The sequence below is a fragment of the Trachurus trachurus genome (genome assembly GCF_905171665.1).
Source record: "Trachurus trachurus genome assembly, chromosome: 10".
Taxonomy (NCBI): domain Eukaryota; kingdom Metazoa; phylum Chordata; class Actinopteri; order Carangiformes; family Carangidae; genus Trachurus; species Trachurus trachurus.
Genome location: NC_139894.1, coordinates 22,817,344 through 23,105,701, shown reverse-complemented (window position 1 = coordinate 23,105,701; position 288,358 = coordinate 22,817,344). Strand labels below are relative to the sequence as shown.

Below are 288,358 nucleotides of genomic sequence, written 5' to 3'. Positions count from 1 at the left end.
CGATCTGCTCTTCATTTCTCCAGCTAAACAGGTCTGTGCAATGTTAAAATCATAACAAACAACACACGTGATTATTAATATGATGAACACATAGACTGTAAAAAGAATGGACGTAGCACCCGTGACGTCACCCATTGGTTTGGGGGAGTCTGTTTTGTGCCGCTACTACGGGGGTTTGAACCGTCCGCCATGTTGGATTCTACTTGCCATATTTGGAGCGGTGCGGCCGTTAGCCGGCCGAGAACCCGCCCACTGGCCTCGAAGCAGCGGTCTCCGGACCTGTCACTCAACGGTTCTGCGCCCTAATTGGCCAGAACTTTAAACCTAATAATAGTAAAACAGTAGAGTTTAAAAAAAATTCACCCCCCTCAAAGTGTGTGCGGGGGTAGAAACTATCGGTTGAGACCAAAAAAATAAAATGTACCAGGCTGTAAATATGTTTTTTTAAGCTGTAAAATCGGCTATTTTAACATGGGGCTCGATTGGAGTTGCTCCCTTCTGGAGCCAGCCCCCAGCGACAGCCGAGGGGATTGCAGTTTTTTGAACGCGGAAGTGAGCTTCACTTCTCAGACCGACAACTGCCCCCTTGGATGAACATGATTAGAACATTTGTTAAAAAGGGTCATAGCCGTGGCATAGCCGTGGCATATGTACACAACATGTTGTTTACGTGAGTGTTAGCATTTGAATGTTTGTAGACTCATCGCTATGATGCAACCCACCTCCCGCTATTTTCTTTCTCTCCTCAACCATGGCTGAGAAATAATAATAAATATAAATACATATGAAATATTCACAAGGAGGAAGCTGTAGGTCCTCTGACCCTCTGCAGGCATTATCTTTTTTTATTACGACCGCGGTAAAAGTACGACGTCGTGTCATAAAGCTCCGGGAAACGGCCATGGATGTATATTATTGATCTGAGGAAAACACACACAGCCCCTGGGTTGTTTTTTTTTTTTTTACACAGCCACAGGTTCTCTGTAGGAGGGTCTGGTGAGCGAGACTACAGCCACAGTGATCTTCTCCACCATGTTTTGAAATGTGTGTCTGCAGCTGTGTCAGTGACGTGGTTGAATATCAACACTGATTGGATGTCGCGGCACAGCGTCACGCGATGTCACTTGAAAAGTTCAAATTTTTCAACTTCAAGCGATGGACGCGATGATGCGATGGCCGCGTCATCGCGTCGCTCGTATCGCCCGAAACGCGCCGCCCGACGCACCATCGCGTGTCATCGCGCCATTTACATTGACTTTTAATGGAAAGATAAGATAAGATAAGATAAGAAGACTTTATTGTCCAGTGGTCTTAAAAACACAGTGGAAATTTGCCTTTGGCATCCTGGCAGTCAGCCAACAACAACAGCTGGACACATCCAGCACAGTAACAAATAAATAAACACAAATTAACACATGAAATACAATAACACATGAAATACAACATTACAATATCATACAACATCTGCGGTTTCACTGTAGCTCAAAGTTCACCTGAAACTGCAAGTTGTGGCGTCCATTGCGTTTGGTGTGAACGCACCGTAACTCCTGTGCAAATGTTATTCTTTCTGTGTGTTACTATGATGACGTATTGGTTTTGTGCATTTTCATATTGTAATTGTGTTGAGTGAAACTTTCACTTATTAGCTCTCAAGAAGTTGCCTGTGAGGCTCAGTGATTAAGATGTTGTGGAATTAGTGTTGCACCGATACCATTTTTTGGCCCCCGATACCGATTCCGATACCCGGCTGTGCAGTATCGGCCGATACCGATACCGTACTGATACCACACAGTTTGGGAAAAAAAAATATATAAGAGCTTTTTTTCTTCTAATACTATAATCCAGTAGAACTTTTTTATTGCCTACCTGGTAAAAATGTTTAAGTACCACGTTATTTAACCTTTAAATAATGTTGAGGGTCCAATGTAACCCATTTTTGCATTTAGGAACAGTAAAAACACCCCAAACATTTTTCCTCTGACTTGACCAACACAATAGATTTGATACATGAAATGGTCTTTCCTGCCACTACACTATGATGATTACTGTATATACATAAATCACAGTAGCATAAACTGATTGGTTGAATGCAGCCTGATGTAAACATTAATAAACTCAGTAACCAATCACACAGGCAACTCCATGCTGTCCATGTGTGATGTTCAGGGACAGTTCAGGACAGTCTGAAGACAGAGCTCTCAGGTTGAAGTCCTATAATAATGAGATGAGATGAGAGACACCTGTGACAGTGACAGGTCTACTCTGTAGCTTCGTCTTGACCACATGTCAGCTGATCAGCTGCAGCAGAGGAAACTCCGCTGATCTCAGCTGCACCGCAACGAGCGTTTTTTTTAATTTTTTTTTAAATTAAGCTCCGGTAGCGACCGCGCCGACATAACGTAGCGGGATCTGTATTTAAGTGTGCGCACCGCACTGAGCAGCGCACTGGGCACACAAGGGAGAGAGGAGGTGAAAAGAGACAACAACACTGTTACCTGTTGTATACTGGCCTCAGCCTGTACCATCGCTAACACACAGACCAGTGTGTAACCAGTCAAAAAGCCGCCGTCACTGCAGCCTGAACGCAGCTCAAATCGACCCGGTGTCTCAGCAGGGCGACCAAGCTTTGATAAACACACCGGATCCGCGTCGGTTTGGCAGCTCAGTGACAGCGGCTTTTTGACTCGTTACACACTGGTCTCTGTGTTTTAGCGATGGTACAGCCTGTGGCCAGTATACAACAGGTAACAGTGTTGTTGTCTCTTTTCACCTCCTCTCTCCCTTGTGTGCTCAGTGCGCTGCTCAGTGCGGTGCGCACATTTAAATAGAGATCCCGCTACTTTATGTCGGCTTTGCTTGTTTACATTTCACAAAAAACTCCTTGAAAAGGATTGATTAACTGCAATTAATTTAATTGTTTACATCCTTACTTGGCTTGGCATGCACTGAACACGTGTGATCGGGCGAGAGAAGACACAAGGCGCAGCGTTCATATTAGTTATCAGTAAATGGCATCGGTGCGTCATTTGTTTTACTCTTCGATACCGATGCCAGCATTTTAGTGCCTATCAAGCCCCCTACCGATACTAGTATCGGTGCAACACTATAATGATTGAAAGTAATGTCATTAAAGCAGAAGTAAGCGATCCGGTAGTTTTGGCTAACTTCTTGTCAGCCGATGGAGTTAGCAGTCCCCGCCCTTGTCATGGATCTATTGGTCCTCGTCCCTACGTCACCACATTCGCGCGCATCCCTTGGCTGCACACACAGCCCTTTATGCCGTTCTCTCTTCTCATTGGATAAAGGTTGTAGGATACAAGGAAAATTTTCTCCTCGGCTTACAGCAGAGCAGAGTGACTGACAGACCCGTGTTTCGGACCAAACACTCTATATAAGTGATTCCCGTCGCAAGATATAACTATTTAAGACTAACACAAATATTTTGCTTACTTCTGCTTTGATATGGATAAAGGATTCATATTCCTCATGAAACATGGTTTAGCTAATGTGTGCGGTTTGTGCCTTTGAAACACTATACACAATAACGTGCTTTATTGTGAATATATTCATTCGAGCTGCCAGCCTGAAAACAAACTGCTCTTCATTTCTCCTGCTAAACAGGAAACAGCAATCTGTCCGCTTGTCCCGTCACGCGGGACCTGCAACACTATTTGTACGTGCAATGCTAGCAGTCTTTTGCTATGCAAAAAAAATTCTAACATGCTAGACTTTTTGTCAGGGTGTCTTGGAGTGTCCTTGAGGCAAAATCTGCAGTTATGTTATACTACATGTCCATTCATCCTTACCGACGTTCATAATCAGGCTGGAATTCTTTTCGGCCAAGATAAAATCATGTGAAAATCAGGCTGAATTTGTGTAGTCTGATTCTGGCATTACGTATGAAAAGGTGTCATCGGGATCATCCCTATGTTCCCCGGGTCCTATGCTCCCCGGTTCCTATGTTCCTCATTTTGTATGGGACCGGGGAACATAGGACCCTTTTTCTAAAAAAGGGTCCTATGTTCCCCGCTTTTCCCCAAAAGGGTCCTATGTTCCCCACTGTGTGACCGGGGAACATAAAACCCTTTTTTAGAAAAAGGGTTTTATGTTCCCCGCTTTTCCCCCAAAGGACCTGGGGAACATATAATTTTTGTACCCATACCTGGAAGTGGAGTTGTAACTTTGCAGATTTTTGCCTATTTCTGAATGAGAAGTTGTCGAGTTGTGACTTTGAGTGAGAAGTGTAATTGTCCCATTGGTTTGGTTTAGGCAATAAAGAAAGGAGTTGGTTAAGTTTAGTAAAGACCAGGTAGAGGCTAGACAGGCCAGATGATAGAGAGAGTAGAGAGTCCATCGACCAGCAACAGCGGGGGGAACATACGTAGGACCCTTTTTTTGAAAAAAAGGTCCTATGTTCCGCGGCAACAGTGGGGAGCATAGGACCCTTTTTCAGAAAAAGGGTCCTATGTTCCCCAGTATGTATGCGACTGGGGAACATAGGACCGTTTTGGGGAAAACCGCGGAACATAGGACCCTTTTTCAAAAAGGAACATAAGTACGCTCCCGTGTCATCTCAGTCACAAGTTGAACACGGAAGGATAAGGTGGTATAAGGTTTTAACAAAGGAAAAAAATGTAGTAACCCTAACCCTAATCAATTATTGAGGAAACAGCACAACCATCCAAGTTTGTTTCAAACTCCAAATGACTGCTTTTGATAGTCGCATTAGGACTGAACTATTGAAAGCCTTCAGGACCACAAAGTCACAAACATAGAATTTTGTTGCTCTTAGAGAGCCGACAAACTCAAAAAGAAAAAGAAAATGCTCCTTTGGACACTTTGTGGAAACCTAGTAAGAGGACATTTTTCAAAGAACACACATTCTAGTAAAAGTGCTACCACTTTGGTGGAGTAGCTTTAATCTGAATGCGAACAATGCCCAAAACAAATTTACTCCCAGCAAGGTCCACTTGTTTCACTCCACAGCTGAACACAATTGCTTCCTGATTGTTTGTATGTGCCCAAATCAGCCAAACTCAGAAAGTCACTGCAGGGTTTCTTCCGTAAACAAAACAATTCACTCAAAACACATACTACTAACAATTAAACACCATTTTACCAACAAAAAGACTCTGTAAAAGAGAATAACTAAGCATAACTTTGTAATCAAGGTTATGGTTATTTTGCTCATGGTTGGCCCACATGGTAGGACACAAAAAATTAAAAGACATGTAATTAAGATTTTTCTGTAGACTCATTTTCATCGTGGGTTCCATGATTTCTAATTCCAATCAGAAATAGATATGATTTGCAGAACAACTCTCCACTGTGACTTATGTCAAAATGATGGGAGGAAAAGGGATTTTGTATAGTTAATTCAAATGCACTGCATGCTGGGAAGAATGCCAGTTAGCATAATTAAGATGTTCTTTCAACTTACAAAGTAAACTCATAAGAGTTGTGGAGCTGATAACCAGCAAGGGAAAACTAACAAAAGTATGAATAAGAAGTGAGTCACTGATTAAAGATAAATCCTCTTCCCTCAGTCCATCATTGCAAGTGTTACATTCTTTGTCTGCAGGGGTAACAACATCAGGGTCAGGGACAGGAACAGACTAGACAAGCTCATGAGCTCTGTGATGGGAGGGGGAGTGGAGCTGGTGGAGGCCGTGGTTAAGTGGAGGATGGGGTGTAAGCTGAAGGCCATCCTTGGTGACCCCAAACACCCTCTACACAGGACTCTCAGGTCAGAGGAGCAACCGCAGTAACAGGCTCATCTCCCTGACCTGCAGAACTGAAAGACTCCTGCTGCCATCAAAATGCACAATGCCATTTGTTAGGCTAAGGCTATACATGTTTACTTGGCATATATCACATCATTTTAGGTTATGTAAGCTGCTGGACAATTTGAATTTCCCTCCAGGGGATGAATAAAGTATTTTTCTTCTTCTTCGTCTTCTCTATTATTTGAACAGCACATGTTCAGTGTTGGGCAGGAACACGCAGTCACGTGTTCATATCGTCTTTACTTTTTCAACACTTCCGACCATAAAACATTTTTGATTATCTAAGAGATGGCTCGGTTATGGTGCATTAATGTCATAATATATCATTTAAATCTTAATTACAAGAAGCTGGAAAAAAAAACCCCATCACATCAGCTTCCGATGTGTTATTCCCAGTCAGAGATTTTCTGACAGTGACTATGTCGCCCACTTGGTGAAAATACAGACACGTCATCAAACTGTTGACAGACCGCTGGCAGTAACATCAAAATAAAATCCAATATTACTCTAACACCAACACAGTCACTAATTTTACATGAACTATACACTTAGCTTGTATTTCATCTTATTTTGTTTTGTATTAAACTGCTACAAATCTGTAACACAATAAAAGACATCGGTTTATGCAGTTTATCTGCTGTGACAACAAGGTTATGCACCAGAGCTAACCATCTTGAAATAATGCATAAACACTTTTGAGTCTAAATAATTAAAATAAAGGCTCTCTATTCTCCCCCATTCTTTCAACATTTTGTGCAGTATGACAGTAGTGACAGTGAGCCGCGCATGCACAATACCATGACCCTGACACTGAGACAGCTAAATGGAATTCAGCTAATTGTATTATTTGCACCAATGTTGTTCCAATTGTGGCAAAGAAATATGTCCTCTGTGGGAAAAAAAAGACTTATTTGTCAATCAGGTGTTATTTCCTCCTGTCATACAGGCGACTGAGGAGTAAGGCCAAAAAATATATAAACCAAAAACAAAACCTAGTTGTTCTACCATGTGTTTCTACCAGCTCTCAGCTGGGTACTGAATATAGCCTCCAGCCACGTCTCACACAGAGCTGGACACAGAAGCCTCCTGTTTCCAACCTGTCCACCAACCTCAACAACCATATAGTAGTGTTTTATACCCTCTGATATGACTCATAGGATCGTCCCCTGAAATGGGACACTGGTTCTACAACAGCAAGTATGCGGGGGCCTTGATTACCATGGTTACCAAAATAAACAAGCCCACAGACAGGTTTTATGCATGAAAACCACTTGGTTAGATTGAGGAAAATAACATGCGTTAAAATAAGTAGGCTACTTCCTTAAATGTGACTATTTTTGTTGTCTTGGTTACTGCAATAATCATATGGCTAACTTTGCTGGAGGCTCCAGGATAAAACAAACAACTGAACTGCTGGATTTATGTGGGTATCGAACCACTCTCCTGTATCAAAGTCTTGTGTTTTATTGTTTGTTAGTTTGTTTGTTTGTTTATTTTCACATATCAAAGTTAAAAAAGATATAACATATAAAATCCAAAACAATGTGAAGGGGAATGCCAAAAAACCCTCCAGGGGCTTGTAGGGTGGCATTCTCCGACTACAGTTCTAAGCTAATGAGCAGACATTTGTGAATTGACCCATGCATCCGAACTTTATGTGGTCTGGTCAAATGGAACTGAGACTCATGTATGTCTATTGTGAATTTTTCCTTAGAGGAGTCAGCTTCTCGTGCAAAATTAGTGAAAAAAGTTTAAATGACTCCAACTTGTCATAAACCTGCCATATTGATAACATCTTTTTCTAGTAAACCCTTAAGTGGACCTATCAGGCATGAACCAACTGAATAATGGTTTTATTTTCAAATGATTTTCCGTCAGTAGGCTCCTTCTAATAGGCCTATTTGGAATGATTATACTCACAAGTCTCTTTCGTCCAGACGTATCTGTTGTTGTCTCTGACCTGCTGATAGTTCAGCTCTTTCTCCTACATCTCCCTCTCTCTCCTCCTCTCTTGGCAGGTAAAGATTTTGTGGGTAAACATCTTGCTTCTGAATATTAAATGTAAATTGCCAAGACATAACCGTGGAGAGAAGGGAAGATCGAACCAAATGAGTTTTAACCCACATCTTCTCTTAATTGTATGTGTGGACAGTATGTAAAGCCTGCGGCTGGTAATGTGCCCAGAGCTAATATCAATTAGCATGCAATATCAATTAGCTACCAATCTCACAGCACATTAGTAGGGATAATGGGTTGACCCCTAATGCCACCCGTCCACTCCACTTCAGTGGGTCTTTCTAGACCACTCTCTATAAACACTCCATGCTTGAAAAGCTCTGGCTGTTTGCAAAAACAATGCAGTAAAGGACATTAATTATTTAAATAATCTCCTCCTGAGGTCAGAATTTTAAAATTCAGGTATCACAGAGCAGCACCACAATGAGGAATATTGCTATTCTTTTATCCCCTGCTTACTGCAGGAGCTGGCCTCGGCCTGTATAGCGACTGAAGGGTCTATAAATGTTCTATGCTCTGCGTCCCGTGAGTTACAATGCTCAGGGCAGGCAATAACTCACACCATTAAACATAACGAGGGCTTAGACAGGGCTTAGGCATCAGCAACAACCAAAAATAATGTCTAATCCTTCGATGATGACGTATAATCTTTTTTTTTCAATGTTATCAACCAGCAACAAATCCAGACAAACCCCAGAAGATGTCATGCAGCGACTGACAGATACACTGCAGAGAAGATCCATCTTGCGAAAGATCAATTAATCTGATTTGTATTGGAAACAAATACTATTATCTGAAGTGATCTGCAGTAGCCAATCACCATATGGTGCAGCTTCTGTCAAGAAAACTCTCCAAATGTGTGAAAATGCACCATGAACACAACACAAACAAAAAATGGCTTTTCCGACTTATAAGATTAAAAAAAAAAGAAAAAAAGAATTGAAAGTTAGTGGGTGTTTGTGATGTAATTTAGACAGCAGCACTTTTTGGAAACCAGAGAGTCTGGAGTAAAATCAACCGTTGCGATGTCCAGAGCTACAGTAAGAAATCGAGGTTCAACTTGAAAATAACAGGAACTCAGACAGAAATGGTTCAAACTCTCTCAGATAGAAAATAAAGTGAAGTTCAGTGGTAGATGGCCATATAACACGGGGCATGTCTTCAAAAGTCCTAAAGGTCACATTCTTTGATGTATTGCAACATGCAGTATGATTGTGTTTTTTTAATCTCTGAGTCACATTTCAGAGTGGGCGCTCTCAATCCCACTAGCTCTGGGATACGGGAGCTGGTTTAAATTTAACATCATGAGATGAGGATGATGCAGTTCATTGACATATACAGTACATGCAGAGTATTTGTTCAGCTAGAGAGAGTTCATCTATTATTTTTACTCATCCATGATATGTAGATTTATGTCATTACATACCTCTGTGATTAAAATTTCTTCACTCTGACACCATTGTGCCACACCAGAGTGCCGCGAGCAAGCGATAGCGATCTGTTATCTGTCTGTTAATGCCATACTTTCTCCTCAACATTCATCTGTTGCAGCATGACAATCAAAATTCAGCAATTAACCTGCTCTGTCACCCCACACTGAGAGGGACTGCTGGACTGAAGCTGAACTTCAGAGGTGGCAAATGAATTTAAAAGGGATGCAGGGGCGGTGGGTAAGCTTGCAAATGAAAGCTGACACGCTGTGCTCAACAGCTACCGTACATATTTTATCAGTAAGTAAAAGATATTTCAGAGATGCTGTTAGATAACAAACATCACTTTTGTTTCTTATGCAAAACACTCACTGCATGTGTTGGTATTGAATATGATATCAATTATCATGGGTAAACAAGGCACTTATTGATTACTAAACATTTAATTTCATGGGGTCAGTCTGTTTTATTAATAGGGTAAAGTTGGTGCTGGTGTTATTACTCACAGCAGTTTAAAGGCAATAGTCTGTGGCACTAATTAGACCGTTTGTATTCTTGTATTCTGTACTCTGAGCCAAATGTGGTCTCAATATTAAGCCCATTGCATGTGTATCCATCTAAAAAGAGAGTTTTATAATACTGTATGCCCTGTTTGTGGCTTTTAAGACCTTTCTTTCATTTTTACCAGCAGCAGTGGGACAAGATAATCGTCAAAGTTGATCTATCACTGTGCCCATTATCAGTGGAGTAATAGGAACAGTTTGAAACTTTTGATAGGCGTCTCTATTGGAGCCTGGACAGGCCTTCAAAACATGGCTTTAATAGTGACTAGCTCTGTAGCAGCGTGTTGTTTGGTTTGGTGCTTCAGAAGATTAGAATCACTTGTCTTTGCTGTGGAGAAAGTTTCCCCACCTGCACACAGAGACAGTTTACCACTGTTGTCCTTTATCTCCAGGAGGGAAACATAACGTCCCTATTTCCACGACAGTAAACCCAAGCCTCAACAGTCTGTCAATGTGTGGGCAGTTTCGCGCCCACCAAGTCTGGTGATCAATGATTAACTGCACAGTCCTCTGATGTTACCAGCTGTTCTTTTTTTATAAGTTGTGCTTTTGTCATTTTTCGCCTTTATTTGACAGGACTGTGAAGAGAGACAAGAAAGCAGGGGAAGATACTGCACCAAGGATCATCTCAGTTGGGAGTCAAACCGGCAAGCAACTGCTGTGAGGCAGATAATACACATATGGGACATGCTTTGACCACTTGACCACCCAAACAAGCAGCTATTTTAACAGGGTAATAAATAACATGGGCATTTAAATGGTGATAATTGTGTTAATATAAGTCTTAAATAGTTATATCTTCCGACAGCAATCACTTATAGGAGTGTTTGGTCTGAAACACGGGTCTGTCAGTCACTCTGCTCTGCTGTAAGCCGAGGAGAAAACTTTCCTTGTATCCTACAACCTTTATCCAATGAGGAGAGAGAATGGCATAAAGGGGCGGCCCTCTCTGTGTGTGCAGCCAAGGGATGCGCGTGCTTGTGGTGACGTAGGGACGAGGGCGGGGGCTGCTAACTCCATCGGCTGACAGAAAGTTAGCCAAAACGACCGGATCGCTTACTTCTGCTTTAATTTGAAAAGTAAATAGTAACACACACACACACACACACACACACACACACACACACACACACACACACACACACACACACACACACACACACACACACACACACACATTTCATGTAGACAAGTCAAGAGTATCAATTTGACTGATCTATGATCTTCCTTTTATACGAAACACTGGGAGACAATGAGATTACTTAGTAATGCGTTACTCCCAACCCTGGAAATAACTGTCAAGCCATATTGTTGCACTGCACATTATCCGCATGCCCAGTGTTTATGGTGAACATGGTTAGCAATCAGTCTCCTATTTCTACATTTGCAGTTATTTGGCATCGTGTTTCTCTCTGCCTGATGAATGGAAGCCCCATATTTGTTCTCTTTGTTTTGGTTTTCACCGACCCACAGGGAAACATCTGGGTCTTTAGCTGATGAAGGCTGCACAAGATTTGTCAGCTAATCACTCTGTGAGTCTGTTTGCTGTTTGATGCTGCACGGAGAGCTTACAGGTGGTTTATCAGGGCTTTCTCACTGAAACAACAAGGTTGATGAGAGTGAACTGACAATATAAGGCCGTTAAACCAAACGGCTGGGTGATAATTATCTATATAATTATTTCCTGTTTGGTGCAAATAATAATTTTGATTGTTGCAGCCTTATGTTTGGTCTCTCTAACATATATCCTCACTCAAGCACAGCAGTTAAGCCTTTGTCTTTATCTGCTGCAAGTTTTTCCAACAACACAGCATGCAGCTGTGATGTTAACGCAGTGGATCAGCTTGTGTCTCTGTCACAGCAGGGTTTTGTTGTGGCCTCTTCATAACCCTGCAGGGTGGAGAGCAGTCAAGGAGGAACCTGAGACTCCAGCTTGTTCTCCAAGCAGCGTTTGAATTACATAATGTGGGTGAAATCCAATTGTCTCCAGTCATCTCAGGCTTCCATGTTATCCATCATTTTTATTAGTGCAGCAGTGAGATAAGACTTTGTTATGTTTCTTAGGGAATCTATTTTCACATGACAAAGAATGCCGATTAAATATGTTTTAACTTTGAGGTTACTTGAATCACACACACACACGTACAGCTCCTTTGCACAGGTTTACAGAGAAGAGAAATCTACCAAAGAGAGAATGAGATAATGCTGATTTCACAAAGTTTGTATATTCAAGTAACAAATCCTCCTGCACAAGAGAAATTGGGATGACTTAAAGAGTAGAGCGGGCCTGGCACAGAGGCTGTTGTACAGCACAGGGATTTATGAAATTGAATTTCAATGGCACATTGAGCAGTTCATTGAGAGTGTGCCAAAAGTGAGAATCCTATGACGGATTGAGACAAATCACTGCCCAAATGAGCTGACAACAAGATGCCTGAGGCATTGCTTTACTATTCAATTAGCATTTAAGAGGGCTTTGGGGAAAATTGTTTTGTTCTATTTTGCAGATAAAATATGAGCATCTCCCACAGATTTCTCATTAGGGCCACTTTGAGGGTAACTCTCACCCCATTTATCTTCTGCAGTGTAGACCCCTGGTGAATTGTGAGCTTCAGATGGAGAGGAGAGGAGACACGGTATTGAGTTATGCTCATTGAACTGCAGCGTGATGATGAGTTAACTACTTTCCCTTCAGTTTCTATCTGCATTGGTTGATTAGTTGAATGTGTTGTGTGCGTCTACTCTGTAAACATGATTGTAGCGATAACAACATCCTTCCATATTCAATTTGTTGAGGTTTTGATTAGTAATCATGCCGGTGTCTCCTGTCTCTCAGTCTCCACGGAAACCCTCTTTGACATTCCTGCCTCCATCATACAACCAATTCGACCACTATCTGTCGTCTGTTATTTTATATCATAGTTTTCTCACACTAGTGTGGCCTTGAAAAAGGACCCCCAAACTGCAAAAATACCCACTTTTACATCGTAACTCTAGTCTTATCTCAGTCATCAGCTTTTGCTACTTTCATCTTGTTTTTTTCTTATAAATCCGTTACGAAGACTAATATGCGTGAGAAACCTTTTCTTCAGTCTCATGGTGCATTAATCACTGGAGCTCTAATATGCTTTTGTTCTGATTATGACAGCGGCTAGCCCAGAGCTGATAAACACCTATGACATCTGGTTAGAGTCCCTCTTGGGCTTCTGTGTGGCCAACAAGCCAAATAACGTCAACACAGTAGAGGCCAGATTAAAGCCTACTACGTACACAAACGAGGCTACAGAGAACACACAGCTCTATTCAATCTCTACCTACATGCACCTTTTTTCCCCACAATCAATTTGATTTTCTCTTTTTAATTATGGCAGGGTGATGATGTATGCTGCACTAATAAGACATGAATGGGAAATGAAAGGTCGGTGAGACCTAGATAAATGACTCCCATTATTTCACCAATCGGATAGAAGCCCCTCTATATGTTCTAATTTGAATGATAATAAAATTCTGAATTGCTTTGTCCTAGCAGGCCACTTTCTCCATGATAAGCAGCCTGGCAAGGTAACCTTGTCCTGTAACCCAGGCTCCCATCGCCTTCTGAGACCTGTAATTGTTTTAAATCAATGCACAGAAAACACACACTCACACAGTTCAGGGTTGCATCTGATCTGAAGATCATACAACTAAATATTTTCTTAATTTTGCATTTTTCTGTCAAACTGTGACAAAATGAACATTTTATGCAAATATATGCATTTTGCATGAAGGAGGACACACCGGCAGTTCTCAATCAATGGTAATATAGAATCAGTTAAGTCTTTTATTAAATAATATATATATATACCCACTACTTCAAAGCACATTGCATCTAAAACGACAACGTCAGACTGAATAAAGTGCAAAGCATCCATTATATGTGCTTAGAAGTCCTAAATGAATTGTTTATTTTTAGCCGGCCCATTGTCAGAGAAGGATGAGGTGGCTTTTGGAGTATAAATAATAAATCACATTGTCCTTGTCTTGGAATACGTTTGAAAAGCAATGAAATGTGATAAAGTGTCTCATCCGGGTTGTCTGATATTTGTGGCAGTCACTTGTGAGTTGACATGCGGTGCTGTATAGGTTACTGATGGCGCAGCAGAGCAAGTCTCAGTGGGTCTATAGCACAGGAAAGGCTAAAGCAAAACAAGTCGATCTCAGTCTGTAACTGTGGAGCAGGGCTGCAGGAGCTGCTGCTGTCTGGATTTAACCCATCAAACGCCAAGGTGCACGCTTCATTCTAAAACTACTAGTAATTGTACTGCTTATGATAATTGTGATAGTAATAATAATACATCTGTGCAATGCTTTAATGGGCTAATGAATACTCTCCAGACTCAGACTGCTCAGCATCTTTTGTTTTCCAGTCAGCAAAAATGCATGAAGACATCCTCGGTATACTTGCACTTCACTTCAGAACAGTTCATGAAACCATTTGAATTCACCACTGATGGAAGGATTTTTTTTTAATCGGTTACAGTAATTCAAATTCTGAAGAGAAGTTAGTTAGGGAGTCCATGGGCTATAGTTTGACTTTCTTTTGACTGTTGAAGGTTTTGTGCTGTAGGTTTTAGTCAGTTATTTTCAAATACCCTTATATGAGATGCATGGCTTTACATGAGAACAAAACTCTAAGAAGCAAAACATGATAGTATGAAGTTGTTTAAATGAGTTTCACCTGCTATATTAAACTGCTGTATGGACTGGAGGCATAAGTAATCACAGTAATATTGATACCTTAAGTAGCCTACATTTTTACTCTCATCAAAGATTGATTTCAATTGATCAACATTTACTCGCAATGTAGTGGAGCATTTGTAAATTGTAGTGCTACAGCATCCGAGCATATCATAAGGGATCTTTTAGTCAATTAGATACAAATACAGAGAGAGCCAACTGTATAAATCCTGCAATATTGGCTCCCTGTATGTTACCTTAGAGACAACACAAGGGACTATCAGGACTTTGCCTTAGTTCCAACAAATACAGTGAGTCACTGTTATGACCACACCACATCCCACAAATTACCCACAACGTTGTGCAAAATAGGGTGTTGTGAAAATGTGTAAGACTGGGTATTTTTTACAGTATTATAGCAACAGCAGACATGCTGTTTTTGATAAAGCCCGATACAAGTAAACAAACTTGAACATAACGTAGTCAGCGTGACATCCAACTTCATGGCATCTAATATACAGCGCACAAGTGACGGCAGATTTGCGTCACACCCATTTAACTTGCTGTAAAAGCAGCTTGGCTGTGATATGTCTGAGCCAATTGAAGAGCTAAGTTGAGCATAACTGGGTATGTCTTTTAATTAACTGGGAATAACAGGTCAGCTCATGGATATTGGAAAGCATCATACCAAATTGGAGAAATGTGTTTTTGTAATAAATAGCAATGATGTGGTTTTGTGGATTCATTTATTTTGATTAGGTCCAGTATTGTTCCACTTTATGAAATTAATTGAATTCCTCATGCGTTTGAGTAAACGGACAAACAAATTTATCAAGAACTGGCAAATGGGTCTCCATTCAGCTGTGCTGTCCCATTATATGTGTGTGTGTGTGTGTGTGTGTGTGTGTGTGTGTGTGTGTGTGTGTGTGTGTGTGTGTGTGTGTGTGTGTGTGTGTGTGTGTGTGTGTGTGTGTGTGTGTGTGTGTGTGTGTGTGTGTGTGTGCGTGCGTGTGTGTGCGTGCGTGTGCGTGCGTGTGCGTGTGCATGCGTGCATGCGTGTGTGTATGTGTGTGAGTTTATGTGAGAGAGAGAAAGACGGTAAGGGCATAATACATTGTGTGTCTGTGTGTGTGGAGGGAGGTGGGGCAGTCCCGACCCTTACCCTGTCTAAAACTTGAAGAGCTGAAATTAGTTCAGTGACAGTAACATCAGAAAGATCATCCCACAAAAGAGAGCCTCATTTCACATTTCATAACTATTATATGATATACAGCGTTCGCCATCAATTACATTTAAACTAGCTGGTCCAGGCAAAAGCTGGACACGCTGTAACCATAGAAAGTCAGACAAAACACATGCGCATGAAGAAAAGATCTTCATGTGTGGAAAATACAGAGAACAGTCATCATGCAGAAAATAGAAGCTACTGAAAACACACACACACATACAAAATAAAACCAAAATGAGTTAGAGCAACAACAAAAAAAGAAAACAGATGAACTCTCCTGAGCACTGAGTTGGTGCCATGTAATAAGTCTATGTTTGCTCATGGAGTTATTACACAGTATAAGCTATATACTGTATAAACATTTGCAGTGCAGTGCAATAAATGAATCATGTAAGGAGAAAGTTAAAACTGACGTTAATCTAAAGTCAGAAACACTACATAAATATAAATATATTTATTCAAATATTTGTAGTAACTCTGAACTTTTTATTTTGTAAAGTGTAGGTTTTGTTTTGCGCCGTGTACATTTGTATGTGCTGTGTGTGCTCCAAATCAGGTTATTTGAGCATTAGAACAACATTGCAAACTCAGTATTCAGATCGGCTATTCTTTGGTCACTCCTGTCACTCCTGTCCCAAACGCTGTTTTGGTTTTATATGTGAGTGTGTGTGTGTGTGTGTGTGTGTGTGTGTGTGTGTGTGTGTGTGTGTGTGTGTGTGTGTGTGTGTGTGTGTGTGTGTGTGTGTGTGTGTGTGTGTGTGTGTGTGTGTGTGTCCTCTGCCTGTCTGTCTGTCCCTTGCTATTTGTTTGTGTTTTCAGTATTTTGCAGTATTTTACATTCACAATGATGTTTGCATTGCAGTTCGGTGTCTGGTTGTAGGCTATTCTCTGTGTTTGTTGTGGTGCTTCTTCAGGGTCCATATTGTGTTGTCAGCCATCTCTTCATTTGTTTTATTTGGAGTATTATTTTTTCTGTATGCAGCTTTAAGATGTTTGTTCATCTGAGCATGTTTCATCTATCTGAACATGTTCTCTGTCTGAATTTTGCACCTACCACAGTTCTCAGTTTGGTATATAACAGAGGAAATAACCAGCTTACAACTTCCTTCCTTATCTGTATTGTAGCTAATGGCCATAAATTCAATGAATTAATTATGTTACTCAACTAACGATTTGTTGATAATTTGCAAGGAAATTAGCGAGAAATGAAGTTTCACAGCTACATTTCAAAAGTTTAAGTAAAAACGTCTTCCCCTACGGTCATTACAGGGGATAGGAAAAAAATGGGACAGAGCGCTGTCAGCGACATCAATTGATTTTTTAAAAACATATCAAAGCACAGTTGCTCTGAGGACATGATAGGGTGGTATACCTGTTTTTATCTCCGAATGCTGCCCTGATGTTTTCTGAAGCCTGCCTACCCCTGACACAGCCTTCAAACTATTATCTCCCTGCTTCCTTCCTCCTCACACTCCCCTGCCCCCTCTACCACCTCCAACCCCGTGAACATAAAAACACTCTCTGCAAGTCCCTGTCTCAGCAGAAAATATTGTGAGATATAATGATGATGCGACACGGGGAGCAGAAAGTGAAAAAAAACAAAACACTTTGTACTCCACTGCGTGCAATTTGTTAAAAGAAAAAAAAAGCGATTTAAAGAAAATAGGGGGAAAAAGTGGTTTAATGTTCTCAAAATACAAACACATGTGTGACACAATATTACCATCTCAGCTAAAGTGGGGAGGATGAGAGGTATGTTTTAATGGAGCTAAATTTAATCTGAGTAAAGTAGCGATTATGTAAATTCTTTCACACAACAATGGGATCATCAATAAGAGCAGGATGTTCATTAGGCTCAGCAAGCTTTAATATATGGATGTTTTGGCTAATACACAGAGCAGACTGGTAAGCAAGCTCACTCATGCATGATTTCTCTGTTAATCGCTTGACTCTCTATTCCAGTGTGTCAGCCGCAATGGGATGTTACATCTTACGCTCCTCTCACAAATCATATTAGCAGCCACAGCTTACGGAACCAGCAAATGCAGTCACTGCAAAATCTATGTGGACCTTCTTTGTGCCTGTAAAGCCCAATATTAAAGACAAGTGTTAATTTTTATAAAAAGAAAGAAAGAAACTATTTATCTATCTGTGGAGGACTAGAAGCACTGAGACGCTCACAAAGTAATTGGACTAAAAAGTGATGTCTCACTTTGTTGATGAATACACGATGAGACAAAAGTTATTAAGAGATCAATGAGCGTTCAAATTGAAGAAACTTATTTGAACGTCTGGTTCAGCTTTTGTGCCTCAAGGGAATTTTTTTGTTTGCCAGCTCAACCACCCTCAACTGGATGTTTACAAAGATACACTCAGAGTGAGGTCACAATAAATGTAATAAATATATCAGAGAAAGGAGAGAGAAAAAATGTGACCTCTATTTCTTGCATTTGTTTGCACCAGCATCAATCTGAACAGATGATTGGATTGAAATTCTTCTATAATAATAATAATAATAATACAAAAGTCGAGCAATCACTACAGTGATGCACTTTTTTTTTTTTTTTACTTCCAAGACAGTCACCTGAGACATTTGTGTTACATCAGTTTTTTATAATACTAAGGAAAAAAATGAAATTCAATGTAAGTCATTACAATATTAATGCACATACACCACAATCATGTTCACTTAGTGATATGACAAATAATCGTGTGCTTCCATCTGCACTAAAAAGAGCAATACACTCTTCCTTACTGTCTGTTCTTCTTGTTATTTAGGAGAGTATGCAATTAAGTGTAAATAAAAACCTGAGACATACAGTAATAGTGAGGAAAATGCAGAGAGGAGTCTATGTATTATTCCTCTCAGGGGGCATATGGCTCCAATAACCTCTACTACTAAGGTTGGGTGCACTGTGGGTAGTCTAAGAGGTGAAATCTGGGGTTATTAAGCACTCACTGCTCCCCTCGCCTCTCATCTTGATCCCTGGCATTTGGAGGACACTGTTTGAGATATTTGTTATGAGCAAATCAATCAAACTGAAATGGTAAAATAGCATTTTGAAAAGTGAGGCTGTATGTTTCCACTCATCCCTGGAGGAAATTACACCCTTGAGTCTGTGTAATAGGAACTTCAATAAAATGTTAATGTCATCCATTTTTTCCCCCCTCAGTGATAATTGATCCCTATAGGAAAATTTCACATCTAGCAGCCCACAGCATCTTTATAAATCACATAATATATATGTGACATGTTACCAAGAACCGCCCGCAAAGCCTCCTGATATACAGTATTGATCCTACTGGACGGAAACGAAAAACAACACGTCCTCCCTCTCAAAACCTGCAATTTTAAACTTTTGATTTAATGTGCAAATACAATAGCAGCTGTGTTAATGTTAAAGATCAAATATACCCTGTATCTACACTGCAGCACTAACAGCAGATGGAAATATGTGTGTGAACATACAGTATCTGGGACAATAACTTTAGGTCTATCTGTCTCCACCATCATTCGATTTATTGCCTTCTTCACCAAGTCAGAGCTGAAAATAAAGAAGTCGATGCCTTTGCTCTGTCAGAAGTCATTGTAGAGGCAGAAGTAAATGAGGAAGGCTGAAGGAAAGTGGGTACACCACAAAAGTAAATTACAACACTTCTGATATGTAGCTGTGAGAGTGCCTGTGCTGGCTGGGTGTTTGCTCTAATGTCTTGGCTTTCCCAGCAAGTCAGCGCCTTTTTTTTCAGTAGCAGGGTAAAGTCTGTACTTTTCAGCAGCAGCTGAGTTTCAGCCTTGGACACTGTGCACTGGTGTAACTGTGTTTGCAGAAGCTGGCTACATGTATTACATGCATGTTGAAAGCACAAGGCAGTATGTTGCTGATGTAAAACAGACCTTAAATTCCTTTGGTTAAAGAAGCTTCAGTGAGGGAGTGAGGGCCGTCGACAGCAACTCCTCAGACATCATCTATACTCATCCTGACTTTACACTTCATCCCAGTCTCACTAACTACTGTCTAATGAGACAGCTGACCTCGCTGGCCGCAGGCAGACCACCCAGCAGAGCGCAAATTGTAATTCAGAACTGAGACAGTAATCGGTTAATGGAAAAAAAAATCAATATGGACAATTTAGAAGGCTTTAAGAAACAAGAGTATGAAGAAAACATATTTTTCCTTCCTGAGAGCTTTTAAGTTTGATTGCATTTTGCTACAGGGAATGTTTTATTTTTCACTGGTGAAATGATCAGCAGTGTCATTGTAAAATTACCCCTCTGCATCGCCTCACACCCTCCAGCGCCTGACCTCTCTTTCTATTATCAATGCTCGCCAGCAGAGGCAGCGCCTCATCTGTTTATTTATTGTCACAAAAAGCAACAGATCTCTGTCCAGCAGGACTTTTAGACGCATCTCTGAAGGGAAACAGGGATAAAAGAGACAAGGGAATTCATCCTAAGGCCTGCAGGATCCGGTTGTGTGGCCGCCGCCGCTGCTGTTTCACTTCTGACTGGCGTCTGACGGCCGTGTGTGTGCAAATAAGCACCAAGGAAAAGAGAAGTACAGCAAAGGGTTGTGAACTTTCTTTTTCTGTTTTTGAGTGGCAGAATGTTCCCCCTCCCATGAATACCAAGGGCAACCTGTTTCCATTATTCATAACCCAGCTGTTCTAAGGTGCCCATATTTACACTTATATTGCAGAAGCAGCAAGTGGCTCCCCCTTCTTAATATTGTGGCTGCCAGCCCTCTCTGACTTCTGCCGCTAAAGGACCAGTCAGAGTCGCTCTGGGGCAAAAAGTGTGCACTGATGGGTGGCTGGCTGGCAAATTTATAAACAATTGCTGGTAATATCATATTTTCTCTGTGAATTATTGAAGAGAGTTTTATGATGCTTTTTAAACTCCACGAGAATTTGATTATAATTTGATTATAAGCCAGCTATAGTTCCTGAGGATGTCGACTTGATTAGGTTATTCATACGGTTTAAACCGCAGCTCCATGCCTCGCTTAGGGATGGAATAATGAACCGCCGAAATTACCAGGGCGAAAATCTCAATCCAGTATACAACTGCAGTGATCAACAGTCATTACATGGCCAGCGGCCAGCAGCTCAGGCAAATGAATAACACATGAATCCCTGTTGATGAAACATTGGAGGGTAGTTACCAGTACCCAGCTGTCTCATTGAGATAGTATTCATCGCCAAGTGGAGCAGATCTGGTCAGAATACAAGCCAAGCAGGTGGTATGTAAGCCTCATGACACCATGGGGGCGACTGCTAACAGGTTTGAAAATGACCTGGTCCGGCAACCGCAGGCAGATTGTTTCAGTGTCTCTATTTCCCTAATAATCCCTCACAAGGACAGAGGCAGTTTGCCGGTGTCTCTTACACAGACCGAGCCGGCCAACACAGATATGAGTCAGATATGTTCTCACTCAACGGCTCTCGCCAGAAGATACAGTTGCACAGCTGTCCCTGATGGCTAAAAAAGAAAGATCTATGGCCGGTTTCTGCAGTTTGAGCCAGTCTATCCTGAGCAACGTTCAGCCTGCCCGTGACTTTGGATTATACTCCCCAATCCTCTTCCACCCCCCTGGGATTCAAGATGAGAACATGGTCGTGAGTGGAGACAGGATGAAGTTACTGAACGAGACACATTTCTTATTTATTGTGTGTGGTCAGACTGCACAGGAGGTTTGGGGCTTAGCTGGAAATAGCCATTTGTTGCTGTTGTTTTTCATCATTTTCCACCAGGGACACCTTTAGCTGACACCATCTGAGACAGTGTAAACACATTTTGATGTGAATTATACACCTACATGAAAGGGTGTCTGAACATCCTATGCTCCCTTTCCACCAGTTCTATATATTACATGGAAACACCTCTTTGCAGCATAAAATGAAATTGTATGTGATGTCAAACTGAGTTACATGCAGGGTCTACTTCTAATAAGGCACCATTTACAGAGTCTATGAGTTTTAGCCGAAGGATTGTTATTCTTAAAGGTATAATGTGCAGGAATTACCCCCATCTAGCGGTGCGGTTGCATATCGGAACGTACAGTATTCTTGATGTTGCATTCACATGAAATCAGGCAGACGTCAGAAAGACAACAGACGCTGCATGTAACAGGATAAACAATACAGGCATGACAATATGTTGTCATGGTGATGTCGTATTGTTTACCTGACCCACGTTTTACCGTCTTTCTCTCGTCGAGTAAAATGACATCCAGTTGGTTTGCCGACGGCCGTCTGCCTAACTGCACCAGAATGCATCATCAGTGCCTCGTTCTCACACAGTTTTAACTGGCGTTACCTGGAAAACCTTCTCCCCGAGCCGACAGCTCCGGTGAGTTTCTGTGGTTATCTACGGTCACGATGCAACATGGCAGCCTCAGTTCGGTGCGTCGCCCACTTATGTATTTGTAACGACTTGTAACAGCTCATTCTAAGGTACGAGAAAGCTTTCATTTGTATGTGGGTGTGATTCGACTTCAGTGAAATACGTATTTATAAAAGCAATATTTGATTTTTGCTAATAAAAAGCCAAACAAGTTACACACTGGGGCTTTCATAATAGTTAATTCATTATTTTAATATTCTGTCATCTTCTGCTTTTACAGTGTATCAGTTACCGGTATGGGTAACACTTTATTTTAAGGGGTCCTTGTTCTTGTGTGTCTACCTAATTAATTACAGTGTAATTACCTATGTAACCGTATGTAATAACATGTACTTACATTGTAAATACATAGTGTATTTTGGTGTACTTACAGGTCCTTGTTACACTTGTAATAAGAAATGCTTGTGCAGAGAGAGGCCACTTTGGCATTTCTTATTACAAGTGTAACAAGGACCTGTAAGTACACCAAAATACACTATGTATTTACAATGTAAGTGTATGTATTACATTTAGGTTATGAACAATCCTTTGGCCCACAATTCATTTATTACCTCATTATTAACATTTATAACTGCAGTTTTACTGTGTTATTAGAAGGAGAGAAACCCATGAGCGTATTACTAACATCACTGCCCTGTAAAAACTCTATCAGCAAAACATGAACTTTTGTTTATTCATTATTTATTTAGTTAGTCTGGGATATTTCTTAGCCCATGATGTAAAACTTACAGGAAACCTTCAGTTTTTACATTAAATTCTGAGATTTTTGGTTTAACTATAACAGCACCATTACAAAATAAAAATGATGATATCTACCAATAGGATCTTTCTTTATTATTGGGTTATAAAGTATTTGTAGTTTACATTACTAATCAGTAACTATTACAATGCCTTCACTCACTATAAAGTGGTGAAATAAGGTTGTTTTCATGTTAATTACATATCTAAAAATTCATATTCTCCCACACATTTTGATGTCAGCCTTTTTCTGAGCTGCTCCTGCAGCACTAATGGAGCTCCTGAGTGAAACTGTGAGGAGACGGCTGTGCATCAACATGCCTGCACAGGTAAAACTAATATAAGATGTTGACATATCAGAGATAAATGGGTCACGGCTGCTCAGGGGGGAAACGCAGACAAAGATGCAGAGGTGGAGAAAACTGGAGGACTAGTGGGGGAGAGGGGGTTGGTGTTAGAAAGGTGCAGTGCATCATTTGCATGGCTGCGGCTTAAGTTTTGCCGCCGTAATTGTTGTTGTCAGTGTTGTTGAGTCACAGGGGAGCGGCGGCGGAGGTGATGATGTCACGGAGACTGCCTGGCATGTAGGGCAGCAGCTGCCTCATTTCTGAGCCGTTCCACATTTTTGCGCATCGTTGTGAAGGAGATGTCATCTGAGCAGAAACCTATCTGACAGCTGAGAGTGAAATGAGGTGAGAAATCAAAGTCACATTCTATTTGGGAACGTCTCCGTGGTGCCTATCTGCAGACTGAGATCACCAACAGCCTCCCTGCTGCCCCCCTCACCCCACAATCCCCCCTCCTCACCCAGCCTCCACCAACTCCATCCCCGTGGTTCCATGCTGGATGGGCTCCGGTCCCTGCTCTCTGAAATGAGAGGTTATTATTGAGCACGAAGGAGCCCACATAAATATCCAACATGTACACATATGTATAGGTGCTTACTGCTAGATTTTGTATATGCAGGAAATGCATCAATTTTCCAATTCCTGCTGAAATTGTTTTTCAGTTGCTGTGCTGAAAATGCAAGAAAAACAATGTCATCTGGACGGAAAGACAGCAGGACTCCGTGCAGCTAAAGGGGATCACTTCCCTCCCCTCAGGCTGTTTGCTACAATATGTTAAATAGATAATAAACATCATATTTAACACTGGCTGTGATCTGTGTATATTTAGGTGACATGAATAGTTAAAGAAGCCTTGTTGGGGCTTGTTTACTTTTGTTGACTTCCCCCCAGAGAAACTTGCATGTAAACACTATAGCTTTACCTCAGCACCAACAGGAAAGTAACCAGTTATTGGGCGGAGAAACTAGCAGGATGGATGGCTCCTTTCACAGTCTGTCTATTAGTTTTCATTAGGCGGCCCAGGGAAAGCTGGAGATTTATAGGGCACATTTGCTTTAAATTCAGCCCTGCAGGGTTTCACCTGATTGCTGCATGGGACAGACAATGATCAGCTCCCATCCGTCTCAACACTCTGCTTCCATTTTCATAAATTCTCCCTGTCTGTGGAAGAACAGGAGCCTGTCATAGTCTACAATGTCACAGCGAAGACATCCACCCCAGCTGGACTTCTAGTTGCTCCAATCCCCAGCTTATTCTGCCAGGTTTAGCGTGGATCACTGCTGACAGATCTGCACCTCGAGTTGTTCACGTCTGAAGACATGTCAATCATGACTGTTCAGGGACGCTTCCTTGTGAAACAAAAAATGCCACTTTTCTCTCTCTCCCTCTCTCTCTCTCTCTCTCTCTCTCTCTCTCTCTCTCTCTCTCTCTCTCTCTGTCTGTCTGTCTGTCTGTCTGTCTGTCTGTCTGTCTGTCTTTCCTTTAGTCGAAGCAAATGTTCCAGCATGAATGTTGCAAGCCATTCATTTGCTGGATGACCCAGCAGAGCCGGCAGGTCAATCAAAGATGTTTGTCACAAAGGGAAAAAGGGTCATTTTCTCCGAATGAAAATAATCAAGCCCTTCACTGCATTCGCTGGAACACATTACACATTATCCCGGCCACGGCTGACACGGATTGCCCATTATTCATCAGACAAATAGCGAGACGAAATAGAGGCGAGAAACTTTTGAAATAATTTGATTGGATTTCTCCTCTTTGAAGTGACCAGTTAAAACATTTTCATTTATATTTGTCGCACTTGTTTTCTAGCTTTGAGTAATAATGCCTTCATCGTTATTCCAAACTTCTCTCAGACAGGGTGTGATTGCTGCCGTTATGCAAAGAAATGTCATACAGCGCATCCAGTGATTAATCTGAACTGGCATGGTGATATAGGATTTCCTCCCCACAGCGGGATCAATAGCCTCTTCCTCAGCTGGGTAAAGGCTGAGATTTCATTAACCCATTTAGAAAGACTTGACCATCTTTTGTGAGTTATTATGAAAGGGTAAGAAGGCCAAACACATTTTTTAGCTGAGATGACGTCCTTTCCCGTTGGCGTTTTTTTCCCCCTCATTGGCCGTTAGCCTACAGAATAGAAATGATGATGATGATTTATGTGCATTTCAGTCAATGGCAGAGAAATCCCTGTGTTTAACTAATCAATAATGCTGCGATCCATCAATTGTATTTCACTATTCCTGTCAGAGACGCTCTCCTCCTTTAAACAACATTTTGTATTCACTGCACTATCATGAATAAATGTTTTGCTTAGAAATTTCAAACCTCCCATTTGGTTGGCAGCCATGTTACTTCAGACCTCCTCCATGTTTTATTCATGTTTCTTCCGTCCAGGCGGCCAAACTTAAAAGCAGCAGACCTGGTGTATTTGATCCCTCTGATGTTTTGATGAGATCACTCACACTCCAAAGCATGTTTTTCACCTTTCTGTCTACTGTTTCATTCAAGCCTGATGACTGAGCTACCGTACATCTTTTTCCACAACATTAGGCTACAGCACATTAGCATTGGAGGGGTCTTTCTGTTCGAGCCAAGCAGCCTGGTGCGGCTGTGAAAAGAAGCAGGCTGCAGCCATCTTCATGCGCGTCTGAATGGTCTCGTCTGTGAGTCATTCCGCCCGGTGAGCTGCTGCAGTCTTTCTGCCTGTTCCTCAGATGAACAGCTCTCCTTCTCTGTCTGATTGTTGCTCCTGTGGAGCTGAACCGCCTGCTGTTACCAGGCCTGAGGGACAGCCTGCCTCATCCACACAGAAAAAAAAAGACAGGAGGAGTGAAAATCAATTTCTCATTAAACAAATTTGTAAAAGCTGCATCAAAAGGTGTTCAACATTTGCTTTGGCACAGCTGTCAGTTTGATGCGACCTTGAGGATGTGATGCGTCGCCTGACAAATAGCGCGCGTGCCTGTTGAGAAAGAAGGTGATGCTTTTGTCTTACTCCTGATTGATAGTTGGGTCATTGCTCCCTTCACTTTCTAACATGGAGAAACAATGCCTCGGCGACTCACAAATCAGAATGCAAATCAATAGGAGGGTGTGTGTCCATGTGTGTGTGACTGTGTGCTTGTCCGGGGCCAAAGTTTAGATATTTGTGAGTATGAATTAAACCCAGAGAGGAAGTTTGGGTGAGAAAAAAACTCTCAAGCCCCGTCACAGGCCAGAGGAGGGAATGTCATCTTCTTCAGGTCCTCTCTTGGCAGAGGAGTGGAATTACCCATCCTTATGTGCTCATACATCTTTTCTTTTACAGATGACCAGCTTTCCCCTTTGGAATTGACACCCACAATTTATACTCATTTCACTTCTCTCCACAGGCCGCACAAGGGCTCCTTGCTGAGGTGTACCTGCCACGGCTATCAATAGAGTGAGTCGTCATGGGCTAGCTAATGCAGCCCACTCCCACTGAGGTAATCCTTCAGAGGCATCCCGCGGCCTGAGAGAAATGTCAGAGCGCTGCTGCGAGGATCAGTCTATCCTTGCATACAGAGATGGAGATATATCTTATTTAAGCCTGATTTAATTTGTGCTGCTTGGCACTGGCAAGGGGAAGTGTTGTGTGTAGAACAGAGGGTGGGAGCTGGGGATGCAAAAAGTCTGTCTTTATTTAGAGAAACTGGCTTTAGTACAACATGGGCCAGATGCACTGCAAACCCAACTGACAGATGTAGTGGTCACAGATATTTCTCCGCTCAGATTACCACCTGCACGGCCATATGAATATTTACTGAATTTTGGACCGTCTGTTGTAATGTGGTTTCCACAACCCACTGTATTCAGCCATATTGTACCATATATAGGGAACGCAGCCAGCGTCGACAGTGTTACATTGATAATTCATTACACTCAGTGGGGGACCGGCTTAAAACTTATGCACTGAAATTTATGAATAAAACTTTGTGAAACATCTAGTTTCCGCAGGTTTTTACCTGCCTTTTCTGTTCCCTGTTGTAAAAAGGTTCTGCCAGGATCCAAAGAGGGTTCACATTAATAGTCTTATCTCAAAATAACAAGCTGGAAGATAAAGGGATAGCAATGAGTTTTACCTGTTAGTGGTTTGCCCACAGAAACATAAAACTTGGTACTATGACTAGGCTAAGTCATCACTGTGTCTCACCTTAACATTTTTGTTAAAGGTATGTTCTCCTCATGTGGGACTGTGGAGCTAAGCTGGCAGCATTTCTGACAACTTTTCTTGGTGGCACTTCAAGGAAGAACACAAATCAATGATCGCCTGCCAAGAACTGCTGAGTTGTCAGTAAATCAAATCCATACAAGCAACAAGCAAACATGGACATTGTAAATAAGATCATGTAAATTTGGCTCTTACCACCAGAGAGGGTGCCACACGGCAGCTGGCTCACTAATCTCAGATGTTGTGGGATCTTACTGTGAATGCACCAAGAGGAAGATTGGCAATTAAAGTTTCTGCTCACAGCTACATGACACAGTGGTAACAAAGACAAAACTGAGTTTAAAGGGGAAAACCGCAAACTGACGGGTAGATAAAACAGGACTTTTCAAATTATTCTAAAATTGATTGAAACAGCGGATCTCTTGAATGCAATTAATCTAAACACCAACAAGTTTTCCAACCTAGCAGTAGGATCACCTGGCCTTCATTGTCATGGTAGCAATAATAAACGAGTAGCTTAAGTTTGTGGAACAATCATGGGTTGGTTAATATTCGACAAAAACTATATATGGTTACAATAACCAATACAATACACAAACTACAACCAGAAGTCATGTAACAATAAAACCATTGGTGACCAGTCGGATCGTTTCTTTACAGGAAAGTCTAAAATTTACTGTATCCTATAAAAAGTGTTATGTTCTCATATCCCTCAAGTATTTTTTCCCCACTTTAGGGGATTAGATATTTTTTTGAATGCTATAGGCTACTTTCCACTTCTCATATGATGCTGGAAAAGTTTGCATATCTTATAAGAAATCATACAGCATGAAAGTGTAATATACGTGAAGATAAATATGAAAATATAGACAAATAGACACATTAACAGCCCACCCTGACCAGTTAACACTAAGATATCAGTTAAAACACCAATAAACAAAGAATAATCACATTCTTCCTCAATACTACTACTACGACTATACTACAGTTTTTACACAATCAAATGTTCAGTCTCTTGTTTTAGTGCACTGTGTTTTTCTTCTCCTACCCTGGAGTATTTTGTAACATTTATTATTTCATTATACCTTAAAGGTTGACAAATCAGGTCAAAATATTTGTCTTGCACCAGCTCTCCAAACGCCTTCAAACACAGCACACCTCTGAAATTCCCATATCGCTTCACACCTCGTCTATCATCAAATATATATGACTAATATCAAAAATAATGTTTTATCTATTGTATGCATGGCTGCAGATATTTCATGAGTTTCATGGAGCGGCATTGGGAGGTGTTGTTCTGTTTCTGAAGTTTTCCAGCTCACTACTCTCTAATCCATACTGACAGAGGAAGCTCGACAGGAAGGCAGTACAACAGGAGCTCAGCTTCCACAAGTGTGCACTCTGCTGGGAGAGTGAGGTTCCTCCTTCCTACGTGGGATGTATTTATTATGCCTCCATAAAAGAAAAATGTTATTTCCTGCAGTATGAATAAATCAGTTAAATGAATCCTGTTGACAAAGGAGACACTTTCCTCAACGATGTGAAGGTCCTTCTGCCTCGTGGTGAATATCCCTATCCATTTCTTTTGTTATTTTTTTATGCTGTGGGAAAAGTAGTGTTGGTACTTAGAGGTCACCAAGAGACTGATCCGTCTATGTCCTGTGAGTGAGTTTACGAAGGCATTCACCCTCTCTATTGAGCTGACGATGGCTTCATAGCCACACACAACTGTCCACTGAGAGGAGAGATGAGGCCTCAATGCAAACAACGCTCACAATCAGCCTTTTAATAGCTTTTTTTTCTTTTTCTTCATTGAGTCAGCCATAGTAACAATCCTTTGTAATAACCACTGATACAGTGAAGTGAGCAAGAGGAGATGAAGAAATTTTCAGCAAAACAAAGAAACCCTGTCGGCTTATGCAGTCATCTATAGGAGTGGGGATGGGTCAATAACAGACGGAGGGATGAATTGTTGGCCCTGTTAGCAGTGAGTGGATCTCAGATGGGGATGAGCATTATCAAGAAGGGTAACACATTCCAGTCCATATCTAGCAAAAATACCATTTGTTTCACACAGAGAGTATTGTGTTTTGGTGATGGAAAGGATCCAGCTGGAATGCTCCAGCATTTTCCTCCTCTTGGAAAGGATCACGGTTAGCAGTTTAGAGCAAGCAAAGCCTTGACTAAACAGAAAATCCTATTATTCTATTTCATCTCCATCGCTGAAGACTGTGAGGGTGTATAATATATGTACAGAGCAGCAAATAGATCAATCAACAAATGCAGCCGTGACCTCAAAGAAGGGAATTCAACAGGAAAATAAAGAGAAACAAACATCAACATACATACCATCTCTCCCTCTTTTTCTCTCACCTCACTGCACCATCTCTCTCTCTCTCTCTCTCTCTCTCACACACACACACACACACACACACACACGCTGAGATATTTGCGGTACTTTCAGACCTGTTGTCTGGGAGACCATTCCTTGTTTAGATGTGTTGTCAAGGAAACAAAGATGGCAAAAAAAAAAAGCTGTTCGTTGAAATTTTTAGAAAATCCATCTGCTAGGTTGGAACAAGAAAAAAGTAACGCTGGAGCTGGATGAGCGCTTCCAATAAAATATATCTTCCAAAGGGGAAGGAGTTTCTTCGATTTTGCCACTGTGTTATTAATATAAAAAATGGAGTCTGGTTGTTGTAAATAAACCCAGTGAAGTCCTTTTATTGCAGTCCAGCTGAACCTCTTACCTTTTGAGCTGAAAATTGTGTGTGGGACAAAAATCTACCATATATGTCAGGTAACCCTCTGGAGGATAATTACTGCTTACTGGCCACCCCTCTCTATAATTCTGAATAACAGGATGTCCAAATGCTTATAATCACCTATGATTACTGGTGAAAGGTTAAGCTGATTCAATCCCTCATCCCAGTTCGCTACAAAATCCATGAAAATACTACAAAGACTGGGGGATTTGCGAGGCTGCTCGTTAGGGACGCTGAATGATCAGATCGTTGCTTTGGGAGAATAATAGCATGTTCTGCATAAGGAGTCACAGCATCATTTCATTGCAGTCGTGTTACCCAGGAGAACAGCAGCAGCTGGACATCTGAGGTAGCAGACATGCTGCATATTGTGCAAGCGATTAAAAAAACCCTGTGTGGCCTAAATATCCTCCCACAGCCTGGTTTCCTCCCTTTTCACACATCCCCTGATTCTGTCACATCTTCACTGTTCTACTCCACTGCCTCCCCTCCCTTGCTTCATATCTCCCTGTTTCACATTGTATGTTCAGAAATGTATGACGCAGTCATTCAATAATCATATCCTCCTGTTACCCACATGCTGATAAACCTTGCAAACATCATTTCCCATCTTACTCTGACAATCACAAGTTTTTACAGAGGATGAATCATTCATTCAGCAGGAGAATTGCTTCTGAATTGTCCGGGCTGCAAGGTTCAGGCAGTTGCATGCTTGAGAATAGGGCTCTGCCTTGTCCCCCGATGTCACCCAGTGTTGATCTGTGGCAATCAGGACTGACAGTGGCAATCACAAGTGGGACAACCTGCACACCAAGGACCTTAAACTTAACCCCAATGCTCCACCACAACTCATCAACAGTGCAGCAATAATTGTTCAGGTATTCTTTGAGGAGCCTCCTGGCATTGTGTGTGTGTGTGTGTGTTGTTTCCTTTCCACATGAGGCACTCCTGTGGTTTCTGTTAAGAGCAGAGACTGAGGTGCCATCACATGCCGTGATGCTTCTGCGCAGCCCGGGACACATCAGCTTCCTTCTGGTTGCATTCGAGTGAGAAAGCCCTGTCAACACACCCAACACAAGGGGCTCGTCTTAAGGAGTAGAGGGAGACAGAGGAGAGAGGTGGGGGATGACAGAGGGAGGGAGGAGGCGGGAGAGGGGAGACAGGAAGCAGGAAAAGTCCAGGTCATCGCGGGATATGACAGTGGAGGGCAATGCCAAGCCTCATTTAGAATTCACTCCCTGAGAAGCAGCTGTTGCATCTTTTATTGGAGGAACAAAAGAATGGCGTGCTATGTTCGTATGAGAGCAATTTTCTTAAGAGTAGCATCTAAGGGGACAAAGAGGAAACAGGTCTGTGAGAAAAAAAAACAAAATTCTTCTCTCAGGAACACAAAGACAGCCAACATCCAGCTCATTACTTGCTGCTTGCCGCTTGCTGCCTGTTGTCTCCTGCGCAGGTTCTCACCTTGTCATTGTTTGGGTCAAAAGCCACCTCAGATGGATAGCCAGGAGAGCTGTCTCCAACACCTACAGACAAATCAATACATGAGATCCTATTTTATTTCTGCAGTATAGCCCTATTTCCCTGAAAATACACTTTTGGCACACTTGTTCAGTCTGAGTTTCATTTAATTAAAACAAGGAATCGCTCAAGCGTGAAGTCTAATTACTGTAAAACAATATGTTAGATGCACACACACACACACATGCAAAAAGACACACTGCATATTAGCGTATGGCAGAGAAGGCATCTCTCTCTCTCTTTCTCTCGCTAGTCTCTGAAAATGAAAATGGAAATTGTAGTTGCAGCCTCCCACTTTTGGTCAACAAGCGTGATTCAAAAACTCATTATGACTTCCTTTGCTTGGCATTTTAATACACTGTGGGGGTAAATAACAAGATGGTCCACTGCTGTTTGGAAGGCTAGTGCACAAATTCATGTTTTCTAAACCTTGGACAGATGCAGAGAGAAGAACGAAGCTTTCCAACAACAGGTGAGCAGAGGAAAGTGAATCAAGAGGCTCCCTGTATTCATATCTAACGACAAGCTGAAATAAATGACCATTCTGATATCAGCAATGATGCAGCCAGTTTTGAAAAGTTGAATGAACCAAAAACTGGCCAGTCCTTAAAACATGTTTATATACATTGTTCTTCTGTGAATGAGACTTTTTAATCTTGTTTGCTGTGTCTTGGCACAACACTTTCCTTGGCTCACAGCTGTTTGTTAAACAGTGAATGTTTCATCCCCCACCAAAGAGCATTTATGTGATTACACACCACACGTGTTTTTTTTTTAAAAACATTTCAAAACTGCTTCACACCTGTCTCTTTCATTTTCCGCATATGAAGACTGCACCTAGAAATAAATATGTGTGTGTAAGAGAGGTTTTCTAACTCTTGGGGGGAAGTATTTACACTTTTTGAGTTTTTAAAGGCTGTGTGAAAGTATTAAAAGAACTCTTCACTGATATGTCCTTGCAGTGCTGTATAACATTGTTCATCTCACTATGGACTTAAAAAAATATATATTATGAGAATTGATATAGCAAAACCAGAGATATTTTCTTCATCATTTTACGCATTCCTCTTCCTTGACAAAACCTGATATCCACATAACCCATAATGCAACTTGGCTGCTGATAGTTTGGTAAATATTTGGCTGTGTTATGGTGGTAGTAGCTAACATAGTTTTAAGCCGTTAGCCTCAAGCAGAAATAAAGAGAGGGCATTAACATCTCCAGAGCTCCTCTTCAGCCCCAGCAGATGTTGATGCTTGAGGCAGTTAATCACTTATTTTGGTGCAATTTGCACTGGTTTGTAGAGTCAATGTGCAGTTGAGTGTTGGTTTGGGTAAAATGTAGACAGCTGTCACTCCTGGATGGAGAGGTGGGTGGTGGCATGTACGGGTTGGAGGGTGGTGTTTGAAGTAGGGCTATAGAGTTTTCTAGCTGTAACTGGGATAGAGGTCAGTTCTGCAGCAGGGTAATCACTGGTCTCAGGCACTTATATGCAGATGCTCCAGAGAATGAATAGGGAAAATAGCTGTGATATATATATATTTTTTTTAAATAGCATAAAAACAAAACAAAACAAAAATATGTGGTGTAAAATGTGGCTTAAAAGTGAATAAAATGACAAATTTATAACAGAGCTAATGGTGGTTTGATGGCTGCTTTTACAGGTTGAATGAACCGTTTTACACATTTATAATAGGTATTAAATTTAATTTTCTGCTAAAATAGTTTTGTAGAAGGATTGTTGATATTCAAGCATGGTCAACCCTAACAACAGTCACAATTTCACTATTGGTTCAAACTAAAAGCCATCCTTTTTTTTTTAACCATCTGAGTAATTGTAGTGTGAACAATGTACACAGTAGGGAACATTCAGCAGTTTGCAGCAATAATTGTATACAGCTCTGTGGCATTAGCAGAGTAAACAGAGAGGCTGGTATCAATGAGATAAAACAGTAATGCTGGATTACATGTATGTATCGTTTCCTGTGAATCCTTCATGCGAATAGGTTGGTAATGTGAATCCCACAATTGATTATGATGGTGGCAACAATGAAAACAATTTTTTTTTAAAGTAATTATAGAATGTAAATACACTGAATGGTTTCTGCAGGAAGAAACCCACAACGGAGTTTGATTTTAGTTAAGTCTTAAGGATTATAACTTTAAAGTCAGGATACTTTGCTGCATTCATTTTCACAATTGTTTTTAAACTGTCTCTTGAAAGTTATCCAATTTTATGGAGTACCCCCTTCATTGCCAATTTTGCAAGGGTAAGTGTAACACTGCACAGAGGGAGCAATTCATTAAATCGAAACAAGCAATGAGTGTTTCGCAACTTTTTTTTTTTTTTAAACAGTAACCTATGTCTGCTATGCTCAGAGACAAAGCACACACACATTTAATGAGATGTTTTCTTGTTGGCTTCACCGAATAGAAAAGCCTGTGAATGTCCATGAGTTCAAAGGCAAGGCTAGTTAGCCTTTCCTATCTACAGCTCACAGTAGGATGGGCAGGATCAATCGGAAGTAATCTGAGAAATGTCAGCCTCCTTTTTTGTTTTGCCCCAACAAAGGCTTAGCAGAGAGGAGCGGAATCATCACTGTTAATTATGAGGCCCATTAAATTTTGATCTGTGTGAAAGCCCTGTCAATAGAAAGGTGCTATTATCAGCCACCCATAGCCTGTTTGCCTTGAATTAATTTCTTGGAATCTGTTGTCACATATCATAATATAACAGCCACAGTGATTTTCACTGTCGCCGTGCATATGGCAGAAAAATAAACAAATATTAAAGTACGTTCAGTAGACAGACACTTTGGACCATTGTCATTGTTTGTGCTGTGGCTGATAACTGAATAGAAATGTCTGCTTGTCAGACTGTGTGATTACAGTGGACTGTGGGTGAGAACGTTTTCACAGGGCATATTTCAGTCATGTTTCTTGTTTCATTTCGACAGTAAATCATAATAGGCTGCAACACAAATTATATAGTTTTCTTCAGTTGTGCTGATGGATAAAGTATGTTCCTGAAAATGGGACAGAAACAAAATTATTCACAGAAAATGGAAATCGAGTGTTAATGTGATAATATTTCTCTGCCTCTCAGAGCTAAAAGATACAGCAATACATCATCCTCATCCACTCAGCACCTTGAATCTTCCACCAGGTCAGAAAAATAGAGACAAGAGTGATGATTCCCTTTGTTTGTGAGGCAGAGGAAGAAAGATTTACATTTGTCACCTGGCACGATAACAAGATTATGTTTTATGATTAGATTTCTCTCAAGTGGTGTCAACTGCCTCCATGATCATAGTGAAAAATAAATGGATTGGCACATTCGGACTCTGGAGGAGGGTGGCGAGTTGGCCCAGACATGAAGAGGCCACCCAAATACCAGTGTTGTCAGTTTGATCCCTGCCCCTCGGAGCTGGGTGCGTTCCAGCTGCATGCTGGTTACTGGAGGTTAGCTGGAGTCAAATCTGTAGCTGCAGAACCCCATCACCTGAATGCTTCCTGAGCAAGGCACTGATCTACTGAGACAGAGTAAATGTTGTCTGGTAACTATAAATACATGAGGTTGACCAGACTGGAACAGGAACATACAAAACGGTGGCAGTTTATTGGGTAGCCTACCACTATTTAAAACTCCAGGTTTTGACTCTGTATTACAAAGAGACGTGTCTATCCTCATTAATATAAATGAGGGAATAACCACTATACCAATGCCACCTGTTGTTGTTACATGTTACTGAGCTACCATATGTACACATAATTTGCACTTGTGTGACTCACAGGTTATTTTTGGTGGTTGTTTCTTAACACAAAAAAATGCAGTAAACTAAAAAAGAGCAGATCTTCTTTGCACGTCTTGAGTTTTTTATCAAGTTTTTAGCCATCGAGTCAAGTCAAGAATGTATTGCCATATCAACAAGTGATAGGAATTTGTCTTGGTTTGCTCTCAGAAACATACAGTACGACCACCACAACACCATACAAACACCACATAAAAAATACAGACTGGCAGAAGACAATATAAATTACGAAGGACAGCCTACCCAGCGGCATCATGTTCAGCATAGGTGCAAAGTGCAGAAAAAGTGCGTAGTGCTTAATGTAAATCAATGTAAGTTTGTGAGTCTGATGGCTTGGAGGTAGGTGCTGTCTCTGAAGCATGATGTTTTACTTTTAATGCTTCTGTATCTCCTGCCTGATGGGAGGAGATTAAAGAAATAGTGTGCCTTGTTGGCCTTACTGATGAGTCTAGTTGAGTTGATTTTATCGATTATGACACTGTAATTATGTAACTTTTTTTTAGTTTATAGTGATTCTGGTAAACATGACACCTGACCTGACGCATGTTCACGTGCAGGCTGACTGCTGCCAGCATTGCCGGAGACTCTTTGGTTTATTTTACTTTGGTTAGACACACATTATAGTTTGTGTGAACCTCCTCTGTGTGTTGGCTTGTATTGATTTACAACTGTAAATGAGTGATAAACTAAGTGCCTCACTGAATTTGTAATGTTTTGTGATTAAAATGAATTAACTTAAATACAGAAATGTTTAACTCTGTTTACAACTGCTGCTAATGACTTTCCACTGTTTCTAGTAATCATGAGTTTATTCAACACCAAAACGTTAGACTGACTTGAGCTTCTGCAGCACGTGGCAGGAAAGGCACAACGTGTCAAGGGTTGCGTGACCGTGACACAACGTACTGACTGCACAAAGCCTAATCACTTTGCTCATAATTGTTTCCTTTCACTAAAAAGCTATAAACTCATAAGCATGCAACGACACATGGCAGAGCTTCATTTCCTTTTAAAGCCTGTTGTTGAAGGTCTCTCTCACACCTGACTGCTTAGTCTCTTCCCAAATGAGCAGATGACAACATCTGGAGTCTTACAAAAAGGAAAAGCTCTGAGGACATAGCGAAAGGTAGAACAAACACACACACACAAACTCACACATGAGTTGAAACATGCCCGAGGTCAGGAAAAGGTAAAGCCCCCTTCATCTGAAATAATGTACACATCACAGCACATCCCTGTCACTGTCCAGTGAACAGGTTTTCCGCTGCACCATATTAAACTGATAATCAGTGCTCAGAACAGAGTAAAATCCTCTCAAACGAATCACTTTCAGACAGACAGGATATTATACTGCATGACTACTCTGACTGTATTATGCAAAGGCAGAGGGTCAGAATGACACTCCATTACTCTTTCAGTCTGAACGTACTGTTGAGAAACACAAATGTTGTTTATGGTTCAAAGCACAGGCAAATAGAAAGGGAGACAGAGCTCTTTGTCTTTTAAGTGCATTACAATTGGAATTCAAAGCTGCTCAAATGAAAGGGTCTCTAAAAGGTTATCTTCTCACTGCGCTGTACACAAAACAGAGAATGTTTACCATATCTGATACATCTATCCAGACCACATTTCCCCAGTGAGTAAAAATGTATCTAATGTTAAGTTATGTGATTATGATGCTTCAGATATGAACAGCGGCAAAGTTAAAGGGACACTTCAACAGTGTTGGTGGTGTGACAGCAAGGCTATGGCATGTGGGAGGACCAGGAATAATAATTGACTGCTAATTTTCACAAGTTAGAAATAATAGGAAGTTTTCCTCGCTCTGCCAGCCTTCTTACAAGAGCTGATTGGCTTAGCTTAGCATGCAACACCTCTGAATATCACTGATTAACACGTGTTTTTCATTTTTTTAAAGTATATTTTTGTGGTGTTTTTTGCCTTTATTTGATACAGTTGAGAGAGACTGCGCCACACGGCACCCGAAACATAAAAAATGAAAAATGTTCACAGACAACACCTACCAAAAGATCCTGTCTTGAAGTACGGTATCAAGTAAATGACTACAGCTTTATTACACTGACTTGTGTGTTGTAATAGTCAGAAACTCTAACAGCGTTTGGTTAACATTATAGGTAGAGTCTGTAGGTTTGTTCATTGCAGTTTGTAAACACAATATTAAACTTGTGCCCCTCCTATCGGGCTCAACTGTACACAGCCACGACAACCAGAAGGGCTGCCACTGTGTGTACAGAAGTCTAAGGTGTGGGGATAGCCGAGCTGCCGAGCCACAGGGCTCCACCCGGGTCATGAGTAGAAGCCCATACATGATGATTAAGCAAGATTTCTTTTGACTAAGTCTATATTTTATTTTTGGGGAAAATCCTACAGACTCTACCTCTAAAGAAAGACTGTGGTCTTGTTTATTACAGAAAGAGTTCACAGCAACTTCAAGCAAAACATATTTATTTACTTCTAACAAAAACCTCCACTCCCTGGTGTGACAGATGTGCACTTTGTAGCCACATCCACCATCCACCCTGACCACCTGTTAGTGACTCTGCAGCCCTTGATCACATTTAATTCAGTTTTTCAGAGGAAAAAAAACACTTACCTCTGCACATAATCCAACCCTCAAATGCACACCCTAGCCTGCAAAACTAATTTGCTGTTGAAACTTCCATGGTGTACAAAACATCGCCGCGGAACATAATCCAGGCAGCAATTACATTTCCCTCTGAATGTATTTGGGGAAATCTACAGGCAAAACACACTAGTAATACATAAGCCCATAGGAGTTAGTGGATCATGTAACTCTCATCCCATAAGTGTATACTTCCCAAAATGTCTAACCATTTCTTTAAACGTCCTAAAGCTGCGCTGCTATACTTGATAGTTCCGGTGATGTGCATTTCAGGGAGGCGGTCCGTATATGTGATGAGGAGCCCAAAGTTAGAAGACGCCGTTGAATTTTGGCACAAAGTGTTTATGGTTGCCTGTCACTTAAATGCCATGTTGACTCGGTTTATTTATATCTTGATCATTCCATGCGTGCGCGTGTGTGAGACAGAGAGAGAGAGTGAGAGCTAACATGATGACAGCCAATTAATTCAGCTCTTGGGGACTTGGTGAGGAGAAACAGTGACTCGCGGCCTGCATTAGTCATGCAGTATGGCAGCACTGGCATCAGGGAGCTCTCATACACACTTTAAAGGTGACTGTGTGTGTGTGTGTGTGTGTGTGTGTGTGTGTGTGTGTGTGTGTGTGTGTGTGTGTGTGTGTGTGTGTGTGTGTGTGTGTGTGTGTGTGTGTGTGTGTGTGTGTGTGCCCACATTAGTTGTTTGCCTCTTCTGCTATCCTGTCATCCCTCCCTCACCCAAGGGGGCCCAGCATGAAACAGCCTCATGACTTAAGGATACCATTGGCAGCAGTGAATGCAGCCTGAGAAGCAGAGTGTCAAACTTCCAACAAAGCATTTAACAAGCACAACAGTGCACAGTGCTAACAGCTCGTTCAAAGAATATCGCAGAGTTTACCCCCTACAAGCACACAAACAAACAACTTTATTATGGTTGATGTAATGCTGAGTCCAAAGGGATGTGAGGGAAGTTTTTAAAGACAGAGGTGCTCTGCAGAAAGCAACAGCGCAGTGATATAATTATCACCATGAAGTGGGTCACAGAGCTGTGTACAAGTAATTAAAAGCTCAACTGTATGCTTGCTGTTATTGAATCTGACCACAGGACTAAGGAAAACAACAAGGATAATCGGGAAAGAATTTGTCTGAGACAACACACACACCCACACAGGTGTGCAAAACTGTGAAGGACACACACACACACGTTACACTGCTCATTGAATACATTTTATACTCATTATCCATAAATGCTGACCATGAACAGCCTGTGTAACAGCTTGAAATGTTCTATTTTAAAACCACAACCAATCACACATTATGCATTCGACATCCGGTTCATTTTCCAAAACTCGGTGTGTGACAGTCACCAAACTGTGTGGCATCAGGGCGTCTGCTTTATCTTCAGAAGTCAGGAGCGAGGGCACTGATGCTCATCTGAGTTCCCTGTCATCCAAAATGTGTAACACTTGGAAATTAACTGTCGCACAAAATAGGTGCAGAGTTCTATTCGTTTGTGCATCTGTTTATTGTGTGAATGCATAAGTGGCTATGCACATGATTCCTTTGTATTGCAGGTGAGTGATTGTTATATTAATGAATGTGATCATTATAATTACATTAGAATCAACAGCTGCCAATTGGTAACACATCACATGTTGGTTTACTGTAATAGGTTTATGTTACTCATTTATGTTGAGTGAATTGATGTTTATATGGAATTAATAACATTAAAGTAGTAAACAGTATCTATAGCTTCATTAGAGTAACATTAGAGCAATGTTGCTGTTTTAGTCTGATGTGACCACAGGCAAACTGAAGTTTGGTGTGTTTACTGTCCTGCTGTCTTTGCCTATCAGCCAGAGTGACTAGAGAGCACATCTTATCAAAGATGCAGGGTTTCATGAGGAAAAACTTCATAATTTATGGTTTATAGGCAAAGACTGATTATTTTATCCATATTTAAATCATGTAATCATTTCTGTATAAGGTATTAAAAAAATGGATTGCAGGTTGTAAGAAAATATCCATTTGGCTTGTTATCCTCCAGTGTAACTTGCATTGCTTTATTAAGTGGTGCTTTAACTCATTAGGAAACCTATCAATTAGATACTTACCCTCTGGAATCGAGCTGCAGCGCATCTCAACCAACACTTATATCTTAACAACTTTACAATATTTAGTAGAAATGCAAATGCTTTAGAAAGTGAAAGTGATAATTACTTCCTGACATCTCAATAGGATTGATGTCTTATTTTAAAGTAAGTCTTTGATATAGATTAATGTCTGTCTCATTTTATGGGTCACTTAGGGATGTCATGTCATTACAGATTTCATATATCAAGTTTTGAGTCATGTTAATGCACTGTTACAAGATTTTCACAGAAGGTGAGGGGTGAAAGTGTCACTTGGAAAGAGACCTATAGGAAACTTTTCAAAACTTGTTATCCCACAAATTGTCCGTATTACGTAATGTCTAAAAACAGCAAACCAATATAAATCAAACTACAGCATAAAGCATTAATAAGGCCAACATTTAAACCTTGTACAATAAGAAGGGGTGAGTGTAAAATAAACTAGTCATTATAATTTTGATGGTGTAATTCTGTGGTCTGCCTGCCTGCGGTTTGATGATCCTCTGTTCCGCAGATTGGAGGCGGGATATCACTGCGAGAAACAAATGATGAGGAGGACCAGTAGGTGGCTGGTTCGCTGCCTGTGCTAGTGCTCTGCTTACAAAGGGCCATTAGCCAAGGTCTGTAGCTGACAGATGAAGGCCCCCTAATGGTGCAGGATCATGCTGTGATTTACAATATTTATATTTAACCAGAGAGAGATTAATTATCGCCGCCAAATTGACAGGTCCAAGGAGGTGAGGGAGGTTTCTGACTGACACTGCCATTCCTCACGGTGCTTCTTGCCAGAGGGCATTGCTTCTGACCTTGGGATGCCAGGCATGTTGCCCACACCCCCTACCCCCCCACACACACACCCCACCCTCCTCTCATCCCCTCCCCCAATCTTCTCCTTTCATCACCTACCTCCTTGGTCTTTTTTCTTTAATAGCCATCCTTTATTCTTAGCAGGGATGCCACTCACCATGAACGAAGGTAGAGCCAGACAACGATTGTCAAAGTAAAAACTCACTGTCACGTAGAGTTCACCTCTGTTTTTGATCGTGGATGCTTTATAGTGGATTTGTGTTCAAGCATGTGCGTGAGTGAGTGAACGAGTGAGTGTGTGTGAGGGAAAACAAGTTTTGCCCAAAGCGAGAAAACAAAAGAACCATGATTCCTCTCTGTGTTTTTCAACCCTCCCGGTTTACTGATGCCCTGCAGATGTCCTCGGCCACTTTTTGGTATCTAAAGTATTATATCTTGCGTGAGGCTTTTTGTCATGTCTAATGTTTGGGTGCTATATACTGGGCGATCCCTCATGCAGGTGGCATGCCCCCTCGTGATATCTATGTGGTGTACTTTTAACAATCGGATGCAAAATCAATTTTCCACTGTGGGGACAATAAAAAAGCCATAATATGATGTGCTTAGGCTGTAAAGTAATAAAAGCGCCAACAGTCGACACTGAGACTGTAAAAGGCGTTGTGTTTCCATTTAGACTGCTTCAGTTAAACTGTTTTTAATTTTGGTTTCCAGAATGTCTAACTCCAAATGTGCCCAGTGTAACAATATCCATCTGTCTCCTGTAAAGCTCACTCAGTAAGACGTTAGGTTTCTTTTGTTAAAGTATTTCAAGAACAAAAAGGGTAAAACTAGCACATTGTGGTTTGCAGTTTTGTTTTGTCTTTTGACTTAAAGCAGCTGTTTCCCCCTCTGTTTCCAGCATTTGTGCTAAGATGAAGCTAACAGGCTGTAGGTTAGCATAGTTAGCGTACAGGCATACGAGTAGTACGGAGTGCGATTTCTCTCATCCTTTTCTGTCAGACACGTTATAGTCAGCACATAACACCAGTGACGCCTCACTGTCAGTGTAACTCTCCAAATGAGTAAGTCACGTAAATATTATTTGGCCTCTAATAGCACGAATGTGGATGCAGCAGGACTCTGAGATTGAAATTCCCCTTTGAAGATAAATTGTTAAAAGAAAAACAACTCTGTGTGTGAAGTCATGTTTGCAAATGATGGAGGTATCACAGGAAAAACACATCCCTCACACCTCTCGTCCTACACAACAGCACCCATGCACCTCCCGACCACACACCTCAGCTCCTACCGATCGTTCTCACCTTCCTTCTTTCTCACCCTCCGCACCTTTGCCTTTCTGGTCCCATCCGTCTCAGTTTCACGGCTTCTCATAGTCAAGAAACTCACCTTATGGCACTCTCCCTCGCCACCCTCGACCTCACCCTCCAGACTGAGGATCACAATGAAGGACAAGGTGCTAATGATTTCCATTCACTTCAGCCCCCAGGCTCAGGAATATATGTTCTGGATAAACCCCAAAGATTTATGACATCAACATTTTTATCTTCTCACCACAACAGAGAGGAGAGCCTGCGAGGATGGACGGGGAGCGCCATGCAGGGACCTTTACTAATCCTCTGGCACCCACACCATTTGAAATTACAGATGGAAATCACTGGCTGTCTATAACAGCGATTTAAGATGCTGTCTCTCCTCTTCTCTGCCTCCCTTCATTTCTCTCTCCTTATACCACCCTTGCATCACACCCCCCTCTATCTAGAGTTAGAGCTTTAAAAGGAGAGATCACACCAATCCAGAGTGTCAGCAGGGGAACAATTAGCAGCCAGGTGCAGAAAATTGCTCTTTTCATAATGAAGGTTATTTATACATGCCCCCTCGTGGAGCTGGACATGCCGCCTCATTGTCACCTAGTAAACACCGAAGGCTCTTTCACTTTCTGTCTGTGTCCCACATAGGTACACACACATGCGTACACCGTGCTCACACATCACAGACACCCATAACTCAAAGCCACAAATAGAGACAGAGCCTGTTGCTGCCAAATCTGACATCAGCTCAGATGTCAGTTCAGACTGAGACATCAGTGATTCTCAATCCAATTATATTAATCGACCATAGAAAATCCATACTGAAGGTTGATGAACAATCCTTACAGCCAAATTACAGGGATGGCATGATTATAATTGAAGCCGGTTGTGGCTGTCACCATCCGCCTTATGAAATAATCTTGTTGAACTAACCCTCTGACCGTGATCATGACAGACATAATTATCCAGCTTTATTTCTTTCTTTTTTTTTAATATTGTGATTTATTCCTAGATTATCCTGTCAGCAGGGCGATTGTCAGTAAAATGTGGGAAACTCACTCACTTAGTCTCCAAACATTTTGGCATCTAATAGACGAGGTGAGAGATCAAGTCAGAGAGGATGACAGGGGGGAGGATGTGAGTGGTCTGCCGTGATTTCCAAGGCAGTTCACTGACTTCGCTGGCACTAAAGACATTGAAGGTCATGCACTTTCAGAGGATCGCTTACTGAAAACTAGCCTCGCATGATTCGTCCACATGACTTTATAACAGCTCTCACTTTGTGCTGCGCGTTTAATTCAGTCCGCAAGGTCAAAGAGGTCAGTGGACAAAGTGTTGCTCATCTTATCTGACTAACAGCCGCATGCTGCTCCACATGCAGCGTGCCTACAAAACACAGAGCACTACTGCTCTCTACTGACAGCTGCATGACACAGGCCAGCTGCTACGATGCTCTCTTATCAAGGCTTACTAATGATAATGACAGAAAATGACTGACTGAGAGTATCATTCCTTCCTGTGTTTCACATTGATGGAAGTTTTTGGAGGGTTTTCTATTATTTATTTGTTCTATTTCATTTTTTTTTTCTCCAAGAGTGAAGGTTTAGAGTAGCAGCTGCTGTGCTCATACAATCCCATCTTGTAATTATCCGTATCACAAGGCTTGTAATCCCCAGTGAACTGAGCAGGGCCTTATTACGATAAGATACACATCATCCTCGCAGTAAATAGCTTTCTGATTGCTGACCATGGCTGAAGCCTCCAGAGATAGCCCTTTCTCAGACAAGAGTCCATCTCCTGCAGGATCTATGTCTGCTAGATGGTTGATAAATACCTATCAGCTCTTAAAGGATCACTTAGATTTTGGAGTGTTTTGTGGTATTTATATAATCATTAACTTTGCTTTGGTTGTCTGACTGAAGAATGAAACTGGCTTTAATAAATAATGAACACCACAAGTCGCTGGTATGTTGTGTTGTCTCCATCTGCTGGTATCTGCTGGTATGACATGATTTTATTTATGGCATCTTACAGTTTTTCTCAGTTTGTCTGGCTCATTTCTCTAAACAGAAATTACATTCTCAAACCTCTAAGATCATTTGGCAAAACAGTGATACAGTTCAGCACAACACCATAGATCACTTGCAAAATCTCTCTCTCTAAACAGTTCACTCATGTGTCAAAACTAAATTTCCTTCTCATACAAATAGTCAGTGCCCACAAAATGCATCATCAAAATGTTTAGATGTTTTGTCACTGTGGCAGAGGACCATTGAAATATCCTCATGTCCACCTCTCAGTCTTAGCCCACTCCTTCATCGACAATAGTCTTTTGTCTAGCTAACAGAATACAATTGTGTATAAAACTGAAAAATAAATAAATTAAAAATTAAAAAACAGGATTTTAGGGTAAGAGTAGCCTCCAAGGTTTGACATCACATTGCACTCCTACTGCAAAGGAAAGGTATCCATTTTTATTCACACATAAAGTAACTTCCATTCATCAGAGTAAACTGAAAATATATACAGTATAATATACTGTAATATAAACACATAAACAAAAACAAGGAGAAGTATATGTAGCCTACAGTACTGTAAATAAATATATGGTATTCATGGTATTATGTTCTTGACTAATTTTGACAACTGAACAGACTATTGTGCATGTGACGACTTATAGAATGAAATGATGCTGACATGTTTTGGAGAGAACAACCATTAGACTGAGAATCAACAATCAGTTTAGATCAACAAGATCTATCCACTTGGAAATTGTGCTAACTGTAGGCTATCTGTACTTAATCATTTGCAAAGATGTATGAAGACATTTGCAATTTGATGAAATTAATGAGAAATACAATTCTGTTGTGGACAATTACCAAGATGTTTGGAGGTTTGTCCATGTTGTTTTGAGAATGTAATTTCTGTTTGGAGAAATGAGCCAAACCAACTGAGTAGAATTAGTCAGATATCTATTTCTTGACAAAAGTGACATGTACTTTACTGATTTACAGTTCACCTGAATTTTCACTGCCAGTCAAAATCAGAAAAAAGATGTGACTCATAAAACAAACAAAACAAGAAATGTGATCACAAAGGGTATTCTCTTTTAAACTGTACCATTCAATCAGATCTATGTAGAATGTTTCAGGAACTTTATGATAAGAAATTCAAGTTTATGAGTAGCCTGAGTAGAGAAATAAAAACATCAGTATGATGTAATCTAACAAAAGACTTAGAAAGTACACATAGGCAAAATATTGTTTATTAATACTATAATGTCTGTCATAATCATTATCATCACATCCTGACACACTGTTAAAAAAGAAAAGAAAACAGAATCTAAAAAAAAGTTTACTTTAGTCTAAATTTACTTTAGTTTTTATTTAGAATATATATAATATGCAATATATCTTATCAGCTGCAACCCGATATAGATATAAAATGGACTGTGATGATAGATGTTTACTTGTGTGTAATTTTCTGTGCATCAAAACACCATGTGGAGATGTTTTTGCAAACACAATAGCTGGAGCATCCATTTCACATTGTAAGTATTTATCCAATGCTGACAGCTCTCAGAGGCCCTGACGCTCATGTGTCTGGAGGCTTTTATTCTTCTTTTGATGGACTGGGTCTTTACAGCCTACTCCACTATCTGCCATATGGTGTGCTGGTACAAGAAAACAGCACACTCCAAGCTGCATTTTTATCAAGTGTCATACATGGAGAAAACCCACGGATGGCCCATTAAAATAATCCACTTCTCTTTCAAGATTAATTAGGCACCCTGAAAGTTTATAGATGGCTACTCTACTGATGAGCAATAAACTCATTTTACAAAAATAGAAAAACTTGATTATGTAGAAGGACACCGTTGCCCGGATACAGTGCTGGAAGAAGGATTCAGATCCTTTTGTTGAATTAATGTGTATGATTGTTTGTGAAAGTCCTGCATCAAAGACAATAAAGTTTACATGGAATTAGTATATTTCACTTCAAACGTGTCAAAAGTAAAAGGTAAAATTATGACCCCAGTCACATTGTTCACCTCAGCTTTTTTTTTTTTTTTTTTTTTACATTAAGTTTAAATGATAAGCCTACATGACTTCAAACTTTTCACCATTAAACGGAGGAAACTCTTCAAGGTCTGAAACGCTTTTAAGTATTGTCTTTGGTGTAACAATGCTACACAAAAAAAATATAAATCGAATGATAAATAAATATAAAAACCTTGGTGATGAGTTGAAGCTCCGAAGTATTTCTATTAATGGATAAATAGACTACTGTTGATAATTAGCCTTGTAATATTACTGTAATCAGTAGTCTCACTGATGTCCGTGTATATTGTCTACAACACGTGTCTTAGAGCTGAAGTTGACAATAGGTGTCTGGCATCACTTGTGATCAGTGGCGCGGCTCTGACTTTAAAACGCTGCTCCATTGTCTCCTTCATGCGGTGTTAAGAGAACGGCACCCTGCCGAGACTTGATTTCAAGCATCGCGACATTTCGTTCCACTTGAGCGGAGCCCTGTGCAGCTATTCTCGCACTGAGATGCAATGTGTATCGTAAAAATCGCAGTGATAATAATGTTCATCACTGAGGTCAGTCTGCAGACTCATGACAGGGTCCAGGCCGGTCCTACTGTAAGGAAGCCATTCTCTCCTCTTATTGTCGCTCCAGGACTTCATCAATTAGCCCGCTATCACAGATAACATTCATTTAATGAACCGTTACTTTAACTAGAATATTACTTCCCTTCTCCCAAATTAATGAGGCCTCTAATTGTCCTAATTTGCGTTTGAAACCCGGGCATTAAGATTTGTCTCCTTGCTCTGTAAGAACCACCTCCGTAGCTTGGGGTGTGCGAGGATAATTACAGAGTAGACTGCTCCCAACATCAAGAGGTCCACTGTTCCTGGTGCACGAGCGTGTGACTAAAAACATGGAGGCGCTCTATTGTTCGGGACTGGAGGAGTCTTTAATTAAAGCACAAGAGGAGCAGTGGCTCACTGTGTTGACCGCTGAGATCAATTGGCAAAGGAAGGAAATCTGCCTCCCAAGTGTGGGGTTAAACTCACACAGGGCTGTGTGTATGTGTTGTCCTATGTTAACACAACGATTAAAAGGGTTGGATGGACAGGTTACATGGGGATGCACACCTGGTAGATAGGTATTTGAAGATATGTGCAAGAATAGATGTTATTGCTGCTGTGCTGTACATGTCAAAAGTCATACTTTGAAGCACAGCATGGTCCATCACACCCTGATAACCCCCTGAAAAGACAGAAAAAACAGTGTGATACTAATTAATTAACAAAATTTTCAAGAATTAGGTGTGATCACAACATAGTGTCAGTGTAGAACAGATCAGGTGGAAAAGCAAACGTCATATTTACAGGCAGATCAACTTTTTGTCATGGAAAGTTTTCTGCATAATAAGTACCATTAGTAGCCTAACTAATCTTATTGAGTGAACTTTCTACAAAATTACATAACTATTAATTAATAAGAGAGATCTATGAAATTAAGTGTCAATATAATTGTGCAATCATATGTGGCTTGTATGGATGTGCACAGTTCCAGGGAGCTGTCCTGAACAGGTGGACAATGAAACAGAGGCACAATACTTCAAAGTAGGGCCTTTAAAAAAAACAGTGTTGAATTAATTATAGATTGCTTGAGGCCATGGTTCCCCAACAGTGGCTCCCCAGGGATAATTGTGGAGGGTTTAAGGCATCCCCAGTGGAAAGAGGACTGGGTTAATTTCACTATTAGGCCTGCTTCATTTACTGGAAATTAGAACAATGACACAATGTATTATTACTGGAGCTATCTCTCTTTCTTTTTATTCTCCAACCCACGAGTAAAAAGAGAAAGGGATCAAGAAAACCCTGTTAAATTAAAAGCATTACAGTGTTCAGAGCACACAGCATGGTTGGTTGAGAGGCATTTGTTCTTTCCAGCTATAGTGTAACAACTCAGATAGATATTAACAGCTGATTAGCTGCCATTGTGTTGACACAAGAAGTCGCTGCTGTTGTTAGCTGGTTGTGTTTAGTTTGAACGGTTATGGGTCAAGAAAAGCAGACAATGACTAACAACATGTGGCCGCTGCAGTGATGTCTACAGTGCTCTGGTTTCTAAGTTAGACACATATTGTGAAAACACTGGCATTCAAATGTGTTGAGAAATTGTTGTGGCAATTGTTGTGTTTTTTTTCCACCCACCCTTTCAGATGGGGACATTGTTGCAACATGTAGCCTATACTGTAAATATTCTGAAGGAAGCCTACCTGCTGTTACAAGAGGACGTGGCCATCCTAGCTGCAGGTGACAGCTTTGGAGAAACTGAGTTTGAGGAGCTGTTTGGTTGCAGGTTAATAAAACAGCTGGGATCCAGCTGCTGAGATGCTGCCTAGTGCCTACAGATGTGAAGTTGTTTTTTTCCCTCAGTTTTCTATTGACTATTTACAGTTGCTGAGCAGATTACCGTCCTATTTTTTTTTTTTCTTAAAGTAGCTAGGAGCTGTTTTTGTGTTTTGTTTTGTTTTTTTTGCACATTGCACAATTCATAATTTGAACACTACAGTCTTAGGGAAAATAACTGTATAAAGTCTTTATTTGCAGTGTTATTTCTTGGTGAACCTTTTACGTAATACCAATACCAGGATTCAGCTGTATTTAAAACTGTTTAAATCAGCACCACCTCCACCAACTACAACATTAAAATAAATGCATCAGTAAAATCGTTACAGCACTCAGATGTGCATTTTTTGTTGTTGCACGTTTTGTATTATGCAGACAGAGTATTTTATCGTTTTGCTATAGGCCTACCACTTCCTCCAACAGTGCTCAACAACAACAAATTACAGACAATGATTTCAGCTCCTAATAGGAAAGGGGAATTTTGCCTATAAGGCCCCCATCAAGGCTTGGACCAGAACTGAAAGTTGCCACAACTCCCCTAAAGTTGACAGCAACCCCCCTCTCCTCCCTGGCTGCTTGGTGGGACACATCAGTCTCCTCCTTGCAGCAGGTCAGTAGAAGTTGACCTTAGAAATGTTCCTCACACCTCCTCGGCCTCCGCTGCCACTCCCCCGCTCACGCCCTGCACCAGATGGGAAGTGTAGCCGCATTTTTAAAGCCTGCACGCAGGGTTACAGGCTGTTGCGCTGGCAGTGGGGCTGAAGGAATGAAATATTCATGCAGCCCCAAAAATGAATGGACACCCCGGGACGGAGAGCGTGCCGATTTATTCAACTAAGACCAGGCCTCGTTAAACTGCTGGCGGCGAGGCAGGTCACGGTGATTTTCTTTACCAGTGCTCGACCCCGACTGTCACACACACAAAAACACACACAGAGAGCGAGCGAGAGAGAGAGGGAGGCACTGACTGGATGCACAATTTGCCCCAAAGTCGCCTTCACTAGAGATCTCCCTCCAGACAGGTCTGCGCTGGTGCTGGAGAGGCTCCTCTCCGGTAATTGATGACCTAATGAGTGATTAGCTCTGGTGTCAGAGCAGCGAGTGTCAGGGTGGAGGCTGAGCTGTCGCTGCTCGCAGCATATGGGAGACGAGGACGCCACTGGCTGTGACAGAGGTGTGTAGCTTGTGCGGGGTGCCAGGGGACACCAGCTGATAGGCACAGGGCAAGCGGGCCACGTGACTGTAACTAAACATTTGTCGCCTAATTCATCATCCTTGATTTGGTCACATAATTAGAAATCAAAATCTGAATTCTCAGTGAACATATTCTGTATTGATAATAATGACAATAAAAAACGCATGGTTGGGCGTTGTCCAGTTTGGTTCCTATATTTTGATCCTTGTGTCTAACCTAGATGATCCATAAATCGCCTTCAGACATCTTATCAGTTATCATGGCTGTGTAGTAGACAGGTGTGCCTCAAGCCTTGTCTCCCACCTGTTGGTTTTATTATTGTTCTGCAAATAACACTGTCCACCTTTTACTGTTTGTTTGAGAGTAAACCTCAGCCCCTGCCAGATCCTTTAAGGGCTAGACCCAATTAAGGATTCAGTTCCTTTGCTCATGAGAAACATGTCCAAATTCATTTTCCATGGATTGGGGGCTGGCAGAGGTCCTCGGAGGAGGAAGATGATGATGAAGTGGTGAATGATAACGTTTAAATAATTCAGGTGGAAACAGATAAGAAACTCCTCACGCTAAAAAGTTTTTTTTTTTTTTGATTTCCTATTAAATATCCAAACTTTTTTTTTGGCACCATGCGCACTTGTTATTTTATCTCTCTCTAAGGTAAGCCAACAGATATGAAGTCTAGACTTTGCTGAATTAGTTCATCATCTTTTCGCTTTAGAAATATATAAGCCACGCTCTTAAATGATTCATTCTCTGGGTTCCCCTCTGTGTGAGGATAATAACACGGTCGTGATTGAGTTACAATGCACAACAGGAGAAAAAAAAAGTCTTGCTTTGTCTAATTGTTCTTTGACAGGGTCAGGGGGGATTGTGCGATTGGCTGCTGCCTCCTGAGGCTGCGGCGTTGTCAGAGCTGTCTGAGGGCTGGGAGTGACACCAAGGTGACTGAGGGGAGGCTGGAGAAGTATAAATTGCTGGCGCAGTGAAACCCATTCCAGAGACGAGGGCATCAGCCAGTCTACAGCGTGACCTTTTCCCTGCCGTGCACCAACACAGGCCATTACAGTGATGGCTGCAAAAGCAGAACTTTCAAGCTGGCCGGAGTACCCGGAGGATTTCACCATGCTGCAGCAGCGCAACATGGCCCACATCAACTCCAAAAGTTGGATTTCTTCAAATTCAATACGCGCGTTCTCGCGGAGGGACGTGCACGGAGACCCAGACGCAGGCATCTCGCTGCATGAGAAACTTGTGCCAACGAGTAAATTGTCTGACTGCGTGTCCGCCGCAGGGATCACAAGGACAGACTGTGAGAAAGCAGCCGAGGGAGGACAGCCGAGCCACTTTGGCCCCCAGAAGCACAGGCGCGTAGCAGCCAACGCCAGGGAGAGGAGAAGGATGCACGGCCTGAACAAAGCGTTTGACGAGCTGAGGAGCGTCATCCCCTCTCTGGAGAACGAGAAGAAATTGTCCAAATATGACACCCTGCAAATGGCTCAGATTTACATCACCGAGCTGTCAGAGCTCCTGACCGGGGTGGTTCAGTCGGAGGTCATGAGTCCAGCGGACAAGACCTCCATGAGGACTCTGATCCACTCTCTTCGGCCTGCAGGCAGTGCGCACGACCAGCTGACCGGAGAGCAGCTTGATCACCTTGTCATACTCGGACCTACATCCGACCTGGGGACAATTACAGCCTCTTCCCACAGCAGTGATGGGGAGTCTTCGCATCTCAGCGACATGGAGGAAAGTCAGATACAGTAGCGGAGGACACTGTCCACTGACTTTTCACTGTTAACACCGCAGTGTCTGAAATAGGAATAACCAGGAGAACCAAACACTACAACTATGTATCATATTTTAGTCCTACATTTATTCTCCTGTCATGATTTATAGCTTAGATGTTGCACTGCCAAATGAAAAGAAAACAGTGCAGAACAGAACAAAACATCTAATGTTTTTACTTCCCTAGAGGCCATGATGAACTCCCATTGCCTTTTTATGCACTTTATATGCCCTGAACATCACTAATGACATTTCCAGTGCCACTGGTGACATTTGTCTAAATTAAAAACAATTATTTTGATATTTATGTTTTGGGGCATTTTATGAGAATTGTTTTTGCTACAATAAATGAATGGTCAAGAAAAGAGTGCATTTGAAGTTGTTGTTTTTTTCTTTTACATGTTTCATACTTGAGTCAGCAGCACATACTGAATAAACATCAATATTTCAACCATGTGAAGCAGACTAAAGCATCCATGTGAGGAAAAAACACATTATTCACTGTGGGGCCCTTCATCTTTCTGCAAAATGCTTGATTCACATTTCCATGTCAATTCATCTTAAAGAAGAAAACAAAATAGAGGAACAAGCATTATCTAGTGGAAGCAAGTATCAAAGATGTGATGCAACTCACTGGCTGTTACACAGAAACATGACTTTCTTCAAAGCTCTTTCCATAATTTAACAATCAGGTGCTCTCTCAGCGTACGTTAATGTCACATTAAATGTACACAATAACATTCCAGCAGTGAAGAACAACACTGGGTGAACACTGGTTCCCAAAGAATAAAATGACAGACTACCACAGAAAAACATGAACATCTGCAAGACTAAAATCTGAAGCCTAATGTTCCCAGTGGAGGGGATTTTAAAGAAATAAAAAAACTAATTATGCCTTCTGACAATCTATCACGGTTAAAATTGCTCCTTCTAGTCTGTCTGTTAACTAATAGCCTACTGAGAAAATGTGGGGCTGCCCGATCCAGAGGGAAGAGGTGGCTGGAGCTTTGCCAGGTCCTTAGAAATGATTTCTGCCAGCCTGTGTTTAAAACTGCCAGGGGCCTCTGTGGGGGTGGCACGGGTAGAGGAGTTGATGGCCTCTTCCATCTCCTTCATGCCATCCGCTGCTGCTGCCTGAGTATTGAGCCCTGGCTGGATGAAGTTAATCGCAGGGGGCTGACGCTGGTATCTGGGCCTGGGTTGGAGCATGTAGGGGACAGATTGGGGAAGCAAGCAAGGAGGAGCCGGGGGAACAGGTTGCGGGAGGGGTGAGGAGAAAGGCAGCTGGGAGTTTGAGGGAGAATCGACTATTTTCAAATCCGAATAGATGCAGCCTGAATCCTCTGTCTCAGGTTGGGAAGGCTCCTTTCTGAGCACAGGAGGGGTGGATCTCCTCAAGTTATAATAAATGTCGTCCATGTCGCCATCCAGACTGAGGGCCTCGAAGGAATGACACCGCTCCTCCTCATCCTCATCCTCAACTTCCTCTCCTACAGCTTCTTTGCTGTTAGAAAGGGGAGGTGTGGCATATGATGGCGGTTTTATTAAGCTGTCATTAATAGTAGAATAATGGGAGTCAGACTCTTCGTCTGTGTTTGAGGGCACATCTGGGGGATTGGAGGCAGGAGGAGCAGCAGGTCGGTTGTTTGACGTTGGCAGGGAAACTGGAGACTGGTTGGATAACGATCTGTGATTGCTGGGCGGCTGGGCAGGCGAGCTTTTCTCCAAAGAGCACTGCTCTAGTATAGTCTGGAAGATTTGGGGGCCATGCCTGGTCAGGAAGATGAACACTCCTTCTCCCGACTGACAGCGACGGCCTGCTCCAATGCTGAATCCACCCTGTAATCACAGCCACAAGGTATAGTTTGATATTCTGTGGGGAATAGAAAGCCAAAAAGCATATCCTTTCCAACTGTAGGAGGAGAGTACTTTACCTCAACCTGTCCAAATTTGCGCAAGAGTCTGTATGGCCAGCTATAGATGATATGTCCAGTATTACAGGTCAGCAGTATCAAAGTGTCTGTATCTGGGGAGACCAGATATTCCCCGGCCAGCTTGCACCTCCTGGATGCCTCTGTGCTCTGGACAGTCACTTGGTACTGGTTCGGAGGAAGGGTCACATCTAAACATGAGAGGACATGAAATTATTTGCCACTTCAACATCACAACAGACCGAGAGCAGTGCAGCATAACCACACATGAGGGCATTAGATAATCCATGTGGGGTCAGAGCTGCAATGCATTAGCAAAGGGAATAAATGAACAGCAAATACTGTATGTTCTCATACAGAAAACTGCTAGTTGTTTGCATTCTACTAATCGCTCCATGTCACTGCACAGCCTGGGTTTGTATTAGCAGAAGTTTAATCCATTAGGAAATAAGAAGAAATACATTTGTATAAGCCAAAGCTTGCTGACGCTAGTACTGATGGTTTGTCTATATCATGTCCGATGGCCTGACAGCTTGTGCGTCTTGTGGCTTCATTTTAGAGACTGTGCAAAAATTCTTAGTGAAGCCATCAAAACATAATTTTTCCCGCACCTTTCTATTGCACAATGGATAACAATAACAACAACATGATAGTGTCAAGTTTGATCATGTAGTTCCTTTAATGTGCTCCACCAAAAACTGGCCGAATAGTATTTAGGACAAGACTACACTACCTTCAGGCAAAAGACAAAATTTACAAAACATTTTTGTAGAGTCCCTAAGCAATGGTTCCGTGTTCCCTGCAGTTAACGTGATGAGCAGTGTTTAATTAGTCATGAATGATAAGGCCAAGAAAAACTACAGGTTCTCAAAATAGTAATACATCATCATACTTAACAGCCCCTGTACGAGATGATACATCATGCTGCTTCATGGCAAGAATCACCTCAGCACATGTTCATTTAACACTTTTTAAAAAAAATGATTGTTGTTTGACTGATCAGCTGTTTGTGTTACCAGTTTTCCAAGATGAGTAAAGGTCATTGTCCTCCATGTTCAAACCATTTTCTCTCTCCAAATCCCCTTTGTCTGGTTCTCCAGGATCCTTCTGTAAACACAGTGGCACGGTAAATATTACACACAGAGTAAACCAACCTCTTATCGCTGGTTTATGATTTCAAAGTTGTAAGACGTAGGAAACTGCAGAGCTTGTGCAAGCACAAGAATTAGAGAAGTGAAGTGACAGAAGTTGCGGACATTTACTTCCTCATTGTGCTATCTGTCTCCGATTGTGGATAAGGATAATCTCCTCACCTTTCCTAAATTAGAGCATGACAACCGATGTGAAAAGGAAAGGGGGGTGAGGTGGGTGGTGGGGGGTTGTACAGAGGAGAGATGTGTTGTACCTGGAAGGCCAGGAGACAGAGGGCACTTAGCCAGTCCTGGCTTGTTGTGGAGGCCAACGTGTAGGTGCACTGTGTGGTGTTTAAGTAGAAGGCTGTGCACCCCTGGGGGCAAGACTCCTTGGGAGCAGGGGTGACACTGAGGCAGTCACTTAGACGCACCACTTTCCTCTCTGCTGTTTTCTGGCGGGTGGCCTTCTTCTGGTCAGTAGTAGCGCAGCTGTCCAGTACAGTATGGAGCTCCAACCGGCCAACCCCTGTGGAGCTGGGTTTAAAGAGCACCATCCACATTTTCTTCCACGATCTCTGTTGAAGACGATGGAGTGCGGGGTAAACAAGACACTGTTTGTAATATTACACTTACTAGTTACAGAGTAACTACTACATAAGAAACATACAGTTAGTTAATTTTGGTACTATTTCAGTTCACAGTGCATCAAAAAAAGTTCAGTGGACCCGTTCTTTTCTGTCTTTACAAGCTGGCATAAGGTCGCATCATCACCAAGTACGGCATCTGTTTCTGTTGTTACACAAATGACTCAGCTCTACATCTCTACCACAAATATTTATATCATACTTATCTATTCTCTGAAGGCTATATTAGTGGCTATGACTGTTTCTTTTTTAAACTGTGAAACTACCACTTACAACAAAGGTCACAGGATATGTGTGAAAAACATGTGTGTTTCAGTCTGCGTCTTGGTTGTTATAATGCATTAGATTCATTTATCAACAGTTACCAAAACTTACATTTTTTTTTTAAATGATCTCAAGATAATATTCAGCATTTTAAAAGACCAATTTTATTGCATTTGCCACAAATGTGTGATTCCTCCCTTACAGTTCTTCTTTGTTAATTATGACGACAAGTTTTCATAAAGGTATTCTAATGAAAACAGATTTCAACCCAAGTGCTTGTTGCACTTAATTTGCCAAATATATTAATCTATTTGTGACTTTGGACATAAAATGCTCCATGTCAAGACTCGCATTGCTATTACAGCCTCGAGTGAAGTGTGAAAACAAAGCGAGCAGTTCAGCTGTCATGCTAAATTTGAAAAAAACAACAAACTAGACTAATAATTCTCACAAATATGCAGAATATCAAATTTATATATAACTTACTTTGCCAAATTTGACTCCCTGGAGATACAGCATTCCTTCCTTGAAGATAACATCCATGCTTGCGAGCTTTGACTGTGTACCCTTTACTGGCTAAGAGCTGTTGCTCTGCAGTTCAAGGAGGTTAAAATTAGGTTTCCTATACTACAAAAATAGTTGTTTCCTTTACATCATTGGCAGTTTTCATTGTCATCTACTTGTTATGCGCACAACTGAAGATGTCTCTGATCTGCTGTGTAACTGTTGCAAAAGATAGGATACACAAGTTGTGTGTTTTCTTGAGTCAAACTTCCCTTTGCATTATTCTGTTTGTTTTAGCAACTTCCTCACCAGACGAAACTGGAACCACACCTTGTCATTTTTCCAGATAAGCACAGAAACAGAAGTGTTGTAGGGTGGTTTTATTTACAATAATCAGTATCAGAGTATCAAAAAGTGTATGTTACAAATACTACATACATATATAAAGCAAGTATGGGGAAAAAAAAGTGGGAGGAAAGGTGCAAGAACTGATCATTTTATCTAACATACCTGCAAACAACAGCAATAGATGATGATAAAAAAATACACTTCCCTCATTCAGTGACACGGCACATAAGTGTATGATCGATTTCTTCAGAAAAGTTTCTCAGTTCTGCCTGGCTTTGGAGAAACTTCCCTCGCATGAAAACCTCTTAGAAGTCCATTGAGCTATGAGCCAGGTAGTCTTTGCGCCCAATGTTGGTGACCTGCTTGGTCTGCATGGCCTCCAACTTGGGACAGTCTGTAATACGATGGCCGAGACCACCACAGAATGTACAGCCCCTCTCTCCTGTGAAAACACAAACACCAGGTATGTTAGAAAGTTCCTGCAAAGACTCTGTTCCTGCTTCTGTGTGTTTGAGATGAGATGGTCAGACAAGATGAGAGAAACTGTTGGAGCTCATTGAGAAAACATCCCATTAAGTGAAGAGCAGGTGGACTCGGAAGAAAAGAGATAAAGACTAGATTTGTTGTGAAAGTCTCACCTCCAATGTCCAGCATAGTCTCGTCTCCTGTCTGTAGCACCTGGAGAACAGGTGGCACCTTCTGCTTGGCTTCAACTAGCAGGGCTTTAAGGTCCATCAACACTGACTCATCTATGTTGGGAAGAAAAAACATATATTGCAAATATTCTGGGAAAAAATTACTATTCCTGTACAGAAATAAATTAAACTGAAATCTGTCCTCACCACAGCCTTTATTGATAAACGTAGTGGCGATACCAGTCTTGCCCGATCGTCCAGTTCTTCCAATTCTGTGGACTGAAGCGAAGAAATTTTAACAAACCGTCTTTAAAAAAATACTTAGGCTTAGATTTTGTATTGATTTAAAGCAGTGTTTCCCAAAGTGTGGTACGTGTACCCCTAGGGGTACGTGAGCACATTGCAGGGGGTATGTAGAAACATTAATTAATTTATTACCAAGATGATAAGTAGATATTCCGAGTCACTTCATAAGCCCATTACTGAAATGGTACGTGCGCCACAACTAGTTCCCCCCAGAAGACAACAACCTGTAGCACAGCTTTGTATAGTTGTCAAAAGTATCGATGCAAAACGGCGCATCTGGATAAAGTATCGATATTAACAGCGCGCCCCCACAACACCCGACGCGCGCGCACTCGACAGGCAGAGCAGAGCAGAGCAGGCAGCGTCCAGAGCGTTTGGACCTGAGTGAGTAACAGAGTTACACAGAACTAGACGCACGTATGGTGAATTTAGCCGTAAGAGTTTAAAACGACGATATTAACGGCAACACTCCTCTCTCGTCTCCTCTCTTTTTCTCCGCTGTCTGCGTGCACGTGTGTGTGTTGTGAAGGAGGGGGAGGGGGGAGCCCCGCCCGCTGGAATTGCACAACTCTTAGTTAGCTTTTCATTTAATAAAAAAACATCTGTTATAAGTCCTTTTGATTATAATAAAAAATAAAATAATGGAGCAATAATAAGCTGAGAGGCACTGCTGCTGTATTGAATATGATGTCATATTCAATATTTTCCTGGGTTAGGTTTTAGTATTGTGACAATCCTACAACTCTGTGAAGACACAATTGACCACAACAAACACCAGCCAGAAACAACTAAAATGCAGGAGAATAGTGCAAAATGTCTTTGTACAAATTGAAGAGAGAAATTGAAATGATTTTCATTTCTTCATCAGTTGTGTTACGTTCTATATGACCACTTTTGGAGAATCATCAACACGTATGAGGGAGGGGGTACTTGTGGTATGGCAAAACGGCTCAGGGGGTACGCAAGACAAAAAAGTTTGGGAACCACTGATTTAAAGGATACCAGAGCATAGACATATCCTCTTACCATAATTTTCTATTTCCTCTGGCATGTCATAGTTCACCACATGCTGAATAGCTGGGAAATCCAGACCTTTGGAGGCAACGTCCGTAGCAACTAAGACATCTTTCTTTCCCTCTTTGAATGCCTCTATGGCTTTTGTTCTCTCCTCTTGATCTAAATAAACAGAAAATATCATATTAGCCAAACACAAGACAATGACAAGTGGAAACTGTACGGGACTTATCTGCAGTGCTGTCAATGTCATGGAAATGTTAAAACACACTCTGAGGATGAATTGTGACATTTGCAAGCAGGATGGCATCTGGTGGTAATGATGAGGAACTGCATCAAAGCTGAAGAGCAAGGCTGAGCTGAACTTGTGGGGCTGGACAAGAATGATCCTCTTCAGGCACTATAATGTATTGTATGTTAATAGTAAAACCAAAGTTCTGTGTACCTTTTCCTCCATGGATGGCCACAGCCTCCACACCTTTTAGCAGCAGATATTCGTGGATGGCATCTACATCAGCCTTCTTCTCAGCAAATATCAGCACCTGCCATATGAAGACAGAATATTTTTTAACGTCCAACATGTTTGAGTTCTGTATTTTAGGTATTTGCCAATATCATATGTAGCGGTACTGACAGGTGGTGGTGTTTTCTGCAGGCACTCGAGCAGGTACACCATCTTGGCTTCCTCTTTGACATATTCCACTTCCTGCACACAGACACAAATTGAAGTTCAGTTCACAAAGTTTTCACATCAGTGGGTTTTTAAAATGAATGCAATGAATCCTCCCGACAGCACAAACCTGTTACAGGGAGAGATGAACATACCTGGATGACATCCAAGCTGGCAGCACCGGCTCTGCCCACATTAATAGTGATGGGTTTGACCAGTGCACTCTTGGCAAAGTTCTGGATCTTTTTGGGCATAGTGGCACTGAAGAGCAAGGTTTGTCTTTGTCCCTAGTTGAAGAGATAAAACATGTAAAACAATTCTTGCTAGGATACATCTCTTAAACTCAGTTTTCAGTGTAATGTTTTGTTTTGTCACAGGGAGTTAAAGCCATAAAGAAGGACCTCACCTTGAAATAGGAGAAGATGGTTCTGATGTCTTCCTCAAAGCCCATGTCAATCATCCTGTCAGCCTCATCCAGAGCCAAGTAGCGGCAGATGTCCAGACTTACCATCTTCTTTTGCAGCAAGTCCATCAGTCTGCCGGGAGTGGCGACCATCATGTGAACACCACTAGAACCAAGAGGACACAGATTCAGGGGGGGTGAACAACTAAAAACACTGTTTCAGGGATGCAAACGGGTCAGGACCAAAAAAGAGAGGAATTTCCCGGGGGGGGGGGGGGGGTGCTCACCATTAACAAATAAGTACATTGCAATATCACGGAAAAGTCAATTTCCAGTAGTTCAACCCCAACCAAGTATTGAGTGCATATAGATGGACATAGTTTTCAGAAGGCCAACATTTCTATATTAAAAATGCTTAAAAAAAAAAAAAAAAAATTCCCAATATTTCCATTTTGGAGATACTGATTTTTAGGTCTTCACTGAATGTTAGTCATAATTATTACTATTAAAATAAACTGAATAAATAAAGACATGGGATGTTTCATTCAGTGTGTAATGGACAGATATAGGCCGATATAATGTGTTAGTTTCACTTTTTTAATTGAACACATTCTACATCGCGGAGGCGACGTCTCTCCTGCACCTCTGAAACGGGGCAGAGCTCCGTGGGGAACACCTGCCTGACACAGCAACGTAGGGAACCGTGCATGTCCGCGGCGCACAGCTCCACGGTCATCACAGCTCCACGGACATGAACGGGGGGGAAAAAAACGGCGTCGCCGTCGCACCGACTGCACGCGGATACGCGCCGCTTTAATGAGCGCGCACGTCGCGCGTCTACATTGGAGGCTGTTATCAGTATAATCAGAGACAACCATGAATGAGTTCGCCTCAGTTTCACGTGATTGTCACTGTCAGCCTGTTAGAAAAACATTTTACCGACCCCAGCTGAGACCCCCCCCCCCCCCCCCTCTCAAAACAAAAACTCTTCGGATCTGAACGATTCACACAAGTCACCTAATTGGTCATGAAAAAAGCGAGTTTCGCTTTTCGGCGCGCTGTTTGCATCCATGCTGTTTACTGCTTGAGCTTTCTGGGTTATACTAAATATTTTCTACTGTTACAAACATTAAACTTCTGCCAATATTGTTCTCTCTAAATAATTAAATACAGTTGATTCATGCTTGATTTTGTTTGACACCAGATTAAACTGCTCATGGTGAATAAAATATAGGCAGCAAAGTTTTCACACAAACTTTCCCCCTTACTTACTGTTTTACTACCTCCATCTGCTCCTTGACAGACATTCCTCCAATGCAGAGGGCACAGCGCAGCTGTGGAGCTCCCTCCTCCTCCAGCAGCTTGCAGTAATACTCAATGATGCCGTGGGTCTGCCGTGCCAACTCTCGCTGGAGTGATGGGAAAGGTATTAACATCAGATTTGTTTAGTTGCAGAAAAAGTAAAGCTGTTCACAGTATACGCATCTGTCTACAAAACAAATAGTAAGACATTATTTGGAGCTGGGATCTGTCTGATTACAGATTACTGAACCTCCAAAAATTTAATCTCCATGATATGCTACTGTGTGTAGCTTGAATGTATTTCAAGCTGTAATATGATATAGGTTTGTTTTGTATGTCTTACTGAAGGACAGATGATAAGTCCATATGGTCCCTCTCTCTTAAAGAACGGAAGCCTTTTCTCCTGTTCCAGGGAAAACATGATGATGGGCAGAGTGAAAACCAACGTCTTTCCTGATCCAGTGAACGCGATGCCAATCATGTCCCGACCTGACAGACTTTAGACAAACAAAGGTCAATTTATGAACAATATTCAAGAACTTAACTGAAACACAGAACTGCCAATTATACAGCATTTACACTGCAGAGTTCAATGTACTCTACTTACACAGTGGGGATTCCCTGGATTTGAATTGGTGTGGGATGCACAATCCCCTTCTTTTTCAAACCTTTCAGAATTGCTGCAAGCACAATAAACAGACATTTGTTAATCATGAGTCGGCATTAAAAGCTTCATACAAGGGGCGCTGCGTAGTTCAGTGGGTGGCACGTCGGGCACCCCGTGTGCAGGGGCTGTCGTCCTCGCCGCAGCAGCCCCAGTTGATTCCACCAGCGGCCCTCTCTCCGTCTCTCTACTATCATATCCATTAAAGGCCTAAAAAGCCCTGAAAAATACTTAAAAAACATCGTGTGTTTTTTCATATGTGGGTGAGGGAGTGCAATTTTAACCTGGTGGAAGCTTCATCTCCCTGAAGCTTTTGATTGGAGGAGGGATGCCATCTCCATCGACTAGGATATGAAACTTCTTCCTGACGCGCTCATGTCGTGTGTCTGGCATGTTCAGGATGTAGCGTGGTGCAGCCCAGCTAGACAGAAGATCACATGAATAGTTAGAAAGAAATCTTACATAGAACCTACATGCACAATACAGTATTAGATAATTCACTGATGAAGAGCTCACCTTGTTTTTATAGGATCATCGTATATAATACCTTTGGCCATTTCCTTCACAGACATCAGAGCTGATGAAAGATAAAAAAATATATTTTGAATTTGAGTTTGTTTGTTTTTTCCCTTAAAAAAAAAACTAAGACAGTTGAGTGTCTCAAGAACTTCGTGTTGTTTTCATTTTACCTCTGCCCTCTGCAACGCTCTCAAGGATCTTCTCCTCCTCTTTCAGCTGCTTCTCCTTGGCTGACTCCTTACGGGCTGCAGATGCAAAAATTAGAAATTGAAATTAGAACAAATATTGTCATGGTAAAAAGACAGAAAACTATTTAATCCAGCCAACTTTAAAAATCCACTGGTTGAACAGGATACCTTCTGCTTTTTCCTTGAGGTGCTGATGCTGATCAAGGAGACTGACATTAGAGCGTGGACCCAGACCCTCGTCCTCGTCCCTCTGCTCCCCGCCACTGTCCTTCTGGTCCTCGTCCACTGCCTTTCCTCGCAAACGCAACATCTTCTGTAGCTGGAACATAAACATGTCCAAATGCGATGTGTCTGAATATGTAGTAACTGTGTGTGATTTTGATATGAATTCACAAAATAAGTTTGACCTCTGCCCCGATATCGAACCAGCAGATCCGTCCATTCCTATTAATTTTTAAAGTGTCAAATGGGACAGTACACAATAACTTACCATTTGTTGTTTTCTAATTTTGACTGGAACGTAGGGGACATAATCATCATCCTCTGATCCTTCTGAGGCAGCCCCTTCATCTTCCCCTAAGGATCTCTGTACAAACACCATACCACCATTAGGCGTATAACATCCAAAGTGCAGACACATAAAGCAAACAGCAGCTAACACTAAAGCAAATACAGTGAAATGTACACATTTTTGATCTGTGTATCATAAAGTCACATACAAGTACCTAGCTGCTATTTAAGGCCAGCTTTGATACAATAAAAAAAAAGAACATTTGGCAGTGGAGACAATGAGTTCCCTCTCTGTGTGAAGATTTACACCGTTACTAACTGCAGCTGTCTAAACAACCTGTACAAAGCAACATGTCTGTAACTGGACCTGCATGTGTAAAACCAGACCTCAGAACTATATGATGCAGTTTGTAGCTATTAGATTATAGTATGTACAGATAAAATAAATGTGTTTCCTCATCTAAAAACTAATGGTTAATGGTAGTGAACATGGCTTCCTTCCTATCACGTAATGTCCACCAGCAAAAGTTTCCCACAGGTATTAAGAGGCTGACCAAGTCAACTATTTTCTTGTCGCGACAATACGAAACGGCCTAGAGATGCACAGGAGTCTCCAGTCGTTGGGTGATCAATAATCCTCAGTACATTTCATGAGCGTAGTAGGAGCACACTTTAAAAGAAGCCGTGCCATTGTCGGCTGCTCTGCCGTCATTTATATGACATTATTTTGAACCTAATAATTTACTTTACTCATAAATCTAACTCTTGTACAAAACTGAGTCTATTCTTCTTTATAGCGGAGTTTCTTCTTAAATGAGTCGTTCCGCGCAGACCGTGGATTTAGTAGCACTACATTTTAGCCAATTCACCAAGATGAAACGCCCATATTAATCAAACCCGTTTCTCTTAACTTTCTCTCTTTTGTCCCTGTGTTTTCACTACTTTATTGATAATATAGCCTAGTGTATGATGAACAAACAGATACATGTTCTGATGCTTGCCTAGCTAGCTAACTTTGGCTAGCATTAGCCATTGTAACCTCTAAATTCTCTGGTAATATGAACGACAGCGTAAAACGAACTTACCTTTTTTGGTCGGTTTTCGGTCTCCATTTTAAATTAATATTACAGAGGCTTTATCTATTATCTTAAGGAACGGGGTTAATAAACATATATTAATCACGGAGCTCGTTAAATACAATAAAGCCACATGTTTACACAACATAGGAAGTTCTAAGACTGTACGGCAAGCCAGAAGGGTCAAACCTTATCGAGGAGCCGCGTCCAGACAGTTCCGCGCAGCTCGGTCTGGTGCCGAGACTGTAGGTCTGGTTTTGGAGGAGCCGATCGTGCAAATGCAGTGTTATGGAAACCAAAATTATAAACTTAGAAAGCAAACACCACACTTTATTTTTTGTCAAAACTGTATTGTTTTTAATCTTTCTGAACGAAAGATTTTTCACAGTATCAAAAAGTGAATTTAAAAAAAAGAAACAAGCCAACATACACTTGGCTATTATTGGTATAATATAAATCTACATTCGAAACATTAAGATAATCTTCTCTAATTGAATATAACCTGAAAAGCATCAGAGATGTTATATGAAAACAAAATCTCAGCACAGATTCAGGAAAGAAATCATCAATCTCAATGAAAGCCATCAGCTAAAAACATGGATACTGGTATAAATCCCGAGGCCCTTGTGCCAAATGTATCAAATCTTCTGTGATTTCTCATCAAAAGATAAGCAAGACTTGGACTTTAGATGGGCTACCTGAGGTGGAGGGTGCCACCAAGGTCACAGTACAGAGGAAGGAAAAACAAAGAGAGAGGAAAAAAATAGTAGTATTGTTGAAAATATAGCTCATACACACAACCGCCAGAAAACGCATGACAAAGGCTCAAAAGGGCCCAAAATAATCACTCAATATGTACAAGCATTAAAATTAACTGCGTCAAACAAAGTGTGATGGTTCCAACGTTAAAATGAATACTGCACACTGGTGTACCTGTCACTGCTGGGACTATAGGCATTAAATAGCAGTTTAAGAGTGAGGAAACTGGTTTAGGGCTTCTTTCTACAGATGGCGAAGTGTTAACTGGATATCAGTATGGAAGAGATTATTGTTCAGTTATTACTGAAGCAACAGACACAATGGACTTTGCCCAATACAGGACTATGGGCCATTATTTTGATTTTTTCCTGTTCTACACGTCATGCATGGGAACCTAATTGTATTAATGTTTTTTTCAAGATGCATCCTGTGAGCCAACTGTCATACACAGCACATTGATATTTTTCCCACAAGGTTATATTAGTGTAGTGTACTGAAAACTGTTAACCATTCATGTTTTTTTAAACACAGTTTCATACAAAAAGAACAGTGTAGCAAGTAGCTCATCAAGTGTTTGTCACTTTGTTTTTCTATCACAGATTCTCTTAGAAATTCAACCATAGCAATTAAACATTAAGAAAAATATTCCAATTGAAAACTATCAACAGCCACCAAATGTGCTGCAGTCTCCTTGTGAGTAAAATCAATGCAATGGTTGCTATCTTTGCTCCTCACAGAGGAGGAGAGTTTTTCCATTATAATTAGGTGGTGTCTTGTGCTCCTGTTTGTCAGTTGTACAGTAGAAGACAAATGGTCTCTAGTGTCTACAGAGATTGGTGTAGTAAGTGATCAACTAGTGATGCAAAATGTAAATGATGATCAGCACCAAATTGAACGGATTGGAATTCAGAAGTTTAACAACGTTAAAATGTCTCAGATTTGTGATAAAAACATTTATTTCATGTAAGGTAATTGTTTACATACTACATACGTAAGCACATGGATGCAGTGGATTCAGACTTTTTCCATTTTTGCATCTCTCATTTAGTGAACATTGCAATAATAGCAAAGGGTAGAGTTGGCCTTGAGAGTGATCCCTGGCTTGTTAGCCACAAGTTATGTTTCAGTCTTCTGAATGGAGAGTATGATTTTGAACCAGGGTCCCTTGGCTTAGTAAGGAAGAGAAGAAAACAGGGAATGAGAGAAGACCTCAGGCCAAATAGGGCTCTACTGAAAGAGTTCGTTGTGTGAAGTTCTTTTTTTCTGGCACTCATCCAAGTTATTGAGCTGCATTGGAAGGAACCTTTTTGAGGCTGAAGTTGGACCAATTCACTGCTACCTTCTGGCGAGTCTGTTTTGCAGAATCAAGGCAAAACCTACAGGGAACAAAAACAGAAAGAGCGGAAGACAAAGAGAGAAAGGGGAAGAAATAAAGCAGAGTTTTAGTGATGCATTCAATGTTAATCAACATCACAGTTTCTTAAGCTTCCCGATACGCTGCTGTATTGAGCTTACCTTTTGAAGTATTCCACTTCCCGATCAATCTCATCCATTTCTGTTGGATCCACGTCTTTAGGGAGAAACACGTCATCTGGGGAAGGAAAATGAAGATTCAAAATTAGATGACAAACTGTTTCGAAATAATAACACCCACAGGGGTGTAAATATAAATTATCCCGTACCGATAGCGCTGCTCGATTTTTCACCCTTGTTCTTGTTCTTCTTATTTCTCCCCTTGGATTGCTGCTGTTGCTGCCCATTTGCTTGAATGGCGGGATGAGATTTGCTTTCTGCGTCTTGCTCGGATCGACCTCCCCTCGTCTCTGTGTCGCCTTTCCCCCTTTGTGCATTCGAGAGGCCGCCATTTGCTCCGTTCGCCACGTGTTTGGACGATTTCCCCTCCTCAGCTTTCTTAGGCATGTTTCTCTGGCTGTCTGCTGAGTGCTGCGGCTGTTTGTTCCCAGCTTTGGAGCCGTTAGCTGCTATTTCTTTAGACTCATTGGTTTTCTGTGTTTCACTCCCAGAGGCAGCTTTGGTTGGTTTGCTGGAGTTTTGCTCTGACACCGACTGCTCCTGTCTTTGCTGCTGTTTTTTATTCTTCTTCGACTTTGCACCACCGTTCCCGACCGATGTGTTCTTGGGATCGGGGATTTCCTCCTTCGTTTTAGCCGTCGCTTGGGCTGGCACCTGTGGCAAATTGTCAGATCCAGTAGAAGTGCATCTCTCTGGGGAGCGTACCCTTATGAGCTTCGAAAGACTGGGTGTAGTGTGCAACCGCTGGATGTCCTTTGACCCAGCAGTGACTCCAGACGCTGTGGTGGTGGTGGTGGTGGTATTAGGGGATGGGACAGTGGTTGTGTCCTCCCATCCATTAACCAAATCAAGGTGGCTCTTAAAGGATCCCAGTGAAAGAGGGGCGAGGTCGAGGTCTATCTGCTGCAGGTCAGAGGACCCATTGAGATGGGACAGTAAATGGTTGCCCTCCAACGTGGCTGCCTTCTTTGGGAAGTCATTGACGTCCAGATTGAGGTCGTACATGCTAAATGAGGCCCGGATTGAGTCTTTGATGGTGTTCTTAATCTCTTCGAGCCGACTGGTGAGAAAACTGTTGACGCGTTCCAGTTCCAGCTGAGGCCAGTCCAGTAACCGGCTGGCTTCGGAGCCGTCAGGGATGGGATCGTCCACAGGCTCAGATGGATTTGAGTGGGGGTCACTGCCTGCAGCACCCATGTTGCCCTGCTGAGCTTTTTCCTGAAACAGACAATGGTACAGGTACAAGGGTAAGGACAACCAACACACAAATGTTACAGAGACAATACAAAAATAGCCCAAACCTCAATGCTTTTTGGGTAGTGACTAAAATCTTTTTATAGGATAAAAAAAAAAAAGTATAAAAAGTTGGCATCAACTTCTGGCTCAGATTCCCAATCATGTTTATTCATTCTTTGATAAATGAGTTCCTAATTCAAAATCATAATCCTTAAGATGTTCATGAAAACGTACCCTTTGTTTTTATATAAACCATGGTGGCCATTTTCTTTTTAGTAAGTGATTCAATTAATTCATTATGTAATCACTCTTCTAAATAGTAGTTTACACATGGGGGACTCACATAAAACAATGAATGCATGTGATCCAGTGTACCTGTACTAATCATGCTGTTAACGCTGAATCACTGTGGTACTAAATTACTGAAGAGGTGCTTCTGTTAAATCAACATTTACCATCACAGAAGTTTCGTTGAGTGCCCTTTCAAAAAAGTACCGTTTCATCATCAAAACACAAAATCTTTAAAGGGATAGTTCAACATTTTGGCAAATTGGCCCAGTGCCATAATTGCTATAGTCATAGCAGTAGGTTCGTTACCTTTAATTGTCGGTGTAAGCTATTTTTAGAACGGCGGAGCAGCGAGCTGCTCAGAGCTACGCTATTGAGGCTAAAGGAATTTCTTGGTTTCCCTCATCAAAGTTTTTGTATTTTGTATTTGATGAGCGTAGCTCTGAGCAGATCTCCGCAACTTTCAACAACTGACCGAAAAACGGTGGGTGGGAGGGACGGAAGTGACCATAGTAAACAAACGGTGTTCTAGCCTGTCCAACAGTAAAAATGGCACATAGAAAGAGGAGTAAAGCAATATATTAAGCGGCAATATATATTTAAAGCAGATATCAGCTTCACGGCCGTTTCGGCTAATGCTGCGTTCAAGGCAGGCTTTTGAAACCGTAAGTTACAGCTTCAAGTCACAACTACGACTTGGTAGCGTTCCAGGTAACCCGTAGCTCGTGTTTTTACCATCCTGTTGTCTGTGAAAGTTCCCTATAACGGCCACTCGTAACTTCCGACCCGTGAACTCGTACCAGATCGAACTGGTATGACTTCACAGGAAGGAAAAACACAAAGTACGAGTTTCTTTGAACGCACCATGAGTTAGCAGCCCCCGCCCTTGTCAGGCATCAATTGGTCCTCGTGCTACGTCACCACATTCACGCGCATCCCTTGGCTGCACACACAGCCCTTCATGCCGTTCTCTCTCCTCATTGGATAACACTTGTATCCCACAAGGAAAATTTTCTCCTCGGGTTACAGCAGAGCAGAGTGACGGAGAGACTCGTGTTTAGGCTGAAATACTTCATGTAAGTGATTGCTGACGGAAAATAGGACTATTTAGGACTTATATTAACAAAAACATTCCACTGATATCTGCTTTAAGCATCAAAGATGTTCAACCAAACCCACATAGTTTGAAACAACCTTCAAAACACACAGCCAGTGTCACAACTAAGCATATAAAGTCCGCTAGCTTAATGCTAACGTATAATGTAAAACACCATAGATGGGCTAACAGAAATTAGCATGCAGTTTACAGCCAGTAAAGCTGCTAAAAACTGTTTTAATTCTGAATGAAAAGTGAGCAGGGCTGCCTCTGGGCTACGTACTGAAATCACCACATTTATGTAAATAAATAAATGTTTTACAATGAACCGATCAGTCTAATAAATTTTATTTTGTTAAGTCGACATGGTTACTGTACATGGCAAAGATTATTACCACTTTATGACTTAAAATTACTCAGTATTTCTATTGGGGTCCTATGGGAGTGTCGCCACTCTGTTATATCAATCGCTCTGGTCGAAGCGGTGTGTTTCACTGCTTCCTTTCTCCCGACTTAAAGCAGATATCAGCTTCACGGCCGTTTCGGCTAATGCTGCGTTCAAGGCAGGCTTTTGAAACCGTAAGTTACAGCTTTAAGTCACAACTACGACTTGGTAGCGTTCCAGGTAACCCGTAGCTCGTGTTTTTACCATCCTGTTGTCTGTGAAAGTTCCCTATAACGGCCACTCGTAACTTCCGACCCGTGAACTCGTACCAGATCGAACTGGTATGACTTCACAGGAAGGAAAAACACAAAGTACGAGTTTCTTTGAACGCACCATGAGTTAGCAGCCCCCGCCCTTGTCAGGCATCAATTGGTCCTCGTGCTACGTCACCACATTCACGCGCATCCCTTGGCTGCACACACAGCCCTTCATGCCGTTCTCTCTCCTCATTGGATAACACTTGTATCCCACAAGGAAAATTTTCTCCTCGGGTTACAGCAGAGCAGAGTGACGGAGAGACTCGTGTTTAGGCTGAAATACTTCATGTAAGTGATTGCTGACGGAAAATAGGACTATTTAGGACTTATATTAACAAAAACATTCCACTGATATCTGCTTTAAGGTTGTATGGATCGTATCCGATATATTTCTCTAATTTTTGGTGATACCTGCTACATGCAGGCTCGACCAAAAGCTTCTGAGTACTCGCGTTCCATCATTTTCAGGCACCGCTCTCCACTTCCTGCCCTCCATCTGACATCGCCCTGTCCCCTTCGCGTCATCATAACCACGTGACTGAAAACCAGCTATGGGCCAATTTACCAAAATGTTGAACTATCCCTTTAAACTCTCTATATACACAATATTAAAAACTAATTGCAACAGGAAAAGAAAACACTGCTTCTGAAGTTATCTTACCTTCTTCTTTTGTTTGTGTCGAGCCCTTTTGGCAGCCTTGGCACTGTTGACAGGTTTGGGCTCAGAACTGTTTATGAAGTCTAGCAGCTCGTCCACGTCTCGGTTGTCAATGGCACCAGTCACTGTCAGTTCTGAATCTTGACGCTGAGGCAGCTCCTCTTTGCGTCGCGTCAGACGTGAGCGGAGTTTCTCTCTGATCTCAGCGTAGTTTCGGCTTGTCGGTGCAGCTGGAGGCTGTGACCAAATGATAATGATATTGTCATAATGTCAGCTTTAACAGGCATATATTGTGAAACTAATGTGTGAAACCTTTAAGTACTACTTCAAAAGTGGTGCAAAACAAAGTTTCAAAGTACCGCATTATGTCCAAAGAACTCGCAGTAGCAGCAGTCACAGTACTTCCCGTCCTTCTGGTTGGTGGAAGAGGAGGCGCAGGAACTCCTCTCAGAGCTGCTGTCTTCATCTTCCCCCTCCTCCAACTCAGATGAAGGATGACACAAGGTCCCATTTGTCATTTTGTGCCCCTTACATGCCTGGTCCCTAGTAACAAGACATAACATCAACAATCAGAAAAGCTTTGTATTCTGTGTTAACACACATACAAAGACACTTTCTTAGTGCGAGTTTAACATACTAAAGAAAGAGATGTATAGAAGTCAGTACTAACCTGCAGGCCCCAGCAGTCAGATGACCTACATTGGAAGGGGCCACCGTTCCCGGACTGTGTCCATTACAGGAGTGGCTACAGCCTGTGAGAGACGTGCTCAGTTTGTTGTGTTGTGTGTTCACGGCAGGAATGTGGGAGTTTTTGCACGGGCTGGGCTTATGGACAGATGTTGGGCTATCTGGACTGGGAGAATTGAGTTTGGTGGGGCCGTGGAGATTTGGTACCAGCGGAGAGAAGGGAGCGTGGGGAGCGTGGGGAGCGTGGCCTGCCACACCAGTGCCGGACGAGGACGTTACGTGGCTGTGCTGCCCAGAGTTCAGCTTTGGGGGCAGGAGGGAGGAATGCTGGGATGACAGGCCGGTGGGACTGTTGGGGGGTACCGACAAGTCTGTGTGTTGATGGTGGTCACTGGGGTGGAAGGCTTCACCTGGACAATGTAAAGAAGTTACATATAGATCAAAAATACTGCATCAAACATTCATATTTCACTGGTTTTCTTATGAGATTCAGTGTATATAGACAACTACAACTCCTCTATATCTAAATGCCAATATAAAACATAAACTCTAATTTCTCTTAAGAAAGGTTGGTGCAACAAACCGTATTTCCTCAATTATAAGCTGGTATTGAACCGGGTCTCTTATAACAGCCGGGGGCATTGTTTCATGGACAAATAAAGGCCGGCCCCAAACACAGCCCGGGGGAAACTAAAAATCTTCTGCCTTGGACAGTCCTCGCCTAGGACACACTGGACAAGGATGTCATCAGAAAGTCTCTCAAAGTTTGTGGACTGTCTGTGAAACTGATGGGCATGAAGACGACCTCATCTTATGCTTCAGAGAGGGATAGCCGTGCACTGCTGGACAGCAGGTTTCTGCTCCATCCCTGGGCCAGAGACAGACTGCAGCATACGCTGTGGAAATGCTCTGATTGGTCCGGCATGCACAACGGAGATGGAACGGAGCGGAGACAGTGTGTGGAATAGGGCTGTCAATCTTCCCCCCAAATCAGGTTCGAATTTCTAACCCATCTTATGTTAAATATTCGACTAACATTCAAATTTTTAATATGTTGTTTTTTGTTTTTTTTAAAACCTCATTATAGAAGGGGGGGGTGGGGGGTGGGGGCAGCGATTTCGGTGGCGACAACGACACAGCAGAACAATCCTGCATAGGAGCTGTCCATGGTTACTTAACCAAAAGTCTCTTGAAGTGTTAAAGAGAACTATGGACTGTGGAAGTTTGAATAGCAAAAATACATAAGTTATCTTGACGTGAACCATATGTTGCGGTATATATTTTAAAAAAAAAGAAAAAAAAAAAGGATAGTTGATTCGGTGGAAACCCGGCTTCACAGGCGGGGGCGGCGTCCCCCCACTCCCCCCTCCTCGCGGGGGCTGCAGGGAGGGCACAGAGTAGTGGTGCAACAGATCACAGCTGATCCGTGATCAGCACACAAGTGGTCCGCGGATCTATCGATTAAAAAAAAAAAGCTGTGCGTGTAGTGTGGGGACACATACGCGCACCGTGGCGGCCGAATGAACAGGCAATTAAAAAAACTCTGTTCGTATATTTGAAGCTGCAGCTTTACCTTGTGCACAACAACAACTGCATTTTGTTTTATCAACATGTGTACTACTCTGAACGTCGCGACGCACTACGTTAATTTGCCTCGTTAACGTTCGAACGTCAGTTTCCACCTTCGAATATTCTCATTTTGACTAACATTCGAATTGTATTCGAATAGCGAAGTTCGTTCTGAGAGCCCTAGTGTGGAAACTGGGAGCGACCGACCTCAGACAGCGCAGCGAGGAGAACAGCAGCCCAAGAGGAAGGTGAACATGAGCTACTGAACAATGAGCTTGTTGTTGCATATGGTGGCTGTGGATGTGTAAAAATTAACAGAGCAAATGGAAGGAAAGCTGAAAATATAAGCAAATATACTTATATATATAAAACAGAGGGGATTAGAAATAAAAGCCTGCCTCCAATAAGGGCCAGTACCCTAGGCAGCTGAGGTAAATAAAGGCCCCGGTCACTATTTGAGGAAATACAGTTGTTTAAAGAGTTTTTTCCCATTTCTGAGAAGACTACATATCTTATTTAAGTCTGTCACATTGAATTGAAACTTGTTTTTTTGTGCTTGTTGTCATAGATTATATCCTTAACCATTAAACCATGCAGATTCTATAAGATATTTTGAACATTTTCACTTGTTGGGTTCCAATTTAATAAAAACCCTACTGAACTCTAAAAGTCAAATCACCTGGGGCGGTGTTTAGCTCAGTTGGTAGAGCACCCGCCGCAATGCCGCATGTGCATAGTCCTCACTGCTGGTGGCCCCAGTTCGAATCCCGCCCCCCCTCTCTGCCTCCCATTTCCTGTCTCTCTCTCTCAACTCTCCTGCCCATTAAAGGCGAAAAAGCCCCCAAAAATATATTTAAAAAAAGTCAAATCACCTGGTGGCGTTGGTCGACGGCACATGGTCTTGAAGTGCTTGGGAGTGGTTTTACAAATGTCTGCTGAGGTAGACAGGGGGTTCCCAGCAGAAGGTCCACTGGAATTCTGGGTAGACGGGTGACTGTAGGGACAGACTTTGGTCCCCGATGTTTTAGCAGATTTCCCAGGCGCTTCGTGAAGTCCCCTTTTCTCATGACAGGCTGATCCTGGCATGACGCCTGGAGATGGAGGAAATTCAATGATTGTACAAGAGAACTGATGATACATTCAAGGAAATATGAGACAATGAAGAGACTCCTTTGGATTACAACCATCATTTTCACAAACCTTGTTAAGACTACAAGTTGGTTCAGGACACAATAAAAACCTATTTCCTTTGCTGACGTGTAAGATTTAGAGAAGCGATAAGGTCAGATTTTACTGGCCATGACACAAAGTATCTATTTCTGGGGTAGTTTTAATAATTAAGTTACCTTGAAAGACTTTTGGTAACCCACACTTACTTTTTATAACTGGACTGCAATTTGTATTTTAAGGATTTCCTCCTCTTTGGAGTCATGTGTAATTATCTAGTGGTGATAATGTCTGTCTTCTGGAAGAAAGAAACCTCCACTGAAAGACATGTTTGCCCACGGTTTGCTTATCAAATTAGAAATGAAAAAGTGGTGCAACCATCATTAAATTATTTAACATAATATCAAAAATTGCAGGCAGAAGGTGATGTAAGTTATATTCACTTAAACATTTATCGTGGCATGTACTTAAGTATATTAAGTAGCTCCACTCACATCCAATTCAAGCCAAATAATTGATTAATATCACCACTAGTTAAAAAAAACATTGCTGACCCGTATAATTCAGTGTCCATTGTTTCAGTTAGCACCATAAAGAATTTTAACTAAGCAATCAAATTAAAGTTAATTATACATGTGTACTGCTGAATAGCTACTAGCTGTTAAACTACCCACAGGTAGTCCCCCACCAGGTAACCCAGGTAACCCTGGTGAGGGCAAAGGAACAGAGAAAAAAAAGAACAATTTAAAGCAACTGTTTCATTTCAACTGCATTTTCCTGACCAGGGACAAATGTCTCACTTTCACATTCAATTCTCAAGTTATCACGTGTCTGTCAGGTAATCTCTCTGTCATGGCTTCACATTGTCAATCTGGATAGTGCATCTGAGGTATTTTTCCAGACAGTCAGGTTAAACCCAGACAGAGTAATTAAAAGGGAAGACTTTATGAAATGTTCTGTTTAACTACAAAACTATTCTCGGTGCTACTTAATAAATCTTTATCTCTAAGTTTCACAGATTTTTTTTTTCTTTTCACAGATTTTCTTTTTGTATGACAACAATCCTGCACAGCTGCGGACTGGAAGTGTCTTCAAAGAGTGGTGAGGACAGCGGAGAAAATTATTGGGACTTCTCTCCCTTCCATCATGGACATTGGTCAGAAACGCTGTCTGACAAGAGCACAGAACATCACCAGAGACCCCACACACCCACACAAGGAACTGTTCTCACTGCTGAACTCTGGGAGGAGGTATCGCAGCATGAGGAGCAGAACAACCAGGTTCTGCAACAGTTTCATCCCCCAGGCCATAAGACTGCTGAACCTCCAATACGGCTGATTTCTTAACTTTTGCACATGCCACTTTTAACTTTTAACATGTTTAACATTTTTAACTGTGATCCTTTTAACATTTTTAACATTTTAATTGTGATCCTTTTAAATATAAAGTAGTATTCTTTTTGCACATATAGAGCACTTTATTGATCGATCAAATCGATCAAAAATTAAATTTCTAATTTTATTTATATACACATATATCAAGAGTCAGTGAAACGAAATTTCGTTCTATGCACACTGTGTATTTTTGAATGACAATAAAGTAGCTATTCTATTCTATCCTCACTGGATAATGACAAACATCCATCATGCTCCCATTTTTATTTCTGAACCGTTGGGCAGTTTGGGTATGGCTCTTTCAGCAAAGTGTGATAACTGCATTATTGTCTCAAATATGCTACAATATGCTGGGCTTTCCATGATGAAAGAACAGGTGCAGATCGTTTAGATAAAACTTGCGTCAATGATGTTTTATCTTTTCGAATGTATAAAAAGTAGTGCTGGGCATAGATACATTTTTTTTAATCTAGATTAATCTCACTGCAATCTTGGAGTTAATCTAGATTCATCTAGATTAAAATGGCTCATTTGAATTCTGATGAAGGCATTCAAGTGATGCACGATATGAAACATTTCTACCGATAACCCATAATTTCCTGCTTCTCATTGCCGATACCGATAAATTCATATTTTTATATATAACATAATAGGCTCTAACCCAGGGGTTTTCAAAGTGTGATAGAGTGAGCCCCCCTTAATGAAAAATAAACAGCATTGCGCTCATCATATATTAATTATCATGACAACATAAAGCACTGACGAATAAACCTAAACATTGATACAGAACTCTGTAACACACTCATCACACAAGCAGCTTCATGCTCTCCCTGTGTGATCATCTGGGAAGCAGACAGTCTGAGGTTGAAGTTTATATCAATGCACAGGTGACGCTGTGACAGGTCTTTGTACGTCTTGACCACATGTCAGCTGTTCATCTGGTCAGCTCCGCCGCGACGTGCATCTTTTTTTTTTATAGGAGCGGTATATTGCGGCTTTATGCGGGAGGACACGCGGTGCTACAGCTGATCCAATGTAGCTATTTATCTGAGCTTGGTCACTGTGAGAGGCACCGGGTCGCTTTGAGCTGCGTTCATATGAAGTTATATAGGCTACCTGATGCTGTGCAGCACCTGACGCTCTTCTTTTTCCAACATGCGTGGATATAACGACTGTACTATGTAGGCTACTGTACTGTGATTCGCACAGTGGTAAAGCAGCTGTTTTAATTCCCGCTGTGGAGCTGTTATGTCACTTTATTACGTTTTAATATTTTTTCAGAGGGAATCTAACCGTGCAGGTCCCCACTTTGTGGTTAGTTTATCCAAATAACGCCTGTTTGCTCCGACGTTGTGAGAGCAGCCGACCGGGAGCAGCAGCAGCAGCAGCAGCAGCAGCTCGTCACAGACGCAGCTGCCGCCGGTAACACCGGTCAGCTGACGTGGCGGTCAGCCTGCATCGCCGTCAGCATCCCGCGGGGAGAAAACGAGCCGATCTTACCCGCAGGTTTTTAGAGGTTTTCCGCCGGTGGTTTAATTCTTTTTAGGAGATTAATGTTGGTCTCATTGATGAAACCTAACAACTGTGGAGTTTGAATGAAAAGTGAAACGTACTGGACAGAAGAGCAGCGCAGCCTCGGAGCTCTGTACAGAAATCACCACGTTATGTCAATAAATTAATGTTTTACAATGAACCAAGCGGTCTACCTGTCATTTAATTGAAATAAAAAATACAGCAGAGGGAAATTCGGTGCGACTCTTGTTTTTTTCGTGCACGTCCGCGGTGCACAGCTCCGCGACCTGCTTTGCACAAGGTGCACGTTGACCCAGCCCCCAGCCAACTTTGAGAATAGATTAACGGAGATAATTTTCTTATCGCGCGATAAGAGTCTTGCTTTAACGCAGCACGTTAACGCCGTTAGCGGCCCAGCACTAATAAAAAGGCTAATGTGTAATTTAATTTCCCATGTTACTTGGTCAGTATACGAGCTCTGTCAGTTAAAGAGCCTGGACCCTGTAATTCAGCTCCCTCCTTCCCCTCTTTTCGACAAACATCAATATTGTAGCTTTTAAATCGGAAAATAGCTATGAGATATCATTTTAAAATCTTCTATATGGTCCTCTGGGTACAGTATCCTCTGCCTGAGTCCACTTGAGTAACATTTCACATGGCACACTTGTTATGGAAAGCCATTTGCACTAAATTGCCTATTTTCTTTATCTTAAACACAGGAGTTGTTCCTTTGTACTGTGTGAGGAGAGTGTTTTTTTGTTAAGGATTACAACAAATATTCAAATCACATGTTCTAGATGATTGCATTTCACCAGCCCCATTTAAAAAAGACTGAGTGTGACTTTTTGAGGTTTCATTATAATGGAATGATGCAAGTCCAGGAAGGCAATAAACGTTTAGTTCATTATTTTCTGTGGCCCATGCCATATTTCTCAGATCCTGTTAAACCATCTTCATTTTAAATTCTGTTGACTTTTTATCCATAATCTGAGTACACCTGACAGTAGTGACAACGAGCCTTAAACATTATTACACCTTTAATAACGCTGAGCTCTGAGTGTGTAGAGCATTATAAAGTTTCATAAGATGCCTCTTTGTTCTTCTAGAACATAGTAGACCGGCACCTGAACGAAGAGGCGGAAAACGTATCACACATTTAGTTCGCTAACGTGCCAGTAGTAGAGCTGTGATGCTGACCAAATTTGTAAATACCCACAAAACTGAAGCTCACAACCTGACACTTTGGTTTGTGTGTTTTTTTCAGGGATCACTGTCACTGTCATTAAATGTCTGAGTTGTCTTTTACCCTCTGATGACAGACCTTGTTGTGAGTGTGAAGAAGTGTTGTGGTTGCAGTGTTCCCCTCCGTTGGTGTGGGCAGAGTTCCAGAGACCTGACAGTTTGTGGGCTGACAGGAAGGAGCTGGGGTCCCAGTCCACAGTACTTTGCTCCGGGTAACCGTTCCCACAGCTCTGGGACTTACAGGAGGAAGAGTGTGACAATGGTACCTGAAGGACAAAAAAAACCCACCCAATTAGTTAATCATCTGGCTGTCTACAGTACACAGGCTTTCTCTCGAGCACTAGTAGTGCCCAACAGTCTTAGAAGCACAATAATGGGGTGTAACAAGACATGGGAATGCATTTTACAAGATGAAAGATCTGTATTATGTGAAAAACAAACGGCAATAATTCCCTTTCTTTCTTTTTTATCTCCTATTTTTGGGCTGTTTAAGTCAAATATCTGCAAAACACCCAAGACATCATGGTGACCTGCATTCACCTGCATTTGCATTCCATGGAAAGTATTTTTATAAAAACAGAAAGCAAACGTGATCGCTGTCGCTGCCAGGCACATGCTACAGAAACACAAATACAGCATTAAAGCAGAAGTAAGCGATCCGGTCATTTTGGCTAACTTCTTGTCAGCCGATGGATTAGCAGCCCCCGCCCTCGTCATGGATCTATTGGTCCTCGTCCCTACGTCACCACATTCACGTGCATCCCTTGGCTGCACACACAGCCCTTCATGCCGTTCTCTCTCCTCATTGGATAAAGGTTGTAGGATACAAGGAAGTATACAAGACGTTTTCTCCTCGGCTTACAGCAGAGCAGAATGACTGACAGACCCGTGTTTCGAACCAAACACTCTATGTAAGTGATTGCTGTCGGAAGATATAACTATTTAAGACTTATATTAACACAAACATTCCGCTTACTTCTGCTTTAAGTTACTTCTGAAGAGATGACAAGCGCAATGTATGTTGAGACTGAATTTAAGGTTACATTCAGACCGACAGATCTATTTCGTGAGTAGGGACATGCAAATGACGCTGCATGATGAATAAAGATGAGATTACATCAGTCCACAGTAACAAACAGATATAAGCTACAAAGTAGTAAGAAGAAGTTGTGAATAGGACCACGACATGTGACCCAAATCAGTCCCCTTTTATTTACCGGCGTTGGCTGCTCCTGGGTGCTCCGCCTCTCCTCCTCTTCCACACTCTTGCAGCAGCTTTGACAGATCCACAGAGGCACCTCACCCAGTAGGGACTGAGACAGCGAGGGCACAGCGTCAGCAAGCTTACGCCCTGGCGCCTCCCGCAATAAGGCCTGGGAGAGCGCAGGCACGGCATCAGCCAGCTTGGTCCCATGTCCCCCAGGGAGCCCGTTCACAGAGCCTGCTCCCCAGTCCTTAAATTCACGGTGGCACAGCAGGCAGCAGGTGTGTACAGGCTGGGTAGAAAAAAAAATGGACAAAGAGGCCATGTATTGTGATTGCCAATCAAACTGTGACACATAGTTTTGTTGGTTGGTTCACACTACTAAAAAGGCCTTGCAAGTTTGATGTATTTCAAAGAAATTCAACAATTCAAGACAATCCCAAAGGCGTATAGCAGGTGATCAAACTGGTGTTTTTTTTAATGTCTTGTTATGTGCACAGACAATATGTTACCGTTTACAACTTTCTCCTTGGGAATCAATAAAGTCTTCTGACTGTTTTATATAATAGCAATAGTAAATGCATTTTAATACAAAACAGTGTTGAGTGCGAGATCAATTGCAAGGCTGTTAGATGGCATTCGTTTTACCTTAATTAACTTAACAGACTGGCGCAGATCAATTGATACTTATTCCCCAGTATTATAAAATGTTCTTATGTAACAATATACTTTACGTTTACATGCAACCAGGATTTCAAAATGAATAACAACATTTCTAGCTACAAATGAAATATGTGATTTGTTATGATACGTGTCTTGAGTGTTGTCGTACACATGTGGTATAAGGTGTAATTACTCTGAACAAGCAGCAGTCAGTCAGGTAGAAGTTAAGTTTCAGGGGTCAGACGTAAGGTTAGCTGTGGGTCAGCCAACAGCATATCGTCTTTAGCTTTAAGAGGTTAGTGATCGCCCTCAACTTAACGTTACATAGCTAATGTTACTAACTCCGATTTAGCCAGCGATATTCATTTGTAGCAGATAGTAACTGCATGGCATGCACTGAAACTTTTGACATCAGCTCCTGTCACGCCGACAGTAGTAGTAGTGCAAAACACAGCGAGAGCAGAGAGAGTGGCAGAGCAGAATAAACAACTCAAACCATGTCTGCGAGTCTGCCACCTCAAGTACGAGCCCATTATCTCTTTTAGCTGGCTAGCCGATTAGCTAGCAGCTGGCTAGCCACCCCGACCGAGTGTGGTTCCTGTGGACGGGTTCAAGTGTAGCTCGGCAGCAAAGCACGTTTGCAGCACGCTAGCTGGAGATGGTAGCCCGCCTAGCCTCCTGGTGGCTAACGTTAGCTTCCTGGGCGGATGAAGAGTTGTAAACGCTGCAAATGGGACGACCTGTCCGAGGCACAATGTCACCTGTCCGGCACAAGAGATGGGCTACGCTAGCCACGGTGCCTTGGAGCCGCCTAATGGGGACGGTTCTGCTCGTTAAGTTGAGCTTATTATTTATTTAATTACATATCAAAACGACGTAAAGCTCAACATCAAAGACTACTACGTTGAGACTAAAATAGCTTCTCGCCAAGCAGCGGATGTATATAACTTCACCTCTGCAGGGTCTAGCTACGTTAAATAAAAGCACAATGGAGGATGCTTGGGTTAGCAGAGAGGGGGCTAACACAGAGGCTAGCATAGCCGTATTTTTTAAAAAGCAGCGATTGGCTTGTTGCTAGCTACCTGGTTCGCCCTGGTAGTGGCCAGCCTATCCAGCCCAGCATCTCCACCGCCACCGCCAGCTGCATCGCCGGGAGAGACTGGGCTCTTCGGTACGGTCTGCTGTCCAGGCACAAGCTCCTTCTGGGCGACCCCTTGCTGCTTGCTTTTCTTCCTTGCCATTACGACGGCGTTTATAACACGCTTTGGCCAAGTTTGCACCAGTTTCGACGAATTTAGGAGCACACTTTCGTTTCTTCTCGGACCTCAAAATGTTCTCTATCTCCTCCAGTCAAGACAACAGTCAATATGGCGGAGGACTGGCACACTCAGGAGTTCATAGGTTAAAGATACTGCTGGCAACGAGGCTTCACTCCCACGCGGAGGATACAAGTGAAACTGAATGCAGGCAGTGAAGCAACACGCCGCCATATTTAGTAAGGGCAAGTCTCGTCTCCTCCCACTTTCTTCTGAACACACAGCTCCACCTGCTCACAGTCAGTGGTTATCCTATCCACACTGTTGTTTCAGTATTTGTAATATGCAACATATATATTGAGCATGGGATTATTGAGTTCCCGCATTCACCATTTCATCTGTGTTGATATCTGTGAAGGGACATATTTATTGATCATCATCAATAATACATATAATAATACTGTTTTATATGGTCATTATTTGGTCAATATACAATATCGTCGTTAACCAATGTAATAGGCTACATGGTTGAAAAATAAAGATGTATTGGAGGAAGAAGGGGGATGGAATGGGACTTCAAATGACGTTTTACGTTGCTTTCAAAAACATTCGGAAACATGGCAATCGAAAAGGTAATAGTTACTTTGATGTAGTTTTGAAGTTGTCGAACTATGTGGATATTTGTCACACAAGATTTTTGAAATATATTATCCACGAAATTATCTTATTTTAAACTTGAGGGAACAAAAAAACAACAACCTCCAATCCTTCATGACGACAAACTTGGCCCCTGTCGGATGATGATCCTCTTTGTGACTGGAGTCTCAAATGTCCGAGCTTACGTGGTGCAGTGAAGGCAGCGTCGGAGCGTCAGTGTCGGGGTTTTGTGGACTGAGGACGTAGCACAGACTCACAGCTTCATCCACTTCAGACCTTTGACGCCTGAGCCACAGTAGGTTGTTTACCTGCGCTTGTTTTATTTTTAACAAAACACAACTATGGACAACCAAGGACACGTTTGCAACATCCAGGTGCTTCTTCGTGCAGCAGAGTTTTTGGAGAGGAAAGAGCGAGGTAGGCCTGTGTATTTTATGACAACTGTCAGTCTGCAGGGGAGGAAGTTGTTTATTGTTAAAACAACCAAATGTGCAATGAAAGGGCAGGAATTGTCCGCGTTAAATGCAACACAGAGGCACAATACACCGGATTCCTTACAGATTCCATCGAGATTTTCGCTGGAAAGTGATTTTCTGACGATCTTCCTCATTTGACTCAGTGACCTACATATCGGTCGCATCATTGTACTCAAAGGCGCCAATCTGGTCCAGTTTGAAAATGAATCCGAGCGGCGGCGAGCGCTTATTGCGGTCAATGAAAGTGGGCCAGAAAAGGGCGATGCTACAAGTTTCACTCATCGTTTAGTCCTTGTATGCACTGCGCGAGCTGTTTTACTCGGCGGGGCTGTAAAAGCGATTTTATAACAGCGACCGTGATGGCGCCAAAACCCAAAAACGAACCGTCCCGCGGATGATGATGATGATGCCGATGACAGCAGCAGAGTGCCTTTGTCCTGCTCGTTTCATTGTAACCCCGGTGTTTAGTTGTTGTAATAATGTTCAATGTGTGGAACGGAGGCTCATTAATATTCATTATTGTTAATAATTGCATTCAGCACAGTTTTGCCTTTGCAGTTGGAAGCAGCTGATGGATACTCTCTGGCTGCTCTCTAACCCAGCTGTGATGTGTTGTTTTTCTTTTCTTTTCCTGCACAGAGGCAGAACATGGATATGCCTCAGTCCTGCCTCTCAGTCCAGGTCACTCCGATAAGAGAAGCAAACAGAAGAGCAAGAAGATATCTGCTGGTGGCAATAGGTGAATGCATTACATAACAGACAACTGACAAGAGGGTGTGGTTGTAGAGTTCGACTTTCAGTTTTGATAAAACACCCTTTTAGACACCAACACCTCACACTCTGCCATTGCTTAAGTTTCAGTTGCATTGTCATGTTGTGTGTTTCCAAACTAAAATATCTGGTTGTTGCTTTTCTTGTAACTGCAGGTCGGTTCACAATGAGCTGGAAAAGAACAGGTAAATCTTGTTGTGTCATAACAATAGCTTCACTCATCACAGTTGTAATACACTGTTTTTGCATTATGCATGAATTAACCTCCTCAATTGTTGCATCCTGTTGTGTAGGCGAGCTCAACTGAGGCTCTGTCTGGAGCAGCTCAAGAAACAAGTCCCTCTCTCATCCGACTCCATGAGGAACACCACCCTCAACTTGCTAAGACGCGCCCAGCTTCACATAAAGGTAGATACAGCAGCCCTTGAACTGCACTGATGCTCGCAGGTTGAGGTTGCAGCATTTGGGACGGCGAAATCTCACATTGTCATCCGCCTGTCTTTACTTTTGATGTAGCTACGTGTCTTAAGATTTGGGTCCACAGCTCACACTGGTTTCTCCGTTTACCTTGTTATTTCAGAAGCTGCAGGAGCAGGATGAGCGTGCGGAGAAGCTGAAGGGCCGCCTGCGCTGGGAGCAGAGGGAGCTGCAGGTTCGGCTCGAGCAGCTGCAGAGGGGCACGGAGAGGATGAGGAACAACAGCCAGGGCTCAACCATGTCCTCCGAGAGGTCGGACTCCGACAGAGGTAGGTCGCCTCAAGACACATCCAAGACTGTTTCACAACTTTTCAAGTCTGTGTAATAACAATTGTTAGAGGGCATTTAAATATTAAGACAGGATTTGCTCTCTGTAATTATTCTTCCTTTCTAATGGGCCTTAAGTGGGAATGAAGAAGGGCAAAATCTGCAGCCCTCAATCTGTGATAAAATGTTATTCAAAATGTATCTCATGCTAATTTAATTTGTTTTTATTTATTTATTATTTTAATAAATAGATGTTGACAGGCAGATTTGGAGATTGAACTGGTTAAAAGAACAGCATCTTAATTACAGATGTGTGTCTCACATTATTTTTAGTAGTGACACATTTTTGTTAATCATTATGAACAATATAGTGTAAGAGAGCTCCAGGCTGCAGCTGAGCTAAAATTAATAATTAACATTTATGATTATATTGTTTTACTAAGTTATAGCTTATCAAATCTAATTAAATGATTCATACCAAAATATAACCATTATATTATATTTAACCATCTTGAGCAGTTTTTCTGTACCATTAATCAAACACAATTTATTAAATACCATAGATTATTGCATCCCATGCATTTGCTACATTGCAGTGTGTCAATCATATACTGCTTTAAATGAATGCTATTTCAATTTACAGTTTACAGTTACTCACAAGTTTAACAGGCGATTGTTTCATATTTCCTTCTGCTAATGGGTTTGATCTTTTCTTTGGTGACATTACAGAGGACGTGGAGGTTGATGTGGAGAGCATCGTGTTTGACTGTGTGGACTCTGATGGACTCAACATGACACACACTGATGCAGACCACTGTTACTCCAGCATGGACAAAGCCTGGCTATGACGGCAGTAAACTCCAGTACCTCACTAAATGACACCAGGTGGAGAGGAAGAGGATAAAAAAAACATTCCAAAAATGGGCAAATGGAGGATCAGGGACAATGAAAAAAAAAATGTTACTGAACAACTGAACACTTTGTTTTTGTTTTTTTCTAAAGGAAGGAGTAAGTCTTGATATTCTCCTTTCAAATTAAGTCAGACTACAAGCTAAACAATAATGTTTGTTATGAATGAGCTATGTCCATTTGCACTGAATAGCAGTTAAAATCACTGGGCTGGGATGGATGTAACATTACGCATATATATTTTGGCATCTACCATAAATGGCATTTTTTTCCTAAGCCATGAGGTGTCTGTAATTTCATACTGATTCAGACAGTTCTTTCATCTTTAAGGACTTTTCTAAATCCAAGGGCTTTTTATTCAAATCTCTTAACTTATTCTTTAAAACTACAGTATATCTATACTGAATTCTGCCTTAAATCAGATTTGGTCTAATAGTTTATACAGCTTCTCTGTAGCACTAAGTTTATATTTCAGTAATGTCACGTGTAGCATGCACTTAAACAATAATCTGCTATGTTTTGTATTATTGTCCTATTATGTTGGGTTCAGTCATGTGTTTTGTTCTTTTTCTTCTGTTGCACAATATGACCACATGTTGCACTTGTTTTTTGTTTCAAAAAGGATTGTGGGTATATCAAAAAGAAAACAGTGAAGAGAAATCAACTGGTGACATTTGCACATTGATATCTTGCAATTGCATATCCATGCTAAATATTAATTTTGTGTATTTGTACACAATTCAGTCTGTGGTTAAATGCAAAAATGTCAATGCCTGTGTGAAAGATACATTTTGAGCATTAAGTGGGCTCCTTGCACAGATCAAATGAGTTTTCTTCACTGCTTATATTCTTAGCAGTGTCCATGATCTCAACTGTACACTTCGCTGCTTCTGCATTTGTCAGTTAAAATGTTAGTTTTGCATGCACCAAATTCACCAGTCAAGCAGGTAATGTCTACTTGTAATGATTATGCAATGAATGCTGTGTTACAAGTATCTATTCTGTTCATTGCTATATATTTAATAACTGAAGGTGCTTTTTCCCTTCATTTTTGTATATGCAAGATGCCTTATTACCTTTCTCATAGTATGTATGCATTCATCTGTCTCTCCGCCCAGTAATATTATGTAGCATTTTGTACTTGTGTAATCTTTTTTTTTTATGAATAAATATTTTCTATATTTATGTACTGTTTTTTTGTTGTTTGTACAAACCTCTTGATTGGATTTCTCCATCCTGTCTTGTCAGATTTCTCTGGCAACCCCTTGTGGGTGTCCACTGACCAACTATATCACTAATTGTGTAGAATCACCACAGCATAGTCGTTACAAATAAATTGTCCATTTATTGACAAGCTGATATTTAATCGATACAGTAAGAGCACATTGTTGCATGGGTTGCATTATCAAACCTAAGCTGAATGTACAAAGCAAAGGTCATTTTTGCCTTTGTACACACACACACATTCAATGTTTAAGTGGAGACGGAAATCCATAGCAACCAGATCGTATCACTATATCGTTAAGTGCCAAGTGAGCATTTCTTCTCAAGCTATGACTGTCAATAATATGGACTCTTCCTCAGTCAATGAACTTCAACCTGAAGCAGTCAGTCTTGGTTGGACGATTAAGGTGTAGGTGGGTGAACTGAAGTAAAATATAACAGGATTGAGAAGGAAAAAAAAAAAGCAAACAGCTGAGGTGAATCACACCCATGAGTTTGCAATAAGATATTCTGTATATTAACCTTTGCCTCTGAAGAAGAGGGTGATAATAACACAATGCTACAACAAAACAATATGACATACTCGTAAAGGAATAGAGTAAAAAGCAAACATTGCTGATGGGCACAGAGGTTGAGCAAAGGTCCAGGAGGGACAGTATCAAGGATGGCAAAGTGCTATTATCATTTTATGGCACCCACAGCCACATTTGACCATTCCTTTCTCAGATCCCTATCTCCGGTAAATACTGAGATGATCTAGTTTTAAAGGTACAATAAAGTCAGCGTGGCACAGAAAGGGAGGCTGGAAGAGGCTCTTGAACCCGGCTCAGGCCTTTTTATGGTCCACCCACCATTTCATTTGGATGCAACCTCACAGAGGTGACTACCTAGAACTGGGATCAGTTTTGTCTTACCCTGATGCCTGGCTGAACAATGAGAGGGGGGTAAACAGAAATCTGTCCTAGTATCAGTGTTTTGTAAAGCTCATCACACATATTGTTTCTTCTGGGCGTGTGAGGCGAGGTCTTTGGCTTTCTCCTTAGCTGCCAGTGCTGTCTCTCTTGCCCGCTCCGTAGCTGTTTCTGCTAGGGTTCTTGATGGAGTTTCACCTGCAGAAGAAATTACACATTGACCTTAATATTGCTGAGTATGTATGTTTTTATGTAGGGCGTGAATACCAGTGTTATTCCATAATAACAATTTAAAACTTAGGTGTGGGTAATGGTTCTGCAGTATCTAATCAATATAAGTCTTTTTCTCATGTATTCAATGCAATTAAATTTTAACACATTTTTACTAATATTAAAATAAAATGTATAACCTAAGAAAAAGTTATATGTTTTATTGTTTCTTTTACCTTATATGGAACTTACTAACCTATATGGTAACAGACTGTGCTTCTTCATCATGAATTTTCCTGGCATCATTTCAGCAATCAATGCAATGCACAAATCTATGGTGTTGAACACCATGAGATGTAAAATGAAATGTAACAACAGCTGAATGATGAATGACTGAATGATTTACCTTGCATTTTAGCCAGCACATACTCAAACCCTTTCATGGTCTTTGTAACACCGGTCTTGAACCTTGCAAGTCCAAATTCCTGGAAGGAGACAACAGTCAATCAAGAAAGAAAATACCTGTTAGCAAATAATGTGTCAGCAAACTATAACTCACATCCTTACTCATTTTACAAGCATGCACTCTGAAGGTGATAACAATTACTTGATATTCTGGTATCATAAATCATTCAGTAATATGGTAGTACAACTTAAAGCACTCAGCTGTTGCATCTTAACACTCAATGTTTTGTTTGCCAGTTCAGAATGACTGATAGAAAGGTGAGTCTCCCTTTCAGATCCCCAACAGCATTTCCCTGTACTGTTACGTATTGTGGTGTTCCACTTTACTCTACTGACCTGAATAGCTCTAGAAAGCCCAAAGACATTGGAGGAGATCCAAGCTTCTCTTTTCATCTCTGTCCAGCTGCCGTTCTCAGGGTTAATTCTGTACTCGCACCGCTCTTCCACAGACTGGGACACAGAACAAAAACAAACAAAAGTAAAGTGAGGCCATGTTACATTACTCTGTACAATGCCGAGTGCAAATAGATTGAAACACTAAAGTACCATAAGCCGAGCGTGGCTGATGTTCCATGTGAACGTGGTCATGGTCCGTTTCTGAGGGTCCACAATGGAGTCCTCAATAATGTACGCTGAGCTGGCCATGTGCTTTGGAAGGTACCGCTCCATCCAGCGAGGCGCTCGGCTAGTTTTGGTCAACAGACGTCTGGAAACGAGGCAATTGGTGGGAGTGACCTCTCGGAAAATGATGTCCTCAGTCAAAACATGGTTACTGTGAGAAAGAGAAGAAAAGGTTATGGATCAAGATTAGATATAAAACCTCTGTGTGGAGCTGCCACTGATTATAATTTTTGTTCCAAATAATAATATTGATTATTTTATCAATTAAATAATTTGTCACACAGTAAACAATATGTCAGTGAACAAGTAGAGAAGTTAATGTGTGTTCCAGAAACCTCAACATGTAGAAGAAAACTAATTTCTCAGTGAGAAATCTGGAACCAAGAAAAATGGCAAACCCACAAAGTGAGAAGCTGTAAAAGTTTTTTTTTTTTTTTTAACTCTTTGGTTTGATTAAAGAAACAATTCACTGATTAGCAACAATTTCTGTTTATGACCTGGTTAAAAGAGCTGTAACTAACAGTTTCTTGATTACAGACTTTTCCCTAATTCATTGAGTTATAACTAAGCCTAGAAAATAAAATTTCCCAAAACCCATGGTAACTTGACTCAGATTGCTTGTTTTTTTCTCCAGCGATCAGTCCAAACTCCAAGGATACTGTTTACAACCATATCAACTGAGCAGTGACCAGGCCTTGTATTAATGTACCATCAGACTCTATTACTAATGAATTACGGTGTAAGTAAGAATTCAATGTTTCAGCTGATAGAGTTTAAGCTAATTTTAACTACCTTATATACTGTTGGACAGTTTTGTTTGTAGAGCTTTCACATTATATATGTTAATAGGTTTTATATGTAAAACTGACATTCTTCACAACTAGCTGCTGAATAAATGTATTCATGCGCACCATTTGCATCTGGTATATGCAGCAGTATACAATATTGAATTGCATAAATGAAAATAAGCAAGGCACCTTGCTTGAGCTAATGTATTTCATTGCTTTTACCCTGCTTAACCTAAAAAGGTGCACATGTTACATCATAATCTGTGTTATTAGAATAGAGATGTTTAGCAAAGGTCATCGGTGAAAAGTGTATCGTGCACTAACCTGTAGGGGTTGGGATATCGTTGCCAGAAAGCAACACACACTTGGTCCCAGGTGTTTTTGAGGTAATCTGCGCAGCAGAAATATTTCACCATTGTTCCCTCCGTTTATTCTAGCAATATCCTGCGCAGGCCCAGAACAAACAAAACATGTTAGGTTGCTACATTTATTCCGGCAGTTTCATAACGCCCCCTGAGAACAAACAGCGTGTAAACACCTAAACACACTGAAAATCAAGGTGGTGTTCAAGTGAATAAATGTAGGCCTAAGTTTTAGCACATTTATGTGTCAGCATGCAAGATGAGTTATTTACAAAAAAGGCGACTACGATTAAATAATAGGAATTGAGTTTGTTATACTCGGTTGTACTGATAAATGTAAAACAAGTTATGACCGCTAAGTTACATGACAGCTGTCAATCAAACGTACACTCAAAAATAACTCATTACTTCATAAACATCATCACACCGCGTCATCACCGGTAGCCTGTGTGTCCAACACATAGACTGTAAAAATAAGGTCTAACATCACTAACACACACTAATGAATATCTAAACGGTCTGTGGTAACATCAGCTGTAACGCCACATTTGTCACGTCCGCCACCACAGCACCGCACCAGCACTACTTAGCTTCCTCGTTAGCCTGAGCTAGCCTAGCATGAAACAGACGCCATGAATGAATGGCCCATTGAGACCCAGACGTTTCTGCGACCGACATTCAACCAGCAAACTCGTCTCAGAGGCGAAGGCAGTTACCTGTGTGATGACAGTTTTCAAAAGATGACTATTTTCATTTTTCACTCCTGCCAGGATGAACTTCACCGTGCGGCCGTCCACTGTTCATCGCAACCAGAGACAGGGGCTGAAGAGAAGGTCAAGTATCACGACATTTCCGGTAGGCGGTGCAGCTGTAATGCTCACTTTGGACACTGGAGGGCAGCAGGTGACTATACAAAATACCGCACAGTGTGCCACAGTATCTGTTAAAGTGTAAATTTAGATGAGATTTTGTTTTTGTTTTTTTAGGGGGGGGGGGGTCATCTACTGTTGTCAAAAGAAAAAAAAAAACCTACACCGGCTGTGTGAGGCTCCTTTAGAAGTAGACCACCTTCTCAATTTATAGGAATTAACATAATTAGGTAATGGTTAATCTGACCTTGTCTTGCTATTTCTGCCTACATGCCCCTAAGCACACTACAGTGGTGAAGGATAAATAGATAATTTATTCTGCATTGCTAAAATCAACCATGCAAACATATAGCCACGGGTCGGAGCTTAATGTTTGTCTGTTAGTACTGTTAAAGGCTTAGAGTTTCTATAATAATCTACAGCACATAAAGGAATATAGGCTAAGCCATGAAATTGGTAATGTGGGTGTCAAGAAGAACCAGCAATACAAATGTAATAGGTATTTTCACTGCTATAAAATGAATCACACTGCATACGTTTGGATAGTTTTTTCATTAAATGCTTTATTGGATGTTCTTTGGACCCTCTGGTTTAGTCTTCAAGGACAAGTCTGTAAATTTGTGTGTAGGACTGCTTGACCACACATTTCTGTATAAAAAATGCTTCAGTTTCCCCTCTGTTTTCTCATCTATAGATGGGTTTTCCAGCTGCAGGTTCAGGGAGTTCAAGTTTATTTACCTGTATTACTCGTCAGTATGCAGAATACATGCACCACAGCACATGCACTAAGTACTTTACCCCCATAAGTTCTCTACATATTATTCAAGCAATTGTCTCTTTATTTGAGATGGAGGCACGGAACAGTTTCTCCTGAATGTAAGATTAACTCTGGGGGTTGTGTGTAAAGTTGCGGCTCAGTGTGTGTGCCCAGAGGCTCTGTCATCAATCAATTAATTAATCAATGTTCGTGTTTCCCTTATTAAAAGACCATCAACAAAGGACACTTTATCAGCTAAGTGTAATCAATATAGGGTTCTGTGATGTCTTCCAAATCCCACTTTTTTTTACACATCCTCATAGCAGCTGCTCCCATTCTATGATGAAGATATCATGAACTTGTTGTTCTCCCTTCACACAGTTCAGTGGTTTTCAATCCCATTCCTTTGGACTCTGAGTCCTGCTGGTCCATCTGATCAGGAACAGCTGGTTGCCAGGTGAACACAATTAAATTCCTAGTTGGACAGAAAATCAGCTGCAGCCTTCGCTGGATTCCTTGGACGAGGACTGAATGTTTACTCTGCTAGAACACCATAATTAATCCAACGCATCATTTGGATTAATTAAGTGAAAATCGTCCAAATGTTTTGAACAGCCCCCCCAAAAAATTGAAAAACAAGTGTGACAAATTAAACTTGTTCTCACAGTCACAGTAAGCTTCTCTTCAGTAAGTAAGAACACATCAGCAGCCTCAAACAGGCAAAGTATGCATGGAAAGCATCATTAATAATACATTACTTACCAACAGGGGCTCTGCATCAACAGGAAACACACTATACACTGTACCAAGTTACTCAACACCTTAGTAAACATCTTCAACACATATTTGAATACATTCAACAAATGTATGTTCACTAGTACCATTTACAAAGTAAAGAAAAGCCTTACATAAAGCCATTTACATGCAAAGCTTTGAGCCCTCTCCAGTGACATAGACACTCAAGATAAGACCATTCAAGTCAAAAGGCTACTTCTGAACCAACAGTACCACAAACCAGTGGTGCATTCATTGTGTCCAATCATATTCTACAGGCCTTTTAAATTCTGCTCATCTCACACAGCAGTAGGAGGATGTCCACCGTTACGACCATTCAGAGTCAACCCTCTCATGGAGCGTGTCCTGAACGAGCCCTCAGGGTGGAAAGAATCTGGTTTATCCTCGCAACGGAAGACCATAAGGAAGCCATTCCGGTAGTTTTTATTCATCCACCCATAAAGGAGAGGGTTGATAAAAGTTGAACACATAGCCACAATGTGAAACACTGTGTATATCAGTTTGTACTCCTTAAACCTAAGCACCAGGTCCAAATCGCTGGCCAGCTGAAACACATGGAATGGAAGCCAGCAGGAAGCAAACACCACCACCACCAGCGCCAACATCTTGGTGGTCTTTTTGCGGCGATTGATGCTGTCGTTGCGGCTGGATGGGCTAACGTGATTCTTCAATTTGACCCAAATGCAGATATAGGCATAGCTGATGATAGCTAACGGAATAATGTACTGTAGGAGCAGCATTGAGAGGCTGTAGATGACTCCATCCCTGCTGGTCCCATGAGGCCACTTCTCAGAGCAGACAGCGATACGAAGGTTGATGGAAGGTATCTCTTCATTGCGGTACTCTCTGAAGATGGCCAGGGGTGCTGCCAAGACAGCAGACATAGTCCAGGTGAATACCATGATGAGGAAGCTGGAGTGCCACGTGAGGCGTCGACCAAGGTGGAAGACAATACAACGGTAACGCTCCAGAGCAATGACAGTCATAGTAAAGATGGATACATGCACGCTCAGGGCCTGTGCAAAGGGCACCATGTGGCAAAGCACAGCCCCAAACTTCCACTCATCTAACAGAGTGTAGACCAGAGTGAAGGGCAAGCACAAAGTGTTCACCAGGAGGTCTGCCAGGGCCAGGTTAGCTATGAAGAAGTTGGTCACTGTTCGCATGTTTCTGTAGCGAATAATCATGTAGATGACGAGAGCGTTCCCTAGCAGCCCCAGCAGAATGATTAGGGAGTAAGCCATTATCAAGGTGATCTGGACTCCAAGGTGCTTGGTGATGTCAGTGTGGAAACCAGGTGGGTGTAAACCCATGCTGTCATTAAGCAGAACCGAGGGATCGGGTTCACCAGTCTCTCCTTCCTCTGTGCTGTTGGATGTGTCTGGTGGGCTCATTTTATCGGAAGATGCCAAATTAAGGCTGTGCAGCCACCTGAGGAAGGAAAACATAAAACAAACAAAAAATTGTTTGAGACAGGCCAGGCAGAATATTATTCATAGCTATATAAGAAAATGACAAAGGTACTCGATATTAGAAACCCTGGAGCTGCAGGTTTTTGTTCATTTCCACTTTTCCTCTCCAATTTGAAACCACCCTGCTCTGGATTTCTTGTCACTGCCACCTCCACTGTGGCAAACACATGTTGTCACTTGTCTTCACCAGAAGGGTAAAACATGTGTTTGCCTAACGATGCACATCTGAAGATTGATCCAAACCAACCAGTGGGAGTTATTAGTGCAACAAAGAGGAGGTGATCCCTCACTGGCTTCCCACTTGGTGACTGTATAAGGTCTCTTTGGTTAACCTCTGCTTAAGGTGCTTATTTAGTTTAATATATTTTCATTTATACAAAACAGCCCCTTCTGTCAAGAGCAATAAACTGTCAACATGTTTAGATACACAAAGTGGTATTATAAGCAGCATACTTAAAACCCTGTCATTTATTTTCTGGGAGCTTTGACTTAATCCAAATTCTAATAAAATCTAACTAAACAAAAACTGATACACATTAAACACACCTATTTCATAAAAGGAGTGCTTTGCATTGTAAAGGTCATTATTAAAGCCATCTAGTATTTAGCTTGACAGTAATGACAGTGAAGTGAAGAGAGCACTCTGCAGATGTCCTAATTATTACACCAATAGCTCAAGATTGCATTGAGACATTCTGAAAAGCTATGAAAATGAAATATGAATTTTAATAAGATGATAATCAATAGAAGATCAGTTTGCTTGCTCCAAACCCATCCCACAAACTCAATAAACCACATTTCTCCCTCACACTATTCTTATTGAAAATTCCATTACCAGTGGCCTAGGTACAAGAATTCATTTGGTTACGGCATGCAGTGTTTCCAAGGGATATGAACACCTGTACCGTGCTAAAGGAAAATGATTGAGGAAGCAATGTGATCAGCTAGTTCAAAGCAACATCATTAGAGTCACAGGCTGCTCTCCTATGCAGTCTGCATCTTATTGTGAGCTAAGCCTATTTTTGACAAAGAGACTGGTGCTGGCCAACGTTACGCAACTGTATTTCAGTTAAGAAAAAATATCCTGTCATTTCAGTAGTTCATTATCTTGTCATTTCTGTCAATTTCCTGCGAGAGGCTGAGAGCTCTCGCTGAATACAGAGAAGATTTTGTTGTGACATTTATAAAAAACTACTGTCAGTGTTTCTGTCAATGACTCTTACTTATAATCAGATAGATGCTAATTAGTGACATTAGACTCAGCATGGCATTTTCAACAAATCCAAAATACTTATGTATTAGGGTTTTCATTTGGTAGTTTTTTTTCCCCCCCACTGAAACATTTCTGTGGCTTACATGCAGTTCTTTTCATTATAAATAGGCAATCATAAGAACATTTAGTGAGAGGCCATCTGTGGCGCAGACAGGTGGCTCTGAGTTTGATTCCATGTCATGTTTCTTGACACACCATTGCCCAGACTTCAGTTTAACGTCATTGCCTTTTCATTATTTTATCATCAACAAAACCTATAATGAATAATATTTTGTGGCTTTCTCATGTTCATCTATGTGCATCATGAATATGGTCCATATGCAACTGAGTTCAAGCAACAAAAGCCACAGACAACAAGTGTGTGATGTGTCTCTGAGATGTTACGAATTCTTAATGTTATGAAATTGAAGCCGTTCATCACATTCAAGCCCACAGTGTAAAATGTTCGGACAAGTAGGCTACAGTTGCACTGCCAATAAACCAAAAAGCATGTACAGCCTGCCTTCACCCTCTGTCACCAGGGCACACAACATCACAGTGGCACACGGCACTGATTTATCAGGCAGGCTGCGGGCTACATGTGCACTTTACCAAGCATCGGTAATTTGTCAAAGCACGCGTTTTTTGATCAGTGATGGCAGCCTGATCCTTGACTTGAGGCAAGCTTGTGCCCCTGAGGAATCTGTTTCCTTACACCTGCTGGAGCAGAGAGCCGCAATCTAACCGGATTCTAATGAACTATGTGCTGCTGCCACATTATTCCCATCAAATGTGCATTGATGCTTCGTTCGTGCGTAATTTCTCGCCATTTGTTTAAGTTACTGAATACGCATTCAAATATCTCCAACTGAGCACTCTGTGCTTAATCAGCCGACTAGACAGGTGCACAAATAACACAAATACTCTCAATTTGGATACTTGTTCCTTCTCTTTCCGAAAGGTTTCTCCCATATCCTAATTACGCACATGCAGTGTATAGTTCAGTAACTACAGGTTGCTGCTACAAAAACAGGTGAATTAACCTTGCACTTCAGGTTTCTATTAGCAAACTGACCTCGAAACATCCAATCAAAGTTTAAATGAATGCTACATACTAATGGACTCACCTTTCCCCCTATATGTCCTTTTGGAAACGAGTCCTCACTCGAGAGTGGCGTGAAACAAGGGGGGAAAATCCCGAAGCTCCTCCCAAACTGTGGCGTCTAGTGCGCATCTTGTGGCTGGACTGTGCGTTCCTGTGGCAGATCTACAGGATTCAGTGTGAGCGTCCACATCAGCGCGGGGAGTATACTGCGCAGGGTATATGCGCTTTGTGGATCACAGTTTAATGAGGGGCAACTGTGTTATTTCGTTTCCAGTGCATTACTAGGTAAAGAAAAAGTGTTTGAATGTCACATAATGTCTTTTAGTGCCAACCCAGCGTTACGTCACTGGATTTATAACATTTTGTTGTTTTATCGCCATTCACTTTATTTCCAGTAAGACGTCCCTCTCAAAGCCTGTTGTGTCTTCTTTGCATTCTTGTGAACAATTTGGCATGAACTTTGGAACAATTGTGGCTTGTAAAACAAATCCTCATCTAGGCCGATTGCTTTATTTCAGGCTGCAGGTCATTGCCACAACATCAAATTCCTGCAGGTAAACAGCATTAAATCTACACTGCATGTGACACTTTTTTAGTATTGGGGTGAGGTCGTTTTAACTAGGTGTAGCTGGTTCTCTGTGAAGACAATGAAGACACAAATTTCACCAGGCTAATTTCTGTAAGCTCCCTGTCTCTTTTTCTTTTTTTAAACTCTGAATGAAGTTCTGCTGTATTGAATGTTGTTTGCAAGACATAGTACTTGAGATACAAGAGATAAAGCAAGAGATACTGAATTGTAGTACATCTGAATAGGGTTTGTTTGGTAATCTCCATCAATATGTTGGTATTCAGAGTGTACCACGTACCTGAAAGGTTCCATAGGGGTTTCAGTGAATAGAATTATATTTATGGCACCCCAGAGCTATTTTCTTTCAGCAAAAACTTGGTGTGTTTTGAAAAAGGAATATTCTGGACATTTTCTCAAGGCCACATCCTTTTTTTTTTTTTGCTGAATTGATAAAGCTGTAGTATAGGTGTGCAATGATTGAATTAGACAGGACATATCCAGTGGAGAGTTTAAGGTAAAATAAAGCTCGCTCAGTACACATTTAAAATATTTAAACAAGAGTTACCTGGAAAAAAAAATAGGATTTAGAGTGATGAAAAATATTGAAACAATTAGAATTTACACGTTGCATCTCCCATGACTCTGTTTGAAATAAATTCACCTTATCAGACCTGCAGCACAGAGATGTGGTGGGTATGTCATCAGAAAGGGAAAGACCTGAAACACTCTGTCACTTGAAATTAGACATAAACAAAGGAGTCTGGAGGAAAGCCATGTCCACCCTCTATACAAGGATGTTTTGTGAATTTGATAACAGAACAGGAGATCATGTTTCCCATGAGTCTCATTTCTGCACTTCCCCCTGAACTGTTAAGAGCTGCCTCTCACCGACCCAGCACAGATTTATCACTCAGGGAACAGTGTTGGATGAAATCCCTGAGTCGTCTTGGTGGGATTTTTTGATGATGCAATAATTGGTGCACTGATTGTGTCAGCCAAATAGATTACCCTTATTGATTGGGGCAGCCTGCCTCTACCCCTCAATTTATTATTTCAATTATGAAGTCCACTCCCCTGCCTCCTTATGCACTGGGTCACTAGGCAGTCAAGGTTGACAGCTCTCTCAGACTTCCATGCTTTCCTGATAAAGGATTTCTGTCCTTGCTGCACACTTGCTTATCTGCAACAGTTTCTGAAAAAGTGAGGAGCTTTTACACCGTGACCTTGCAGAAGATTCTTGCTTGTTGCAATATCAAGTTAAACCACCTCTTTTCAAGGTAGGTGTTTGCACCACATTCGTTTTCCTGGGCTCATTTGAATCGGCATGCCCCTAATTAGTGAGCTCTGTAGGACTCCCTCCATATGGCAAGGGATCCTGCACAGTCCACCGCCCTCAATCTGATCTTTCTGTCCAGGCCCTCTGAGAGCCCTGGTGCCAGTGATCTGATCAGAGACCATGGCGTCCTCACGTCTTACAGCATGCATCGGGGCTGTGCTCTTGTCTCTCTCTGTGTGTGGGCTGTGTAACTTACTGAATGTGGGAGTGGCGGACAGACAGTGAAGAGTCCTGTTCACTCTGCCTCCATTTTCCTTCTGCTCTTGGATTTTCTCACCGAGGTCAAACCTGACAGGTGGAGAGTGTAACCTGTTGCAGATAACAGCCTTAATTCTTCAGTGATTACAAATATTGATTTATACGGATGGACAGTCTGTGGAGTCTGCAAATTGGATTTCTTGAGTAAACATTTGTGTGGGATGCTCCAATCATCGGCTACCTCTTGGTGCACCTTTCCTTTATTCTATTGCATGAAAGTAAAAATGACTCAGGCCCCTGATACTATTTCTAGTTGAATTGGGGGTTTTAGTGTCTTGGTGTAGCCTATGTAGGTTTAAGTCAATTAGAGGGTCTTTTTTTAAATCAATTTTACATATGAACTTCTGAAAAAGTTTACAGTCATAATCCTTTTCTTCCCTCTTGCAAGTTTGGGATCAGAAGGAACAAAATAATTTCAGAGAACTTGTGTTTCAAACTGGGCATGTAGTCTAAGCCATGATAAGGAAACGTATCATCTGCTGTTTCTGAGGGCTAAACCTGTCCTAGTCATGCATGTCTCGATCTCTTCTGTTTTGAGCTTTCTTTTATAAACGTGTTTCTTTTTAGTCTGTCAACTTTATTCAGATATAGCCTAGGCCTAACTAAATTACTGGCCTCTTATAATATGAAATGATATCATATATGAAATGATTCACTGTCAGGATTATATCTTTGAAACATCTGTGAAGAACATTTAGCTACATAATCAACACAGAGGGAAAAGGGGGATTTCTAAAATCCCAGCTCATGACAAGCTTGTGGTAGCCTAAGATAAGATGGTCACATTGAAGGAAGTGAAAATGCTCGGTCACAGTCAGGAGCTCTGGCTGTTCCGCAAAGTTACAGCAGTGAGAAAAAGTGGTTTGTGTTTGACATGGCAGAACCTCCATAAAGGCGACACAGAGGAGCTGGTAGCCTACAGCGGAGAGGAGAGAGAGCAGCAGAGCAGATAGGAGTAGGAGTGCATCCTGCTGTTGCCTTCTGGGATTGATTGACTGGATTGACCAATCAGAAGTGGGGTTGTGTTCGGCGCGTGCGCAGTGACTCGTGGACGTCTTGTTCCTGAACATCAGGCGAAAGGACCAGAGCTCAGCGAAGGAGGCTTTCACCCCGGGCAGAAGATAACGTAAGTTCAATAAAGTGTTGAATAAACGTCGAATATAATACCCACGTCAAGTTTTTAATGTGTTTTTTTGTTTTCATTTTGTTGTTAAAATATCGCAGTTTAGTGGCCGCCGTACGTGGCTAAACCATAGACTGTGCAGCGGTGCAAAAACCAAACAAACCCTCTCTGAGCTCACGTTGCTTTCACAACACAAATCTCAAGGCTAGCTTACCGAGTCCCGTGATATATCACCTGGTTTCTACCGTTTTCACTCGAGCTGGCTGTTATTTCACTTGAAGCTGGTGCTTAGGATATCAGAACTAGCTGGTGGAAAGTTGTTTACACCAGTGCGTTTGAAGTGTTGGACTTTTAAGAGGGGAGGTGTGTGACCCGGTTCAGTGTTAATGATTAACACGGTGAACAACAGGAAGACTTTCCTGTATGAGAGCTTGGCAGTGAATTTATTTAATAGCTGCTGACTCAGATGTATAAAATGTCACCCTTTATGCTGTCTCAGTAAAATGAGTGTTCATCCCCCCCTCTTTCTCTCTTCCTCCAGGGTTTTACTTTCATTTCCTCAAACAGCAGAGGAAAGGTCCCGTCACCATGGCTGCTGCTCCTGGTGCTGGTCCATCCGCCAAAGGCAGCCTGAGAGAGGATCTGACATGCGCCATCTGCTGCGACTTGTTCCGGGACCCCGTCATGTTGGCCTGCATGCACCACTTCTGCAGACCCTGCATCACCAGGTACTGGAGAGGAACCCAGGGGCCCGTCACCTGCCCCCAGTGCCGAAAGGAGTTCAGCTGCCGGCAGTTTCAAACCAACTACCTGGTCACAGCCATGGTGGAGAAAGTCAGGGCCACCACCTCGGACACTTACGTTCAGAACCTGCAGGTGAGTTCACTGGGTTTAGCCTCGACTGAATCACAGGTTTGGCCATTATCCTGTTGGCTTTGTTCCACCACGCCTTTATTCTTGGTCACCTGGAAAGTGTTATTAACTGTTAGGCAATCTTAATCAAATAATTGTTTGCTCCTAAGTAAACTGATAAATTAAAAATGAGAGTTCTGTAACCTTTGTGTTCAACTTTTTAATACAATTGTATTCTATGTTTGAGTAAACATCTGTTTATATCACTCTAGTTCCACCCTGAACTTATCTCTCTAGAATTGCAGGGCCAAGTTCACTCTTCACTCCCTTTTATATTACTTTGTATGACATGATATATAATTTAACCACAGCAGAGCAACCAAAACAGAGAACAATAAAACCGCCTGTGCATGTTCTGTATAATGTAGGCCTGCAATAACTCCCATCATGCTATCATACATTTTCATACTGTGTTCAACAAAGGTCTTCATTCAACTTCACTGATAATTTCAAAGGAATAGTTTTCCATTTTTGGAAATATGGTCACTCACTTTCCTGCAGAGTTACACGAAGAGACACAGTGTCCACTTTAATGGCAAAGTGGTCTGAAACTGATTAACTCATGTCAGCATAAAGACAAGAAACAAGGTGTAACAGCTGGCTTGGCTCTGAGCAAGAATAATAAAATCCAATCATAAATATGTCTAAGACTCAGTAATTAACATTTGTATCTTGTTTGACTGATCCAAGTGAAAACATTAGTGTAAGAAGAACAAGCGTCAGTTTTATGGGGCCTTGTGAGTTTGATCATTTCTTCATCCTGCACAATCACTTCCTCTAATCTCCACGGTATGTTGGGTAACCCTGTGGTGATGACAAGGCAGCTGGAAAGCAAGCAGGAACATCTTTAAATGTTAAACTCTACAGCGTAGTTTAGTTCAACACCTCAAAGGTCATCCTCTGGAGGTAGCATAGCACTGATTTGAACAGCAGTGTCCGTCTCAGCAAAAGCCATGTCTGCTGTGATTGGTCAGCTTCCACAGCACGAACCACCTGCCAGAACCACAAAGACGAAGGATTTCAGTGATTTACTCACAGTTTGAGGCTTAGATTTTATACAGTCCATAATACTGAAGCTGCCTTTCCTTCAGTAGCAGCATAGCTGACATCCCAGGCAGCCAGGAGCACCTAGCACAGATTAATCACAGGTATTGAAAACTAGTTGCTGTGTTTAACATTGCCACCCAGCAGTATTTATTGAGAGAAATCACATTCACAGTTCAGATAGTTGTAATGTGATATTAAGTGATGTCACTTTTAATCTATGAGTTTCCTGATGGTTTTTCTGCTCTCTCTCTCGCTCTCTCTCTCTGTCATTGCCTGTGTCCCCTTCACTGATTTTTGTTTTTCACTGAGTTTTGTGTGTTTTTGTACAGAAACAGCTGAGAGAGTCTTTGGACAGCTATCTCCTGAGAAGAGAGGACTACAGCAACAGTATTAGCCGAGACAAAGACAAGATGGATACCATAAAGGTACAATACTCTAAGTCACGGGATGGCAGCACTTATCAGATAAGAATACACATGTCGCTCCCTAATGGCTGTTTGCAATACGTCCCTGTGCATATTTAGTGGTGTTTGCAGATGTGGTAAGTGACAGTTTGCGCTTTGATATGTAAAACATAATGGTCTCGCGCTTGGGTGCATAAATGCCTTTCTAACCTTTGACTTAGTTTTGTGTAAACTATGCAGATGAAACCCTTGCTTCTATATGGTTTCATTCTCACAGGATAATGACTCTTGTCATATTTGTATAAGTGCTGCGATGCTAAACCAGCCACTTCACACTTTGCCTTAAGTTGTTAACAATTGGCAAGACTGTTTCATACATGACAAACTGTGCCGATGTGTTTGAGACAGATGGGAGATAAGAGGTGGGTTTAGTTGTGCATGCTGTGATGAAATAATGAGCAGGAAATCCTTTCTTGCTTTAAGAGTCTGTAGTTGTTTGACATTTAGATCCTTGATGCTGAGTGCAGCTTCATTATCCCCTGTGTGTTTCTCTCTAGGGTTGTGTACTTGGGCGCAAAGTACTATTCAGAGCTTTAAAGGAATGAGCATCTTGGCATCTTGGCTAACTCCTGTCAATTTCTAATTGGTTGATGTAAAATTAGTTACGACCTAAAAAGTATCACATTATGTCCTCAAGCCGAAACAACAGTGTTTTTTTTTTCTCCTCAGAGGTTCGGTGCAGATCTGCAGGCTCGTGTCAAGGGTGAATTCAGAGCTCTCCATCAGGTCCTGGACGACGAGGAGACGTGTGTGCTGGAGCAGCTGAGGAGGGAGCAGGAAGAGGAGCTGGAGAAGGTTCAGCGCCACTTGGAGGTCGTCAGGCTGGCCGTGAGGGAGCTGGAGGAGAATATAAGGACGCTTCAGCAGGCTAGCACCGACACTGAGAACATAGTGCTGACAGAGGTGAGGCCTTATGCTATACATATGTAGATTAAATCTAAATTAAAAGATTAAGATTAAAATAATCTGTCATCCAATCGGACTTGTGACTTGTGAACCAGTTTTAATTTGTTTGTTTTCTTCCCCTCTCTTCCTGTAGCTTCCACAGCTAAGGTAAGTGTTCATTTCAGTGTGACTGATTGATTGCTTTTGGCGTTTTTTGCACCTGCCATATGCTTATTTGATTTCTACCTCCATTTATTACCATTTGTGCTGAGAATAAATGACCCCAACCAACTGAAGTGTATGCTTGTCTTTATTTTTTTTCAACAGACCATGTACACATGTGGACACAGCCCCAGAATTCGATGTTAACGCTTTCAGCAACAAATACATGGCCCCATTACAGTACATCGCATGGAGGAAAATATTCAAGTCTTTGAAGCCAGGTAATTTCCTCTCCGATGTGCTTCATTACACATAAAAAAAAAGCTTTCAGCTGAAAACCAGCTCGCCTCAAGAATGGGAGTAATTATGGAGAAATGATTCAAGTATTATATAAAGATGTTAAATTGGTATCATAATGACAGTAATGACACCATTGTTCCACGGGTAGGATATTTTTTCAATTTTAAATTTGACAATATTATCAGTGTTATCATATAATGAGCTGTTTCATCCCAAAGGTCCCTCCCCTTTAACATTTGACGTTGAGACAGCGCACCCGAGCATTAGAGTCTCCAGGGACAAAACCGCCGCTGTCGAGAGTGATATGATACTACACGTGGATGACACCAAGCGTTTCCTCCAGTGTGTTAACATCCTGGCTTCCCAGAGCTTCCAGTCCGGCAGACACTACTGGGAGGTAGAAGTGGGCTCTAAACATAAATGGGACCTGGGTGTGGCCTCAGATACAGTCAACAGACACGCACGGATCAAGCTGAGTCCCGAAAACGGATTCTGGACTCTGCGGCTCCGTAACAGGAGTGAGTACTCCGCTGGCAACCAGCCCTGGACCAGGCTGCAGCTCAGCTCTTCCCCTCAGAGGGTCGGCGTTTTCTTAGACTGCGAGGAGAGGAGGGTGTCCTTCTATAACGCAGATGACATGAGCCTGCTCTACTCATTTGCCAACGGGCCGAGGGGCAAGGTTTTCCCCTTCTTCAGCCCGTGTATTAGTGGCAGCAATCAGGAGGCTCAGCCTATCAAACTCCTCCACTACCCACCTGTCGCTCTGTCTTGCTAAACATGCCTACAATCAATAATAGCCTGTCAGTGTATAAGAGCTGTTCATTCACTTATTGACCAAGGGCTGTCACAGCTATTAAGACAATAATGACCTTGTTTGTATAATGGTGCCATAATAATATACTGTTCTCTTATTTTCCATTCTTTACTGACTGGATGTCACCAGATGCTTCTGTTTTCTGTCTGAAATGAACCTTAAAGGGCTTCAGATATTTTGAAAATTGCTGTGCACATTATATTACAAAAGTCCATTGTGCTGTAATCATTCTGAAGGGGCTTAATCAGTTTGCAGGAGCAATTGTCAGAAACTCATAAAAAAAACAAAAAAACACTGTATTTAACCACTTTAGCTTTAATAAAGCAAAGCTCAGATGCGTGTAATTACACTGCTCAACCAAGTGTCTATTATAGATGTAGTTGATAGTTGACCTTTAAAAAGATTATCTGATTAATCATCTCATCAAGCTAGACTTTCTGTAGGCTTGCATGTAAAAAGACAATCTCACACTTGAGGTTAATCAGTATTAAGGTTTTTTTTAGTTTTTTTTTTTTAAACTTTTTACTTTATTTTTATTTTAGATGTTTTCTAATGTCACAGATGGATCTTTATAGCACCTTATGACTTGTGTTGTCATGGTTTGTATGTTATTTTATATACATCGTATGTGCCTAACTTAGAACTTGTGGTATAATGCACTTGAATGTTAAATTGTTAAAGGTGAAGGAAGTACTAAAATGCAGTGTATTCACCATTATTGTCATGTCTTTTTCATTTTTTATCATTTCCTGATTAAAAACCCAAACAATCACTGTAAAAAATGCTGATGCAGATAATAAACGAAGTATTTTTTTCTTTTTTAAATAAACAGTCTTTGATTCTTCTCTGCAGCTGCGACACCGCACACTTCCGTGACCGCACTTGAAATAATCGAGGATGTTATTAAGCATCATCAAAGCAGAGCACGCCACTATGAACGCCGCGCTTGATGGGAATTCAAAGCCATTTAACAAGAGCGACGGCGTAGGGTTGTTGACTCCTCTGCACCTGGACTGGGACTTTTGAATACATGAGCCATCTCCTGACACTTGAACAACAAGAATAGGCGGGTTCTTGGTTATCTTCACAAACACACAAGAGCACCGACGTCCTGTTTCCTGCTGTCAGGTGAAAGGTCAGATAAACAGAGAGACAGTGGTGATGCCTCCAGGCTGCTCAATGGGCCTCCGGGGCATGCTGAAGCAGGATGCTGCTGCCTCCTCTGCTGATTGGAAAAGTGGTACAATGAATTGCACTACAGGGGGACTCTTGTTCTTCCTGCACAGTGGCTACATGGGTATGGGTGCATAATGACTCGCACATCACACGCCAGTCCCTCAAATTTGGATTAAAATTCCAACTGAATATTGGGAGGGTAAGGGGGCGTAAAAAACAAAAGACAAAACCAAAACTGTACAGTCTATCTGCCACTGATATTGTATCAGGATGTTTATTTTGTTGTCTTATGTGCTGAATTATTGTGAAATAAAATAAAAAGAACACACACACACATTTCAATTGGATTTTTTATATATATACTGTATATATATATAATCCAATTGAAATCAGCTCAAGCTACTTGATTGGATAGAACCTCAATATTTAAGATGAAGAGCCTCTATATTTATGTCCAAATATTGCAATGAGAAGTGTTCAGCTCCTTGTTCTTTTCAGAACTGAAACTGTGTTTTCTTATTTGAAAAGTAATATTTCATCATAGCCTACATTGTATTTTGCTGATTTAAATGAGATTAAAAGAATATGAGTGCAAGAGGAAAAATTTGTGTAGCAGCAAGATAGGCATGAAAATTTGTAGCTGTGACAATGAATATTTTAATAAGGGAAAACAGTCCCTATGAGTTCTCTGAGACCGTTGTTTCTAGTGAGGAACTCAGAAAGAATAACCACCCAACCCTTCAGTTCCTCTCAATTCTAGTGAGATTTCTGCTCCACTTTAGTGTTTTGGTTCATTCACTTCCACCACTCTCATGAGCTTAGCCCAATTTTCAGCAGTAGACAGTTGATTACCAGTGAATAGGCTTCAGTAAACCCATCTGAAAGTTAGCATGCTGTGAATCAAGTCGAGCATTTAGCAGCTAAAGACACAGGGCAGTTTTATCTGGAGTTAGTTAAGAGCAATAATGATGGGAGATAAGAGAGGGAGAATATAAATAAATGAGTTAAAAAAAAAAAAAACCTCAAAAGAATGCTAATATTTTTTCCATGCCTGCTTGATATATAGTCAACTTCATACTGTGAAAATATAGCAATGTTGTGATTACTGCTTCATTGCTCCCAGGTGTCCATGAATCAATGAATGTAGGTTTCAGTTGATAAAGAAAATCAGGCTTAAACTCCAGGTATTTGCTGTGTGCTGCCAAAGTTCACCACCAAGATCATTAACTATATGGCTAATGAGGTGGTGGTAAACAGTTTACATGCAAGCAACTCGCTGTTGAGTGACATAGCTGTTGCCCTTTAGCAAACATGATCTACAACTGATGGGAAACTTTGGCTAGCACATCAAAATGAAATACAACCCCAATTCAAAAACAGTTGAGACGCTGTTTTAAGTGCAAATAGGAACAGAATGCAATTAATTGCAAATCTCAAAAAACAATAATTTATTCTCAACAGAAAATGAACCACGCTCTCCCACATGGGCTACACCCTATACATAGACTGTAGGCTTAACTTTATTTATTATCCATTTACCTATTTATTCAACATCATTTTTATTCATTTCCAGTATGTTTTATGCTCTGTTGTGAATAATATATTGCTTTATGAGATTTGCAAATCATCGCATTCTGTTTGTATTCACATTTTACTGGTGTTGCCATCTTTGCAATGACAGTTGTACCTCAATAGTTTGGCACAGTGCTGTAGCGCTCAGGCCCATGAGTGTGCATGAATGTGAACTTCGGCAGGAGAGTGCGTAGCCTGCATGCGTGCTCCACATCCTTCCTATGATAGTACCCGTGGATCTGTAATGTGTTTCCTGCCCTGAGGATGGGCCGGATAGAGTGCTGGCACTTCAAGGACGGGTCCTTGAGCCCTCAGCTGTCTCTCAGGAGCCGGCAGGATTATAAACCCAAACCTTTTCATCTGACGCAGCAGGAGCCATCGTGCTATCCTGCATGGGGGCTATTGTTTGTTATCACTGTTGTCTGTTCTGCGCGCTTATGTGTGCAATTTATTATCATATTGGCCACTCAAGTGTTTTCAAGCATTTATGACATTATGTGTTTTATATTTGTTATGAGATTTGATAACTCAAGGACAAAGCTTTGTTAGACTATCAGGACGATTTAGTGTGTTTATTTTCCTCTGAAACCAGGGGCGCTGTGGGGCTGACACTAGGGGAACATTTTAATTACAACCATTCAATCACAACATTGTGTTTTAAGGTCAGAGAGGTGGATTGCTGTAAGGGATCTGGGGGGGGAAACACATGCCCACAATAACACAAAGTTGATCCTCTGATTCCCTGTTATGCCACAAACTCCTGACATTAGGTTCACTGAGAATAACACACACTCATATTGAGAAAAAATATTTTTTCCTGGTAGGCCTTTTCAATGACTGTTGTTTGATGGGTGGGTGAACAGGCTTGCAGTAGCTCAGAAGGCACCAGTCTGAAGAGTCTGGAGTGAGACAACATTATTACCGCTGTAATGAATTTCCAAGTGGAGATACAGTGTGCTATTGATTTCACAGCACACTCCTGGTGCTGGAAAGCAGGGGTGTCTGGGATTGATTGCTCAGACTTGAACAGGCACGCTGGTCCGTCTGTGGCTCCGTCACAAGTCTTACTGGAGGCCCAGTCGAAGCTGCCGATACTTCGGATAGTTAAAGAACGAAGCACACACCTGTGCTCAAAACTTTGTCTGAGTGTGGGTGCATGCATGTTTTTGTGCAATCATCCGAGTGCACACACACCTTGCACCCTCTCTGACTTTTCATTTCTGAGTGTATATGGTACATGAGTTTTCAATTTTCAAAATCCTGCCCTGTAAAATAAAACAGCTCTGATAGCAGCTCACCGCGGGCATGTTGTGCTCTTAGTACATGATTTTCATTCACACTCTGAGGCCCCCCTGAGGAGCATGGACACATAGACAGACGTGGGGGCAGTAACAGGACTTGAACAAGGATGGGAAAGCTCAGTCTTGTTTTATTTTGGAGGCATCACTACATCTGACCCTTTGAAAAAGTAATTAACAGAGCTATACTCCCAAGGCACATCTGCTTGGCCTGTTGAACATTTAGAAGAATGTGTGATCTTATAGGCACAAAAATAACTTTTCTACCTCAAATTAATAGTGAACATTTGACCTGAATAGATAAAATTGCACTGACATCCTGTTGTCAGGGGAGTTGGAGATTAGGTGTATTACTTTGCAGACTAAAGACAGTCGACTCAGTGTAATACTTCTCTCATATTCCTCTAGAGGCTGTGTCTTTGCTCTTGACGCTGTATTTGTTCACTTCCTGAGGTGACACAGTTTTTCCCTGTGATGGCTTTTGAAAATCTCCTGATGATATAAGGATTACCTGCTGGGCCATTTGGACGTCAGGAGGCATTTAAATGGCTCAAAAACCCATGAAATAAAAATCAATATCAAACAATTTTGCACTGATGCAACTAATAGAAATTCCACAGCTCATATACAGTATCAGAAATTCTCACATTATTAAGTTAATAGAGGCCTCATTGCACTTTGTATTATCCTTTATTTCCCCACATTTCTTATTAAAAGATCTCCCCTTTTTCCAGTATATGCTGAAATAATAATAATAAATAAAATAATGTCTGAGTATAGGAGTTCAAGTAATTTGAAAAGGATTTTAATCTTTTAAAAAAAAGTAATAAAAGGAATCTTTAATCCTAAATTTAACCCTACTTTTTGACTTGTTCAGCAGCTGAACAGTTGTGGCATTCTTTCAGAAATACAATTCAAACATTGTTCTGCTGGTTCATCCAACACTGTTGCACAAGTGGCCACAAATGCATTGCACTTGCTCCTTTGCTTTCATCTTGTGTCCTGTTCATCCAAACCTGCTCTGTGGGGTTTAGCCTGGAGTCTGTGCTGCTATTCCATCTTGTAGTTTTTTTTGCTTCTAATGTTTTGGGCTTTAGGCTGAATCCCCAGCCAGCTAGTCTGTCTTCCTTTGTTACTTGCCTGTTGTTTCCCATTCTGACAGCAGCACTACACCCGGTGTTGTCCTAATGATGCATCAGCCGGCGGTACACAGCTTCTTCCAACACTACCTTTGTACCTACACACAGAGGATTTAGGCAATCTGCAAGAGTTGGGTATACTTGGACAAATTGGTTTTATTAACTTTCAAGGCTTCATTAACTTCTGTTGTAAAGCAAATAGCCAATTGCCTAATCCATGAAAAGCTTCTACAAAAAATTACGAGGTGTTCCTTTTTTTCCTCTGCTTTGGGAATTTCAGGCCTAGTCATTCAGTGGACTTAGGCTGCAGTACTTTGAATAAAACTGAAAAATAGTAGTGTTGTAGTATTTCAGTAAACTGGTACACTGTAATGTTGTTAGTCTATTGCAGGTCTTAAAGGCTAGGGATAACACGAATGGGATCTTGCAGGAAGGAAATTTGTCGTGGATGTTAGGAGGACCCCCCTAGTGGCCCCCACCGCCGCCCCCCTTTTCACACACTGACACTAACACACACACACACACACACACACACACACACACACACACACACACACACACACACACACACACACACACACACACACACACACACACACACACCCCTCCAGATCCAGCTTGTTTTATGAAGTGGATGGATGGGTGTGCATGCGCTCCGGTCACGAGCAGAGGAAAGGGAAATCATTGTAAATCCCATTGAGCGCCGCATGCACCCTTTTGACAAAATAGACGTTTTTTTCCCTGTTCCTCAGCATTTCGCCCCCGTCCTCCCTGTGTGCACAGAACAGACAGCCATCGATTGACCGACATTTACCTTGGTGTTTTCCCCCCATCCGCGGACATTCATTCAAAGCACCACTCTCCACTGTCTCCACCGGAGTTTAAACTTCACATAAATATATTTTTTCAAAAAATTTGATACATCGCTCAAGCTTTTTTGCACTTCTGGACCGGAGATCTGGAAATGAAGACAGATTTCACGTTTTTCTGTCGGACTTGGATTGGAATAGCATATGCCTCAGGTGAGGAGACGTTTACAGTGAGTGTGAAAGTTTTGAGCGCACAGCTTTTTTTCTATGAAGGGAGAGGTCGAGCTTACTGTTTGCACTGACTTGAAGTAGGCTAAATAATTGATCTGAGCTTTTATATTTAGAGGCTCAAAGTTTTATTCGTGTTAAGCTGAGGGCTTGAACCGAAGTTGGGTGGATCCTGAACTTTGACTTTTTTAGAATTTGATGTGCTTGTTTTAAAATGTTTTATTGGGTTTGGGATATTGTATATGGAGTCACAGGAGTGCCATAAAACTGAATAAATCCACAAGAAAGTTAAAAGAGTTAAAAAAAAAAAAAAAAAAAGTTAAAAATTTTTCCCTGTTGCTTTTGCTTTTGGGGTCAGATACTAAGGTTTGTGCCTTCCACCAATTCCTCTGTATCATCTTCTTATTCTGCCATGGGAGTCTATAGAAGTCCCTTAAACCACATGGTAAAAAGTTTTGGCTTACCTACAGAGGACACTGCCTTGATACTTTCCATCAAGTTAAATGTCATCTAGTGCCACCAAAAATGTTTTAGGTGTTTTCATACATACATTTAGAATCCTATGTCCAATCTTCAAAAAGGTACCATTGGTGGGATCGAGTTAAATTCACGGTGGTATCAGTTTCCATACTGGATTCTGTGTTGCCATTTTGGATTTTCCCCCATATTCAAGAGTTTTTTTTTCTTCATTCTGTATCTCAATCAAAATTGGTTTTAGACAATAATATTCAAAACCTCACATGTCACATTGATTGGTCTGGACATCCTAACCATCACAAATCAATTTGATTTTTATTTTTCTAAGGTGCTTGTTTGTCAAAGCCAATCAATATTGTAGGCCTATGTAAGAAAAGCTAACTGAGTACATGGGCTAAGGGCCCCAATCATAGTGAGACACGATAAATCTGGTGCCATTTGACCCCTAGGGAAAGAAAATTTGCACTTTGCTTATAATTGCTTGATTGTTTTTCTTTAAGTCTAAAGCCTAACCCTCTAAAGTTTAAACTTTGAGACATCGTGACTTGTAAGATCAACCCAATTGATGTGATGCAATTTGCGATTCATAAACAATTTTCTCCTTCCTTTGCCCATTCTTATTTTCCCCCTCTTGGTTTTATTATTCATTGAAGGGCCAAGATGTGAATCAACTGGCTTTGGGTGAGCTCTCCATCTGCTTTGGCAGGTGTTTTTTTGACAGGTGTGTAGGGAAGTATGGACTGTGCATGCTGAATCTGAATGTGGCAGCGGTCTGAATCTGGGGGGGAGGAAAGGATATAGAAAAAGATCTGTTATTGTGTGCATTGCCATGTTCTGGTGATCTGCATGTTTATTTCAAAGCCACTGAATGAAGCTGCCGATAGGCTGGATGCCTGAAGTTCATCAGGAACTTCCACAGTCCATTTGAGGCTTTAGGTGACCAAGGATCATAAGACTGCACCATGTCTAGTAGTCAGCACAGAGCTTTGCCCAAGACTCTCCATGTCATCTTCAACCAGCTTTAAAAAAAAAGGTCCAGTTCAGTTTACTTTTCTCCACAAACTGATCACATGCTAAAAGAACTTGTTGAACCCCTTTACTTAAATGTTCCAGTATTTTTCCCCACCCAATTCAAACTTCATCCACATTTACCCCATGTTGTCCGTTTTAAACACTCCAGCCAAAGCAGTACTCATGAGTGCAGGAACTGACCACTCAGCCTGACCAGGAAAGCCCGCCTAATGCCACTTCATTGGCAGCTCTGCCCTTCAAATAATGGCAAAAATAATAGTGGAAAGCCATTTATTTTATCATTTCATTCCTTTATGTTTTTCTTGGGCTATATTTCTAAATCCTTTAATATGCTAATTTATTATTTTGTTTTTCTGTTGACATATGTTTTTTCTCCCATTATGTGATTTATGAGTTATTACAAAACTCACAGATACTTTAGCTTCTTGTAAATCCCTTGTGTTTGCAGTGACAAGCATACATTTCCTTTACAGCTTTGAATAGAGCTAAACACAACATCCATAATTCATAACTTACTGAAAGTTGGGACTGAATTAGTAACCCAGTGAGAGTCTGTATGAAAGCAGATAGGCACTAGGGGGAGGCATGCTGTTGTTGTGTTTAATGAAAATGCTGTTGTTAATTGATGATGCTTGACTCAGAAAGGTCTGTTTTTGCTATGTTGAGTTTGAGTGGCTTTACATCGCAGTGCATTTAGGTCTATGTAGGTCATAACTTCAGTGGGTGGGAGGAGAGCTGACTCATCTAGACCGGACATGTGACATGAGGAGAATAGAGAGGAGGTGGTGGGGTGGGGGGGTTGTTATTTAATTTCTCTAAACCAAAGGTGAATGAATGCCACCCTCACTGGATCTCTGGGTTATTAGTAATATGGCAAACTAAATAATGTAAAGCACATTGTTTCTTTGAGAGAAGCCATGCAGATCAGCTACATTATGGCTGAGGTCATTTGCAGTTTTGCTCAGCGACTGGGTGTTTGTATGAGCTCATGTCTGATTGGTGCTGAACAGCTGCTCATAAGGAACGGGGGATACTTTTTAGAGGAGCAGTCACCATATGGCCACGCCACCCAAATCATAACTCTGGGGTGGAGGGATGGCTCTCGCTTCTTTCATAAATATCTCTGAGCTGTGCTGGGTGGGTCCCATACATTCAGAGGAACAGATGAACAGATGAGGTTTTTTTTTCAGAGAGTAGAGGGGGCTAATGGCATCATAAGATCCATTTCAGGGGAATCACTCCTCTCAGTAACAGTAAACATTATCGAGCCCCTGTGATGATAGATTTTATAATCCATGACAAATTGTGTTTTTTGAAAACTGAGTCTGAGAGCTCTCCTCTCTGTTCACCTGGCCGTATGTCCTCTGGAGGCTTTATTCAAACTTTTGCACAACCCAAAACAATGAGAAAACTAAAATGAAATACACAGAAGACTTTCTCATTTACCCACAATGTGTATCTTGGAACGGTAAATCTCTGTCAGTTCTGTGATCACACAAATCTAATGTGCCCACAAGGGTCTGTCTGTGCGATGTTATCTGTCGAACTCCCGCTTTTCTTGGTTGATGCTGAAAACACGAAGCAGAAACGGAGGGAGAGAGAAACACTGGCTTCATATTGGAGACGCACTTTTTCCAATTACAGCTTCACGGTAGCTATAGATGTACCTGTGAGACTAACAGCCGCATTAACGCAGGGAGGTGAGAGAAGGGTGAGTGTTTGTAAGAGATAAAAGCTTAGTTTAAAAATGTTGTTAGGACATTTAAACCATTAAATTACTTCTAATTTTTCTTCAGTCTGAAGGGTTTCTAGCCTCTAAAAATGTCTCTCAATAAAATACAAATGTGTGGCATTAAAGTGACACTTGTCATTTGGAGACTGATTCAAGTGTGATGAGCACTGTGGCTTCACATCAATCATATCAGAGGGGTTGACTGAGGGAGAGTGGATCGTAGACCTGTCTGTCCAGAAGTCATTGCTCTTATGGAGATCCAAGATTTCACCCTGAGCCATTTTCTACCATCTTCCTGTCATGCTCTGTCTCTGGTTTGAATTATGGTGTTCCCAAAACATTTACCACACAGCTACAGAATTTCAGTCTTGTTTAAAAAAGACCTGTTGGCCCAGCTTCTCTGGTATAGGATACAATTGATCTGAATTGTGAATCACTGATTGATTCATCACCTCTTAATTTTCTTGTTTTTGCAAGTCAGAGAAGCAACACATAAAAGCCATCAATCCCTTTCTCTCTCTCTCTCTAAAGCTGAGCTCTATGATCTTTGGATTACCCTAGGTCTTGGGTGAATAATGCTGATATTGCTTTTAGCAGAGTGTTTTCTGTACGCATACCTTTGCTTGATCAGATCATCCCAGAAATCTGACTCTCAACTTTGGGTATTATTCTTGTCGTCCACTTATAGAGGTTGAGTTGTTTTAGCCAACAATAGCCCCCTATCCTCGGTGCTGATCTCAGGATTCAACCTCAGGACTCCAAGGAGCAGACCCTTGGTGTCTGTCCTTGAGTATCTTGTTCTATCAGCTGGAGAGCAGTTCGGATGAGAGAGGAATGCTGCTGCTGCTGCTGCTGCTCCGTGTGGGAAGCTCTCTGCAGTAAAGTCCAAATAAATAGGGAGCCCGGTGCCTCACTCATCACTGGCATGGAGTAGTGAGGCCCCATGGGCATTGCAATGTCTGGTCACTCACTTTCTCATCATGCTAAAGAACCGTCACCCCAAATATGGCGAGAGCTGAGAGATAAGCTCTTTCAACACCAGGAATCTGTGGCAGACGCCAAATATGTGTCAAAAGTTGGTGTTAGATAGTTGATGAAAACCATCTGTGGGATTTTTGTTTTTAGATTTATGACCCCTACATGTTTTCTGTGCCCAGTTCTGGGTCACACTTGCAGCATGGCTCTATACATAGTAGTGTAAAGCGGTTGGTTTACCACTTCGGTCCATAGTGAAATATCACAATAACCACTGGATGGGTTGCATTCAATTTTTACTTGTGTTTATGATCCCAAGTGTTTTGAATTCACCACTCCTGTGGTCCGTGGACTTCTCTTCTACATATTTGGCTCTTATAGTTAAATATTCTTGATGGCTATCAGATAAATTGGAAATTGATGTTTTGCCATGAAATGAGGTAGAGCCCTCAGAATGAATTGTAACTTGATTACTTAATTTTCTTGTATGACTTCTATGTCTGACCTGTAAAATGAATGATTTTCCCATCTCCTTGCTAACATTATACCTGAGAGGATGTAAGCATGCAGACGTTAGCAGTTAGCGGCGCCTACATAGTAGCCAAAAAAGAGCTGCTTGTTTCTGTAGATTTTTGCTGCAGTGTTTGATCTTTTTTTTTTTTTTTTCAACTGTGGACATTCATTTCTTTGATATACGAAAACCCATTAGTGCACTTTTCAAACTATCTGGAGTTATTTATCATTCACAGCTGTATCTTGTGTCCATGATAGCATGTTGGCATGCTAACATCAGCATTTAGTTCAGATTGCTTAAGTACAGGTTCAGAACTTCAGACTCTTGGTTTTGCCAGAAAAATAAATAAATTGAAACTAAGGCAAAGGTGTTTACAGCTGTTCCAACTACAATCACTCTCTTCAGAGAGAATGTGTCATTTGAATATGGGGATAAGGATGCTGATAGTCATAGTGTAGACCTGCACATTTTCATATGTGAGTATTTGTAAGAATAAAACAGAAACCTGTTGGCCAATCACGATGTGAAATGGGTGTGATCGTCAGAATGTTGATTTCGGAAAGTTACAGAAACCGTTTCACACAAACCTCCCCCTCAGTTCTGATGTTGTAAAAGTGTAGGAGAAGGGAGGTTTAGTAGCCTAGCTGCTCGTCCACCCAACAAACAATCCTGATGAATCACGCTGGCAGCTTTAGTCCTGCTACAAAGGCAGACCTCTCTAAATGGTCCTTTCAGTGCTTGACCCCACATCACCAGGAAAAGTAGCCATTTGTGCAATTATTGCCCTCCCATTCAAACACAGAACAGCTTCTCAGTCCTTTTAGAGTCCATAAAACTGTTGTGTTTCACTGTCGCTGACTTTATAAAAGTGTCCATTCACAGTCATCCCTTCATAGTCATTATCAGCGTTCTTACTGTGCAAATGAAATGTTAGGCACAGCAGACTCCCCTTTTTCCTCAAACAATGCACATATTTATTTTTCTTCATTCTTTAAATGCACTCCTATTGTTGGAATAATTACCATGCAGAGGAGGTATAACATATTGATTTTCTTTCTTTTCTTTCTTTTTTTTTAAATCTCTTTTTCTGTCCTTTCCATCAAGTTCATGTAGACCTGAGTTTCATATGTTGCAGTCAGCAGAGCACAAAGACAGGAATTCATTTCAATCCCTCTCTCATCCAAGCTTCACTGAGGACTTGAACTGTGACTCTCTGAGTGATTTAACCCGCCCATGAAATGGTGTGAGTGTGCGCAATTAAAAATATAAGTGCTTCTATCTGTGAGATAGAATAAATTATATATTGCTGCTACTGTTAATTGAGACCAAAATGATCTCAAATGATTACAGCAACAATTTTCTGCTCAGCTCCAATCTTTGCAAGGAACTACAATTTAATTTAAAAGATGGATGTATCACCAAAGTAAAGTGGTTTTTAAATCCCAGCTACAAACACATGTCTTGGTTGACATGCTAATGCGAGGCTAATTATGTGATCCAGCATCTGTAGCAGCCAGTGAAAAGACATTTAAGCAGTATTGCAGTGCTGAAGGAAATGGCATTATGGCATTTCTTGCCTTTATTGGTTGATCACTCTACATGGTGTGAATGGCTGTAACTGGATCCTGGGACACGGTGGCTGTTGCGGAGATATTACAGCACACCAAAGAGTCTGCGTTGCTTAGAAACAAGCATCAGTTAGAGCACTTATCAGATTAATGAGAGCCACCATCACTATTACGCTCAAATCGCTGCTCAGTGTCAGCAGGCTGTGTTAAAAGTCCATGTTGGTCACCCATACCTCTTTTCCTATCATTGGTTGACTTCATGGGAAAGAGTTCAGTGGCAAAATACTGCGGAAATTGCTTCCCTCCCTTTAGGCATCCACCACCTTAATTGTTGACCCTGCACTCCACACTTTGACCTTGTTTTCTACAGCAGCTGCCCCAGTGATTTAGCTCACTGTGACATCTGACATGGCAGCAGAGACTTGTTTATGACCCGAATCTTCAGGAATTAGGTAACAAGCGCAGTAATGGGGCTGCTCAAAGTCTGGCCTCTGAGCGGTCGCAGCGGGAGGTTTAGGAGCGTGCAAAACCATCAGAGGAGGCCTGGACTGCATGTGCTAATCTTTGGCACTTGCTTGAACTCCAAAAGATGCTTTAGATGTTTCCCAACAGAAAATGTCATCACCATGAGCTGGGACAAAGCTTTAGCTGAGCTACGCTCGGTTCCTTTCTCAGCAGGGGAAATCATTTCTCATTGATAAAAATGATGACATGCAAGAACTGGTTGCCACAGAGGAAGCACTTGAGTTGTCCGGTGTGCCTTTGAGGCAGGTACAGGAAGATTTTGTCAGGGACAGAGGTTTTAAAACATAGGAAACAGGCCCAGATGGCTTGATGCTGCATCCTTAATTTTGCACCCCTCCTCTGGCAGGATGTTGGAAAAGGCCTAACTCCTGCACAAGTGGAGAGGACAGGGATGTCATCCTCCTCTGTATTAACAATGAAATCAAAGCCATGGCTGCCAGTCAGTCCGCCGCCTGGCTTTGGCCCGGCCTTGTCTCCAGATGACAGAGGAAGCGGAATTTATTTGTTTCGGAGAGAGAGAGGGAGAGGGAGTATATTGTAGCCTGAGGCCGGCTGACTCCACATCCAGAGATCAGGTCTGCACCGTGGCCTGCCTGGCCTCCTGTCACTCGCCGGACATACAGGGTGTTTCTATTTCAGAGAGCTTCAGCCCTGGACCTTTACCAACTACTGTGACACTGAAAAAACAGTGTAGATGTACTGTCACCTACATGTTACTCTCTGACCTTAAAACCTACAAAGAAAAAACAAAAAAACTTGCAGTGCAGTTATTACTTTTGCTGTCTCATTCAAGTCCTTAACCCTTTGAGTGTCAGCCGAAGGGGAGTCAGCTGTATACAGTATACAAATCGATTCAAATTGTTCATACCAGGCACAATTGGCAGTCGTATTTTTGAAACACTCCCAGGTCGCATCCTTTTTGCCAAACTGAGACGCTGAAAAAAGATTTATTTGTTTACTTAAGCCTCCTCTTTTCCCGTTCCTGTCACATGACTGACAAAACTACAGAGGAGCGAGGAAACACTAAGAGCAACATCTCCTTCACTGTCCATGAAAAAGGGAAGTGGGAGAAGCGTGAACATGAACATGAACAGGAAATTTGCACGCAATGAAAAACATTTTGCCGCTTTTCACACAGGCTTCAATGCAGACTGTGACGTACCTACGGGGAGACGAGCTCTCATCTTCGCGTGTACCTTTGATGCGCTCAACTCTTGTCTTCCTTGTATCTGTCCGCTTGTCAGAGGAGCTTTACATTTTTAACTGGCTTAGGATGCAGCTACGCTTCTTCCCCCTGTGTGTGTGTGCGTGTGTGTGTATGTAGCCTATGCGATTTATCTATACACACCAGGTGTTCACCACTATAGTCTGGGAAGTCCAGTTTCAGTGCTCTGACTGTTACAAAGCCACCACTATGAGTCATGATGAGAGCTCGGCTAAGGATCAGATGAGCAAACATGCACAGAGCAGAGGCATTTAAGTTGGTAAAATGTGTTCTGTGTTTTGTGTTCAGCAATTCTACATTTCATTTTGCCACAACCCTTCTCAACACAAGTACAGTATAATGCATTGGAATTTAAACTAACATTGAAATTGTGACTGAAGAGCTACTTTAGTTGTTGGAATTTTTCATTATTGCCACTTTTCAGCAGGAGAAAGAGAAAGCCTGCATGTCTAGACATCAATGTGACAGCAGAAGTGGAAAGAAGTGATTCGAGATGCATATTTACTTGATTTATGTATTTCTAGTGCAATTTTTAAAGAGTGGGCTGCAATATATTTAGCAGTTTTCCTTTTTATTACTTTGTAGGAGGTTTGCCTTGTTTTTGCTAGGGTACAGCAGAGAATCAGACAGGAAATGTGAGGGCAGAAAAAGACTGGGTGACGTGAAGAAGATGTCCCTGGCTGGATTCAAATTACACATACAGTGTGCATGTTTTTTTAGTTTTAATACGAAACCTGTATGACAGGAAACCAGCTTCATTTTGCATTATGCATATGTTTTGCAGGACTGTCCAAAATTATATCAGATGCAGTGCTATGCATTTCTTGAATAATACACAGGACTAAGTTTTTGCAAAACTCTCTGAGCAGTCTTCTGCACCTCTTGGTATTCTGACTCTTCAAAACTAAGTAGAGAAACCACTGAAGATGTTCCTCTGGCATGCTGTTTACCCATTTCAATTGACAAGTAGCCAGTGGCACATCTTTCCTTTCCATCAACCGGGTATGTGGAGCTGACACATCAAAGTGCAGCCTGACGCACACACAATTGTCAGAGAAAAGTTCTGACTTCTGCCACTTGGCTCACACATATACTGTATGTATGTACATCTAACACCTCCATCATGACAGAAGAATGCAAGACCCAAAAAAAAGACACAAAGAACAGCTGTGTGAAGCCATATGTCTAATGCAGTCGTATCTATACAATCACATAGTCAGCATGCCTGAGAACACAATAAACCAAAGTTGTTTCATTACCTCACCCTTATTTGAATTACTTTTTATCTACAGCAGCATTTATCATTTCCTCTCTTTTATTACTGTTTTAAGCAAATACCCGCCTGAAGAGTTGTTCTAGGCCACTCAAACCCTCATGTTTGCTTGGCACATCCAGCTGGAGCTGGTGCAGGATATACACACACACGGCTCCCACAGTGAGAATGGCTTTTCACAACAACAGAGAAATCACATTTCTCAATGTCAACTTTGCACAAGGACATGTTCAGTGAGCTGTTTCTCTAAGAACAAACCATAGCAAATGACTCACAGTGAGGAATTCTTTGCTGAATCTTCAGTAATTGTTGAGTTATATTATTTGTGACAATCCCCAGTGATCAGAGTCTCCGATTTTGTGAACACAACGAGCTGAACACAAGGTTGTAGAGGTTTATTGGAATCACTGTCATTGCAAGTGCTTAAAACTGGCTACAACTTTAATTCTTCACTGTCAGAGATAGTTAATGCAGCTCTTATATGTCTAAAAGATTTTCCACGTCTAACCTTGTGTGTTTATACACCGTGTTATAACACGATAACAGAAAGAGTAAATCAGCTTTGGATATACTTAGTTTTATTCTTTGTTGGTTAAAAGTGAAGTTGCTTTTTGTTGGTGGAAGCTAATCACCCAGAGCTCCTGCTTATCTCTGCACCACCAGCTGGAATGCATGGGAAAAGAAGGAACCAAGCTCAAATATTTTTTTGGCTCGATGCCCTGTGTTCACATTTGTAAGGTGGTTCTCCACGAGCCAATCACCATGCAAAGGATTTTTTTTTTTTAAACCTGGCAATCATTCTGAGCAAACAGATGTTGATCGGTCAGATGTTCCTGGCTACAGAAAATGATCAACAATAGTATTTGTTTTGTATCTTTTAAACTCATTTTCTAGAAATAACATAGTATACTTTGTACACTACCTTTATGCTGTGTTTTAAACTGTTACAAAAAAAAAAAAATCAAGTAGCAGACTTTGTGCTACTGACTTCTAATCTACAATCATCAACTCTGCATTATTTTATTTTTTTTACCAGTCACGCTGTCATTATGAGTTAAAGCAGTGTGCACTTTCCATATCAATTTCCACTTACTACTGCATTACAATCCATGGTAATGTACCACTTAGAAAAAATGAATGCAGAGAAGCTGTGATGAATGAATCAATTCAAATCTCAAGAGTTAAATAATGTCTTGATTTCCATGGCTCATGGAGATGACTTGAAACTAGTGGCTGTGTGGTAATAAATGAAAGAAAATCAAGTTGAGCTGAAACACTTTGCAGCGCACTCACATCATCATTGCACCGCGCATTTTCGGTTTGAAGCTGCAGTCTCACCGTCTCCTTAAACCAAAGTTCACAGCTGCAGCTCTGCTTACTCACTCTCCTACATAACAGTCTGTACTCTCTCCTCCAGCTGATACTGCTGATCAAGAACAAAGCATGCTGCACAATGTATGACTGTTAACCTTTTTTAACTTCACCATTTAATGAGTAATAAGATAAATGAGGTACTGAGTGATAGCAGTCATAACAATCTGTCATGAAACGCAGCATGAAAGGTCACAGCAGGAAAATGTGTTTATTATCAGGACAAGATAAGTTATCAGCCATGAAGTTGTATGAATTGATGTGTTTGGTTTTCTTTGGCATTCGCTACACATAGCTGTACATTAGGGCAATGTGTGTTTTTAATTATACTTGACAGAACGCAAACACTTGCTAATGGGATTATATATTTTCTCAAACCCTTTGTGTAGCTGATGGGCTGTCAAGCCTCCATATCTGGTGTCTCACAGTTTGGAAACACAGCGTATACATTATACAGCACATCCATATGGAAGATATTGACATCTGGCACCGAGCATTTTCAACATTGTGAATCACGGGAGAATGAACTTGAAGCTCCTGGGGCATCAAGGCCAAGAGTCGCCTACAGCATGCAGGGCTTAGAACTGCCCTCTTCCCACCTCTCATCAATCTGTTGTGTCCAAACAGCCAAGATGTTGGTGGCTGTTTTGGCCCATAGCCATGTGCGCAGCCCTGCACGCAGTAAGTCATGATATTGCAGTGCCTCCCTCAGCAGTTATCAGAGAGCCACTTCACATGACAAGTGATGTATAGGAGAGATCCAAAGTCTCGACAAATAATGTGGCACACATTAGCCTCACACTCACCCTGGAAACAGGCCATGTCGGGAGTACTGAGCTCCGAGTACAACCACATATTTGTTATGAATTGTATCAGTTTGAATGATCTGTGAAATGTTCTGCTTGACTTCAAAGAGCTCTTAGCTTGACTCTGTGTGGGAGTACTGCCTTCTTTGCCCTCTGGTGAATGATACTCTTGCTGCGCTGTGATAGACACATCAGTCAATCTCACTGTACATTGGAGCATTTCAAATAAACCAAACCTAGAGGTTTTCCTTTTATAGTAAATGTAACGTATCCACGCTTCCCTCCTAAATACACCTCAACAAACATCTCGATGTCTTGTCTCTCAAGCGATGCCAGTCAGTTGTGACATTTGAAAAAGATTCACAATTTGTGTTCTGTCTGTCACAGTGTGCAATCTCTCAACAGATTGTGAGGGAAGCATCCATCACTGAGTCTCAGCTACAGTTTGGATTTAGCTCAGAGCTCATCACTCAGTCTGTACATCTGCCAGAGAGAAAAATTGTGTCAGCACACGCCAGACTGTACTCTGGATTTGGGGACATTTTTTTCTCCCCTATTTCTCCTCAGAGATATTTGGCACTGTGCAGATCCTGTGTCCTTGTTAAATTCATAACTCAACTCAAATAATTCTTGATGTCATGAATTTTTATTTGTATGAAAATAGAAAAAAGTTGTATCTGTGGTGGTGCGTATTGCTTTCTGCCACAGTGTTTTATTTGATACTATCGCTGGAGGGAGCCAAAGTTAGTCATTTTTTAATCCTAAATGACAAAACCAAACCATTTTTCCAGTCATTTAACAACAAATGCACGTTTTAAGTTCCACCAGAGGAAGTTTTCTTTCAAAGAAGGTTTTTTGTTCTGTCACACGTGGATAAGATTTTGGAAATGTGTTTCTCTTCATTCATCTGTCACCTCTGTGTCCTGACTCCCAAACGCTGCACTGTGTTCAACAAGCAGTTGCTACCTTTGCCTACCAAAACAACATGCTGAAAGAAGCTAAAACTCTCTGTAAGGTTGACAACATCAGAGTACAGTGATAACCCTCTGCAGGATCATCAGAGCCACCTATGTTACAGTAGGCTACACATGTAAATATTGATTAGTGCAGCTTTAATGTTGTCAAAAAATATTTCTATGCTAAATCTACATGTTTTGGTTTACATTTGAATGTTCTGGTCTGTAGCCAGAGTGAAACACCCTGGTCTGTCGTCCATAGTGAGCACATGAGAGACTGAAATCTGAAATCTTGGGAAGCCGTGGGAGGTCCAGAACTCATATGTCTGTTTTTCTCCGATACTGAACTTATATTCAAGGAGATGCACTCTCTTGCCCTCCAACCTTAGCATGTGTGAAGGAAAACTGTTATTCCTAAAATAGTGAAGACGTGAGCTGAGTCCTGACAAGGAAATGGCTTAGGGGTCGGTTGGAGGCTGTAATTGGCCCTTGTGTATGTTTCTCAGACACATCCCGCTGTTTGCCTTCACAACATTTCAGGTGAGAGGACAAAGCTGTGTTGTGTTGTGTTGTATTGTGGTTGGGTGGTGATGGGACTGACACTGGTGGCAGGTTCACATCTGAGCTGAGACAAATGTTGGGAAAACTTGGCTTCTCCTCTGGGGAAGAGTTAAAGGTATAAAGGAAGGAATACCCTGCTGTGAGCCAAACTGGGAATGTCTAAAGTAGCTACTGCCATCACTTCCCACTTTAGCCCCTCAAGTTTGTTTTGTCAGTACCACAAGCTGTTCTATTGTACATTCATTTAAGTGTTTTTTTTTTTTTTTAGCTTTTATGAGGTTTTCAATGAGGTACCTACATCTCTTTTAATATTCTCACAAAAACAGAGGCAGATGGCCATTGATGGTTTTGTCTCAACTGATCCCTGCAGCAGAGATCATCAAAGATATTGTGAATGTGAATATGAATGATAATTATTATTTTACTGAAAGAAAACAAGAAGGTCAATATCAGCAATAATAAAACACAGGAATTGTTCAGCATTTACGATATTGATACGACCCTTGCATATGTAGGCTACTGTGAATGTGAAGCTATAGCTCAGAGACAGTTAGCATTGCATAGCACAAAGACTGGAAACAGGAATGTACAAAGTGAGCAATCACGTTGTTTCCGTGACTGTAATAAACAAAAACATTTTTTTTTTAAGTGTTCATTGGTGAGCAGGCTGACTCTGTTCATGGCCTCCAGACAGAGCAAGGCCAGCTGTCTCCATGTTTGCAGTCTATGTGCTAAGCAAAGCTAACTGCCTGCTGTATGAAGACAATTTTTAATATTTCTCAAAATGTCAAATTATTTTGATAACTCTAACTTTAACATAGAATTGACAGTAAAAAGCTGATAAAAAAAATGTCTTAATTTGTATAAAATCTGAACAATATTAATGACAACAAAACCCCAAATGTCAAAAGTGCACAAAGGGGATTTCATTCATGAGATGGATGACAATTCAGTGGAAAAGTGTCCTTGACTATTGTCATGCCAGTGTGTAAAAAACAATAGTACATTCAATAAAAAACAATAAAAAACAATAGTACATTCCTGTAATCACGTTGTTTCCGTGACTGTAATAAACAAACAACATTTTTTTTTAAGTGTTCATTGGTGAGCAGGCTGACTCTGTTCATGGCCTCCAGACAGAGCAAGGCCAGCTGTCTCCATTACCCCTTTCCCACTGGCCAAAAAACCCGTTTAAACCCGCTAACAATCGGCTTTTGGTGGCAGTGGGAAAGGCGCACCGAGCCGCGTCGACGTCAAACGACTCGGCAAGCGACGCGGGTTAAAATCGCCTTTAATCGGCTCGGCTCCGAACGGCTTGCAGTGGGAACGCCAGACCCGCGTCAACCCGCTAATTTACGTGATGACACTGAACGTTACGTGAAGCTACGTCATCGCGCCGGTCGCGTCTCATATCAAACAAAGCTCTGCTCCGCTCTGCTCTCATCCGAGACTGGGATCAAAAGATCAAACAACACTGACCAAAAACGATAGAAAAAAAGAAAAGAAAAGAAGCGACAGTCTGTTTAACTGACGTGTTGTGCCGCGGACGTCCGTCATCCGGCCGCAGCAGACTCTCTGTCCTCCGCGGTCCTGGTGCTCCAGGTCAGCCAGCCAGAGAGTCTGCCTCGGCGGACGGACACTCCGCGGCGGGCGGCTGTGGCATGACTGTCTGTGTGTGTCTCTTGCACCGCGGATGAGAGCGGGGCGACTGGTTTATGCTCTGTCTGATCCCTCAGCGGGGGGTCAGACTCGGCTCATTTTGGTCAATGGGAAAGGGGCTAAATGCCGATTGTTAGCGGGTCGACCCGCGTTTAAAAAACCCACGTCGACCCGCTAATTTTAGTGGGAAAACGGCTCATGTTTGCAGTCTATGTGCAAAGCTAACTGCCTGCTGTATGAAGACAATTTTTAATATTTCTCAAAATGTCAAATTATTTTGATAACTCTAACTTTAATATAGAATTGACAGTAAAAAGCTGATAAAAAATGTCTTAATTTGTATAAAATCTGAACAATATTAATGACAACAAAACCCCAAATGTCAAAAGTGCACAAAGGGGATTTCATTCATGAGATGGATGACAATTCAGTGGAAAAGTGGCCTTGACTATTGTCATGCCAGTGTGTAAAAAAGTTCAGCTATATTAACCCACACCCCCGCTTTTCCATGAAATCAACTTTAATAGTTTCCTCTTTTGCTTTGCAGGCTGTTTAACGTCATCCTGGGTAAAGTAGGAAATCTCTAAGTCGAGCACAAAGGACAAGGACAAGTTTATTTGAGGCCTTTTGATGTTGCAGGGTAGAAGTTTATTGTGATAATAACTGTCACTTCAATGTAGTCAAGGGCAAGGCTGACCCTTCAGAGTTGAAGGTATAGTTGAGTTTCTGTCTTTTTCCTGCATCGGAGGGAGCCCAGGTCAGGTCGATCAGTCTCCTTCCACTGGGACCAACATTTACTGTAAACATGATTAACAAAAATATTTACATAAGAATAACTGGACTCTATTGTGCGCCATGGGCAGCAGGATGTGTTGGTGGAATGAGGTTTGTGTACAAGAATTGCTTGGGGCAGTGTTTAGCTAAGTTGTTAGAGCACTTGCCCCATGTGTTGAGGCTATAGTCCTCACTGCAGGCGGCCCTGGTTCGAATCCCACGTTGAGCGGCCCTGTCCTATCAATCCCCCCCTCTCTGCCTCCCCATTTCCTATTTCTCAACTGTCCTATCAAATAAAGGCATGAAAAGCCAAAAAATATACTTTAAAAAAGAAAGAAAAAGAATTGCAGCTGTCCAGAGCTCTGGGTTTTGTTTGGCGGTAGGTCGTGACTGACCATTATGAAATGGTTCTTTCTGCTGGTGTTAATTTCTGTCTGTATAGAGTGTACTTCACATGCTTGAGGTTGTGTGAGTCACTAATGTACATCTGATGCTCTGTTGCACATACCACCTGACCCCAAGCACTTCTCTTTGTCCGTATTCGTTAATAGTATGCAAAGTATTAAACGTTATCTGTCAGGTCTTTGAGTTGCTGCTGTTTGTCCTTGAATATTTATCCTGTTGTGTGTATTCTGTTGGGAATTGTAAAGCACATTAAATACTGGACACGTACTGTGATTGCTTTCAATGATGAAAAATGGCTATTGTTTGTTGTTTTTATGAATGCAAAGAAAGTCTCTACGCCCTCGTAACACAACACCCCCAGTTTTTTTCATCTCTAATGACATCCAGGTGGTGCATAAGTCATGGTGACACTTTTATATATGATAGACTGTAGGTGTGGAGTCTGGCTAAGCGCTAATAGCACCCTGAGGGGACTCTGGGAAGGTAATGACATTCTGGACCGGCTGTATTAACCAAGCAGAAGTCAGTGGAGTGAATGCATTGGTAATGAATCAAGGGCAAATGGTGGTTATGTCAGAGGAAGAGCAACACTGCCTCATGAGTGGGCCATGATTTCTCTGGCTGGGTGTTCTCATCATGAGGGACCAAGTCCTTTAGCCGCAGATTGCCTTACAGCTTGTAAATGTAATGAACAACGTGCTATCTGAGCTGCCGTCGTGTCAGATTTCAGATTCCTGATGTGTTTCTGTGATTTGACAGCCTAACCGGCAGCTCTGTCAAATCCACTAGGTCCTGACTGACCTGTGTAACATGAAACTAATGCAGTTATCGTGTTTTCTCCCTCAGGTCTGGTGATTGGCTTTTCTATGACTCCACCCATCCTTGACAGCTCCAGAGGCGACCTAGTGATTCCAGTCAACGAAACACTCATTATTACATGCAGGTATGTACAGTAGGCTATGCAAATGCAGTGATTGAGCATAAATTAGTAGCCACAGTATCATAGACACTATTTGGAACAGTACAGATATAGTTTGTGGCAATGTAGGCCTACAGTAGGCTACATAATATAAATATAAGCTTATGTTGCACTGTTACTGTAACAATACAACATATTCTATAAGTTTATTGACATAGACTGACCTACCCAGCTAGCATTTTATGGTTTCAGTTTCTCAGGTAAAGGATTTGCTGTTCCTCCCCTTAAAATTAATACAAACAAAACAAGGGCAAAAAAGCAGTATGAAAATGTCACATTAGGCATTGGGAAATGATGAAGGCCATTTGTTGATATTTTCTGACATTTTACAGAACAGTTAACTGATTTGAATTAATTATCAGATCACTTGATTATGAAAATAAAATTTGCAACCCAATACATAACAGCACATGCTCAACGGACAACAGTAAAATGCAGCTTAATGTTTATTTTGTTTAAAGTAAAAAAAAAAAGAAAAAAAAAAAAGAATGAATGAATAAATAAATAAAAAACCCTGCTTTTAGATAAACTGAGGAAACATTGGAGAGACTTAGCCACATACTAAGTCAAAACTTTACTGAGGAGGTTTTGAGGAGTTTAGTGTGCATGAGAATCAGCTACCAGAACAGCGGTGCTAATGTATTGTATTGAAAGGGTTTGGTGACTGGAAGGAGCAGCATGCATATTGTTAGCCCCCGGGACCCTCTTTTTGAAAATGGGTCCTATTTCCCCGTTTTTACCAAAAAGGGTCCTGTGTTCCCTGCTGTTACCGGGGAACATAGGACCTTTTTTCAAAAAAAATGGTCCTATGTTCCCCGCTGTTGCTGGTCGATGGACTCTCTCTACTTATCTGGACTCTCTCTATCTATCTGGCCTGTCTAGCCTCTACCTGGTCTTTTTACTAAACTTAACCAACTCCTTTCTTCATTGCCTGAACCCAACCAATGGGACAATTAGCCTACACTTCTCACTCAAACTCACAACTCAACTTCTCACTCAAAAATAGGCAAAAATATGCCAAGTCACTCACAACTCCACTTCCAGGTATGGGTACAAAAAATTGCATGTTCCCCGGGTCCTTTTGGGGGAAAGCGGGGAACATAGGACCCTTTTTCTAAAAAAGGGTCCTATGTTCCCCGGTCCCATACAAAGTGGGGAACATAGGACCCGGGGAACATAGGGATGATCCCCCTTGGGGCAGCTAGCAATAGCACATTGACACCATAGCCTCTGCCAGCTAAAGCTTACAGTAGCAAAACCCAGATCCTACTGGGGTGATAAAGAGTAAAACAGTTGTATTTCTAAGTTAGCAGGTTTGTTTACTTGCTGATCAGGTGGAAATAGCTAAAGCCAACTGTAGTCAGTTTCGAGCTTCCTTAATCTGAGGGAGATCAGGACAATAATGGTGGACCGTAAAAATAAAGACGATTTACTGGCCGTGCCAGTCTCTTTGCCAGCCCTAGGTTTTGTGAACTCCCAGTTCACCCATCAGTTTGTGTCCTCACCTCCTCTGACAATGGAGCCCCCCCCCCCCCCCCCCCCCCTTTTTCTTTTGCTGGTTATAGTGTCTCTACAATTACTCAGGTTTTTCCATCAACTATTTCTACCACATGCAGGGAAAACATGTGTTATCCTTTTTCTGTTGAGGATGTGCAGTGGCATTCACTTCCTTTGTGCTGTAGATGAATTATTCGTTCATTCAGGGAAGTATGGTGGCAGACAGGACAGGGGAACCAATCTAAATTCAAATCTCAATCTCAATATGTTACACCCATTAGACCCAACATTGTGCCATGTCATTATATTTATTTCATATAGCCTACCTAAGGTAAAGCAAGAAAAAACTTTCGTTTTTTGTATTGTTAGTTGGTGTTACTTCTATTTTAGCATTTCATACACCAGAGACTCATTTTCACTGAAGTTTTCAGTGCATTTTTCTGCATTGTGTTTCTGATGGAAAACAGTCAAGTATTAGTTTTTATTCATGAAGCCTAAAATTACTGGTTTTACTGAGAGCTTTTGAATAAAGAAAAAAGCACACACAAAAACCACCACTAATAGGGAAAAAGTGGTACTCCAGATTTTATGAACCATAAAAATAAAAGCATATGTCCTTTAAGACACACAGAGACTTTTTGTTCTAAAATAAAACCAGCACTGATGTAAACCATGTTGTTGTTAGATATGAATTTACTCATAATAACCATCCTTTATCCTTATGAAATCTCTTCTACACTGTCCGCTGCCAAGCTGTCACTCCATTGGCTGTTTTGTCTCTCCGGGACAAAAAAAAATGCTGTCTTTGGAAAGCTGGTGATACTCTTGGACTTTTCCCAACACAGGTCTTGAATAATTGTTTGCATGTAAACCTTACATTTTCGCCAATCCTGAGGGAGAGGAAGTCAGTTTCATTTTAGTCAATTTAGTCATCACAACGTGCATTTTATAGAATGTAGGCAGATAAATGCTATTCACAAGGGCTGGAAAATAACCCACAGAAAACTTCCATTGCCCCTTGCCCATTTCCTGTCATCACATTTTGGCACCGTCTGCAAATGTTTGTACATTGACATTTGCAGTTGGTGGAGGCAGGTGGTGAAAGATATCAGTTTTCAGACTGCCATTATGATCCTGCTCTATGTGGCTCTTAATGCCTCCAGGTTAACATGTCCACCAGTAACTGAATTTATGTGACAAAGCACAAAGAAGAATGGGATGTGTGGATGCACAGAGGAATTTATAGCATTACACACACACACACACACACACACACACACACACACACACACACACACACACACACACACACACACACACACACACACACACACACACACACACACAAACACTTTGGTCACTTTGACACTTCAATTAATCAAAACATGACACAAGTAGAATATGTGTAACGGTTTTAATTTGATTCCTTAAAAAATAAACTTAAACTTGTGAAAAGATCAATATTTTTCATGTCTGTTTAAATCAGAAATCATGTGTGTATCTATGTACACAAGCAGCGATTATTTTCAAACAGGTGGACAAAAATGTGGACCTTTTCTTCCTGTTATTACTGTGAGTGATGATTTATTATCCTGATGCTCATACTAATGTGAGATCTGTTCCATGTCCTTTGACTGGATGTGTCCGCAGGGGACAGCACACTCTGACCTGGAGCTGGCCTGATCAGACTGTGGATCGACAGGAGCTAACCGACCGTCAGACCCAGCCGCCGACCGCCGGGGCCCTCGGCCAGAGGGTTGTCCTAATCAGCGAGTGTCCAGGGCAGCCGACAAGGCCGTACTGCAAGAGGCTTGTCCTGAACAGGGCTCAGGGCAGAGACACAGGCTCCTATCAATGCTTTTATAAGGATGCCAAGGCCATCATCGATGACACCACTGCCGTCAGCGTTTATGTCTTTGTCAGGGGTGAGCTACACTACAAACCCACCCACCCACACAGACACACTCAGGCTGATGCAAACTCAATTGAAAACAACATGTCGCAATATTTGAATGACTCATTCACCTTGCTGACTCAACATAAAATATTCATTATGAAGGCCTTTCTCCTATTACATTTAAAAGTAGCTGTCAGAGTACAGACTATCAAATATGATAAAATATCACATTTCCATCCACAACTTAACTTTTCCATTCGGAAGTCATTTTATGTTGCAGTTTATGAGGCCATTTTGCTGCTCAACTTGTACTGAGTTTGAAGACAGCATCTTTCATCTCCTACATGCCTGCTGCCCTGGTCTGCAGCTCTTTAGCTTGGCTATGTGGACCCTTTTAGGCTTTAGTTTCTCTTTTTCTTGGGAGGTTCACAAGAAAACCACAGCTGTCCTACTGCAGCAGACTGAATTTGACTCCAATATCAAAGCCACCTCTGCATTATTAGAACTGGAGATTGTTTACTTTGCCTCAGTAACACCCTCGAAGCTGGTGAGATCAATGTTTCGGAAATGAGAGATGAGAAGCATTTGATAAAGGTAGGAAAGAGCTGCTCATTCACTTTTCTAATTAGAGAAAAGATATATTATTAATTTAGGAATATTGAAATACAGCATGAGCTCTCTTTTAGCCCACCTTCTCAAGAGGCTTTACATGTTATTCATGAGAGCCTCAAATCTGATTAGGACTGCACAATAAAATTTGTTTCGCTCCACATCTTTCTCACCACATGATCGTTTCATAGTGTGTCATGTATTAGGATTCATAACCATTGCTCTCACTTGCTCCGACTTTAGACTCTGAGTTTGGCCTAAGGGCTGTCCTTTCCTTTTATTTGCCTTGCTCCATGTGCTGTGGGGGACATGTACAAGGAGGCGGAGGAGGATAGAGAGACAGATGATTGTCATGTAGGGGAGTCCTGCTGACCACTCCACTCATGTGAAACGTCTGTATTCCTTCTGACAAGGTGCCAAAACAGTTTCCACAGATCTAACCAGGGGGCTGATCAGAAGCAGATGAAATCACAGCCATAAATTAGACCCAGCGTGTGGGGAGATGAGAGGGGGACGCATGTGGGTTCAGTTAAACAGGCAGACGTCGACCCTTTAACCCGTCTGTGCTGCACACAGTCCTATAAACACTCAAACCCTCACAAGTATACAGTGTGACCCAAATGCATGAATGCACTGTAAATGCGCTGGCTTGCATACAGACGCGCAGGCACATGCAAAATATACAAGCACTTCCTCTGACACATTTTCACCTACATTCACACAAACACACGCACACACACACACACACACAGGCTCATATCCCTCGTGCTTTTGCGAACTCTTCTTAACCCGGGTGGGACATTTCCTCTTCCAAAGCAATCACAGTCTAATACCTACAGTGATTTATTGTGAAGAACTTAAGCTGCGAAAGGCTGTGTATTATTCCTGTAACCTGTGTGTATTTAGATCATTGCAGGTGAGAAATATAAGCCTCTCGATAAGATAGGACCCTTTGTGCCCACCCCACCTTTGCAGCAGCTTGAAGTGCTGCAGAAAAAGGGACAAAGATAAAAAGAGGTTTATCGTGTCAAAAATAAAAGAAATAAAAAATCAAGTAAGCAGTTTGTAGTCGTACGACATCTCGCTGCTGTATGAAATTCGCTGCCAATGACAGGAAGGCCTGAGAGATAAGCATTTCCATTATAGTAACGCACGCTCATGCTGTGGGAATATAAGGTTTTATAGTGATAACAGGTGCAATGTAAATTGGTGACAGCTCCTGTGATGTCTTACAAAGCCATGTGCAACATGAGGACATCAAGGTGTTGAGGATGAAACAGATATATTTCCCACTACCAGACATCTCGGGGTGAAACTGTAACACTGTTTAGAGGAGGATTAAACCCCACGGCTGTCTGTTCCTCAGTTGATGTGTAATAGCAGGTCTAAATGCCATTTACCGTAAAGGGACAGGGTGAGCTGTTGCATTATGTGGTAATCATGATAAAGTCCACGTATGCCACATCTTCAGGGGTTATTATCCAGCTGCGAGGTATCAGTCTGTACGTTCATGAAGTTACCTCAGTAATAGCTGTCATTATCCCAGCTGCCATCAGCGTTACCTTTTAACAGCTCCCCTGTTTCTATCTGCATCCAGACCCAGAGCTGCCTTTCCTCAGGAGAGAGGGCGACAAAGAAGACCTGAAGACCATTTTAATCAAGCACCTCTCCACGGACGTCACAGTGCCATGTCTTGTCACAGTGCCGGATCTGAATGTCACTCTGGTCGCGGTTTGTACTCATCACAGATTTCGCACACGCTATTCCTGCAAATTGAAGCTATCAAGGTTTATTTAAGGATTTTAACTCAAGCAAATGTGTGTGTGTGTGTGTGTGTGTGATCTCAGTTTCCCACACCTCTGGAGCAGGTGAGCGAGATGACATGGGACAACAAGAAAGGCTGGTCTATTCCCCGACAAAATGTGAACACTGCATTGATCATTGGATTTGTGTGTATGGCCACACTGGACGGTCAGCGTCACCATTCTCCCAACTACCTGATCCACACTACAGGTGAAACACTTCATAGTCTGTGCTGAAAAGTTTAAAAGGTTCACTCAAATGTATCATGCACACTTTTAAGTACTGTACAGCAGCAATCAGCAAACGAGAAAACGCCCAGCGCAAATATTCATTACATCAGATTTCATGTTGTGCTCATGTTGAAGGAGAAATTAGCTAGAAAATGAAAGGTGGTGCAAGGCCAACTGCATTGTCACAGTAATTCAGGCAGTAATTGAACAAATTATGCCTTAATAGTGTCAATTTGAATAATTTTATTTCATTATGTCAACTACTCCCCTTTTAATGTTGGGACGTGTGCCATTATCCGAGCAGAATTTAGAGAAAAGAATGGAGAGGAGGAGAGGGCAGGCAGGGCATAATTAAATTTAAAGAAACCGAGATGAGGGGACAGGAGGTTTATGTCGAGGTTCCCTCTGGTCAGGACTGTACTCTGAGAGACCCGCAGGCACTTTGCTATGTTGTGTGAGATCATTCACCCCTCACTTCAGAGGGCGTGTGGAAACTCATACCCACCGCTGGCCAAAAGTAACAGCAGCATCACTCTCCAGAGAAAGTGAGAACAAGTCTTCGCTAGGGATGGTAATGGAGCGTTTGAACAATCAGGCAATCACAGTCTGCTACACAGACATCACCAGCATATGTGTGCTTTTTTTTTTTTTTTTCCTTACACCACGTTTCATTACCAGTGACTGCACAGAGAGGTGGCTTGGATATCAGAGGCCAGTGTCCAAAGCTTTCTTGCCTTTTCTCTCTTATCTGGAATACAGGCTTCACTGTACTCCTTTTTAATTTCCTTTACTGATATATAGCTTGGCACGTGAATGGAAACAGTGTGAACTTGTGACGGACAGATTCTTTATGGTGGGATGGCTCCTCATGTCCAAAGGAAAGTCATTTCCTCTGGTCCAGCAAGGAAGGAAAAACTGCTGACAGTGTCACCGTGACCTCTCTCACTGTCTCCTTCCCTCTGTCCCTCTGTTTCTCCCTCCCCCTTTTTTTTCTTTTTCCCGGACAGGAAGCGAGGTTTACGATGTCAAGCTGTTTCCTGAGGACCCAGTAGAGCTGATGGTGGGGGAGGCCCTCACCCTGAACTGCACAGCAATGGTGGAGTTCAACACTGGGGTAAAGATTCAGTGGTCCTATCCGGGCGAAGAGGTACGTATAGCAGCAGGTAACCTGTATTTCCGAGGGTGTTTTATGATTCTCAGAGTCTGTTTCTTCTCACTAGATCAACAGCCTGGCGGACACTCGGCCCTATCGTGAAGCTCTGGCCCATGCCACAGAGGCTGTTAACATCCTGACCATCCGTAGTGTCAATGTCACAGACAGTGGCCCGTACTTCTGCAACGTGACCAGCACTGACGTCACAGTAACCCGACAAACTCAGGTTATAGTTCATGGTAAGCACTGACTCAGAGCTACACATTTTCCTAGTTGGTCTTGCTCTATTTCAGTAAAACTGTCTCCTAGTCTAAACACACAATCACAATCACAATCACAATCCTCATCCTTAACAACAACAATGTAGTAAGTAATAGTAAGTAGTAAGTAATGTATGTAATAACGTAGATAATACAACAATGCTAAGAGTCAAAGGTCATGCCCGCAGCAATGTGAGACTGTGCTTAGGCACAGCAGGACTTTGAGCAAAATGCTAACATCAGGATGCTAACATGGCTACAATGAGGCTAAGAGGCTTGTGTTAAGCAGGTATAACGTTTACCATCTTTAGCATTGATAATTAGAATTAAACTCAAAGTAGCCTACACCTGAGGATGGTAATGATCTCTCTAGTTTTGCAGGTTTAATAGTTTTGGACAAATTCAGGGTTGGCAATCACATCACAAAAGATGGAAAAAGCAGCAATCCATAAGTTATCAGTCAGAAACCACTTTATCTTTAAAGGATGCTCTACCAAAGCAAAAACACATTGAAACCCCAAGGACTCACCGCAGGAAAGTGAATTGAAATATCCACACAAAAAGTTATTGTACCGATACAGCACAGGTTTGATCTGAGATGTTCCTGTGGACGCTTCTACGGACATTTTGTGAACAAGTGATGTTTTCTTTTTCCAGAAAAGCCATTCATCAGTCTCAACTACCAAACTGGACCAGTGGTGGAGGTAACTGCTGGCCAGAAGTCTTTCAAATTACAAGTAAATGTGTCAGCCTTCCCCACACCTGAAACACAATGGTAAGATCAGGCTCACTTATATACTTATTAAATGTAATGGACAATTTCCAAAAGAGAAATTAAGCCTCATGCAGCTGAGATGTCTGAATTAATTTAGCTGCGGAGCGCTTCCATCATGAGAGTCTGGTCTTTATTGTAACAACTGAATGTGTGTGTGTGTGTGTTGTGTCCAGGTATAAAGATGGAAAGATGATAAACCAGCATCCTGAGTTCAAGATGAAAAAGTTGAGGATGCACCTTAATCACGTGTTGGAGATCAAGGATGTTTGTGAGAAGGATTCTGGGCACTACACAGTGGTGCTGAAAAATAGTGCCGCTGCGCTGGAGAGGAGGCTCAACATCACGCTTGTTGTCAACGGTAACTAAACTGTTGGCCTGAATCGCACCAGATGTTGTGTGTAGATGTGCAACAGTAAACCTTCCAGCTACAAAACTCTAGAGGTTTTCTCACAATGGCAGAGACAGTGTAGTTGATTTTTTAGCTGCTGCCAAACAAAACAATGGTAGTATCAATGTAAATGCTTGGCTTCAAACATATATGCATAATTAGGGTCTATACTGATGTTCTTTTGTGTGATATGGATCTGTGGATCTATTTGTGCTTTGTTTTTGTTTTTTCCGGAGAAAAGCTGAACTAAAGCTGAAACAGTAAAAGATGTACAAAAAGCTGATGGAGACAAATAGAATAGCTGTGGGACAGGCCTCAACTTCACATTTTTTGTAAAATTTCTAATGATGTAGACCAGCCCATTGATACCACCCATTATTAGAAATTACAGAGGGCATGCAAAGACAAATGAGCTCATGAGTGTGTCATAAATGATGAATCACAAACTGGTTAAAAACCCTAGAGAATTTAAAAGCCTCAAAGTTGGAAATTGGAGTAAAGCAGTCAAATCAAATCAAGCAGACAGGTTACAGAGGATGTTTCCCTGTTTACATACTGTGGGATATTCCTGTGACATATAGCTGGATGTATTGGTGGATTAAATGTCTCTCCTCTTCCCCAGTCTCCCCACAGATTCATGGGAAACAAGCCTCAGAGCCATCCGGTCCGTACCTCAGTGGCAGCAGTCAGACCCTGATATGCACAGCCTATGGACTCCCAACTCCTAACATCAGCTGGCAGTGGAGACCCTGGGGCCCGTGTGTTCTCAACAGCACGCAGAGCAGACTGTAAGAAATATGTCTCACACACACACCTACACACACACACACACACACACACACACACACACACACACACACACACACACACACACACACACACACAGGACTGATATATCTTCGGAAACTCTGTGTAACCAGTGTGGGAGCAGATAAGGTTTGATCGAACGGGACAGAGAAAGAGAGGAGTGGGAAGCAGTTAGAGAACTATTATGTGAGGACCAAATAACAAGAAGAGGTCAGTGTGGAATTATCCATTGGCTGAGAGGGAAGAAGAGAGGGAGGAGATGATGAAGAAAGAGGCGGTGAAGAAAGAGAGGCGGTGAGGTGGATGAAAATAGCAGAGATAAAGGAACAGGAAGGTGAAGGAGAAGTAGATGGAGGAAAGGAGAGATGAAAGGAAAGTAAGTCTGTTCAGTGTTGAACCTGTTTCCACCCCCGCACAGTAATGATGTGTCCGTAACTCTGCGGCTGATCTGCCACGGTTCAAGTCTTACACAGCAGTCTCACTATTTCACATGCACAGGCAAACACATACACAAACACATGAACTCACAGACAGACAGACACACACACACATAATATGCAAACACAGACTCACTTGCTCGGAAATGAACATAAGCCGGGTGTGTTTGAGCTCATCTATGTGCTATCTAGGCTCTCAAACACATATGTGCTTCTATGCACAAACTAACACACACACACACACACACACACACACACACACACACACACACACACACACACACACACACACACACACACACACACACACACACACTTATTGCCAGGTTTTGCTTGCGGCTTTTTTCTCAGCTTCGTCTCTGCTGAATCCCACAACATGATATAATATAGTGAACTCTCAGGACAGCCATATGGTAGATCTCATTTACTTCCTATTCCTTTAAACCCCTGCTGTGTGGCTGCTCCCACTGAACTATCCTAATATTCACCTGCCTCTTCAAATCTTCCTCCAAGGCTTAATTTCTGAATTTATTGCTGTTTCCTTGACCTTTCTATGTGGGCATGCAAAATAAGTGCAGACCTGAGGCGCCCACCCTGTTCTTAGAGCGCAAACACTGAAACAGACAAGAGTGGTAGCTTAAGCTCAACCTCAGCGCCAGCTGTCCAGTTCATGTTCATGTTTCATGTACATCCAATATGACATTTCATGGGCGTGAACTGAGAGAAGGCTGTGTTGACCTTTTCCAGTGTATGAGAATTGAATTTCCTTTTTTTCTTCTTCTTGTAAATCTCATAGCTCAAACATAAAGTATAGGACTATGTTTGAATTTGTCTTGGGTCACAGCCGTCTACTGAAGTGTACCTGAGCAAGACACAAATCAACTGAGCTGTTTTTTTTTCTTGTCATAATTCTATTCAAGAAGGTTCAATATTTTTCTTTTATGTAATTTTTTTTAGAAGTGAAGCCTCAGACATCTGTGTTAGTCACATTTCATGGATTCTAAATTCCTCTCCTATTTGAGGACTCCTTTATAGTTATAAAGAAGTAGTTTGGTTTCTTTGGGAAATACACTTACACTTATACTTTCTTGCCAGGAGCTGGATGTGAAGATCCCACATATGTATCTGTATATTAAACATGAAGCTATACGGGCAGGACACAGCTGTCTTAGGGTAGCATAAGGCAAATAGAGATGAAAGCTAGCCTGGCTCTTTACAAAGGTAAATAATAATAATAATAATAATAATAATAATAATAATAATAATAATAATAATAATAATAATAATAATAATAATAATAATAATAATATTGTAATTGCCAGTCAAGTCCTATTTAACTGGATGACATACAGTATATACAGTGTTGTGCTACAGTCAAGGTTCCTGTGGTGTTCTAGTGGTAATTTATGACAAACCTGTGGTATTGTACCATGCATTTAGCACAAGCTGCATTTTCTGAAGTAACTAACCTGTGGTATGGTAGCAGCCTGTGGTGTGATCCAGTGATAAACATCTCTAAAAACCACACAGCAATTTACGATAAGCTTATGATAGACCACAGAGAGTCTGTTACAATATGGTAGAATGTATGGAACAGCACCTCAAAGCCTGAGGTACAATTCTGATATAACACCCCAAAGTACCACACAAGTCACCACAGGAATTTACCACAGCGGCATGTGGTACAGGCCACAGGCGCAGGGTAACAGAGACGTTGTATGGTTTTTCTCACAGGAAATTTTTCTAATGGGTTAGAGTCTCTGTGATGCTGTGTTTGGCATAATGGTGCAAATGCCTGCTTCCAAACATGCTCACAATTACAATGTGCTAATGTTTCATGGGTATAATGCTGTCTGTTATCTGAATTCAGCAAATTAGTATGATAACAAGGCACAATTTGTATTTTACAAATGAAAAGTTTGATCTGATAATAACACTATCAAAATTCCAGTCTGAACTAAAGTGCCAGACAGATGTGCCCTGCCATAGAAACACACTGCAAGCATGGATAAAACATCAGAGTTTGCAATTACATTAACATTACATGTGTGAAATATGTACAGTCAAATATATACTGTTATTTTCACACCATCAGGCTGTCCAATTTCACAAACTAAAAAGACCATAATTGCAGACAGTATTGGCTATAGCTTCTTGTACAAATGGTCATCACCTAATGTTTGTTGACAGTGAAATGATTTCACCCACATTGTGCTGTTTAATTAAACCTGTTTTATGTATAAATTTGACTTATTTATGAAACCTGCATCCTGCATGAAGACTCTGAGTAAAACAAAACTGACCCTCATCACCCCAAAATAGCAGAGCAGTGCCTTTAAGAGAAAATACAACACAGCATTTCATTTCATGTCTCATTAGTTCTGCCATGATACCCACACTATGGATTTTCATAACAGCAATTGATACTGTAGTTTTTCCATTACTTGCCAGGACACTTAGCATAATTGCCTTAGCTTTAGGATACGAGCTGATGCACGAATGGGGAATGCAATCCAGTGTGCGGAGAGAAAAAGAAATCTCGTAAAACCTCAGGATGTCTGGTTTGATGTGCCTCTGAATTCTCCCCCACTGCCCACTCTCTGCTGTACATGTCAATGAGGGGAGATGTCATGAATGTGTTTGTGTTTCTCTCCAGGGTCCGGCGAGACAGGAAGGGTCGGAGTGACAGGATCGCAGACTGTCAGAACTGGCAGGACATTAACTTGGAAAATGCAGTGAATGAAATCGTGGCTATCAAAACGTCTGTTGAAGTGGTGGAGGAACAACAAAAGGTCAGTCACAGCTCTTGAATTGCTACTGTTACTTTTTGGGGAAGGCTAACCTGTTTATATTTGAAACATTATGTCAATATTATTGTAATATGATTTTGTAATCAAATAGAATTTCTGTAAAATAATGACAGAACATGATTAGGACATACCCAGAAATTAAGACATTTATGTAAGTGGACTTATCTATGAACTGTGATGTTTTTATGTAAGCGCCCCCAATTCTGAGCTCCATAGCAAAATTTGTCAATCAAGAGCCATTTCCACAGTAGAAATATTTAGAGCAGTCTTCCTCTGCAGACTTCCTGTAAAGACTGGTTATAAACACACCCAGACACACAGGCAAAAAGGGGGCACATGCACACATCCCCGGGCCTGTACATTTATAAACCACAACCATCAGCGGAAATGATCACACAGAGGGACTCCCACATGCAAACGTCCCTGTGTGTGTTTTTCTTTTCTTTTCTCTTTTCTGTCACACCTGAGTGAGTTTGCTTTTTGTTGGCCTGTCAGCACAATATCAGGTTTATGTCAGCTCACAGGAAATAACATGACAGCAGACTGCACTTCCTTTTCAAAATATGCGTGTTGTTCTTCCAGATGAATTAAAGTCTCATCCTCTCTCTTCACAGATAGTGAGCAGGCTTCACATCCGAAATGCCAATGTTTCTGTCATGTATAAATGTTCTGCTGAAAACAAAGTCGGCAAAGATGAGCGGCTGATCTCCTTCTATGTAACCAGTAAGTGTGTGGGGTTAGACTTCACCTTGTGTTTTATTAAGAACACACACAGAATGGGTTCACAAGTCACTTCTAATCGTTCTGTTTGTCCCTGGGTTGAGTTATCTGTGAGATTTCTGCCTTCACACCATTACAATACGGGTGGATAGAATTTTATATGGGTTGCTCACAGCAATAGAATATGAGATTTTAAAAATTCAGCAAAGTAACTTTCTTCCAAAGAACTTGAGGGGATTATTGAACAGGCCTCCTACTGGTCCAGAGTGACTGTTATTAACATGTCTCAGGGCTCAGTCAGAATTAAAGGAGTCCTGATCACATTGTTCTCTCTCTTGATCCTTTAATATTGAATATCAGAGCAAGAGCTTATATTAAGACTTATTGTACATTAAAGCTGACATATTGAAGCAATTTTAATGTCTGACGGCAGAGCAGCCCCTCTCGATGAAGCTAGATGCTACATGACAGCTTTCCTTAGAGGGATTTTTAGAAATGTTTTTGAAGGTTTTCGGATGATTGTCACGACGAAAATAATTTCAACCAACAACATGAAAAAAACAAACAAACATGCAAAACAACTGTGAACTGTGCTGCAGGGAGGGAACTCTGGTCGTCTGTCTCATTGGCTAATAATTCATCCATGCCAAAGAAATGCTTAATGGTCCTGTGAGTACTGCTGTTATCGAGTTCCTGTTGAATTTTTTTTTCCAATGCTGTGAGCACCTCAAACAGAAAAGTTTTTTTAACCTCAAACTAAGCAAAACCAAAACTATCTGCATAGCTAGCTACCACTGGATTTATGTGAGAAAATGTTTTCCCTCTTTTTGGAACATGGTGGTGTAACCCAAACCGGCTCATTAGGGAATACCTTTCATTAATAAACAGGCCACAAACTCCATTTTGCAAGGTTATCTAACCGGCTCACCTGCCCCTGTCTGTATCTTCAAAGCCATCCCGGAGGGATTCAGCGTCAACGTCCAGCCCTCACTGAATCCCCTGGAGCAGGAGAAAGTGTCCCTGCGCTGCAGCGCTGACAATTACACCTACGAGCAGCTGCAGTGGTACCGCCTCGACCCCAAAGCCACGCAGAACGAGCAGGGCAAGCCCCGGGAGCCGGACTGCAGGAGCGTGCAACTCAATGGCAACGCACTTGACAGCCAGCTCTCCTTCCATGAGCACTCCAACAGCTGGGTCCTGGAAGTCACCATCCCCTCTATACAGCTGCATGAGAGGGGCTATTATGTGTGCGAGGCTCTGAGCAGGCGCAACGGGGAGAGAGAGTGCCTGTTCAGAAATGTGACTGTAAAAGGTGAGAGATAAGCGAGATGAAAGCTCCAGACACAGACAGACATACGTTGCCCGACACAGAGAGTATAGCCACTCTAACCCCAGCTAATTATAGAGAAAAGCGTGACCTTTGGTTGCAGCGACACACAGTTTAAAGTGGGGCTGGTGCTGAGATGCTGTGGGCTTAAAAATACATGCACTCACAGAGAGGTGCCCACACAGCCCGGCAACCCACATCAACACGTAATGGAGAGAGTACCTGGTGTTTGCACAGCATCAATATGTACTGATAGAAACCAGAGCTGAGACGCTGCAGGGCTGAAACTCATAAACCAATCCATTTTTCATTCATGTTGTGCGTTATAGCCTTGTGTCACAGTGCCTGGAGGATAGATGTACATCTAATGGGTTTTTTGGGCTTTTTGCTCTTTCCTCAGTCCTTCGAGACCCCTCAGTAAATACCATGTTCATTTACAGTCCTCAAGTTGATTATCACACTGTTCACAGCAGTGCAGACAAGTCAAAGTGTTGATTTCCTTTTCCTTTCTCCTCTGCTCTTACTCATTTTCCATCTTTTTTGGCCTTTCCCTCCCCTCCCGTAGCCCTGGAGCCACCTCGCTACAAGCGCAGCCTCACCAACCAGACAGTGAACGTGACAGAATCTCTGCGGATGGAGTGCGACGCGGAGGGCAGACCCCTGCCCCGCCTCTCCTGGTTCAAAGACAACCAGCCTCTCCACCAAATGTCAGGTGCATTAATACACCTACACAGGTGATACACACGTTTACACAACAGTGCAGCCGCCCACCTGACAAACCAGTCACCATGCAGGCATACACACACACACACACACACTCACTCACACTCAGAAGCTACTCATAAAATTTGCCCCCAGTGGATTTTAGACAATTTGACTCACATCCTGCTGTGAGTGTGTTCTGTTCTTGTGAGTTCCCATGATCTGTGACACTCACAATAGATAGGAGTCTGTTTAGTGGAACAATAAGCTTTGCTAATATTTACCCAAACACTGACAATGGCATTTTTTGGCAGATGTTGCTGTTTTTCCCTCATTGGTTGCATTTCCCATGATGTCTTTACAATAAAAAGTCAATACGGGCACACACAGACAGACAACTACCCACCAGCCCACCCACCCACACACACACTGTGAAACAAATGTGTCACACAAAACCAGGGACGAGAATTCTTGTGTGGATGTGTTTGCTGCATATGCGCACACCCACCCACCCACCCACCCACATACACACACATACATGAAACCCTGCAGGCCGATAGACACAGTTCATTAGCTTTCCCAGCGTGTGTCACTTCTTAACATCTGAAAGAGATGAGGGGGTAGGGAGGGCTGAGGAGGGGTGGTAAATATGGGCGTGAGTGACAGCTGTTGCTCTGGGTTCACTCTGAGGGGCTGCTGAGACATGTGGTTCCAGGGATGCAGGAGGGCAGGATCACAGATGAATAAAATCCAGAGGTGCGACAAGAAATGTTGCAATGTTGTTGAAAACGTGGCTGGATTCATGATGTGAGGGGTAAAGGAGCGTCTGCGATTGTTTCGCTGCCAGTGGAGGAGTGCATGTGTGTGTGTGTCACTAACCGTCACGTGTCACCTCCTTTGCAGGGATCCAGCTGCAGGATTCAAACCGCACTTTGAGTATCCAGCGGGTGAGAGAGGAGGACGCTGGGCTTTACACCTGCAAAGCCTGCAACCAACGTGGATGCGTCCACTCCTCAGCCGCCGTTAGGGTCATTGGTGAGACAGCCACACACACACACACATACATACATACATACATACACACACATGGGGACATACATTGACTGAAACACCTGTATCTATTCACCACTGATGTGCGTTTTCAAAAGCACTCAGGCCTGAAATCACAGTTGCCCTTGAGTGTTGATCTGTGCACACAGGCGGAGGTCTGGATGTTGAAGTCATTCAGTTCTCACACTTTACACAGCTGCTGTAATTCTCAGTGCTCTCCTCGTGGACAGCTCTCCAGACTAAAATCGAAGCCATTGACTGCTGGGGACATTTTATATGCGGAGTGAATAATTTAATAGGTTTGCTGGAAGTGGTTTCGTGATGAATGGCTTAACCCTTTCAACGTGTTTTTGGCACGCCGATGTAACCTAAAGATATAATGTAAGGAGTTGGCAAGAAGGCTAGTGTCAATAGTTTGTAATACAGCACCCCCTACAGGTGTTGAAGAGGCATGTCATCAGTAGAGATTACATAAGATAAGTGTGTGGAAGGATAAGAGTGGTTCCTGATGATCACTGTCCAGCACATTTGGATCGAAAAGCAACTTTGTTTCTTTTTTTTTTTCTGTCAAGGTTCAAGTGACAAGGCCAACGTGGAAATTGTAATCCTCATCGGAACCGGAGTCATCGCTGTTTTCTTCTGGGCCCTGCTCATCCTCATTTACTGCAATGTGAAACGGGTCAGAGGACGCCGCACCTCACTGTGTGTCTGTGTTTGTGAGAGAAACTGTCAGGCTGTGACAGGGGCATTTTAACCTCCTTGGCTCCCGACGTGTCTGTCGCCATTTGAGCGCGACCAGTTTGATCTCAGGGAGTGTGTGATGTGCTGCAGAAAGGTCCCGATACCTCCAGAGAGGGAGGCCCAATTAATTACTGCTGCTGAGAGTGGCTCCAAAAACAAGCCCGTCCATAATGAGGCTAAAACTGATTTTTAGTTCCCTTCACTTGTCATGTCACTCATTTATTAGAACTACACAATTTCTGGAGCAAAATCCAAGGGGTGGTACTGTCAATAACAAACAGTTGTCCTGTATTTTCTTCTCGCTAACGGCGTTTCTTTCTTGCAGTGTCTTTTCCCTTTTGTACACACACTTCCATCTGTGTTTCCATTTCTCCATGGCAGCATGTTTGATCAAAGCCCTATTGTCTGAGAGAAACCAGGTAGATACTAGTGTCCACATGTAGAGTTTGTGGATGCTGGTCGCCTAGGCAGCCAAATGAAAACTATCAAATAATCAATATTGAATGAATGGTTTGTGCCAAATGTCAGGTGACTTTTCAGGAAAATGAAAATATTTCCAGCTTGAATAGAATTGTTTTATTGTCTGATATGATAAAAAACAGAATCCTATTTCCTCAACACAAATGAAAATATATCTGTTAAATGTTAAATCCCAGCTAGAATGAAATTGCTTTGTCTGCTACATGATTTCCTTTGAGGGATATTTATGATGACTTGTCTATCAAAACCCTCCTCATTTCTTATCTGTAACAGTAAATATTAACAATACATTAAAAAGCTCATTGATATTTTTTGAGAGGAATGATAAAATGATAACAATCTACTAATCACTTGCAATTGAAAACCATGGTTAGATTTTGTATTTCACAATATCCTTGCTCACGTTTGTGTCATTTTTCTGTTTCTGTCATTCAGCACTTGCAGTCCAGCCTGATCTATCACTTCCTCATTTTACACTTTATCTCTCTTTCTTTCCCTCCCTCCTCTTTCTGTACCTCAGGTTAACCCTGCAGACATAAAGACAGGTTATCTGTCCATCATTATGGACCCAGGAGAGGTGCCTCTTGATGAGCAGTGTGAATACCTGCCCTATGACTCCTCACAGTGGGAGATCTCCAGGGACAGGCTGCGACTGGGTGAGCCACTGGGATGAGTGGGAGAGAAAAGTGGAAGCATTGATGGATTCTGGATAAAGAAACTCACGAGGGGAGGAGGGAGGCGTACGTGAAGAATTACACAGGCGGGGATGAGAGCGAATAGATGGATGAAACTGAATTACATTTCCATTTCCAGAATCTGTAATGGCGTGAGTTTGGATTGCAGCCAGCTGGGCAAAGTGCTGCCAAGTAAAGTGCTAATGTTAAATATGCGCACATTCCCAGCACAGCTTTTTAAAAGCACCCGGAGGAAAAGCATCTGTTGCAAAACGGCAACTTATGTGAACGTGTTCTTGAAATGCCGCGATTCAGATTTTAATTCTTCCCTCTCGTCTCTACGGATGCCAGATGCATTTACATTTTGTGACTATTCTCGGCCTCAGCTGTTTGTGTTTTCCAATGAGACACAAAGCAGGCCTCTTTAGATCAATGGGCCTGAACATTATGTAATTTTTCTTTTCTTTCTGTCTCCGACACAGGGAAGGTTTTAGGCCACGGTGCCTTTGGAAAAGTAATTGAGGCATCAATCTACGGCATCAGCAAGAGCAACAGTTTGGACACAGTGGCTGTCAAAATGCTGAAGGGTGAGACTGTTATGACTATTGTAGCTTTCAAAGATGCCACGCACAGATGGAAAGTAGGTCTTGGTAAACAGCTGCTATATATGCATATATAGTGCTGTGTCTGTAACGTATGACTTGTGAGATGTGCTTGTATAAAATAAATGTTTTATGCATAATGTTGGTCCTGCTGGTTTTCAGATGGCTCCACAGCCAGTGAGCACAAGGCCTTGATGTCAGAGCTGAAGATACTGATCCACATCGGTAATCATCTGAATGTGGTGAACCTGTTGGGAGCCTGCACCAAACCAAATGGTGAATACACAATTTATTCACATATACATGTGGCATATGTTCAATATGTGAGTGCAATAATTAGTGTGTGGTCTGTAGTTGTGATATATGGCTACAGGATTTCAGCGCAACCAGTGTAGATGAAGCGCTGCGTTGTTAATGTTCATCTCATTATGATACAGTCTCAGCTTCCATTTGTCTTCTTGGTCTATGGAAGATGTGTTGTCACGATTTTTGATTTTTCAAAATTGGATTCGAGTTTGCACTACATTGTTTGTTCTGTTGTTAATTCCTCTTTTATGAAGTGTTTACATCATCCTGTCTCCCCGCTGCAGCTTTCACATCAGTTTTTTTTTCAACAGCTAATGAGAAAGCAAAACAGTCTTTCTTTTCTATATCCGCATATAAATCTGACCCAATCTGCATGGTTGTACATGTTGAAATTGTTTACCCTGTTCTCCTTAAAACCATACCAGCCTGACTGATCATCTCTGGCAGGAAGTGCTTCAAGAATGCAGCCCCTCACTATTTTTAATATGGTGTGAAAAAAGAAAGGGAGCTTTAAAACATAAGGAAAAGATCATTTTGATGTTTTAATCATGAAAGAACATAATGTGAAGTGTAGTGACACATTTATAGTCTTTTTTTATGTGACACTGTAAAATAAACAAGACAAAGCAAGACCACTGACATTTATGATGTCTGTATTCCCAGGTCCGCTGATGGTGGTAGTCGAATACTGCAAGTATGGGAACCTGTCCAACTTCCTACGAGCCAAGAGAGAGTTCTTTCTCCCATACAGGGTATCAAAAGTGAAGCAATTTCTACTCCTTTATATCTGTTTGATCTGCTGTGATGAATCTTCAGAGAGAACCTTGTCTGCCTCAGTTAGCCGACATTACTCTCCTTTTTTTCCTTTATTGAACAACAAGGACAAGCTCGATAAAACTGTGACATGTATTTCACATCTAGTTTTGTTTTTTTCAGTATTGATTTTGGAGATGATGCATTAAATTGTTTCCTCACTCAGGATCGCTCTCCGAAAACCCAGAGCCAGGTTAGAAGGATGATTGAAGCGGGTCAAATGGACCAAAGGGCTCGTCACCCCCCGTCTCCGTCCTCCTCCCCGCTCACCAGTCCTCAGAGTCCATCATCGAACACATCCAATCAGAATCCTGCTGTGGAGAAAAGTGAGAAAAATATCTATTTAACTCATCATTGTGTGGTTTCATTTCTCCTCCTTCTTTATATCCTCATGGCTGCACCCTGTTTTTCTCTCTCTCTAGTGGAGGACTTGTGGAAAACTCCTCTGACAATAGAAGATCTAATTTGCTACAGTTTCCAGGTGGCTCGTGGGATGGACTTCCTTGCCTCCAGAAAGGTTAATTGTCAGCATTACAAAGGCAATTTGTGAATGAACTGTGCTCAATTGTCACCAGAGGTCTGCTTCGTGGGCAGTAGGTTGTAACCCATATAATTCAGCTTGTCAGTCCTTTGTGCTCGTTAATTAGCCACATGACCATTCACAAGTGATGCTTTTCAACAGCTCCATACTGCACATTTACTACGCTGAGCAGGCCAGAGTGTGTGACAAGTTCACGTTCATTTCAGTGCAGCACACCAGGGAAATCAAGCTTGACCTTCAGTTGTCAGTGGCATTTAAAACATTTTGCACTGTTGCATTTTCCTTCCATTAATCCTGAGTGGTAAATTTCAGTATTTATAACAATGCATCATGAACATCATAAACTCGTCCCAGGCAGTGGTGGAATAACTCAGATCATTTACTGAAATAAAAGAAGTGATTCTCCAGTATTTTCTTTGCTAATTATGTACTTTAGATTATATTATATCAAATTAAAGTGTCTATAAATTATGAATGAATTATTCACAATTATTATATTATTATTTTGAAATTTAAAAGATGGACAGATGGACTGACTGACAGACAGTTTTTGATCAGAGTATTAAAAATCAGATTAAAAATCAATGAAATTAAAATGGTGACAACAAAAGCAGCTATAGTGGATGTGAAGGAGGTGAGCAGACTTTCAGCAGACCGTCTGTCCCTGCAGTACATTTACCTGACAGCTTTGTGGTGCTGGCTCTCCTGTAGCAATTCCTCAGCGCTCAGCCCGGCTGAGACACAGTGCAGTCCCAGTCACAAACCAGCACACACACACACACACACACACACACACACACACACACACACACACACACACACACACACACACACACAGATTTCAATGCTACTGCCAATGGCCAACTTGCTATTAACTCTCTCCAAGTCATATCTGTCTGAAAACAGGGTGCAAGCACTCCAGCAAACACACACTTGTACGCACACACACACACACACACACACACACACACACACACACACACACACACACACACACACACACACACACACACACACACACACACACACACACACACACACACACACACACACCTGCCTTGCTTGATGTATGTGTTGTTCGTGTGTGTATCCACAGTGTATCCACAGAGACTTGGCAGCCCGTAACATTCTTCTGTCGGAGAACAACATTGTGAAGATCTGTGACTTCGGCCTGGCGAGAGACATATACAAAGACCCAGACTACGTCAGGAAAGGCAATGTACGGCATCTTCACACTCACTACTCCTCAGGGTTAAACTCCAAGGTTTATTATCCATCTCCATTTACTGTGGGGAAATGTTCAACTCCTTTTTTATTTGTTTTTGAAACCACCCACATAGTGATTAACTTTAAAGACAGGTGTCATTTCTGTTTATGTAACTATCCTGTAATATGTTTTTCATGTTCTCCCAGGCTCGTCTGCCTTTAAAGTGGATGGCTCCGGAGAGTATCTTTGACAAAGTCTACACCAGCCAGAGCGATGTGTGGTCTTTTGGAGTTCTCCTCTGGGAAATATTTTCACTTGGTAAAGAAAAAAAATCAAAGCCCATTCATTTCACCTTTTATACAATCATGTGTGCAGAAGTGAAAGGAGTCTCTTCCAGAGCTGTGGAGTGACTGTTTTTACAGTGTCTGCCAAAAGCAATCAGGAATGTATTCTGTGCTAACTCTTAAAAGCAGAGTGAATCTCACTGTTTCCATTAACTAATTCTCCCCCTCTCAGGTGCGTCTCCATACCCAGGGGTTCAGATTGACGAGGATTTCTGCAAACGATTGAAAGACGGTGTCAGGATGAGGTCACCAGAGACTGCCTCTCCTGAAATGTAAGCGGAAAGTTTCATTTATTCATTCAGTCAAACAAGAACCTGCTCTTAAATAGACTATAAGAAAGGCGCTGTGGAATCCAATTTGGAGGTATATTACTGAGTTAGGAAAATGGAAGAGCTCTGTGTTGTCCCTGTTGTGATGGTGCTGCCCTCTGCTGGTAGATATGGCATCATGCTGGCCTGCTGGCACGGCGAACCCAAAGAGAGACCAACCTTCCCCGCTCTGGTGCAGATCCTGGGAGACCTGCTGCAGGACAACAGCCTACCTGTGAGTCCACTGCTACAGAGACACTCATTCTAGCAAGTTATGTTTCTGTTTTAGTTTCGATCTAAATCTTCTTCTGCATTCCCCCGTAGGATGGGAAGGACTACATCCCCCTGAATCACTCGCAGAGCTCGGAAGACGACGGTTTCTCGCAGGCCTCGTCACGGCCGCCGTCTGAAGAGGAGCTGAGAGTGGCCTGCAACACACTGCCCACCAGGTATACTAACATAAAACCTGCAGTACATCTCAAACAGCTTCTCACTATGAGCAATGGAGCTCACACTCATACTGTTTTCTGCTTAGAGGAAAACTACTCAAGGGAAAAAAATGTGATTCCATGTACTTACATCCAACAATTAAGGTTTCAGGAATAATTGAATCTAAATAAGTCGTCAGTCAGTGGGCTGTTTACGAGAAAATTACTCCTCTGACTGTCAGAACAGCTGCTAAATGCATCCTGTGGTGTGGCGATCAAAACTCTTAACTGTGTCAAACCACCACAGTTTTCTTTCCCTCTACTTTTCTTCTACTAAGCCGAACCCCGACTGTTTCCTCTCCTGTCGGTTTATAGACTGTAAAGGTCACTCGCTGTGCAGGTGGAATTCCATCATATTAAATAAGGCACCATGTTGCACAAAGAGCAACTTGTATGTTCAATTTCTTACAGAATTTATAAGTCCTAGCCTGGTCAGATGCGTACATGAACTGATGAAGCCTCTTGGATGAGAGGTGAAATGTCTTCCTAGACAAATAACCAAGTCCAGTTGCATTCGATTTAAATTTCTTTGAGATACAGAATTTATAGCGTAGGTTTCATGTAAGTTATGATTTTAAAAGTGAAAATATTTCACAAGCCATTATGGAAGAAGCCAGGACATAGAGTCTACTATACAGACGTTTTCATAAGGCCTCACAGGAAGCCCTAAGATAATTTTGAGGTTTTATTAAATGTTTGATGTGGAGGGGAAAAGATGCATTGTACCCAGATGTATTAAAGTGTTTATCTGATATTTTCCTCATCTCGTATTGAGAATAGTTTCAGCCTCTAGGCTCTCATTGACTGATAATTATTCATATAAGTGAAGTGAACTGAAAAGACAGAATCACCCCTCTGCCAGACGCAAGCAGTTGGAGTATCCAGTTATTAAAAGTTAAGAAACACAGATGAAGAAAGTCACACTGATTAAATCATCTTTATCACATCACATTCATCAAAGCTTAGATATCAAAATAGAAAACCATGTTCAATTTTTTCCTCTCTTTACAATAACACCAGCATACTTTGCTAATGTTTCGATCAAGTTTGTGCCTGGCATCATCAAGAAACTGTGTATCAATCTGATGATATTTTCTACACTTCCTGACCAGGTATTATAACTGTGTGCCCTTTGCCGGCTGCGTGTTTGTGGGACCCACCAAAATATGCCAGCCCAGAGTGAAGACATTTGAAGAGTTTCCCCTGGAGATGCACCCACAGAAATCTCCTCAAGTAAGCTCTTTATCTTCCCCTCTACGGTCGCAAATGTGAACCAGCTGGTGACATTTTCTGAATGGCACCAGAGTTTGGATATTTTCCCTCCACAGATAATTACCAAAAATATTTGCCCACTGACAGAGACAGACATAGCAGCTGGGTCAGCTAAAAGTCAATTCATTCACATCATGTGTAACTGTGTCTCTTCCCAGGATAACCAGACGGATAGCGGGATGGTCCTGGCCTCCGAAGAATTTGAGAGAATTGAGCACAAGCACAGGGGAGCCGTCTCTAAAAGGTTAATTTTACAAAAGCATTGATGCGTATAACTGTCTGAAACTGAAAACGAACACTCAAGAGACGGACAGACTTTCATTTCGTCACAGTGTTTGTCATGTGGAGTGCTGTACATTGTTACTCATAGCGACAGATTCACGTCAGGCACATCTTGCTAATAAATGTAGAATGGAGCCACTGAGTCTTGATTTAAAGATGAGTAAGCAGGAGTCAGCAACAGTGTGAATCACTAAAACACAGGGTGTGTAGTTGATTGACAAATACATGTGAGGGAGTATGAAAGAAGGATCTTAAAATGTCAATTACTAAAGGAAAAATATCAGTCATATATTAAGTAACTGATCCGTGGTTAAAACAAAGTGTAGGAGGAACATTTATCACATGTGCAGCCAGTATGGAACAGAAACAGTGATGTCATGTTATAACTAAAGTGGCAATGATTTACTTTTTTTTTTTTTTTTTTACCAATGATATCCAATAACAATAATGAATGCTATTTTTGTGTGTGCATGTCCAGTCGTGTAAGCAGCAGCAGCAGCACAGAGCCTCTGACAGCCTCCCATGGTTCCCTGGGCCGAAGCAGCAGCTCCAGGCACCATCCCAGCTTCTTCAGCCAGCTGTCAGGACAGACCTTCTACAACAACGAGTACGGGCATCTGTCCGAGGAGGGTTTCTGCGACTTCTTCTCCTCTCCAGACGCCTCCTGCCTGGCCTCCTCTAACGTGTAATCTTACCAAAGACGCAGCCCAAAAGAACAAAAAAATACAAAACAAAGTGCACAGCTCAGGTTGTGGGAGGTGTGTAGGATTTCATAACATCCCAGTATTGACATGTAACTAGTCATTTATTGATGAAGATCAGGTTATAGATTATCTTGACCAGAGTTGACCTCTACTCATTTCATTGTTCTCACTTTGTCCTCTTGGGCTGCTGCCTCAGCAAACACACTGAGCCAAATGTGCCTGAAGTTCCTCTAACCAGCCACTGGGTGGCAGCATTATGACAAGAAACAAACCCTAAGTATTTTCTATTCACACATATATATTTTTTATCTTTTATATACAGAGTATTCTTCCTTTATTTGTACAAATTATGCCTCATATGGGAAGAAATAAAGAATTGTATCTTCTCAGTCCTCTGATTCTCTTTTGTGATTAAGATGAATGAACACATGAAGGATCTGTCATAATTCCAGTGAAGTGCAGGACTGAAGTGCAAATTAAACTCATCATGCTGTGGTAAATTAAAGGTCCACATCGACCTCCTCACAATCTCTGTGATGATCCATGATGTAGTGAACCAATCAGTGTCTGTGTCATTCAGTGGCGATGGAGATGCTCGGATACGCGACACCATGAACAAGGAATATGACGAAGGTAAACAGAGAGGTGTAGGCGAATAAAGGGGTGAGTCACACTAAGCACCTCTTATCAGAGCTGGACGTAAGTGTGATGACAGCGGCGGCGGCTTAGTAGCCTCTTACATGTCCACATCACAAATGACAAGCTGCACTGTGTTGACTGTGGCTGTCAGCTGAGGGAAATGAGCAGTGTCTTGAGTGCAAAGTCCACTTTGGACAAACATAATTACCGAGTTAATGTTATGAAATCACAGGCGCTAGTGTTCCATTTTATGTTTCAATGAGTAACTGGGGATAAGTTAGTTATAGGTAGTTGAAACAAAATAAAGTCAAAGTAAACGGGCAGCAATCTACATAAAAACAAAAGTGCACAACAGTCAGTGTCTCTATGGTACTTTTACTTGAGGAACATGTATCATTTAAGAGTAATTTGAGACACAACAGGAAATGGATGACCTTTGCAGTAGAAAGACCAGTTCTGGGGGTTTGTGATTATCACCGTCCTTCATGGCATCAGGAACGTTGCGGTAACAACAGTATAAAAAGAAAAATAATGACCAAAGAGGAAAAACACCTTGGCCTACATGTTCTCTGCTTACAAAACCAAACCCTTCTTCACAATTTACAACTTCATTGAGAAACAATAAGTAAACAAATTCAGGTAACATGTACAAAAACAAGACATTCACTATATATATTTCTTTTTCGCCATCACTCAAATGGAATGAAACCAGTCGAATCACAGAGTTGATGAAATATTTGGTATAAAGAAAATTAAAAGGTAAACAATGAACCCTGAATCAGAAGAAACCCCTAATCTACAAAGATACTGTATCTGTAGCATGCATGAAAGAGCCTGTGAAAATACTGGTTTTAGTGTCAGCCACTGAAACTAGGAAATAATGACGAGCTGATGTAATCCTGTTTGGTGGAGCAGTAAACCCAAAGGCACACAGTTTGAATACTGGAGATAAAAAAGGGCAGATAAGATGATGAAACTAATGTTGTGTGATAGCAAATGTAGTGTGTAGCGAAACGTCCTTCAAATAAAAAGTCCCTTTTGTAGTGTTGGGGAAATAATCTGTACGAGAAAAGTGATATTCAAACAGATTGGGCTGAAAGTAGAAATAGTAAATTTTCAAGATTTCACCCCCCAATTATTAAGCCATGATTTGAAATGTTCCCTATGATTGATTACATGTGGAATGACAGATTTGTGGCACATGGAGCTTGATCATATTTAAAATATGTGAATATCAACAAATCTTGGCCTTTTTTTTTTTTTTTTTTTACTTCATTCTAAAAATATCAACTGCAGCCTTCAAAACACCTATACTGGTTGAACCCTGACACACAGTACTTTAGATTTCATCCCAACAGTAACAGAAAAGCCTCCCTCTCCTCTCCTCATCTGACACTGAAGATGCAGGAAGCAGACATGTGATAGTCGGCGTCCACGCGTCAGCAGAGCAGATGGGAGCCTGAGAGGAGCTCCAGTAACTGAGATGCAGTAGTGGCGTGTAGCCTGGTAGTTAGATCGAGTGCTGGAGCCGCCTCCATTGGTCACGGTGATACAATCTCCACAAGGAAGTCGGTTCCAGCAGGGTTGGATTTAGCTAACAGGCCAGCAACTTTGCACTTATAAATAAAATGTGTTGGGGGAGGTGAGGAGCGATCCTCATGACATCTTTCCTATCTGGATCTTCTTCCAGGCCTCTGAAGCGGTGAATATACAGGAGTCGATGATGCCTGCGACTGTGAACGTCCCTCCAACAATGGCACAAATCTACAGGAAACAAATCATTGCATCAGTCTCGAGTTGTGTTTCAGAGCAATGATGTCTTCTCTGGTCATAAAATCACATTTAATCACAACAATGCATTACACCGACACCTCAGGGTGTGCTGGAGTCCAGTGAAGGGCTCTGCTGCTGCTTGACTCACAATCTTAAGCCATGAGTCATAATCACTCTATACGCACAGTCATCTCCTACCCGTGCCTCAAGTCATGATTAACCTAAACAACATCAAAGACAAATCACAGTGTAGCTCATCACTGGAGGAGCCAACGTACTCCTGACTGCATCATCAGTCAGCTGGAAACTTTCCTGATGAGGTGGGACAGTCTTAACAGAAAATTCCTCAGCGGACAGGGTGAAGTGTAGAGGGGTAGAGGCAGATAATAGGAATTAATACCATTCATTTTAAAGGTCACAAAGCCAAGAAGCTGTTTTTCTAACTCTCAGCTAGTAAGCAAACAAGTGTATCCCCAAAATATTACACTATTCAGCATTGACTACAACAACAAAATAGTACAACAAAACGAACAACAGTAATAAGTGGTTTGAAAAGGAGGTTGGAAGAAGCAACGCTTATCTGTTTCCAAGCCCCAGAGGCCTAAGGGGAAGTGAAATCATCATCAATCCCGAAGCACTGAATCATAACGCTAATGAGAGCGAGTCAAATACATAAAGTTGGGTCTGTCAAAGTGAAACAAGGAGCTAAAATAAGCTAAAAAGTTCTGTAAAGCCGAGGGGAAATGGAATGTTTTTGCATGTATCATGTTAACTGTTTTTTCCATCTTAATTCATCTTTGTTTTCCAGGAAACCAACAAAAGTAATAAACGTCATAGACATCTGCCAAATTTCAGCCGACTAACCATTAATGCCACGACTGCCAACACCAAGCCATTGGTACAACGCTAAAAAAAATACACATTGAACAGCTTTATTTAAAACCTGAAACCCTCATTTTCAATGTTTTAAAAGACCATGAATTTAAGAGGAATCAACATTAAAGATTTCTGGCCACAAGTTTTGGTTTCGGGGCAAATCCCTTGGGGTAAATTCACTCACGGTTGTGATGAAACGGTAGAAGGGTTGTCTCCTTTCCGTGTACTTGACTGTGATTGGACTGAGGTCGTATCTGAACCAGATGGCCGGGACGATCCTGCCCGTGTGGCTGTAAGCAACATATTCCTGTGAGAGATGACGGAGAGAGAGAGAGAGAGAGAGAGAGAGAGAGAGAGAGAGAGAGAGAGAGAAATCTTATAATGTGTTTTGGACTCTTCCTCGTTGTGACAGATCGATTTAATCACCACCGAGTTCATTCCATTATGTTTAGAAATCAATTCGGCGCGACCTGTCATTTCATTCTTATCTCTGGTGGTGTTTATGAGTCATTACAGAGATGGTTTCGAGTAAAGTCATTCAAGAATAATAAAATGACTGTTCAACAACAACAACAAAAAAATCTTGGCCTAATAAAACTCAGATGAAGCAATAACTTAACTCATTACATGACGTGATGACAGGACTATCAGTGGGTTTCTACAGATCCCATTTCCACTAAATCAAGCCTGATTTGCATTCAATATCTATGATAAGAATAATATATTTATAATGGACAAATAGACTGTTGAAAATCCAAGCAGTGCTGCAGGGCCTCAGCTGGACCTGTATTTATGCTCGTGCAATGAGATTTTGGAGTATTTTGCTCTGGGCCCCTCATCCTCCTTGGCTTCACAGCTGACCTGCACTGTTATTACTTCAAACTCCAAAACCCAGCTGTCAGTCAACACAGTTCTAGGAAGTGTGTGTTTATGGTTTGTTGACATCTAGGGAGCTTTTCCAGTCACTAGGGGTGAGCTTTCACTTCCGGGTGAGTGCACAAGTTAACGCGGCGATACATGCCCGGGCCATATGTTGGGAACGGTCACGCTGCTTCAATGACAAGCACAAAAACAACATGACACGGTGGTGCGATCTAACAGGGCAAGGTGGGAAGGGAAAAGAGAGGTAACGGACGGATACATCACCTTGTTGGCTACCGTGTACTGGTAGGAGAACCTCTGTCTGCCTGATAGGTCTTCATACACTGTTGGAACAATCTTGAGTATGTAGTCGTGAGAGGCCAGAGCTGCAAAGAGGAAACAAAGTGATTTAAGCGACAAACGGTCTAATCCAGGATCCAGTTTTGATGGTGACGCAAACTGGATGGAGCCTCTTCTGCTTGAGCTGCAGTGTCAGCTGTCTGAATCAAGTTTCCACTGGGTTTGGATTCAACTGGCATCCACTAGGTGTCTCATTTCATTGCATCACGCGAGTGGCCACTGGCCTTACATAAATGTCACATAGTGGTTATGATGAGCACATGCACAGTGTGGATGTATACGTACGATTTGATGCGGACTTGTCGGCCCCTCCTAAGGCATTGAAGGCTCCTTGCACTTTTTGTACCTGCGTGACAAGAGGGAAAATGAGATCTGTGTTTAGCCTTGATACTAAAGATCTTATCGAGCTTTGTTTGTGTGTGTGTGTGTGTGTACCTGAAGCTTTTCCCCAAAGGCCAGCTTGTGGATGGTGTGTGTCATGTCAGGGCTTTGAGGCTGTATTGTAGCGCTGTGTGTTGAAACATGAAAGTTTCCTGGTACCTGAGGACGGATGGACACACAACGACACACACACACAACGACACACATTTGAAATATTTATTTATGCCCACATATAAAGAAGTACAAGGGTTCTTGCACAAGGGACATAAACACTGCCAGTGCAGTTGACAATGGAAGACGGTCAGACACAAAGCGCCTGGGCAGTTACATACAAACTGACCTCAGATCAGATAGAAAACAGACATTCAAGGATACAAAAAACAACATCTCCTCCAGATTGAGCGGCTACCAATAATAACTGAGACAGTTATGAGGCAGTACCTGGCCAACTGTTTAGCTCTTCTTTTAGGGAGGCCGGCCATCTGAAGGCCCCTCACAACCAACTTATGCACATTCCCCAGGCTACCAAATATAAAGACTAGAAGTTTACATCTGTAGCCCAGCTGAGAGATGGTCTGCTTCAGCTGCTGGTATTTCAGCACTTTGGTCAGAAAGGCCTCCTCTAGGCTGTAATCAAAGGTACACACACACAGAGAGTTATCTAATGACCAAGTCTGAACACACACACTCTCAGTTGGAAAATAAATGGGCGATGCCTCCGGAAGAAAAATCTTCGCACTTTAACACGTTCCACAGATTTCCATTTATTCCACCAGTGAGAGTGTTAAATGTACAACTGCTGGGTTAATCATTTTAAATGTGGTGGAAAGACTGACGCACAAAGTGGTGGTGGGACAAACAGGGCTTCACGGGGCCCAGACTACAGCAGGCTGTCAGGTGTAACTGAATCCCACAGCTCTTCCATTTAGCATAACTCAATTTAGACTGCAGGAGGAAGCAGGTCCGACTCATTTGTCTCAGACAGGGGATCAGCCTCTATGTTTAACTCAAGTGGGAGAGACAAATACACAAGATATAATCCAAGCGCTCAGGTCATATGAAAAGTCTTATCTAATGTATCATAATGTAATCACTGGGTAGAATCAAAAGCTGACGTTGAGCATTTTCTGCGGAACAGCCTTATAAAACGAGTAATTCATCCGACGTCATTCTCCTTCTCCACTCCACACGCCGTGAGATGAAGTCTTACTTTGTTGATGGTGAACTCGCCCTCAAAGCGACAACCGTCACCCTGGTTGAGGGGAATCTTCATGGAGTTGTCGATGTGACCGACCTCATGTCGGCCCATCTCATCCTGGATGTCCAAACCTACCACTGAAAAAATAACAAAGACACACAGGAGAAAATTACAATATATAGTGAACAAGAAAGAACATCAACCAAAATATTAGAGTTTCCTCTGCTGGTAGGTTTTTTTTGTGTGTGTGTATTAACAAAACACAAAAACTAAAACTGCAAATCACAACTTTTTCATTATTGTATAAAATGTCCTTTACTTTTAACTCAATAATTAGTTTTAGTGATTGGTTTAATTTAAAAATGTCAGAAAACACTGAAAATGTCAATCTGAGCCCAGTGTGATGCCCTCAGAAATGATTGTTTTATCCAATTTATGCAAAAAATAAACAAACTCAATTTACCATGGTATAAACACAGAAACACAAGTAGAAAAGTCCCACATTTGATAGGCAGAAACCAGACGACATTTGATTTTTTTTCTTAACAAAGCGCATTTATCAATTAGAAACATTTATAAAAAACGTTTTTTGTTGTAGTTGTTTGACTAATCAATACTTTCCTCAAATTCGGTCTTTGAGTTCAATGCAGTAAATAAAAAACGTAATTGAATTCAAAGTTTATCCGAGTGCGTCATTACAGACAAAACAAGTTAAGTGAAGAGGTCACCATGTTATGACTGGACTCCTTATAGTTTGGTTAATCAAAGAAATTAACGATGGGTTCACTGGTGATGGGAATAATCAGAAGCTGCGGATTTATTTTACATTCAATAAGCAAACTGCTACTTTCTATGAGCAGGGAGACAGAGGAATAAAGAGAGAGATTCTCCATATCACAACAGTGTGGCCCACAAAGTAAACACACAAAGTCCAAACAGACCACCTCTCCTGCCCGTTGCCTCTCCATGTCTGTGTTTTTCCATCTAGACTTCTGCACCACCCCACCACCCCACCCCCCACCCCTGCAGGCCGACGTGCATTGGCACACTGGCAGTGGCCTATTTTCAGAGGCCAGAGTGTTGGCCAGAGGAGCAGAGAGGGATGTCTCCTGAATCTGTGCTAAAACCTCCACACGCCGTCTCTCTGACCTTTGACATTCAAGACAAATTTGACTTCCCCCCCCCCCGACCCCCCGACCACCACCATTACCACCCGTCTATCTTCATCTCAAAATACAGTGCGCAAATGTAAGTGATGTCCGCCCCTGTGTGTGTGTGTGTGTGAGAAAGAGAGAGAGGTGGTTGTTTCTCCTTTTTAAGACATTTAGCACTGGAAGTGTGTTCACGTAAAGTGGGTGGGTGGGTGGCTGGGTGGTGGAGAATTATTATAAGGGTATTACACGTGGTTCTGCTTTTCCATGAGGTCACAAATCAGACCCTGGCAATCCGTAAAGGTCAATGGAGGGAGACAGTGTTTAACTCCGGAGCAGCAGAGCACAGCAGAGCAGATAAATAGTGAGAGGAAGAGATGGAAATGCAAGCTTTTCCATGATGAGAATGATTTCTCTCTGCAAGTAAATCTGTAAATGGGTGACAACCTGTTTGGAGGCTTGGAAAATAATCTGACAATGATATAAACTCGCAGGGGGAAGGCCTGAGGAACATTTCTGCTCACTACACGCAGCTGCACTGTGGTTACATCAACGTGTTTGAGCCGGTATTTAAGAGGGCCCCAGATTCCTGACCCCAAAAAAAAAAAAAAAAAAGTTTAAATTCTGCAAATAAACAAAACCACCGTACATACAATCATCAAGAGCTTTAATTGGAAACGGCAGGGGACGGCCTTTGTTTAGGCATGCCATGAGCGAGCTTGTCTAAACACATGGCCAACAGCTGTGCGTCTGCATGCCAAAGCCTCTCTCGCTGAAATCTGGACTTAATTTTTCACACAAGCATTTATTGGCTTTGCCATTTTTGGATATCGCTTGAACTGAATGGATGTGTGTGTGTGTGTGTGTTTTCTGTGCTGCCGGAGTCACACCACTGTGTGTGTGTGCATGGATGTGGTGTGTGTGTATGTGTGAGTGATTTGTCATTGGGCATAGTTTCTGAGGGGAGTCATGAGGAGCAAATAACCAGTGACTGCTCTCCGTCCTGGCACGCTTCTACCGCCCTGCCCACCTCTCTGTCATCCAAGTACAGTAGATGAGCCAACCGAGGCGACTTCATGTCAAACTCACATCGCGGCTGTGTGGCAGAAAGAGATCAAACAGAGGCGACGCAGATCAGAGGTCTGGCCAAAGTCTAGCGTTATCTAGCAGCGTGCCACGCCGTGACAGGGTAAACAAACCATTGTTTGGCTTTGAACCTGTTCTTTATCTAGGCCGTCATTTATCTGATGCCAATATGGTGTGTTAAATGATGGGCAGGGCAACTATTATATTGTCTGGTAAAGGGGAAAAACAAACTGTAAAACAGAGGTCATAAAAGGTGTGGAAAAACATAACACACAAACAGGAAGTGTCATGAAGAGAAACTGAGAGTTTTAAATAATTATATATATATATATGTATATACTCACAATCACAGTGTAAGTGTGGCAAACTGATGTTTAAACTCACATCTATCTTCCCACCACTGTCTTTATCAGGATCATCCACATACAGTTCATTTACTCTGTAATAGGCAGAGAAGAGAAGCGCAGTTAGATGAGACGAAACTTTTAATAATGAGAAGGGGGGAGGGGAGTCTATTAGAATAAGAAAACACGTCGTTTACTTTATCAGCACCAAACTCATCTTCAGCCAAATGGCAAGTAAAGAAGCATTTGTGTATCTCTGACGGTGTAATTTCCTTCCTGGCACACCCTCCCCAAGTCATCACTTATTACACATCGCCAAGAGGCTGACGCATGCACCAAGTCAATTTCCTGTGAGAAAATTGACTTCACTCATTGGTTACAACACTGACCGAGGAGAAAAGAATACATCATAATGAAGGCAATGACATTCATGATTAAGTTCCTGTTTTGTGTATCTCAGGTGGCTACATGTAAGTGGGGGGTGGGGAGGCTGTCTTATGATCAGATTGTTGCAGGTACAGAATAATACAAGATAACGTGGGGGAGTCATGGAGTTGATACCTACATTTCAGTGGCTATGAATCCTGTCAGCTCAGACAGGAACAGGAAAAGTATGAAGACACAGCAGAGGATGGAAACTGTGGGCAAAGAGGAAGAAAGTTAGAATGAGCACCTTGTTTAAACTGTCACCGCAGAGTTTACGTACGGCACTTCAAGGAGTGATGCAAACAACCTTTAGGAATGGCTGACCTAAGCCGCTGACATTAATGAAATCACACCGGCCATAAAAAATGATCCCAAAAATAGCTGTTTTACTGGCAGTATTAAGCCTGCCATTACGCAGGTCTTTAAAGACACTCCTACACTAATTACACATTAAATACCAGCACAACAGGCGGCTATTACACCGCTTTGTGAGGGGCTGAGCTCATACTATACAAGTCCTACTAATGGCTCTTTTTAAGGCTTCCTGGGACAAACTTCACACAATCACCCACACCAAAAATGGCTCCAACAAAGACACTTTACAGTCAGAGTTGTAATGAGTAGCCTGACTGTGACCAGATTAGGAATTTTAACCCTAAATATTAAGTATTTTTTATTCAATCTGAGCCTAAATAAAGTCTTATCTTAAAAGGAGAAGCAGCCGGGGCTGTCTGTCTGTTTCACTTCATGTGTTATACTAATCAGCCAAAGACTGGTATAAAAACGTCATGTGTTTACTAAGAGTAATAATATGACAGGAGCTGATCTGTGTCTGCGCAACTGTGGTTTATCTGGTATGGCAAGAGACTCAGTCAGAAAGCTCTCACTCAGCAGGTGAGGCCTGTTTACGTGACAACCGTCTCCTAGGATCACACACAGTCACATGACCTTGTGGTCTGCAGAGCGTCACCGGCAAACCTGTGGTTGGCAGAGTCTTTACATAAGTTAATGTTTAACCAACAAACAATAGGGAGCGTCACTATGACACACAGGTCACTAATTCAGGTTCATCAACAGACGGCTACAGTAACTCTTCCTGCTTCAAAGGGTGCAATACTGGAGGGGGATTACTAAAGATGAGTGTCATGGACTGCCGCTGATTTAGACTTCAACAGCTCCGTAACGGAAATATTGAGAGGGCAAATGATTTACAAAGACTTCACAGGAGCATTTTGTTCTTTAGTTCAGCTTTTGCTCATCCTTCCCAGTGCTCACACACACACGAGATGAACTAGTATGGTTGCTTCATTCTGACAGAAAGGAAGCTGTGACACAGAAGGGTCGGACACAATAACACCATGAATCAGTCTGTGACACCCGAAACTTGTGCTACATTTCCGTAATCAGATTTCCTATCTATTTTTGTTCTGCCCCTGGCCTGATTTTCTCCCACACTGCACACAGGCAGGACAAGCAAACACAAGAAATATGAAAAATCGCAAAAACATTGCGACAGAAAACAGAGCTATTGTTCAAAGTAAATACCGTAAAAATTGAATCCACAGGAATGTGGCCCTAAAACAGAATAACAAAAGCAGCTGGGGTCAAATATTTGGCCTTTTGTGAAAAGAGGGAGTTCGTTTCTGGTTGCCTCTGAAACCCACAGAGCAAAGTGTAAGTTGAGCCGCCGTGGGGTCGAAGCACTAACAGTATGTTGTCTAATGTCCAAATCAACCGAATGCCCTCACCCCTAGACAGAGGACGGAGACAGGAAGGGAGTCAACTCCATACAGGAAGAACTTCCATCAATTTCCTCATGGGTGGAAACTGTGTGTATCTTTAGCCAATTCATTCGCTTCCTTGTCATCCAGGAAGGTGTTTATAATCCATGTAGAACTTTTCACTTTTCACTGACTGAGTGTTGTTTATCCACTCATCAGTTTGGGCTTGACATTTTGCCACTCAATGAATAACCTTTCTCGAAAATGACAGAGGAGCCAAATATATGTCATCAGGCCTTTTGTACACAGTTAAAAAAAGAGTCCATAATCTATATAATTCCTAATTACACAATGACTTGCCAGTGACAGGCGGGAAATGTGTGATCTGACAGGAAAACCATTCAGATTCCCAATCATGACTGTTAAGGTGCCTGCGGCGATGAAAGAACATGCTCATTAACATTCTTACCATACCAGTTGTAACAGGTACGGCCCATTTACTGACAGCGGGATGCACCTTTACGCTGAGACAGGCAGGTACTTGAATCAGCAGCGTCATCCTCAACTGTTCCTCAATCCATCAACATTACTGAGCAGTTACTGATGCGTCCTCCTCATTACACCCTAATGACTGCAACAGGTATGCTAAACACTATGTAAGCACTAGTAGAAATGGAAGTGTCATTTGTTGTTGCCATTTAAGAGCCGCCTGGTTGTTTAGATGTTAGAAATAGCAAAAGTGAAATAAAACATGGTTATGAATTATAATAAAATTCCAAAAGCACTCATCTTTGATAACAATCTGTCTTTTACTTTTATTTTGGTTGCTCTAGGTTTCAATTTGAAAACACAACACATTTACGAAAGTGGAACAAGCAAAATGCTGCTAGTACGGCTATCTAAAGCTAAATAAGTCTCTTGGAAAACAAAATAATTGGGTTCACAGAATTATTTACAGAAATAGTCTGTGAGACAATAATATGTCAGTACACCCCTGGCCACTCATTTTTGTTTGTTTCCCCTATGAGTCTTTGTGTTTAGCTAAGCTAACCATCAAGTGGTAGCAGTGTCATGTTTCAGGTTCCATGCTTTTATTTGTCACAGAGATGGAAACAGAACTTTCTTGAGAAAGGACAACTTAAACTTGACAGGCGGGAAATGTATGATATGAAAACAACAACAACAACAACAACAGTTGAAGGTGAAGAACTACTCACTGAAGGCTCCTGTGTATGTGGGCTGGGTGAGATCTTTTGGTACTTTCCTGTAGATATCGAATCTGAGGAGAGAACAGAATAGAAAGAAAGAAAAAAAAAAGAGAAAAGGAGGAGTGAGAAAAAAAACTTGCATATGTAAACACTACGTGCTGAGAAAAGAAGCACATTCTGTACCCATCAGGCTGTGCGATATTACAGAAGAGTGGTGGAATGTTAGCTGTGGACCACGGCCATTACACATAACGGGCCCAGACAGCCAGTCACAACACACACACACACACACACACACACACGCACACACGCACAACAGGGTTACACCTCTTCCTTTTGAATGTGTGCTCTATAATTCTGACCTGACCCCAACAAAGGTCTCTCACACTCTGCATGTACACAGCAAAAAACAAAGCCAACACAAACACAACAGACACACCAATGAAAACAGACATGGAGGAATATAAACACGACCAAATTTTTTACGATTTAAGATGATGATACTACATTGGTTTGATCTTTGTGGCAGTAAGTGGAACTTCTGACGGCGTTAGGCTGTAGATGTATTCTCACTTAACTCCTCAATTTAACATTTTCGTATCAACTTAGGTATTAAAAGAAAAAGAATTACATTGTGAATCAGTGAATCAGAGGCGGAGGAGGATCATTACCACCTGACACAACCACCTCTCCTCTTGTGAAATGCTGTTGTTGCCTATTTGGGGAGCTGAGAAGGGGGAAAAACTACTCAACACTGAAACTATTTAGGTTCATGAGTTCTTGCGCATGTCCTTTTTGGGCAGTGAAACATTTTCGACCCCAAACTCCATGGCTGACGGTTGTAAAACCCCACCCACTCTCACTTCTCATCTCCCCTCGCACACTCTCTTTTTCTCTCTCGATCCTTCCTCATCTCCTTCCAAAACACTCACATCTCTTCACATTTCTTCCACCGCGAGCTGCCAGAGAAATAATCACAGCTGATGCAATGCAGGGCAGCGAGGAGAGGCGGTGGGAGGAAGTGGGAGGGAGGGCTTCCTGTCCAGCTCCAGCCCTGCTGCTTCTCTTGTTTCGCCACGGTTCCTGTTCTAGCTCCCGTGTTTTTATCTAGCGCACACGGAGCCCTGAATCCTGATCGCCTCGGCCAGCTTTCTTTCATCTCTTCCTCCCTCCCTCTGATCCGCATCCATCTCTAACTTCCTGCATCAATGTCCCATTAGTATTAGATCACTGCGTGTTAATAGCCGGGCCTGGCTGGATATACAGGGCAGGCAGCATGGAGAGGGGACCTGGGGAGGGGTCGTCCGTATGCAGGATGAAAAATAGCTTCAACACTAGCACACTTCCTGAATGTTAAGCTTTATGTGCAGAGGCAGAGTCTCCTTCCTCACATCCTCTCCACCCAGCCACAGTGCTGAGCTCATGTAAACCCCAGACAGGTGGGGCACAGTGATGTACACCCATGTCATGTGAAAACCTTGAAACTCTAGTGTTGCTGATTTCCACTTTCCTGAGCTCACTTCAAGGATTACACCCCCCCCCCCCCCCCCCCCCCCCCCCCCATTAGGTAACACACGACCATTATCGTTCTGGAAACTTCATCAACTTTCTTTTCTTCATCACATCGGTCAGGATGGAAACTAGAAGTGCATTTGTTGAAAAGTTGCCAAACATGCCAACAGAGGTGACGTGTGTACACAGCGCCAACCACATGAAAAACCACGAAGAGGCCACTGATTGTCAGATATCTCTGACTTCTTCAGCTCCACCACAAAGACATGACACCACTGACTGCAGCCTGTTAACCTGGTTGGAGACCAGGTTATAAATACTTCCAGTCATCCTCATCTTATTGGTGTGTGACAATTTTTTCTTTTTAGCCGTTGTGATCTCCCACTGCTAAAATCAAATGCGAGTGAGGAAACAAAATCTCACAAGTGGTCACTTGAGACCCGACATGGAATCTGATGCTGCTTGTGAACTGTAAATAGTCTCAGATGGATGTACAGTAGACAGGCTGGATATATCCAGACACAAGGTCTGAGTTACACTCTAATTTAAGGGCTTGGAGAGGTGGAAAAAATGAATAACACGTCCTTTGGGTGCTATCTTCATATTGATATATTTACTTATTTAATATTCAAGGTCACGAGATACATGGGCCTCCTGCTGCAGCAGTCTAATACGAAAACCATGTAACCAGACTGTTCGCTCGTTAGAGTCGCAGTGGGGATCACATGCAAATACACACATCACACAGACCTGATGATTTTGTTTTGATATAGTGGGAGAGACTGACTGAGTTGTTCTATAACATTAGAAATAAAAAAGGTTGGTGCATCCAGTATATCATAAGTGCTGCAGTTTAAACCTATATTATGATATCTTGTTTATATCTATTTTATATAATATTGTGTGCTTTTGTTTAATTCAACTGAAATATGTTAAGCAATCTGATATGGAAAGCTTTAAGATCAGGTCATAAGGTCATTTATATAATTTAAAGCACATTAACTGAAATATACATTAATGTAACACATGAAGATAACCTCTGTTTTGTGAGTGTATTTGTTACTGATAGTATATGAAGTACAGTAATACATAATTAGCTAAATTATATTCTAAAGCATATTTTGTCAACAGGTGCACAGCAGTATAGTTACGTGTGTCAACAATACGTTTGTTAGACTTAGGCAGACTTCATTTTAGGCTAGGTTTCCATGTAACTTCCTCCTCTGAGAACACTTTGTATTCATGCATATTGATGATGACTCTCAAGAGTTCATCTCTTGGTCTAACATCAACGTTTGTAATTTCCTGAATTGCAGTCAACACCATCTCCCTCCGTCACCTCGCACCGCTCGGTCTTCTGTAAAAGGACACAGATGTTTTGTGATTAGTGAGGACATGATGTACCAGTATCTCTCTGTTGACACCATGAAGTGAAAGCACGGGGTCGCTTTTCAAGGAAGGGCCCTTACTAAATGAACCATATCTCTTAAATGAGTCACGGTGAGTCAGAGCTTCATCTCTTTTATGTTTTGCACCACATTAATGGACCGTTAAGTTTCATTCTCTCGCATGTGATCATCGCACATAAGCAACACGAGGTTGGCTATGTAGGTAGGTTTCTATTTATGTCATCTGCTGGAAGCGTACGTCAAGTATCAAACAGCGAAGTCACCCATCGCTGTCAAGATGAAGAGATATAACATCTATTAACCGAACACTGTCAGCATCAGTACTAAAGCTCTAAGTCACCATAATCTAATCACCACCGGCCCAAACTGAGCCCACATGTGTCAATAAATGACATGATTTTGAAGGTCAATTGAACATGGGATAAAAGCCTCCCTGCCGTTCACTCATTTAGAAGAAGAGCTGCTGCTGCTGCTCAGTCATTCTGAAAACAGTTATGCTGCGTACAATTATAAATATGTGGTTTTGAACACAACACCGCAAGCACGTAGCTACATGCTGATAATCACCATTTTAGATTTAGATCAAGAAACAAAGCATTTTAGAACACGGCTCTGACGTTCAGTCCAGTCCAGTCGTTTTCAATTACACCATGAAAAACTAAATGAAACTATAAAATATTTGAGTGCATAGGCTAATACAGAGAAAGTAATAAAGAAAACGTTTGTGAGTGGACCTAAACACTCCTTTAAGTGTCCTTTACATATTTGTGAGGGAAGAATAAATAAATACATAAACCAACATTTGGGACGTTGCAGGTTCAGCATCAAACTTTATTCCAGAGCTCTAATGTTGGAGAAAAAGGCTGATGTTGACTCTTGTTTTGCCAGCTAGTCCCAGCACAACCAGACCGCCTGGCCCCTTTCTGATAATGAGTATCGTCCAGTCTGCCTCAAAGAAGTAGACCTACTCAGGGTGTGGATTACAACTCCTTGTCTTGTAAATACAATGATGAGTGAAACTCTTGGCAAGAGTGATAGCCTGGCGGTTAATATTAATGATACACAGCTCCATTAACTTAGACTTTAAAACAAAACGGAGGGATGGATGAATATGAATTAATGCTACACGCAAGTACCGAAAGCATCATCTTGCTTCTGGGATTTGTGATTTGTTTGACCATGGAGAGGGGCAATAAGATATGTGCACTTGACAGGATCGGAAAGTCAGGGTAACATGCATTTGCTGAAAAAAAAGAAAAAAAGAAAACCCATTGATATTTGGTCTGATACAGCACAGCATTCTGGGAATACATGCTAGCCTAGCCTATGGCGTAATCTACGGTAATCCACATGGTAACACACTGTCATCCTGTTGACTAACCCTACGGTGTTTCTGACTGAGCGAAACAAGCTGGTTGGTCAATCGAGCTATTTCCAGCTGTTGCAACATGAGTTTTGAGTGATCAAATCATCGAAGCAGGACATGACCACATGAGATAATCCTATGACACGTTCTCCCTCAGACACCCCTCCAACACAGATCATCTACAGTAGCAGTCCAAACAAGAGATAGGCCTAGGCCAGATGCTGTATGTTAGTTAATTCACTGGCTCATTGTGACATGTCTGTGGTCTATAGGAGAGACCGCAACTGTTATGACAAATCATCATTTTCATTTTTGGTTCCCAAAGTTAGGCTACATCTACTAGCTCTAATGATATGTATTATTTATTTTTATTTTATTGTATTTTATGATATGTATTACAATACAGAGGCAGCAAATATTCACATTTACATAATCTCTGACAATTTTTTTTTATATTAATGTCAATCAACTATTCATTTCTGCGTGAGTGATTCTGAGTGATCATCCAAATCAGCAGCTATTATAGTAGCCTTTAAAATTATGACAGTTTTTTTTCCTGATGAAAGCTGTAAAAAATAAAATAAAATGAAAACTAATTATTTGATATATCTAAATAAATATAGGCCTTAATATATGAGCAAAATAATATTCACCTTGGATGCTGGCAAGTAACAATGGCCATTTTCAATTAACTAGGTAGATAACCTGGCAGATAATGCAGGAATAAATGTTAGCCTATTTATTTAGTTTACATAGTTAATACTTGCAGAGGACTTTGACAGAATATCAGTCAGTATTTGTCAGGGCCATAGACTGTATCAGGGCCGATGATTATAGGTGACCACTGAGCAAACATCCTGTCTTTTATTTTTGATCAGGGTGTGCTCTATTGACAGTTTCAACAGCTCTGACCATTAGGTGTAACAGAGTTTCAACAGATTAATGAGTTTCAACAGATTAATGAACTGCAGTGCAGCACCTCTGGTTCCTGGTTTTCTCACTGTTTATTGGTGGCTAATTAATCTGAATGCTTAGACACACTCTTTATGTAAATGCGAAGGTCATTAGCCCAGGACATAGATTTTGTTTATTACACTAGACATCTATGGCAGCATTGTTTTGACAGTAACTGGAACTAAGCTCTGAAGTTAGGCTAGCCTACCTATAGTTTCACATCTTGTTAAGTAGGCTAATAGGAAGGAAATCTGCAGATGCGCAGGCAGGAATCCATACAAAACCTCAGTGAGCATACCTGAGCATCACCTCATCGACCCAACAACAACTCTACACAACCTGCGACAATGTGGCCCATTCATGCCAAATGCTACGACTCAAACTCGCTCATTAGTAGGCGATGCTTTCACCAGCCCGTTGATTCAAACAGAGCTCTGCCACTGCAGAGACCGGCGACCGTGGCTTTATACCTGCACCCCAATGAACGGAAGCCCCGTACTCACCTCCTAACATCGAAAGGCATGATGTTTGCACGTTTGACAGTGAGGGGATTAGCGGACAAAGCTACAAACAACGGGCAGCCGTACAGCTCTCTTCAACGCTACCGGTTGTTCATCGGTACCGGGTTGACGTCAGCTTAGGACGCTTTGCAATCGCTGATTGGCTGAAAGCTACTTCCTGTTCACTCTGATTCTACTTCCTCCCAGAACTGCTCGTCGTCTTTACGGCTTGTTGTAATCATGTGTAAGAGAGAAAATGATCGGTTTTCAATATTTATTAATTTTTTAAATAATGCCAGTAGCAAGTTACAGCGTTATATTCCAAAAGAACATCCACTAGACCGCGGAAATTTATCGTTTCTTTTTTTTTTGTAGAGCCATGCACAAAAAACATATGGCAACATATTTTCCCCTATTTACCATAACATTCTTTTTTAAAATATTGCCATACATTTTATATTTATATAAGAGCTTCCAGACACGTGACTGACAATTAAGAACATTGATATTTAATGTTCATAGATTCTAAATACTGCAAAGAAAATAGATAGGCTAGCCTACTATGAAACAGATATAACAAAGTTACTTTTCTGCAGTCTACAGACAATTATCATTATAATATTTATTACTATATGCTAAAGAAGGGTATGGCTAGGCTTATCAAAGACTTAAATTTTACTTTAACTTTATAAATGGGGTGTATGTACATGTAGGCCTATGTATAATAATATAATGTGGCATATGTTGCTGGCCAGATGTTATGAGTGCATAGTAGGCTGCACTAAAAACAGTTTGTGATGAACTTGATGTAATGTAACCACAGCAATTACACGGGAATGAATGAGAACAGGTACATAAAAGGTGCATTTACATAAAAAGACTTTAATTTTGCTGCATACATATACTCGTGTTAATCAGTCCAAGCTTTCCAACTTTGGTCAGTGAGTAACTTTATGTTTAGCTACACTGTGACAGCCTAAAACTGCAGGAGATAATCCGTGTGGCCTTAGAGAAAAGCCTGCAAATAATTAATCATGATGGATTTAGCTGCTTGTTACATGCACAAAAGCTATCAGCCAGAAGAAAGAGCCTGATGCACTTGTGAACTTTTATGAGATCAGGACAGTATCTAGACATCTTAATTTCCAAATGTATTTATCACCATGGCAAAAACTTTTTAACATTTGGAAAATCAGCTGTGTCCGAGTGCAAATCTTTAAAATCACAACCCAGAAACTAAACTCCATCATTTGAGAGTCTCCTCATAGCAACCCAGGTTTTTTTTGTTTGCCCATACTCATCTATGAAATGAAACAATTCTGTCTCATATAATGTGCTGGCCGTTGAGACGCAAGTGAACAGGACAGGCCCTGTGTTTTCCCACTGACGGCTCAGCTGTTGCCCCTAGTAACAATGACAGTAAACAGGCAGGGATGACAGCAAGTGACAGCGAGGCCAAACCGCAGGAAATGCCTCTCATCCTCTGTTTCACTTCCCTTTCTGGACGAGAGCTATGGTTGGTTGTGGGCCATAATTATGGGAATCAGAAACAGAGCAACAACCCAGGGTCTATTTTCAGACCTCAATTTCAACATAGTGTCATTCACAGTCCACAACAGAAACACTCACACATTTGGATTCTTATTCTGGAAGTATATTTGCATATATAATTGCTGTCCTGTACAAAAAAAAAAAAAAAAAAGTGGTGTCACTGAAACGCAAGTTTTGGATTCAGAGTCCTTTCTGAGTATCATGAGAATGGAGAAAGATGTGTTCCCGGTAAAATTTTCTACAGTGTGTTGGTGAAACTTATGTCAGATACCTGTGGTGCGTTTTGTGAAAGGAAACGAAAAGAAGGAGTATTAAAGGAGGAGAGTGGACAATTTTCTACTTCCTCACAATAAACAGTTGCTTAATAATTGTGCCTCTGTTCAACTCGTCATCAGGTGTCCAATTTCTTTCCCAACTTTCAGCACGTAAGTCCACCACTTCCAGACTTGGTGGTGGTGGTGTCTGGCTGTAGGGGGTCGAGGGGGGGTACATTTACAACAGCGAGGACAAAATGTTTGGGTACGGACTGTTTTCAGAACCTGTTTGACCCCACTCCCCCACATAGTGTGTAAAATTCCTGCTTTGTGGCATGTGCCTCACAGTTGACTCATCTCACAGGAGTGTGAGGTTAAACCGGCTGGAGAGTTTTTGCACTCTGTTGTGATTCTTTAAGTTTCTGTCCTTTAAGATTCCCCTCCCCTCCCCCTCTTCCTTTCTCACATAACACATCCATCTTCCCTGAGCTTGAAGTAAAACACAGAGCCAAAACCCAATGGATGTGGATTCACAGGGGCTGAAAGTCCTCACTTGCTCAGGTTACGGTAAAGTGTGAATGACATCATGGCCTATATGTCACCCTGATCGTTGGGAGGAATATACAACATGAAATAAACAGTGTGACAGTTTTTCTTTTTAATTGTTAATACAAATGAAACAGATATCTAGGACAGTGTGAAAGCATAAACATTGTAACTAATGAGGCACTGCTGAGCACAATCTCAATGGGATTTTGAATGGAGGGCACTCTTGCAACACGACTTGCTTGTAAGTCGGCTCAGTAAACATTTGTTTCACAACAAAACAACAGTAGCATGTCTCTGTTGTGTAGTTTCCAGACTCAAAGACTCTAACACACTCTCCCGTCAGCAGGCGTCTGCTGTCAATGATAATCCTCCCGGTTCCTTATTATGAGACCTGAGTGTTGTCCACTCTGACTCAGCCACCCGCACCGCCAACCAAAAAGGGTTTCCCAGGGTGATTATGATCGTGTTTGCTTTATGAAATATATACACTGAGATTGGGAAAACCACCTCATCCATCTGTTTCAATTAGATCTCCAATGATACGTAACTCCCAGGTCAGGAGATCTCCATCTGCTGTTGTCTTCCTGGTAGGCCAGTGTTTTGTTTCTCAGCATGTGGAAATTTACTGGACTTCAGATTTCTATACAGTGATTAACTTTTATGGTTAGCCTTTGCTCTCGGGGCATTGAACACTATGTACCTCTGACTAATAAAAACAAAGAATAAACTTTTATGGCACCTGTGGCAGATATTTACTTATTATCTTGTTATTTGTCAACTCTCAGATGAAGAGGCAAAATTTAAATCTAATTAAACACTAACATCATGGAAAATTTGGCAAATTCCTTATTTGCTGACATACGAAATTCTTTAAACAAACATTTTAGAGAACATAAAACTGATTAATATTAAGTGTGATAAAAGTGTGATGATGATGATGACACCCTTATTAGACCAGAATATGACAACATTTTTCCTAACCCCTCAAACTACACTCCTAATATGGAGAATGAAAAGAATCACAGTGTTATGACATATTAATTGGAATTGTTATTAACATAGAATTAAAAATATACCAGGCCATTACATTTTAGTTTTTTGTAATTTAGATAGATGAGTTAGATGAGTGACAGTCACCTATAGTGTGTCCAGTCACCTGACAGATATGACTCAGTGGACATTGGCAAAAAAAAACAATGAGAAAATAAAAATAAAACTGGTTTTACTTGGGCAGGGTGAAGGTGCTGAGATCATCCAGGGTAGGTTGTGACTAAACGGATGGCCTACATTTTAGTCATCCTTTGCTCTCAATTAGCCTACTTTTTTTTGTTTTTACTTAACTAACCTAATTAGACTGTCAACGGTGAAAGGAAGAAAGAAAGAAAGAAAGGTCTTTCTCTAACATACTAATCAAAACTGGCTTGACACCGCGTGCCCGTGTGCCCGCGTGCGCTGCGCCTGTACAGAAATGTCCCATTGTGCACGAGCCCGGCTCTCGCTGCACGCGGGGCGGGCCGGGCCGGATGACGTCAGCAGAGCTGGCAGCGGGCCAGGGGGGGCGGCCCCTGACGTCAGCAGCGTCTCATTCACGGGTCGTATATAACCGCTCTGAGAGCGCTGAGAGGCAGAAACTATCCACTGTAAAGTTCACCAAAGGCTACTAAACTTTAAGAGAAGAAACACAACTACCGGATACACCCGAGAAGAGAAAAGGACCCGCTTACATAGTCTTACCACGTTTTGTTTGTTTGTTTGTGTGCGTGTTTTTTTTTTTTTTTCTTTTCCTCTGAACAAGCTAACCGGAACAAAGGACTCGTCGCCTCAGACATTACTTTGTAACTTTTTCTCACAACAGACCAAACTTCTGTTTTGTGCCTTACACTCTTATGTATTTGGATTTATTACTTCTATCCTGCCGTCCTACTATGGTCATAATGGAGGTCCCCACCATCGACAGTGAGTCCCTTCGTGGCCTGTTGGAGGGCGACGTGCCGGGCTGCCTGTTGCTGGACTGTCGCTCCTTCCTGTCCTTCAACTCGTCCCATATATCGGGCTCCACTAATGTGCGCTTCAGCACCATAGTGCGCCGGAGGGCCAGAGGAGGCCTGGGACTTGAGCACATTGTCCCCAATGAAGACACCAGGAATAGACTGCTGTCCGGAGAGTACCAGTCCGTGGTGCTGCTGGACGACCGCAGCTCGGACTTAAGCCAGGCCAAGAAAGACGGGACACTGATGCTCGCTGTTACGGCCCTGTGTCGCGACCCATGTGGAGCCAGTGTTTTTATTCTGAAAGGTAGGAAAAAGAAAAAAAAGAAATGTGTTTTTCTTCTGTGTATAAGGGCCTCATACAATTGTGTCTCTGTATCCTAACAACGGGACAACAAATGCGGATTACAGCTGTCACCACACCAGCTGGTGCTGGGAGTAAACAATGTTCCAAAATAGCCCCTTGACCAGTTGTCACCATTTTGGAGACCCGTGTTTAAATGTGAATGTGTCTTCTGTGCTGTGCTGTGATCTGACCTTGCTGTATTTTCTCCCCTTTTTTATAGGTGGATTTGACACATTTTCCAATGAGTATCCAGAGATGTGCACCAAACCCTCTCCCCCACAAGGGCTCAGTTTGCCCCTGAGCTCCAGCCGCCCTGAGAGTGCAGACCCTAGCTGTAGTCCATGCAATACTCCATTATATGATCAGGTTTGTGTGTGTTTATTTTTGCATGATCATAGACAGAACAGAACAAACCATTTTCACTTCCTGGTGCTCTGCAACTGAGCTTGTTGACTGAATGTGGTGTTTTTATTTGTTTCCTCTTTATAGGGGGGTCCTGTAGAGATCTTGCCTTTCCTGTACCTTGGCAGTGCTTACCATGCTTCCAGAAAAGACATGCTGGACATGCTGGGGATCACTGCTTTGATCAATGTCTCCGCCAACTGCCCCAACCACTTTGAGGACTCCTTCCTCTACAAGAGTATCCCAGTTGAAGATAACCACAAAGCTGATATCAGCTCCTGGTTCAACGAGGCAATTGAGTTTATTGGTGAGTACATCCACTGGTTTTTACACCTTTTACAAGCCATCAACTGCCAAATGTGAGCCTCCTGTACCCATTGATGGCAGGCAACACAACCCCCTGCCCCCCCGCCTTCACTTCACTCTTTGACTCCCAGATTTAAATTTTAAAAAGTTCCCTCCAAAACCAACCAGCTGGCTCCTCACTCCACAACAAAAGTGATTACATCATCGCCACCTCCCAGGCGAAGAAAAAGGGATGCCCCCTTTTTTAAATGAATTGCGAGGCAGTGGCCCCAGAATAGTTTTGTGGTGTGTAGGATGGCTGGGCTTGAATGGCTCCCTCCACGCCACTCTTTGTTCTGACTGAACAAAAGGCAATTTCTCCTCACTCACTGTCGGCCTTCCTCCCAGATCAATACCCCCAGCAGGGGTCTGTTCCCCTCCTTTGTCCATTCAGGCTGCCCCCCTTTGGGAATAACCCCCACAGACTCACACCCTGCACCCCTCTGAACTGTGTTCCTGTGTCTTAATGAGTGCTGTTGAATTTAAATAGCAACCGAAAGTGTTGCAAAGAGCTCTGTGCTTGTGGCTTCCTGTGACAGGCAAGATTTGCAACCTCTAGTCTAGATGTTGCCACCTCAAAGGTGTTAATGGTGCACTAACCTTGATTTCTCTTCTCTTTCTCCCCCCCAGACTCAGTAAGAAATAAAGGAGGCCGCGTATTTGTGCACTGTCAAGCAGGCATCTCCCGCTCCGCCACCATCTGCCTTGCCTACCTCATGCGGACGAACCGCGTGAAGCTGGACGAGGCCTTCGAGTTTGTCAAACAGCGTCGCAGCATCATCTCCCCCAACTTCAGCTTCATGGGTCAGCTCCTGCAGTTCGAGTCCCAGGTCCTGGCCTCGTCTACGTGCTCCTCGGAGGCGGGCAGTCCAGCTATTGGCAACAGCAGCACAGTCTTCAATTTCCCCGTCTCGATCCCCGTTCACACCTCGGCTGGTCAGCTGTCATTCCTCCACAGTCCCATCACCACGTCTCCCAGCTGCTGAGGACACAGACTTTGTTTGGACTTGAACTGCACCTCACCAGTGACTTTTACACAGAACACTGCACAAAACACAGTTCTGATTATGATACGTTTTATGGTGATACTGGTCTCACCAGACAAAATGGGAGCTATTATTCAAGGGTCAGTGCATTTGTCTCTGATCTGCTGGCCAAATCTCTGTAGGTCAGCCTTATCATTTCAAGGGAAGATTTGCTAACTACCAATAGGCAGTATTTGACGTTTAACCTCCTAAATGTGAAAGGTGTCTCGGCTGAACACAGTTGAGGTTATTCCTTTTTAGAGGAAATTCTAAGTATCTGAATATTCATTATTCAAAGGACTTTATTATGAAGGCAACTGCTTTTGATAATCACAATCATTTTTAAAACTAAAAAAAAGAAGGAGAGGGCTAACAGTTGTCTCAGGAATGTTGATATATCCTCTCAAATGTCTAGTTTGTTTTCTGTGCTGAGAGCAGAGACACAGCGCTGTCTCTGCTCTCAGTATTTACCTGTTGTGCTAGATGACACAGAAGTTACTCCTTCATTTGATGAACAATGAATGTATACCCCTCTTTTCACATAGATGTGGCAGAAATCTTCACGTTCAGTTTGAGAGTTGAGTGGGCTTGCCAATTCAAAAAACGCAAGCACCTGCCTTTCAAGACATCATGAAACCTCGACGATCCTGACACATTGGGGAAACCAACCATTAAATACCTCATGTTTCTGTACTGTGTACTGCAGCGCTGAGGCAGACTGACCCCCAAGAACTACTAAAATGGGGCCATGTGGTCTTCAGTGACTGCATTCTGACATATTTATTGAACTAAAGTAATATATTTCTTAATCATATCTATTTTTGCATATGTTTGTTTAAATGTTGTTTTTATACCATTGAATAAATCGCATTTGAATTTTTTTGTAATCAGTTGATCTGCTCATTTTGTCATCTGATGTTATTTATCTGTTCAAATCCAATTATTATTTTTATTGATTAATTTAACAATTGATTTATATTCTACATTTATTGTTTTCTTAATGAGAAAATAATAAGGAGATGTTACAAGCACAATTTCCCAAAACCATTTGACACATTATTAATTGAACACACTATTAGTCCATGAGCCAGACCACCAATCGCAATCGAAAGGGTGGGCAAATTCTTGTTGCTATTTTATTATTCCTATATATGTCCAGATTATTAATTGGTATGATAACCTTCGCACAAGAGTAGCTTAACAATATTTATCATGCATTCACTATTTTGACCATAAAAATGCCATATACACCAATTATGGCCATTCTCCGATGTTGCACATTTCATAATTTGTGTGCCACTACTGATGATTTAGAGCGCCTTTGCAGTTGCAGAAAGGCCCTGCAGATAATATTTGTTTGCACCACTAGTTGGCGCTAATTCCACTGGGTGCATGAGGGAGCGAGGGGGAAAATCGGCTTTAATACTGCTGTTAGCAGGAAGTAGCAGAGGACTCTTGTGAAATCACATTATACAGGGAACATTTTTAATGGTTTATATATACATCCAAGGTTAAGAAGGCTAAGATGTAGTGAGTAAAGATGACATTAACATTATAGCATATTACATCCATAGGTTTAGGGTTATTTAGGGGGAACTGGGGCATTGTTCATTAGGCTGACTGCAGAGAGGAAGAAACTGTTCTTGTGGCGTGAGGTCCTGGTCCGGATGGACCGGAGCCTTTTGCCAGAGGGGAGGGGCTGGAAGAGTTTGTGTCCAGGGTAAGAGGGGTCAGCAGCTATTCTGGCTCTGGTCCTGGAGATGTACAGCTCTTGAAGAGATGGGAGGCTGCAGCCGATCACCCTCTGGGCAGAGTGAATGACATGCTGCAGTTTGGCCTTGTCTCTGGCTGTAGCTGCAGCACACCAGACTGACATGGAGGATGTGAGGATGGATTCAGTGGTGGCAGTGTAGAAGTTCACCAGCATCTTCACAGGGAGGTGAAACTTCTTCAGCTGCAGCAGGAAGTATAGCCTATCCTCTGCTGAGGCTTCTTGGTGAGGGAGCTGATGTTCTGCTCCCATTGGAGCTCCTGGGAGATGGTGGTGCCCAGGAAGAAGAAGGACTCAACCAGGGTCGCTGTAGAGTCACAGAGGATGACAGGGGGGAGGGCAGCTTGGTCCTTTCTGAAGTCCACTATCATCTCCACTGTCTTCAGAGCGTTCAGCTCCAGGTTGTTCATGCTGCACCATGACACCAGAGGGTCCGTCTCGTCCCCATCAGAGATGAGGCCGATGAGGGTGGTGTCAGCAAATTTCAGGAGCTTGACAGACTGGTGTCCAGATGGGCAGCTGTTGGTGTACAGGGAGAACAGCAGAGGAGAAAGGACGCAACCTTGGGGGGATCCAGTGCTGATGGTCCGGGTGTCAGAGACATGCTTCCCCAGCCTCATGAACTACCGTCTGTCAGTCAGGAAGTCCGTAATCCACCTGCACATGGAGTCAGGCACATTAAGCTGGGAGAGCTTGTCACGGAGCAGAGCTGGGATGATCGTATTGAAGGCAGAGCTGAAGTCCACAAACTGTATCCTGGCGTAGGATCCTGGGAAGTCCAGGTGCTAGTGGAGGGCCATGTTTACAGCATCATCTACAAATCTGTTAGCTCTGTAGGTGAACTGTAATGTCCTTAAGGTGGGTCAAGACGAGGCACTCAAAAGTCTTCATGACCACAGAAGTCAGAGCAACGGGTCTGTAGTCATTAAGGCCTGTGAGCCTTGTCTTTTTGGGAACTGGAACAATGGCTGAGGCCTTGAAGCAAGCTGGCACATGACAGTTCTCCAGTGAGGTGTTAAAAATGTGTGTGAACACCGAAGACAGCTGATTGGCTCAGTGCTTCAGGGTGGAGGGGGAGACTTATACCCCTTTCCCACTGGCCAAAAAACCTGTTTAAACCCACAAACGCACCGACCCGCGTCAACCCGGGACGTCTGTCTGACTACCCATTTCTCCGACCATACATTTCTTTATTTTTGAGTCCATTAGTCCGACCTCCCATTTCTCCGACTTAAGTAGCCCTAACCCTCAACCTTACCCTAAACCTAACCTTAACACTGTAGAATGGGTAGTCGGAGAAATGAGCTGTCGGACTTTTCAGTCGGACTGATGTATGCCCCCCCGTCGACCTGCGTCAAATGACTCGGCAAGCGACGCGGGTTAAAATCGCCTTCAATCGGCTCGGTTCTGATCGGCTTGCAGTGGGAACACCAGACCCGCCTCAACCCGCTAATTTATGTGATGACATTGGGTGTTACGTGATGCCACATCATCGCACCAGTCGCGTCTCACGTAGGCTACCAAAACAAAGCTCTGCTTGCATTCAAGACTGGGATTTGAAGATCAAAGAACACTGACCAAAAAAGATTGAAAAAAAAGAAGCGACAGTCTGTTTAACTGACGTGTTGTGCCGCGGACGTCCATCATAAGGCGGCCGCGGCAGACTCGCTGTCCTCCGTGGCGGGTGGCTGGGGCATGACACGGTGTTTCTTGCACTGCGAATGAAAGCGGGGCGACTGGTTTATGCGGGGGTTAGACAGACAGACCCGGCTCATTTTGGTCAATGGGAAAGGAGCCAAATGCCGATTGTTAGCGGGTCGACCCGCATTTAAAAAACCTGCATCGACCCGCTGATGTTAGTAGGAAAACGGCTAGAGTTTGGGCCTGCAGCTTTGCATGGGTTCAGCCGTTTAAACAGTCTCTTCACCTCCTTCTTTGATTTGATTTGATTTCTATGATGGAGAGAGGTGTGAGAGGTGTGGGGGAGGGTGGCACTTGGGTGTAGGTGATCCAGGTTTGGAGGAGCTGTTGCTGATCGATGGCTGGTGGTTGGAGGTGTGGGGGCTATCAGGTCTGTTCCATTGTCTTTCTAAGCGGCAGTAGAACTCGTTCAGGCTGTTGGCCAGGCGTAGGTCATTGACAGAGGGACACTTGAAATACTGTACTGGCAGTATGCTCCACATTATTTGTGACAGAAGGAGCAAGCTCTTTAGTTGATTTTAATTGTGTAAAAAAATATTTGTTTGTTCTTGTTATTGCATGAAAAGTAAAACACTCTAAAAACGTTGGCTATTTCATGTGTATGTTCTAATTTTTATCACATTTTCATTCACATATTCCTGAGGTGAGTCTATTATTATTACACTAGGGTCTTGATAAAAGGGAAAAACATCCTTGAAGTGATTTAGGCACTGAGTGGTCAACAAACAGCATAATACCGAACAAGCACTATACACAGTTTTCAAGTTTCCACTCTACCGGTCCACCTATTCAACACATGATAACCACCACTAAGCTACCTGTTTGCAATGGTTATCATGCCAAACTGTTCACTAGAGATGTCTACCAAGTCAAAAAAACAAACTAGAAATTGCCCACCCGTTCGATTGCGGGAGGCCAATTTTGGGGTCTTGGCTCATGGACTATATGACCAATGGTCCAAAGTACAAATATTTCATTTACTATAACATAAAGTAAATATAAACATAAGAATAGAAGCTGTGAAATCTTAAGTAGCCTATATTTAATTTACAATTACCGTATGTATATACTTTATCAAAATAGTTGCAGATTGATTTACTGGCAATCCACCAATAGTTGATATAAAAATAAACACAATTATTTATTATGATGCTTTAACAGCCTAAAAAGACAGGGCAGCCAGGGTTTCTAACATATCAGAAACAACTATGGCACTCATCCTTCCTTATTCTATCCCATGCAATGGAATCCTATCATATATCTGCATAAGGATTTTGGCCACATGATGTCATAGCGTCGGCCATTGTTCGGACCACACTCCTCTTCTGTGAACCCATCTGAGGCCAGGGCAACAGCAGGAGGCCTAAAGAATCAGTGAAGGAGCCCTCCCTCTGTGGCCACAATAGGAGCAGCTGCAAGGCGTTTGGGAAAAGTGTGACAACTATAGAGCTTTCAGGGCTCAGTCAAGCACCAGCCTTGTGTCCCCTGCCTCACACACCAATGGGGAGGTGGGGACGGAGACGGCCGTGAAAGGGAAAGGAATATGTTTGGGTTGCAAATTAGCCAAAACATTGGCTGTGACCCTCAGTGGGGTGTGAGAAAAAAAGACAACAAGAAAAAAAACTTCCTCTGGTGAGGTGATGACAATGATGACAATAATGATATCCCAAGGCCTTTTGGGAGAGAGCAAATGTTAAGGGGAATATAACCAGAAATTGTGAGAACTATCTGTCTATTAATAACTGGTTTAAATGGGTTATTACTGTAATTCCCTACACCCACCTCATATCTGACAACAATGTAAATGTTTGCCCCTGAAAGAAAACACAACTAGTGATGATGCCGTAATGAAAGGCTCATTCATTACCTCACCAGCTTCCTCAGAGAAGCTGCGGTTTTGGTGACATATGTGCAACCCCCACTCCCCCACACCCAGCCACCCGCCTTTGTGTCTTTAGATTTCCTGTTGTCAGGAGGGAGGTTGTCAGGAGTGTGTGTGTATGTGTGTGAAAGTCGTTAGGCATCTTTTATAATCTGATGAGGGTGCTTTGGAAAGGGAGGAGGGGTGTGGGGGTGTCAGTCAATTGCCAGGTCTGGGACATTAAAGCACATTGTGTTTTTAGGAGTCTGTGTGTGAAACAATCTGTGTGGTGTGAGACAATGTCAGAGTGAAGCTCATTGCCGAAATAAGGCTGTTTGTTAATCTTGACTCATTTGTGTGTAAAGACCAAAGTTCAAACTCAAGTCTGACTGTTTTTTATCCTTGTCTTATCAAACCCTCACATTTTCAGTCACTATCTGTGAGACAGTACAAACCATAACGTCATTTGCCAGTTTCACTATGTTGTCAATTGGCTGTTCCATTTAGCAGCAAAGCTCTGACTCAACTTCAAAGTCATTTTAATTAACACAGTCCTAAAGAAACAAAGATTATATAATGTGTCAGACACTGCTGCTGTGACAGGAAGGGACACAATCCCACCCCTCCCTTTTACATCATCTGTTCTGGATCAAATCTGTGGCAGCTTTTGTGGTTCTGTTAGATTCATGGCCATTTCACATTAGTTATGTGTAACTGTAACAGACCAATTTATTTAATGAATGGTAATGGTCTATCTGCATTGAATACAGAAAAATCTTTTTCCTGTTTGAACCTTCAAGTTTCTATTAGATTGTTTTTGTTTATTGAAATGTGAAAGATTTGCCAGTGTGTCTGTCTAATGCTCCATATCTTGATGTGTGTATTGGGAATATTGGGCAATACATGAATGACCAAAGGGGACATATCGGTTACAATGTGTTATGCACTTTTTGGTAGAATGGTAACAATTGTGGCCAGAGTGTTTACAGTCTGTTCTACAGATGGGGTTGCTTGATCTCAAAGAACACATTTGTCTGGCATTACTGAAAAGGAAAACAATGGTGTTTTGTTGTTGTTTTTTTTGTTACAGAAAACCCCCGATCCGTGTAGTCTTCATATTGCCAAACAAAAACGTGTGGACCATCACATGTCCTGTGATGTGTTAACATCCCCAGGACAGAGTTGATTATATCTTAGTCATGAAACTCTAATGACTCAGTTGCCTGTCAGTGTATCAAGACTCACTGGCAGTAGGTTTCTTCTGAGTCCACGTTCTGCCCCTGCATTCAATTCACTATGAAAATTGAATCTGTCAGTTGGCCGCAGAGAAGGGGTTGTTTTTCTAATCAATTTCATAGCTCAGGAATGCATCCCAGCAGCTGTCTTTTCAAGTCACGTTAACAAAAAACAAAATAATGCAGAGCATGAGCGTCAATGAGGAACAGGTTACACAGGGACACGACCACACACCCACACAGTTTAACCTGACTTCCTCTGGGAATGTGACTGCTGGTCTGATTACTGGGGGTTGCTGAGTAATTACCTCTCACACTTCAGCGTGCCTTGAAACTAGATTAAAGTCTCTCTGTCACACACACACACACACACGCACGCACGCACGCACACACACACACACACACACACACACACACACACACACACACACACACACACACACACACACACACACACACACACACACACACACACACACACACTGACACACAGACACACACACACACACTGACACACAGACACAATACCCTGGGTGAGAAGATTTAGTCCACACTTTGATGTCATGGCAGAATGCTCACCTGCAGTAAATCTGTAAGAGGATTATGACAGTGATGGGGAGGCCTCTGTAACAGCCTGCAGCTGAAGAGTTGCAATGACTCTGGTTCTAACTGTTAACATAAACACAGAGTGCACCAGACACACACACTTGTTTGTGCCAGATGGCAAATCTCATATGGGCATGCCGCATTGTCACAAACAATGTTAACCTGGAACATTTTTGTAAAGACAGAGATAGTGATTTGTGTGATAAACTCCTTTCTGTTTTCTGTCATGGCTGATAAAGAAACTACACCCATACCAAAACTCCAGAAACCCTGCAAAAGAGGCCAGACAAGCTTCTGTTGCGTGGCAAGAGCTGAGATAAGGTCAGATCTCTGACATGATAAGGAAAGACTTGTACAGCCCAAGGAATGTCAGGACATTACGTATAGCTGTAGTGAAGTGGCTTTTCCTTGCCGGCAGGGCTCCCCTTCCTTTAACAACCCTGTCTGGAATGTCAGACAATGGTGGAAGAGAAACTATGGCGGCCCTGAATTTGTGCACTGCTTCTGTACTGATCATATAATCCAGGGCATCTCCAAAGACGGATTATGACGTTGATCTCTCACTTTGTTCTAGGTAGTTCCACCTAGATAAAAGAGTTCTGCTTCACCGGGCATAAAAGTGGGGCATCAGTTCTTCAATGTATTATGTTGTAAATAGGTAGAAGTAACAACTTCTGCATAACGGCCCGTAACAACACATATAAAAGCATCAAATATCTGAATGATAGCCAGAAGTAAGACGCATATCTGTCTCCCTATAGAGCCTCATTCACCCTGCTGACTCGGAACAGAGCCTGTATTTTTCCACTCACTGGAGGTAGGGGTTGTGTTCACAAGCAGAAGTGAGATCCTGTGTTGAGTATTCAAGGAATGTCTGGCATCCTGTCTTCTACCCCGACTGCACTCTGGGCAGATGATGTCACACCCAAAGAACATATATACGAGCAGATAGAAATCACAAAGCTGCAGGCAGATGTGTTTGGCTGCTACAATGTATAACATCTGTATTGACACTTTCGTTTCAGAAGAAAGTTTACGTTTACTAAAATGTCAGTTTGGCTATAATGAGGGCATCTTTGCAGATGCATTCAGCAAGCAATGCAAGTTTATCTGGGTTATGTAAGTGAAGCGTGACCTGAAAACGTCATAGCGTGCCACCACAAAACCAAAATGTTACCTCGGTGAGTCAAAACCAAGGCGGAAATTACATATCTCTGATGCAGGTAGAAATTGTTGACAGTGGTAAAAACAATAAACATGTTGAAGAATATTCTCCATCTGGTGTTAAAGTAATGCAGCAATATTAGAAGCATCACAATTAAAGGGCCAAGGGCAAAATCAAGCATGGAACATCCTGACTCTAGACACTGACCCTTCAGTTTGTGTGGATACACAGGCTGGCTTACAAGCTGCAGCAGATCCCACATGACTGAGAAATGATTACTGCTCATATGCTCTGACTGGTGGTACTTGCAACATTACAGCCTCTATTCATTAACCAAACAAAGCTTTAAAAAGACCAGCTATTATAGCTGAGGGAGCTGACACAGCTTAATAATAAAATATTTTTGTCATGTAGTAATGCGAAGGATGTTTGTAGATAAGCCGTTGAGCTAAATGTACCCATCTTCATCAAGGAATGTGATCTCCCCCTGGTATTGGTGACGACTGAGCTCTGGGGCAAAGCAACAAAGCTGCAGCTGCCCCAGTATAACAGACAACATGTGTGACGTATTATCAGCATATTTCCTGAGTGCAGAAATCTGTATTTCACATGTTTCTACACAGTGATGGCTTGACTTTATTATATCAGTATTTTCAACTTTTAAATCATAGTTGTTGGCTTCATGGTGTGTGATCACCATGACTTACACATATACATGAATGTTCTGGTGTGAAAATGCAGACCATAGGTTTTTCGAGTGAAGATTTGCTGAAGTGAAGAAAGAGAAGATCTCTTTAAGACAGATGATTTATGAAATACATCTACTGAACTGAGTAAGTGTAGCTTAGCAGTGATACGCAGGGAAGTACAGTTGCAGACTGGAATCTCAGGAATTAACCTGTGACAGGAGGCTGAAGTGAACGGATCAGATGGTTGTTGAACACAATCAGTCAAGCGCATCACAGAAGGACAGATCCGCTCAAAGGATTCTTTACACTGCAAGCAATGTTTGCTTCTAGTTCACTGGGTGAGAGCGCCATCTTATGGATGAAATTGAGTGCTACCAATGACATTAATACAGTACATGTCATAATGGGTATGAATAGAAAAGCAGCCTGTTCTCTTTTACATTTAGAAGCATTCAGACTGTTTCAGTCAGGCAGCAACACAGCAGCACATTTGAATACATCATTTTTCACATTGACTTCATCATCCCAAGTGACTAGAAATCTAGAGGTGGCTCAATGCTCCAAATATTTGTTGAAGCTGCAGAGGTTGTGAAATGATCTGTGTGGGCATGGGATAATTAACAGCTTACAGTCAAACACATAAGGAGTGGGATCATTGGATATTAAATTAACCTTGTGGTCTCTCTGCAAGTTGTGTGTTTTCATACAGCTATTCAAATTCAAACTGAAATACCCTGAGCCAATAGAGTTGGATAAGAAAGAGACGGGACAAGACACACAGCTATTGGTCTGACTCCATTGATTCTAATTTAAACTGATGACTTTTGACCATAGTGTTAATGAATAACATCGCTGATGGAACAGCTGCAACCAGCATTTAAGAGGGAAATGTGACTACTTGAGTAATCTATGTCCATTGACATATGTGAAAAGAAGTTAATGATCAACTGCATCATTGATGTGTTTATTATTTTTTTTCTTCCCCCCTCTGCTGAATAAACACTTAGATGAAAAAAAGTTTTAGCGCAATGAGCAATAGACCATTTTCACATTCCACATTAAAGCAAAAACAAAAAAAAGGCTCAGATGTTGTGAATAACACTGATAATGGCTGCATTCCTTGAAGCCATATCAGCTGGAGGTCCAGACTGTTGTGGCTTCATGTTCATGGTTTACTGGTTTACAAGAAGAGAGCAAGTATATCTATTATTCACAAGTCAAAATGTACAAAAACACACTTTTAAAGAATCCTTGAACATATCCTGACAACCTTTGTGTGGACATAAGCAGTCTGCTGTCTGACTCCTTTAAAACAGGCCTAGCTCGGTTGTGTTCAAGCGTCTATTGTGCACAACAATGGTGACACAACAGCTATAGTTACAGATACAAAACATATAATTACTTCATGAATCTAATACATTAGATCTAATACATTAGTACTGATTAAACTACTTGCTTCACTTTGAGCAGCCACAGCATTAAAATGGTATCTTATGAAAAAAATAAGATAATGTATTAGCATTGATGTGTGGCAACTTATCATTATGAGTAGGCCTATAGCGTATTGTTTTGCTATTATTTAAAATTAATATACTTATGCATACAATTTTGAATGCTGAAATTATATGATAGTCAATGAGGCACTAAAATAAATCATCTAATTCTTCCTTAGCCTGCAGTATTTTCAGCAATCTTTCATTTTGTTACATAGCCTATCTAAGTTGCCCTTATTAAATTTGTAAGGAAAGCCACGAATTTGAGCTTCAGGAACAACATGTTTATTAATGTAGCTTTTATTCTATTTCCATCGTCCTTGTCAGACCCTAAGAGCATATATAGACATTTTTCTTCACCAAACATCGGTGCAGTTCACACCCATCAAGGACAGAAATACACCGTGCACGCCCACCTAACCTTTTTTTTTTTTTTTTTTTTAGAAAGCGCGGTTGTGGGCTGTAACAAGTCACTGGTCTTTCCCTCTAGTCATGTGTATACTTAACGGTCCGCGGGGTGGGTAAACAGCGCGCACAAGCACAGACACGCACGCACGCACTTCCGCACGTGTCAACGTCCTTCCCTCTCAAGTTTAATTTTATTGGACGGAATAAAGAGATAACAATAGCCACGTGCTCATGTTTACACACCTTCAAATTTCAGGCGGGATTTTGTCTTGTTCCCAAAACACCTCAGTTAGAGAAGGACTAACGCTGCGAATGAGACCAGCTACACCAGACTATCTAAAGTCAACTTTCTTAAGCTCCTTTATTAAGACTGTATCAGCAACATAATGGGAGGTAACCAGTCGTCAAACCTGTGCACTCCCTTTGGTTTTTGTGATATGCCTCTTTCTAACAAGGAAAACAAACTCAAAGTCAACCGCAACGGTGAGGGTAAGTCCTTGTTAATTTCTATACGACATTGTCATTGTCTTGACAGTACAATAATAGTATAATGACAGGTATAGCCTACCTGAGACTAGCTGTCAGGGGAACACCTGAGGCACAGGAAAACCGAATAGGCTATGTCATGAAAATGTATATAGTTTAATGTAGCCTAATTCTTTAGGCTATATAAAACAAATAGAATTGCCAATAGTTTCTCTAATATCACTCAATGTTAGAAATGGTAGGCTACTATCCATGAATTTGCAGATACAGTGTTGTAACTTATTTTACTGAGCTTTGTCAGAGTCCTCTCCAGGACTATTTGATATGGATAGGACAAACTAATAAGCTAATAGGCATATATAACTTTTGTGTGTGAGTGATGCACATCTGTCTCTTATTGTGAGCTCCAACCTCCATCTGTTTGATGGTCAGTTGTCATTTTAGGTTCTACAAGGTAAAATTCACTGTCACTCATGTAGGCCATAAACAGACCTGTGTGCCTTTCTTCAGTGCTACAGTTAACCAAGTAGCCTACATAAAAGAAGGACAACTGCAGTCAATTGCAGGTGGCATTAAGTCAAATGAGTTAACAGTGCCATCACAGAAAAAAAAGTGAGTGAGTCACTGAGTCACTTCCTGTTAAGTCGTAGCACATCTTATATTAATTAAACGTTGTTATTTGTTGCTTCAGACAGACAGGAAATGCCTGTCGCTCATTTGGTGCTGCACTGAGCCCTGTGTGGCTGAGAGAGGTTCACAGAGGCCTTTGGTGATGTCATCGCTTTCCCAGGCTCCTGGGAAGTGATGGGAAAAAAAGACAAAATGGTTGTGAAAATAGAAAAAGGAAGTCACTGGACAAGAACCAATGTAATCTAGAAGAGAAGAAAACAAACAAAATTCTTTCAAACCTTTGGACACGCCCTTACTATCCATTTATTTGTACACCTGGACTTTTACTTGAAGTTCTCACATTGAACACATTTGCATTTGTATGTTTTTACTTACTTACACCGCTCGTGATAACAACAGTGTGTTTTGTTCAAATCAAACAAAACAATGCATTTACAGTAATGTGCCACAGTGTAGCTTCTCAAGGGAAAGTGTTTCTTGGATTCTGGATCACCAAGAATTTAGGATGTTACTCATGTGTCGCCTTCAGGCATTTAAAAGTGGATTATTGCTTTGTGACTTTATGAGTCTGACATAATCTCCAGTCACATTGATTGCTCTGATGTTAGATTAATTTTCACTTTTTCTTATGGTGCTTTCACTTATCCACAGGAAGTTATTCTTTTCATACCAATAGACATCACTAGGTGGCGCCACTACCTTACATTAATATCACAAAGTGGGGGCGGGCCGACAGGGAGCTCAGCAATTCATGGCCTGACTTTGGCAAGTAAGAGGATGAGTTCATTGGATTATTGAAGCCAAAGCTAAAATACAGACTCCATCATTTGTTCTCTGTGTATTAGATCAGAGTATAAAATTGTGAACATTGTTTCTATTTAAACATCCATTGTTGTAATGTAAACTCTCATTCTGTGAAGCTGCAACAGTGTGTGTTTACTCTGTGGTTCAGTGGAAGTGGTTGCTTATGTCTTCCTGCCTAAAGCAACAGGTGTGGTTGTGTAATGTCTAAGGTCTGTTCCTATAGACTATTTGAAGCTACAGCAGGGCCTGGCTTTGAAGAGTGGTGGCTCTTATTATATTGTCAGCGTTGTTCGGCCCCCGTTTCTTCAGCCATGATGTCAGCAGAAGACCTGATACCATCAGACAGGCTGGATGGTTTAAAGGGGGATGAGAGTGGAGAGCAGAGCAGTCCGAGTGAAAAACCGGGGTATAGAATTTCCTGCGTGGCTTGATCTGTTACACAAAGATCCATCATCATGACCGCTTCATCTGTTGTTTTCAGATTACATCGTTGCTTAGCTTGTCCCGTGTTGCGTAAAGTGTCTGCAATGTACATGTGTGGGAAGTAAAATAAGGATGGGTGTGTGAGAGAGAGTACGACCTTGGCCACTTCTCTCACATGTGATGAGGCCCTAGGGTGGCATAAGGGGGAGGCAGTTAAACATTCAGCAACATCTTAATTATTCAAGACTGCTTGAATGCGTTCATGTAAGTGTGTGTAAGTGCACGAGTGTGTGTCTTATGTGTCGGAGACAAAGAGAGACAGAGAGAGAGAGAGAAAGACAAGAGAGAAAGGAAATGAGACACATAATCATTTTATCAGTAATATTCCCTGGACATATATATCATCTATTAATCACCTTTAGAGATGGAGAGTCTGTAAGTGCCAAAGCAGTTGCCATACATTTTTAATGTTTCTTCACCCTGCTCCTTTCCATGCATGGAATGTGTGAATTCTTATTATCATTATTATTTTTATGTATGGCCATGTATGGAACAAATAAAATGAAATGTTGATCTTAATTTTATGCACAGGTCATGGCATTTGTTCAGTCTTTTCTCTTAACGTGGATAATCTTGTACATGGAGTAATACCCTTTAGTACTCAGAGATGATGGTGATTATTGGTTGTGATTTTCATTATTATTATTATTATTATTATCCTTATCATCATAGTAACTTCTTTAAATCTGGTGCTTGAACCAACCAAACCCAAACCCAAATGTTTTCAGTTTGCTCGCATGTCAAGAGGAAGGAACCAAATCATATTTAGAGGTCAATAAATTATCAAAATATCAATGCATATTAATTATTATCATTGGTCCCAATGTAGTTTTTCCAAAGCAGAATTCTTTCTCAAACTGTGCAGCTCAGAGTCGCTCATCCGATCCAATAAATCCAATCCCCATAAAACTTGGGCCTAACGTGTGGAAGCACCTGAAAATGCTATTATAGAGATAGAAGAACAATTGCTGACAGAGGCGGTTCATAAGCGTGAGCCAGATTGAAGGTAATATAACCTGTTTTTGAAGGTCTTGAGCTCAGTTTGATTGCATCCCACTGATTCAAACAGAAAAATGGAAGAACAAGCTTTACTAGAAGTGATAATGGACAGACTGCATTTTTGCCCCTGTATTGCTTCTTGTTGTTAAGTCCTCTGAGATATTAGATACACTTTAGGAAAGGAAGTTCTCATATTTAAAAGTTCCAGAAATAGCCCCTTCACCCAGCACTGTCAGTATATCAGTGTCCTGTCCGAAGCTTGGGCCCCACAGAAGTTTCCCACACGTGTCACAGGCCAATGTCATGACAAGAGAACGAGGAGAGGGGGAAGTGGGCCAGGCAATGGGGGTGGGGGCGGGGGTTTGGGGGTTTAGCTTTAAAAAATGAAAATGATAAGTTTGATTGAAGTGTACAGACTCATGTTAGAAGGATACAGAGGTTAAGAGTAAGGACTTGGATGGCGGTTGACCTGATGGCAGCGGAGGGACGTGGAGAGCGGGAAAAGGGGCACAGATGGACGGAAGCACTCAGCAGTGTAGAAGTGCTAAAGGTGAACCAAGTGTCTGTGAAACTGACCCCGATGTTTCCCCTCCTTCAAACCCAGCGCAACGGTTATGTAACCGGGTGTTTATGGCGTCCACGGCTTTGGGGGCTAGCTGTTTACCTGTTTGAACATATTGGCTGCATACTGTACATTGTAATGTCTCAGAGTGTCCTGGACATGAGATCAGCTTACAAGGTTCCCACTGGCTCATGTCCTTCCATGACAGTGGTCTTTGATGTCTGGTATGTGGTCCGTCTATGAAGTGAGCCGCCAGATAGCGGCTAGTGTCCAATCCAACACATTCCCATTTCCCTAGATTTCAATGGCACTGGAAGTAAATGTTGCATTCCGTCCTTAGCCTATCTATGACCTTAGATTAAAGAGAAGCACAAAGTAATAGATGATTACTTTTTTGATATATCCATACTCAGTCTGTTTCTCTGAATATTTTTTTATTCAAACATGTACGTTTACTTTGAATGAAGCAGACCAGCACAGTCTGATTTGGCACTCAAGTTCATCAACTTCATCAATCGTCTGTCTCATATTGCTATTTAAAAAAAAAAAAAAAAAGATTTAGTAATTCTCGAAAAAAATATATTTTCAGGGCCTTTGCTTCCATGTAAGAAAATACACAATTCTGTTTATTTTGGTGCTGGACTAAACTTGAGTCAGCCAAAACAAGCTGATCTGAATCATAGAAAAACAGAGGGAGCCTGGTTATTTGGCTCTGATCTAACTCTGCTGCTGCAGCTCAATCATGATGAAGAACTGCTGCTTTGCCATGTACATTGTTTATTTTCCATATTCATTATCTGGGGATGTGATGATCACATGGAAGCACTGCTAATTTTCTGCTTGTGCTTTCTCATTTTCTGACAATTTCCTTGATTTGAACAGTAGTGACAGTAATAGTTTGTGCCCGGCAAGAAGAGGAGCTTGAATCCTGGACACAGAGAAATCCATATGATCTCATTTGTTCCCCCACAGACATGTTGTTCTGTGTATGTCATTCTGAAGCTGTCAGAATTTGTGACAGTGATCGGTAATCCTGAAGCAGTATACCTCAGGTACAAGGGAAGAAGGAAGCCTGGATGTGCTCAGTGAAGGGTATCTGTCCAGAAGAGCAGAGGAGTCAGCACACACCTCAGCTTCAAGCCGCTCCATGGGAACCAGGCTTGGATGGCAGCTGTTTCCCTGGAGACCTGGACCAACAGGACCTGCTCTCTAATTACCTACGCCCACCCAAGTCAGCAGCAAGACAGCCTCAGTTCAAGACCCTTAGCACAGAAACAACAAACATCTCTTTGATTTCATGGTGCCACTTTGTCCTGACAGAGTCGGTGGAAGAAAGATGCATAAAGGCAAAAGGGCAGCAGTCGAGGACATGGAAACTGGAAAGGAAACGACACAGGCGCTCTGGGTACAGCGCTGGCGTGATTATAGGGCGAAGATGACAGGTAAAATGCTGAAAATGTGCTGAAAAAAGTGCTGAGGGTGCTCTTTTGCTGAAGACAGAAATGCATCAACGGCTCGCAAAGCTGAACATGTTATATGACATTATGCCAACTAATGAAACTCCAGCGTGGCTTCAAGTCAGAGGACATGATGGTTGGCATGTGACATGAAGAGAGGCAACATATTAAAGCCTAAGCAAAAAGAGCTGCAGGCCTTGAAATTGCCCTTGACGCAAAAAAGAACTGCACATTATTGCTAGACCTGGTACACTGCTGCTAGTGGCTTGAATGTCTTTAATGACAGTTGACATGAGTGACTCATGCAGGCAGAGCTCTGGAGGGAGAGGCTCAACTTATGTCCCCCAGAGTGTCAATTATGTGTCCTTCATCGAGATGCACAGTCCAGTGGAGAACAACATTTTCTTTGTGTTTCAGTCTCTGTTTTAGTTTAGTTGAGTTTCAGAAGTTAATTTGCTTTTGATCTGGGGATCTGTGTTTGGAGGTGAGCCATGGTTAGAGTACAGAAACCGTGAAGAAATCTTATAACCAGTAATGGGTCTATTAGCAGCCATAAGATAAAACCAAAGGGAGTTACGTTGTTTTGATAACATTCAGCACTCATGCCAATAAATCCTGCACTGACAGGAGCAACAAAGTAACTTCCATGACCTTTGACTCTTACCCTTTGTCCAGTTTGATTTTTCTGCCTTCTATGGAAAATTCGGAGCTAGTCAGCCAGTGTGTCGGCCGTACCCAGAGAGGGGCAGAGAAAGGGCAACTGGTAGAAAAACATCTGACAGAAAAATTAGAGTAGCAGTAGGTTGCCATATTTACCGTCTCAACTGCAGAGGACTGAATGGAAAGAGAGTAGCTTTGGAAGGAAGTATGCTATTATGCAATGCTGTACCTGAAGCTCTCTATCCCTATATGCCCCTTCCTTTGAGACTGAGACACAAAGCGATTGCACACTAATGGTCAGCATATAATATGACAGCTGCTGGCTGTTGTTCTTGAACTTCTTTATATTCGTGGAAATGTTGGAATCTTTTCTTGAACCAACATTTTGTCCATGCCTGTTGTTGAAAGTGGGCTTAGATGTATTTCAGCGTACTGAGTGACTGCGCAGTGTAATAATAGCTGAGGAATTTTGTGTCATAACCCCAGGGCCCACAGTGGTTCATTCAGCCCCTTGCAGTCAAGATCTAAATCACCAGGGGAACTGGCAGTGTGTGAACATTTTGGTACTTCTAGCAACATGTAGGAAATATTTAGATCTGCTAATATTTGACTTGGGAAGAGCACCAGAAGAGAGTGAAATGTTCTACGCCAATTTTCAGCCGCTGTTGTTCTTGTTCATGAAAGTCATTCCATTAGTTAATTTGAAGTTCCTAGAGGAAATACTCTACATCAAAAATGATTGCGTATTTTGGGTGAGTATTTATTGCTTCTTAATTACCCTGGAGTGTATTTAAAAAAAAAAAAAAAAAACTTGCACTATGTGACTACAGGTCACATCACAGAGTGAAAACCCAGTTCCACTTCTCTGGAACATTAATTCTAATAAACTGCTGTCTTGGCTCGACTGAGTAACTATATTACATGATCAACACATGAAAGAGGAGCAACATAAAGAAATTGATTCAATGGTAAAGTGGTTCTCACTGAAAAGCCCCAAAATGGACTGCTCAGCAGTTCCTCAAAACCACTTGCCTTTCTCTAATGAGATTTTGGTTTCTTTTCTACTGAGTATGTGAGAGTGAAGCAATTTAGAGGTTAGAATTAGGGAGCTTGAAGGCAAATTCTGACAATCCTTAAGTTGCTTGGGAAGCGATTTTCTTTTGTGCTGTGTCATAAATTCTAATGATTTTTACAGGCTTAATTGGGATCTTATTAACTATAGGTTTGTTGTTTCATACACACCACAAGAATTCACTGCTTTCCCCCTGTGTGCCTGACAGGGTTAATGTGAATATGGCACAAGACTTTTAATAACTGCTGTGCAGCAGTGAAATACTCTGGGTCAACAACATCCATCCCACCTTCATAACACTTCCCACAAAAACACACATTTACGCTGTTACACACACACTGACATAAAACAGGCCCATATTTACATAACCCTCTTTTTATTTAGTGTTTTATACCTCTCGTCTTTTACAGGGCTCACTTTTATTTTTATCCGTTTTTGAAGCATGATTAAAAATATATGGCTTTACCTTGTAAATTTTAATGCTGGATCTGAATGTCTATTTCTGGAGTGTGCCCTGACAGAAACAGTGTTAGGCAAGCCAGTGCTGTTTGTGTGGAGTCATGTTAAAGATGACAAAGACCTTGACATGGACACCAGTTAGGACTTCCTTGTTCCTCTTTGCCCACATACTGGACACCAGTCAGAGCTGTGATTAATCCTCTGACAATAGCAGGACTCTTCATGAATTTTCCACTACATCAAACATGCTACTGTTGAGTCATTGGTTGAACAGATGAAAGAAGGATGAAGATTAAATTCTTGTGTGGAACAATGTTCTGTGTCTCTGTAAATCACAGTTATGAAGACTTATTGTCCTTAACTCATAAAACAAGACATATATGGATCATGCATTAGGTAATACCCCCAGTTTGCCACCGTCTTACAATGCACTTAAGAAGCCACTATGCAAAAGGCTAGAAGAACTTGGCTGTGTTGTTCTGGGCCAAGAGTATTTCCTGCATCTCCTTCGGTGGTGCATCCGCTCCTCATCCCAGAGAACACAAAGACAATAGAACAGATGGAGGAAGAACACTGTCCGTGCATCTGATTGAATGCATTGAAAGGCCATTTTTAGCACGTCTCCCACTGACAGAGAGGCCTAAAACAACACTTTGGTGGAACTGTGCCACTGTTTCATGTTCCACTGCGGCAAACCCAAAATGCCGTTCTTTGTAGAAAACTGCAACACTGATTAATTCATTTGACTAAAATGTCCTACAACAGTAGTAAATGCACTTTACAAATGCCACCCACTTTCTTCTTTCATCGTCGAGTAGCAGGAGTCGTTTAATGCCAGGGGTCGACATGTTACGTAATGTCATAATTTAGACTCCTTCAATGGAAAATGAATCAGGAAATTCCCCATATCAAAGTCAATATCTCTGTCCATTATCATCATCATTTGTTAACACTTCCATGGACATGTGCCATGTGGACACAATGTCCCCTCTTCAAATATTGGCTGGGAAATTTTGTCTGGTGTTGTCCACTTATCTGACCCCCCATGTTTCCTGTCATTTTGGCCAATAACTTGCAAAGTTTGACAGCTAAAATAAAGTCAGCAGGACTGAGTAGAATAGCGACGGACCGCAACTGACTTTAGATGTATGAAAGTTCATTGTTGACCTTGAATCTTTCATAATGAAAAGCCTAATGTGTCCTTTTTCACTTTTGGAAAATGAACCATTGTCAGACTTCCGTAGTAGAATTTTCTCTGTTGCGATGAACATACAGATTTATGGGACAACTGAGAAAACTCCAAAGACCATGGCATATCAACAACAGAAAGATGCTTTGTTCTTATTTAAAGTACTTTTGCATGAGAGCATGTTGTGAACTATTAAGAGAGGACTGATATAATGCAAGAGTGAATCAACTGAAATGATTTTCTCCAAGCTATTTTAGTTTTAAACAGAGAGGAGTTCACATGTGGTTTGAATGACGATTGTTTAATGTTGAAAATTAGTTGTTGTCTACTTCTTGTGTTGTTGACACAAAATAAGGAAAGAGTAGTCATTGTTATTATTTTCTGAAAGCAATTCAAAGCCCTGAAAAAAACTTTATTTCATTATGGAGCGAACATGAGTATAACGTTATACACCAGATTGTCAAATTACTCCATTACAATGCAGTGTTCATACCAGCGGCAGTGCTTTGTTTTCCCAATTTACACCATTTGCTGGTGATTCACTTCTCAGTGGTGTTTTTAATTTACTGAAATCTGAAATTGCAGAAGTGAAACCAAGCATGCATGCATTTTGTCTGCTAAAGACTGCCACAGCATTCAGTCTCATGATCTGAGGATTTTGGAAATTAGAACAATCTGTGAGGGCACCGAGCACATGGCAAGAACACCCCCTAAAATGGCTCCAATTAAAGGCAAATGCTGAACGCGGTTAGGTTTGATAAAGACAAAAAAAAACACACTTTTCAACACACTATGCCTCATCATCTACGTGAGGGACCTTTCTTTTACTGATACAACACTTTTGGCAATAGTTGAGCTTTTACGGTGTTTTTGAAAAGCAGGTGCCTCCAACGGCCTAATACAGGAGCTCATATTGAAAACACATGTGAATCCGGTGCAGTAGAAAACAGTGCTTGAACAGAAAGAGGTGACCAGAAAAACATTGTTGTATGAATGTGGCTCATTGTGCTGGCCCATGTGTGTTTGATGGAGATGGTTGTGTGTTCACATTGAAGGTGGGTATGACTCACTTCATCCATTAGATCAGTGACTGGGGTTTGGACAGGAGCCCTCCCCTGATACTGAGACCACCACATTCAAACCCTCCCAAACAGCCATCTGCTCAGCATTTCTACACTGCCTTTGAATCTCTAAAGAGAATTAAAATACTGCAAATGTAACACTTTGCTGTCCAAAGACCAGTCACTGCATCGCTCTGCATGGCAGTAGTCACACTGCTTTGGGCCAAGTTTCCTTGAGCAAACGAGGCATGTCTGTCCTCTTTTCTCTGGAAATAACTTTGTTTGCTGTCGGGGCTCTCATGAGATCGCCGCATCACAGATGCTTGATACCCAAAAGGGGGACAGTATACATTATGGTTCATGCCAGAGCAGAGAATTCCCGTTTGCATCCAATTAAATAAAAATAGACACAGCTTTCTCACAGTGTGTTGTACTGTATGTCTTTCACCCAGTTTTGTTGGTGTAAATTACAACTTGCTGTATACAAGATGTACACAAGGTAATGGACATCGGAGGGGGTGGTACATATCTCCACAGCTGTAGAGTCATAGAGCTGAATCAATGTGCGTGTAAAAGGGTCAGCAAGCAACGCAGGACAGGATGCCCATGAGTTATACAACATACCTCAGATTATTGGGCACTACCACACACCGGAGCACCATTAAGCCAGTTTCGTATTTTTCAGTGTAAACAATTAATTAGGGGGCTTCTTATTGGCAATAGAGTGGGATATGTTTAAAAGGGGCTACTGTCTAATCACACCAAAATGTTTTGCGTTTGCCAGGAAGTGTGGCTCACTATTGTGAAGAATAGAGGGAAGAACCTCGATTGAAGTTAAGCCAAGTTGAAGTTCTGTCAGTAAATGAGCGATCACATTAATGATGGACACTCTTTCTCAGCTGGTCTCCATACTAACTTCAAGAGGATCAGACTGATACTGTAAATCTGTGTTCAGAGCAAACAGGGTTCGACGGAGAATGATGCTGAGTTGTAAGAATGAATATGGAGAAGGCTGCTGACACGCTCTCTAAACTAATACGTTCTGTTTAACATTCCACTCTCTGCAGACTCTCTACTTAGAGAGGCTTGACTTCGTATCAGAGAGTTAATGCATACACAGTCACTGAAAGATTAAATATTCCTTTCAGAGTTGACTGCTTCTTAAAATCACCACAATAGGCATCAGTAATCATCAAAGCGTCCATTATTGTCCCTTTCCACCTTTCTATCCAGAGGTTGGTAAGAAAATTAATACCACTCGTGTCTGTGCTGTAAATATTTGAAGCTACAGCCATGCATCTGGTGAGCTTATCTTGGTTTAGCATAGAGTAGAGGTGGAAATCATCCGAGGCTCCATGATACAATATTATCGTTACAGAACAATATTATTGCAATTTTAAGAATTTTGCAATATCCTATAGCATATTGTGACACATTATGATTTATTGGTGTTTATTGCGTTCAACTGCAAGGAAAAACTATCAACATCAGATTTATCAAATAAGAAGTTCCCAGTTTGTTCATCTGACTTCAATATTTTTTTCTAATCTTTCTTTTTAATTTTCATTTCGCGACAACAAGAAGAGCTCATCAAAAAAGCTCACAGATACACAAAAGATCACAGTCTTCCACTGTCACAAGCCACAACATACAACACAAGATGATACAACACAACACAACACAATAAAAACCAAAAACACAAAAATATGTAAAGGACAAAAAAAATGTGGGTGTGTTTGGGGATAAGGGATTGGGGAGATACACAACATCAGTGCAAAGCCTATACTTATCTTAATTTACACAAATACTTATTATTGATGGCCGCACTCACAACCAAAATACAAGCCGGGGGTCCACTCTTTACTGTAACAAATTCATCTAAAGTTCCTTGCAACACATGGGATAACCTTTCATAAGGAACAATTGATAGGACTTTTATCATACCACATTGGTAATGAAGGCGGGTTGTACATCAAGCTAAACATACAGAATTGAAAGGCGTGCGGCATACAACATAATATTTGACAGTTTGACCCGACAAGGACAAAGAGCTAATACCAAGAATACACTATCCATTACCATTTTAATACCAAGGAACTTCTCTATATCTGTTTGGACAGTAGACCAGAATATTTTTTAATCAATGGACATGACCACATTAAATGAAAATTAAAAAAAAAGTGCCTGGTTGTTTTTGACACTTCCTGAATGCTGCAGAATATGAATCATCATATTTGCTACGTATTTCAGGAGTCACATGCAGTTTATTAATTCATTGTATTTCATGTGATTTGTCTGATCTTGTAATTTTCTTGGTATTATATAAAACTTTGGGCCAGGTCTGGTCATCTTTCCCAGTTGTTTTAAATATGAATTGTAGTCCTATCATTCATAAGCAATTGATCATATATCTAAGTTATCACTTTCTTATAAATTGTTGCTGCTTTCATGATAAGACTATCAAGAATATTCATCTTACTGCCACTTTTTTAAAATAGAATTGAGTTTAAATAACTCCTCATTTGTAAGTAATGATAATCGAGATTAAACTTTTCTTGTAGTTGCTGAAAAGACTTTAGTGCATCGCCTTTATACATATCACCAATTTTTCTAATACCATCAGTCCAATCTCTGAATCCCACATCTTCACAAGTATTTTCAAAGTCAGGATTATTCACAATGGGTGCTAAAAATGAATATTGATTTAATCTGAAGTATTTACGTATGCTAATCAAAGGCTTGCATATATTTGTAGCTATAAAATTATCCTTCATTTTAGTTTGTATTTTCCTAGAACATACAAAAGGAAGGTCTGATATTGGCACGTTATCTAGACCTATACTTTCCAGATCTGTAAAGGAAAACTGACTATATTTTACCCAATCTGTGGCAAATCTCAGTTGTGAGGCCCAGTGATAGGCTAATCCACTGTTTTTTAAGGGAGGTTGAAGCTTTTGTAGCTTCAACCTAGGAAGCTTATTTTTCCAAACAAATCTACGAATTGCACTATGTATTAATTTAAACAGTTTTAATGGAATATAGTAGGTAGCATCTGAATTGGATACAATAAACGTGGCAAAACATTCATTTTAATAATTGCAATTTGGCCTATTAAAGACACTCGTAAATTAACCCATCTTTGAAAGTCTGATTTGATTTTAGAGGTAAAAATTTCAATTTCGTTGAATCAGATGTTAAAAGGCAAATATTCTGAAACACTGCTCCTCTTCCCAAGGGGTAAGGCCAGGGACTTATCATAATATATTTTATATCCAGAAAAGGTACTAAATTTATATATGATCTTAATTAAAGCTGGTATAGATTTAGATGGCTCCTTCATACATAAAAATACATCATCTGCGTATAATTAAATTTTATGTGTTCTGAAGGAAAACATCTGGGAGGACAAACCATTAACAATCATTTTTATTCTTTCAGTGGGATGGTCAGGAAAAACAGACTGACCAACACAATATTAAACAGTATTCTAGAGCGAAAAACGTAAATCTGTATGTGCAATTCCTACAAAATAAAAGATTGATTCCTGGCATCCGTGTATCGATACATTATTGCCATTCAAAACATTGTGATAATAGATTTTTGTTCCCCCACCACTAAGGTGCATTCTCCTTTGGACACAGTCAAGCTAGGCGTTTCCCCTTTTCTAATCTTTATGCTAAGAAAACTGGCTTCTACCTCCAACTGTATATTTACCAAACTGAAAGTGTCTGATCTTCTCATCTGACATGCATGAAAGTAAGTAGCCTAAGTGAACCTCCAGAAAATGTCAAACAGTTCTATTGACATTCTCTGTATCGTTCAATATTTTCTGTAGACACCCCACTGTGGCTTAAGTTATTGTGCTGAAGATAATCCTGCAAAGTACAGTCCCTTTCTTTTTGGAATAAAATCAGCCCAGCAATCATTATGCTTTCATTAGCACCCCATAGTCAGGCAGTAAAGCAAGCATCGGGGGAAGCAGCACTTGTTACTGCTGCTCTGCTGTGTTTACAGGGAAGGCTTGATTGCAGACTCCATCACAGCCTCATATTCACTTCCTGTGTTAATCCCCTTTGCCATAGCAGCTCTTTCTTTCGGAGGCAATGACGAGGGCGTGGGGGGAATTTCACTTCTGCTTCGCTTCACCCCAAACACCATTCACCCAAGGCTCTCATAAGGAGCCACCATATCCTGCTAAAACAAACAGCATTGAGGTGGTAGAAACAAATGCTTTTGTCTCTGAGTTATTTTTAGTCCCAGTTTGCTTTCACCCAAAACGCCATCTCTCACGAGACTTCTTTGCCCTGATATTGAATTAGATCATGTATGAATATGTTGGTGACTGCAGAAGTCCAGAGGCCCTTTTCCTCTGTTTGATCATAACAACACTGTAAACATACGCCAGAAAATATTCCACTGGTGCTGTCAAATGTTTAACAATTCATCACTATCTGAACATTACATTGACGTAAAGGAAGGATAACTTGCACACATCTCTGTTTTCATGCTTTCTCATCTCCTAAGCAGCAGTGCTGTGGTCAGAATATCTGACACACAGCTGCTGTAACGCTTCAGGCCCATCTATTTCTCCACTATGGGAGATACGCTGTACCGGCACTCCCTCCTCTAATGGTCTCAGTCCTACGAACCCTGCAGGCCATGGCTCCTCAGAGAGCGGTGTGGTCCAGAAGACAGGAAACAGCTTGAGAGAAGCCCCAGCAGTCAAGGCTATGGGAGGGCAGAGGATAGGGTGGGAAAAAAGGGGATTTCCTCATATGGCGCTTTGGACTCGTATCAAAAGTATGAATACTTGATTTATCTCGAGCTGATCATCTCCTTCTGATGGCTCTTTTGGGATTTTTGATTTAGAAGTCTGACTGCGTGGAAGGATCAATAGTCTTGGAAATCTCTTGAGTCTGATCAGCTTAAGTTAACCCCCTTTAAAGTTCACACTCAAGAACAAAAGCTCTGTCAAGCAGTCATGAGCAATGATCTCTTAATCATTACAGTGCTATCAAAGTTTGCACCATGCTGTCTTAGTGGTTCTCTATATGCAAATATACTTGACAAGGCTTCCTTCTTTTACACAAACCCCTTCAAGCTTGATGTTTGTCCTATAGGCTCCACACTCATTAGGCTTCATCACAGTCTTTGAGTGAATTATTAAATGAATTATTCAGAGGCTCTGTGATGCTTTGGAAGGGGGGGGCGTGGGGGTGGGGGAGTGTGGTGGTCTCTGTGCTTACTGTGTCTTTAAAGTCGTGCAGAAGGGAGCCTATACTAAAGAAAGGAGGGGGCTGCTGTGCGCCAGTTGGAGGTGTCTGCCTGTCGCAGCGGCTTGGGGTTGACATTAAGAGGAGCGTGTCCATGCTTCAGCGGGGAGATACAGCGCGATCTGAAGGCATTGATACTCAGACTGAACTAGCTGCAGGCAGATCCTTATCAGATCATCATACATGGATGGACAGAGAAACACTACAGTTGGAATTAACTTGTCAGCCGGTGCGAGGAAATTCTCGATATAATGGGGAATACGACACCTAAACCTTTAATAGGTGAGTCTGGTTATTCATTTATCATTCGCGGGGGCTTGTAATGTAATGCACAAAAACACATATGTGCATATGCACGGAGCGGTGCCTGATTAGAGGGAGATACACATGGCTTGTCCTAATTCCTCTAGGCTACTTGTGTTCGCTCTGCGTAGAGAGACGCGCTTCCCATCACGGGGGAGCCGAGCGTGATTCCCAGGGAGCGAGTCCAAGCGAGCGCTCCAGCAGCCGCTTTTTTCCCCTGCAAATTCACCTTTCTTTCACCTATCATAGAAACCTCATAAGCGACACAAGCTTAATTTTAAAAGATGAAATGTTGGTGATCAACCTGAAGCGTGCAAAGAGTATAGCCTACATCATCAAGCAAATGCTTGTTCTACCAAAGCTTCAGTTTATGATGGTTCACATCAAATCCTACTTAGCAGTGGAACTTCTAAAGTCCACATCCCTGATCAGCCACCGAATGACTTGCACATTAAGGTTTTTGAGTGTCATCATTATGTGCAGTGCTTGCTGCCTCCTCTTGCCCGTTTTGTGTCATTTCCAGAAACGTAGTCTTCATTATCCTTTGTGAAACTGCTATATTTAGACAGGAACGCATATTTTGCCTCCTTCATGTCATAAAGAATATTGTTAATTTATAAGCAAATCGAGCAGCAATAACATGAATGTTTAATGCTGTAAATACGTGCACTGTATCGCCTGATAACGCCTGGTAATGTCCTTTAGTGACACAAAGTAGCTGTTTTATGTAAATTACAACTTGAAGTGATTGCCAGGGAATTGTTCCTGCATGTGACTTGATTGTCAGGGGTTTTTACATAAAACTGTCATTATGAGCTCTCTGAATGCTCTCCAGACCACTTTGTCATGACACCTAAAGCTTATTACTTGACAATCAGCTCCCCATATCACTTTGATTTAATCTCTGTCACACTCCCACGCCCCCAACAGACCCACTGGCAGCTAAATGATGTGGTTACTTCCACCAGAGCCAGCTGACACAGGGTTTGGACTGAGAACAGTTAGTCACAGAGGGGCAGGGGCAGCTTGCTTGCACTGTATGGTTTCAATTAATTATGGAATTAATAAGATATCTGTGTTTTATGGGACTACAGAAGAAATATGCACTGCATATCATAAGGGAAGCTTTTATAGGTTCATTTCTCATCAGCCATCATTTATCTAGCAGGCCTGCGTGTGATGAAGAGGTCATTAAACCAAAAAGAGTTTCGAGTGATGCCATTGATCACTTTCACAAGTTCTTAAGACAAAGATGTAACTAAACAAACCATGAAATTCTCCTGAGATGCACTAAGATTTCATGTCCTGCACAGTAAATGAGTTACAGTATGGTGATGGCCTAGGGATATGAGAGGATAAAGAGTCTGATCATCTTGTAGCCAAAGATAACTCTGACGAATGCACGTAATCAGTTTTACATTTCAAAAAGCGTCCCTTGGTACAGCAGTGTGTCTTGTGCAGTCTTATGATTGCATTCATTTGTATTTTCCATCACTCAGAACAAGACAGGGAGACACCGTTCCCATAACCCAAATGTTTCTTTCCTGAATTAATTGCACAACATGGCTTCTGGCAGAAATATCCTCCATGTGAAATTTGCCTTTGGCAGTGGCAACCTCCAAAGTTCAGCTGAGCTTCACTGATCAGCTGCCTGGACCAGTCTGTTTCTCTGCTGTTCTCATAATTTGGCTGGTCCTTAATACAGGGACCATCACTGACACTGCTGTTCAGCACTCCTAATAGTACACTGAAGAGACTTACTTTAAAGTGCTTTGTCTTATGATTGGTAAAAAAGGAGTCTGAGTAGTATTCCATCACTGGCACTGACCCAGTCCAAGTTCGTACCCATAATGTGCTAACATTACATTTGAGTCATAGTCTCTAAAAGACTCTTTTGACTACCCGATAGTCCCTCAGTTGTCCAATAAAAATACATTGTAAAAATATATACATGTGACTTTGCTCTGTTTGCGCAACAGAGAAATAAATAGAGTACTTTTTGATGGAAAACAAAGTAACATATAGGCCAATATATGTGACAGTAAAGTTATTTAAACGTACCCTATTGAGCTTCTCATGAACGAAGAGTTCAGTGTTCAACTGAACACCAAACGTATCTGTACACATCTGATTTTCAAATTATCTGATTTTGAAACCTGCATGCTTACTTTAATTTTTTCTTGCCAGTTGTCTTCTTCTGCACCTCTGTTGGTAAATTTCTGTTTCCTTGGCAAATTAGCTCCTCCTATAGACCAGCTTTAGTATTGTGGTAATGTTTGTCACGTCTCCCATGTGCGTGCGCTCAAGACAAACAGAATGGGGACCCACAAGAGTTGCGCGATCTTAACCAAGGTTAAATTATCAGAGTGACTGTGCGTGTTGTAAGTGTTGTCATATGATTATGTGATATGACAAATCCACTTTTAAATTAATTTCATACCACCAATTATAAGTTACTACAATAATGAGAGAACAGGTCAAATATTATGACGTTTTCCAAAGCATGAGCAATCGACTCTCGTTCTAAAGATCGCCAATCAGCACAATCCTAGAAGTCACTCATAACGAAACTGCTCTATATGGCAGCCCGGTTGACAAGCTGTGTGACATAAACACAACGCCGTATTTATTCTTCATGTTTAGCATGTGACTCAGATGTAATGGTAATACTGTATATACGAGAGGCACAAACTGGGGCGAACATCAACGAGGCTGTGAGCTGTCCCTCACTTCATGATCTATTGTGCTATGCCTTTCATCTAATAATGGCAAGTGTCTATATCAGTCCTCACTGTCGGTCCCTCGACTGCAGACTCACAGTACATCACTCTGTCAGAGAGATAGCTGAGCCTGTAGGCTAACCCTCAACATGTTTCTGCACATCCACCCAGAGTATATTTTACTCCCTTAAAAGCCAAATTCTCTGAGCCGAAAGGAAAGGGGCACCCCGCACATCATTTGAGATGTTACAGATGTTCTTGTTGCAGCTTCATAGTTTAGAATATAATCAGTGATAATGTCTAATTTAGGAAATGTACTGTGGAACATTTCACTGAGTTATTGTCTTTACAGCAGATCACAGTGAATTTTAAACAGAAATGTAATCACTCTGTGGCCCTGGAGGGGAGGAGAAACATGGCCTCCCTTTGAATGTTGGATTTCAGCCAGTCTATACCATAAACACTCATCTACAGCTTTACTTGTATTTAATATTAAACCCAAACAATCCAAGTCTCATTTAAGCCCACGTCCAGTGTGTCTTGTTTGATTTCGAATCCTTGTTAATTCGGTCTGTGGCACTCATCAAGAAATTCTTTCCTCAAGTAGGACATTAACTCCTGTGAAGATTAGGCCTTTTATTTGGGTATTTCTTTACTGACTCTGCACTGCGTGATTCATTCTCCCTTTCTGAAGATAACTGTGGAGGAATGAAAAGGGCTATTCAGGGTTTGTTTATGCTGTAGGCCAAGGGTGTGTGTAGCCCATAAATAAGAGGAAGACTTATCATGTCTGATGTCGACGTTGAGTTTTTTATTTATTTATTTTTTATTACATTTCTCTTTCCTGTGGTGCTACTAATTTTTGCTTTACCTCACATGTTCCCCAGTGATGTATACATCAGGGGTTTGTCTAAATGTACCTTTTGTTCACTTCTGTGATATAAATGTCCCATATGGATGTGGTAAGAGGACTGATTTGACAGTTTGCTTTTTTATACTGTAAATGTGGGTTACATGCTAAAAGAGATTATTGAATGTAGACTTGTTGAGAGGAGTAAAGAGGCTTCATAGTGTCAGTGTGGGAAAGGAAGTGTGTGAGACTGCGGGGTCCTTCACATAACTGGCCTCTCTGCCCTCTAAACCAACTGCCACGGCCCGCTTGCAAACAAGTTATTGTGTGTGGATATGTTTGCTTCTTTTTCCAACAGCTGGCGTCACGAACTTTACCCATTTCGACCTTGTCACAGTCACACAAAACCCAACTAGCTGTTCACATACCGTGTTGGCCTCTCACTTAGTTGATCAGGTTGAATCATTAATGTGTTTCTCTTCCCTCACTGTTTTTGCACCCACAGATGCGACTCTGCAACCCCGCCCGGTGGCCAACAGGCAGTACTACACCCTGCCTAACAATGGAGGTGTGGAGAGGAGGACGTCTGCTCCTCCGGTCAGTATCAACATGGACTCACCCCGCTTTCACCCCCACGCCAAAGGCAAGAATATCAGGCTGGATGGGCAGCTTCGCCGTGCCACTCGCAAGAACAGCTTTTGTAACGGCATCACATTCAGCCATCGGCCTGTGCATCTCTATGAGAAGGTTTGTTTTCATCTCATTCTTCACCCACTCTGTATTTAAGGGATATTTGGGGAATATAGTGTATTTACATCACCTCTGTTCATTCAGATGCGTCTCCGTCTGACTGGTGTTCACACTGGCTGGAGTGGAGCTCTTCGCTTTGGTTTCACCAGCCTGGACCCTAGCGAACTGGTTGCTACCGACATCCCAAAGTACGCTTGCCCGGACCTGGTGACACGACCCGGCTACTGGGCCAAGGCTCTGCCTGAGAGACTGGCCTTGAAGGACAATGTGTTGTCATTCTGGGTCGATCGCCATGGGAGAGTTTTCTACAGCATCAATGACGGAGAGCCCATCCTCTTCCACTGTGGGCTCAGCATCGGCTGTCCACTGTGGGCCATCGTAGATATCTACGGCATCACTCAGGAGGTCACGCTGCTCGGTAAAACATTTTATAATGCTGTTCACTTACTCCTACGGAATACTCACAGTTTTTATCATGATTGCAGCAGAGAGAGGCCAAGATGTCACATGCAAAAAAGGAAGAGAGAAGAACAGATTCCTCACATGACTGCTGATGAGTCTTTACACAATACATCACCACTAAATGCATATCCATTTAAGCACTGAGTTAGGGATATTTCTTGACTGGAATTATCTTCATCTGTCAGCTCCAAGGCCGTGTAATTTTGACCATGGCTTTGACAACCCTGAAACTTATTTTTATAGTGTCAACACATCCACAGCTAATTTAAGCAGCTTCCTGTGAGTTCAGAGAGCAGCTGTGCCACAAAGCTCTGCAGCAGCACAGGCCAGTGTATAGTGAGAGTAGGTAGAGCTGCCTGGGGCGGCGCAATGACTCAATGATCCGTGTGACAAAACCAGTCTGTGTTCAACAGAGTGTCATCCACTCGATCCGTCCTGAAGCTCTCACTCCTAATCACTTTCCCCGCTTCTCCTTTAACACTCACTTACTATCACTTTCCCGCGCTTGGGCTGTTTCTCCCTCTACGCCTCCTTCATTTCCATCACCATCTCCCCTTCGCTTCCCTCTCGTACTCACTGGGTGTGTTTATCTTCAGTCTGACAGGAGCAATGACCATGTTTGGTCAAGACGCAGATCCCAGGAGCTTTGGTGAGGGGCCAGTGCATGCAACTGCTCCAGCAGGGCTACTAGTGTCATACTTGTTTATATCAGCCCCCCCGTACACAGAGAAATTCAGCTCTACTATGAACTCTGTGTACAAATGCGTCTGCAGATGGGTTTAGAGAAGAATGGAAATTAAATAGGGAGGTACATAAATAAACTGGGGAATGCCAAATAAACAGCTTGTCGACACAGCTTATTTGTACTCAAACTCAAAAAATTAGGATTACCGTGGGTCGCACCGCAAAGTATCGCCTTTGCGGCGCGACACTGCGCAACATCGCAAACTTTCCTCCAGCTTTTACTCATGGCTCATTCACGTGAAAGAAAACATCATAGGCATAATAAATTAGGTGATAATAAATTATTGCTCTGGAGCTTTTGCTGGTGTGCGGACTTTTCCTTTTTCATATCATTGACTTCTTTTGTTCGGCTTTTTCTATTTTTTCAATATTTTTTCAATAATAATAAACCACCCAACATCCAGCTTAGAGCTACATTGTCACCTACCAGACTGGAGTGTGGTAGCCTACATTGTATCGCTGTCGTTGTCTTTTCCGTGGTCGTTAGTAGGTGAAGACTTTGATTGGATGCTGTTTTTCCAGGCTTGTTCGTTCCACAGGTGACTGACTTTTTTCATTTATGTGAAAAAGCATTAAAGTACTTGGTTGAAATCGGGGTGTGAAGAGGATTTCAAGCAATTCAGTAAAAATGCCACAGAATAAGATTCCCAACCCTACCTTTAAGCTTCAAGACATTATAATGGACACAATTTTCTCCATCTTTTATAGACATGTCTTTATCAATCAATTTACTGAGAAAATAATCAATAATGGAATGAATCATGAGTTGAACCTACAATAAGTATTTGATTCCCTGCTGATTTTGTAAGTTTGCTCCTCCACAATGAAATGGATAGGCTATAGTTTTTATGGTTAGTTTATTTTAACTATAGGAGACAGAATAGCACAACAAAACATCTAGAAATAATATCATCATAAAAGGTTATGAATTAATTTACATTGGATCAAGTGAAATAAGGGCAAAAATCAGCAGGGGAGCAAATATTTATTTTCCCTACTGTATATCCATAGCCATCATTGAGAAAAAATAGGAAAGCTTGGTACAGATTTATGATAGTATGTCTTAGTCACGTTCTTTTCTGTCCATCTTCTCCTCCACAGAAAGCACATTTGCTGAGAGTGTGGGATCCAGCTGTCTGAGTGCGGCCCGTCTGAGCGCCTATCTCCCTCAGAGTAGCCACGACTCAGCCAATTACAGCAACAATCAGCTAGAGAACAACCAGACCGCTGCTGCCAAGATGGCCAACCTCCAGCTCAATAACTACACTCAGCTCATCCCTTGCTGCTCCTCCACCTCCTCCTCTTCCACACCTTCCTCATCTGCCTCCACTGGATTCAGCGTCCCCAGGGTGGCCCGGGGCCTTCCCTCCCCGCTGGACAATGACTTGCACTTTCACCCCGTCCGCGGCTCTGACGTAATACTCTCCGCAGACCGCTCAGCCGCCTGCATCCACTTTCTAGACAGCAGTCGGACTCTGGTGTTCAGCGACCGGCCGCTGCACGTTGGTGAGACTGTGTACGTGGAAGTGGGCCACCTGGGCCTGCCCTACTTTGGGGCGCTGTTGTTCGGCTTAACCTCCTGTGACCCGGCGAGTCTACACGCCGCGGACCTGCCAGCAGACCCTGAGGTGCTGCTGGACCGTAAAGAGTATTGGGTGGTGCACCGGGACTTTCCCATGCCTTGCTCTGGAGACGTGCTCAGCTTCAGCCTGCTGCCCAGCGGAGAGGTGCACCATGGGGTGAACGGAGTGGGACGTGGCAGACTGCTCTGCGTGGATTCCTCTCAGGTCCTGTGGGCCTTCTTCACCCTGCACGGGGCTGTCAACAGACTCAGGATACTAGGTAAGCTGAGTGTATTTAAATATCACACGCACGGGCGATACCACAAAATAACATCCCACACTTTTATTTGTGCAACTGCTGCAATTAGTTGAGGCCATTTTACACCCCAAGGCTACATGAACTGCCGCTGGTATAGCACTGCAAATTCTCAGATCAGATCAATGGGTGAGTTGCATTGTGGGTAATGGAGCTACAAGGTTGTGTAACATAACTGGGAGTAGTATCAATCTTCTGATTCAGCTGCTGTCCACCAGCAGGCAGATATTTCCGAAAATGTTGAGCTTTTGATTTAATATAAACATAATAAATACCCAAAAAGGACACAAAGACTATTCTTGAGCTCAGGCAGCCACCGCTATTTATTATTTCCCAGACTAAAGGAATGCAGTTTAGTGGTTTATGTCTGTGTGTGTCTGTGCAATTTTGAGCTGTGACCTATCTGTCCTACTCCCCAACTCCCACATAAATTCATCTCATTGGTTTCCGACAGCAATATTATCCTCAAACAGCTACAATGAAGTTATTCCTTGAAACTTCAAGTAATACAAATATCTAATCTTACAGGTGAAGGCCAGTGAGTGTAACGCCATATACTCCCATTGTACAACTCAAGGACACACTGTATTGAGATGATAGCAACTGCAGTTAAATATACAGACTGTCTGAAAGCCGCCATTAGAGCTCCACATGAGTCTGATTATCTGGGATTTGCTGATGTGTATTTATCTTTGTGACACAGGAACGCTGCAGTCCAGTCCTCCCTCCACATCCCCCAGCACTTCCCAGAGCAGCAGCCCAGATGACAGTGACTCCGATCTGGCATTCAGTGTCAACAGATCCTCCTCTGCCTCTGAATCCTCTCTGGGTGCGTTACCAGATGTTAACAGCATGCGTAATGTTACAGTTTATATAGAAGCCCTCACAGGCTCACAGCATTGGACACTAGACATGTCATGTTTGTTTCTGTCTCACTTTTGAAGTAGCAACAACATATCTCCTGACTTGTCTTATATTTTAATAATTTTTAATACTTAATGACTTCATTGTAGAACTGTAGTCGAACTAATCTGAAACTATTTCATAATCGTTGTTTAAATGTATCAAACGTAAAAATCCTGTTGTAACATTGCAGGATTATTTGGGGGAGGTTTGCACCATAAGACATATGACATGACTTTGGGTTCTAGGTAGTTGTAATTGGCATTTTATTAGTTGTCTTTTTATTTTATTTAGACCAAATGATTCACAGAAAATACGATCAGCCAGTTAAATGAGTATGCATCACAGAATAATTTAGCAAATCTTGAGATTTCAGGTTCATAGTTTAATAACTGAAAAAAACATAATTTCCCTAAACACAGGTAGACAGAGAATAAAGAATGAAATATGTAAAGGAAACAGTATTTGAGTGGACTGTGCACATGCATCCATGTCTGCTGCGTTTTACTCTAAGTCCCTCTTTCCTCTCTGTTTCTGTAGTGACTGCTCCCAGCTCCCCTCTCAGTCCTCCCATCTCTCCAAGGCTCATTGCCTCTGAACTGCCCCCTGCTGGAAAAAATGGAGAATGCACCATTTGCTTTGACCAAGAGGTGGACACCGTCATCTACACCTGCGGACACATGTGTCTCTGCAACGACTGTGGGCTGAAGCTGAAGAGACAGATCAACGCCTGCTGCCCGATTTGCAGGAGGCCCATCAAAGATGTTATCAAGACATATCGGCCATGATGGTCCAGGTGCTGTGACTTCCAACGCTGGATGCCACCTGTTTCCCCTTCTCAGGCTTTGTTGGACCCTATCCGGAGATTAGCCACACCAGGACATAATTGTGCCTATATGCCCATTTTGTATGGTAAATCATATCTGGAGACAGACCTGGCTCTTCATACGCAGAACTGTGACCAAGTACACACATAGACTGCATAGATGAGCTGCTATATTCTGGCTAAGGAGGACGGGATGAATCATGTGCTCCTATTTTGTATTTTCCATGTGATGACTCTGATGTCACATGTATTTGCTGAGCAGAAAAGCCTGCTGTGAATATTTTGTCTTTACCCCCATTGTCCTAGATCTATGTATGCTTCAGCAGAATATGCGGACCGTAGTCTATGACTTCTAGTGCCTTAGATTTTTGTCACATTGTGTGTCCAAGTAATTATGCTAACAATCTTAGCCATATCTCAATGTACAGTACTGAAAGCTTGTGGTGAAAAAGGCACACAGATACAGGGCCGTAATGGTAAGTGGAAAGATGTAATTGTATGTAAATGTGTTCAGTGGCGTGCTTCAAGAAAAGTATGTTCGGAAAGAAATGCGGAATCTGGTTTTGCACAGAGAGATGAATAAAAGTGGATTAAGTGTGATTAAATTGTGTCTAGTTTTCAATAAAATGGAAAAGACTGTGAAGCAGCACCAAGCATCTACCACTGAGGTACATTTTCAAACACAGTTAAGCCCACAGACTCTGGAATCACTTCACATTGAGTGAAAATGATTAGATCACATCTATGGAGTTCAAGAGGAAACTGGAGAACAAGCAAAAAATCCATTTAGATATGGAGAGTACATGCCAACACTACTGCACTCCCAGTCCTGGGGTCAGGGAGGGTAGGGAGTGAAGAGACAATGTAATGAGAACAGGAGGGAAATGGGTTTGCAGTAAGGTTAAAGGTGACATGTCATGGTTCAGTTGCCCCAGTTCCTCTGAAGAGCTGGATGAATCATCTCCATAGATATTTCTTCTTTGGTTTCTCTGAAGTTCCATCTGATTATCTAGATTGAATAACCTGATCAGGTCATCCCTTCATGTTGTTCTTCCTCTGTCACCATCATTGCCTGCAGTTATTCAGCCAGCAGTTAGAACCAACCAATCATTCTCCCACTGGCATTTTTCCTTTTCAGGTTTGTTTTTGCTTGGAAAATTGTATTTTTTTTTTTAAGTATATTTTTGGGGGCTTTTTTTGCCTTTAATGTACAGGACAGTTGAGAGAGAGACAGGAAATGGGAGACAGAGGGGGGTAATGACACGCAGGATAGGACCGCTCGACGCGGGATTCAAACGGGGGTTGCCTGCAGTGAGGACTATAGCCTCAACACATGCGGGTGCTCTACCACCAACTGGGCTAAACACCGCCCGGAAAAGTATATTTTTGGCCTGGAGCTTTTCTCAACCTGTCTAGTCCTTCGCTGTTGTAGCTTTGAGAACTTCTAGCTTCATGAAACCAATTATTCAAGCCAACGTACACTAGAGGTCCATAATCAGCTTAAAACTGGTCCACACTGGTAAATTGAAAGCTCCAGAACAGCCAGTTGGACTTGGGCTAAGAATGTTTTAACAGCTGTAGCATCTGTTAGATATGAGTTATTCCCCACCTTCTAATTTGTTTGGCTATTAAGGAAAGTGTATGTTATAGAAAATATTGTGTGATTCTATCACATGTGATGTCAATATCCACAAAATTCAAGTAGAATACAGTTCATATTCATCCGGTCTCACCAGACCACAGTCCTCCTCACACATCACAATCTTTGTTAGGTTTCTTTGTTGACTCTTTAAATTACAGAAAACACGGTTGCAGTATTTTTGGTTCAGAGTTTGAGTTTATTGTCACATTTTTGACATCATGCTATCTAAATGGGACACTAGGCACATTAGGTTTATATTGTTCTGCTGGATTAATTAATTTCTTAATTTCTGAAAAAGAAGTGGCTGAGGGTGGAGACAGGTAGGACACATAGTTTGTCTTCTGTCTTATTAGGTCAGCTGGTTGACTTTGGTTGAATTTGTGGTCATTATTTGTATTTTTGAACGTGTATTGGGTGAAATAAGTGAACCCGTGCTTTCTTGTTTTTTGGTCCCTGATGTTGCACAATAAATGTGGAACATTTTGACTTGTGACAGGAGGAAAAGCAGCTGAAACAAATTTCATTAACAATTGCTCGGTCCACCAAACAGTGGCGTCGGATGACGTGCACAGACAGAGAAGCAGCAATGCACTGGAGAAGAAAGGGCCTGCTCTGTTGCTCTGAATTAACAGATAATAATGTTGTATTCAGAAAAAACAGCAAAATCATTTTTTTTCTCAAGCAAATGCGTGATGCTTCCATACCCCGGACATCCCAAGATGTTAAGGTTTATTGTAGTGATGGTGCTGGGGGTGAGGAGTAGATCCCAGAATATAATATTTATAGCAACATTTCAATACAGTTCTGAGAACAGAGCTTGTGTTTGTGAAACTTTCAGATAACTTCCAATAACTTTGTCTGAGGGTCATTTTACAAAACCTTCTCAAAGTAAATTAAAATAAAATAAATAGTATAATAAAAGTTTACTGCTCCCTGAAGGTCACACTTTTTTTTATTTCCACAAATCTTCAAAGAATCGTCCAGGAATTCTGGCAAAATCTCAGGGGAATGTTTGCTATGTTGCACCTTCGCCGCACCCTTCAGACAGCGTTTGAGGAGATTTCCCAGAACTAAAAAAGTTTCTGTAAGGAGTGGTATTTGAAATGTCATCCTGAATTTATTTCTTATAGAGTTTCTTTGAGTCTCCTTCGTCTTAGCATGTGATTTGTTTGGGCAGTGTGAGAGCATGTGACAGCGGGTGTCTCACGCGAAAAGCATCTTGGCTTTTAGTGTGACAGTTATATATTGAGATGCCAAGATATTTGGCACCCCTCAATACAGCTATGGGATGGCCCGAGGGGAAAACATGTCATCTTTCACAAAAGCTAACCTACACATCACACCTCATACAGTGAAGCTGAACAGCTGCATTGTGATTGCTGTCATTTAGGAATGTCTGTTGTAACCATAAGGTATAAAGGTAAGGTAAGGTAAGTTAAGGTTGTTTTTGTCACACCAGTTGTGTAACCACTCATCACAAAACCACAGTGTCTGTGCAAATGGAAACATCACATTTAATTTGAGACTCATTTACTCTGAGTGACAGTACACACATTCTCCCTGACAGAAACATGATTAAAAAATCTGTTGTGTCAACAGTGTCATTTGAATTTCATAACTTGAGGAAGTGACTGTATTGTAGTGACAGTGGGGCTTTACAGGTGCAGGTCACCTCACAGCTTCCCACAGTTTTCTTTGGGTGGCCTGGTTTCCTCCCAAACAAGGTTCATTTGCGACTCTTAAGTGACTCTTAAAGGGATAGCTCAACATTTCAGCAAATTGGTCCATTGCCATAATTGCTGTCGGTGCGAGCTATTTTTATAACGGCCGAGTCGAGCGGCGAGCTGCTCAGAGCTAAGCTATGGAGACTAATGGGATTTCTTTGATTCCCTCATCAAATACACAATCCAACAACTCCAAAACGCTCTGGTGGACAAGTTGTGACCTGTACATTTACTACGCTATGAGATAATAACGGAACGTTACGAGATAGAGGTTGTAAATACATAAATAAATTGCTGAAAAACGTTCTGTAATTATCTCATAGCGTGGTGATGAATGTGCAGGTCACAACTTGTCCCACGTTTTGGAGTTGTTGGATTGTGTATTTGTTGAGTTTGATGAGGGAAACCAAGAAATACCATTAGCCTCCGTAACGTAGCTCTGAGCAGCTCGCGGTGCTGCTCCGCCGTTCTAAAAGTAGCTTGCACCGACAATTTAAGGTAAGGAACCTACTCCTAAAACTATAGGGATTATGGCAGTGGGCCAATTTGCCAAAATGTTGAACTATCCCTTTAAGGTGTGAATGTGTGTGTGTGTGTGTGTGTGTGTGTGTGTGTGTGTGTGTGTGTGTGTGTGTGTGTGTGTGTGTGTGTGTGTGTGTGTGTGTGTGTGTGTGTGTGTGTGTGCGTGCGTGCGTGCGTGCGTGCGTGTGTGGTTGGCTTTCTACATGTCAGCCCTGTGATAGACTAGCAACCTATGCAGGGCGTATCCTGCCCTTGCCCAATGTCAGCCGTGATTGGCTCCCACCCCGACCGTGACCCTGCACGGATAAGCAATAAAATTAATGGATGGACTGCACTGTAATCATAGCCTACCACAGTTAATAAGTATGATGTAGTTTGGTGAACCACCAAAGAAAGGGTTTACAAAATATGCTCTTGTTTTTTTTTAATGGGCAGCATCAGGTTTACCGTAAAAATCATGCATTTTATAGACAAAATAAAGTTCAAATTAAAGATAAACAGTAAACAGTACAATGACTACTATGTACGACTATCTGAGATAGTGTCTAAAGGAGTTTCAGTTCTGGCATTTTATGATTCAACAAACAGCCACTTTGAAGGAAACTGATACAGACAGCAAGTGAATCTCAATCACATTTTATTAAGCCTTGAACTTGAAATAGGAGGAATGAGGCTTAAAATGTAGCCTCTATTACAGGATATTGAATTTCCTCTTCCATTAGCAGGAACCATTCTTACTGATAGAGATTTCCATCCCTTTTCTGTAGAATAAAAGAGCTGTATATTATAATATGTGCTGACATTTGTGATACTGAGACGCATTCGAGACCACAACTGAGAGTGTGCTTTGATTTTCAACAATGTGTAATGATGATTCATGCTACAATATCCTTGTGATTTTTGTACGTACAATATTGTATTTGTGTGATTTTTACCACTTTTTAGAAACATGACACATTTCAGTCCCACAAGCGTCATGTTTCACTCCACCACCAGCACAGTGTCAGAAAGGTGTTAGCAATGTACTGGATGACAGGAGGGTAGTTTGGCGGTGGTGGAAATATTTGCAGATCCTGATTTGAAATGTTAAAAATGGAGGATTTCTGTTTGGAGATTTTGTTTATAAAAGATACAGTTTGATCGCTCTGTCTCTGAAACATGTCTATAAAGGATAGAAAGAAGATATAATTATAACCAGTGACAGCACAGTCATAGAAATGTGCATTGTGATATGACTGATATCATTGGTTCTGGTGGACATATGGTATCATGTCATATCATCATCACTGCGCTGTGCAGTTTCAGTGCAGCTGAACATTAAAACCCCTGAGTGTGACCCAGGTGGTAAAATCAGACAAGAGGCTGTGAACGACAGAGGTGCTTGGATCACAACCCACCAATCTGTTCAGTGTTTCAACACACCATGGAATCAAGCCTGTGGTGTGTAGGTGGCAAATACAAATCAATAGCCTGATTGGAATTCACTAAAAGATTTACAGTCACTGATATGCTATTAATTCCATTCATTTCTAAGCACGGTGGATGTGAAAATTCAGTCGGTGACAATGATGAGTCAGTCTGGTCAGTTCATCTTGAACTGTTTAAAGGGATAGTTCAACATTTTGGCAAATTGGCCCATTGCCATAATTGCTATAGTCATAGCAGTAGGTTCGTTACCTTTAATTGTAGGTGTAAGCTATTTTTAGTACAGCGGAGCGCAGCAGCAGGCTGCTCAGAGCTACACTATGGAGGCTAAGGGAATTTCTTGGTTTCCCTCATCAAACTCATCAAATACAAAATCCCAAAACTCCACAGCGCTTTTGTAGACAAGTTGTGAGCTGCACAACCACCACGCTATGAGATAATGACGGAACGATACGAAACGGAGCCGTTTTCGAGGTAAATTCATACAAAACCGCTGATGCGCGTTGCGTTCAGGGACAGTTTTTCAGCAAGCAGTCTCCGTATTTACCCTGTATTTACCTCGAAAACGGCTCCGTTTCGTATCGTTCCGTCATTATCTCATAGCGTGGTGGTTGTGCAGGTCACAACTTGTCTACAAAAGCGCTGTGGAGTTTTGGGATGTTGAATTTGATGAGTTTAATGAGGGAAACCAAGAAATTCCATTAGCCTCCATAGCGTAGCTCTGAGCAGCCAGCTGCTGCGCTCCGCCGTACTGAAAATAGCTTGCACCTACAATTAAAGGTAATGAACCTACTGCTATGACTATAGCGATTATGGCAATGGGCCAATTTGCCAAAATGTTGAACTATCCCTTTAAGATCCCTACTCAGCACTCTACAATGCTAGTGTGTTAGATCACAACTGGATATGAGTATTGTTTTTGTTGTGTTGCCGTACTGTAAATCCAATATTCACTCTACTTCAGGCTTGTGCAGTGTAGATAATTAATGATGTTCACCAGCTACTTCTTTCCGAATGCCAGACAGTGCTATGCAGTCATCAGTGTTATTTAGAGGTTTGTTTTTGCCAATGGAAAGAACTCAGCGTCAACCATCAGCAGGAAATAAGCTATGAATTCTGGACTGTGAATTAGATTATATTGATTTTTTTTTCTATATTAGCTCAAAATGTTGAAAAGAATACAGGGCAGGCTTAAGCTGAGAAATGTTAAAACACTGTGGTAAAGTTTGGGGGACAACTGTGGTCATATCTTGTGTTTTTTTCTGATGACAGCTGACTGACAGCTCAGTCTGACACTGCCTGTGTCAAAATGACACATCCAGTCTAGAAAGTTGGGGATATTTTTGTAAACACCATTCACACGGAAACACAAAACAGCAGTGAGGTCTCATCGTCTTTGTCCTCTGTGGCTGAATATCACAGTGAGGAGTGGAACAGATGGAGCTAGGTCCCTGTCCCCATGTCCACAATGTTTTTTTCTCCTCATCCTGAATGAAACACTACTCTTACTTGAGAATGGATAGTTACAGTCTGCTAAGCGAACAGAAAACAATACCACATCCTGTTCAGATACAATCAGAATTTGTTTTGTTTTGTTTTTATGCCAGTAAAGACAGGAAACCAACTATTATCTGTCTCTGCCTCTGTCGTCCACACCCAGAAGGTCTGTCTCTGGGTGTGGTGGATCCCGAGGCCTAATTAATACTGCTATCCTCGCCATCATTAGGCCTTGATTTATTTATTTATTTATTTATTTTATCATTTGCCACATGCAGCGATGCCAGACTCACAGTCCAGTCTTCATTGTCAACTTTACATGAGGCCAAAACTGAAGATTTTGTCAAAACCAGGCAAAATGAAAGCTATTATGAATATCAACAAAACTTTTTTTTAGACTATAAAGTTTGCACTTAAAATTCACACGTCAAAACAAGGAGATCTTGGCTTGGTCTCACCATGAGATCATCATAATGAGCTCCGACCATAGCAACTAAATGAAAACATACAGCCTGGATAACATTGGATTGGTCGTACAGTATCTCTGGGTTTTAGTTTGTTGCTGAGACTAAACAAGACATCTGAAGATTTCAGCTGGGCTTTGGAAAGCTTCTCTTTATCCTCATTTTACAGATCACACTATTAATGGATATTAACTAAAAATAACTAATTTATTGATCATAAAATAACTTAATATTGTATTTGTCAATAATATGACTTCAGAGTGAAACTATACCAAACTTCCCTGACATCACCACTCTCAGCTCCAGCTGGCAAAATCAAAGTTTTTGGAAATGATGGAATTGTTTATTTAAACTTCTTCAAAGTGTTTTAAAACTAACAGTATTTGAAAGCTTGAGGTTCGTGATTTTAGAAGTGCTGCCTGACAAAATATAGACCTTTATATAACAGCAGTAATGAACAATTTATGATATTATTTTCTTAGCTTTAAAATATTAACCACCAGTTCTCGCATGTTTTTCGCCGTTTGCAAGAATCTCTCCTGGACACACGAAGGCGCCATTTCTATGCACATGAGAAGTAAGAAGTTAGTAATGGCTGATATTGTAAACCATGCCATTTGCCACGAGTCTCCACAGCTCCACATTGAGGGGTGTCAGGGTTATTATTTAATGAGAGAGGTGCAGAGAGACAGGTCATAGCGCAAAGATTGCAAAAAAAAAAAAAAAGGGGGGGGGGGGTCTCATATCTGACAGATTGTTTTTATTTTTCATTTTTTTATTTTTTACCAGAGCTCCAAATGAAATTACACACATGCAGTTTTTATAAATAGCTCTCCTCAATAACCAACACGGGGCTCAGCGTTACCCTGTGTGTGAGCATCGCATCCTCGCATTGCCATTACGCACAGGAGAGCGCTCACATGCCTCCTGCGAGCTCTCCTGGCAGAATGGAAGAGCCTTAAGGACCATGAGGACCACACGGAGGACAGCGGTGAAACGCGAGCTCCTGCGCTCTTTATCACCATCGCAATGAACTTCTACAATTTCCCTGCATGCGTAAAGTCTATTAAATGTACTATATGCCACGGTTCGCGTCCTGGAGCTGCTCCAAAGGCGGTGGAGTGTGGTGGCTTCGCTTCTCCTGAAGAAGTTCCAAGACTCACTTTGATTATTATAGTTTTTGTTTTGTTTTTTTTGTTTTTCCAATGATTATTTACTATCATTATTATAACCACTGTTGATGTAAACACTGGAGTATTCCCATCTCTGCCGCTGCACCCTGCGGGGCAATGGATTTAGAGGTGAAGGATGTGAACGGCTCGAACTGTTTGTCCCAGAATGAGAGCGACGGCGGACTAAGCGCTTCTTCCAGTGGAGTGTCCACTGCGCTGGCCAGCGTGCTGATCTTCACCATAGTGGTAGACATCCTGGGCAACGTCCTCGTCATCCTGTCCGTGTACAGGAACAAAAAGCTCAGGAATGCAGGTGAGAAACAGAGCAAAAGATGAAGTGCTGATTTTGAATCAGAACCACGGAAGAGAGATTTATTTGTTTGTGTCCATGTAAATAAAAGATGGAGGGAACGAAAACAGCTCTAAGATATGTGAAATATGGGATGTTAGGAACAAGCAGTTAGACAAAACAAAGATGGAAAAGTTATTCTTTTTTTATTTGATCCATTTTTTCCATTATTTTGTGAAAGGATTTCAGAGAAAAAATATCTGGCCAACAACAAAAGGAAGGAGTCTTTATTTGGTTAATCGACTGTCTGGTGTCCTGCCTTCCCCTCTTCATTCATAACTATAATTATGTAACATAACGTGTGACCTCTGTGTTTGGTAATCAGGCTGCTATCTGAAGTGAGCCTCCTGTCTCAGTGTGATGGAGTTTCCACAGCCATGCCTGTCTGCCTTCATATCTCTTCATAAATAATAACTACCCCTTTCCTTCCATCGGGCTTTATCCTTGGTTTCTTTCTCCCAAATAAATAACATCCCTCCCTCTAAACAGGACCTGTTGTGTGCCCTGAGCTATCAAGGTGAGAGAAGCTGTTGTTTAGCCACATCCCTTTCTGCAGGTGTCAAACCAACCCTATATTTCATTGTGTTGCATTTGAAGAAGGAGAAGAAATATTTATTGCAGTTCATCTAAAGCCATTTTCTTTCTTGGCAAATATGCCATCATCATTCAATTACTCCCTTTTCCGCTCTAGACATTAGCTGTGTCAAATGGTCACCACGTCCATTTTTGTAATTTCCATTATTCTGTACTGTAAACAGTTTTTAAAAGTCTGTTCTCATGAACTAATAAGGGAATGTATGAAAATGGTTTGGGAAAAGAGGACTGGACTTTGCTAATGTAAAACAGCTGACTCTCCTGCCCAATATCATTTTCTTAGATACATAAACTTGAATCTTTGTAGTTATTAGTGATTATTATTATTAACTATCCTTTCAAAACATGTCTTTCTTTTTAAAGTGCATTTGTAAGTTCTAATTAATTTTCTTTTGGAAATTATGTCATTTAGCTACAAATAAAGAGTTGAACACTCAGCGGAGCACACACCGCTGCCAGAGCAACAATCCAACACACCTCTGTCACATCTGGATTGTACAAACTCATTGATCAGCAAATCAGAGATACATCAAGATCTGTCAGTTATCTATCTATCTATCTATCTATCTATCTATCTATCTATCTATCTATCTATCTATCTATCTATCTATCTATCTATCTATCTATCTATCTATCTACCTATCTATCTATCTATCTATCTATCTATCTATCTATCTATCTATCTATCTATCTATCTATCTATCTATCTACCTATCTATCTATCTATCTATCTATCTATCTATCTATCTATCTATCTATTTGGATATAGGGAATGTGCTAAGTTTTCATGCAAGTTCAGTGGAAGGGCTAAAGAAAATAAAGATATACAGTATATACTATACCGGTATATACAGACATATCTTTCAAAATAACAACAAAAAGACAAGGTTCAGCCCACATGATAATAATGTTCAGATGGTCCCTAAATAAATGCAAATGTAAATTCTTACACCCAGTAGCTCCAGGGTTAAAAGTAATGCCAGGAAAGCCCACTGCTGAGGCAACAGACTAAACTCAACAATCACAACATGATGCTAATGAGAACGTGAGGAATTAGGCGGCAGGATTAGGTCAGCGAGTGTTTGGAACAATGAGCTTTTAATTACAATTTAAAATACATTACATAACACATCCACTGTGCCCTGCCGTGTACAGCAGCCAAAAGCAGTTTGGCAAGAAGTTCAGACGAAGAATAATTTAATTATCTGGTTTGCAAAAATGACAGTTGACTGGTCAGAAACAAAAGGCTGGGGGTAAATGGCCTGTTCAAAGGTCTTCCTCACGCTGGTGAACTGTGGACTCTGCTCTGATTGTGGATCTCATGTCACTGTTCTCTTGCTCTAATTGGACTTTCTGGCTGATCCAGTCACACGACAGTCCTCAGCAGTGCTGTGTCCATCCTTCACCAGAAATTCAGTGCCTCCTGTTCAATCTCATTCAATCTCATGCTATCATTTTTAAGTCCTTCAGGGACTGAAGTTGTCGCTGCTGTTGGCCTATCAACAATCTCCTCTCTGTTCTTAACTAGCTATTTATAGAATTGGCTCACTTTGTATGAATGTTTAATTGTATAGAGTTACCAAAAAGCAGAGCATGGACCCAGCTGAGGAGTAGTGAACAGCTGTGGAAAACCTGTCTGCCATAAAAATCACTTTCAGTGATGGATGGGCATTTGGTGAGGGAGTGAGAGGATAATCGCACTATAATTGTTGTAGTATAATACAACAACATGCTCTGGGTCTGCAAAAGGTGTGATTTATGGCTTTCAGTTGCTAAAGACTAACTCAGACTTTTTTTTTTTTTTTTTGCAGAATCTGATGTGTCAGACAGAGTGCTGAAATCAAAATCCCATCCCCTCCGTCCATTACACACTGTTCTAGCTGTTGGTTTGCTACCTCACACACAGCAGCAGGACCTTTCCGCTCTGCTTAACTTCAAAACGCTCGCCTCGCACCCTGCCTCATATATCCCTCCGCCATCCACTGAAAAAAAAAACACATGCATGCGTGCACATTTAGAAGATGCTGGTGCGTCTGACTGACAATACATTTGTACCGTAATATTTAAATCCTTTTTTTTGGGGGGGGGGGGGGACAATTGAAGGACCATATGTTCCATCTGCACAGGTTTCCAGGTTCTATCAAGCGTGCAAATGTAATAGGATCTATCCAGTGAATCTTCAAAGGGTAGAGCATGGCACTACAGGACTGCCAATGGGGTGTTAACACTAGAGTTTTCCACTGGGGGTTAACCATACTAAAAATACACTAACAAAATGCACTCATGAGAGAAAGAGAGGGGAGGGGGGCAGAAAAAGAAAAGAATGAACAGGAACAGATGGAGGAGAGAATGAAATAATGAGCCTGTGTGTTTTTGTGTGTCTACCTAATATATTTGTGTGTGTGTGTGTGCAGCTTACACCTCCATGTCAGGAGGTGTGGGTCATGGGAGTGTGAAGATGGGCGTGATTTTTGTTAAATCATGCATTGCGTCCAGTCACCCCTCGGTCATGAATAAAACCTCGAAACTGGAGTGTCCAGAGGGGGGTTAATTGAGTCAGTGGACTTAGTGAGTCAAACCAGAAACCAATTTAAATTGACAGCGCAGATCCACGGGGAATATCACTTAGCACACTACATTAAACATGTCTTCTTTTCCTGACAACAAAATAGTGGATGACATTTAGTCTGCTCGTGCGGGAGGTGTAGAGGTGGGACATGATCAGATTAGGATTATCTGAGCAGACCACACCTGGAGAAGGTAACTGTAGCCTTGTGTGTGCCGCACTTCTAGTCTTTCTCTCCTCCTGTGGGAGGCTGTTTTGTCTCCTGATTCGCCATCCTTCATATGTTTTCTGGGACTGCGGCGACTGAGTGAAACGTTGTTGCACCAGACGCTGCTTGTGTCCCGATGGTCTGATTTCTCTCAGGGGCCAGTGAGTCTTATTTCTTTGATGATGACGATGATGTTTTTGGCTGGGCTCATGCAGGCTGCATCACCAAAAGGCAGCTCCTGTCAGTTTAATGTTAAACTTCTTAGAAAAAAATTCTCTGGCCCCTTGAACACGAGTTCATGAAGTAGTCACTACTAATTCATCAGTGCTAATGCCCTTGCCGAAAGGTTACTCTTGCTTATTTATGATAACACGACTGACTCAGTCGAATGTAATCTAATTTGGGATATGCACTCGTAGTAATAAGGCTTTCGCCGCTGACAATCAGCCGGATTCAAACGATGCCAGCCCTCCTACACATTCTTTCATGAATTCATCTTTCCTTCAAAGGTGTATAAATATAGCCGGGTGAATCAAAGCATAGTATATCACGTTTCCAGTATGGGTGGTGGGATACAGATGGTGGGTTTGACAGAGGAACATAAGCCCTTGAGATTCACATGTGCACACAGCAATGCAAGTTGTCATAGAGAAAACTGATTCGGCTGGGAGACTTTTGTTTTGTCTTTTGGTTTGTTTATCTCGTGCACTTCATTTTGTACCTATTCCTGCCTCCCCATGCCTCTCTTATTTCCAAAATTGTTCTTTTTACTATTCAAAACTATTCAGCCGGAATGAAGCAAATGCACCATAAATATGCCTGCATTTCATACAGAGCCTATTTTAATACATGTGCAGGTTGATATTGTGGACAGGGGAGGATGCAAAGCAGTTTTCTGTCTGACATATTTTTGAATATGCTGCATCCTAGTATGTGCCAGATGATTCCGGATGACAAATATCCTGTTTCACTCACGCAGAGCTGAATATTTCTCTGCTATATGAGTTTTCATTCATGTTTTATCTGCCAAAAAAAAAAAAGTGTTGCATGTGACAGACAAAGAGAAAGAGATACACATGGAGGAATTCAGTGGGTGGTCGCTCGGAGGAAACTTTGAAGCAAGAATCAGTTGAGTTGATTTCATTTCACTTGTCTGACAGTTTTTGTGAGAGAATACAGAAAGATCACATAATTATAGAGACAATGGTGTCACCGAAGTTAAAGGCTGCGTGTCAGCTGTCCCCGGCGGCCCGTAACCTAACCAATCAGCATCCAGGTTAAACTCCATTCAACTCACACTCCATTAAAAATAGCTTGCAGAGATGTCAGCGGGCACGAATCTATTCTGGTACCCAGGCCTGAGAGTATCTATCTTTGGTGGTCGTCTGTTTTACCCTAAAACAATAATCAGACTGAGTGCTGCGAGACTGAGCACCAGGCCCAGCCAAGGCCTGTTAATTGAAGAGTGAGAGGTAGTCCAGTGTTTTAATAATGAACACCAGCATAACAAAGACTATCATCTGTCCACTTCACAGCAATCCTTTCAGCTGTGTTTTAGCACTTACCTCATCCTCTCAATGATAAGGGGGGAGAGAGGGTTCAGCCAGAGAGAGCTGTGAGGCTGGAGCATGCCCTGTCCAGCCAGCGCACATGATAACACTGAGCCGCATGATGTCAGTGAGGAATCAAACCTCTGCACAATGACAAATGCACACAGTGAGTACTGTGAGCATCACAAATACAATCTGACAGATTTGCCCACTGAGCTGACTCGAGGACGAGGAAGCAAATGCTTTTATTTTTCGTCTCAGCAGGCTTGAGAGATGGCCTGTGCTGGTTTAGTAACTTCAAATAAACCGACTCTCTGTGAATACCTGTGCCAGGTCTGTGGAAAAATGTGAAACCAACATCTTCTGAAATGAAAAGAAAACATCACAAAAGACTTTGTTGCTTTCTTTCGCCGCAATAAATGAATCAACTTAGGCAAGATGACTAAAATTAGAGCGGTTGCTAAACAACATACTGTAGCTGTGTGGTCCCCGGGGTGCAGGGATTATAACAAGGCTTTGAACGCTGAGGATTGATGGCCAACATGTGTTTTAGATCTACTCCCATCATATCTGCCAATCAATGCTGTTGTTTCAGCTGTTGTCTGAGCAAGTGAGAGCCTCATGCCTTAACATTTCAACTTCAGGAGGTGGTTTATGTTATATCCACCCTGGAATCGCCCCAGCCTTTGACTAAAAATGTTGTTAAAATGAGGCACATTATATATAATCCTTTACAGATTATTTATTCTAACCGGTGATGTAATGGTGCAGGAGGAACCGGCTATAAACTGGGCGGAAAAGTGATCATAGTTCAAGATGCAGCTTTATTCAGCTTAATACTCATCACTATTAGAAGTTTTATTGCTGAAAAGAAAACTGTGTGAACATAAACAGCAGAATCCCCCCTTCATCATAATCCTTTACTCATACAATAGACCCTCTGTTGCTCTACCCACGTCCGCTCCGAACTTCTGTGAAGCTCATGCCTCTTTTTGTTAAACACCAGTTCACATGCATTATGACTCCAGTATACGTTCTTATCTGACATAGCATTGCAATTTGATTTATTGTTCCCCCCACACCCAGAACAGCTGCACTGTAATAATATCAGACGTCATTTTCAATGATTCATGTCTTCTGAGGAGATCCAGTGTCACACTGCCATCAGCTCAGACCTCCGGAGGACAGGAACTTGTTTGGATGTAATCAGACGTTAAAATTTCCCATGTCTTGGTTTTTATGTATTTGTTCAGTTGTGTTCAGCTTTGTAATGCCAGAGGCCAAGAAGCTTTAAAACAAGAACCACTTGATATGAGCATTTTATTGAACTGACCTAAGGAAAAAACACGCTGTTCTTACAATTATTCTTTTGTATCCTTGACTGAATAATGGTTGGTGTACGTTGAAAAGACTGAGCAACCGAAAGCCATGTTGGTGCGTTGTGAGGCGCAGTGTATATAATGGGAATCCATCCAGTGCTTGTCAAAAAACCAAAGTGATTTATGCTCTAGGCGCTGTGGGTACATCATGTTCTAAATTTTATGGTAATCCATCCAAAAGTTGTTGAGATATTTCAGTGTGGATCAAACGTGGTGGCCTGGCACTGTGTGTATGTATAAACATGTTGTTGGCTTTAAAAACAGTCACCATGAGAGGAAAAGAGGTTGTGACATAGAGAGCTGTGACAATACAACATTTGCCTGGATCCAGATTAGTGCAGTGAAGAGAACATGGTAAAAGCATCACCAAAATGAACCCAGTGAAGGGGCAGAGGGCACAATGAAGTTGCTCTTTTGTGATCATACCTCCACTGACACAGTTTATTTTGAGAAATTTAACCCGGAGCGGGAGTGCTGTATACTTTAATTATACACCAGTCTGGGACACGTTTTGTCTGTTGTTGTCTGAACCTCTTCTGTTTCTCCAGGCAACATCTTCGTGGTGAGTTTGTCCGTAGCAGACCTGGTGGTGGCTTTGTACCCCTACCCCCTGGTCCTGACCGCCATCTTCCACAATGACTGGACCATGGGTGACCTGCACTGCCAGGCCAGCGGCTTCATCATGGGCCTCAGCGTCATCGGCTCCATCTTCAACATCACGGCCATCGCCATCAACCGCTACTGCTACATCTGCCACAGCCTCCACTACGACCGGTTGTACAGCCTGAGGAACACCTGCTGCTACCTGGGCCTCACCTGGCTGCTCACCGCCCTCGCCACAGTGCCCAACTTCTTCGTGGGCTCACTGCAGTACGACCCCCGCATCTACTCCTGCACCTTTGCCCAGACGGTCAGCTCGTACTACACCATCTCTGTGGTGATCATTCACTTCCTGATCCCGCTGCTGGTGGTGTCCTACTGCTACATGAGGATATGGGTGCTGGTGATTCAAGTCAAACACCGGGTTAAACCGGAGCAAAGGACCAAACTGAAACCGAGTGACGTGCGGAACTTCCTGACTATGTTCATGGTGTTTGTGTTGTTCGCAGTATGCTGGGCTCCACTGAACCTCATAGGCCTGGCCGTAGCTATAAACCCTGTCAAAGTTGCGCCAAACATACCCGAGTGGCTCTTTGTCACTAGCTATTTTATGGCGTATTTCAACAGCTGCCTCAATGCCGTCATATACGGGCTTCTGAACCAAAACTTCCGCAAAGAATACAAGACCATCCTCCTCGCTCTTTGCATCCCACGTTTGCTCCTCATGGAGACGTCCAGGTGTGCCACAGAGGGACTGAAGAGTAAGCCCTCTCCGGCTGCAACAAACAATAATGTAGCAGAGTTAAATGTATAAACATCTGCTTATGATGAAGTGTCTATGGAGCCTCACTTTCACCAAGTGCCTTTTCATGACGTTGAGAGATAAGCATGTTTGGAGAGGACACCGTTGCCACAAGTATTCCTTTAATGTCATACACTTGTCATTCTTCTCTTTCCTCATGTGTAGAGGAAGTTGTATCATCAGTAGCCTACATTGTGTTCCTAACTGGTTTGACAAGCAATGAAAGAAAAATGTCCCAACAGCTAGTCAGTATTGGAGGACCAGGGAGGGGGGAGTCAGCTGCGCGACTTCTTTCTCTAAAATCTTTTAAACGGATCAGTCAGCTCATACTGTAAGGCCTATTTTTGGATGAGAGACTTCACTCTTCAAGCCACATCCCAGCATGTGTACATCACATGCACTGCCTGTTTGTTCAGTACCATCATGAGTACGTCAACAACATAATGAAAATGAAATAAATAAATAAAAAATTATCACCACCGTGTCATTGCGGTTTTAAATGCAACATTAATGATGGAATAGCCTTAAGATTTGTTTTTTCCCTGGAGTGAAGTCCGTTATCTAATTTTAGATTCACACTGAAGCCCCTTCATTCAGTTCATAGTCCGGCTATGATGGATTTCAGGCCATTATTGTATTTTGGTTTATGTGATTGTGAATATGTGAAACCAGTGTCAGTGCCACATTTTTGTTGCACTCAGGTTAAATCTGAATCTCCTGTTTGATTCTCAGTGTGTAAGAATAGCTCAGACTCCTTCTTACTGGGAGTGTAGTCTGTATTAATTGACCATTTTTTCTCCTTCACCCTCAGGCTTGTCTTCTGAGCAACGTTGCCCTCATAAAACACACTAGAAGATTGTGAAAGCATTAGCTGTGGTTTCATTTGGAATAAATTTAAAATCAGATCCAAGGCTGCAATTTCAGAACGGGCTTTGTGCTCCCATGGAAAATAGACAATTTTGATAAACTAACTGCTTCAACTACTAAATGTCAGCTAATTTGGTCAGAAATGTTTGAAGCCCACGGGGACCGGGGTCTGCTCTCCAACCCAGGATGATTTAGAAAATCTGAGAAATTATAAATAACAAAAATTAAAAAAGGAACAACCGATCACAAAACACAAAGCTAGCTTTCTTGTTTGTTAAATGACCAAGGGGTATGATATGCATCAGGAGCTGGAGACTTGATTTTGTGAGTGTGCCTGCCCTGCGCACATGTCACCCTCGCTGAAATGAGCTCTGACAAACAAACTATGAGCGGTTCACCTCACAGTGAGGCTCCAAGATGTCAGTGTGGCACATTCTTGACAGGATGCACTGTTGCTGGAATATACAGTAAAAGACACTTCACATTCCCAATGTCTAATTCCAATGATTTATAATTATTCCCAGTATATTCCAGATCTACTTTCAAATCCATTTTCCGACTTCTATATTCCGCTGTGCTTTGCTGTAGCCAAGCTGGGATAGACTATCTGGTGTCTGGCTAAATTAAAACCTCAGTGGGTGATTACAGATGCAGGGATAGGAACCTGAGTCCATGATGGACTTTAGATGAGCAGAGGGAGACTCGAGCTGTCTTGCAGAGTCAGGTGCTATCTATTTGCAGAGTTGTGAAATGCCACAAAACTGTTCAATTCTGCTTGCAATCTTACGAGCCTGTGGAAGAAAGAAGCTACCCACATACCAGAGCAAGGTCAGCCACAGATGGCTAAAGGGGCTTGAGGGAGGATGACAGTGTCAGCTCACACCAAAGAGTCAAAGACTAATGGCAGGGTCATCCTTGTATTTCCCCCCCTCTCACCTTCTGCTATTCATTTTCTCATTTTCTTGCTCAGCATACTTGTATAGTATACTGTATTTATCCCGTTCTCTCCAAAGGCATCAGAGGTGCAGCTTGACATTTTGAAAAATATGCTTCTTTTGTCTTCTTGCCAAGTGTAAGATGAGACAATCGATAACCACTGCCATATCTGCCTGTTAAGTATGGAGCTACAGTCAGAAACAACAGGAGGAAAGAAGCCACCTGCACCTCTGACACCATCAAAACACATTGTCCCAGTGTGAAGAAATATCCTTACACAAATATAATATATATTTTTAAGTATGAATCATATTAGATTACACTATATATAAAACATAGTCATATATAATCATATGGCCCATACACATACTGTATGTTGCCAAACTGTATACAACCTAAAGCCTGTCAATGTGTTTATAATACACACAGCGAGTTCCAAGTCTGAAACAACTTTCCTGAATTGGGAAGTTGGACATATTGAATGAGAAATAGAAAGAACATATTCAAACATATAAAATGTATTTTGATTTAATAAACATGCATAGGCTGCTTAAATCAAATATAGATATCATATAGAATGCATCATATACATATTTATAATATAGCCTACATACATTTTGCTATGGGTGTTTCTTATTGTATATCTTCATACTGTATATCTCATAGATAATGTAGGTGGCAACATCACTCTTGATTTGGGCACGTATATCACATTACATTTCTCTTGGAAAACACTTTGGAGAATACATGGTCTTTGTAATTAGTGGTAGTGAGGTTTAGCAGCAGATGCCTTTATTCATTTATTTTTTATCTTTAGAAAGATTGAGACTAGCTGTTTACACCTGCTTCGCATTCAGACAAGAAAAAAGGTCTATGGCACAACTCACATACACAGTAGATAAACCAAAAGTAGCCTACAATCCAGAGTCAAGGATGAATAGTTGAAATGACTGATCTCTCCACCCACACTGCCTGTCATTTTGCAAGTGATTTAATATGAAGGGCAATAGCTTCTGGAGACATTTTTCTTACGGTTATGTTCAAGGACGGCATGATCTATCCATTCCGCCCTACTCTATAAGACCCATCATAACTCATGACTTAATTTAGCCAATTCTATGTATATGGCATGTCTCACTGTGAGTTACATTATCTTTACAAGAAGCGTTCTCTCTGCATTTTGTTTTTTTCCTTAGCTGCTATAGTTTTTGTGTCAGGCAAGCTTCCCTCCATCCAGGCCACATCATAAATCCCTTGGTATGGCCATATATACATATGTCAGAATATAATATCATAAATCATGTGGTCTATTGTCATAAGATTCAAGGCATACCTGTTTTATCTTCTGGAAATATATAGGGATGTGCACTGCAGCATCCACTTGATGTCAGAGAGTATTTATTGCCAAAACTGGACCAAGCACAGGGGGAGCAAGGCGTACACTGCTAAACTGGAGGCTGTCTGAGGACATGATACTCCCTCCGCAGCCGTGCTTTCACTTGCTTATTTTCGCCTCCTCCTCAGTGGTATGTGAACAGGAGAGGCCTCCAAGAAACAAATTCTCATTTGTGGGAGATAAAGATTATTTCCACAACGGCAGAACCCTGCCACAAATGTGATTAACACAAAATGGATGAGCAATGAGACATTATATGGCCTTACGCTAGCATGACATGATGGTTTTCCGCCCGCTGGATGAAGCCAAACGTAACACCCCCTTTGCACAGAGGAATTTCTACGGCTCTTGCACATCACTGCATTTTACAGCAGTGGGGTCTCACTGTGGGCCTACTGCCACAATAGCAAGTCTCCTAATGGATTTGTGCATCGGGTTTAGCACTGCCTGTGTTCTCATGCATATGATGTGTTCCTACATGTCCCAGTGGGCTCTGGGTCACAATACTACCAGGAGGTTTTAGGTGTCGTGGGTCCAAGGAAGCCAATGAGAGCAGGAAATAGGGATGATGGTGATTATTTGCGTCAGTTTTCTTGACTTTATTTTTAGACCGAATCATACAGCAGAGGGGAGTATGGATGCATCTGTAAATGTTTAATTATTGCTATTTGACAAAATGTTCCCATGCTCCTTGTTTGTTGACAATAACCGCTAGTGTGTCAAGTACTCAGATTTTTGATTTACACTACATGAAAGTATCAATACAACCAATATATTCCATTGCCTTAAGTCCTATAGTCACAATTTTATAGAGCGGGACTTCCTCTGCATAAAAAATGTCACCAAACATACTAATATTTATCGAACTATTAGATTGTTTTCTAAATTTCCAGTGCAATTGTGTAGTTGTGTTGCAGTGTGTTGGGGGCATGGGGTCACAGTATAAATTGTTTAAAATGAGATGTCATTTTGTAAGTTATTTTGTAAGGAGGTATAGGTGCTGACACTGTGAATGTATCAGCGCTACATTCCACAGAGAAATACACAAAGCACAGAACACAGAAACTGTACCATAAAACAAGCCGTCAGGACTTCTGCAACTTTGTGATGTCACAACAAAGCAGTCACTGCCCTCTGCCATGCCCCAAGCCCCACCCACCTGGACCCACCATCCATTCTTGCAGGACTTGTTCTACCTGAAATCTGCTATATTTATACTCAGTCCCACAGAAAATAATCAGAACCAACCAACCAACCTGTTTTCACTAGAGCTCCAGATAGAAGCATCAGAGAGGAGTAAAACTTTAATGTCTAAGATAAAACAGTGGAAACGTGAGGCATATGGGACCTTAAATTTGAAATTAATATTTGCCTCTGAAATGTTGACATGTATGGAGAAGCATAACATGGAAATACCAAAGAACAAGTACCTCATGTTGTAAAACTGTACATGAAGTACAGCAGCCTACTTTCACTTTCCACTTGTACATGCCAGAGGAAACTACCAAGCCATAAACCTACTGACAGGAACTAATGCCCATAACAATGCTCTCACAGTTGGCATTAGTTGTAAATGACTGACAAGGCTTAGAATAGCAATGAACTATTTTTAAAGTGTTTTATTTCCAGTCTTTTTCCAAATGGAAACTCCATTGACAATAACGGTCCCCATTACGACACTGAATATTCTGTGAAGGACGCGGTGTCGCTTGGTCAAAACAACAGGTGTGGCATGCGGGGTGCCTCATGTTTGACATAGAGCACTGGTGACACGTGGAATGCAAAAGGCATAGCTAGGAGAGTCCAGACAGAGGGAGCCGTGGGAAATACTTCAAGAAGGTCATAGGTCAAGATCCAAGAGGAAGGACAGCCTAGTATTGAACTTGGACCCCTTGACCACATCTACACACTGCTATTCCATTGAGAACATGGATTCTGTCAAGCTTCTATTTTTTGAAACAGTCGTTTTATTAAAGTTCATAATCCCATCATAACAGAGCGAACATGTGCAGTCAGTGACTGTACCAGCTATGTCTTTTGTGGTTTCTGGCCTATTCCCAGTGCTCATTTCAATAAATCTTCTAATTAATTTTGAGTTTTGCATCTGTTTCCAGAGAAAATAAAATTCCAGTGTATTGGGAGGATGTAGTTTTGATCTGGAATAATTGCTTTTGACCTGTTTATGGAAAGAGGTCATGACTCATTTTGTAGTTGTATTACCAGTGCTAGTGATTGACATGAGATATTTTGCTGTACAATTCAAAAAATATAATTTATTTATGGGACAGAGACATTTTAAAAACCACCACTGACGCACAATATCGTGTTGAATATAGCAGCTTATTTCATGCTCAGCGCAGTTGTGTGTGGCACAGTTTGCACTGATTGATTGATATCTAGATACATTTTTCACACTTTTTTCATTTAAACTGAGAATGAATATTATAATACATAAGACTTTTTAAATGAACCTACAAAAACTCTGCAATGTTACTTTAAATCAACGTCTTATTTTCTGCATTTGGAAATTTTCTCTACCAGTTTGTGAGGTAAAATTAGGTGGTAAGTTTCAGAGAATCCCAAGTCATGCAAGTAAAACAGTTTACATTCTACTCATTACTCCAGCTATGAATGAAAATGAATGTTGACTATTTGAATATAAGTGATGTAATTCATCACACAGGCCCTGTCTGAGATGCAGGTTGCTCTGAGAGAAATCAGGTCTAAAGCTTGCAAAGTGCAACATCCAACAAAACAGTAACAGCGTAATGTAATTTTCAAAATTGCTCTTGCTTCATCCAACATCAGATCAGAGAATAATACAATTCCCTGCCACAGTCCTCTGCACCTGCAGGGTCAGTGACATCTTCCTGGCTTTTTGTAGGGTAACTACTTGAATGTGAAATTGCCACAACAAGCAAAATTATTATTTCGAACACACATCACTGGAGTGTTTCTATAGTGGATCTGACTGGTCTCTTTTGAGTGTCTTTTCAATTGAAATGTGTTTTGGGGAACCTGCTGAGCGTGAGACCGGTGAGAACGAAGCCAACTGGAGCAGAAAGTGCCACTCCTTGACACCCAGCCAGGGAGACTTCAACCAGAAACACAGCCAGTGTACCGACACTAAATGTATAGACTTGGCATGAAATAGTCTAAATAGCTCTCTGTTACATCTGCAATTAAATGCGAAATTGTCTCCAGTGATACATTATTCAAGACCAGGGGAACACAAGCATGTAGGCCCACTGACTGCGTGCATGTGCATTGTATGCATGGAGCCACTGAGGACTGAAGTTATGTTATGACGTGTTTTTAATCCACCAGTGATTTAAGACTGCAACAAATGATCCTTGAATAATGAATTTACACATTTACTGCTATTTTTAGGTTGATTATGAGTTGGAGCAAAATACAGTGACATAAGTATGAATGGACGATTGTATTTTGATAAGAGGAAAAAATACAGTTCAGACAGCTTCAGCCTATTCAGTTCAAATAAAACAATTATAAAAAACAAGGTCTCAACTTAAATTGGAGTATGTTTACAAATATGTGGGAGATATATACACCCTTTTCTTCTTCAACCTGGAACTCTTTGGTTACCTCAGCCATAAATCAACCTGCTAAATGATGACATGTCATCCTGAGAGTTTTGATGCATTAGGATGAATCAGAGCTCACAGAAACACAGATTACCCCTGTAGACCACTACATCCATCCTGCTGCTTCTGTAAGCAGAGTAATCATTAGTAAATGTCAGTGCGCCTTTTCTACTTGCGGCCAGACAAAACCTAGCCATAACAGATCCACCAGATTGTTTATTTGTCTTGTTGAGGCTTCGAGGTTTGCATCTTGAGGTGAATCCCTTACTTGCGAGGACTTTTCTCATTTGTTGTTTAGCCTCACCAGGCAAAAGGGGGTCAATCCCAGACTTGTGTTCCTCAGTTGACTTTTTTTTTTACTCCACCCTCCAATTTTGCAAACTGACCTTTGATATCTTTGTGACAAAGAAAAAATGTTTCATCCCAGCAACTAAATTCACAAACTGTGAAAATAAAAATTTTCCTAACTTGTGACCCCTTACACCGAAGTAGACTTAGAGGGAATTCAACTATGTCAGTCAGTGCGTTTCTGCAGTGTCAAGTCAGGAAGCTGTGAGAAAAACCTTTACCCAACATAGCTCCACTCAGCTTCCACCTGAAAGGAGGTGCAATCAGTCAGAATAAGTGAAAACATCTGTGTGGGTGCGTAGGGTCTTAAAACGTCATTAAATGTGCTCACCTTAGCCTACTCTTTGTATTGTTTGTTTGCTTCATCTATTTTGTTTGATTACAGTCTGTAGGCTACTGTAATAATCCATATACTATGTTTCCTGATTGTAAAACGGTAGGCTATCCTTTTCCAGAGCAGGTGTGCAAGGTGTGAACTGCTGCAAATCCTCTGGGGGAAAACTGACTGATGAATGACTGACTGATAATCTGTCTAATACTTTGCTCAAATAAACCTAGAGCCTAAACACAAACAATACTAATCCAATAATACCACTAAATTCTGCTAGACATATTCTGGCAATAGTCAGCCAGGCTTTGACTGTAGAGTGGCCTCAACTGACCACCCATCATTCTCAAACATAAATAACCACAGATCAAATTTTGAATACAATTCAATTGGAATAATGCAATTTCTGTATAAAACAACACTGACATTATGACAAATGTTACAAATTTCAAAATGTGTTTTATATGAAATGTTAAACTAACTTTACATTTGTGGAAACACAAATGTCATCATCAGTGCAATACAATGTAACAAAGAAATTGACGATGAATGGTGAATTCACAAAAAAATAAAAAATAAAATAAAAAAGAGATGTGTGTACAAAAAGAGAGAGAAAAAATGAGAAGGGGATAAAACAGCTTTTACATGTGATGCAGCTGTAGTCAAACATCGCGAGACTGACGTCAAATCCCGTCATGTGACGTTCCCGTGACTCCATGCGGAAGAAGGGATTTCAACAGTGACAGCACAACAAACAGCTGAACGTTAGCATCAACTGTGTCTGTTTTCCCTCGCATATCTCTATCCAGCCTCATATCAGCACAGCAATGGACGGGTCTGTCAGAGCATCTCCAGACGCTGCAGGCGGACCGCCGCCTTATTTTCGAGGGTAAGAAAACAAAGGCCATACTTTCAAAAGAGCGGCTAGCGTTAGCCTAGCTCTGTTTAGCAGCCTCCTCTGTCTGGTGAAGAGAGAGAGGCTCCAAACCTGCGTCTTTCCCCCCGCGCTGCTCGGTGCTTAACATGTGCCAGAGTTTATAAATGAGTTGATTTATGTAATATTGCGTAATCCTGAAACACGACACTACTGCTGGGGGGCATCACCACATCAGCAGTCAGCATGTTAGAGAATCCCGTCCGGTAAAGTTGCTGTCTTGCTGCATCTTGGCTGACTCATGAACTTGTGCTCCTCTGCAGAAATGAAGGCTCCCTGGTTTCTGCCCTCAAGACATTGCTATTCTTCACTATCCTGATGGTCACGCTTCCCATTGGACTGTACTTTGCATCAAAGGCGTACATCTTTGAGGGTAAGCTTTGCAACACTACCTTGTTTGTGTTGGGAGTACAGTGCAAAGCCTTTGATGATTGTTTTCTTTAAACTTATGATTTAATGCAACCACAAACTGCCCCTCTCATCTACTTTAAAGTCTTGTCTTGATCAAAGAACTGAATTCATAAACAGAGCCTCACTGATTTTGTAGCTGTCCCTTATGTTGCAGTAATACAATCAGGGCTGCAACTAACAATTTATCTGCACATCATGCAAACGAGAACTACTGCCTCTGCCAACCAGTGAAGTTACCAGAAAGTGTGGTCGTCTTCTCCCCTTCTGTTCCTAAATTACAAGAGATTACAAGATTACCTTATTTGTCACATACAGAAGCCACAGAGTAACATGCAGTGAAATGTCTCCTGGTTGCTCCTAAACTGGCCTTATAAATATGAATAAAATAAAGCTAATATGATGTAAATTATATAAATAATGTCATTAAATATAATCAGAAATAAGAATATATGCACAGGTCTGTGTATGTGTATGTGTCAAGTTGAGTCCTGGTTCAGGAGTCTAATGGCCTGAGGAAAGAAGCTCCTCCTGAGTCTCTCAGTTTTGGCCATCATACCCATTTTCTTGATCTCAATTCAAAACACTTTATTTGTCCCCGAGAGGCAATTTAAGCAGCTGCTGGAACAGGCAGTTGCAGGGGTGAGATGGATCTCTAATGATCCTGGTGGCTCTGGTCCTGCACCTCCTGTGCAGTGTGAAATAAAGGTCATTAGTTTCCAATTAAACATTTGTATTAAAATGTGTCATAGTTGCATTATGAATTTTTGAGTTATCCTCTAAAATACATTTTGTGAGGTCACGGTGAACTTAACCTTTGAACTTAACCTTTGACATACAAATTGAAATCAGTTTATTACCTTTGTTTGTAACCTTTAATTGTCAGTGCAAGCTCTTTTTAGAACGGTGGAGCAGAGCCAGGAGCTGCTCAGAGCTACGCTACAGAGGCTAATGGAATTTCTTGGTTTCCTTCATCAAACTCATCAAATACACAATCCAACAACTCCAAAACGCACTAGTGGACAAGTTGTAACCTGCACATTCACCACGCTATGAGATAATAACAGAACATTACGAGACAGAGTTGTTTTCGAGACAAATGCAGAGACTGCTTGCCGAAAAACTGCCCCCAACAGGAACGAGCATCAGCGTTCGCTTTTGTATGAATTTACCTTGAAAACATTTTGGAGTTGTTGGATTGTGAGTTTGATGAGTTTGATGAGGGAAACCAAGATATTCCATGAGCCTCCGTAGCATAGCTCTGAGCAGCTCACGGCTCTGCTCCGCCGTTCTAAAAATGGCTTACACCGACAATTAAAGGTAACGAACCCTCCTTTTAATCAGTTTACAACACATCAGTTCACTTGTATTTTTTAAAATAAAAAAAGCTAAGATTGACAGATGATACAGGTCACTTTATAAGTGAGAGGGAGATGGGTTTCAATATATTTGACATCATGTTTGTTGAAGCAAATTGTCATTAGATCATTTAGAAATCAGGACATTTAAATTTGGAACCCAGAAAAACTCAGAAAATCAATTATCATTTTAAGGTTTGATTAGAATTTTAGTCATTTGTATATAGTTTTCAACATTTGCTTCTCCGCCTCTTTTTCCCAGGTTCAATGAAGATGTCGAGCTCTGACAGCTACTTCTATGCAGCCATTGTTGCTGTGCTAGCCGTGCATGTGGTTTTGGCTTTGTTTGTTTATGTGGCCTGGAACGAAGGCACGCCTAAAGGGAAGGGCAAAGACGATTAAGGCATGCTTATGAGCCTGTAACACCGGAGGAGACGGACTCGGCGATTCACAGCTCCCCCCACTCCACCATGGGCTCCAGCACTACACATGGCAACATCTACCAACCAGACAGTTAGGGGATCCTGTTTGAGCTTAGGGTTCAACCTGAGGTTAAAGCATGAATCTACTGTATCTCCCCTGGCATGGGGGAGTGGGTGCCGTTGGGTGTGTATTTCACCAGCCTCAGCAGACCCGCTTTTTGACTTTTTGTTCTCTAGCATTGTTACTTCTGTCGAAAGAGGACAGCCCAAATATTTTAAGAGGCTTTCTTATAAGCTGCCATTTGGCTAAGTGCTCCCAGTCTCTTCACAGTAAAGAGTGTGTCATGTAGGAAAACATCTTGGGCTTTCGATGATGCATGCGAGCGTGTGTGTGTACACACATACACACACACACACACACTGTATGTACCTATAATTTGTGAATGAAGACTCTGATTCCAAAATACTCCACCATATCCTTTCTGTGACAAATTTCTGCCGCTAAATTATGATTTCACTGTCGGTTCTAATCTGCATTTATTTGAAGTTGACTCTTGGCTTCAATATAAACCCATAATGTGCTTAAATCTCTGGCAGCATCTTGGAACAAACTCTTCATGATGTCAGGTCCATAAAATAATCAGTTTGTCCTTTTGTGTTTTTCTTTTTGTTTTAATGTGTACTAGTGAAACGATTTGTTGCAATTTTGAATTAGGACGTTGTTGCAAGATTAGACTGTATTTAAAGAAATGTTTTGTATTGAAGATGTTCGGTGAGCTTGAGGATATAGATGTCATTGAAGTCAATGTAATTCAGAAGAGAATATTGTCTTGCTCAAATAAAGTGAAAAAATGCTTTTGTTTCATATGTTTTCAAAGGTTTCCTGCTATTTTTGTTGTTTGTTCCCTATTTAAAAAACATATATACTGTATATTAGACTGGCTACATGACATGATCAAAAAAACAAAGTGAAGTGAAGATAAGTAGTTTTTTAATTAGTGATATAATTTCAGTTACTATTATTATTATAGTAGTATTAGTATTTGAGGATAAATGTCACTGGCACACATATTTCTATATACATGTGGTCTGAGCATGTGATAAACAAGTTGTATCACACAAGAGGCCATGACTTCCCCTACCATCTGTTGTGAAAGCCACACCAAACCAAACCATGTGCGTGTGTGTATGTATGTGCATTTATTTACTTAGGATCTTTTTTTTGGTGGGGGGTGATTTCAGCTTTGGTTTATTTATGCTCAGTCAAACTCAGTACTTCTATTGAAAACAAACAGTTATGTGTATGTGAGGGGGGAAACTCTGTGTGGCTCGTTTTGTCATAGATAGATGGACTGTTACAGTGTTTATACCAGAAGCAAATTAAACTTTCAAAACATTAACAAACCTGACATGCAATAACAAAGTTCTATAGACTAAACTATTAAAATTGATTACTTTGTTCATCCTCTTTCAAAACAGGATGCGCACAAAGGCCTATTAATGTGACACACATTTTATATTGTGTGCAAAGAAAATGAAATCTTTCACTCTTTGAATTGATTGCCCTGATTTCTTTCCCCAGCTTGAAAGAAATTATAGTGAAAAGAATCAATCAAGTCGCCCAAACAGCAAACACTTTCTCTCTCGGGGCCGCCGCTGATCAGATACTTCTGTAGAGTGGCTTCTGCAGGGAATCTCAGCTGTCACATGGTGGCAGCAAACAGTCGGCTCGTTCCCACAGACGGCACAACAAAGAAGCAAAAGACAAGAGATGACAGATGCCAAGCCATGATGACGACGTCTGCCTCAGAAACCGTGTCAGCAGCTGATTCCTGTTGGCCTCGCTCCGCGCCACATGAGTCTTCGGTTTTCAACAGTTACTCTTCTGTAGCTCCCCGTACAGTTTGGTTCTTAAGCTGTGCAGTCTGCATTGAGTTTAACAAGGCTGGTGTTGGTGATGAGGTGACAGGCCTGCAAGCAATCAGACTGATTCAGTCAGCAAACATCAGAAGCCCTGTTTCCCTTTTGGCTGATATTTCATAAGCTTACCCTAGCAGCAACACAAAGTTGGTGCAAGGGCAGGCTTCGCTTCTGGCTCTTTGTCATTTATCACACATTAGCAGGTTGGCTGCATAGTGTCAGTGTGATGGAAAACAGGCCAGAGAGCACTGAACACTTACTCCAGTCAGGGATTAAATAAACACCACTATTGTATTCAATTGAATTCAGTCTTATTTGTACAGTGCCAAATCACAGCCTGCATTATTATCTCAAGGCACTTTGCAGGCTGAGCTCAAGACCTCACAATATCAGAGAGAGGGAGCAGCAGTTCCCACAATGACAATAATACTTAGACTGATTGTTATACTGCAAGTAATAGTACCAATAGCTATAGATGTCATTGTGTTACATTCATAACATCAGCTTAAATAAAGAAATAAATAGTACTCTAGTGGCAGATGTGAATCCTGTAGCTCCAGAGTCAGAGACACCTGCAGAATAAGGACACAAAGAAAGAGAGAGAGAGAGAGGAGAATAAAAAGTTAATTATATCAATGCACAGAGTGTGTGAGAGAGAAATCAGTGCTCAGTGCATCATGGGAGTGCCCCCAGCAGCCTAGGCCTACAGCAGCATAACTAAGGGGTGGTTCGGGGCTTTATCAAAGAAGGAAGATTTAAGCGCCTAATCTTTGATGTGGAGAGGATGTCTGCCTCACTAACCCACAGGAGAGGAGCCTGATAGCTGAAGGCTCTGCCTACAGTACGTACTCTCAGAAACTCTAGGAACCAAGTATAGGCCTGCAGTTAAGGAGTCTTCTGTTGGGATATTACAGCTCTTTGAGATATGATGGTGGCTGACCATTAACGGCTTTGTCTGTGAGCATTTTTAAAGGGAGCCAGTGAAGAGAAGCCATAGGAGAGATATACTGGAGTCTTTTCACTGAGTTATTGTAACATCCTGATGATAAAGAATTAGAATAATTATTTTGTACATAGCTATGTCACAATTAACATATCATCTAATATGTCAGAGTATCTGTTTGGTATTTTATGTTGAGAGAAATTCAAAAAGAGATGCCAGATGCCAAAATATAATACAAGATATTTCCTTTGCCCAGCAGGTGGCGTTCCCAGCAGATACAACCCCCTGCCATGCAGCATGCTGGACTGGTGTTTCAGGAAAAAGATAGGGAGAGGGCAGTAGAGTACTGTGATACAGCTGGTTGGGGAAACAAATATGAAGTACCACACCAGAGGGGGGAAAAAAACTGAATAAAGTGATTGAATAACTCATCTGGACACATAAAATTATATCCACCATTAAACAAAACCAAGACAGCTCTTTATTGTATTAGTCTGAGCTGTTATTTCCCATGAAACTCTGCTTAGGTGCTTTTGAGAGGATAATTACTGGCTTCGCCACTGAAAAAACAACAGTGGTAGAGAATCACTTATCTATCCCAAGCATGTAGCACATGCTTTTTGTTAATAGCTGCAGTTTGGCAGGGTCTAAGTGTAGATAGCATAATTACTGTGCATGTTTTTTAGAAGATCCAAGCATCCCCAGCCATGTCACCATGGACTATACAAGCGTAGCTGACAGTGTGTTTGTGTAGGTGTTCTGCATTAGGCAGTGTATGCAGTGTTCGCATGCACGACTACACGGGTGTGTTTTGAGCTTTAGTGTTTTTAATTGAAGTGAAAGGTAATTGGAGGGCTGTTGGCTCCTTCAGAGCACTTTTAACGTTGCTTATGGCTCCCATTGGGATTTGAAAGTCCAAAAAATAGCCCATTATCTCTAATGAGAATGGTAAAGTAAATAAGCAGCAACTACACCTTTGACACTCCTGTAGCTCTTTCACTGTGTCAAGCTTTTACAGACAGTACCAAACTGATCTGGGGTGAGAAAAGAGGGAAGGGGGTGTTCAGAAGTGGAGTATTTGGGGTGGTGGTCTATATTTTTTTAATAGTAGAGTGTGGAAAAAGTGAGGTTCTTAAGTAATTAAGTTTTCTCCACATAGATTTTATCATTTGTCTTTGTTATAATGTCTATGATCTCTGTTGTGCTGTGTGTTAGCCTATTTGCTAACACTAAGCAGTTCCGTAGTTTAAGCGCAATTAGGGCATGGCTATGTGTAGCTGGACGTTCCTGAATGTATTTGCTATCCTGTTTCATGTTTGTAGTTTTTCAGTAAATGCTTGAGATAAATATCGTGCATTATGAAGTTTTACTGAAGCAGGCCTTAGTTATATGGGTTGAGCTCCTTGATTTATGTACTGCATTTTCAAGAAATAGACAGAGCCGAAGCTCCCACGTTCATTTCTCATTCATCTTAACAAAAAGCAGAAGTACCACAAAGTAAAATCAGAAACAGTCAGTATCATATTCTGTCAAACTAAAAGCCTTTAAATTACAATGCTGTATGATGTGCTAGTCTGATATTTATTGGAACATGCTCTGCATCTCTAAAAATGTGCTATACTGTACGCCTTCTATCATGGACCAAATGTCTTGACATGAAATCTTGGCCTTACACTAGAAAGGATTTCATTTCAAAGTGCTGGATATGCAGCCATAGTCATCACTCATATCTGCTCATCTGTCAACATTTCCAAAACATATAATTCCTCTCAAAGATGTCTCTGAGATGATCTCTTTATTGTATTTTAAGATGATGTATGTCTCCCAGAAACTGTGAGTAAATTTCATGTTTTATTCCCTTTTGTAAAATCAGATGTGACAGTTCTTTTTAGACATTTGTAATAAATAACACTCCTGATGGTTCTGTCTGGTGATGCCATTATTTATTCTCTCAAGTGACATATCAGAGATTTGAAATATGTTGTTCCTGGCACAAAAACACACTAAAATAAAAGATAGTATGTCCAGACTACACTGTAATCTCCAGCCGAGAGAAACCAAACTCTTTGTTTTAAATACTTTTACACAAAAAAAAGAAAAAAAACATATTTGCTGTTCCCAATCTATGACAGGAAGTCACGAACAAACCAGTCCAGGAGTATGAGAAGAGCTTGTTCGTCATCCTCATGCTATGTCATTAATTTCAAGGTTTACATAGAAGAGATGCCTGTGTGCTGTGCTTTCCTGGTGAGTACGAGATGTGCATGTGTGGGATACATACTGTAGACAGGAAAGACTTTACGCACAATGTTTTTATTCTCTCTCAAGCCTGTCAGTTTTTAACAACCATAAATGTGTGTGCGTAGACAATGATGACTCACGGCTTCAGTTCTTGAGAAATTTAAATTTTCTGTTTGAGAAACAAAGCTGCAGATCTTCACTGTGTGTTGGAGCTACTGTGTGAATATTAAATACAACCAGTATCACTGTCTGCCTCTGAGTCGATCATGATTTATTGTGTTGCAGTGAAGCGGTTTTCCTTGTTCCTGATAAAGACTGGAGATAAATACAAACGCACTGCTCACTTTGCAAATTTAAGACAGGTTTATTTCAGGCAGTTTTACAAATATGGTTGTCACCAAGTGCTTTACAGAAAACTAACGACACAAACACAGATATAAACACAGATAAACAAAACAATGTGCTTATAATTATGTACTTGCGGGCTGTCGCAATAAAAAAGACAGAGAATGCGGGAACTCCTGAGACCAGTGCAATTTCTTTTGAGGCGCGTCCTGGAATTAGTTACAGTGACTCCAGTGTCCAATGTGTTGTCAGGTATTGCACAACTTTTCACTTCAAGTCTAAGCAAGTGAACTATGCTACATGGTGACCTCAAAACAGTTAAAGGAAGTTAAATTTAACTATTTGCCCTATCTGATTTCCTTAAACAAGGTCAGGTTGGTACTGAACACGTTCCTGCCCTGGATCCTGTTCCAAAAAAAAATTGGGCAGGGTTCATTCACATTCATTGCATATTGGGGAAAAAGAGAGAGATAAGCTCAGTGGTTTAAAAAAAAAAAAAAAGCCTGTTGTTGTTTTGATAGATTTTGAATAACAGTAATAACAGTGAAGAGTGGAAAATATACAAACCATTTCACAAATCACTTCACAAAACACCAGTACATTTGAACATTTGCTGAAAATATGGGTTTGCCACAAGTGAGGTAACATTAAACATTTATGCTACGATCTAATGTGAAATCTAATCATGTTTTTGGAAAGAAAGAAAGATCCATTCAAGGATTGAGGGACAGAGAAATTCATTAGAAATGCTTTTGTTGAGCCACAGTCTTTATTACATATCACAAAACAACTGCAGCCTTTTCATGTGCCCTATAAATGTCACTCCCCTCAAAGCTGGAATGAGTCAAACCTGTGCCATCTTCAAGAGGAGAGTCAGTCCAACATGTATGAATGCGTCCAAACAACATATGATCCTCTAACAGCAATTTAAGACCCCTCAGAGAAACATAAACCTCCTCATATCTGCAGATCGTCTATTCTAGTCTTGTTGTTGCTGTGTTTGGCACCGCGGCTGGGCCTGGCCTGCGTAGGTGACCCAGGGGCTGATCCTGCTCCCTTCTTTCCTTTCAGGTCACATTCCTCTGGCTTGCTGCTGCTCCTTTCAACAGCCAAGTTGTCCTTATTCTGTTTGTAAGCCGTTTTGCTGTGGTAAGGGTGGAAGGACGAGTCTGTGGCCTCGGACAGAGGGGAGAGGTTGTAGCTGGGGACGGGAGGGTAGGCGGACTGGACTTGGTGCCCGTGGAAGTAGTCGTCGTAACTGGGCGCAAAGGGCACAGCAGTGTCACTGGGCGCCTTGGAAATACTCTCAGTTGACTGTTGGGCTCTCCTGAAGCCGATGCCCTGTCTGCACTTGGTAAAGCCCAGGTGGTAGACCTCTATGAGGTTGAGTAACAGAGACACGCTGGCCACCCCCAGCATGAAGATGATGAAGATGGTTTTCTCCGTGGGGCGGGATATGTAGCAGTTCACTACATTGGGACAGGGCGGCCTGTCGCATGTGTACATGGGCTTCAGCTCAAAGCCGTACAAGAGGTACTGAGCCACGATGAAGCCCACCTCAAACAGGGTTTTAAAGACTACATTGAAGACATATGTGCGCAAGAGCTCCCCCTGTAGGCGCACTCTGCCCTTCTCGTCCCTCACCAGAGCCTTTTTGTGGTGAGTCTCCACAATGAGGGCCTGTTTGTCTGAGTGGTGTGCGTGTTCCCTCTCTTTGTCCTTATCTTTATGCTTCTCCTCCATCCGCACCAGATGGAGGATGTGCCCCAGGTAGATCAGCGTAGGCGTGGACACGAAGATGATCTGCAGCACCCAAAAGCGGACGTGGGAGATGGGGAAAGTGATGTCATAGCACACGTTCTCACAACCGGGCTGCTTGGTGTCGCAGGTGAAGCCCGACTGCTCGTCGCCCCACACCTTCTCTGTGGCAGCGCTCAGGATCAGGATACGGAAGATGAACAGGACGGTGAGCCACACCTTCCCCACCACAGTGGAGTGTTCCTGGGCTTTTTCTAGAAGCTTTCCCAGCAGGTTCCAGTCCCCCATGGCTGTGCGAGCTCAGACCTGGGACTACAGAAACATTGAAAAAAAGTTTTAAAATTTCTGTATAGAAAATACACTTCACGATGAAAACAAAAGGGATCTACTGTAGGTGTTACAGTAAACTTCAGCGTAACGAGCAAAGTTTGCTCTACGTAAAAAACAAAGTCTTACCACGTTCAGCAGAGCTCAGACCAAATGAGTGTCTAGGGAGCCAAGTTACTTATGTACAACTGTGGGACTCTGCTGCCAAGCAGGTAGTGTCCTTTAACATGTGGACGCATACAGGATTACATTTACTTTAGGAGGGTATATATTTGGCAAGTGTGGACAGGGGAGGAAGGCAGTTCAAGTCATGATCCTGCGGCTCCTGGCCTCCATGACCCGAGCCACAGCCACATGATCCACGGGAAGTGAAATCAAACACCAGGCAGATGTGGTAAGAGTGCGAATCAGAAACATTTGAGTAATGTCGGTACCGTCAGTTCCTGTAGCACATTATGTTATAAATATATTCTGTCATTTGATGGATGTACTGTACAGTGGCAGGGCTGCCAATTTAGCGTATGCTGCTGTGAGAGAGAATGAATTCTGATAGCTGCTGAAATGTGGCAGGTGAATTTATGTTTAGGGAGCAGCCACTAATAAATCGAGTCTTATAGTAAGTGCAGACTGGGTTGTATTTTTAACAAAGGTATGCTTTCAATATCAAACGTCTGTAACTCACTATGACAAAAGATATTGAAGATAATAAAAAATGAAGTGGTTTTTGAACGAGTGTGGAAACAAGGAACTGCTGGTATTAGGACAGCCGTAACTGCAGCCTTTGACTACAAGTTGTCTAAAGTTTAACTTTAACCCATGAAAGAACAAATACTTAAGCCCACAAAATTCTCAAATACATCATATTTACTGGTTAAACTCACCTTGTCAGCTTACACATCCCCTGCGGTGAAGCACTACACGTCTGTGAGGGTCCATTAGGCCGCCCTGTTCCGCTGACAGGCCGCGGTGCAAAGTTGATCTTCGGGCCCCCAGCAATGCCCTTGAATGGACAGGAAAAGCGGACTCATGCAAGCTACAACCTCTTCTCGCTCCAGCAAACCCACTGAGTCTAGTCTTCTGTCTTCAAATACAGCTCAAGCAGGAATCAGGATCCAGGCCCTGGGGTCTTCTACTGACCACAACACACACACACACACACACACACGTAACCAACCGGATGCACTCTCAACCACGTCTGGCCTGCCCTCCGTCAAACCCTCACACCTCCCACCCCCAGGAGTTAAATTTGGCAGAGGGCAAGCTCTCTAATATAAACTATTAAAGCCCCTCTACTCGCTTGTCACAATGAGTGACAGGGCAGTCGGCCAACGGTGTTGTCTGCTAAGTCAGTCTGGCCACAAGTGCTCCTGGTCCTAAATATAGCACGAGGGTCTCTCCTATCATTGGGCATTGAGGGAGGTGATTTGGAGATGGTTGCCATTTGCATCCTCAAATTACAAATACGTTACAGCGAGGAGGTAAGTCAGAAAAAAGTTTCAAAGTATCAGAAATAAAATGAGCTATACTAATTTGAATGGAAATCCCTTTCACATCATTCATTACTTTATCGATTTTGTTCAATCCGTTCAGAAAAAACCTGAGTAAAAAAACAAAACAATCAGTGGATGAAGTGCACAAATTATCAGGCAATTTATTTCTTTATATTACATAATGTACACACAGTATAGCTTTGACCCATTGTATATCTCATGTGGATTGCTTACTTGGATGTAAACTGATAATATGTACATTTAGGCATATCAACATCAGGGTTTTTGTATGCATTACGACGTATATAAAAACAAGTTAACTTCATGACATACCAGCGTACGGGATATTATACCTTCAGGACCAAAGAGATACTGAATGACAAACTATGCAGGGTAACGTTAAGGAAAGCAGGTGCCAAATGACAATGACGGGTCTCTGTTAAAAAAGTAGGTCAACTTCAAACATTTATCAGAGCCAACTGGAAAATACCTCAACAGAAGCTGCGTCGAAGTAAGTAGGTGGCATTTACAGTCGCATACAACGTTATACTAATCTACAGACATATGTACAGTACTGGGATTTGCAATATTCTAAAAGTGACCCAGCAGACAAGTGAAGAAGAATAACAACGCATGAATGAATGTAATTTTTCCATTTCGTCAGTTGAACATAAGGTGACATTTTCCAACAGTATCTGTAAACAGTGCACGATGAAGGTTGACTGACACCTTTATATTTCTTTTGGGATGTGGAAAATTCTGAGTGAAAAGAATTGAAAAACTCCGGATGTAGAAGTGTTTGAATTCATTTTCTCTCCTGTTGATATTTTTTTTCAACTTTCTTTGGTTTTCTAGCACCAACTCTTATAGTTCCAGAGCAGAATGCTAAATCTCAATCTCAAGTATTTTAGCACTGAATTAAATAAATGGTACTGTTCCTATTAGTCATTTCACTCATAAATACCCTTCTCTCCAATATTTTACACCAGCTTTTACTCAGACTGGATTAAATACAATACAGAATAGTATTATTTTTCAATTAAATTACAAAGTCAATTTTCCTATCCAGCATTTTAATCTCTACAGTAATCTCTGGTTCTTTTCAAGATCCAAACAGGTTTTTGCACATGTTGCAACATTTACTATTTCTCATATCTCATAATCTTGATTACAATACATTACATTACAGTTTTACAGGCATGACAGTTTCCACTGTTGTTATACTTTTGGGAATTTTTGTACTGCCAGCCATTTGCTTTAATTTCTGTATGGTATGGAAATCTATTCACACAACATAGTTCAGTTGTTTATTCATCTTTCATTTTTTTAATGTCAACACTACAGTTTTGTTGTAAAAGATGCCAAATGATATGGAGGAATTTGAAAAATGTTTCAGATGGTGCGTTCATGTGCTAATGAGAAACTGATACCCAAAACTGGCGTCGGTTTCCAAACAGCAGCCTTTAGAGTGCAAAATAAATAAATAAATAAATATTCATGTAAAACTTCTACCATAACACTTCTGTTTTGTGCTTGATGTTTGTGTTCTGGCTTGGATTTACCTATGTCATAGCTCATGAATAAAACTATTTTGGCAGCTATGCTGGCACTTCTAACAAGTACATCTTCTAGCAGTTCATCAAATCCACACATTAAAGTGAACTGCCACGCAACAATAAAACTCTGACACGAATAAATGGAGCATGATCCTCACGGTCAAGGCTTGTTTAGCTCAAGCAATATTCCCACCTTGGGAACTTGGCAGCTTTTTATACAATGAAATGAATAAAAGTTGCATCAAAGACAGGAATAAAAACAGATAAAATCTAGCAAAGAAAGAAATGCCAATAGTGTCAATGTTTGATTTGTAGTAAATGAGCTAAAACTTGAGAAAATATTGGTATTGGCCATTAACCTTCAGCACTGGCTCCAAATAGTTTAGACAAGTTCCATCAGCAACTGGAGTCAGTAAAAACCGATAAAGAAAAAAAACAGATGGACCGAGAAGCGATTGAACCATACAACGGATAAATAAATGGCCGTCATGTGGATGCAGACAATGATCGGATATACAGAATATGCAACATAAAGCAACATGCTCCATGGGACATGTGTGATTACTGTTAATTAGTTTAAAGGGAAAAGGGAAGGCAGAGACTCAGAAAGCAGAACACCTCTCTCCCTTCTCAGTTGGGCTCTTTTTGGTCACAGTGAATTTAGACTTGAGAGAATGGTCTGCTATCAGCTGATTGATTTCATTTTGCCTATAAGAAGACAATTTTTGACTTATCCAGGCAACTTTGGACTCATCATCAGAGCCCTGTAAGCACCGTTTGCAGGCCCTGCCTATGAGGTACGCCACCTCAGCCAGATTAAGCAGCACACACACCCCAGACACTGCCAGCATGAACACAGTGAATATGGTCTTTTCCGTCGGCCTGGAGACAAAACAGTCCACTGTGTTGGGGCAAGGGTACGAGTCACACTTCACTAAACGCACCATCTTAAAGCCAGGATAGATCAAGTAGAAGATGTAGAGAAAAGCCACCTCAAAGATGATTCTGAAGATGATACTGATCATGTACGTCCACCACAGAGCTCCGGTGATCTGAAACTTCTGGTTCTTGAGGTGCTCCAGGTCTTTGGGGCTGCCGCGACCCGACCTCTTCAGGATCTTCTTGTCGATGTGGCGTCGGTGGGCCACATGCATGGCCACCAGCAAGGCAGGGGTGGAGACCAGGATGAGCTGAAGCGCCCACAAGCGGATGTGCGAGATGGGGAAGAACTGGTCATAACACACACTGTTGCAGCCGGGCTGTTGGGTGTTGCAGGTGAAGCCAGACTTTTCGTCTCCCCAAACGCTCTCAGCAGCAACAACCAGGACCAGGATACGGAAGATGAAGATGACCGAGAGCCAAACGCGTCCAATTCCAGTTGAGTGCCTGTTTACGCCGCTGATCACGGCATAAAAGGTCCCCCAGTTCATTTTCGACTCCAGGTCTGCACAAAAAAATAATCGTACATATTCAGTTAAGGTTACATGGATGTAGGCAACACCATCTTTCTAGCTCAGCTTTTGTTCAGTCATGCAGATATAAACAATTTTTTATTAAAAAACAGAAAAATAATCAAGATGCCTCTTTTAGAAAAAGCTAAATAATTAAATTAGCTAAGAAAATTAACATTGGAGCACTTCATATTCAGTCACTTTTGGAGAAATGGCTTATTAAGTTAAATACCTTAGCCATAATCACTGTTGTTGACAAATGCCTTATAATTTAGTCAAAAGTCTAACTGTTGTAACATTAGTTTTTAGAGGTTTACCAGGCTCAGCCGGCGGTGCAAGCGGCGTAAGCAGCGCCGGGTCCAAAGATGACCATCTTGAGGTGTGGCCTGAGCATCAAAGCTGGATTTGGCAGAGTAAGGAACAACAGACAAGAATTGCCAAGTAGCCCGTTGGCCGTATAAAAGCAGGGGCGATGGCCTACCAACATGCACCGTCACAGGACGCAACAAGTCGAAGCCAATTGCGAAACATTCACCGAGCCACGTGATCACGTCACCCTGTATTAATACTCTACTCCCAAACTGACCTACAGCCCAGTTGCAGACAGACTGACAGACTGCCAGCAAATATCTCCAAGGAACCAGCAAGACATCCATCTCATTATGAGAATTATTTTAAGATGTGAGAGATCTCATTGTTTGTAAGAAAGGCTTTGGGCTTCACCACGCTGCTCGATAAAAAAATTCAAATGGTCACATTCTTTTAAAGCTGATACATTAAAATATGACTACTCTAAAGGGTAATGATAGTTTAAACTGCATCATGCCAAGTACTTGTCCAGCCGAGGCACTGAGGCAGTTCAGCCATCACTCACATAAGAGCTGATCTCACTGCACACTGAAAGTTAGTAGGAAAAAAAAAAGAGTGAAAATGATAGAACACACAGTTTACCTTCAGCTCGGGTGGTACACAAAAATGTGTACAAAACAGGTGGAAATGAATGAAAATATTGTCTTTTTTAGGAAGCCAAAAGGCTGGACTGAGAACACCCTGCGTTTGGAAAATGCTAATCATTCCTCCGCCACTAGCCACTGCCCTGCACCGTAGCAGTCATATGCTCTTATATAAACTATTTACATACAATGGCGTCCTTTATTGGGCTGCAACAAGACTCTTTAGAATTCAGATCAAACGCCTCGATTTCCGCCTACCCCGGGCAAAAGAAGGAATCTGTGTGGACACAAAAGGCCTCAGCCTGCCACATTATTTATTGTGCTTGGCGGGGCAGGCAAGTGAAGGAAGCTTTTGACCTGAGCCACTGTCATTGAGAGCACAGACTCACTCGCAGGTTTGCAAATTCATCCAGGAAATACACAGACCTTTCAAAAAGACTAATGGAATTAAAGGTGAAAACCAGCCTTATATTAATGATAACATTGTTTATACGGTATGCAGGGTGTATTGCATGACTGTGATTATTGTAAATATAAAATGTGAGTGAATTCAACAAACCATTTCATGAAATTTCAACTCATCCTGGCCTTAACTACTGAATAGCACGGTAATTAGTTTTGAATACAACTTAATTCCAAAATGTTGATAGCCAGGTCCAAGTTAAGGACTTATTTAAGAATAAGCAAAAGACAACAATTATTCATCCATTGGATTCAACTCAATTTCAGTTACCTACAGTTGTCTCCGTCTTCCGTCATATTATACTGTACAATGCTATGAATGAGCTATTTTAATGTTAACAAATCTGGTGTCAAACTCACTTCAGTCTGATCTGAAATTATTTTTCTTTATATTGTGATTTCGCCAATTGTTCTGGTCATACTCCCCTCTGTGACAGTAGAGACAATTATTTACAGTAACAACAAACTGAAGGCATGCAAAAACACAATGTGGTCGTTTGTCATGTACTATCAGATGACCGAGAGCAGTTCACTGTGCCATGGGTATTTCTGCGTCACTTATGACAGATATAGTGGGAGGGTTTGCGTGGCTTGGTAATTCTTTGAATGAACTAAAGCTCATTTATATTCTCCGCAAGATACACTACTCGACAATATAGAGAGACAGGGCACACAACTTTAGATCTTTATTATAAACAGAAATATATGTAAAAATACATATTTGCACAAAATAAAACGATTTGCCATTGTACAAAATCAAGATGGGTTTACGAGCAATCATCAAAATAAAGATCGAAATGAAACAAGAGGGTTGGTAATCTAACTGTACTGGCAGTATCAAGAGGCTGCAATAAATCAGGACCCAAGGAACTTCCCTGTTTTCAGTACAGAGAAAGGTGTACAAAACTATGTTTAAAGGGATAGTTCAACATTTTGGCAAATTGGCCCATTGCCATAATCGCTATAGTCATAGCAGTAGGTTCGTTACCTTTAATTGTCGGTGTAAGCTATTTTTAGAACAGCGGAGCGGAGCGGCAGGCTGCTCAGAGCTACGCTATGGAGGCTAAGGGAATTTCTTGGTTTCCCTCATCAAACTCATCAAATACACAACCCAACAACTCAAAAACGCTGTCGTGGACAAGTTGTGAGCTGCACAATCACCACGCTATGAGATAATAACGGAACGTTACGAGACGGAGCTGTTTTAGAGGTAAATTCATGCAAAACCGCTGATGTGTGTTGCGTTCAGGGACAGTTTTTCAGCAAGCAGACTCTGTATTTACCTCGAAAACGGCTCCGTTTCGTAACGTTCCATTATTATCTCATAGCGTGGTGATTGTGCAGGTCACACCTTGTCTACAAAAGCGTTTTGGGATTTTGGGATTTTGTATTTGATGAGTCTGATGAGAGAAACCAAGAAATTCCATTAGCCTCCATAGCATAGCTCTGAGCAGCCTGCCGCTCCACTCCACCGTTCTAAAAATAGGTTACACCGACAAATAAAGTTAACGAACCTACTGCTATGACTATAGCGATTATGGCAATGGGCCAATTTGCCAAAATGTTGAACTATCCCTTTAAAAGTGGAAGAATATTTTCAAAATAAAACAACACAAACCACAACTTGGCATCTGTTCATATAAAAAATTATGACTTTCCTATCACTGCTTTAAAAGAGTCATAACTTCTAGACTCTAAACAGGAATTTATATAGAGAAAACACCAAAAAACAAATTTTCAAGTTTCAAATTATGTTACACAGCACATAGCTTTAGACTTATATTCACAAGACATAGTTTTGTAGTGGTTACCCTGCAATTAAAGACATTAAATACACAAGAAAGCTGGTACAGTCTACTTCATGTGTATAAATACCTTTTGTGTGTTATTTTAAAATCCTTGAAGAACCTTAATAATGCAATGTGCCAATCACAGCAGTTTGTCAATGTTTACCTAAAGTCTCTTTTATGTTCACATGTTCACACATGGTCTATTGAAATTAAATTACAAATTCAAAGCTCTCGTGTAAGAATTCTTAAATGTCTCGGTGACTGACATTTTTGTTTGCTGACTTCCATCTGTTTTTTAACTTGACCAAAACACGGGTTGTTTGTGAGACGTCGTCTCAACAAAGCTACAACATTTCCTGCTTTCAGTTATTGCTTACTTTGAGTGTAGCACGAGATCAGGTATTTCTCCCAGTCAGAGTCCTGTTTTCTCATTTGAAGTTGCACAGTGCCTAAAAATGAAAAGACAAGGTGAAGCAAGTTAATTTGTATAGCACATTATCATACAGAGGTCTCAGTGTGCTTAACAGACATAAAAGAAGCATCTTAAGAGACATAAAAGGGACATAAAAATCGACATAAAAAGCATAAAAGCCTACAGTATAAAAACAGATTATAAAATAGATAATGTCTCATTAAAAGTCAAGATTTAAAAAATAGATTACGGCTGGGGAGAGTAGAGCAGCTTTAGCTTCTTTCTAAAGCCAATTGCAGTTTGAGCAGATTTGACCTCTAGTAGTGGGAAGAATAATGACTGGAAGACATTTCACCCGTTTAGTTTTGACTGTGGGCACCACCAACTGACCAACTGACCCGCACAGCTAAGAGACCTATTCAGCTCATTTACAGTACATGGCACATTTGTGAAACATTGTTGGGGCCCAGATCTTGTAGTGAGTGACTTGTAGACAATAAATAAAACTTGGAACAGAACACTATCTGACCAAGAAACAGAGCAGAGACCTGAGAACTGGAGAAATTTACTCTTTTCTTAGTTTTAGTAAGAACCTGAGCAGCAGTATTCTGGGTTAACTCGCAGGGGACTAATGGTCTTATTTGGAGATTCAGTGAGGAGAGGATATCAGTGATAGATGGACACAATAAAGAGAGCTGCTATGACCACACACAGGATACACTGCCCCCTGCTGTAGATGTGAAATCTCGGGTAAACAATGGACAAACTGTGACTCTACTTACTTCTTTTCACAAGACCAATATTCTTCAGTTTGTTGTGTTTTGCATGTCCATTCTGGGCCAGTCTCAAAGACAGTGAGGCACCCCTCCTAAAACCAACATTACAATACAAATTGTGTTATTACTAGCTTCAAAACTGTATATACTCATTATAAAAAGGTCAAGTAGTCGAGCATTAACCTTCTTAATTTAGCAAAATAAATAGTTTGTACCATGATAGCCAGCATTATCAAGTAAAAAGGGTCAATCCGGGTGAATCAACGTTTTTTTTTTTGCCACTTGATGTTCATGCTAATTTTACTTTTGCCATTAATTGGCTGTTTTAAAATTACCTCATAGCTCCAAGCTTTCCCTTTTCCAAGAACAGCTCGACTGTAACTTTGGACCCCTGAGGATAAAGTCTGGCATAGAGTGTCCTGTTGTGCACCATTGCTTTGAACCAGCCCACTGCCTCCTCAGACCAGTCTCTCCCATTCACAGGCGTCACCTGAGGCGGAGAGGAAACGGACACAAAATACCATGAACTGAGATAATTCATTTCCTTTTATCAGTGAGCAATAGATAAGGCTGTGACTAATCATGTGGACAAACGCCAATAATTGAGTCTACACTCTCACAGCAGAGTGTAGTGTATTAACCATTTCCATGTAAGCAAATCCTGAGAGGGATAATCTTGCACGCCTGTCTTAGAAAAACATTTTCATCAATCAGAGGTTTGTGTCGCTAGTTTACATACATGTGGAAAATTACAAAGCAAACAGTGCTGCAATATCAGCAGGAAACTGCTTACATTAGCTAGTGAGACCTGCACGGCCTGAAGGGGAAGGGCAGCCATGTCTGGTGTCAGCTCTTTGATGTTCAGCAGTGACAGGCAGGCAGTGCCACCGTGGTCCAGCATCCTCACCTCCACCTTGATTGACGTCTCCCTCTCAGCATCAGTGGAATTATTATCTTACATCCAGAAGACAGAGAGCAGAGCAAATCAACAACGGAAAAAATACAGTATGAAATTCCGTAGTGGCTACAGGAAGGCAAAGTGACACTGCTACCATCTAGAGGTATGCATTTGCAAAAACCATGCCAAACACACAAAACTAAACCCACCTCCACTCACACCACATATCTTCGTCACCTGAGCCCTGCACCATTGTTCGTGCTGAGGGAACCAACCCATTACTTGGGTTCCAATGTCTGGAATGCAGTTCTGCTCAGCATATGAACAACTGGCTTTCCATCTGCTGCAAAAGAGAAAAAAATAATGACAACCAGAAACATGTGGATTATTAAAAGAGAAAAAAAAAATCTACAAAGAAAGCTGTAATGAACAAAAAAGAGTTAAGTGGCTCTTTAAGTTCTGTTAATATGATCAGGGAATCAGTGAGGGTTGAGACAAGCTGAGAAAAAGCAGACAAGAGATTAGAATCCATGCTGAACAACTTACTCTGTGACAAGGGCCTGCAGCTTCGTGTGCGAGTCTGCGTGTTGGATGTGAAAGTTGCCTGGGCTAACGATATGAGACACCACAACTTCAGTCTCTTCAAACCTTTTGGTATGGAACTCGGGAATGGCAACACCATCGACTGCTGGTGTTTTCGTGCCGGGAGAATTATTCTCTCTCTCAGGTTCTGAGCGCTGGAGAGTCGGGGGTGTTGACTGGTTGTTTATGCAAGAGTTCTCCGCTTGAGAATTTTCATTTTGGCAGTCTTCATTTTTCACTGAGCTGATGTCAGAGTGTGCTTGTTGCACCCCTGTGAAGATGTCTCCAATATCCCATAATTCAGTCTTTGTTGCAATCACACAAGTGTAGGTCAGAGAGCCACTTGACTCCACTCGCTTCACTCTGAAGACCGGGGCTTGATTTTCAAGGTCTGCATGCAACGTTTTCGGCGCTAGTGCTTCCATCTCTCCGCCCGTCACAACATGCCTGAATTGGTGGTAGCTTTGGGATTTGACGGCAGGTGACGCAGACTGTGGCAAATCTGAAGCGTTTGTGCTTTTACTCCACTGCATGACAGTGACCTCCAGTGAACCCATGTTTTTCGCCTTGGCTCTGAGGAAGTGCAGCAGCTGAGAGGATGTTTGTTTTTGGTGTTGCACCTGCACATCTTCCTCCCATCCCCAGCCTATTAGTGGTGTTCTTTCCTTGGGTTTAGGGTTACAGAATTCTGGGAATATAGCTTGTATTGGTGGTAGTATTAACTGTGGTGTCTCTGATTTAATCTCGGGACTCTGAATAACGGCAGGTGGCAGAGTCAAAGCATCTGGTTCACTTTCCTCCTCAGAAATAACAGCTTGTTCTTTTTCTTCAGTCTTTACATGACCGGATGAGCTTGTAGTCTGAACTGTGCTATTGTTGCTAGGTGAGATGTTGCAAATCACTTTATCCTGCTGGACCACAGCAGGCTGGGAGATGAGGAAACGTTTGATCTGCAGAGGGGACAGTGCGGCTCCAAGCACCTGGACTGCTTTTGCTATGGAGCTTGCAATAAGCCCGTTCTGCAACATGGGCCCAAACTTAAGAACATGTGTCTCCAGGAGTGGCTGTATTTGATTTGCTCTCACCCCATTTTTGATAGTAGGCTGGACACAAACTTGTGGTTCTGTAAAAATGAAAAAGATAGCACTCACTGAAGTTAAATTGGACTAAAAAATCTTCTCCTAAATCAATGCAAGTCTAGACATTGTATGTTTGCTATATCCATACTACACATTGAAACTGTCACATTTGACAGCTTTCACATACAATACTATCAGTTAAATTAATGAAATGTTTTTTTGACTTACCAACTATGTAGTCTTTTAATGATGTTGAAATGTTTTCAATAACTTGACATTTCACATCCAAAGCCTCTAAGATGTTGCTGAACTTGCTGGAGTTAGAAGATGAATGCAGGACACTTTGGACTTGTTCATAGGTCTGAATGCAAAGTGAGAAAGACATGAGAAAAATATTTTTCTAGATTACTCAAACATTATGTTTGAGTAATCTATCAGTTGTTGGAGTTGACTTTACTATTTACCAGGAAATGTACAGGATAGTTGACATACAAGTGACCAGTATTCAAACAACAGTGTTTTGTTTCACTTCTAAGTGCAGTAGTTTAGCTAGCCAAATAATAATTCACCTGTTGGCGGTCGCCGATGAGAACATGTGGCCTGTGAGCCTGTAAGCTAACTTAGCTAGCACAATCTGAAAATTATAACCGAACATGCGAAAAGAGAGATAGTTTTAACATCACCTTGTTGGTGAAGCTGCTGAGGTCTTGTTCGACGGTACTCCTGGCGTTCTCCAGCAGAAACAACTTGTAAATCAACTGTACTTTCTGGGCGGTGAAGGAGGGCTGCGGCGGGCAGAGGACGAGCTGCTGCTGCGGGGGAGCCATGGGAGCCATGGGCGCCGGGGAGGGAAGTCTGTCCGCTGCGCTGCTGGGGCTGGAGCTGGGGCTGGAGCTGGAGTTGGGGGTGAAGGTGGAGATGTGGGTGCGCGGCTGCTGCAGCTTCTTTTTCTTCTTTTGATTTTGATTGGCGGCTGGCATCCAACTTACAGGTGCATTGCCGCCGCCGGCTGCTGCTGCTGGCTGATGTAAGCTAAGTCAAAGACGGTTAGTATCTTTGGCCAGAGACGTTCGCCGCCATGCGGGCTAGCTAAGATGCGCTGTCCTTGTTAGCCGTCCCATTTCGCCACACTTGCCTGAGTGAGTGCGGTTGGTTGCCACGTGAACGTGTGCAAGCAAGCACGTGAGTGGCGAAGAGCGCGGCGATTAAAAAAAAAAAAAAAAAAAAAACATATTTGACGAGTCCATAGTTTGGAAAAATCTATTTAATGTTAGAATGGTGGATTTTGCTAAATTATAGCGTGTTTGAAGGTCGGCACCTTCTGGTCAACAGAGCTAAATCATTCTGCATGTGGCAACCATAGGTGGCAACTGGGCACTGCCACAAACCTGAGCCAGCCAAGTTTGTGTGACATGTCCAAGCTTTGAGCAGATCTGTCAGGAGTCTGCTGCAGCTGCTTACACATTTCTGAGTCAAAATCATCTGTTCCCGGATGGAACTACCTACATCATGACACAAGTAACACTGCAGCTGTATCACAGTCCCATCGGCTCATTAGCAAACATCAGCAAATGTACAGTCTATGTGTGGAACCCAATCCCACCCCCAGTGTGATCAGTGCGCATAATGACCGCTGGGGGACTGGCTCCAAAAAAAGGCTCACACCTATGGCTCACACCTACAGTAATTGGCTCACATAAAAAACGTCAATTTATGAAATAGCCTACTACTTGTTCTTTCTTTTTTTTCTCACTACTCTCGGTGTAAATAGCTAAATACCCCCCAACCTCATTTGTGATCAAGTGTCATCTGAAAATAATTTTATAATTGAGTAGATTGGAATAATTAGGGGCGTGTCTCTTTGATTGACGTCTGTTGTGCAATGTTTGGCAACATGATAAGGCAGACACCAGTCAGAAAACAGGGGAGCTCCTGTCCTTTGTGCATTGAGTCAGATCATTTCTGATATTTTGTCGGTCGATATTTCTGGAGGATAGCGCAGGGACAGTTTAGTTATTTCGTTTTAGTTTTCATTTCACTGTGTTTATAACTCATCTGATGGTGAGAGCCCTTTCTCCAACTTATTTCTCATTTTGTGAAGTTTTTGTCTTTTCTTTTTTTTTTAACAGCCTTGCTGCCTCACCACCACCAGCATCACGTGGGCTTTCATTGGGCTTCTTGAAATGTCTTTCTCAGGAGTAGCAGGTACCTCTGTTGTGATGGGTGACTCGATGGGCCTTCAGGTGACACCTCATGTATTTTGCTTTCATAAAATTACACATCCGAAGAGGATAGACTACTTTCATCTTACTGTAATAATCTGCATAGGAGAATGACTTTTATTATGGAACATGGCACCGTGTCTTTCCTTGAGTGAGTCAGTATTTATATCATCAGTTTTTTTCAGTAGACTGCATCTGTTAGTAAAACTATTGGTCAGCATATTTCAAAAACAGACAAAGGAAAGCAGAACTAACAGCTGGGTGCTGAGATAGTAACTTTATCTAGGAATGAGTTCGCAGCAGAGCAAATAGGACAGAGGATTTTATTTAAACAAGATGTATGACTTGTACTGCATCTGAAGAAGGAAATGTTACAGCTGTAAAATGATCTCTCTACAGAGGGGTTTTCATAGCATCAGGTTGAATTGGTTCAAGGATGGCAAACCCTTACTTGTATGGATGAGTCAGTGATACAAGTTTTACTGAGCTAACAGTTAATGTGGTGTGTTAACAAACAAGCTGCAGCTGATATCTAAATGCCAGCTACCATTAACTGCCAAGTAGAAGAATGAATACAATTTGCTACTTGCATTCCTATGGTTTTACACCTAATACTATACACACAGTGTTCTTTTCTTTGAGTGCTCTTTGTTTGAACTTGTCAAGCTGCTACTTGATCTAGTACCTAAATCTTGTGGGTGGGGCAACCAAGACATTTCCTACAGTTATATTGCTCAAGAGCAAGATGGATAGGCATCCTGGCTGTTTTGATACTAATGCTAGGATCACATGCCTGGCTGTAGCCAGTGGACAGAGTGGTAATAGGTATTAGAATTGCAAAATGGCACTTGCATCAGTTTAAAGTAGAAAGTTGAGTCAATAGGTAGACAGCAAAAGAATTTGCATAACAGGATATTTTTGTAGAGGTAGTTTCTTAACTCATGCACACAAAGCTGCTTGCCCAGACTGTAAATAACGTTTCTGAATTCTTGATAGCTTTTCGTTTAAGATGTATTTTACACTACAACAGGCCTCATTTATATGTATTTATTTGCATCAACCTTACTCACCCTTTTCTGTGGATCTGCAGTGTGGGATAAAATTCAAAATTGATGCACGTGTTGTTAGTTTAACCTCATGCTAATGATTATGTGATACACAGAGGGGATTGATTTCCTTTAAGTAGTGGGTCCAAATTCAGTTAGATTTATTGAATGAGAAAGCACCACATACTGAATGATAGTACTCCTCTTGTAGTCAAGAGTTTCTGACTGGGATTCAAGTTCTTCCCCTCTGAACCAGTAATTTATGTGGCGATATGGAAATGTGATATTGAAATGGGTGATTCATATTCTAAAATCAAGATTAACAACATTCTGTGATTATTAGATCCAGCATGTTTATTATCGACAGACAGCAGAGCATATACAGTATCTATTGCCGCATATTTGATAAAGTCCTCAGGGCCATAGTCACATACATTATACATTATTCTACACAAATAGATGCAGATAGTGATATTGAAAATCGATCTTGTGTATAGTCATTTTTGAAGAAGTTGTATTTGGTTAAGAATATATACATGTTTATACAGAAACTCCTACAAGGTGTTGTATTGATTTTATGAGGTCAGTCTTGATTCTGGGAATATTGTGCAAGGCTTCATGGACGTCATAGAAATTTGAGCCAAGGTTAAAGTTTTAGTTACAAACAAACATTTCACAATGAAGGATGGGGCAAAAAAAATAATTCTCAGCCCGATTAGTGATTTGGCACGCACTGTAACCACACATCTTGGGACTCGAGAGAGCCAATTTCAATCACAACATCTTAGCTACGCAGGTCTCACAGCGTGATACTTGTATGACAGACGAGTAATGTGAAGTAGAAGTGAGAATAGATCCATGTGTCTGATTACTTCATTTACTTAAGCAAAGGTCTGCTTGTTTTTACAGCCTGAGGAGCCATTAAGCCACACTTCTGTAGATGGGTCATGCAAAGTGAAATTCACAGGAAACATGCTTCAGTTACTCAGGTCTGTTTTCAGTTTCTCACTGACTGTATTTGGATTGTTTACTTTCTGCAAACCCTTATGTTGAGCAATGCACAAAAAACCAATAAACCAAGGACATTTTACGTATCACACTAAAAATGATTTTTGTGAGCAGCACAGCTTCCTGCTAGATATGATAAATACGGTTAATATGACAATCACAAACAAAACAATGATTAATAATTGCCCAAAGTGAACTTCCTGTGCTTTCCCATGGAGCAAACAATTCACTAAAGTGCTGTTGAGATACTCTGTCATCCTCATTGTGATTTTACCATCACCTGTAAAGCAATCAGTGTCACTGATATCAGCCAGTTTTGTCTCATCTAGGATCCTCAGCCATTTACTGTCACAGCAGTTAAAATAATTTCCACTTATATGCATGAGATGAAGGTGTTCGGACAAATTATAAATCAAAGAAACGTTTAAAGACACAAAATTGTTGTTTCTTATGTCGATTTCTGCCAGAGGAGAGCAGCTAAAACTGCTGGGAATAATATCAAGACGGTTGTTTGATATGTCAAGCTGTGTTAATGATGGCATACAGGGTAATGATAGATCAGAGCTGGTCATGTTTATTTCACTGATAATTAGGGACTGAAGAGTTTCCTGCACACCATCTAGTGCGCTCACATGCATTACCATGTGAGGATTCCTTGCAAGATTAAGGGAAACCAAAGAGGTTTCCTGAAATGTGTTTGGATGGAGCATTTTTATATTGTTTTCTTTGAGACTGAGGTGTTTAAGAGTTCTTAACCGCCTGAAGGCAACACAGGCTGTGTTGAGATTTATTTGCTGTGTTGATTGAGAGCTTGTCAAATGGTCCATGAGAGCGCAAGGCTGCACGGAGTTGTCTTGTAGATTTACTTTATCTATTTGTGTGAGTGCATCGAGAAAGAGTGGAGAAATATATGCAAGTCCATTGCTCTGCAGCTCGAGGTGCTTTAAAGAGGGAAAGAAAAGCTGCCGCCGGATTTCTGAATCACTGTAATTTCTGATATTCCAGATAATATTTTCCAGACAGTTGTGGCTGAAATTCAGCGTTTCTAAAGATGAGAGAAGGCTCAAAGTCTCCAGTGGGAAAGACCTGAAGTGGTTATAGCTCAGGTCAAGGTATACCAGGGGCATCCACCTCCAGTTTGCATGTAGGTTATTTTTTCTGATTATTCTCTCATTGGTAATTTCACTGTATAGAGAGTTGGCCTCTGATACCATCGTAGCCTCTGAATTTAATGTCCCGACCAAGTTATTCTGTAAATAAAGATACTTCAAATTGTTCATCTTTGGAACAATTGGGAAATAAAGGAGTTTGTTAAAACTCAGATCAAGAATTTCAAGCCAATACAACTGGTCATCCTCACGTGTGACAAAAAACTCCATTGAATTTTGACTAAGATTTAGATATTTAACTTGGTGTAATTTAAAGTCACAGATATGTGCAAGGTTGTTTTTGGCCAAGCTTAGCATTTCCAATTGGGTCAGTGGTTCGAATGTCCCCTGTTCTATTACTGATATCAGATTGTCGTCAATAGTGATGGCCCTCAGGGCTTTACTCTCCTTGAACAGGTTGTATGAAAGTCTTATCAAAGCATTACCAGTCATCTTGAGTTGTTCAAGAGAAGGTTTGTTTCGCAGGTAAAGCTCCACTGCATCATCACTCAGACCATTCATTGATATATCCAAACTCCTCAGTCTACTGGCGGATTGGAGAGCTTTGCTGTTGCTGCCAAGGTTGTTGTTCAGCGCATTTCTGGACAAATTCAACTCTTCAAGTTGAGCCAGGTTTTCAAAAGCCCCCTCGGAGATGAGATCCAGCTGGTTGGAGCTCAGGTCCAGCTGCTCCAAGTATGGCAAAACAAGTGTGTGCAACTGTCTGATGAAGTTATTGGACAGGTCTAGTCTTCTAAGTCTTACATCCAAATCCAGGGGGACAGAGTAGAGGCTCTGGTTGTTCCAGGACTGCTCCTTGAAATGAAAGGAACATTAATCATAATCAGAGTGAACCATGGAAACCAGAGTCAAACAATCTTACCAGTGTCTAAGATCTCAAAATGAGTAATTGTGCAACTTTATGGACTAAAATAATTGAATAAATTGCAACAATTTAACACATTTTGCACTTAAATTGTTCATCTTAAGCCTACCTTTGGATCATCATGTGTCAGTCCAGTTATATAAATGTCCTGGCTGAGTGACCAGAGTAGTAGGAGATTGAAGAACATGTGTTTGACCATTCTCCCTCTGCTGCTGCTTCTGCTGCTGTTAAACTGCACAGTACCACTACTGTTGTCAGAGCCCATATACACACTCACACACACCCTCATATAGGCATGCTTCATAAAAAAAAGGGAGAGAGAAAACAGCTGTGGACACCAGATAGACACTATCTAGGTACTATATTTAGACAATAAAGGCTCTGCCACTGATACATCGTTTTCAATAAAGCCTGAGAAAACATTTGAGTGAAAACTTCCTCATTTGGATAAAAGTGTTTTTTTAGTGGGTCACATTTCTGTAATAAATGGAGTCTCTCACAAAATTCAGTTCTTTAGAAACTATTGCAAATTTATTGGCAGATGGGCATATTATCCCATTTATTACAACTTTCATTTTTATCATGATATATTAAAGCATTTACAGTATTGATTTTGCATGTCAGCAATGAACGCCCCTCTTGAGTGATATGAATTTATATACTGTATGTTTGTTCCTGACATAGTCTAAGGGAAACGGAAACCATTCAAAAATAGATGAGGAACAAATAAACAGTGTGGAGGTGGAGCTGAAGGGAAGCAGCCCAGCAAAGTATAAAGAGACATGCAAAAATAGACTGATGAAAGGAAGTGGTAGCACATATAAACAATGCAAAGAGAAAGGACCGGGTGAACTACCGTAGCTGAAACAGACACACTTAAAAAAAAAAAAAAAACCTCACAGAAAAGATAGACGGTTCATTTAAAATGTGTATTCTCTATTTTCCAGAGATTAATAACAGGTTCCAACAGTCTTCCTGCTGCTGTCACTCAGTCCTTTATCAGCACGCCCTAACACGGCTCGGTGTCAGCTTCCCACTTCCTGAGCTTGCACGGTTATCGTCTTCATTCTGCCTTGTTTCAGTTTAGCTCTATGACACCAAAAAAGGTCGAGTCTGCGTCCATTGAGACGAGGGCTTGGGGCCTGTTTGGAATCACCAGCTCCAGCTCATCGTTCTGATGCAGCTGCACAATACCTGTAACAGATAGGCCTACATGCTGTTGAAACAGATGGTATCGAAATAGATACAAGAAGGGAGATGTTAAGACAAAACCGACATGAAGTGCCTTTGTAAGGAGTTTTCATTGCTTCAGTGCTTCTTGGCAGACAATCCACAGGTCTCTATGCTGTCTAATATATCAATCCAGTATCTCCCATAACCTGAGATATGGTGACTGTGAAAATGATAGCAGCCAGGTGATTACATTTATTGTTGCACAACCATTCAGTGATCCATGTGTGGAAGCGTTTGCATTTGTTACACGTTTCCACTTTTTAACTCATATTTTTCCCCTCAATTTGTCAAAGTCATGTTGATTATTGAATCCCAGACGCTGCTTGAACTTATAGTACACAAGGAAACGAGGACTAAGTTTACATTTTTGGAACAATGCATTGTCGCTTTCTTGACAACATTTAGGTGAGATGATTGATACTACTCTCTTCTCTGCAGTAATACTGGGGTTGCAGCCAGCAGCTGGTTAGCTTTTACTTGCATGAAGCCTGTTAACTGAAGGAAAACTGCAGGTTTAATCAATTCAGTTTGTTTAATCCATATAAAAACCAAAGTGTGAAAGTGACACTTTTTTTTACAGCCCTGTGTGATGTGCCAGCCCTTTTTCTGAGACTTGGCCTTACACTCCAGGAAGTAACAGCTCCGGGCCAAAAAATAGTCTGGCACGTAATCACCCTCACAACCATGTGTTGTTGTTTTTTTGTTTTTGCATGTAATAAACAAATGAGATATGTAAGAGATACTAGCAGGTGGGTTTTGTTAGCTGTTGACTGAGCCAGAGTGGCTCTCTGTTTCCAGTCTTTGAGCTATGCTAAGCTAATCCCAATGCTGGCTGTATAGCTTCATATTCACTGTGCCGTTATAGAAGTGGTCACTGAAGTTTCAGCAAGACATGGATTGAGCATAAATCTCTATCTTTAAGAAGCTAGAGTGCAGAGCAGCGGTCGTGCCTCACTGACCTGAAGTGTAGCATGTGTTGGCAGGATATGCAGCAGGCATCTCTTGCAGGCAGCGCAACACTGTTGATGTCGTCTCTGCATTAGTGGAGCCCAAACTTCGAATCACATAACCCATAACTGTGCTCGGGCTTGTGAACAAAACCTGTGAATTAAGCAGAACATTAGCTGAAAAGCTGGAACAAATCAGACGTAATATCAAATTAGTTATGCTTGAGTTATAGTGACACAATACTTGTCCAAACACCAAGTAATAACCATCCTCTTGGACAACAATTCTGTTTTCCTTTTGAGAAATTGCATTTCCTTGCTGTGCAGAAAGAGTCCAAGGGATCACTGTTATATTTCCTATGGGAAAAGGCAAGATACACTTATTCAAAATAATGGCAGACACTGCGATTGAAAAGCCAAAGATTTGAATTTAGTTTTACCTCTCATGTCTGGCTGTTTGTTAGTGTTAGCAGTTAACTGCAGGAATGATGTTGCTGGCAAGAGGGGGAAACAAACATAATACTTTAATTTTATTAACTTAGCATGTACTGTTTATGGTCTCACTACCAGATTAGACTGTAACTAATGGACACATTTTCAGTTCTCATCTCCAACCCACCTCTGCAGCTGCCTTGTTCCCGTTTTACTCTCCTTGAAGACATCTTCAGAGAACTCTGAGCTTTTTGGAAAGTACTTGACTTAATGTCCTATGAGAAAACAAAGTATTAAGAGGAAATTTATTATTGCAGCGTTATCTGAACACTCACTAATAGCATAAATCTCAGTAGTACAATGTCCAAGATGACTCCATCCTACATAATCAGTGACATACCTCCCTTGTTTTAGACATCTTGGCCATTTTCCCATTGACTCCCTCAGAACGTGGCTGATTTAATTGTAGAAGTAAGTCCCCTTGGAGTTTTCGAAAATCATTTTCTAAAACACTGGCTCTGTGAACCAGGAAAAGACTAAGACAAAACATAAATGCCGTGAGTGATAATAAAGCATTGTAAAGCATACCGAGGCTTGCAGACTGGATGTCCTCAAGTTACTCAAATGGGTGAGGTCACACATGAGTTAACCCCGGAAATCTAAATGTTGAGTTTCAAAATGAGCTTCTAAATGAGGAACTATCTTCTCTCTGCCTCTCAAGATGGATTTCATTTAGATTCTGCGAAGATTATAGCCAAATTGAAGTGTATTGTGAAACATGCAGTCAAAGTACAAGCCACGTTTTAATAAAGACAAAGGCCTCACTCAAAGAACATCATTTGTTCTCGTCAGTACTTGTGCCAGCAGAGTCCAGTATGAAAGAGAAGTTTTAACCTTTTAAATCAATACCACAGGCTGCACAAACAGAAAAGACAGACAAATGCCTTTAGACAGAAAATGAAACATTTTAATCCATCAATCAACTCCATTTACAAAAGTATATCCCATTTTATATACAATATGTACAGAGACGTATAAACAACTTTTTCAGTTTTCCACATGGATTCATTCATATGGCAACTAAAACAATAGCACTGTAACAAAACATATCACTGATATTCTGCAGGGATGCTGTAGTGCAAATGTGCGCAAAATATATAGTGCTGTTGCTCTGTGAATACCTTATAAATCCAGTTTTAATGGTTTTTCTCAGCTTTTGCATAGATACCTTTGTCCTTGCTTTGAACATTTATATGCTCTTTTAATCATTTTTTAAAACCCAGGGGCATCTGGAGCTTTAAACCCCTTTGCTAAACCACTCACTTACAACTGTTAATATAATTAAATTAATTAAAAAGGCCAAGTATACAAACTGCAAATGAAACATTTCAAATATCTGGTGTTTTTGGAGATACAAGATTATCATTCAACAGCACTTTAAAGTATGTAAATATTAAGTATCTGTCAGCGCAGTGTCCTTCCTTGTTACAAAGAAAGATGGTGTCTGTGTTGACACAAAGTGGTGACTATAAATAGAAACTTTTGTTTGATGAGGACACATGGCCTCATCACGGTGGATCTCTTTGCACAGAATCAACGTGAGGGGAAGCATAACAGTCTATATTGTCCTTTTTGATACAGAGCTGTGGAAGTGAACAAAAGTCACCCAGGGGCTTCCTCCTAGTAACCTAGAGGGTTCAACTGCCCTCTAAACAGGGGCAAGACACAGGTTAGAAAGTTGCTTCTAAAAACAGATCTAATCAATTTATAAATCCTAGATCAGGCAGGGTGGGAGGACAGTCAGCTCTGGACGCGTTTGACCGCTGTGAGCAACCTTTTCTTTTTCCATTTCTGTAGAGGCCTGGTGGCTGTGTAGTTATCAGTTCTGTCCAGCAGATGGAGCCTCTCCGAGTCTGACACTTCCCAAGAAGGTGGTGTGGTTGGTCATACTGATGAGTGTGTCCTCGTACACTATACGTATGGAGATCCTCTGGCCGGCGCGAAGCAGGCTCACCCCAGCCGTGTAGCAGGTGTTGAACTTGCGCTGGCCCGTCTCGATGCTGCAGGTGCAGCGGAGGAACGGGTTGGAGTCCACCATCACCTCATAGCTGGCAATGTCGGTGAAGTTGAGGTAGTACACCTGGTGGAGAGGGGAGACAGAAAATTCACAAAAGACTGAGAGGGGTAGTCAAAACAAGTGCACATAATAATTAAGAGCTTATTTAAAGCTGAAACAGCTGGAATATCAGTGGCCAACAAGGCTCTGAGTTAAAGAGCTTGACATTCAGCCACAGGGAGTGGAGAAGAAAAAAATATGTTTTATAATGTAAAACATAACATTTACTCAGGTTTTTTTTTTTTTTAACTTAACGACAGAACAACTGCCAGTTCTTTTAAGTCTGAACTGTAAATTTTAAGAGTTACGTCAAGGACCGTACTCACTTCTACCTGACTATATATGAAGTAGACACCGTCCAACAGCACCTCTAGCTCTCCAGAGCGAGGGTGCATTTTAAACACACGGTGATGGATGGACACCATCTTCCAGTTCCTAAGGATGCCTTCAGACAGATCTAAACATGTCACAACAAACAAACAGAGAGGCAAGCGGTCAACATAAACAGCTCTCAGCAGGGTTTAACTACAACCAGAGCTCAGCACTGACAGAAAATATAAACCTGCTAATGATGCTTACACTCATTTTCAACTGACTGACTGAAGCAGGGTAAGCCGAGCCCGCTAGCATGCGAAGCTTCTGCTCCTGACCCGAGTTAACATGGGCCTGACTTATGATATAAGCCTATAACTGTTTGCTAATCCTATAATAGCTATAGGATTACATTAGGGTTACTATAATCTTACACAATCTTTCAGTAAATATTGGTATTAACATTTAGCCCTTTGAATGTCTTAGGTTCTGTAGGTGACTGCATCATTCAGTGACTAAATAAATATAGTATACGAATATCTGGTATGGCATTTTAAAATTGTCCGAATGTAGCTGAAACACAGTGGTATTAGTGCGTATTAGTTCAGTTGCAGATCGAGGTCTTTGACAAGGATTAAGCATGTTTATTATTTTGTGTCAAACACAGTGGAGTAAGTACAAATGAGCAGAGACAGAAGGCCCACCTTCTCTCACTTGGATGGTGGTTTCCTGCCCTTGTAAATGAACCACCGCAGGCTGAAAAACAAAGAAAAAGATCTGATGACTAATCTGGACACACATTAAAACAGCAGAGCGGCTGTTTCATCTGGGGTTTTGTGTGGGGGTAAAATTTAATTTTGATAGGTGACATACTCTACCTGGTATTCCTTTGTTTTCGTCTTATCAAGAACTCCTGCAACAATAGAAGAGAGACATGATAAAAATTCTGGCCCTTCAACATGGCTGAGGAACAAAGAAGCGATGAAGATTAAAGCAAAACAAACATCGACATAGTTGGAAGATAGATCACTGCTATCCTACACAGTGTTTGAAATCCTCACTGCAGACAATGAGTTCATCGATTTTGACAACTTGGGCCCCCTACTAGTGTGGGAATATCTCTACTTTCAGGAAAATATTGTAATCTAAGAACAAATCTCGCCGCTTTGGGGTGTTTTCAGGATCTCTGGCTTGAGCCCCGGCTATCTCAGCGTGTTATCATGTCATTTCTATTTTAGGTTTCATACCTGCTGGACCTTGCGCGCCCGGAGGTCCCTGTGGCCCAGGAGGTCCAGGAGGTCCCGCAGGCCCCACACCGATGCTTCCTGGAATACCGGGGATTCCAGGGATGCCCGGTGGCCCCTGTGGGCCCGGGGGACCAGGGGGACCAGGGGGGCCCGGCACAGACCTTTTCTTTCCTGTAAAGAGAGAAAGCGAAATGGTTGGCAGAGTAAAAAAAAAAAAAAAAAAAAAAACTGAGTGGGTTAATCTTTTGACTGTCAAAGTTTTATCTATAAGGGCCCACATAACAAATCTGTCAGTACGACTCTACACTATGATATGAAGAGCAGCAAAATACGGGACTACTGCTTTCTTTCATGATTGACAGAGTCAAATATTGAACGCTTGTCATTCACTTTAAGTAAACACCATTAGTGGATTCTTATGACATCTGATGATCACTTCCAGACAGTCAACAGCAGGTTGCCGTCTAACCAATAATAATAATAAAAAAAACATGAAATTTACGCTGAATTTTGAAATACCTTTTCTCTTCTCTTTCCTTCTTTCCTTTACCGTCGATTCTGTAAGAAACAAAAACAGTGTGATTAAGCTTGAAATGGTCTCCCGAACAATTATCATCTCAGATAACATCTCGAGTATCCAGCTCATTCCATGTAGGTATCCTAAATAGGCTAAAATAACAGATTCAGATGTTGTGCGCTGAACACTGGAGTGGAGGTATGTCAGTCTGTGGTATCTTCTAGTGTAGTAATTTGTAAGTGTGGTTTCACCTCCTCTGTATGAACAAGTGCCTTAAGCATTCACAGGCAGTGGAACTGGAGAAGATCATTAGAGAGATACTTTATCCTGCCAAAATCCTTTTCTTTGAATTAAGCCCAGATGGAGAATGTAGATGAAAGTGTGTGTACATGTGTGTGTGTGTGTGTGTGTGTGTGTGTGTGTGTGTGTGTGTGTGTGTGTGTGTGTGTGTGTGTGTGTGTGTGTGTGTGTGTGTGTGTGTGTGTGTGTGTGTGTGTCTGTGTGTGTGTGTGTGTGTGTGTGTCTGTGTGTGTGTGTGTATCTCCCCTTTACAACCATGTGTGCGTGCATGGATGTTGGTCGGGCATCTATGTCAGTGTTTGAAAGACAAAATGCACTTAGTGTGTTGCTGCGTGTGTGTGTGTGTGCGTGCTCCGTGTGTAGCTGAAGAATCCTTTTCAAAAAGCCGTCTCGCTGTTCTTGTGTTTACCATGTCATTACAACTACAAAGGCCATTTAACCTTAAAACCTCACAGTTTGAGTCCCCCTCAAACATATGGCCAGTGTTTCTCCTCTGGCTAAATGACTGGATGCATCTGCATAGATTTCTCTTAACGAGCAGCCCTATCTGGAATCTGGTGCCCGTTAGGAGCGCTGAGAACACACACACACACACACACACACACACACACACATACAACACACACACAAAAACACACATCTAAGGCTGAGATTACAAAAGCCTTTGTCTGTGCGCTGAGAGCAGAGGAGAGACCTGGGAATGATTAGTGTTTAGAGGCTCGGGACTTTGCTGATTTATGTAGAAAGTCTCAAAGGTGAGTTTTTTCTTCTAATTTAAACACAATCACTAAACTTCCCCCCAAGTATTCAGTGTCACGCCACAGACATTGGAATGCCTTGTGATCATGCTGCACTTGTTGCACTCAGACATGAAACTTCAAAGGCTGTGCTTTTTTATTTGCATAGCTCAAATTCTAAACAAAAACTACAAAAGCAAATTCAGACATATTGGCCAGATGGTTTTCTGTGGAGCTATTGATTATGATTAATCAATTTGGCGGAATTAATGAAAGCCATCGACATCTCAGATGATAACCCATATGCCCACCTGGTTTTGTAAAATGACCGCATGTTCACAAAGGGGATTTTTTTTTTTTGGTCTTATTGTCAGACAGTCCTGACCGATAACACAGTTGGATTCCAAGGGCTTAATCTGTTTAGCGGACAGACACAAAAGATATTTTGGGGTCCTGATATTATTTTGAGATGGGGGGGAAATCAACGCGAGCTTCGCTGTCTGTTTCAAATTGGTGAAACCCTCCCAAACCTCTTGTTGTCCTTGTTTGCTGTCCAAGTAATAATCAGTCCCATTTCATTTCATCTCTTGCTCTATAAACTCTGCAACATTATGTGGTGCAGCACAGAGCAGTAAAAAATCAATTCCACCAAAGAAAGTGAGAAACCATTAACAAACTTTTTTTTTTGTTTAATTTAATAGCCGTAAACCCACCATAAGCCAATTATGTACACTGTATTGAACCTCTTCCAAACACACAAGAGCTACAGAATCCTCTTGTTTGGTTTGTATCAAACAGAGAGTGATGCAGGTGCACCAGAGAGTGGAGGTTTATGTGTTTTATTTCTTTGGTCATTAAATGTACTAAATTTAAAGTTAGGGTCGAAAAATATAGATGGGAAGACAGATAAAGCTTAAGTGTTGGCATATGTCTGTGTCAAGGTGTGAGGATAAAAGATATTACACGTCCAAGGAAGGAAGAAAAAAAAGATGGTACCTGCTTCTGGCTGTTTGCCAGGACTCCTTTTCGCTCGCTGAGTTATGCCCCTGTTGTCCTGTGTGGCATGGAAGTCGCTATTTCTGTGCAGTAATCTCTCCTGGTAAAAAAACAGAAGAAAATGTTGATGAGTATGGAAAATTCCTATAGCATGAGTGATCACTGAGACTGTCCTCAGAATATGAATACCAGACAGAACCACCGTATATTAATTCCACGAAGGAAACAAAAGCAATGAGTGATATGAGTTCTTGAGAGCGAAACCCATGTTTCAAGTGGCCTTTCTATTCTTGAGGTATAATGTTTGCACAGGGACAACTTGGGACATTTGAAAAGATGTGAGACACTGTCAGCCAGCGCATTCATTTGTGGCCAAGTCATTGTCTGTCCCACTGGGGCTGTAACATATCCTGTAACCCAAGTCACTTTTGTCTGTGTTTCTGCCGTTTGAGACAGTCACCTGGACACGACTGCTCTAAAATTCACCTTTTTATACAAAAGGAGGGCATGAATCGTGGTTAATCTGAGAGCAATACCCATTCACATGGCACCTGGTCCCAACCCTATTCCGAGATGGCGTGAATAACCTACAACAACGAGGGGAGGAAAGAAAAGGATCTGATGGATCTGGTCTGAGCTCATCCCTAAAAACAGGAAGAGGCTATGCTACAGTGGTGGGGTGTTCCCAAGGGCCGGCGAGTGTCGGGACAAACCGCATGCCTGTGTTCTTGTGCGCGACTGGTTCTGGTTGACCTACATTCACATGAACTCTGTGGGACGTGCTGACCTGACTGTGGCACGCTCGAGACATGAACGGCTCTGACAACAAAATATTTCATGCTAAGGATTCGGAGTTTGAAAAAACGCAGATTGCTCAAAGTCACTTTGTGTTAGAAGAGCCAGTTGGTGATCACATCTCCTTGGAGGTTTCCCAGAACCAGATAGACAAAAGGAGCGCGGCACTGGAAACACAACAAGGCCACCAAAAGCTCTCTTTTCGTCGAGGCTCGCAATATTACGAGATCGCTTTCGGTCGCACTTTGGAGTGTCAGCATAAATAATGGTAAGAGCGTGAGGTATAAAGGCTGAGGACAGCCGACCAGACAGCTTGTATTGTGCTGGACATCTGCTTGGAGTTTGTGTAACTGACATCTCCAAAGCAGTGACACGTGCTGCACCTTAGCATGGATCAAAAAGATAATAAATAACGATGTATCATTTAGTCTTTCTGCTCCAGATGAATCAGACACGCTTACTGACAGACACTTTGACCTCTCCTGTTCTAGGGGTGGGGGTGGGGGTGGGGGCGGGGGGGTGTATCCCATTTAAGGACACGAAAGATGACATACTCCATGTTTCCATCAGCAAAGCTCAAGTAAACCTAGTTGTTAGACCCCCCACCCCCCTGCTGCCTCCTCCTCCCGTCGCAGAGAAAGCTCCTTCTCCCAAAAGCAATGTGAACTCCCGGTGCCTCTTTGTGTGGTTTTTGAGCAGAGCCACTGAAAGACCGTAAGAAGACAGACAAGAAAAGTTATGTTTCGAATTTCTTCTATACCTCGACTCAGATGTGGGAACTCCCCCCTGCGGTGAAGGATGAGCTGTATCATGTCAAACACCCCCCGCTGGCTGTGTTGGGCAAGCTCACAGTATTTTAAAGTCTCCATCCCTGACCAGCTGCCAGCCATGTCTGACCTTATAAGCACGGGAATTCCAGCCTGATGGAGGAGTATGTGTTGGAATGGTTTATCGACACACACACACACACACACACACAGACCTCCAGATGTTCCCGCAAGCAGCGACGTTTGCTGTTCATTTGGTGCGCAGGTGTCTCCACATCTCCTCTCCAGCTGTTGGCATATAGGGGGCTTTTACCTCTCAAAGGATTCTGGGTGTATGTTCTCGGCATATGGCATTACACTTTCGTCTGTTCTGACAGCCAAAAATGATTCAACAGCCAATTTCTGGCCCGAGATTAAGCTCCAGCAGAACGACAAAAAACAAACAAGTAATCTGCTAGGCTACCACCAAACTGGCGGGGCTGGTGTTTCAGATGAAGGCAACTAAGTGATTTAAAGAAAGAAAGAAAAAAAAAACCGTATTCCATTATACGACTATAAGAAATGGTTTTGCGCCCTTCTTTGCTTCATTTCACTTCATTACAACATTTACAGCCTTCATACCCTTCAAAGGCATGCAGAGTTACAGTAAATCAGGATGACAACGTGTTGGTATGTATGCCAAGTGCCAACTATTGAGTAAACCATTCTCTTTCAGCACGAGGGGAAAAAAACACTATAAATTAGAGGGCTTTCAAATCTTCAAAGCATGGGATGGGGGGGTTGCTGTTACGCTCGCAAGATGCGATTCCCTGTTGCTCCGTGAGGATATGACTAAAATCAGTCACCTCAGGGATGTGTAATTTTCTGATCGCAAGATTTCTTTTTTTTTTTACCCCATTAACACTTCTTATAACTGCTTTTATTTCTACCCATTTCTCCACTTTAACTACTGATAATTCCCTGACATTCATACCATTTCGTGCTGATTATGGTAATAAAATGCGAGAGCGTGTTTATTCTGAAACCGTCGTGCCTTAAGTCCTCCTTCAAGCTCACAGTTTTCTCCACAAATAGATATTTGTGGCTGCAGCGCTGCCTCTAATCTTCCCCGCTCGTCCAAGATTTCGTCACCAAATTGCGGTCGAGAATGCGAGGTTACAGAAGTTGAGGAGGTGAAACCCAGGGCTGGTGGCTGAGGGTGCCAGATGGGTGCCCATCACCGCTCTTGCAGGCATTACTAACTTTAATGGCATGCATACTGTTTGAGAGCTGAAGTCTCATAATACTCCTGTGATTCACACTCCTGGGTTAAGAACAATGACGGCGTGTTTTCCTCTTAAATATCACCAGAGAGGAGTGTCCCTTCCTCGGCCAATATCAGACACTGCTCTCTGGAAGACCATGTGTTTCAAACCATAACTTGGATAATTTAATAACAGCTTCCATAGATTGAAAAAATAAAATAAAAAAGCTGTAGAGCTCAACCTAAGGGAAATGTTGCCTGTCAGCAGCCAGTCACATTTCAGACTCTTGCAACACTTGCTGGCAAAGTGATGCCGAACTCAGTGCTGCGAATGCCTCGAGAATTTATTATTTTGGTAGATGTTTGCGACTCTGGACTTAATCTTTACTGGGCGTCTACTTCATCTGTCTGTCAAGAAAATTCACTCTTATATGGAAACGTTTGCAGCCTCTTATCGCTGATGTTTCTACCTCCCCGGCCTCACTGCTTTTTATGACACTTGTGCCCACACTGATTAAACCGTGATATGTGGGTTTGCTCCGTTTGTGCACATGATACTGCTGTTTTAACTAATAACGCGCTGGTCACAATTAAAGTACATGTGGGTGATAGCCCACCCCAGACCCCCAGAGCATGTATGCTGCTGAGGACTTTGTGTCCCATCAAACTGACTTTTTTAATAGCCGTTAACTAGACTCCAGATGTTTCAGCATCTGTTCTTTGTGAGGCTTTGAAGGCATACTTCAGAGGAGAAATTATTTCATATAAAGGTTATAAGAAAAATGTTAGGCTCAAGAAGAAAACACTATCCGAGCTAACACAATTCCGAGGAATGAATTTTATTATGTTTTACTAACTGGTAGGTAGGCCGACTGTGGGTGACACCAATTCACTCATGCCCTGCGTCACGTTCATACCTCACACTTCAGAGCAACACACACCTGGGAGGGGCTTTTTACTGTTGGGAACCATGCAGATCTACTGGACAGCTGGGGTTTACTGCCTTGCTCAAGGGCATACCAACTGCGACTGTTGAGTGGACGAGTGTTTGTTCACTTTCCAGACCCAGACCATAAATGACCAGATCATCTGCTCTCATTAAGAAGCAAAGACAAGCATCTGAAAATGTGTGAGATGTTAAGTGGTACATAATGTTTAATTGCAGGTCAGAAACGAGTTAAATTTCTCCAACACAGACCTCACCAACATGTTGCCGCTTTTCCTGGCACTTTTATTCTACATCTTCCTGTTACAGTAAGTCTGCAGAGGGTCTATAAACCTCTCAAGCGGCAGTTTAGATAACAGAGCAATACTGTTTCTTCTCCAGCTCTTACAACCTGAGAAAGAAGATGGAATAAAGTTTACCAGACATCCTGTCAAGTACAGATAGGTTCAAATTGTGTTATATTGTTACAGATTTGATTTGATAGCTTTTGCTGTTTCGTCTTAGTTTCTTTATTTGCCTCATATCACCCCACAAATCAAGTTACAAGCAGTCCCTGTTCTGTCCACCGAGAGATCTTGAAAACTGATTAGAGACTTGGAGTATTGGAGCTTATACAAGCTCGACCCTTATTTGGCCATTTTAGCCACAATCATTCTCCCCAGATCAGGTGTGCACTTATAAACCCTTACAGGTTGGAGTACAAATCACCTGACACTGACTGCACCTCTTCAGTGTGAGACTGTACAACAAGTATTGGAAGGTGGCTAAAGTACAAGAAAACAATTCATTTGGGAAATGTATTAATCAGATGTAATACCACCATACCATAAATTTGCCTCTGTTTATGCATCAAAACATTGACAGAAGAAAAAACCTCTGCTGTCATCAATGAGAAGTTTGATGTATGACTTAAAACTTATTTAATTATTATTTTTTATTTTTTTTTATCTGTATCTCCCTGATACAGTGATTTCTACTGAGCAAACCTTCTCTTTCCAGTCTGTTTGACTCTAAAAGCTGCTAAACAAGGTAATTGTGCCAAAATATGTCTTGATTTCACTGTTTACCGATGTTGATTTATGTTTGACGCTGACCAGGCCAGCTGAAAACTGACACGCACCAAATTTGGTGCCCAAATTCTGTTTTCACATGATGAGGAACCACACCATTTGTGTTTTTCAAAATAAAACTCAACCACAAATCAGAACAAGTCCATCTGAACAGTGTCCACAGACACTGAGATACCAGCAATGTGTCAGGACAAAGCTTATATGCACACCATGTCAGAATTATGTCTTTGAGGTTTGTACATTTGTTCCTATACCTGATTGTTTCAGCTTGTCTTTGTTTTTCTTTGTTAGACTTTTCATGTAGTTACATGTGTCTGTATACCTGCATATCATGTCAGATTTCACTGATGCTGCTGAGGTGCCTTTGATTAAAACTTGTGTGAAAAATCCAATAAACAATTTTAAGCCGTACATAAGGGACTCTTCAAAGGAAATGCCAGAAAAGCTAACAAGTGCGGCCGCTGCGTCCAAATGCCACATGCTCCTGTTTCTCCAACTATGTAAACTGTGGGATGTGTAATCAGAGTTGTTTAATGCAGACATCTGGCAAGGACAGCATCACAGCGCTGTTAAATATTTACAGCTGGGCTACAGTCTTTCACCTCATGAAGCGTCACCATCTGGGTTGAATACCAGGCCCATCTCACTCGGCCCTAACCAGGGAAACCACTACTATCTAAAATAAGCTTAGCAAAGACACACTGAGCACTAAATGAATAGGCTGGGCTTCCCACTTGTGAGAGGAAAATGTTACAGAGCAAGCCCCTATACTTTCCTACAGAGGAATAAGCGCCTCCATCCTTAACAACCCCGATCCTTCTGAGTGACTATCAAGTGGAGGAGTTCTGCACAGATACATGTCCAGCCGATGTCCCACACACAGAGAGGATCAATTTCTCTGCAAAAAAAAGGGTTACACAACCGGTGACATATGAGCTAATTGAGCAGGCATGGCAAAGTTGAGACCTACACTCAGTACCTTTGTACTGATGAAATTAAGGGAGTGTGTGGCGGTGCTGGCGGTGGTGGTGGGGCTGTTGCCAAAGCCACAGACAACACAATGAACATTCAATCAGGCCGCTGCCAGAAAAGAAAACACATGTGAGACGCGGCTGGCTCCGCTCCAAGTACCAACTGCCCCATCTAAGTCCTGATGAATTTACATCAGCCCTTGGGCTTTGCACCTGCTGGTGATCCAGTTAATTTTCCGTCCACCTGCTCCAGCACACTGACTGACCCATCTCTGTGAATCCAGCTGGGCAGCCTGCCTAAGTTTTGAGCATCAACCTCTGTCTGGTGAGGGGGAGCTCTGGAAACAGGACAAATTGAATAAAATGTGGTTTGATTACAGCCATTAAAGAGGTGATCTACTTAACTGAGGGACTTTCTTTTAAACATAAGATGTTTTCATTTTGATAACACTAAATTTAGACCATGCTACTCTAACTTCCTTGATATAGGCTACAACCCCCTCACCTCACCCCACCCCACCCCACCCCCACCCTGGATGAGTTCACCTCAGCCTTGGCCAGGTGACAGGGCTTGAAGCTTTACACCTCCTCGCGCATCTCTGCCGCCCGAGAATAGGCTGGAATCACGCACACGGGAGCGATGATTCATAAACATATTTGTGTGTAAACGGAGCTGGCAAAACTTCGTGACAGGCTACTGTAAAATAAGTTGCCCAGAAACATGCCATAACAGAGCACAGACACAAAACCTGACACCGTGATACGGGAACAGGAGGACTGAACGGAGGTGAATGAACACGAACAGCCTCCGTGTGAGGAATGAAAACAATGCCGTGTTAAAGAAGCTGCTCTTCACTTGGCTTTGAGTCTGTGTGTGTGTGTGCGTGTGCGTGTGTGTACGTGTGTGTGATTTTGTGTGTATGTGTGTCTGTGTCTCTCTATGTGTGTGTGTTGAAATGTATTCTGTTCTGTTTCTCCCCCCCCTCTCCCACTTTACCTCATGACCCTCTCCTCCGCCGCGGCTGCTGCCGGACTCCAGTCGTGGGTGGCCGGGCAAGGAGAGCACCGCCGCCGGGTCAGCCAGGTCACTGCCCGCAAGTGTCAACATGGAGTCCCGCTTCTGGTGGATAATTTCCCTTTTGACTTCGGACCGCAGATCCAAATAGCAGACGAGGGTGACAGCGTGCAGACACAACGACAGCAGGAATAATCCCAGGAAGAGGACACTGCTGCTCCGACTCCTGCCGCCGCACTTCTTGTTGTTGCACGTGCAGGGAGACGCTCTGGGCATCACTTTGCCCGGGAAATCCTCCGCGGGTGAACCATCGCATGCCATTATCGGAGGGAGCCTGAGTCAGATGCTCCTTATCTCGGCATAATCAGCTCGTGTGTCTCGCGCGGGCCGCGGCTATTCATTAACGTGGAGACTCATAGGTGCAGCAGCAACAGCAGCAGCAGGTCGGCGCAAACTTCGAGTATCTGTAGTAACAATGGAGACCCCGCCTACCTCCTCAGTGATTGGTCCGGGGCAATTACGAGCCCAGACGATCCGGGCCAGAGGTTGAAAGCTGGATGCACCTTAGGTGTAGTAGTCGAGCGACGCCTAACGGACAGAGCGAGCTACTGCAGCGGCCTCCGAGATGCCAATGAGGGGGGATGTTGTGAGAATATTCACTTCTTTATATCTGTTTGTCATTCACAGTCACGAGTGATTATTACTCAGCACTTTGGAAATCACATGCCGTGACATTCCTCATTGATGTAGGCTATTCTCTGTTGTGTGAGTATGAATGGGAGGTGGGGTGGTCACTTATGTAATGTATAATGTTTACGCATGGGTTTTATGTGTTTTAGGGTTTTTGGACATGCCATTTTTCATGAGTGGGCTTTGTTTGGCGCTTTGTTTTTGTTGTGTGTGGGTGGCACATGGGCGGTGGTGCAGAGGGTGGTGGCTGCGTGTGAAGAATTGATTCAAAACCCTGGTAAATATTGCCCTGTGTTGTTATTGAAAAAGAGCAAGCGCTTGATGATTTCATCCCATCATCAAAGAGTGGAAAAGTATTACAAATTATACTCTTAAACAGACTACACATTAAACAATTATGTTTCGTTGCATCTGGACCCTGTCGGGCTCAACAATTCGATAGCAGGCCTGGAAGAGAGTCAGTGTCACAATGAGGTCAGCACCACTCTGTGTACAACACCATCAAATACTCTAAACACGTGTCACTCAGCTGGACTTGGGGAATAGTTTGACATTTATGTTTTCAAAAAAGCCAGCTGAGGACAATGCTTTAACAAGATTGAATGTGGCACTGTGGTTTCCACGTTTTCAACATCCAAAGACGATCTTAGTTTTGTTCTTCTCAGATGTAGACACTTTGATCTCTGAGGCAAGGAACCAGAGGTAGCCTGCGGATCAGTCCGTCCTTGAGGATTGAGATGATGAAACTGGTGCACTGAGCAGGGCTGAAACTCAGGGGCTTGATGGAATGCCAGCTTAGATTAGTTTTCGGGCAAGTGCCACAAAACATCTGTCTTTATTTATTTGGGACAAAACCTGACATTTGTGTGCACTTGACCTACAGAGAGGTACGCTTTTTCATGATATGAGTTCAGGCTGACAGATGCTGATTAATTGCTGGTTTTCACTTGGTATTGTGGGTGGAAATAATGGAGAAGGATGACTTTTGGAGATCAGAAAAAGGGTATTTCATCACAATGAAATGTTTTCAGCATGAAGTTGATAACTATTGGAAGGTGAGAATCTGTTACTATATTTCTCTGGGTTGATTCTGTCCTCACTGCTCCTGCATCACAGCCTCTGCACAATCACTTCCAACTCATGTGCAGAAAAAAAGTGATTCTAGTCAGCTGCCACTGAAGGGCAGCATTGCCAAGCCATAAATCAATAACACTGTGTACCAGTGTCTTTATGAACTATGAATTTAAAACATAAAACTGCTTCATATTGGTTGAATAATTAAATTTAAATATATTCTGTGGTTTATGTTCAGCGTGAATAGCTTTATATAGTTTCTCTGTCAACTATTTATCTGAAATTAAGATCTTCCCCCTTTCTCTCCCAGAAAGTCACTTCTCTATTGTTAAACTGTAGTGAAATCGAAGAGAGAAAGACATTCAAAGTAACCCTCACAGGGCCTGTGACTGAGGGCTCAGCCTAAGCATGTTTGCTACGCTTTTCATCCAAGCACTCGGCACAATGACTTTGAGAAGCAGATAATTCAGGACTGGAATAGTTAGGCACATGCATCTCCCATAATTTCAACCTTTTTTTTTTAAATGACTAGTGTATACAGTATAAGAGGAGTTGCTTTAGGCTATTTTTTCTTTCAAATTTTATTTTAAACCATCTGTCATTGTTTGTTTTCGTGTGAAGACGAGGTCAGGCAGCCCCGGGATAAAGGTCAAACTTGACATAATGCCACAGTCTGAGTCACCCCTGTATCTGCTGGCTTGTCCCAGACAACAACATTAAAACCTATGACAATTAAAATCAGTTTTGTCATGATTGGAGTTTTTTTTCTTTTTCTTTTTTTTTGGCATCGAAAAGAGCAATAATAATTCTTATAACATTCCCTGGGCTTCAGTGCAGCGTTCATAAATGGTGTGCCACTCTATCCTCTCTGAGCTTATAACGAGATTTAGAGGCTTTCCCTGCAGATGATAGAGTTTTGCAGGAGGAATAGGCACATATATTTCACCACGGAGAGCTGACTGGTGGGCTGCGGCTTGTGGCTTCAACAAGCTGTTGGAGGATGATGGCTGCTTGGTCTCTGCTAAAGAGCTGCTAACTGTAAATGTTTCCTTTCTCCTATGCTCTTTGACAAAAGAGCACAAATCAAAACCAACATTCAATTGCAGTTATTAGGAATCACATGTGAGCTATAGCTAATAGAATAATACTATTACATGCAGTTAATTGTTTTATACCTCCCCACCCGGCCGTACATTACCTTTTCTGGTGTCATTGTTTCTGCACATTGGATTGCGGAGGTGTAACCTTGGCTAATTGATATGCTGTGGCATTTGATTTCCTACCTATAAATCTCCTGTAAATTGGACCATGTCTCCCATTTTCCCTGAACAATGATTTATTCATTCTCATTGTGGGTGTCTGTCTTAAGAGTTCTTATAAAAGACCAGAAAGCTCTCCCTCCCTCTCTCTCTCTCAGTCTGTCTCTCTTTCCTGTCAGTCTTTTTGTACCGTGCTGTTTTTATGCCATCACCTTGCTCCGTCTGCTTCTTTCTGTTTGCTGGCTGTTGTGTGTGTAACTCAGTATAAAAATGCTGTGGGTAAACTTAATTGATTTTTCTTTATTCCTCACAGAATTGCTGGAGTTATGTGGCATTTTTAGCATGCAAAGGGCTACTCAGTGTGTTTTATTTAGGTATGTTCAGGGGAGTTAGCAATTTTAGAATTGGACTTATTTATTAACAGCCTTTGTTTTTATATTGCTCTTTACAAGTTGTGCCTTTAATGGAGAATGACACTGCTGGTACAGGCAGGAAACCTGGGGTGTGAAGAACAGTGGTGGAATATGCATTCAGATCTTTTATTTAAGAAGCAACACTTCAGTATAAAAATACTGTTTTATAAGTAAGATTCCTGGATTCAAAATCTCACATTTAAAGTAAAACTGCAGAAGAATTACCAGTAGAAAAATGTGTAGTGTTTTTATAATTATTCCTGATTAATTACATGCCCAACATATTCATATTGTAGCTACAATAAGCTAAGCACTATATGTATCCTATCAGCAGAGTTGGTTGCTATAGTTCTATGTGCTGTGTAATGTCCTCACAGATACAGTATAGTGGAGTTGGACGTATAGAGAACAGTTACCTATACTGTGCAAAGAACTGAGCAACATTCAGTCAGGACAGTCCAATTCTACTTTTAGCTCTGTTTTTGTCCTCCTGATGAAAATATGTGGCTCTTTAAGATGCCCTGTGCTCAATTATATCAACAAGCTAATCAGTAACTTTAACTATTGGCCATTTGGTCTTAGACAAGTAGTGCTCACTGGGTTTATCATAGATTTATCTGCTGATGCTAGAAACGATGTTGTGCGAGCAGCGAGACAGAGCGAAAAACAGTAAAGTTACAAGCAATAACAGCAAAACTGACAGATGCTAAAATGCTCTGCAGAGCTGAGGGGACATTCTGCATGGGGATAATTCTCTGTGGGTCTTTCATATAACAAAGGGCCATTTGAGACATTGTTAATGTAAAAATATTAATTAGTGCAGCTTTAAGAACAGTATTGAGTAAATGTATTCAGCTGCATTCTTCTTTCAATAGCTATCGACTGCAGTAGCCAATCTCAAAGGGAGAGCTCTGAATTGATGATGTAGTATAGTCCACAGATAACCAATATACTGTAAGTGAAGGTGACATTTCAAGACATTACTTGAACTTTATGCACACTTTTGTAAAAGTGAGTCTAAAAGCAGTCTCGCACATGTCAAGTTTTCATTGTTTCAGGCAACTTATTAAACAGTGATGTTTTGCTGTAAAGGGTGTAATTTTTTGCCTTGCCTCAAGCTCAGCAGCACCCCTCTGTGAGTAACCTTGTCTGTTACGCCGCAGCAGCATCAGCAGAGACATGATTCTGTAATTGAATTTATTAATGAAAAGCAGAGGACCTGCGAGACACACAACACACTCATATGACACAGTGAGGAGTTGTGCTGATCATCAGCTGCTTCAAAGAGACCAGACTAACACTGTGCACTACAGTTCCCCTTATTAATGCACAATTAACCAATGTTTATATGTTGATTAATTCATTAATTACAACCACCATGTTTTTTTGTTGTTGTTCTTAAAGATGCAGACTAAGGTGCACTTTAGTGTCCCTCAGCTCATTGTTTTGCTTCACAGTCTGTTTAATTCAGTTGTACTGAATAATATAGAAACAAACAAACAAACAAACTCCAAAAACTAACCGCATGTTACCTGCCCATCAATAAAACGACAAAATGAGCAACTTGCTGGTAAACATATGGAGCATGTGTCTGTTAAACGCCCAGATATTTCCCTCGGGGTCCTGTAACACTGGAAATGAATGCTAATGATACCCCATGATTGTGTACATATAGGCAAGTGTTTGCTAACATGCTCAACACAGCAACTTTATGAGGTGAAAATGTAAAATGTGTGTTGTGATGACGGTATTGCTCCTATCAAGTAGGTCTACTTAGTTATTATGCTTAATGTGTTTGCAAACGGCTGGCCACTTAAACACCCAACAAACATGTCACAGCTTCACACTGGCAACCTGTATAAGTATATTATGTATTTTATTTTATATAAGGCTCTTTTTAGTGTCTTTACATTTAGAAAATGGAAATAAATGTATGTCGCTGGAATAATTCATAAGATACGAGTCGGACTATTTTGAGCCATTAGCCCTTTAAGATGTTTTTAATGCTCTGCTGCCAGCTCCATCATCAGAGGAATGTTTACATTTTAGGTTTTTAGGCATCAAATTGCTCAGTAACTCACAGCAGGTACAGTGATAGAGATGATCTTCTTGTAGACACTTGTATATCTTGGATGTGCTATGAAGCTGAGTCCAATAAAGGGGTGAAATACGAGTGAGATGCATGTTTATATCAGGCTTTATATGTGCCAGGATGATGGTTTACGGCCTCTCTGTTCCCTGGATGTTTTCCACGCTGCTTGTTTCTGAGGCTCATGTGAGGCTGCCACCTCCGAGAGCACAACCTCTGCCAGCTTCAATAAAGAGTCACTACCCATATCAAAATCTCTAAGCCAGACCAACAGCATGATCAAGAGGCACACCTGAGGTGAACCCAGAGGTAATCTACCCTTCAGCCTCTCTCTCTGTGCTGCTCTCTTTCTTTATTCCCCCCTGTCTTCTGTGTTTTACAGGTTTATATTTTCTCCTTGTTTTGATTCGGTTATAAATTCGGAAATATTTTTGCATTGCTGATTCTCAACTCCATGAAATCCGCAACAATATCATACCACGATCGTCTAACGCTCTCGCATGCCATAGTTTTCCATTTCTTACCTTGGACCCAGTGACCTTCGTCCATTTCATTTACTGCCAGCCGCACACTTTGTCACGCATCTTTTTTTCTCCCTCAATCACACTCTTATTCTGCACTTAGATCCCTGCTTCCCAGCGCAGTCATTGCTGGGAAGAAAAATATCCGTTTGCTCGGGTCAGTGTTCATATTTTTTTCCCTCACGGGGTGAGTTCACCTGTACTCTACAAGATGAATGACTTGAGGGCTTTCACTGGGAAATGGTTGTAGTTAAACAATACGACCCCCCCCCCCCCCCCCCCCCCCCCCCCACTACAAACAACTGAATGGACAGGCTAAAAAAAAACTGAATGGGAGGTGTGAAAAGGCCAACCACCGAAAGTAATTGCTGTTGTGTTCACCAGAGAGAAAAGCACACAACTTACAAAGAAGTTGTTTCCAGCACACCATGAGGGTAACATATCAAATTGCCCAGGCAGAATTGTCACAGGTTCAATCACCCAGAATGAACTAATGCATTTTGAAGCATGAATTCTCTGTTATTTTGATTAAAACTCTCATCACAAAGACCACCATTAATCCATCTGGACCTGGCACCATCACACACTGGCGATTTTAAAAGGCAGTGAGAGACACTGAAAATGTGTTGTCAATAAACATGCTCACAGGTCTACAAACCTGGCTCACCTGTGATGGCTTATACTAAATGATACCAGAGGGACAAGAAGGGGAAAAGGTCCAACACTGTCAAGTGCAGCATTTTCTGGCCAGAGCTCTTGTTGAGGGTCCATGTTAGTGTTTCTTCTTTTTTCCTTTTTATTGTCTTCAGTTTGACTTACGTAGCATACTCTTTTATGCATGTAAAATATTTAGAAACAATATAATTATATGTGACATTCTGGGTACAAACAAAACTATAACTGTGTTGAAATTAAGATGACTTTAAAATGTGGCAGTTTGACTACTTATGGTGCTTTGTCGAGAGAAGGCAAAAGTATTCAAGTGAGATTCAGGACTTGTTCATCCTGAGAAGAACATGATTGCCTGTATCGAACCTCAGTGTCAATAGGACAGCTGCCAGGAAACCATTAAAACATGCATGTAAAGTTCATAATGCCATAATGATAGTGCTGGATGTAAAGTCAAACACCAAAGCAAATGGGATGTATCCTCTTGGTACCATGACTATCTGTACAAAAATTACTAGAAGTCCACCCGGTACTTGTTATGTCCAAATCAACATTGCCATCACACCACTGATGTGAGTAAAAAAATGTCTAATGGAAAGATCCTTTGTTATTTCAATGTATTCAGTTCTAACCCCTTGGTCTCATAACCTGGTCAAACAAACTGGATCCACAATCTTCCCCATGATGTTTGTATAAGTGGCCAAGACATTATTGCATTTTCTGTGGTGTCCAAGAATGGAGTTGTGGGGTTCAGCAACTAACAGTCGATATATGATTTACAGTCAGTAATCCATCCTGTGAAGAAGTAAAGTGCATGCATGACTGCATGGCTTCTGGGCCAGCACGAGGTTAAAGGCCCAGAAATAACAGAGCTGGTAGTCAACAAGGAAAAATAAACCTTTATTAAGAGGTTTTTGTGGCTTGGTCATTGTGAAGTAACCCCTTTGACTCCAATTAATAAAGTGCCTCGGCCAAGACAGGAACACCTCTAGCACACAGGCAAGTTCAAGGCCTGGAAATAACATTCTCCCCATGTCAAGATTTATTCTGTCATGAAAGTGTGCAGAGGTCCTCGAATACCTTTTGACTTGACTGCTATATGGTCTTCACTGGCACTCTGGTTGGAAATTCAGCACATACATTTGATCATTGAGCAGGGACTGGATCAACACACAGCTTTGAATCTGGCTGCCTTTCTCTCCAAACCTAAAAAATATCAGGTTATAGTTATGATCCGGCCTGCTACAGCGTCCCATGGCAATTGTAGTTGTAGTTCAAAGCATCAAAGCACAGGGCCACCTAACAGTGTTTGGGGCTGTCTCATCCTTCTCATCTTCTGCATGGGAAACATTCCCAGATGGATCCTGTAGAAAAGCTTAGGGAAGCTTACTCCACCTGATATTGAGCCTGAATTTCAACAACTACCACTCCACAGTCTGCAAGGCTGCATCCATACAGCAACCTTGACTGGCGAAAAACAAGTACTTCATTACTCAGCTTGAAAAGGCAGTGGTTATTTATAGAAGAGTGTGGCTTTCACAGGATGTATTACCACCTAAATTAACAATCCAATAAGTAAACCTTTGTCTCAGACTTATTACAGATGCCATGATACATGCATCCTGAGCTTCCCCATGATTTAGTTTTCAAACTATCAAGATTTAATACTACCAGGCCCTGAAAGTTAGTGAACCACTATGACCATAATTCATTGCACATATGAAACAGAGCATCTGTGCGTCAGAGCATCAGGGCTCCCCTGATTTGCAGTGCATCTGTGGGAACACAGGCTGAAGGGAGAGTATTTCTGAATTGTTGCCCTGATGCTGAGGTAGGAGTGCAATGGTCAGACTGTTACTGTATTATATCACTGGCTCACTCAGCTGGGCTGCAACTGATCGTACAGACTTTCTTATATCAGGGTCTAATATGTTCTTATTAGGCAGAGAAGGTAAAAGAAATCTGAACAAGTTAAAATTTCAGCAGGTGCCTGTTAGAAACTGTGAGACGTGAGATTTTCACCTGCTACGATCCTGAAAATGTGAGCCAGACTTTCATTTTCAAGTCACTATATATTTATCCATTCAAATGCAGAAGAAATATTAAAAGGAGTTCAAGTTTTTTTGCTCTGAAAATCTTAGTTTGACCTTGAAAAGTGCCTGGAACGTCCGACTGTCACTTTGTGTTAAGAGTTTTCTAATGATGATCTCAGCTCCTTCATGCCCTCTATCTTCTTCCCTCCATCTCATTATCTCTCCAAATATCATAACTTATTCAGAAGCCCTTAAAAGGCAAATACCCTGACACAGCAATATTCACCAGGAGTCCACCAGTTCATTAAAAAACCTCATCAAACATGCACAACACAAACATGCAGAGACTCACACGCATTGACGTACACACTCAGGCTAATTCAGCTTTCTGGCAAGCATGGCCCTGTGGTGCTAACAAGTTTCCCCAGGCT

General features: G+C 41.7%; 18 protein-coding genes across 24 annotated transcripts; 7 read left to right on the top strand and 11 right to left on the bottom strand.

Moving 5' to 3' along the window:
- Positions 1–52,760: 52,760 nt before the first annotated feature.
- dok3 (docking protein 3) lies at positions 52,761–56,495 on the bottom strand (the record flags this gene model as incomplete). Its single annotated transcript, XM_083980279.1, has 5 exons — positions 56,265–56,495; positions 55,143–55,445; positions 54,754–54,844; positions 53,741–53,928; positions 52,761–53,645 (listed from the first exon to the last, which is right to left on the bottom strand). Exons 1-5 carry the CDS (start codon positions 56,319–56,321, stop codon positions 52,761–52,763), a joined length of 1,524 nt encoding a protein of 507 aa, XP_083836405.1. The 5' UTR covers positions 56,322–56,495.
- Positions 56,494–64,086, bottom strand: ddx41 (DEAD (Asp-Glu-Ala-Asp) box polypeptide 41). Its single transcript, XM_083980862.1, has 17 exons — positions 63,927–64,086; positions 62,822–62,917; positions 62,500–62,650; positions 62,314–62,388; positions 62,141–62,201; positions 61,909–62,045; positions 61,568–61,640; positions 61,304–61,457; positions 60,931–61,067; positions 59,662–59,824; positions 59,411–59,542; positions 59,220–59,291; positions 59,031–59,127; positions 58,598–58,747; positions 57,473–57,544; positions 57,269–57,379; positions 56,494–57,072 (listed from the first exon to the last, which is right to left on the bottom strand). The coding sequence occupies exons 1-17, from the start codon at positions 63,951–63,953 to the stop codon at positions 56,936–56,938; spliced, it is 1,845 nt and encodes a 614-aa protein (XP_083836988.1). The 5' UTR covers positions 63,954–64,086; the 3' UTR covers positions 56,494–56,935.
- A 683-nt stretch (positions 64,087–64,769) lies between these two features.
- Positions 64,770–80,976, bottom strand: fam193b (family with sequence similarity 193 member B). The gene is made up of 10 exons (XM_083981323.1): positions 80,710–80,976; positions 78,978–79,256; positions 77,840–78,026; positions 73,318–73,536; positions 70,860–71,286; positions 70,549–70,732; positions 70,193–70,426; positions 66,359–67,427; positions 66,192–66,267; positions 64,770–66,052 (listed from the first exon to the last, which is right to left on the bottom strand). Exons 1-10 carry the CDS (start codon positions 80,866–80,868, stop codon positions 65,956–65,958), a joined length of 2,931 nt encoding a protein of 976 aa, XP_083837449.1. The 5' UTR covers positions 80,869–80,976; the 3' UTR covers positions 64,770–65,955.
- An 89-nt stretch (positions 80,977–81,065) lies between these two features.
- On the top strand, positions 81,066–85,547 carry mxd3 (MAX dimerization protein 3). 2 transcript variants are annotated; one of them, XM_083980480.1, is made up of 6 exons: positions 81,066–81,122; positions 82,656–82,755; positions 82,943–82,972; positions 83,081–83,195; positions 83,368–83,533; positions 84,261–85,547. In XM_083980480.1, exons 1-6 carry the CDS (start codon positions 81,089–81,091, stop codon positions 84,377–84,379), a joined length of 564 nt encoding a protein of 187 aa, XP_083836606.1. In that variant the 5' UTR covers positions 81,066–81,088; the 3' UTR covers positions 84,380–85,547. The 2 variants fall into 2 exon arrangements, with proteins under 2 accessions (XP_083836606.1, XP_083836605.1); XM_083980479.1 differs by lacking the exon at positions 81,066–81,122 and adding an exon at positions 81,769–81,957.
- Positions 85,548–85,771: 224 nt separating this feature from the next.
- Positions 85,772–89,841, bottom strand: prelid1a (PRELI domain containing 1a). The gene is made up of 6 exons (XM_083980462.1): positions 89,738–89,841; positions 88,984–89,103; positions 87,797–88,022; positions 87,587–87,700; positions 87,192–87,270; positions 85,772–86,773 (listed from the first exon to the last, which is right to left on the bottom strand). The coding sequence occupies exons 2-6, from the start codon at positions 89,073–89,075 to the stop codon at positions 86,652–86,654; spliced, it is 633 nt and encodes a 210-aa protein (XP_083836588.1). The 5' UTR covers positions 89,076–89,103; positions 89,738–89,841; the 3' UTR covers positions 85,772–86,651.
- A 1,692-nt stretch (positions 89,842–91,533) lies between these two features.
- Positions 91,534–95,390, bottom strand: npy7r (neuropeptide Y receptor Y7). Its single transcript, XM_083981332.1, has 2 exons — positions 95,294–95,390; positions 91,534–92,873 (listed from the first exon to the last, which is right to left on the bottom strand). The coding sequence occupies exon 2, from the start codon at positions 92,834–92,836 to the stop codon at positions 91,721–91,723; it is 1,116 nt and encodes a 371-aa protein (XP_083837458.1). The 5' UTR covers positions 92,837–92,873; positions 95,294–95,390; the 3' UTR covers positions 91,534–91,720.
- Positions 95,391–98,463: 3,073 nt separating this feature from the next.
- Positions 98,464–103,935, top strand: trim105 (tripartite motif containing 105). Its single transcript, XM_083980911.1, has 7 exons — positions 98,464–98,559; positions 99,098–99,432; positions 100,845–100,940; positions 101,649–101,882; positions 102,019–102,032; positions 102,192–102,307; positions 102,545–103,935. The coding sequence occupies exons 2-7, from the start codon at positions 99,145–99,147 to the stop codon at positions 103,099–103,101; spliced, it is 1,305 nt and encodes a 434-aa protein (XP_083837037.1). The 5' UTR covers positions 98,464–98,559; positions 99,098–99,144; the 3' UTR covers positions 103,102–103,935.
- A 5,035-nt stretch (positions 103,936–108,970) lies between these two features.
- On the top strand, positions 108,971–151,807 carry flt4 (fms related receptor tyrosine kinase 4). Its single transcript, XM_083980909.1, has 30 exons — positions 108,971–109,347; positions 126,062–126,158; positions 129,342–129,616; positions 131,795–131,928; positions 132,045–132,210; positions 133,238–133,377; positions 133,451–133,622; positions 134,301–134,418; positions 134,592–134,776; positions 135,429–135,594; positions 138,707–138,842; positions 139,475–139,583; positions 140,533–140,892; positions 141,473–141,619; positions 142,513–142,644; positions 143,232–143,338; positions 144,401–144,536; positions 145,037–145,141; positions 145,319–145,432; positions 146,126–146,214; positions 146,442–146,601; positions 146,698–146,792; positions 147,913–148,035; positions 148,230–148,341; positions 148,540–148,639; positions 148,805–148,910; positions 149,000–149,124; positions 150,276–150,396; positions 150,594–150,679; positions 151,196–151,807. Exons 1-30 carry the CDS (start codon positions 109,290–109,292, stop codon positions 151,404–151,406), a joined length of 4,185 nt encoding a protein of 1,394 aa, XP_083837035.1. The 5' UTR covers positions 108,971–109,289; the 3' UTR covers positions 151,407–151,807.
- A 608-nt stretch (positions 151,808–152,415) lies between these two features.
- ergic1 (endoplasmic reticulum-golgi intermediate compartment 1) lies at positions 152,416–169,325 on the bottom strand. Of its 2 annotated transcripts, none has more exons than XM_083980374.1 (10): positions 169,190–169,325; positions 163,455–163,516; positions 160,656–160,728; positions 160,091–160,185; positions 157,522–157,646; positions 156,366–156,470; positions 156,216–156,276; positions 155,856–155,956; positions 154,894–155,016; positions 152,416–153,824 (listed from the first exon to the last, which is right to left on the bottom strand). In XM_083980374.1, exons 1-10 carry the CDS (start codon positions 169,207–169,209, stop codon positions 153,717–153,719), a joined length of 873 nt encoding a protein of 290 aa, XP_083836500.1. In that variant the 5' UTR covers positions 169,210–169,325; the 3' UTR covers positions 152,416–153,716. The 2 variants fall into 2 exon arrangements, with proteins under 2 accessions (XP_083836500.1, XP_083836499.1); XM_083980373.1 differs by lacking the exon at positions 169,190–169,325 and adding an exon at positions 164,378–164,605.
- A 3,847-nt stretch (positions 169,326–173,172) lies between these two features.
- dusp1 (dual specificity phosphatase 1) lies at positions 173,173–176,520 on the top strand. The gene is made up of 4 exons (XM_083980613.1): positions 173,173–173,835; positions 174,095–174,240; positions 174,364–174,583; positions 175,252–176,520. Exons 1-4 carry the CDS (start codon positions 173,427–173,429, stop codon positions 175,605–175,607), a joined length of 1,131 nt encoding a protein of 376 aa, XP_083836739.1. The 5' UTR covers positions 173,173–173,426; the 3' UTR covers positions 175,608–176,520.
- Positions 176,521–186,950: 10,430 nt separating this feature from the next.
- neurl1b (neuralized E3 ubiquitin protein ligase 1B) lies at positions 186,951–211,745 on the top strand. 2 transcript variants are annotated; one of them, XM_083980054.1, is made up of 6 exons: positions 186,951–187,064; positions 206,089–206,330; positions 206,418–206,751; positions 208,641–209,381; positions 210,121–210,246; positions 210,861–211,745. In XM_083980054.1, the coding sequence occupies exons 1-6, from the start codon at positions 186,962–186,964 to the stop codon at positions 211,106–211,108; spliced, it is 1,794 nt and encodes a 597-aa protein (XP_083836180.1). In that variant the 5' UTR covers positions 186,951–186,961; the 3' UTR covers positions 211,109–211,745. The 2 variants fall into 2 exon arrangements, with proteins under 2 accessions (XP_083836180.1, XP_083836181.1); XM_083980055.1 differs by lacking the exon at positions 186,951–187,064 and adding an exon at positions 201,765–201,992.
- Positions 211,746–219,709: 7,964 nt separating this feature from the next.
- On the top strand, positions 219,710–227,652 carry mtnr1c (melatonin receptor 1C; the record flags this gene model as incomplete). The annotated part of the gene is made up of 2 exons (XM_083980043.1): positions 219,710–219,905; positions 226,787–227,652. The coding sequence occupies 2 exons, from the start codon at positions 219,710–219,712 to the stop codon at positions 227,650–227,652; spliced, it is 1,062 nt and encodes a 353-aa protein (XP_083836169.1).
- An 8,189-nt stretch (positions 227,653–235,841) lies between these two features.
- Positions 235,842–239,109, top strand: vma21 (vacuolar ATPase assembly factor VMA21). The gene is made up of 3 exons (XM_083980381.1): positions 235,842–236,009; positions 236,318–236,427; positions 238,083–239,109. Exons 1-3 carry the CDS (start codon positions 235,948–235,950, stop codon positions 238,220–238,222), a joined length of 312 nt encoding a protein of 103 aa, XP_083836507.1. The 5' UTR covers positions 235,842–235,947; the 3' UTR covers positions 238,223–239,109.
- A 4,615-nt stretch (positions 239,110–243,724) lies between these two features.
- Positions 243,725–248,086, bottom strand: LOC310992817 (gap junction alpha-3 protein-like). 2 transcript variants are annotated; one of them, XM_083981022.1, is made up of 2 exons: positions 245,906–248,086; positions 243,725–245,761 (listed from the first exon to the last, which is right to left on the bottom strand). In XM_083981022.1, the coding sequence occupies exon 2, from the start codon at positions 245,735–245,737 to the stop codon at positions 244,649–244,651; it is 1,089 nt and encodes a 362-aa protein (XP_083837148.1). In that variant the 5' UTR covers positions 245,738–245,761; positions 245,906–248,086; the 3' UTR covers positions 243,725–244,648. The 2 variants fall into 2 exon arrangements, with proteins under 2 accessions (XP_083837148.1, XP_083837147.1); XM_083981021.1 differs by having other exon boundaries at positions 246,658–248,086.
- Positions 248,087–249,424: 1,338 nt separating this feature from the next.
- LOC310992818 (gap junction beta-1 protein-like) lies at positions 249,425–251,363 on the bottom strand (the record flags this gene model as incomplete). Of its 2 annotated transcripts, XM_083981023.1 has the most annotated exons (3): positions 251,225–251,350; positions 250,591–250,672; positions 249,425–250,266 (listed from the first exon to the last, which is right to left on the bottom strand). In XM_083981023.1, the coding sequence occupies exon 3, from the start codon at positions 250,250–250,252 to the stop codon at positions 249,425–249,427; it is 828 nt and encodes a 275-aa protein (XP_083837149.1). In that variant the 5' UTR covers positions 250,253–250,266; positions 250,591–250,672; positions 251,225–251,350. The 2 variants fall into 2 exon arrangements, with proteins under 2 accessions (XP_083837149.1, XP_083837150.1); XM_083981024.1 differs by lacking the exon at positions 250,591–250,672 and having other exon boundaries at positions 251,225–251,363.
- Positions 251,364–253,278: 1,915 nt separating this feature from the next.
- On the bottom strand, positions 253,279–263,734 carry LOC310992259 (uncharacterized protein; the record flags this gene model as incomplete). Its single annotated transcript, XM_083980278.1, has 9 exons — positions 253,279–253,927; positions 254,673–254,758; positions 255,002–255,156; positions 255,460–255,620; positions 255,774–255,907; positions 256,111–257,165; positions 257,909–258,247; positions 261,645–263,465; positions 263,645–263,734. 9 exons carry the CDS (start codon positions 263,732–263,734, stop codon positions 253,845–253,847), a joined length of 3,924 nt encoding a protein of 1,307 aa, XP_083836404.1. The 3' UTR covers positions 253,279–253,844.
- A 796-nt stretch (positions 263,735–264,530) lies between these two features.
- LOC310992579 (tumor necrosis factor ligand superfamily member 13B-like) lies at positions 264,531–266,759 on the bottom strand. The gene is made up of 5 exons (XM_083980667.1): positions 266,548–266,759; positions 266,335–266,422; positions 266,156–266,209; positions 265,728–266,072; positions 264,531–264,729 (listed from the first exon to the last, which is right to left on the bottom strand). Exons 1-5 carry the CDS (start codon positions 266,731–266,733, stop codon positions 264,614–264,616), a joined length of 789 nt encoding a protein of 262 aa, XP_083836793.1. The 5' UTR covers positions 266,734–266,759; the 3' UTR covers positions 264,531–264,613.
- Positions 266,760–267,100: 341 nt separating this feature from the next.
- Positions 267,101–279,597, bottom strand: eda (ectodysplasin A). 2 transcript variants are annotated; one of them, XM_083980217.1, is made up of 8 exons: positions 279,162–279,597; positions 272,373–272,472; positions 270,342–270,380; positions 269,823–269,993; positions 269,454–269,488; positions 269,280–269,331; positions 268,590–268,720; positions 267,101–268,287 (listed from the first exon to the last, which is right to left on the bottom strand). In XM_083980217.1, the coding sequence occupies exons 1-8, from the start codon at positions 279,498–279,500 to the stop codon at positions 268,027–268,029; spliced, it is 1,128 nt and encodes a 375-aa protein (XP_083836343.1). In that variant the 5' UTR covers positions 279,501–279,597; the 3' UTR covers positions 267,101–268,026. The 2 variants fall into 2 exon arrangements, with proteins under 2 accessions (XP_083836343.1, XP_083836344.1); XM_083980218.1 differs by having other exon boundaries at positions 268,596–268,720.
- Positions 279,598–288,358: the final 8,761 nt, after the last annotated feature.

Excerpts from the sequence above, each read along its gene's own strand:
- ddx41 (XM_083980862.1), bottom strand. The coding sequence starts at position 63,953 with ATGGAGACCGAAAACCGACCAAAAAAG. Across the intron at positions 62,651-62,821 it reads AAATTAGAAAACAACAAATG|CTACAGAAGATGTTGCGTTT; the intron begins GTAAGTTATTGT and ends TTTATGTTCCAG. Across the intron at positions 57,545-58,597 it reads AGAGGAAATAGAAAATTATG|TCCACAGAATTGGAAGAACT; the intron begins GTAAGAGGATAT and ends TCTTCGCTTCAG.
- fam193b (XM_083981323.1), bottom strand. The coding sequence starts at position 80,868 with ATGGCAAGGAAGAAAAGCAAGCAGCAAGGGGTCGCCCAGAAGGAGCTT. Across the intron at positions 73,537-77,839 it reads TTCTTCACACTCACAACAAG|GCGTCATGCCAGGATCAGCC; the intron begins GTCTGTCATCAG and ends CTCCATCTCCAG. Across the intron at positions 70,427-70,548 it reads AGTTCTTTGGACATAATGCG|CCTCCAGCTGCACCGACAAG; the intron begins GTACTTTGAAAC and ends ATTTGGTCACAG.
- mxd3 (XM_083980479.1), top strand. The coding sequence starts at position 81,882 with ATGGACAACCAAGGACACGTTTGCAACATCCAGGTGCTTCTTCGTGCA. Across the intron at positions 81,958-82,655 it reads TTTGGAGAGGAAAGAGCGAG|AGGCAGAACATGGATATGCC; the intron begins GTAGGCCTGTGT and ends TTTCCTGCACAG. Across the intron at positions 82,973-83,080 it reads AATGAGCTGGAAAAGAACAG|GCGAGCTCAACTGAGGCTCT; the intron begins GTAAATCTTGTT and ends CCTGTTGTGTAG.
- prelid1a (XM_083980462.1), bottom strand. The coding sequence starts at position 89,075 with ATGGTGAAATATTTCTGCTGCGCAGATTACCTCAAAAACACCTGGGAC. Across the intron at positions 87,271-87,586 it reads GGCTTTCTAGAGCTATTCAG|GAATTTGGACTTGCAAGGTT; the intron begins GTCAGTAGAGTA and ends GTCTCCTTCCAG. Across the intron at positions 86,774-87,191 it reads TGTGCTGGCTAAAATGCAAG|GTGAAACTCCATCAAGAACC; the intron begins GTAAATCATTCA and ends TTTCTTCTGCAG.
- npy7r (XM_083981332.1), bottom strand. The coding sequence starts at position 92,836 with ATGAGCCCACCAGACACATCCAACAGCACAGAGGAAGGAGAGACTGGT.
- trim105 (XM_083980911.1), top strand. The coding sequence starts at position 99,145 with ATGGCTGCTGCTCCTGGTGCTGGTCCATCCGCCAAAGGCAGCCTGAGA. Across the intron at positions 99,433-100,844 it reads CTTACGTTCAGAACCTGCAG|AAACAGCTGAGAGAGTCTTT; the intron begins GTGAGTTCACTG and ends GTTTTTGTACAG. Across the intron at positions 100,941-101,648 it reads ACAAGATGGATACCATAAAG|AGGTTCGGTGCAGATCTGCA; the intron begins GTACAATACTCT and ends TTTTCTCCTCAG.
- flt4 (XM_083980909.1), top strand. The coding sequence starts at position 109,290 with ATGAAGACAGATTTCACGTTTTTCTGTCGGACTTGGATTGGAATAGCA. Across the intron at positions 133,378-133,450 it reads GGTCCTATCCGGGCGAAGAG|ATCAACAGCCTGGCGGACAC; the intron begins GTACGTATAGCA and ends TCTTCTCACTAG. Across the intron at positions 135,595-138,706 it reads AACAGCACGCAGAGCAGACT|GGTCCGGCGAGACAGGAAGG; the intron begins GTAAGAAATATG and ends GTTTCTCTCCAG.
- ergic1 (XM_083980373.1), bottom strand. The coding sequence starts at position 164,604 with ATGAAAGAAAGCTGGCCGAGGCGATCAGGATTCAGGGCTCCGTGTGCG. Across the intron at positions 160,729-163,454 it reads CACATACACAGGAGCCTTCA|TTTCCATCCTCTGCTGTGTC; the intron begins GTGAGTAGTTCT and ends CTTTGCCCACAG. Across the intron at positions 155,017-155,855 it reads AGTACACGGTAGCCAACAAG|GAATATGTTGCTTACAGCCA; the intron begins GTGATGTATCCG and ends CATCTCTCACAG.
- dusp1 (XM_083980613.1), top strand. The coding sequence starts at position 173,427 with ATGTATTTGGATTTATTACTTCTATCCTGCCGTCCTACTATGGTCATA. Across the intron at positions 173,836-174,094 it reads CAGTGTTTTTATTCTGAAAG|GTGGATTTGACACATTTTCC; the intron begins GTAGGAAAAAGA and ends CCTTTTTTATAG. Across the intron at positions 174,584-175,251 it reads CGAGGCAATTGAGTTTATTG|ACTCAGTAAGAAATAAAGGA; the intron begins GTGAGTACATCC and ends TCTCCCCCCCAG.
- neurl1b (XM_083980054.1), top strand. The coding sequence starts at position 186,962 with ATGGGAGGTAACCAGTCGTCAAACCTGTGCACTCCCTTTGGTTTTTGT. Across the intron at positions 206,331-206,417 it reads CTGTGCATCTCTATGAGAAG|ATGCGTCTCCGTCTGACTGG; the intron begins GTTTGTTTTCAT and ends CTGTTCATTCAG. Across the intron at positions 209,382-210,120 it reads CAACAGACTCAGGATACTAG|GAACGCTGCAGTCCAGTCCT; the intron begins GTAAGCTGAGTG and ends TTTGTGACACAG.
- vma21 (XM_083980381.1), top strand. The coding sequence starts at position 235,948 with ATGGACGGGTCTGTCAGAGCATCTCCAGACGCTGCAGGCGGACCGCCG. Across the intron at positions 236,010-236,317 it reads CCGCCGCCTTATTTTCGAGG|AAATGAAGGCTCCCTGGTTT; the intron begins GTAAGAAAACAA and ends GCTCCTCTGCAG. Across the intron at positions 236,428-238,082 it reads AAAGGCGTACATCTTTGAGG|GTTCAATGAAGATGTCGAGC; the intron begins GTAAGCTTTGCA and ends TCTTTTTCCCAG.
- LOC310992817 (XM_083981022.1), bottom strand. The coding sequence starts at position 245,737 with ATGGGGGACTGGAACCTGCTGGGAAAGCTTCTAGAAAAAGCCCAGGAA.
- LOC310992579 (XM_083980667.1), bottom strand. The coding sequence starts at position 266,733 with ATGCTTTACAATGCTTTATTATCACTCACGGCATTTATGTTTTGTCTT. Across the intron at positions 266,210-266,334 it reads GGAACAAGGCAGCTGCAGAG|CAACATCATTCCTGCAGTTA; the intron begins GTGGGTTGGAGA and ends CCCTCTTGCCAG. Across the intron at positions 266,073-266,155 it reads CAAACAGCCAGACATGAGAG|GAAATATAACAGTGATCCCT; the intron begins GTAAAACTAAAT and ends CTTTTCCCATAG.
- eda (XM_083980217.1), bottom strand. The coding sequence starts at position 279,500 with ATGGCATGCGATGGTTCACCCGCGGAGGATTTCCCGGGCAAAGTGATG. Across the intron at positions 269,994-270,341 it reads AAGGAAAGAGAAGAGAAAAG|GAAAGAAAAGGTCTGTGCCG; the intron begins GTATTTCAAAAT and ends CTCTCTTTACAG. Across the intron at positions 269,332-269,453 it reads CGAAAACAAAGGAATACCAG|CCTGCGGTGGTTCATTTACA; the intron begins GTAGAGTATGTC and ends TTTGTTTTTCAG.